Consider the following 288,358-nt stretch of genomic DNA (forward strand, 5'->3'; position numbering starts at 1 on the left):
ATGACCTAACCCCTCAGATAAACACCGTAAAAAATAAAAACTGTGCTAAATAAACCATTTTTTGTCACCTTACATCACAAAAAGTGTAATAGCAAGCGATCAAAAAGTCATATGCACCCCAAAATAGTGCCAATAAAACCGTCATGTCATCCCGCAAAAATCATACCCTACCCAAGGTAATCGCCCAAAAACTGAAAAAATTAGGTCTCTCAGACTATGGAAACACTAAAACATGATTTTGTTTGCTTCAAAAATGAAATCATTGTGTAAAACTTACATAAATAAAAAAAATTATACATATTAGGTATCGCAGCGTCCGTAATAACTTGCTCTATAAAAATATCACATGACCTAACCCTTCAGGTGAATACCGTAAAAAAAATTAAAATTAAAACTGTGTAAAAAAAGCCATTTTTTGTCACCAAACATCACAAAAAGTGTAATAGCAAGCGATCAAAAAGTCACACGCACCCCAAAATAGTGCCAATAAAACCGTCATCTCATCCCGCAAAAATCATACCCTACCCAAGGTAATCGCCAAAAACTGAAAAAATTATGGCTCTCAGATTATGGAAACACTAAAACATGATATTTTTTTTTTATTTAAAAAAAAAAATCATTGTGTAAAACTTACATAAATTTAAAAAAAGTATACATATTAGGTATCGCCGCATCCGTGACAACCTGGTCTATAAAAATATCACATGATCTAACCTGTCAGATGAATGTTGTAAATAACAAAAAATAAAAACGGTGCCAAAACAGCTATTTCTTGTTACCTTGCCTCACAAAAAGTGTAATATAGAGCAACCAAAAATCATATGTACCCTAAACTAGTACCAACAAAACTGCCACCCTATCCCGTAGTTTCTAAAATGGTGTAACTTTTTTGGAGTTTCTACTCTAGGGGTGCATCAGGAGGGCTTCAAATCGGACATGGTGTCAAAAAAAAAACAGTCCAGCAAAACCTGCCTTCCAAAAACAGTATGGCATTCCTTTCCTTCTGCGCCCTGCTGTGTGCCCCAACAGCGGTTTACGACCACATATGGGGTGTTTCTGTAAACTACAGAATCGGGGCCATAAATATTGAGTTTGGTTTGGCTGTTAACCCTTGCTTTGTAACTGGAAAAAAATTATTAATATGGAAAATCTGCCAAAAAAGTGAAATATTGAAATTGTATCTCTATTTTCCATTAATTCTTGTGGAACACCTAAAGGGTTAACGACGTTTGTAAAATCAGTTTTGAATACCTTGAGGGGTGTAGTTTCTAGAATGGGGCCATTTTTGGGTGGTTTTTATTATGTAAGCCTCGCAAAGTGACTTCAGACCTGAACTGTTTTTGAAAATTTCTGAAAAATTTCAAGATTTGCTTCTAAACTTCTAAGCCTTGTAACATCCCCAAAAAATAAAATATCATTCCCAAAATGATCCAAACATGAAGTAGACATATGGGGAATGTAAAGTAATAACTATTTTTGGAGGTATTACTATGTATTATAAAAGTAGAGAAATTGAAACTTGGAAATTCGCAATTTTTTTTACAACTTTTGGGTAAATTTGGTATTTTTTTATAAATAAAAATGAAATTTTTCTACTTCATTTTACCAGTGTCATGAAGTACAATATGTGACGAAAAAACATTCTCAGAATGGCCTGGATAAGTCAAAGCGTTTTAAAGTTATCAGCACTTAAAGTGACACTGGTCAGATTTGCAAAAAATGGCCAAGTCCTTAAGGTGAAATAGGGCTGAGTCCTTAAGGGGTTAAGATTTGGGTTGTTTTGCTAGCAGGTTTCTCCCAATTCCCTTTTTCCCCCATCATGATCTAATTTAGGCAATGACTTTACACAAGCTTGTAAGATGAATACGGGCTATATAATGAAGGTTTTATTAATCGGCACAGCCAGGCATGTTAGCCTGATATAATTCATTTTCCATGTTCAAGTATAGATCTGTGCATGATTTGATAATAGTGTTGAACACAGTTTAGAAGGGCACTGACATGGGGGCATAAAACATGCCTGTTGGTCACTTCGTTTTTGTATAGAAGACACATTGATGTTTCTATGCCTCGAAATACCAACTCGGGTAGAGTTACCAACTGTTATATAGAATTACTCTTAAAGGAAGGTTTTTCCAAGGTTTAAAAAAAAAAAATGTTTTCTCGCCCATATTCATTGGGGGACACAGAAACCGTGGGTATAGCTATGTCCTCTAAGAGGCGTTGACACAAGTACAAGCTGTTAGCTTCTCCCCTGGCAGCTATACCCCCTCCAGCCTGGAGAGAGAGAGCTTCAGGTTTTTCTAGTGTCAATAGGAGGCAAGACCTCCCTGCTCTGCAGGGAAGCTCCTGAAGATTTTTTATTTTAGTTTATTGTTTTCTCTTCTAGGCGGGAAACAGTGGTCGCCTCGCCTCCCTGTTCTCCCGGGGGGAGCACGCCAGCGTTGGTCCGCCACGCTGCCTCCTCCCCCCACAAGAAGACAAGGTAGACCAGGGCAGCCTCGCTCCACTGCATCTCGCCAGCCAAGGGGTCACCTAGGTCTGACATAGAGAAGACCCTCCTGCCACTCCGGTGCCTGCTGCTGAGGAGGTGACCCTGCTGGAGAAGGTGACCTTATAGGCCCACTTAGGGAGGGTGATGCGAAGATGAGGGGAGTACGGGACTAGGTGAGTATGTTGACCCCCTCCCTTCCTATTAAAGGTTTCTACAAAAAAGGCTCCCTCCTTAGCCAGACACGGGCTTCATTTATCACTAGCCCAGCTTCCAACAGTCTTCCTACCCTCCCCCTCTGTGCCATCGGTACTCGGGCACATAAGGGGGTTAATGGCCAGGTCCCCGCAGGCACTATTAAACAGCGGGCGACCGTGCGCACTGCTTTGGTCGGGTGTGGAGAACGGATGCAGAGTGCCTGCGCAACTAAACTCTGACCTCACGCTTAGACGCCCCCTTGCTTCCGCTCCCCAGCGATAATCATCCCCTGGAAGCGGGCGCCTAAGAGTGCGCCGCTCCAGGAGGCTAACGCAAGCACTGGGTCCGGACACCATAAAATCTTGCCCCGCCTTCACTCCGGCCCGCGCTCCCGTCATGCGTGCGCATTTCTCTGGGGTCTGGCGCCATTCACTTACAGTGATGCACTGGTGTGTGGTGAACGCGCTGCCCCTCGGCCAGCCTTGCTCAACAGTGTTGTCCCCGCAGCCCTCGGTGCTCCGGCCGTACAGTCGGCCGGGTCCCATAACTTTAGGCCCCGGCTTGTGGCCTACTAGCCCGCAATCCCCAATTCTTCCCGCCTTGCCTTCCCCTCCCCCAGTAGCTCGCAGAGCCCCGCCCTTGGTCTTCAGGCAGTTAACCCTTCCTGGTCAGCCATCATTTGAGGCTGGCACAGGATTATATGGGTTTCTTGCTGCAGGGCTTTAATGTTGAGGGATTCAACTCCTCTGCCTCCTGCCCAATTGAGGTGGGCATCCCAGTTTTTTATTAATAATTTTTTTTTTATGTCACCCCCAGCTCTGTGAGAAGGTCTGTTAGACGTTCTTCGCTACCTCTTGCATTAAGTTCTTTGTTTTGGTTTCACTTTGTCATCTCCTTTCCTTCTCCCAGCTGTCATCTATTTGCACTGATTGTCTCCCTTTATATTCCCTCCCATACTGCCTCACTTTGCGGTTTATACTTCTTCCTGGATGAGTTGTTCACTGCTGGATGCTCCTTTTCCTGATTCCTCAGATAAGTCTGTTTCCTTTATTTGTGTTTACTTGCTGGCTTGATTGTAGGTGACCCTGACTACCGTCCGTATTAAGTGCAGGGAGCCGCTGGTCGTGTCCCCTCACTATTATAGGGTTTTCAGGTGTCAGATAGTATAAGGTACGTGGACATGCAATCATCTACCACAAAGATCTTTGCATGGGCATAGCAGTCAGGGAGAGCTCTAGGGGTTTTATAGGGCTCACCCATATGCTCCTTAGTTTGGGATCAAGCCAGTCGGATGTTTATTTATAAGATCCAGCTTTCTGCAACACTATCCGTGACATTAAATTAATAAATACAAATAAGTCCATTCGGGGCCCCCCCCCCCCCCTCAGTCCTCATCACTGCAAGTCCCCCCTGTCTGTATCAGACTGGGCCCGTGTCCTATCACGGTCAAAGGAGGACCCTTCAGTTTTCCATTCACCCTCCGGGGTCGGTTTGGTTAATAAAGCGCTGGTAGATCTCTCTATCTTTCCATTCACCCTCTGGGGCCATTTGGTTGCCTGCGCAATCCAATTGTGTGCATCCAGACCTTCCCAATCACCCTCCGGGGTCGTTTGGTTGATAAGCACCACCTGCGCAATCCGATTGTGTACATCCGGACCTTCCAAATCACCCTCAGGGGTCATTTGGTTGATAAAGCGCTGACTGCGCAATCCAATTCTGTACATCCGGACCTTCCCAATCACCCTCCGGGGTCGTTCGGTTGATAAGCACCACCTGCGCAATCCAATGGGGGATATCCGGACATTCCCAATCACCCTCCTGGGTCGTTTGTTTGATGAGCACCGCCTGCGCAATCCAATGGTGGATCTTCGAACTTTCCCAATCCACCCTCCGAGGTAGTTTGGTTGACAAAGGACTGCCTGTGCAACCCAATGGAGGACCTCTGAAAAATTCCCAATCCACCCTCCGGGGTCGTTTGGTTTATGTAGCTCCGCCTGCGCAATCCGGTGAGTGAACCTCTGTTCCAATATGTGTCTTCAACAATATGTAGTGCGTACACCATGGCACGTAATATTGTGATTACGTTCCAGCAAGTCGAGTGTTACACTGACTCTATATTCCGTATCCAGCATTCCTGAGGTGGGAAATGGTTGTACTGGCACTCTGGTTTAGCATTGCAGCGTGTTCTCCTCCGCTGGTGCGGATTGTACGCTGGTACTAGCGTTCGCAGTCGCTGCAGTGGGGCATTCCCTCAGGTAGTGGTTCTACCCTGACGCTGGCTTGGCTGTTGTTCTTGTTCAACGCCCTTCCCAGGTGGAGTGTTTAAGGTTAGCTCTCCTTCCCTGGGGCAGTGGGGCAGGACTCCTTCAAAGTTTCAGTTTCTCTACTTCTGTAATACATAGTAATACCCCCAAAAATTGTGATGACTTTACATTCCCCATATGTCTACTTCATGTTTGTAGCATTTTGGGAATTATATTTTATTTTTTGGGGATGTTACATAGCTTTGAAGTTTAGAAGTAAATTTTTTAATTTTTCAGAAATTTTCCAAATCCCACTTTTTATGGACCAGTTCAGGTTTGAAGTCACTTTGTGAGGCTTACATAATAGAAACCATCCAAAAATGACCCCATTCTAGAAACTACACCCCTCAAGGTATTCAGAACTGTTTTTACAAACTTTGTTAACCCTTTAGGTCTTCCACAAGACTTCATGGCAAATAGACATAAAATTTAAGAATTTAGATTTTTTTGGAAAGTTATAATCAATTTTTTCCAGGAAAAAAACAAGGGTTAACTGCCAAACAAAACTCAATATGGGTTGCCCTGATTCTGTAGTTTTCAGAAACATCCCATATGTGGTCGTAAACTACTGTATGGGCACACGGCAGGACATAGAAGGAGGGGAACGCCATATGGTTTTTGCAAGGCAGATTTTGCAGGACTGGTTTTGTTTATACTATGTGCAATTTGAAGCCCCCCGTTGCACCCCTAGAATAGAAATTTCAAAAAAGTGACTCCATCTAAGAAAGTACACCCCTCAAGGTATTTTAACTTTGTTAACCCTTTAGGTGTTCCACAAGAGTTAATGGCAGATGGAGAAACAATTTAGAAATTTCTATTTTTTGGAAAATTTTCCATTTTAACCCATTTTTTCCAGTAATAAAGTAAGGGGTTAACTGCCAAACAAAACTCAATATGGGTTCCCCTGATTCTTTAGTTTGCAAAAACACCCCATATGTGGTCGTAAACTACTGTTTGGCCAAACGGGAGGACATAGAAAGAGGGGAACGCCATATGGGTTTTGGAAGGCAGATTTTGCAGGACTGGTTTTGCTTATACCATGTCCCATTTGAAGCCCCCCGTTGCACCCCTAGAATAGAAATTCCAAAAAAGTCACTCCATCTAAGAAATTACACCCCTCAAGGTATTCAAAACTGGGTTTACAAACTTTGTTAACCCTTTAGGTGATCCACAAGAGTTAATGGCATATGGAGAAACAATTTAGAAATTTCAATTTTTGGGAAAATTTTCCATTTTAACTCTTACTTTATTACTGTAAAAAATGGGTTAACAGCCAAACAAAACGCAAATGGGTTGCCCTGATTCTGTAGTTTGCAGAAACACCCCATATGTAGTCGTAAACTACTATTTGGCTAAACGGCAGGACATAGAAGAAGGGGAACGCCATATGGTTTTTGGGAGGCAGATTTTGCTGGACTGGTTTATTTACACCATGTACCCTTTCAAGCCCCCTGATGCACCCCTAGAGTAGAAACTCCATAAAAGTGACCACATCTAGGAAACTACGGGATACAGTGGTTGTTGTTTTGGGACTATTTTAGGGTAAATATGATTTTTGGTTGCTCTATATTACCCTTTTTTGAGGCAAGGTAACAAAACATTTTAATTCTAAAATTCTTTCTACATTCGCTATTTTAGTTTTGTGGAACACCTAAAGGGTTAACAAAGTTTGTAAAGTAACTTTTGAATACCTTGAGGGGTGTAGTTTCTTAGATGGGATCACTTTTTTGGAGTTTCTAGTCTAGGCTACATCAGGGGGGGCTTCTAATAGGACATGGTGTAAATAAACCAGTCTATCAAAATCTGCCTTCCAGAAACCATATGGAGTTCCCTTCGTTCTTTGCCCTGCCGTGTGGCTATATAGCCATTTACGACCACATATGGGGTGTTTCTGCAAACTACAGAATCAGGGCAATAAATATTTAGTTTTGTTTGGCTGCTAACCCTTGCTTTATTACCGGAAAAAAGGATTCAAATGGAAATTTTGCCCAAAAATGGGTGTTTTGGCACCGTTTTTATTTTATACTTTTAACGCTGTTCATCCGAGGGGTTTGGTCAAATGTTATTTTTATAGGGCAGATTCTTACGGACGCGGCGATACCTAATATGTCTACATTTTAAAATTTATTTAGATTTTACACTATATTATCATTTTATGAACCCAAAAAAATATTTTAGTATCTCCATAGCCTAGAAGCTACAGTTTTTTTTTTTTTTTTGTTGCGCGACTATCTAATGTAGATCTCATTTTTTTGCGGGATGAGATGGCGATTTTATAGGCACTAATTGGGGGTGCATATCACATTTTGATCGCTCGCTATTACCCTTTTTCTGATGTTAGGTGACCAAAAAAATTGCTTTTTTTACACCGTACCGGTACGTCATGGGTCCTTAGAGACTCGGGAAACATGCCGTACCGGTACGTCATGCGTCCCTAAGGGGTTAAGACTTGACTAGTGTCAGTCCGATGTAGTCATGCCTTTTCACTGCACATTCCGTGGCTAGACTACGAGACTCACCACGCCAGGCTGAGCAGGGGTGCTGTCACGACTGTTGATGGAGTTTCGTTCCTGGAACGGAACACCCCTTCTATTCTTCCTCCTCGAGGCAAGAGTTTTCTCTCATCTTGGTCTGGTCAAAATTTCCGTCGAGCAGTGTTGCCTCACTGTCAATACACGGTCGCTGACGGAACTCCACCGCCGGTGTTTCTCATATCGTCTCTACTTCTACCTATCCAATGTATTGATGCCTTGGCTTGCGGTTGGACATGCCTCATTTCAGGCGTTTTTTTCTCTGTAGTTTATCAGCCAGCTTCTCAGTCTCACCACAAGCCTCTTCGGCTCGGGGGACATTGGTGGACCACTTACCGTTTCCGTGGAGCGCTTCCCTTTAGCAGGGGTGGATCCTGCGGTCCTGGGTTTTTGGTTTAGCCATTAGTTTCTTGCTTGGTCAGGTTCGGCGCTTTGTATCCTTTTTCAGCGTCCTCTGACTCACCCGGGGCCCATAATGCCTTCCTTCAGGGAATGGCACATACGGTTCCTCCGTACCGCCCTCCTTTACCGCCTTGGGACCTGAACTTAGTCCTTTTCAGCGCTCCGGAATTCTCCCCTTGAACCATTGCGGGAGATGTCCCTCCGACTCCTGTCCTGGAAGTTAGTTTTTTCTTGTGGCTATCACATCCATCGGACGGGTGTCCGGGTTGGGGCGCTCTCTTGCAGAGAACCTTCCTGGTTCTTGACAGGGATAAGCAGTTCCCCGGCCCGTTCATTCCTTTCTCCCGACGGTGGTCTCTGATTTCCATTTCAATAAAAAAATTGTCCTTCCATCACTGTGTCCCTCCCCTTCACACCCTATGGAAAGGGGGTTAGATCATTTGGACGTTGTCAGGGCTCTGACGATTTATTTGCCAGTCTCCAGTTCCTTCCGGCGTACGGACTCTCCTTTTTTGTCATCCCGGAGGGTCCTTGCAAGGCATTGGCGGCCTCCAGGGTGGCAATTGCACGTCTGCAATTGCTTAAGCATACTGCACCCGGGGCAGGGTCCCTCCCTTCAGTGTCACAGCTCACTCCACCAGAGCGGTGGGCGCTCTTGGGCTCGGAGGATTCAAGGTTCGGCCGCGCAGTTGTGCAAGGCGGCTACTATCCTCCTTATGAACATTCACAAAATTTTGCCAGGTGCATACCTATGCATCGGCGGGCGCCGCCTTGGGCCGCATGGTCTTGCAGGCGGCAGTTCTTAGTTGCCTGCAGGGGCGCTTGCTCCATGGGTCTGTGGTTTTCCCTCCCTGTGGACTGCTTTCGGACGTCCCACGGTTTCTGTGTCCCCCAATGAATATGGGAGAGAAAACAAGATTTTTGTAAAACTTACCAGTAAAATCTCTTTCTCACTCTTCATTGGGGGACACAGCACCCACCCAGTATTGTTGTTCGGCCACAGTTGTGGCTGTTGCTGGTTAGAACCTAGTTGGGTTCTTGGCATTGTTGGTGTTCCACGTTATTTCGTTGGTTTACTTGCTTCTCCTACTGCTTCTACACAAACTGAAGCTCTCTCTCTCCAGGCTGGAGGGGGTATAGCTGCCAGGGGAGGAGCTAACAGCTTTTACTAGTGTCAACGCCTCCTAGAGGACATGGCTATACCCACGGTTTCTGTGTCCCCCAATGAAGAGCGAGAAAGAGATTTTACTGGTAAGTTTTACAAAAATCTTGTTTTCCCACGCTTGTCTATGGGTTGGTGGTGGTATTGCAACTTTGCAACTCATGCATTTTACAGTGAACAGGGCTCAACTAGACACAGTCCATGGACAAGAGGACCACTGTTTTAGACTACATGCACACGAACGTTGTTTGTTTCCGTGTCCATTCCGTTTTTTTTTGCAGATAGGATGCGGACCCACCGTCTGCTGTCCGCATCAGTATGTCCGTTCTGTAGCCCGCAAAAAAAAATAGAACATGTCCTATTCTGGTCCGTTTTAGGCATTGTTACAATGGATCTGCAAAAAAAACGGCTGGCATACGGATGCAGACCGCAAAACACATACGGTCGTGTGCATGTAGGCGGAGAAAAAGCAGACCTTTTTTTTTTTTGCAGACAGTCTTTTAAGAATTTCTGATAACCCAGCACCTCAGTGGTTGATTTTTCCACATTTTAAATTATTAAAGTTTGAAATTAGAAAAAAAATGTTCATTTATTCTCAGTAAACATCCAGGAGGACATTGCAAGTAATGACTCAGTCCCTCAGATAGCAATCTAAAAGATTGTGCTCCAGGTGAGGCTCGAACTCACAACCTCGGCATCGCTCACCAGTTACTGTCTTATAAGTACCGCGCGCTAACCGATTGCGCCACTGGAGCAGCTGATTGGGTAGGAAAAATGGGCACTTTTCGTGGAAATAACCAACACAGTTCTGCTTTAAAACTAATATATGTTACAAAAACCCTAAATGAGCAGTCACCCAACATGGGGCTCAAGCCCACAACCCTGAGTCTTTTTTTTTTTTGCTAACAACTGAGGTAGCTTGGCTACTGTAGCTTTAAACATTAAGGCCTCTTTCACATGGGCGTCATGTTTTTGGTGGGTTTGGGTTAGGTGTTGTGTAGATTTTATTATTTTCCCTTAAAACATGGTTATAAGGGAAAATAATAGCATTCTTAATACAGAATGCATAGTACAATAGAGCTGAAGGAGTTAAAAAAAAAATAAAAAAATATTTAACTCGCCTTAATCCACTTGTTCGCGCAGCCCGGCTTCTCTTCTGTCTTCATCTTTGCTGTGCAGTAGGAATAGGACCTTTGATGACGTCACTGCGCTCATCACATGGTCCATCACATGATCTTTTTTACCATGGTGATGGATCATGTGACGGACCATGTGATGAGCGCAGTGACGTCACCACGGGTCCTTTTCCTGTGCACAGCAAAGATGAAGACAGAAGAGAAGCCGGCTGCACGAACAAGTGGATTAAGGTGAGTTAAATTATTATTATTTTTTTTAACCCCTCCAGTCCTATTGTACTACCGTATGCATTCTGTATTAAGAATGCTATTATTTTCCCTTATAACCATGTTATAAGGGAAAATAATAATGATCGGGTCCCCATCCCGATCGTCTCCTAGCAACCGTGCGTGAAAATCGCACCGCATCCGCACTTGCTTGCAGATGCTTGCTATTTTCACGCAGCCCCATTCACTTCTATGGGGCCTGCGTTGCGTGAAAAACGCACAATATAGAGCATGCTGCGATTTTCACGCAACGCACAAGTGATGCGTGAAAATCACTGCTCATGTGCACAGCCCCATAGAAATGAATGGGTCCGGATTCAGTGCGGGTGCAATGAGTTCACCTCCCGCATTGCACCCGCGCGGAAATCTCGCCAGTGTGAAAGAGGCCTAAAGTGGCTGTGTCACTGAAGACACTTGTAGATAAGGGATAAGTGTTTGATCAATGGGAGGTCTGACCTCTGGGACCCCCCACCATCACTCCATTCTCAGGGCAGTTCAGCAGCAGACTCCCAAAGGTCACAACCCCAGTGATCAAATCCTCACCCCATCCGGTGGACAGGGAATAAATGTTATTAGTGACACAATCCCCTTAACTCTTAAACTACAGTAGCTCAGCCAGTACAGCATGAGCCGCTTCATTTTAGGGTTGTGGGTTTAAGCCCTAAGTTGGGTGACTTCTATTTAATTTTTTTTCCTTTGGTTGTAATAGGAATTAAAAGACAAAAATGTGTTTTGTTTTGTTTTTTTCCAAGCAGTGCCCATAACAGAGAAAGCTAAGATTGCAGCAATATGTCTATATTTTGGGGGCAGCTGCACTACTGTTAAATCACCTTGTAACCATTTACTTGTCGCGTCGCTAAAGGGGTTCTCCGGGAATGATTGGAGGAGTAAATCACATACATAGCAGAACACAATCATTAATAATCCCATTCAGTGACAGGTAAAGTCTCCTCTGACTGGAGTTGTTCTCTTTCCTTTTTTTTTTTGCTCAGTCCTGCACAGATGACGTCTCTTAATCACAACTTGTTTCTACAAACTTACACACACCTATGTAGTATTATTGCCCCCTTTTATGCCCCCAGTAGCGCCCTCTCCACATATAATGCCCCCCAGTAGCGCCCTCTTCACATATAATGCCCCCCCAGTAGCACCCTCTTTACATAAAGTGGCCTCTTCACATATAATGCCCCCTAGTAGTGCACTTCGCATATAATGCCCCCCCAGTAGTTGCCTCTCTAAAGGGAACTTTATCAACGTTATGCTGCCCATACTAACGGCAGAATACACAGACAGGTGAGTTGATTTCAGAGGTCTGTCATTTATAGGTTAAAAGTAAGTGGTTTCCGAGAACCAACATCACAATCATTGCAGACTGGGCCTGGAAAAGAGTCCCGGACACCTGAGAAGAGTCATGGTTATGCATGACTTCCTGCTCTCCTGCCCACCTGCTGATGATTGACAGTCTTCTACCTAGTTTTCTCCCTTTCTCTCTGCAGTACGCCAGTCCTTCAGGGGGAGCGAGTGTGAGGTCACGGGGGTCAGTTAGCCCACCGAGGGTTGCTCTTGGTACTCACAATTTGTAGAAGACCCTGGGCAGGCGTACAGCAGTGATAGAGAGGCTGGCACATAGATCCTCTGGGGCACTCTCTGAATATAGGGACCAGGCCGGGTGGTAGGTGAGGTGCCCTTGGTATTGGAAGTTTAGCGTGCCTGTGGCAAGATCCCTTACAGTTCGTGACGCCAGTGCCGGTAACGGTGGCACACCGATTTGTTGGAGGAATAATTGAGGTACACACGATTATGGTGAACTAGAACTCCTCTTTACTGAACAGTTCAACTATATACAGGCTTCAGACAGTTCCATGAAGCAGGATGAAGCAGATTTGGTAACAGGCAAGCTTTGCATAAATGGCAGGTAGGATCCTAGCAAGATAACTCAGAGGGAAATAAACTCACAGATCAGGCTGTACTTTCTGCAGAATCCTGTCTGACTTTCTCCAAGGCCCGAATGCCTAATAGCTGGCTTTATCCTTGGGTAGGGAAACCTTCCTCTGGTATACATCCACTTGCTGTCAATAAACTTCTGCCCTTCAGCTTTCTACTTGGCTGGATACAATTAGCACTGCTCTGTACTTTTGCAAGATGCAGGATAACTTCAGGAGGGAACTTCTTCTCCTAGAAACGTTAGGATCCTGGGCTATCTAGCTGCATGTTAGAAGCTGGACCTCAGCTCCTGCCTGGCTGATGTAAATCTTGGCTTCTGACCACACACTCTCCTGGACTGGACCTGACTATATATACTAGGCGGTTCCCTAGCTCCCTCTACAGCTTGGGAGGAGAAACTACACCCCTAACAGGCCTGGTACACAGGAAATAACATGAAATAATACATTACAATGCAATTATAAAATACCATGACCATGTTCCACAGGAGGTGGAGAACAACATGACCCAATTGACCCTTGAGTAGTGCCCACCTTTACATAGTGGGACACTACATCTCTAGGAGAGAACTGCCAATCATCAGCAGATGGGCGGGAGTGCAGGAGATTATGAATAACCATGACTCTTCTCAGATAGATCTGACTCTTTTCAAGGCCTAGGCTGCAATGATTATGATGTTGGTTCTCGGTAACCACTTACTTTTAGCTCATGAGTTACACACGGCTGAAATCAGCATTTCTGTCACTATTTCATGCTGCCCTCAGTGAGGTCAGCATAAAGTTGATTACAGGTTCCCTTTAAACATAGTGCCCTCCTCCAAAGTAGTGGTCCCTTTAAATATACCCCCCCCCCCCCGCAGTAGTGCCTCTTTACATATAGTGCCCCCCATCCTGTATTTATTGCACTAACCCCTCCCCTGTAGTGCTCAAGCCAAGAAAAAAATAACTAAATACTCACCTCCCTCCCCATTGTCTGCAATTCAGGCCTCTTCCGGCCGGCTGCCGGCGTCATACCACCTGTGACCCCCGCACAGGAGGTCACGATGATGTCATCAGGCCTAGCAGCCTTTTGCTTATGAGTAGAGTTGAGCGAACACCTAGATGTTCGGGGAGTTCGGCCGAACTTTAAAAAAAGTTCGCGTTCGGGACCCGAACTTGATCCGAACTTGGACCCGGACCCGAACACCATTGAAGTCAATGGGGACCCGAACTTCACTTTATTTTCCGTTATAACATGGTTATAACGGAAAATAATAGTATTAGCTTTTTTAGATCAGAGTTTTTACGATCGTGAAAACTCAGATCCGACAGTATATTCTAACACAGAGGCGTTCCCAAGTTAGAATATACTAAGAACTGTGTACATAACTGCCCCCTGCTGCCTGGCAGCACCCGATCTCTTATAGGGGGCTGTGATCCGCACAATTAACCCCTGCCGCACCTGAGGGGTTAATTGTGCGGATCTTAGCCCCCTGTAAGAGATCGGGTGCTGCCAGGCAGCAGGGGCCAGACCCCCCTCCCTCCCCAGTATTAAAATCATTGGTTGCCAGTGCACCCCCCCCCCTCCCTCCCTCCCCAGTATAAAAATCATTGGTGGCCAGTGCGGCAGTTCCGATCGGAGTCCCAGTTTAATCGCTGGGGCTCCGATCTGTTACCATGGCAGCCAGGACGCTACTGCAGTCCTGGCTGCCATGGTTACTTAGCACTTTTAGCAGCATTATACTTACGTGCGCTGTCTGTGTCCAGCCGGGCGCTCCTCCTACTGGTAAGTGAAAGGTCTATGCGGTGCTAAGTAACCATGGCAGCCAGGACTGCAGTAGCGTCCTGGCTGCCATGGTAACCGATCGGAGCCCCAGTGATTAAACTGGGAGTCCAATCGGAACTGCAGCTCCGCTGCCACCAATGATGGGGGGAAGGCCGCACTGGACACCAATGATTTTAATAGGGAGGGGGGGCCGCACTGGCCACCAATGATTTTAATACTGAGGAGGGAGGGGGGTCTGGCCCCCTGCTGCCTGGCAGCACCTGATCTCTTACAGGGGGCTGTGATCCGCACAATTAACCCCTCAGGTGCGGCATCTGAGGGGTTAATTGTGCGGATCACAGCCGCCTGTAAGAGATCAGGTGCTGCCAGGCAGCAGGGAGCCGTTATGTCCACAGTTCTCAGTATATTCTAACTTGAAGCGTCCCCATCACTATGGAAACGCCTCTGTGTTAGAATATACTGTCGGATCTGAGTTTTCACGATCTAACTCAAATCCGATGATATATTCTAACATAAAGGGGTTCCCATGGTGATGGGGACGCTTCAAGTTAAAATATACCATCTGATTGGAGAAAACTCTGATCCGATGGTATATTAATATTACACGAACACCGAACCCGAACACCGTAAAGTTCGGTTCGAACCCGAACTTTACAGTTCGGGTTCGCTCAACCCTACTTATGAGGCTAAATGGCAGAGCACAGAAGCCATTCCTGCCCTGCAGCTCAAATCCAGCACTCCCTGTGGACCAGTACCAGGCGGTCCATGGCCCGGTTGTTGGGGACTTTTGGGGTAGAGCACTATGGAATTAATAGGGGCACACTAGAATTGTTAATGGGTACACACCGGCTGGCACTGTTAGGAGGCATTCTAGCTGTTGCTATCAGGGCATAATTGCAATTTACTTTATGTGCTGGATCAAAAATCTCTCAGAAATCTATTCTTTGAAAGTTTTTGTTATTGTCAGAAATTAGAGCGTCTTGAAACCCCCGGAGGGGTTCCTGAGTAGAGACCTGACTCTCTGATGTCCTTATACCCTAATAAAATTAATAGTATGAAAAGGGTTTGTCCTGCTGTATTTTTGGTGAAGGATCCACATGTTTTCTTGCAGTTACTAATTGGTTCTGCCTCTGTTTCCCAAAATACTCCAATACTAAAAAAGTATAGTCGCCCAACGTGGGGCTCGAACCCACGACCCTGAGATTAAGAGTCTCATGCTCTACCGACTGAGCTAGCCGGGCTACTGTACCTGTAAATTTTAAAAACTACTTTCCCTTCCCTTCCCTCATTCAGGTCCTGTGTTCAGCCTGTTTCAGTATAACTGCTGGCTGGTGCAGATCTCATTATAGTCAATGGGGATCTGTTGGAGAACGGCAGTATCCGGCTGTGCCGTATATGGTAAACTCCACTGACGGATTTCTGACTCTGATGTGACCGTACCCTTATCCACATATGATGTTTTTGCCCCATTGACTAACGGTACACCACCACAATAAAAGCACCAATAACCAATAATACCACCATATACATACCTCACAACTTACCAAACGAACAAAGAGAGACACATTGTGCGGCGCGCAAGGTGGCGATTTTTTTCTCCACTAGGCCACGCCTCTAACTCAGCCCAAAATATAACTATGCACCTAATCCCAACCAGTCCCCTTAATGCCCCCACATAGTAGTTATTCCCCCTTCGTGCACAGTATTTATGCCCACATTGTGCCCCTCACAGAATTATAAGAAACCGGGCACCGGATTCATAAGTTTCTAATCATTTTAATTATTGAAAGATTTGATGATTTCTGGCAGGATATAATAAAGGAATCCAGTACTCTACCAACAAACCTGCTACCCGCAGCACTGGACATCCATGTTCTGCAACATGCAGGAGTACTCCATGTTACAAGCTTCCAGTTTTTAGGTGACCACTGACTGCCCATTTTTTTCCAGTTTTTAGGTGACTGCCTGAGATTCCACCTCCATGAGTCACACATGAAGTCACTTATACATTGTATTAGCTTATGTTACCATAATCACAGTATTACATAGCAGATAGTAGGCTTATGGGGACTCGCCCTGACACAATTACACTGTATTCATACTGCACTGGACTGGACTGTCCCGCCGGACCCGGGACGGATGGGAGGTATGCATATAGTGACCATATCAGTGGCGTAGAGTGGGGGGGCTGTTGCCCCGGGCGCCACCACTGCGGGGGCGCTGGCGCAAAAAAAATTGTTAACTTCAGTTTTTCGTTTTGCTGCACTGCGCAGCGCCACAGAGTGAGGAGCGGTTTCAGCAGAAGGAGCGCGCGCCCTGATAAATCACCAGGGCGCGCACGTCAGTACGGCACTTCACTGATAGGCTCCAGCCACCTTCCAGGCGGGAAAGACACTGCGGAGCCGGAGCAAGAAGAAGAAGATGGCTGCTGCAGTGCCCTTTCAGGACAGGCTCCACAGGCAGCCGGAATGAGCGACACTGACAGTGAGTGCCAGTCAGTGTCACAGTGTGACTGAGTCACTCCCTGAGTGTTAGGTGGGGTGATCAGGGTGGCAGGCGGTATATCAAGGGGTAATGCTGGTAGGCCTGGCCTGGTATATGGACAGCAGAGATGGGAAGATGGCATCCTCTGGGCAGTACTGTCTCTCTGGTCATCCTTCACCAGCACCCTGACTGCCACCTGCTTGGCCTGGCTCTCATGGCACTTCACTGCCTGGTGCTTGGCTATCAGCACTTAAGTGACTCAGTCACACAGTGACACCGACTGTCACTCAGTGCTGATAGCCAAGCACCAGGCAGTGAAGTGCCATGAGAGCCAGGCCAAGCAGGTGGCAGTCAGGGTGCTGGTGAAGGATGACCAGAGAGACAGTACTGCCCAGAGGATGCCATCTGCCCATCTCTGCTGTCCATATACCAGGCCAGGCCTACCAGCATTACCCCTTGATATACCGCCTGCCCGCCTGGTCACCCCACCTAACACTCAGGGAGACAAGTGACTCAGACTGTTAGGTGTGGGGTGACCAGGCGGTATATGAAGGGGTAATACTGGTAGGCCTGGTATATGGACAGCAGAGATGGGCAGATGGCATCCTCTGGGGGTTGTATCTTACATGGGGCTATATGCTGGAGGAGCTAAAGGGAGAGTGATGTATTTTACATGGGACTGTTTGCAAGAAGGACTGAAGGCAAGGGGAGTGATGTATCTTACATGGGACTGTATGCTAGAGGAGCTATAGGGGGCCATAATTATTACTATAATACAGAGGGGGCCATAATTATTACAATAATACTACAGAGGTGGTCATTATAATAATAATACTAATACAGAGGGGGCCATTATACACTGCGTGCAGAATTATTAGGCAAATGAGTATTTTGACCACATCATCCTCTTTATGCATGTTGTCTTACTCCAAGCTGTATAGGCTCGAAAGCCTACTACCAATTAAGCATATTAGGTGATGTGCATCTCTGTAATGAGAAGGGGTGTGGTCTAATGACATCAACACCCTATATCAGGTGTGCATAATTATTAGGCAACTTCCTTTCCTTTGGCAAAATGGGTCAAAAGAAGGACTTGACAGGCTTAGAAAAGTCAAAAATAGTGAGATATCTTGCAGAGGGATGCAGCACTCTTAAAATTGCAAAGCTTCTGAAGCGTGATCATCGAACAATCAAGCGTTTCATTCAAAATAGTCAACAGGGTCGCAAGAAGCGTGTGGAAAAACCAAGGCGCAAAATAACTGCCCATGAACTGAGAAAAGTCAAGCGTGCAGCTGCCAAGATGCCACTTGCCACCAGTTTGGCCATATTTCAGAGCTGCAACATCACTGGAGTGCCCAAAAGCACAAGGTGTGCAATACTCAGAGACATGGCCAAGGTAAGAAAGGCTGAAAGACGACCACCACTGAACAAGACACACAAGCTGAAACGTCAAGACTGGGCCAAGAAATATCTCAAGACTGATTTTTCTAAGGTTTTATGGACTGATGAAATGAGAGTGAGTCTTGATGGGCCAGATGGATGGGCCCGTGGCTGGATTGGTAAAGGGCAGAGAGCTCCAGTCCGACTCAGACGCCAGCAAGGTGGAGGTGGAGTACTGGTTTGGGCTGGTATCATCAAAGATGAGCTTGTGGGGCCTTTTCAGATTGAGGATGGAGTCAAGCTCAACTCCCAGTCCTACTGCCAGTTTCTGGAATACACCTTCTTCAAGCAGTGGTACAGGAAGAAGTCTGCATCCTTCAAGAAAAACATGATTTTCATGCAGGACAATGCTCCATCACACGCGTCCAAGTACTCCACAGCGTGGCTGGCATGAAAGGGTATAAAAGAAGAAAATCTAATGACATGGCCTCCTTGTTCACCTGATCTGAACCCCATTGAGAACCTGTGGTCCATCATCAAATGTGAGATTTACAAGGAGGGAAAACAGTACACCTCTCTGAACAGTGTCTGGGAGGCTGTGGTTGCTGCTGCACGCAATGTTGATGGTGAACAGATCAAAACACTGACAGAATCCATGGATGGCAGGCTTTTGAGTGTCCTTGCAAAGAAAGGTGTCTATATTGGTCACTGATTTGTTTTTGTTTTGTTTTTGAATGTCAGAAATGTATATTTGTGAATGTTGAGATGTTATATTGGTTTCACTGGTAAAAATAAATAATTGAACTGGGTATATATTTGTTTTTTGTTAAGTTGCCTAATAATTATGCACAGTAATAGTCACCTGCACACACAGATATCCCCCTAAAATAGCTAAAACTAAAAACAAACTAAAAACTACTTCCAAAAATATTCAGCTTTGATATTAATGAGTTTTTTGGGTTCATTGAGAACATGGTTGTTGTTCAATAATAAAATGAATCCTCAAAAATACAACTTGCCTAATAATTCTGCACTCCCTGTATATCATAATTATACAGAGTGCATTATACTTATGGGCACTACGGGGGAGCGGAGGTCTGTTATCTGAGGATGATAGTAAAAAAAAATCTACAAAACTTTGCAGAGACAAGACGCCATGACGGTCCCATCTCCGAATGAAGACGCTGAGGAAAGTCTACATCACAGGAGATGTCACTGGATGTAACATGTATGGTGCTGTATTCTCCTGTATATTTCATAGCAATGTATGTTATGTCCATCCAAATATCTTTTTCATGGTAGGCTAGGGGGGGTATATAGAATATGGCCCACACTGCCGAAGCCTGGCTCCAGACTTCAGGCCACACTGTGTGTGTTCTGAATTCTAGGGCCTCACACCCATCTACTACCTTATCTGTAATCAGAGAGTTATCACTGTGTTATCTGTACTCAGAGAGTTATCACTGTGTTATCTGTACTCAGAGAGTTATCACTGTGTTATCTGTACTCAGAGAGTTATCACTGTGTTATCTGTACTCAGAGAGTTATCACTGTGTTATCTGTACTCAGAGAGTTATCACTGTGTTATCTGTACCCAGTATTGTTGTTCGGCCACAGTTGTGGCTGTTGCTGGTTAGAACCTAGTTCGGTTCTTGGCATTGTTGGTGTTCCACGTTATTTCGTTGGTTTACTTGCTTCTCCTACTGCTTCTACACTAACTGAAGCTCTCTCTCTCCAGGCTGGAGGGGGTATAGCTGCCAGGGGAGGAGCTAACAGCTTTTACTAGTGTCAACGCCTCCTAGAGGACATGGCTATACCCACGGTTTGTGTGTCCCCCAATGAAGAGCGAGAAAGAGATTTTGCTGGTAAGTTTTACAAAAATCTTGTTTTCTTATTTCCAGAAACAGCGCCACGCTTGTCTATGGGTTGATGGTGGTATTGCAACTCATGCATTTTACAGTGAACAGGGCTCAACTAGACGACACAGTCCATGGACAAGAGGACCACTGTTTTAGGCTACATGCACATGAACGTTGTTTGTTTCCGTGTCCGTTCCGTTTTTTTTTGCAGATAGGATGCGGACCCACCGTGTGCTATCCGCATCAGTATGTCCGTTCTGTAGCCCCGCAAAAAAAAATAGAACATGTCCTATTCTTGTCCGTTTTAGGCATTGTTACAATGGATCCGCCAAAAAAACGGCTGGCATACGGATGTCATCCGTTTGGTTTTTTTGCGGATCCGCAATTTGCAGACCGCAAAACACATACAGTCGTGTGCATGTAGGCGGAGAAAAAGCAGACCTTTTTTTTGCAGACAGTCTTTTAAGAATTTCTGATAACCCAGCACCTCAGTGGTTGATTTTTCCACATTTTAAATTATTAAAGTTTGAAATTAGAATTTTTTTTACTAAATCTTCACATTTATTTTCAGTAAACATCCAGGAGGACATTGCAAGTAATGACTCAGTCCCTCAGATAGCAATCTAAAAGATTGTGCTCCAGGTGAGGCTCGAACTCACAACCTCGGCATCGCTCACCAGTTACTGTCTTATAAGTACCGCGCGCTAACCGATTGCGCCACTGGAGCAGCTGATTGGGTAGGAAAAATGGGCACTTTTCGAGGAAATAACCAACACAGTTCTGCTTTAAAACTAATATATGTTACAAAAACCCTAAATGAGCAGTCACCCAACATGGGGCTCAAGCCCACAACCCTGAGTCTTTTTTTTTGCTAACAACTGAGGTAGCCTGGCTACTGTAGCTTTAAACATTACGGCCTTTTTCACATGGGTGTCATGTTTTTTGCCCGGATATGATGCGCGATTTTTCCGCGCGAGTGCAAAACATTGTAATGCGTTTTGCACGCGCGTGAGAAACATCGCCATATTTGGTACCCAGACCCGAACCCGGACTTCTTCACAGAAGTTCGGGTTTGGGTTAGGTGTTGTGTAGATTTTATTACTTTCCCTTAAAACATGGTTATAAGGGGAAATAATAGCATTCTTAATACAGAATGCATAGTACAATAGAGCTGGAGGGGTTAAAAAAAAAAAAAAATTATTTAACTCACCTTAATCCACTTGTTCGCGCAGCCCGGCTTCTCTTCTGTCTTCATCTTTGTTGTGCAGTAGGAATAGGACCTTTGATGACGTCACTGCGCTCATCACATGGTCTATCACATGATTTTTTTTACCATGGTGATGGATCATGTGACGGACCATGTGATGAGCGCAGTGACGTCACCACAGGTCCTTTTCCTGTGCACAAATCTCGCCCTCAGTGAGGTCAGCATAAAGTTGATTACAGGTTCCCTTTAAACATAGTGCCCTCCTCCAAAGTAGTGGTCCCTTTAAATATAGCCCCCCCCCCCCCCGCAGTAGTGCCTCTGGTGGTAGGATTACCTCATACCACCTGTGACCCCCGCACAGAAGGTCACGATGATGTCACAGGCCTAGCAGCCTTTTGCCTATGAGGCTAAATGGCGGAGCACAGAAGCCATTCCTGCCCTGCAGCTCAACTCCAGCGCTTCACGTGGATCAGTACCAGGCGGTCCATGGCCCGGGGGTTGGGGACCTTTGGCGTAGAGCACTATAGAATTAATAGGGGCACACTAGAATTGTTAATGGTTACACACCGGCTGGCACTGTTAGGAGGCATTCTAGCTGTTGATATCATCGCATTATTGCAATTTACTTAATGTGCTGGATCAAAAATCTCTCATAAATCTATTATTTGAAAGTTTTTGTTATTGTCAGAAATTAGAGCGTCTTGAAACCCCCGGAGGGGTTCCTGAGTAGAGACCTGACTCTCTGATGTCCTTATACCCTAATAAAATTAATAATATATAAAGGGTTTATCCTGCTGTATTTTTGTTGGAAGATCCACATGTTTTCTTGCAGTTACTAATAGGTTCTGCGTCTGTTTCCCAAAATACTCTAATACTAAAAAAGTATAGTCGCCCAACGTGGGGCTCGAACCCACGACCCTGAGATTAAGAGTCTCATGCTCTACCGACTGAGCTAGCCGGGCTACTGTGCCTGGGAGTTCTAAGACCTCAAGAGACTACTCTCTGGCCTTTTTCTGTTCCAGCAGATAATGGACATGAGCCATGGACAGAGTTTTGTTATTTACAAGACTGGGGCAGACGTAATAATTAACCAGTGTCTAACATTTCCCCCACAACGGCGCGCAAGGTGGCGATTTTTTTCTGCACTAGGCCACGCCTCTAACTCCGCCCAAAATATAACTATGCACCTAATCCCAACCAATCCCCTTAATGCCCCCACATAGTAGTTATTGCCCCTTCATGCACAGTATTTATGCCCACATTGTGCCCCCTCACAGAATTATAAGAAACCGGGCACCGGATTCATAAGTTTCTAATCAATAATTATTTGGAAGATTTGATGATTTCTGGCAGAATATAATAAAGGAATCCAGTACTCTACCAACAAACCTGCTACCCGCAGCACTGGACATCCATGTTCTGCAGCATGCAGGAGTACTCCATGTTACAAGCTTCCAGTTTTTAGGTGACTGCCTGAGATTTCACCTCCATGAGTCACACATGAAGTCACTTATACATTGTATTAGCTTCTGTTACCATAATCACAGTATTCCATAGCAGACAGTAGGCTTATGGGGATTCGCCCTGACACAATTACACTGTATTCATACCGCACTGGACTGGACTGTCCCGCCGGACCCGGGACGGATGGGAGGTATGCATATAGTGACCACCATATGGTGGTTAGATACCAGGTCTGCACAAGTGATCTGCAGAATATCATCATTTTGCAGACTGTACAAGAAAATATCGCATTGGTCACAGGCAGAATATAAAACAATGAAAAGGGGTCTGTCAGTAGTTTTGATCATGCTGAGCTGCTGACAGCACAAAGTTAAGGCTTGGGAGAGCAGGGCATATATTTTGTGGAGTTTGTCGCACCAGGAGTGTGAATATGAAGTTTTATTCAGCCAGATTCTATTATTTGTCCTGGAAATGTATGACTAAATTGACATCTGGGTGCTAACATGCACATTGTCCAATGGATGTGACCTTACTTGGTCAGGCAGAACGTATTCATAAATTTCCAGGAGGAATAACAGAAGAACATGACAGCACAGATTAGGTTCACAAGAATTGTTATCTGATGGATGTTACAAGTATTTCTATAACAGATTTTTGATTGAAACACCTTTATTACAATCGTTATACAGACTTTAGTACTGTGACGCAGCGCAGGCAACGAGTCAGTACTTAATAAATTACTTACAGTCATCTTTGCGAGCATGGCATTGTTATGTAACGCACAGGCTAACCTACACTATACATCACAATGGATGCTACACTAGCATTCCTATTCAATCACAAAACCTTCTAACAAAGCATTTAGACAGTGATGAGGGAAGGGGAGGTGGGAAGGAGGGGGTAGGGAGGGGAAATCACATGCCCCCAGCTTTATTGAGAAGCCAGAAACAAACGGGGTTCCGGGGGAGTATTTCTATAACAGATTTTTTTGATTGAAACATCCCAATGATGGGGATCTGATCACAATACAGTACTTCTGTATTGTAATGCATTGGCTGTAAGTGTAATACAGTGTGTATTACTCATACAGCTTCCTTCCCGGAAGGCAGCCACGACGCCTAAGGAAGGCATTGTGCTGCCTTCCATGCCATCGGGTCCCCGTCACAGCAGCACTGGGACTCGATGGCAGCTCCGATACCCGGAAGGACATCGCATGTGCCCCGGTCAGCGCTGACCGTGGCACATCAAGGGTTAATGCGCCGGCATCGGTGATTTCACCGATACCGGTGCATGCAGGAGGGGTCCGGCTATCAGTGACTGCCAGACCCCTGCCGCGGATCGGGCGGGCTCATCTCCTGCAACCGCCCGATCACAGCGTCGTACATGTACGGCGCTGGTCCTTAAGTCACTGACATCTATTCTGCGTCGTACATGTACAGCACGGGTCCTCTACGGGTTAATAGAGGCGCTCTAGCTGTTGCAATCAGGGCATAATCACAATTTACTTCATGTGCTGGTTAAAAATGTCTCTAAGGGCTCTTTCACACTTGCGTTCTTGTCTTCCGGCATAGAGTTCCGTCGTCGGGGCTCTATGCCGGAAGAATCCTGATCAGGATTATCCTAATGCATTCTGAATGGAGAGAAATCCGTTCAGGATGCATCAGGATGTCTTCAGTTCCGGAACGGAACGTTTTTTGGCCGGAGAAAATACCGCAGCATGCTGCGCTTTTTGCTCCGGCCAAAAATCCGGAACACTTGCCGCAAGGCCGGATCCGGAATTAATGCCCATTGAAAGGCATTGATCCGAATCCGGCCTTAAGCTAAACGTCGTTTCGGCGCATTGCCGGAGCCGACATTTAGCTTTTTCAGAGTGGTTACCATGGCTGCCGGGACGCTAAAGTCCTGGCAGCCATGGTAAAGTGTAGCGGGGAGCGGGGGAGCAGCATACTTACCGTCCGTGCGGCTCCCCGGGCGCTCCAGAGTGACGTCAGGGCGCCCCAAGCGCATGGATCATGTGATCACATGGATCACGTCATCCATGCGCATGGGGCGCTCTGACGTCATTCTGGAGCGCCCGGGGAGCCGCACGGACTGTAAGTATACTGCTCCCCCGCTCCCCACTACTACTATGGCAACCAGGACTTTAATAGCGTCCTGGGTGCCATAGTAACACTGAACGCATTTGGAAGACGGTTCCGTCTTCAAATGCTTTCAGTACACTTGCGTTTTTCCGGATCCGGCGTGTAATTCCGGCAAGTGGAGTACACGCCGGATCCGGACAACGCAAGTGTGAAAGAGGCCTAAAGTCTATTCTTTGAAAGTTTTTGTTATTGTCAGAAATTAGTGCATCTGGGGTTCCTGAGTAGAGACCTGACTCTCTGATGTCCTTATTCCCTAATAAAATAAACTGTATGGAAAGGGTTTGTCCTGCTGTATTTTTAGTGGAAGATCCACATGTTTTTTTGCAGTTACTAGTAGGCTCTGCCTCTGTTTCCAAAAATACTAAAAAACATAGTCGCCCAACGTGGGGCTCGAACCCACGACCCTGAGATTAAGAGTCTCATGCTCTACCGACTGAGCTAGCCGGGCTACTGTGCCTGTAAGTTCTAAGACCTCAAGAGACTACTTTCTGGCCTTTTTCTGTTCTACAAGGACGCTCCAGCAGATAATGGACATGAGCCATGGACAGAGTTTTGTTATTTACAAGACTGGGGCAGACGTAATAATTAACCAATGTCTAAGATTTCCCCATAACAAAGCCGCCTGCTCTGACTTTACTGCTGGTGGCCACATGGCTTTGAAGTTTTTGAAATTTGCATTGTAGAACGGCGACATCTTGTGGTCATTTATCACTTCCCTTCCCTCGTTCAGGTCCTGGGTTCAGCCTGTTTCAGTATAACTGCTGGCTGGTGCAGATCTCATTATAGTCAATGGGGATCTGTTGGAGAACGGCAGTATCCGGCTGTGCCGTATATGGTAAACTCCACTGACAGATTTCTGACTCTGATGTGACCGTACCCTTATCCACATGTGATGTTTTTGCCCCATTGACTAACGGTACACCACCACAATACAAGCACCAATAACCAATAATACCACCATATACATACCTCACAACTTACCAAACGAACAAAGTGAGACACATTGTGCGGCAATTTTTTTTGCACTAGGCCACACCTATAACTCCGCCCAAAATATAACTATGCACCTAATCCCAACCAGTCCCCTTAATTGCCCCCCTCCCCGAGCTGGCGGCGCAGCCGGCCCTGGACCCTACTAAAAACTTAAATTAGTGGGTGGCGTGCGCGTGCCAGCACAGGGAGATGAGCGCTTCCATTGTGGAAGCGCTCATCTTCATCTGTATCGTGGCGGGGCAGGGGAGAGGCGTGTCCCTCCCCTGTGTCTCTGATAGGCTGCCGGCCTAGTGCCGCCTGAGCCGTACAGCGCGGGACACAGGCCGGAAGAGGCCTGCATCACATCGCTGACATGGAGGTAAGTATAAGTTTTTTTTTTTTTAGATGTATAATACTTTTAGGAAAAGTCTTTTACTGGCACATGATGGGGGGGCGCCTTTTTTTACTGGCACATGATGGGGCATGGGGGGGCCCTCTTGTTACTGGCACATGATGGGGCATGGGGGAGCTCTTGTAACTGGCACATAATGGGGCCTAGGGGGGCCCTCTTGTTATTGGCACATGATGGGGGGGCCCTCCTGTTACTGGCACATAATGGGGCATGGGGGGGCCTCTTGATACTGGCACATTATGGGGCATAGGGGGGTCCCTCTTTTTACTGGCACACGATGGGGCATAGGGGGGCTCTTTTTACTGGCACATGATGGGGGACCCTCCTGTTACTGGCACATGATGGGGCATAGGGGGGCCCTCTTGTTACTGGCACATGATGGGGGGCACTTTTTACTGGCACATTCTTGGTAGGCACTATAGGCGCATTTACTGAGGCCACAAAGAACGGGTATTTTATATGGGGGGATCTGTACAGTAGCATTTTATACTAGGCACATTATGGTGGGTACTGTTGGGGAGAGGAGTACTATGGGGTCATCTACGGGGGCACTAAGAAGGGGTATTTTATACTTGCAAATTATGGGGGACACTGAGGGCATCTATTGGGGCATTTAATACTGATAAATGATGGGGGGCACTAGGAGGAAGGGGGAGAGTAGCACTATCAGGGCATTTACTGGGGGCACTACATAGGGGTATTTTATACTGGCACATTATAGGGGCACTATGGGGACATTAGCTCAACTGGGGGCATTACAAGGGGGTATTTTTTGCACTGTCACATTATAAGGAGAATTATTTCTACTAGGGGGGGGGCTTTATTAATCCCCCATGGTATGACCCCCTAGTAGCAGCACCAGCCTCTCCCTGCTCTGCTATCCCTCTGCCCCTTCTCCAAATCCTTATTATGAAATCTTTCTCATTAGGATAAAACACAACATCAGCTCCGCCGAGCCCCCGGCCAAGTGTGGAAGTGGTGTCCGAGATCCCCAAGGGCCAAGCCAAGTAACTGTAAGTTTTCATGTGAAATATGTTTATGTTATACACATATAGCCTACACTGTGCCACACAATATACAGTATACCTCTACACTGTGCCACACAATATACAGTATACCTCTACACTGTGCCACACAATATACAGTATACCTCTACACTGTGCCACACAATATACAGTATACCGCTTCACTGTGCCACACAATATACAGTATACCTCTACACTGTGCCACACAATGTACAGTATACCTCTACACTGTGCCACACAATATACAGTATACCTCTACACTGTGCCACACAATATACAGTATACCGCTACACTGTGCCACACAATATACAGTATACCTCTACACTGTGCCACACAATATACAGTATACCTCTACACTGTGCCACACAATATACAGTATACCTCTACACTGTGCCACACAATATACAGTATACCTCTACACTGTGCCACACAATGTACAGTATACCTCTACACTGTGCCACACAATGTACAGTATACCTCTACACTGTGCCACACAATATACAGTATACCTCTACACTGTGCCACACAATATACAGTATACCGCTACACTGTGCCACACAATGTACAGTATACCTCTACACTGTGTAGTCTGTTCTAAAAGCACCATTGTTTTGTGGCGGCGGACAGAAAAAAATCTGAAAGTGCCCCTCCCGAGACCAGGCTCTGTATCCGCCACTGCCTCGTCCTCGCTGAAGTCGCCTGTCAGCCGCCCCGCTGCCCAATTAGAAGGACCAGGCTGACTGTCAGATGATGACAGGGCCGGCACCGCAAGGAGTAATCTCCCAGGCCGGCCCTTTATAGAACTCACCAGGACAGTGACAGGTCAGACTTCTCCCCTGGGTCCTGCTGTAAAGTGGAAGACTGTGAGTTGCGTTTTCATTTTCTATAAAAAAGGCCCATTAAAATCTTCAGCACCAGGCCCATCACGCTCTTAATCTGGCCCTGCCCCCACATAGTAGTTATTCCCTGTTCATGCCACCACACAGTTTTTATGCCCACATTGTGCCCCCACAGAATTATAAGAACCCGGGCACCGGATTCATACGTTTCTAATTATTTTAATTATTTGGAAGATTTGATGATTTCTGGCAGAATATAATAAAGGAATCCAGTACTCTACCAACAAACCTGCTACCCGCAGCACTGGACATCCATGTTCTGCAGCATGCAGGAGTACTCCATGTTACAAGCTTCCAGTTTTTAGGTGACTGCCTGAGATTTCACCTCCATGAGTCACACATGAAGTCACTTATACATTGTATTAGCTTCTGTTACCATAATCACAGTATTCCATAGCAGACAGTAGGCTTATGGGGATTCGCCCTGACACAATTACACTGTATTCATACCGCACTGGACTGGACTGTCCCGCCGGACCCGGGACGGATGGGAGGTATGCATATAGTGACCACCATATGGTGGTTAGATACCAGGTCTGCACAAGTGATCTGCAGAATATCATCATTTTGCAGACTGTACAAGAAAATATCGCATTGGTCACAGGCAGAATATAAAACAATGAAAAGGGGTCTGTCAGTAGTTTTGATCATGCTGAGCTGCTGACAGCACAAAGTTAAGGCTTGGGAGAGCAGGGCATATATTTTGTGGAGTTTGTCGCACCAGGAGTGTGAATATGAAGTTTTATTCAGCCAGATTCTATTATTTGTCCTGGAAATGTATGACTAAATTGACATCTGGGTGCTAACATGCACATTGTCCAATGGATGTGACCTTACTTGGTCAGGCAGAACGTATTCATAAATTTCCAGGAGGAATAACAGAAGAACATGACAGCACAGATTAGGTTCACAAGAATTGTTATCTGATGGATGTTACAAGTATTTCTATAACAGATTTTTGATTGAAACACCTTTATTACAATGGTTATACAGACTTAGTACTGTGACGCAGCGCAGGCAACGAGTCAGTACTTAATAAATTACTTACAGTCATCTTTGCGAGCATGGCATTGTTATGTAACGCACAGGCTAACCTACACTATACATCACAATGCATGCTACACTAGCATTCCTATTCAATCACAAAACCTTCTAACAAAGCATTTAGACAGTGATGAGGGAAGGGGAGGTGGGAAGGAGGGGGTAGGGAGGGGAAATCACATGCCCCCAGCTTTATTGAGAAGCCAGAAACAAACGGGGTTCCGGGGGAGTATTTCTATAACAGATTTTTTTGATTGAAACATCCCAATGATGGGGATCTGATCACAATACAGTACTTCTGTATTGTAATGCATTGGCTGTAAGTGTAATACAGTGTGTATTACTCATACAGCTTCCTTCCCGGAAGGCAGCCACGACGCCTAAGGAAGGCATTGTGCTGCCTTCCATGCCATCGGGTCCCCGTCACAGCAGCACTGGGACTCGATGGCAGCTCCGATACTCGGAAGGACATCGCATGTGCCCCGGTCAGCGCTGACCGTGGCACATCAAGGGTTAATGCGCCGGCATCGGTGATTTCACCGATACCGGTGCATGCAGGAGGGGTCCGGCTATCAGTGACTGCCAGACCCCTGCCGCGGATCGGGCGGGCTCATCTCCTGCAACCGCCCGATCACAGCGTCGTACATGTACGGCGCTGGTCCTTAAGTCACTGACATCTATTCTGCGTCGTACATGTACAGCACGGGTCCTCTACGGGTTAATAGAGGCGCTCTAGCTGTTGCAATCAGGGCATAATCACAATTTACTTCATGTGCTGGTTAAAAATGTCTCTAAGGGCTCTTTCACACTTGCGTTCTTGTCTTCCGGCATAGAGTTCCGTCGTCGGGGCTCTATGCCGGAAGAATACTGATCAGGATTATCCTAATGCATTCTGAATGGAGAGAAATCCGTTCAGGATGCATCAGGATGTCTTCAGTTCCGGAACGGAACGTTTTTTGGCCGGAGAAAATACCGCAGCATGCTGCGCTTTTTGCTCCGGCCAAAAATCCGGAACACTTGCCGCAAGGCCGGATCCGGAATTAATGCCCATTGAAAGGCATTGATCCGAATCCGGCCTTAAGCTAAACGTCGTTTCGGCGCATTGCCGGAGCCGACATTTAGCTTTTTCAGAGTGGTTACCATGGCTGCCGGGACGCTAAAGTCCTGGCAGCCATGGTAAAGTGTAGCGGGGAGCGGGGGAGCAGCATACTTACCGTCCGTGCGGCTCCCCGGGCGCTCCAGAGTGACGTCAGGGCGCCCCAAGCGCATGGATCATGTGATCACATGGATCACGTCATCCATGCGCATGGGGCGCTCTGACGTCATTCTGGAGCGCCCGGGGAGCCGCACGGACTGTAAGTATACTGCTCCCCCGCTCCCCACTACTACTATGGCAACCAGGACTTTAATAGCGTCCTGGGTGCCATAGTAACACTGAACGCATTTGGAAGACGGTTCCGTCTTCAAATGCTTTCAGTACACTTGCGTTTTTCCGGATCCGGCGTGTAATTCCGGCAAGTGGAGTACACGCCGGATCCGGACAACGCAAGTGTGAAAGAGGCCTAAAGTCTATTCTTTGAAAGTTTTTGTTATTGTCAGAAATTAGTGCATCTGGGGTTCCTGAGTAGAGACCTGACTCTCTGATGTCCTTATTCCCTAATAAAATAAACTGTATGGAAAGGGTTTGTCCTGCTGTATTTTTAGTGGAAGATCCACATGTTTTTTTGCAGTTACTAGTAGGCTCTGCCTCTGTTTCCAAAAATACTAAAAAACATAGTCGCCCAACGTGGGGCTCGAACCCACGACCCTGAGATTAAGAGTCTCATGCTCTACCGACTGAGCTAGCCGGGCTACTGTGCCTGTAAGTTCTAAGACCTCAAGAGACTACTTTCTGGCCTTTTTCTGTTCTACAAGGACGCTCCAGCAGATAATGGACATGAGCCATGGACAGAGTTTTGTTATTTACAAGACTGGGGCAGACGTAATAATTAACCAATGTCTAAGATTTCCCCATAACAAAGCCGCCTGCTCTGACTTTACTGCTGGTGGCCACATGGCTTTGAAGTTTTTGAAATTTGCATTGTAGAACGGCGACATCTTGTGGTCATTTATCACTTCCCTTCCCTCGTTCAGGTCCTGTGTTCAGCCTGTTTCAGTATAACTGCTGGCTGGTGCAGATCTCATTATAGTCAATGGGGATCTGTTGGAGAACGGCAGTATCCGGCTGTGCCGTATATGGTAAACTCCACTGACAGATTTCTGACTCTGATGTGACCGTACCCTTATCCACATGTGATGTTTTTGCCCCATTGACTAACGGTACACTACCACAATACAAGCACCAATAACCAATAATACCACCATATACATACCTCACAACTTACCAAACGAACAAAGTGAGACACATTGTGCGGCAATTTTTTTTGCACTAGGCCACACCTATAACTCCGCCCAAAATATAACTATGCACCTAATCCCAACCAGTCCCCTTAATTGCCCCCCTCCCCGAGCTGGCGGCGCAGCCGGCCCTGGACCCTACTAAAAACTTAAATTAGTGGGTGGCGTGCGCGTGCCAGCACAGGGAGATGAGCGCTTCCATTGTGGAAGCGCTCATCTTTATCTGTATCGTGGCGGGGCAGGGGAGAGGCGTGTCCCTCCCCTGTGTCTCTGATAGGCTGCCGGCCTAGTGCCGCCTGAGCCGTACAGCGCGGGACACAGGCCGGAAGAGGCCTGCATCACATCGCTGACATGGAGGTAAGTATAAGTTTTTTTTTTTTTAGATGTATAATACTTTTAGGAAAAGTCTTTTACTGGCACATGATGGGGGGGCGCCTTTTTTTACTGGCACATGATGGGGCATGGGGGGGCCCTCTTGTTACTGGCACATGATGGGGCATGGGGGAGCTCTTGTAACTGGCACATAATGGGGCCTAGGGGGGCCCTCTTGTTATTGGCACATGATGGGGGGGCCCTCCTGTTACTGGCACATAATGGGGCATGGGGGGGCCTCTTGATACTGGCACATTATGGGGCATAGGGGGGTCCCTCTTTTTACTGGCACACGATGGGGCATAGGGGGGCTCTTTTTACTGGCACATGATGGGGGACCCTCCTGTTACTGGCACATGATGGGGCATAGGGGGGCCCTCTTGTTACTGGCACATGATGGGGGGCACTTTTTACTGGCACATTCTTGGTAGGCACTATAGGCGCATTTACTGAGGCCACAAAGAACGGGTATTTTATATGGGGGGATCTGTACAGTAGCATTTTATACTAGGCACATTATGGTGGGTACTGTTGGGGAGAGGAGTACTATGGGGTCATCTACGGGGGCACTAAGAAGGGGTATTTTATACTTGCAAATTATGGGGGACACTGAGGGCATCTATTGGGGCATTTAATACTGATAAATGATGGGGGGCACTAGGAGGAAGGGGGAGAGTAGCACTATCAGGGCATTTACTGGGGGCACTACATAGGGGTATTTTATACTGGCACATTATAGGGGCACTATGGGGACATTAGCTCAACTGGGGGCATTACAAGGGGGTATTTTTTGCACTGTCACATTATAAGGAGAATTATTTCTACTAGGGGGGGGGCTTTATTAATCCCCCATGGTATGACCCCCTAGTAGCAGCACCAGCCTCTCCCTGCTCTGCTATCCCTCTGCCCCTTCTCCAAATCCTTATTATGAAATCTTTCTCATTAGGATAAAACACAACATCAGCTCCGCCGAGCCCCCGGCCAAAGTGTGGAAGTGGTGTCCGAGATCCCCAAGGGCCAAGCCAAGTAACTGTAAGTTTTCATGTGAAATATGTTTATGTTATACACATATAGCCTACACTGTGCCACACAATATACAGTATACCGCTACACTGTGCCACACAATATACAGTATACCTCTACACTGTGCCACACAATGTACAGTATACCTCTACACTGTGCCACACAATATACAGTATACCTCTACACTGTGCCACACAATATACAGTATACCTCTACACTGTGCCACACAATATACAGTATACCTCTACACTGTGCCCCACAATATACAGTATACCTCTACACTGTGCCCCACAATATACAGTATACCTCTACACTGTGCCACACAATATACAGTATACCTCTACACTGTGCCACACAATATACAGTATACCGCTTCACTGTGCCACACAATATACAGTATACCTCTACACTGTGCCACACAATGTACAGTATACCTCTACACTGTGCCACACAATATACAGTATACCTCTACACTGTGCCACACAATATACAGTATACCGCTACACTGTGCCACACAATATACAGTATACCGCTACACTGTGCCACACAATATACAGTATACCTCTACACTGTGCCACACAATATACAGTATACCTCTACACTGTGCCACACAATATACAGTATACCTCTACACTGTGCCACACAATGTACAGTATACCTCTACACTGTGCCACACAATGTACAGTATACCTCTACACTGTGCCACACAATATACAGTATACCTCTACACTGTGCCACACAATATACAGTATACCGCTACACTGTGCCACACAATGTACAGTATACCGCTACACTGTGCCACACAATATACAGTATACCGCTACACTGTGCCACACAATGTACAGTATACCTCTACACTGTGTAGTCTGTTCTAAAAGCACCATTGTTTTGTGGCGGCGGACAGAAAAAAATCTGAAAGTGCCCCTCCCGAGACCAGGCTCTGTATCCGCCACTGCCTCGTCCTCGCTGAAGTCGCCTGTCAGCCGCCCCGCTGCCCAATTAGAAGGACATGGCTGACTGTCAGATGATGACAGGGCCGGCACCGCAAGGAGTAATCTCCCAGGCCGGCCCTTTATAGAACTCACCAGGACAGTGACAGGTCAGACTTCTCCCCTGGGTCCTGCTGTAAAGTGGAAGACTGTGAGTTGCGTTTTCATTTTCTATAAAAAAGGCCCATTAAAATCTTCAGCACCAGGCCCATCACGCTCTTAATCTGGCCCTGCCCCCACATAGTAGTTATTCCCTGTTCATGCCACCACACAGTTTTTATGCCCACATTGTGCCCCCACAGAATTATAAGAACCCGGGCACCGGATTCATACGTTTCTAATTATTTTAATTATTTGGAAGATTTGATGATTTCTGGCAGAATATAATAAAGGAATCCAGTACTCTACCAACAAACCTGCTACCCGCAGCACTGGACATCCATGTTCTGCAACATGCAGGAGTACTCCATGTTACAAGCTTCCAGTTTTTAGGTGCCTGCCCATTTTTTTCCAGTTTTTAAGTGACTGCCTGAGATTTCATCTCCATGAGTCACACGAGTCACACTTATACATTGTATTAGCTCTCTGCTTCACCTTTACAGGCAAGTGTCTGTACTTCCTACGGAAGCAGAGACAGCTGCCTGAGAGCGGGATATACATCCCACATTCCGGGACAGGAGGACAGCCACTGCAATCCAGGACTGTCCTGCAGGATCCGGGACGGATGGCAGGTATGCATATAGTGACCATATGGTGGTTAGATACCAGGTCTGCACAAGTGATCTGCAGAATATCATCATTTTGCAGACTGTACAAGAAAATATCGCATTGGTCACAGGCAGAATATAAAACAATAAAAAGGGGTCTGTCAGTAGTTCTAACCATGCTGAGCTGCCGACAGCACAAAGTTACGGCTCGGGAGAGCAGGGCATATATTTTGTGGAGTTTTTCACACCAGGAGTGTGAATATGATGTTTCATTCAGCCAGATTCTAATTTTTCTCCTGGAAATGTATGACTGGGTGCTAACATCCACATTGTCCAATGGATGTGACCTTACTTGGTCAGACAGAACATATTCATAAATTTACAGGAGGAATAACAGAAGAACATGACAGCACAGATTAGGTTCGCAAGAATTGTTATCTGATGGATATTACAAGTATTTTTGTAACAGATATGTCAGATCTCAGATCCTCTATAAATCTAATGACTCGCAGTTGATGTCTTCTCTGTCTGGAGACATTCTCCTGTCTTGTCCATAAAACCCAGGGAGACATTATAACTTCTCCTGCAAAGCTTCCTGCAGAGACATCTTTGGCGCTTCAGTTCTGCAGCCATCCCCAGCCTCTACAGCAATACAATGTATTTTACTGAATGGCTCACTGGCTATACAAAACTTTTAATTACATGCAATTACAAAAGTATTCGCATCCAGGTACTGGTTTAAAAACTGTAGAATATTATTCATGGGACAACCCCTTTAATAGAGGCGCTCTAGCTGTTGCAATCAGGGCATAATCGCAATTTACTTCATGTGCTGGATCAAAAATCTCTCTGAAGTCTATTCTTTGAAAGTTTTTGTTATTGTCAGAAATTAGTGCATCTTGAAACCCCCGCTGCCTGAGTAGAGTCCTTGCTTTGTGATGTCCTTATTCCCTAATAAAATAAACTGTATGGAAAGGGTTTGTCCTGCTGTATTTTTAGTGGAGGATCCACAGGTTTTTTTGCAGTTACTAGTAGGCTCTGCCTCTGTTTCCAAAAATACTAAAAAACATAGTCGCCCAACGTGGGGCTCGAACCCACGACCCTGAGATTAAGAGTCTCATGCTCTACCGACTGAGCTAGCCGGGCTACTGTGCCTGAAAGTTCTAAGACCTCAAGAGACTACTTTCTGGCCTTTTTCTGTTCTACAAGTACGCTCCAGCAGATAATGGACATGAGCCATGCACAGAGTTTTGTTATTTACAAGACTGGGGCAGACGTAATAATTAACTAATTCTAAGATTTCCCCATAACAAAGCCGCCTGCTCTGACTTTACTGCTGGTGACCACATGGCTTTGAAGTTTTTGAAATTTGCATTGTAGAACGGCGACATCTTGTGGTCATTTATCACTTCCCTTCCCTCGTTCAGGTCCTGGTGCAGATCTCATTATAGTCAATGGGGATCTGTTGGAGAACGGCAGTATCCGGCTGTGCTGTATATGGTAAACTCCACTGACGGATTTCTGACTCTGATGTGACCGTACCCTTATCCACATGTGATGTTTTTGCCCCATTGACTAACGGTACACTACCACAATACAAGCACCAATAACCAATAATACCACCATATATACAGTCGTGGCCAAAAGTTTTGAGAATGACAAAAATATTAGTTTTCACAAAGTTTGCTGCTAAACTGCTTTTAGATCTTTGTTTCAGTTGTTTCTGTGATGTAGTGAAATATAATTACACGCACTTCATACGTTTCAAAGGCTTTTATCGACAATTACATGACATTTATGCAAAGAGTCAGTATTTGCAGTGTTGGCCCTTCTTTTTCAGGACCTCTGCAATCCGACTGGGCATGCTCTCAATCAACTTCTGGGCCAATTCCTGACTGATAGAAACCCATTCTTTTATAATCACTTCTTGGAGTTTGTCAGAATTAGTGGGTTTTTGTTTGTCCACCCGCCTCTTGAGGATTGACCACAAGTTCTCAAAGGGATTAAGATCTGGGGAGTTTCCAGGCCATGGACCCAAAATGTCAACGTTTTGGTCCCCGAGCCACTTAGTTATCACTTTTGCCTTATGGCACGGTGCTCCATCATGCTGGAAAATGCATTGTTCTTCACCAAACTGTTGTTGGATTGTTGGAAAAAGTTGCTGTTGGAGGGTGTTTTGGTACCATTCTTTATTCATGGCTGTGTTTTTGGGCAAAATTGTGAGTGAGCCCACTCCCTTGGATGAGAAGCAACCCCACACATGAATGGTCTCAGGATGCTTTACTGTTGGCATGACACAGGACAGATGGTAGCGCTCACCTTTTCTTCTCCGGACAAGCCTTTTTCCAGATGCCCCAAACAATCGGAAAGAGGCTTCATCGGAGAATATGACTTTGCCCCAGTCCTCAGCAGTCCATTCACCATACTTTCTGCAGAAGATCAATCTGTCCCTGATGTTTTTTTTGGAGAGAAGTGGCTTCTTTGCTGCCCTTCTTGACACCAGGCCATCTTCCAAAAGTCCTCACTGTGCGTGCATATGCGCTCACACCTGCCTGCTGCCATTACTGAGCAAGCTCTGCACTGGTGGCACTCCGATCCCGCAGCTGAGAATGCCAAGAGTGTGCAAAGCAGTAATCAAAGCAAAAGGTGGCTATTTTGAAGAACCTAGAATATGACATATTTTCAGTTGTTTCACACTTGTTTGTTATATATATAATTCCACATGTGTTAATTCATAGTTTTGATGCCTTCAGTGTGAATCTACAATTTTCATAGTCATAAAAATAAAGAAAACTCTTTGAATGAGAAGGTGTGTCCAAACTTTTGGTCTGTACTGTACCTCACAACTTACCAAACGAACAAAGAGAGACACATTGTGAGGCGTGCAAGGCGGCGATTTTTTTCTGCACTAGGCCACGCCTCTAACTCCGCCCAAAATATAACTATGCACCTAATCCCAACCAGTCCCCTTAATGCCCCCACATAGTAGTTATTCCCCCTTCGTGCACAGTATTTATGCCCACATTGTGTTCCCTCACAGAATTATAAGAACCCAGGCACCGGATTCATAAGTTTCTAATCATTTTAATTATTTGGAAGATTTGATGATTTCTGGCAGGATATATTAAAGGAATCCAGTACTATACCAAGAAACCTGCTACCCGCAGCTCTGGACATTCATGTTCTGCAACATGCAGGAGTACTCCATGTTACAAGCTTCCAGTTTTTAGGTGACTGCCTGAGATTTCACCTCCATGAGTCACACATGAAGTCACTTATACATTGCATTAGCTTCTGTTACCATAATCACAGTATTACATAGCAGACAGTAGGCTTATGGGGACTCGCCCTGACACAATTACACGGTATTCATACTGCACTGGAAGCAACATTGTTTTGCAATGCCACTGAAGTTTTCCTTGCTGGCACCTCAGGTCACCTGAGCTCCGTACCTTATGCCAGCCTCCTGCACATACTCGGTAAGCAGCGCCTCTTGCTGCGCTGTGCCCGTCTGCCATCTCCTGAGGCCCGCACAGCCGAGGCACGTACCCGGGAATACATGTGTGCCCAACTTTACTGCTCTCCGGACGGTGTAATTTAGAGCTGGAGAAGCAATGCTGCCCCTTAGCACAGAGGATCCATACTGCAGCAGACCCGCCACTCACCCTACTCCACTATGGCAGTGACCCGTCATTAACTGACAGACCCACCATATGTCGCAGGGATCTGCTGAATGATGTCGGCTCTCTGCTTCACCATTACAGGCAAGTGTCTGTGCTTACTATGGAAGCAGAGACAGCTGCCCGAGAGCGGGATATACATCCCCCATTCCGGGACAGGAGGACAGCCACTGCAATCCAGGACTGTCCTGCCAGATCCGGGACGGATGGCAGGTATGCATATAGTAACCATATGGTAGTTAGATACCAGGTCTGCACAAGTGATCTGCAGAATATCATCATTTTGCAGACTGTACAAGAAAATATCACATTGGTCACAGGCAGAATATAAAACAATAAAAATGGGTCTGTCAGTAGTTTTGATCATGCTGAGCTGCTGACAGCACAAAGTTAAGGCTTGGGAGAGCAGGGCATATATTTTGTGGAATTTTTCACACCAGGAGTGTGAATATGAAGTTTTATTCAGCCAGATTCTATTATTTCTCATGAAAATGTATGACTAAATTGACATCTGGGTGCTAACATGCACATGGTCCAATGGATGTGACCTTACTTGGTCAGACAGAACATATTCATAAATTTCCAGAAGGAATAACAGAAGAACATGACAGCACAGATTAGGTTCGCAAGAATTGTTATCTGATGGATATTACAAGTATTTCTGTAACAGATATGTCAGATCTCAGATCCTCTATAAATCTAATGACTCGCAGTTGATGTCTTCTCTGTCTGGAGACATTCTCCTGTCTTGTCCATCAAACCCAGGGAGACATTATAACTTCTCCTGCAAAGCTTCCTGCAGAGACATCTTTGGCGCTTCAGTTCTGCAGCCATCCCCAGCCTCTACAGCAATACAATGTATTTTACTGAATGGCTCACTGGCTATACAAAACTTTTAATTACATGCAATTACAAAAGTATTCGCATCCAGGTACTGGTTTAAAAACTGTAGAATATTATTCATGGGACAACCCCTTTAATAGAGGCGCTCTAGCTGTTGCTATCAGGGCATAATCGCAATTTACTTCATGTGCTGCATCACAAATCTCTCTGAAGTCTATTCTTTGAAAGTTTTTGTTATTGTCAGAAATTATTGCATCTTGAAACCCCCGCTGCCTGAGTAGAGTCCTTGCTTTGTGATGTCCTTATACCCTAATAAAATAAACTGTATTGACAAGGGGTTGTCCTGCTGTATTTTTAGTGGAGGATCCACATGTTTTTTTTAAGTTACTAATAGTAAAAAATACTAAAAAACATAGTCGCCCAACGTGGGGCTCGAACCCACGACCCTGAGATTAAGAGTCTCATGCTCTACCGACTGAGCTAGCCGGGCTACTGTGCCTTTGAATTTTAAGACCTCAAGAGACTACTAAGACCTCAAGATACTTTCTGGTCTTATTCTGTTCTAAAAGAACGCTTTCGGAGCGTGGCTTGCAGACTTGGGACGTGATTGTGGACTTGGGGGTGTGGCTTTGCGGTCTCACAGGCATGGCTACAGTGTCCGGCTTTTGAGGGTGAAGCAAATGGCCACCCTAGTTGTAAGGAGTCAAGAAGAGAGTTTGCAGAGAGATAGCTTATTAAGCGAGACTAGACAAGATGTTCTGGTATTTTAGAGATGAAGAGGAGGTTAGAAACAGATCGATAGTTAGAACAGAAAGATACCAGAAGATAGGTTCAATATTGTAGTAAGGTGAGTAATTACAGGTGGCTAGAGGGACTGGAGGAGGTGTGAGGGAATAGTATCACTGATGCAGGTTGTGGTTAGAGAATAAGAAAGAAGCATGGAGACTTCTTCTATTACAGGGTCAAAACAGGAGAACAAACACGAGGAAGTGTGGGAGGGAAAAGGATCGAAGATGGTTGGGGACTGGGAGATGTGGTGCCGGATGTTACCAATCTTATCTCTGAAGTAAGGGGCCAGGTCTTCAGCACAGTCGTTTAGGGTTATTTGAAAGTGGGGAGACGAGAGAGGTGAAATAGTTCTGCTTGGCAATATGGAGTGCTGAGATATAGTTTTTGGGAAATATGTAGATATTCGTGATTTTCTCCATAACCGTTCTGCATATCTAGAACACCACTGGATAAAACATGTTTGTTTCACATGTGTGCCAGGGTTGCCATGTTCTGTGTCAGGAAGGTTGCATTGTAATTGGAGCTGCTTCATTCAAGGTGGTTTCCAGGACATGGTGGTAATGATTGGCAGCCAAATCCAGACAGAAGTAAGCAGAGATGCCGTCACTTGTTGTGGGGGTTAGATATTATGCATCATGAGCTCTTTCAACACCTTTGAAAATGTACATGTTTTTGCCCATTTTCAAACCAGGGACCTTTCACGTGTGAGGCGAACATGACAGCCACTACACTACAGAAACTTCCTGTTTGCTCAGTGTTTCCTTTTCACTATTATTTAATTATTTTTCTTTTGGTTGATATATATATATAATCACAGTCGGATACACTTGGTGTATTTGCATCATGTCCATTGTGTTATCAATAAATCTAAAATGTTGATGCATTCTCTGTCGTCCAGGATAGTTGTTGTGTCTAACAATTTGGTGATCTCCGTGCCCCTTATATCATAGTGGGAGTCCATCTATTTTAATATTAAGTTAAATAAGTCTGGATTTCTGTGATTTTGGTTCTTATGATATGCCATCAAACCCTTGCTTTGTTACTGGAAAAAATTGATTAAAATGGAAAATTTGCCCAAAAATTTTAATTCTCAAATTTCATCTCCATTTGCCAATAACTCTTGTGCAACACTTAAAGGGTTAACAAAGTTTGTAAAATCAGTTTTGGATACCTTGAGGGGTGTAGTTTCTTAGATGGGGTCACTTTTATGGAGTTTCTACTCTAGGGGTGCATCAGGGGGGCTTCAAATAGGACATGGTGTCAAAAAACCAGTCCAGCAAAATCTGCCTTCCAAAAACCACACAGCGCACCTTTCCCTCTACGCCCTACTGTGTGCCCGTACAGTAGTTTACGGCCACATATCGAGTGTTTCTGCAAACTACAGAATAGGGGCAATAAATATAGCATTTTGTTTGGCTGTTAACCCTTCCTTTGTTACTGGAAAAAAATTGATAAAAATTTAAATTCACAAATTTCATCTCCATTTGCCAATAACTCTTGTGCAACACCTAAAGGGTTAACAAAGTTTGTAAAATCAGTTTTGAATACCTTGAGGGGTGTAGTTTCTAGAATGGGGTCATTTTTGGGTGGTTTCTATTATTTAAGCCTCACAAAGTGACTTCAGACCTGAACTGGTCCCTAAAAATTGGGTTTTTGAAAATTTCAGAAAAATTTCAAGATTTGCTTCTAAACTTCTAAGCTTTGTAACATCCCCAAAAACTAAAATGTCATTCCCAAAATGATCCAAACATGAAGTAGACATATGGGAATGTAAAGTAATAACTATTTTTGTAGGTATTACTATGTATTATAGAAGTAGAGAAATTGAAACTTGGAAATTTGCAAATTGTTCCCAAATTTTGGTAAATTTGGTATTTTTTTTATAAATAAAAATGACTTTTTTTTTACTTCATTTTACCAGTGTCATGAAGTACAATATGTGATGAAAAAACAAACATTCTCAGAATGGCCTGGATAAGTCAAAGCGTTTTAAAGTTATCAGCACTTAAAGTGACACTGGTCAGATTTGCAAAAAATGGCCTGGTCCTTAAGGTGAAAATGAGCCCAGTCCCTAAGGGGTTAAAGAAACTGTCCCCATTGGATATAAGCTGTATTTTTGGTGCAGGATCTATATATCTTTTATTATTAATATTAAAGCTCAAACCCACAACCCTGAGATTAAGAGTCTCATGCTCTACCGACTGAGCTAGCCGGGCTACTGTACCTTTAAATCTGAAGTTGTCTGGAGACCACTGCTAAGTATTTCTGGTTTACAAGGATCCTCTTGCTCAGGGATCAGCAACTGCAGCGTCTCACTTATGTATGTACAAGTGGTCCCGTTAAATTTCTGTATTTAATGTATTGTATTTCCTAATATCAGGCTGGCATTGTCATTACATCTATTTGCCCCTATATCTGGGGTTTGTTAATAAAGTTAGTAGTTGTGTGTGTGGAAGTAGTGAAGGTTCAGTGAGGAACAGGAGAAGGAAGTTAATGGAGGAGAGCAGGCTTAGTCCAGAATGTAGCTGCCTTTCTTTCCACTGGCCCCTGATCAAGCCTGGAGAGGACAAACCAAGTGTTTACTGCAGTCCAGCACATGACAGTAAGTCTATGGATATAAAGCGAGTCTAGTGAAGAATAGAGCTGAGTCTAGCCAAGGGACTTCACGAGCACAAGTGACCAGGAGGAACTTAAAGGTACCTGGACAACACTGGATGATTAGTGCACAGAATTATCCTTTTTCCACTAAATGCCTTCTGGGACACAGTGAACCTGAATACTTCAGTAGAGCATCCTGCATCAAATAATGTAGCAGAGAGTTTGCCTGCCACAAGGGAGAACGCCCTTATTGGATTGCTCAAGATAAGTAGGGAACCATTATATTCAGTACCTGAGTGCTAGAAAGTGGACTTAGTGCAAATGTACCCATTCTTTGCCTGTAAAGTAACAGCATTAGGAAAACTCCTCAACTGACAATTGCCAGACCTGTTATAAGGAATTCCAGTTAAACCAACATCTGGATTATTTCTTTTGCTATATTGATAAACTGTAACAACTGCCCTGAGACGATTGATTCAGTAAATGTTTAACTGTTTTCTACTACAACTGACTCCTCATCCTTTCTACTACTTACGGTGCTGGCGTCACGAACACAGGGGCCCAGCCACCAATGCACCTTAAAGAGGACCTTTCACTTGTAAAAACTATGTGAACTGAGTATGCTGACATATAGAGCGGCGCCCGGGGATCTCACTGCACTTACCGGGCGCCGCTCCGTTCTCCTGTTATAGGCTCCGGTACCTTTGCTCTGTAAGTTATAGTAGGCAGAGTCTTCCCTTGTCCTGTGGGCGTCTCCTTCTCCTAGGCTGCAGCGCTGGCCAATCGCAGCGCACAGCTCACAGCCTGGGAGAAAAAAACCTCCCAGGCTGTGATCCCCGGGCGCTGCTCTATATGGCAGCATACTCAGTTCACATAGTTTATACAAGTGAAAGGTCCTCTTTAACACCTATACCATCAAGGGCACCTCAACTTCCATCTGGCTGGTGTTCCCTGCAATAGAGAGTGCCCCGGAGGATTTAGTGCTGTCTTCCCCGTCACTGCACGCCGACCCATGGAGGCTCTGCTAACCGTGAGTAAATTAACTACTACCCCCATCAGCCCACCGTGAGCCTCACGTGTTGCCCCTGTGGCCTGGTACGTTGCACAACTTCCAGCACTCCAGCTGCTGTGAAGCTACAACTCCAAGCATGCATACTTACTTGGCTGTTCTTGTAACTCCCATAGAAAAGAAATGTGGATTCTTGGAGTTGTAGTTTCAGAACAGCTGGAGTGCTGGAGGTTGCTGATCCCCGCTCCAGCAAATAATGGCGCAGGAGGTCAAGGTACCACTTGGAACCGAACCTGAGTTCAGTAAAAGGTTTTTTACAATAGAAATTATTTATTACCCAAAGTCTCACGAGACTTTGCGAAGTAATAACTTCGGCTCATAGGAGCCAATACATTCTAATACTGTACGGAGCGCTCGCTCCGTACAGTATTCTAACTAAGTTTTATGCAAATCGACTTCACTCATCGCTCGATTCACTGATCCCTAGTTATGGTGTTTGTACAGCAGCGACCTCTAGTGGTCAGAGGCAGAGCTGACACATTTATCACTGTCTTTCCTTTTTCTTCTCCCAGCAGGATAAACCCTATTTAACCAGGCAGAGTGCCTGGTGGGGTTGATCCTGCTGAGCAAAATTACACCTTTAACTTATTAAAGCACCTATGGGCGGGCCAAGCCCAGATCTTCAACGCCCTACTCTCCCTGCTGTGCCTACTTTCCCATAGATTAAAGGAGCTAGGCATCTTGCCCTTCCTGCAGCTTCAGGTGTCATCGACGCATGCACAGTAGGCATCTCCGCTGCTTAGGCAGCTGAAGCCAGTGCTGTCCGCATTTGCCGATACTACAGTGTAGGCACGAGATTAGCTGGCCCTGTCCACCAATTGGAAAGGGAGAGCAGCAGGAGGAAACTATTTTTTTAATTGCTTTATTTTGATAAATCCCAGTCCACTCTTTCATTAATGGAACTTGAACTCCATTAGATTGAACGGTACGACTTGGATACCTACCCAGATGCATCTGCTGTTAAAGTGAATCTGTCAGCAGATTTGTACCTATGACACTGGCTGACCTGTAGACTTGGCATCTGTGTTGGTCCCATGTTCATATGTGGCCGCATTGCTGAGAAAAATTAGGTTTTGATATATGCAAATGAGCCTCTAGGAGCAACGAGGGCGTTACCGTTACACCTAGAGGCTCTGCTCTCTTTGCCACGTCCGGAAACCGCATAAAAAATGTGATATAAACTGCTCATAAATCTGCACTATTTATTGTGGTTTTGATGTGTTTTTTGTGCAGTTTTTATGCGGTTTTTGTTGAGGATTTTTTTTCTATGGGAAAAAACACTACACATAAAGTGCGGAATCGTATAACCAATTGACATGCTGCAGATTTAAAAAAAAATTTAATACTCGTGGAAGGTCAATTTCTATGCGTAAAATCTCATTTACTTTGCTGGTACTGTATTAGGGCTCATGCACACGACCGTGGTTTTTGTCCGCATCTGATCTGCATTTTTTGAGGGTCCTATGTAGCGCCATTTCCTTCAATGGGGCGACAAAAGATGCATCTGTGTGTCCGTTCCGTGGCACCCGCAAAAATATAGAGCATGTCCTATTCTAGGACAGTTCTATAGAGGGCAGGACGTTCTGTTCTGCAAAATGCGGAACACATAGCCAGTATACGTGTATTGCAGACCGCAAAAATGGCTACGGCTGTGTTCATGAGCCCTAACATTGGGGTTTTCCACATGAAAATCCGCATCATGTGCAGTTACCCTAATGCAGTACCATCCATCAGTTATGTAAGTTTCCAACCCAACTGACCACCAGTGAGTAATAAAGTGACACCGAAAAAGCGTGAAAAACAAATTTACCCTTAGATGACTGCCGGCATACATGTACGGCGGACATTGTCTGTTTAAATACTCGCCTGCTCACAAGCTCAGCGAGTGCCATAGCTGCCATGTTCCTGGCAGAGGCCCAGGGCTAAAATCTGCGATCGGCGACAATGCCGATCACAGAAATGTAACCCCTCAGATGGCATAGAAAACTGTGTTCCATAGGATAACAGCAGACGGGGCTTACAGTGCAGGGCTAATTCACTGCAATGTAATCTACAAGCAATCTGAAGATCGCATATACTAGTCCCCCGGCGGGGGCTAAAAAATATAAAAAAAAAGAGGTATAAGAGGAGAGGCCTACAACTCCCAGCATGTCCAGTCTGTTATTAGGTGATGTCAGAGGACATTACAGGGAGGAGGTAAAAGAGGAGAGAACTATAACTCCCAATATCACTCCCAGGCTAGGTGTTAGAAGGTCGGAGAGGCTGTCTGCACGTGATGTCATCTGACAGCCTCTTTTAATTTCACTTTGTTGTTGATGGTAATGACCAAACCTCTAGTCAGGTGCAGCATAGTGGTCATTACTATTTAGGTCTGGCTACTCCCTTCACTCCTTGCGGTGTATAGCTTCATTTGCAAGTGGAAGAGCTGGTGTGTGTTGTCTCCTCTGGTGTTCCTGCTCTTTCTTCTACTTCAGGAGTTACTGTGGCTGGGTCTGTGGCGCAGCAGAAATATTACTACTGCTTTTTCAAATACAGTGGCGCCAAATTTTTCCGCTTTTAGAGGGGAGTGTCTTCGTTTTTTACCGCCAAGCTGCTCAGTGATGGCGCAGCAAACAATTTCAAGTCCTTCGGCGGCCATTTTAGGTACAAAACAGTCCATTCAAATACAGCAAGCAGCGCTACTGACTTTTCAAAAATCCACAATTTTGCTGTTTTAACGATGCGGTTTTGCCTTAGAAGAATAGCGCAACACATGCAGATAGTCTTTAAGCAGTTTTAACAGTTCTTTGGCCCAATAGAAGCAATAAACAGTTGAGGCTCAGGGTTTTGTAAGTCCTGTTCTCACACAGCGGCAATTTCAATTATTGCAGTGCACAAAAATACAACAATGCACAAGTCCAGTTCATTAAAGGAACAGAGGATATTTATCCTGTTCGTGACGCCAATTTTTATTATGCGGTATGCCAGACCTTGCAGGGGAATTATGTGTGAGGTCATGGTGTGAGAAATAGGTGGGCCGAGGTAAATACAGTTCTGGTTACTCACGGTTATGTCGTCCCTGGGCAGGCTCGCATAAGTGAAAAGGAGAACGGTACAAGGATTCTCTGGGGCACACTCTGGTGTAAGGGACACTGGCCAGATGTTGGTTTGAGGTGCCCTTGGTGGTCTGTATTAATGTGCCAGTGGCAAGGTCCCTTGTAGTCATGACGCCAGTACCTTTTGTATGGAGGTACAACCATTTACTGTTGTGTTAATAGAGGAACTTGAGTCTGAGGCAAGCAGGGTGAAACTCCAAATGGCACTTTACTGAAGATGACTTCTATTAACAATTCATCCAAGGCATTAAAACAGTCTCTTGATACAATCCGGCATTAAGCACAATCTCCCATGCATATGGGGAAAGGGAAATGCAAATCCTCCATGAAGTACAGGCTCTTGTAATAATGAAAGCTACTGCTCAGACTAGGCTGGTAATAATGAAAGTCTTACACTGGTAACAACTCCGGCCTGATCCTAATCCTTGTTTAAAGGTGCTTTTCTGAATCCTGAAACTTCTATTCCAATGTTGTTCTGACAGTTGGCCTGACTGTCCTCAGGATTTAAACTGGAGATGTAGATGCTTCAAGCTATCTCCTACACCTAGTACAAAGGTGCCTAATAAGTCCTCAGGTAATGACTATCTTGCTAATCCTTTGTCTTGCATAAACGTGATAATTCCTTAAATACTCGGCTGCGTACAGTTTAGACATTGGTCACCCTGGAAGAGCGATCTATAGCAGTGGATTGCTCACCTCTAGGTAGAATACTTGCAGGCCTTAACCCTGGGCTGTGGAGCCGACAGGGACAGAGTAGAGAGGCTAGTAATATGCCTCCCTCCAGATATTCAGCTACATGGCTGTTGCTTTCTTGTAGGCTCAAGAGAGAACTGCATTCAACTGAACTCTCACTTGGATTGACCTGAGCTCTTGTGAACTGGTTGGGATTGACCTCAACCAGCTAACAACACTCTGCCTAACTTAGGTCTGAGCTAAGCTATATACACACTGACACTGCTCCATCTTGTGGAGAAACATGTGTAGTGCACCCTGACTAGGCCTGTGTAAAGGATATTTGCATATGGAATCACATTGTGACATGGAGAATATGACAGGAGATAAAATACAAAATACAGGCATATCACATGACATTAATACATAATTAAGATACGTTTGCGGTGCCCACGGTCACGTGAGTGGGACACTGCAATAGTGGCATTACTGGAGGCAGGGGGGAAATTACTGGGGGCTCTATAGGGACATTACTGGGGGCTCTATAGGGACATTTCTGGGGGCAGGGGGGCATTACTGTGGCCGCTATAGGGATATTACTGGGGCAGGGGTGGGCATTACAGGGGGCGCTATAGAGAATGTCTACATCAGAGGAGACGTCACTGAATGTAAGAGGTATGTGACGCTGCACTCCGCTGTATGTATGGTAACGCTGAAGGTAGGGCTGGCTCTCTGCTGTTGCCTGTGTTTTAACTCTTCATCCCCTTTCTCCATATCTAAATTAGAGACAAGTAGACGAGGAGGACAGGACATAGCAGTTGGCACTGGGCACCACAGAGGGGCAGCTTCTAGAGAGGTTTTTGGTTCTTCTGGAGCAGTATATTGTGCTGCACTGAGCCAAATAAAAAATAGCGCCATAATATACTGCTCTCTCTATTGTATTTCTGGCTCCGCCTACTCATGTTGGCCCAACCTTCTCTCAATCTGGGCCCGCCCAGAACATATGCCCATTTTTATTTTTTTCCCAGGGCCACTTTTAATTCCTAATCGGCCGCTGGCCACTGTGGAGCGCCGGCAGCTGTGCTGTGATTATTTACTGTTTTTTTTTTTTTGTTTATTTACTTCCTGTGAGGGCGCACGTATCTGGCCATAACTACTGTGAAGCGGGCACATATCTGGCTATAACTACTGTGAAGGGGGCACATATCTGGCTATAACTACTGTGAAGCGGGAACATATCTGGCTATAACTACTGGGAGGGGGCACATCTGGGCATAACTACTGTTAGGGGGCACATATCTGGCCATAACTACTGTGAAGCGGGCACATATCTGGCTATAACTACTGTAAAGGGGTCACATATCTGGCTATAACTACTGTGAAGAGGGCACATCTCGGCATAACTACTGTTAGGGGGCACCTATCTGGCTATAACTACTGTGAGGGGGCAACTGTAAAGCGGGCACATATCTGGGCATAACTACTGTAAGGGGGCACATCTGAGCATAACTACTGAGATGGGGCACATATGTGGGCATAACTACTGTGAGGGGGCACATCTGGGCATAACTACTGTAAAGGGGCACATATCTTGGCATAGCTAATGTGAGGGGGCACATTTCTGCGCATAACTGCTGCAAGGAGGCATATCTTGGCATAGCAACTCTAAAGGGGGCACAATGTGGGCATAATTACTGTGAAGGGGAGACATATGGGCATAACTACTGTGAGGGGTACAATAACTTCTGTGAGGGGGCACATCTAGGCATAACTGCTGTGAGGGGGGCACAGTGTGGACATTATTACTGTGTGCTGGCACACAGGGGGAATAATTATTATGTGGGGCATTAAGGGGACTGGTGCAGCGTCCCACTCAGGACACGTGGGAACTGCAAAATTACTGTGAAACGGCATTATCCTATTGCATGTCATTTTTGTATTACATCACCTGTTGTATCCCTGTTCATAGGCTGGTCTGGTGTAATTTATACATCCCTCAATATTAGGCAAACACAAGATGAATAGGTATCCACATAAATTTTATAGGCTTAAAAATAAACACGCTACAATATTACATATAAAACATCTCATAAAAACAATTAAAAATATATACAGTCATGTGAAAAAATTAGGACACCCTTTGAAAGCATGTGGTTTTTTGTAACATTTTTAATAAATGGTTATTTCATCTCCGTTTCAACAATACAGAGAGATTAAAGTAATCCAACTAAACAAAGAAAACTGAAGAAAAGTCTTTTCAAGATCTTCTGTAAATGTCATTCTACAAAAATGGCTATTCTAACTGAGGAAAAAGATAGGACACCCTCACATGTATTCCCTCTTAAATTGGCTCAGATCTCACACAGGTATATCACACCAGGTGCACATAATTAGTAGATCGTTACTCTGCATGTTGAATGAGGCTTGCCCTATTTAAACCTCAGACATTTAGTTTGGTGTGCTCCTGACTGTTGAAGTGAGAGTGAGCACCATGGTGAGAGCAAAAGAGCTGTCAGAGGACTTCAGAAAAAAGATTGTAGCAGCCTATGAGTCTGGGAAGGGATTTAAAAAGATCTCAAAAGATTTTGAAATCAGCCATTCCACTGTCCGGAAGATAGTCTACAAGTGGAGGGCTTTCAAAACAACTGCCAACATGCCCAGGACTGGTCGCCCCAGCAAGTTCACCCCAAGAGCAGACCGCAAGATGCTAAAAGAGGTATCCAAAAACCCTAAAGTGTCATCTCGAGAACTACAGCAGGCTCTGGCTACTGTTGATGTAGAAGTACATGCCTCTACAATCAGAAAGAGACTGTACAAGTTTAACTTGCATGGGAGGTGTGCAAGGAGGAAACCTTTGCTTTCCAAGAGAAACATCGAGGCCAGACTGACATTTGCCAGCGATAAAGTTGACAAAGACCAGGACTTCTGGAATAATGTTCTTTGGACAGATGAGTCCAAAATTGAATTATTTGGACACAACAGCAGAGGACATGTTTGGCGTAAACCAAACACAGCATACCAAGAAAAGAACCTCATACCAACTGTGAAGCATGGAGGTGGAAGTGTCATGGTTTGGGGCTGCTTTGCTGCAGCAGGACCTGGTCAGCTCACCATCATAGAATCCACGATGAATTCTACTGTGTATCAGAAGGTGCTTGAAGAACATGTGAGACCATCAGTTAGAAAATTAAAGCTGAAGCGGAACTGGACCATGCAACATGACAATGACCCAAAACATACTAGTAAATCAACCAAAGATTGGCTGAAAAAGAAGAAATGGAGAGTCCTGGAATGGCCAAGTCAAAGTCCAGATTTGAATCCCATTGGGATGCTGTGGGGTGACTTGAAAAGGGCTGTACGTGCAAGAAACCCCTCAAACATCTCACAGCTGAAAAAGTTCTGCATTGAGGAGTGGGGTAAAATTTCCTCAGACCGATGTCGAAGACTGGTAGATGGCTACAAGAACCGTCTCACTGCAGTTATTTCAGCCAAAGGAGGTAACACTCGCTATTAGGGGCAAGGGTGTCCTATCTTTTTCCTCAGTTAGAATAGGCATTTTTGTAGAATGACATTTACAGAAGATCTTGAAAAGACTTTTCTTCAGTTTTCTTTGTTTAGTCGGATTACTTTAATCTCTCTGTATTGTTGAAACGGAGATGAAATAACCATTTATTAAAAATGTTACAAAAAACCACATGCTTTCAAAGGGTGTCCTAATTTTTTCACAAGACTGTATACCGCAAATAGTCAAAGGCACTGAATATCTGGAATTAAATAGTGCTACTGAGAGGAGTTGAGTGTTTTAGAGAGAGAAGTAAGAAGGAGGTAGAGAAGAGAGGAGCAGAGTCAGTGGTTACTCTCAGGCTACACACCACAGATTAGTGGGTGAAGCCAAATGCAGAAATGAGGTAGAGCCAAGGTATGAGGCGCAGGAGAGCGTTTTCCTCCTGTGACCTTCTTAGATCCTAGATCCTATAACCAGAGGATAGCATTTTCGTCCCTGGAAGAAGTTCACCAAGCTAAAGAGAGACATCGGTGATAACAGCCATTACTAAAGGCTTAATGGGCACCTTGGTGGAGGACAATCTAGCTACAGGCAGCCTCACCATACTTTGAAGAATACAGACTAGCTACCTGTTCAAGGGCTTGGAAGATACAGAAACAAAAGGACTAAGCATACCAGTAAGTACTACAGGCAACCTCACCAAATGACTCTGAGTTACTAGGGACCTGAAGCAGAGTCACCTACCAGAACTACTTCTACAGAACCTTCAAGCTAAGCTAAACCCAGCCAAACCTATTAACAGTGGATCAACAGAATTCCTCTAAATTGCAAAAGACTGTATTATGTCTGATGTATATGCCGCAACTGGAACCAACATCAGTAAAAGTTGTGAGTTGTATCTTACCACTGTCTACTTCATTCTCACCATTGGTTGTACCACCATTAACGGTACTGGCGTCACGACAAATACCATCAAGGGACTCAGCCGCAACAAGCACCCTAAGCACCCCTGACACCAAGGGCACCTCAACCACCATCTTGGCTGATGCTTCCCTACCACAGAGCGTGCCCCGGAGGATTTCGTGCTGTCCACCTCAACACTGTGCTGCCAGCCCAGGGAGGCTTTCTGCTAACCGTGAGTAAACTGATGAACTGTGTGTTATTATTTGGCCCCTCATCGGCCCACCGTGCACCTCACGCGTTGCCCCTGCGATTCTGGCTGGCTGCACTGGGTATGTCTAGTTATGCTTTGGGCAAAGTTAGAGGAGTGGCCTAGTATGAGCATCATTGCCGCGGCGCACTACACGCTCTGCAAATATTCTCCCTTTTTGTGATTTTATAAAGTTGGAAGATATGGCAAAATACAGGGGCGGACATACAGCATGTGCAGCCGGTTCGGTTGCACAGGGGCCCAGAGCAGGAGGGGGCCCCTTCTTACCGGCTGCAGGGGGAGATCAGCTACTCCCTGGGCCGTCTTTAAAGCGGGGCAAAAGGGGCAGCTGCCCCGGGCCCAGTTGCTCCTGTGGGCCCCAAGCAGGGGCGTGCGGGGGAGGGGGCCCGCTGCACTCCCATATAATGGGAGCGCTCTGACCGGGCCCAGCATGAAGTACAGCGAGAATGCCGGGCCCAGTCAGAGCGCTCTTCAAACATGAGGTGGCGCAGAGGCAAGGAGGAAGAATGGGGGGGGCGGGGCGCACTCACCCGGCCCGGCAGTTCTCGTCACTGCCAGGCTGTTCGTTTCTATGGTGAAACAGGGAGACCTCTCTGCTCCCTGATTCACTGATATTCGGAGCTCAGGCGCTCCCCCTGCTGGCCGCACATTGCGCTGCTGGCTGTGGGAGGAGCGCTGAATGCCCGGGAATCTGCCTTCAGCACAGCCAGCAGCGCGATGTGAGTGTGGGAGCCTGTCATCAGGGAAGAAGGTAAGTATTACGGTTTTTTTTTTCCAGCTGCAAAAAGGGGGCAACCACTAAAGTGAGGGGGCACAAAAGAGCCACTGTGAGGGGCACATATCTGGGTAAAACAACTACTGTGAGGGGCACAGATATATAAGCATAACCACTGTGAGGGGCACATATCTAGGTATAACAACTACTGTGAGGGGGCACAGATATGTAGGCATAACTACTGTGAGGGGCACATACCTGGCATAACCACTGTGAGGGGCACATCTGGCATAACTGCTGTAAGGGGGCTCATATCTGGCATAACTGTAGGCACATATCTGGCATAACCACTGTGAGGGGCACATATTTGGCATAACCACTGTGAGGGGCACATCTGGCATAACTGCTGTAAGGGGGCTCATATCTGGCATAACTGCTGTGAGGAGGCACATATCTGGCCATAACTACTGTGAGGGGCATATATCTGGCATAATAACTGTGAGGGGGCACATATCTGGGCATAACGACTGTGAGGGGGCACGTATCTGGGCATAACTACTGTGAGAGAGGCACATATCTGGGCATAACTACTGTGAGAGAGGCACATATCTGGGCATAACTACTGTGAGGGAGGCACATATCTGGGCATAACTACTGTGAGGGAGGCACATATCTGGGCATAACTACTGTGAGGGAGGCACATATCTGGGCATAACTACTGTGAGGGGGCACATATCTGGCATAACGACTAAGGGGGCACATATCTGGGCATAACTACTGTGAGGGAGGCACATATCTGGGCATAACGACTGTGAGGGGCACATATCTGGGCATAACGACTGTGAGGGAGGCACATATCTAGGCATAATGACTGTGAGGGGCACATATCTGGGCATAACGACTGTGAGGGAGGCACATATCTGGGCATAACGATGAGGGGGCACATATCTGGGCATAACTACTGTGAGGGAGGCACATATCTGGGCATAACAACTGTGAGGGGGCACATATCTGGGCATAACTGCTGTGAGGGGCCACATGGAGGACATAACTATTTTGACGGCTTAATTACTGTGAGGGGCCTCAATGTGGGCATTAGTACTGCATGTTAGCACTAGATTACCATGCTATACATTGGGATGGCTCAGTCTTACAGGCCAGCAAGCGCCCCCTGCTGGCGATTTCACAGGGGCAGTCACCAGCCCTTCCTTATGTGATTTATTCTTTTTCTCTATCACCACAGGGACCTTGTTCTGGATCCAGTGGACATCACGCCGATGCCAGCGACACCCTGGATGAGGTAGGACCATATTTGATTAGGACTGGGTGAGTGTAGCCATGCATTGGGCTTAGGGCTCTTTCACACAAGCGGATGCCGTGCGGGTAAACCGCTGCGTGAAAGAGAGCCAAGCCCCGCTCCGGACAGCAGAGACACGGAGCAGTAACATGATTGATAATGCTCCGTGCCTCTCTGATCCTTTTACTACAAAATCACGGTGACACTGTATGTTTTTGTATTGCTATAAGTAATGTTAGGACGGAATTGGTTATGTTGAGAACTTGGCTTGGAGGGGAGGGGGCCCAGGCACATTCTTTGCACAAGGGCCCTCTGCTGTCTGTGTCCGCCCCTGGCAAAATCCATTGATAAATCTCCCTCATACTGTCCTAAATCTTCATCTTTCCTTCACACAGTAGATAATAAAACTGCCTACAGCCACGACTAGTGTAGGACCAGGAGGATCAATACCGGACCCACCAGTCCTCCGAGTAGTCGCATGCTCTGCCTGAATGGTGAGTGAGCCACTACCTTTATGGTAGTTTTATTTAAGCACTGTATAGTAGTATTATTTGGCACTACTGTATGCCGGTATTATTTGAGTGCTGTATTGCAGTATTAAGGTACTGTATGAAATAGTTATTCAATGTATTGTATGGTGGTATTATTTGAGTACTCTATTGCAGTATTAGATACTGTATGACAGTGTTATTCAAGGTATTGTATGTTGGTATTATTTGAGTGCTGTATTGCAGTATTAGATACTGTATGACAGTGTAAATAGAGATATTGTATGGTGGTATTATTTGAGTGCTGTATTGCAGTATTAGGTACTGTATAGCAGTGTTATTGGAGGTATTGTATGGTGGTATTATTTGAGTGCTGTATTGCAGTATTAGGTACTGTATAGCAGTGTTATTGGAGGTATTGTATGGTGGTATTATTTGAGTGCTGTATTGCAGTATTAGGTACTGTATAGCAGTGTTATTGGAGGTATTGTATGGTGGTATTATTTGAGTGCTGTATTGCAGTATTAGGTACTGTATAGCAGTGTTATTGGAGGTATTGTATGGTGGTATTATTTGAGTGCTGTATTGCAGTATTAGGTACTGTATAGCAGTGTTATTGGAGGTGTTGTATGGTGGTATTATTTGAGTGCTGTATTGCAGTATTAGGTACTGTATAGCAGTGTTATTGGAGGTGTTGTATGGTGGTATTATTTGAGTGCTGTATTGCAGTATTAGGTACTGTATAGCAGTGTTATTGGAGGTGTTGTATGGTGGTATTATTTGAGTGCTGTATTGCAGTATTAGGTACTGTATAGCAGTGTTATTGGAGGTGTTGTATGGTGGTATTATTTTGGACACTCTTTTGCATCTGGTGAATCCCTGGGTCGGATAAACCTGCGGTGTGATGATGATAGCATTGTTTTTTTTAAGTTCATACTCTGATTATAATACGATACTTCCTCCCTTAGGAGTTTTCACACTACCCTGGGCCACATTTATGATTCACATTGTGGCGGTGCTCCGGGAGACACATCACGCACGACGGCCATAGGATGCATGTGGAACATTTGTGCCGTTTGTGCTCTCTGCTTCTGCTATACCGACATGTCTACTTCAGGGGATATATTTTCTACGTAGTGCTGGAGTCGGGTTACCGGAAATACTGTGGAGTGGTCAGAAGTTTTATATTTTTATATTTGTGGCCTTGGGTTCGGATTAGTTTGGCGGGCTTCGTTGCTCTGCGTTGTTCTTGGACCGTCCCACCTTATCATTTTGTATTTGGACACTGTATGGCGGTATTACATATCCGATGTATATTGGTATTATTTAGCCATTATTTCTGACCTATTAGCAAGGTAAGGAATTGCTGTTTCGACATGGTATGCTGTGCTTCTAACGAGTTCTGTATTTCTATAGAAACCTACTGGAAGATATGTGGGATCTAGAGATGAAAAGCAAGCTGGGACGTGTGCTGCAGTATAAGGCCTCTTTCACACTACAGTATGTCCATTTCAGTGTTTAGCGTTCCGTTTTTCACGGATCCGTTTTTCCATTTTTTTGTTTCCGTTGTGTTTCCGTTTTTCCGTTCCGTTTTTCCGTATGGCATATACAGTATACAGTAATTACATAGAGAAAATTGAGCTGGGCATAACATTTTCAATAGATGGTTCAGAAAAAAACGGAACGGAAACGGAACACATACGGATGCATTTCCGTATGTGTCCAGTTTTTTTTGCGGACCCATTGACTTTAATGGAGCCACGGAACGTAATTTGCGACCAAATATAGGACATGTTCTATCTTTCAACGGAACGGAAATACGGAAACGGAATTCATACGGAACACATTCCGTTTTTTTTGCGGAACCATTGAAATGAATGGTTCCGTATACGGACCGTATACGGAACGCAAAAAACGGCCCGCAAAACGGAAAAAAAAAACGGTAGTGTGAAAGAGGCCTAAAGAGGAGCTCTGCCCTCTGACATGTCTGCATTAGTACCGACTGCTTGCATTCTCCACGTAATATCAATTCTTGAACATCTATTTTTATCACTTCCTGCTGTGCCGTTCTTCTATTATCCCTACTGGAAGTGTATAAATTAATTGCCAGCAGTTTGCAGTGAAGGTCCAGCTGGAGGTGCGTCCCTGTGCAGTCTGACACGATCCAATCACTACTGCCAGTGTCAGACTGTGCAGGGACCCCTCTCCCCCCAACTGGTAACACCCAGCTGGATCTTCCTTGCAAATGCAGTGACCCGGTGGTTTACTGCTAGAGGGTTATAATGCTTTGGTTTCCTGTCAAAATTGTCAAATAATTTATTGACAAATACTCTAAGGCTGCGTTCACACGGGCGCGATGCGGTAGGTGAACGCATTGCACCCGCACTGAATCCCGACCCATTCATTTCTATGGGGCTGTTCACATGAGCGGTGATTTTCACGCATCACTTGTGCGTTGCGTGAAAATCGCAGCATGCTCTATATTCTGCGTTTTTCACGCAACGCAGGCCCCATAGAAGTGAATGGGGTTGCGTGAGAATCGCAAGCATCCGCAAGCAAGTGCGGATGCGGTGCGATTTTCACGCACGGTTGCTAGGAGACGATCGGGATGGAGACCCGATCATTATTATTTTCCCTTATAACATGGTTATAAGGGAAAATAATTGCATTCTGAATACAGAATGCATGGTAAAATAGCGCTGGAGGGGTTAAAAATAAATAAATAAATTTAACTCACCTTAATCCACTTGATCGCGGAGGCCGGCATCTCCTTCTGTCTCCTTTGCTGAACAGGACCTGTGGTGAGCATTCATTACAGGTAAAGGACCTTTGGTGACGTCACTCTGGTCATCACATGATCCATCACATGATCTTTTACCATGGTGATGGATCATGTGATGACCGGAGTGACGTCACCAAAGGTCCTGTTTATGTAATGAATGTTCACCACAGGTCCTGTTCAGCAAAGGAGACAGAAGGAGATGCCGGTCTGCGCGATCAAGTGGACTAAGGTGAGTTAAAAATGGTATTATTTTTTTTTAACCCCTCCAGCGCTGTTTTACTATGCATTCTGTATTCAGAATGCTATTATTTTCCCTTATAATCATGTTATAAGGAAAATAATACAATCTACAGAACACTGATCCCAAACCCGAACTTCTGTGAAGAAGTTCAGGTTTGGGTACCAAACATGCGCGATTTTTCTCACTCGAGTGCAAAACGCATTACAATGTTTTGCACTCGCGCAGAAAAATCGTGGGTGTTCCCGTAACGCACCCGCACATTTTCCCGCAACGCCCGTGTGAACCCAGCCTAAAAGGCTGTATATGGGAGGAAATAGTTAACTCTCAGCCCTAGTTACTAGACTTGCCCTCTGGTAGGGAGCATTGAACAAGCCAGAGAGAAGACGTGGGTGTGTCTGTTACTGCCTTCTTCAAGGAGACACCATCCCTGTCAAATTGCAAACTTACCAAAAACGCAACTGTGCTAAGGACTGACCTCTAAGGGAGAACAGAACGGGCATTTACAGAAGGTTGAGGAACATTTTAAAGGGACAACGCATGCATGGACTGAGTCAGCAAATGCGTAGTTATGCACGCTTATGGCTTTGGACTTTGCTGCCTGTGATTAGGGTTAATTGCTTCAGGTAGTTGTCAAACTTTTGAGACAGACAGGCCATCCAATCTAGGACTGCACCCCGCCATTTGGGCATTGCAGATACATGGGAAAAGGACTTACACGCCAGTGTTCAATTTGGAAGATTGCACAGTGTATCTGGAGAGAGACTTAGAGGAGATTATTCTACTGCCGACTCCTATACGCAGCATTTGGGAGAAACCTGCCTGTGCCTACAACACATATTTGCACTGTGCCACTCATCATCCTCAGTAAAAAGGCTGCTATCTAGCCCCAAAGCCCTGGGTGTGCCCCGGGGGGAACAAAGGGTGTGCCCCTCACTCCACATCAGCCACGGCCACAGTGAGGACTATGAACCCCCTCATCCCCACCTCAGCCACTCTCATCTCCTCCCCGTTCCCTCCAGCGCACCCCCCCCCCCCCCCCCCCTGTGGGCCGTGCTCTCTGCACAAACTGCTGGCAATTCATTCATAATTTCTAGTAGGAATAATAAAGGAATGGCACAACATATAGATGTGTCAAGCTCCTCTTTAACCTATGTGATTCACTAGAATCTTATTGCTCTAGATAGCACTATTATGTAGTAACTGTATGGCGGTATTATGTGGCCAGTGTGTGACAGTGTTAAGCAGGCATTGTATAGTCCAGCTGTGCGGTAACATATGGTGGCGTTATTGCATGGGCAATATTTTGGATGTTTTGCTCTTCATTCGCCTTCACTGAAATAGTTGGACCTGTCCAAGACAAATATTTTGACCCAGTGCTTCGAAAGATCTACTTTCAGGCTTGGTGATGGCTTTCAAAGCTCAGTGGAAGTAGAGCATGAAGCTGGCCGAGCCCTTCTAGGACTGACACCCCTCTGTGCACATGCATGCCTGGCCAAGTGTTCTCAATAGGACGAAGGACGACTGCAGGTCCCTCAGTGAGCACAAGACTAGGCATGCTGAAATCCAACAGCCCGATCCTCCCCCCCCCCCCCCCCCTCATCCCTAATATCTGCCATCGGGAGACCCAGTCCCACTGAGACCATCAGGTTCAGCTGAGAGTCTATTGTGAGCAGGACATATAATAATATGTAAATGGTCGTCTGATTCCTGAGCTGTGCTATGGAGCTGAGGGAAGGGAGCAGGCTGCCTGGCAGCGGACCATGGAAATCTCCTGCTGCTGAAAAGAACATTTTAAGGACAGGACCAGTAAGGAAAACAGTAACATTAAAAATACAGTCAGTTGCAATCCTTGGCTCCCTCCACAGAACAGCGCTGCGGGCCAGACCGGCCAGTTCTCCTTTCTGGAAAGAAAATGTTAAATTCCTGTGGAGCAAATGAAATGGAGTCTATCCTCCTTCTTTACTTTTTCTTTTTTGGCAAAGAAATGAAAAGAACCCGAGAAGCTTTCTCCAGATTCTGCCACATGTGTGTCCTCAATACCAGCGTCACCCACCCTGACCGGGACATCTGATGGGACAGCATGGTCTAGTAGAGAGATGGATAGAGAGATAGATAGATAGGAGATAGATGATAGATAATAGATAGATATAATAGATAGATAGATAGATGATAGATAATAGATAGATATAATAGATAGATAGATAGATAGATAGATAGAGAGATCGATAGATAAATGATAGATAATAGATAGATCCATTGCTCCTCAGTGTAAGATCTGGAGCAGGGCCCCCCACCTACCTGGTGCCCTGTACATACTGGTGTCGTCTTATGTGGCAGATGAGCCTCTCCCTCGGGCACCAGACCTGGGTGCTGCCCCCCTCCTGGGTCTAGTATGTAGGAGTTGCTGTAGATGGGGGGTGGTCTGTGGTCTGTGGCTGCCTCTCCCCATCCTGCAGTCCTACATAAAGAGAGGGAAGAGCTACTACTTCCACCCAGCGCTCCCAGTCCATGCTGAGCATCCATCGGATAACACTGGGCGGTAAGTGGCACCTGTGGCCCCTCTATGGATGTATGGGAACCCTCCTCCGCCAGGGGGTATTATTGGCCCCACATCTGTAGTCTCTTTGTGCTGAATTATCCGCTCTCCAGTCTTGCAAGTTTATAAAGAGATGAGAGGACTGATGGCCGCTTCTGTGTAGTCCAGCTGAGGGGTCCGAGGAAAATGCTGGAGTGGCAATTCCCCTCTATCGTGCGATTGAAGGGGGCCCTGCTGCTATTAATGAGGGCTTTGCAGTTATTAATGGGGACTCTGCTGCTGTTAATGGGGGCTCTGCTGCTGTTAATGGGGGCTCTGCTGCTGTTAATGGGGGCTCTGCTGCTGTTAATGGGGGCTCTGCTGCTGTTAATGGGGGCTCTGCTGCTGTTAATAAGGATTCTGCTGCTATTAATGGGGACTCTGCAGTTATTAATAAGGATTCTGGTTCTATTAATGGGGGCTCTGCAGCTATTATTGGGAGATCTGTTGATATTAATGGGAACCCTGCTGCTATTAATAAGGACTCTGCTGCTCTTAATGGGGCCTCTTCTGTTATTATTGGGGTCTCTGCTGCTATTAATGGGGGTTCTGCTGCTGTTAATGAGGGCCCTGCTGCTATTAATGGGGACTCTGTCGTTTTTAATGGGGGCTCTGTAGTTTTTAATGGGGGCTCTGCTGCTATTAATGGGGGTTCTGCTGCTGTTAGTGGGGGCTCTGCTGCTATTAATGGGGGCTCTGCAGTTATTAATAAGGATTCTGGTTCTATTGATGGGGGCTCTGCAGCTATTATTGGGAGATCTGTTGATATTAATGGGAACCCTGCTGCTATTAATAAGGATTCTGCTGCTCTTATTGGGGGCTCTGCTGCTCTTATTGGGGGCTCTGCTGCTATTAATTGGGGCCCTGCTGCTATTAAGTATTTTGCTGCTCTTACTGGGGTCTCCGCTGCTCTTAATGGGGTCTCTGCAGTTATTAATGGAGGCTCAGCTGCTATTAATAAGGATTCTGCTGCTCTTAATGGGGGCTCTGCTGCTCTTAATGGGGTCTCTGCTGCTATTACTGGGGTCTCTGCTGCTCTTAATGGGGGCCCTGCTGCTATTAAGTATTCTGCTGCTCTTAATGGGGTCTCTGCTGCTAATAATGGGGACTCTGCAGTTATTAATGGGGTCTCTGCTGCTAATAATGGGGACTCTGCAGTTATTAATGGGAACCCTGCTGCTATTAATAAGGACTCTGCTGCTCTTAATGGGGCCTCTTCTGTTATTATTGGGGTCTCTGCTGCTATTAATGGGGGTTCTGCTGCTGTTAATGAGGGCCCTGCTGCTATTAATGGGGACTCTGTCGTTTTTAATGGGGGCTCTGTAGTTTTTAATGGGGGCTCTGCTGCTATTAATGGGGGTTCTGCTGCTGTTAGTGGGGGCTCTGCTGCTATTAATGGGGGCTCTGCAGTTATTAATAAGGATTCTGGTTCTATTGATGGGGGCTCTGCAGCTATTATTGGGAGATCTGTTGATATTAATGGGAACCCTGCTGCTATTAATAAGGATTCTGCTGCTCTTATTGGGGGCTCTGCTGCTCTTATTGGGGGCTCTGCTGCTATTAATTGGGGCCCTGCTGCTATTAAGTATTTTGCTGCTCTTACTGGGGTCTCCGCTGCTCTTAATGGGGTCTCTGCAGTTATTAATGGAGGCTCAGCTGCTATTAATAAGGATTCTGCTGCTCTTAATGGGGGCTCTGCTGCTCTTAATGGGGTCTCTGCTGCTATTACTGGGGTCTCTGCTGCTCTTAATGGGGGCCCTGCTGCTATTAAGTATTCTGCTGCTCTTAATGGGGTCTCTGCTGCTAATAATGGGGACTCTGCAGTTATTAATGGGGTCTCTGCTGCTAATAATGGGGACTCTGCAGTTATTAATGGGGCTCTGCTGCTATTGATGGCTCTGCTGCTAGTAATGAGGATTCTGCTGCTATTATTGGGGTCTCTGCTGCTATTATTGGGGGCTGGTGCCACATATTAGTAGGCTGTGATAAGTTATTAGCTATTTTCATGTCCTCTTAGTATATTCTATGTTATATTATGTGCCCTCTATTATACTATATGATATTATCCGCACTTTATTATCTATGGTGCGCAGTGTATGACCGGAGTCTTGGGCACTTTGAAGTTGGTAATTTATTATTAGACGGCACTTAGAAACAGAGAAACACTGACTGACGGTATATGATCCATATTATATTTATTGTTTATTATCTGTAGCATATTATGTATTATTTAAATGATATTATCTACTCAATGTCATCTATACTTTCTATATTATTAATGTATTATATATTATATCACAGTGCTTTGTATTATTTACCTGATGTTATATTAATCTATTACATATTATACCGTATTATATTATCTGCATGATGCTTTATTACCCAATACATTATATTATTCCTTTATAGTATATTATACTGCATTATATTTTTGACCTAGTGTTATACCATTTATTATTAGTCACCCATATTATATTATCTAATCTACATTACGTTCTACCCTCTATATATTTTATATAATAATGTATTTTATGTAATAATATCTGTATTTTGTTATATTGTCCTATATAATATGATGTTATACTATATTATTTAACGTTTATTATTTATAGCATTCTATCTATAATATAATACCTTTTTTCATGATGTTATACTATATTATCGATCCTTTATTATTAATAGTGTGTTCTCTATAATCTATATTATGTATCATTTATAGTATACTATCTATAATGTATTATACAATGTTATATCCTCTACATGATGTTATATCATACTACACTACTACTTTGTAGCAGATGCTCTGCTGTGAGAAGTATTAGGACTGCTGTAGATGCTTCCATTCACTGACTGCAAGCAGAGACCTAAAATATGGTGCAGAACTGCAAAAAAAGTGCAGACCATATTAGACCATATTTTGGGTCCACGTCCTAGCGGCTCGCACACGGACCCATAAATGCGCTCAGCACATGGACATCATCAGTGTCGTGCGGTCCGCATCCGTGCGGCCATTCCGCAAAAGATAGAACATGTCCTATTCTTGTGCGTTTTGCGGACAATAATAGGCATTTCTATAACCGGGTCAGAGGAAACGTGATGCACGTGATGCACGCCGCCGATATGCGTATTTTTACCATGGAATTCTCTTTACTGCTAGGTCTCCGTTTTATGCACACAGTATATTAAAGGGGCGTTCCCTTAAAGGCATATTGATAGGATGGGTTATAAATGTCCGGTAGACGTGGGACCGGCTCCTATCTCCGCAGTGCTGGCTTGGCTGTTTTTGTAAGTCCCATAGCAGTGAATGGAGGGATGGCGGCGCTGTGTCATCTCCATTCACTGCCATGAGACATCCGAAAATAGCTGAGCAGCAGTGAACCGAGAGGATGCTGCGCATGCGCTGTGGGCCCCATTCATGGGATTGGAGAGGGTCCCAGAGGTGGAACCCGCATCTATTGGACATTTATAGCACATCCTATCGATATGTCCTAGCGGCACATCTTCTAGTAGACATTTCTGTTCCCAAAATATCTTATTTCATGTCTTGACTGACAAGTCGGCGGCTGTAAGACAGTTTATTTCTTCTTCATCTCCTTCACGATAGCAGCCCAGGGTTCCTTAACCCCGTAATGTACACAGAGGCGACCTCCTGGAAGCCTTCTCAGGCCTGCTTCCCGTCACCTTATCTTCCTGCTGTCATTCTTCTCCTCCTCCTTCCTCATTAGGGCGATGTCTGCTGGGTGTCACTGCGATATGGTACACACTGATTGGGGAGGTAGTGCTGTGTGCTTCTCGGAGACGGGATCACCCGTCGTATGCTTAGATACACCGGCTCAGCAGGCAGTATCACAAGATCGGCTTAGGCTACTTAGTCATACAATAACGGAGGAAAACGCTTCAGTTTTGTCCCCGTTCTTTGTCAATGGAGACAAAACGGAGCGGAGCGGTGTCCAGCACAATGCATTCCGTTCCGTTTCATTGCGTTCCTATGCCGGACAGAAAACCGCTTCAAGCAGCGTTCTTGAGTGCGTCTTGGAATACTAATCAAGATGGATCCGGCATGAAACACAACGTAAGTCAATGGTGCTGGTTCCGTTTTTTGGGACGTGAAAAAACACGGATCCGGTGCCCATTGACTTACAATGGTCTTGGTCATTTTAGAGATAACAGACGCCGGCGGTTGTATTATCGGAACGGAAGCGTTTTTGCTGATCCATGACGCATCCAGCAAAAGTGCAGATGTGAAAGTAGCCTTAGATACAGCAGCTCAGCAGACAGTGCCACACGTTATGGGATTAGATACAGCAGCTCAGCAGACAGTATCACACTAGATGGGCTTAGATACAGCAGCTCAGCAGACAGTATCACACAGGATGGGCTTAGATACAGCAGCTCAGCAGACAGTATCACACTAGATGGGCTTAGATACAGCAGCTCAGCAGACAGTGCCACACGTTATGGGATTAGATACAGCAGCTCAGCAGACAGTATCACACAGGATGGGCTTAGATACAGCAGCTCAGCAGACAGTATCACACTAGATGGGCTTAGATACAGCAGCTCAGCAGACAGTGCCACACGTTATGGGATTAGATACAGCAGCTCAGCAGACAGTATCACACAGGATGGGCTTAGATACAGCAGCTCAGCAGACAGTATCACACTAGATGGGCTTAGATACAGCAGCTCAGCAGACAGTATCACACAGGATGGGCTTAGATACAGCAGCTCAGCAGACAGTATCACACAGGATAGGCTTAGATACAGCAGCTCAGCAGACAGTATCACACTAGATGGGCTTAGATACAGCAGCTCAGCAGACAGTATCACACAGGATGGGCTTAGATACAGCAGCTCACCAGACAGTATCACACTAGATGGGCTTAGATACAGCAGCTCAGCAGACAGTATCACACAGGATGGGCTTAGATACAGCAGCTCACTAGACAGTATCACACAGGATGGGCTTAGATACAGCAGCTCAGCACACAGTATCACAAGATAGGATTAGATACAGTATAGCAGATCTGTGCAGTACTGCACAAGATAGGATTAGATACACCGCTCAGCAGACAGTATCACACAGGATGGGCTTAGATACAGCAGCTCAGCACACAGTATCACACAGGATAGGCTTAGATACAGCAGCTCAGCACACAGTATCACACAGGATAGGCTTAGATACAGCAGCTCAGCACACAGTATCACACAGGATAGGCTTAGATACAGCAGCTCAGCACACAGTATCACACGGGATGGGCTTAGATACAGCAGCTCAGCACACAGTATCACACAGGATAGGCTTAGATACAGCAGCTCAGCACACAGTATCACATGGGATGGGCTTAGATACAGCAGCACAGCACACAGTATCACATGGGATGGGCTTAGATACAGCAGCTCAGAACAGTATCACACAGGATGGGCTTAGATATAGCAGCTCAGCACAGAGTATCACACTCGATGGGCTTAGATACAGCAGCTCAGCACACAGTATCAGACAGGATGGGCTTAGATACAGCAGCTCAGCACACAGTATCACACAGGATGGGCTTAGATACAGCAGCTCAGCACAGAGTATCACACTCGATGGGCTTAGATACAGCAGCTCAGCACACAGTATCACACTCGATGGGCTTAGATACAGCAGCTCAGCACACAGTATCAGACAGGATGGGCTTAGATACAGCAGCTCAGCACACAGTATCTCACGGGATGGGCTTAGATACAGCAGCTCAGCACACAGTATCACACAGGATGGGCTTAGATACAGCAGCTCAGCACACAGTATCTCACAGGATGGGCTTAGATACAGCAGCTCAGCGCAGAGTATCACACTCGATGGGCTTAGATACAGCAGCTCAGCACACAGTATCACACAGGATGGGCTTAGATACAGAAGCTCAGCACACAGTATCACACAGGATGGGCTTAGATACAGCAGCTCAGCAGACAGTATCTCACAGGATGGGCTTAGATACAGCAGCTCAGCACACAGTATCTCACAGGATGGGCTTAGATACAGCAGCTCAGCACACAGTATCTCACAGGATGGGCTTAGATACAGCAGCTCAGCACACAGTATCTCACAGGATGGGCTTAGATACAGCAGCTCAGCGCAGAGTATCACACTCGATGGGCTTAGATACAGCAGCTCAGCACACAGTATCACACAGGATGGGCTTAGATACAGCAGCTCAGCACACAGTATCACACTCGATGGGCTTAGATACAGCAGCTCAGCACACAGTATCAGACAGGATGGGCTTAGATACAGCAGCTCAGCACACAGTATCTCACGGGATGGGCTTAGATACAGCAGCTCAGCACACAGTATAACACAGGATGGGCTTAGATACAGCAGCTCAGCACACAGTATCTCACAGGATGGGCTTAGATACAGCAGCTCAGCGCAGAGTATCACACTCGATGGGCTTAGATACAGCAGCTCAGCACACAGTATCACACAGGATGGGCTTAGATACAGCAGCTCAGCACACAGTATCACACAGGATGGGCTTAGATACAGCAGCTCAGCAGACAGTATCTCACAGGATGGGCTTAGATACAGCAGCTCAGCACACAGTATCTCACAGGATGGGCTTAGATACAGCAGCTCAGCACACAGTATCTCACAGGATGGGCTTAGATACAGCAGCTCAGCACACAGTATACCACAGGATGGGCTTAGATACAGCAGCTCAGCACACAGTATCTCACAGGATGGGCTTAGATACAGCAGCTCAGCACACAGTATCTCACAGGATGGGCTTAGATACAGCAGCTCAGCACACAGTATCACACAGGATGGGCTTAGATACAGCAGCTCAGCAGACAGTATCTCACAGGATGGGCTTAGATACAGCAGCTCAGCACACAGTATACCACAGGATGGGCTTAGATACAGCAGCTCAGCACAGAGTATCACACTCGATGGGCTTAGATACAGCAGCTCAGCACACAGTATCTCATAGGATGGGCTTAGATACAGCAGCTCAGCACACAGTATCTCACAGGATGGGCTTAGATACAGCAGCTCAGCACACAGTATCACACAGGATGGGCTTAGATACAGCAGCTCAGCAGACAGTATCTCACAGGATGGGCTTAGATACAGCAGCTCAGCACACAGTATACCACAGGATGGGCTTAGATACAGCAGCTCAGCACAGAGTATCACACTCGATGGGCTTAGATACAGCAGCTCAGCACACAGTATCTCACAGGATGGGCTTAGATACAGCAGCTCAGCACACAGTATCAGACAGGATGGGCTTAGATACAGCAGCTCAGCACACAGTATCTCACGGGATGGGCTTAGATACAGCAGCTCAGCACACAGTATCACACAGGATGGGCTTAGATACAGCAGCTCAGCACACAGTATCTCACAGGATGGGCTTAGATACAGCAGCTCAGCGCAGAGTATCACACTCGATGGGCTTAGATACAGCAGCTCAGCACACAGTATCACACAGGATGGGCTTAGATACAGCAGCTCAGCACACAGTATCACACAGGATGGGCTTAGATACAGCAGCTCAGCAGACAGTATCTCACAGGATGGGCTTAGATACAGCAGCTCAGCACACAGTATCTCACAGGATGGGCTTAGATACAGCAGCTCAGCACACAGTATCTCACAGGATGGGCTTAGATACAGCAGCTCAGCACACAGTATCACACAGGATGGGCTTAGATACAGCAGCTCAGCACAGAGTATCACACTCGATGGGCTTAGATACAGCAGCTCAGCACACAGTATCACACAGGATGGGCTTAGATACAGCAGCTCAGCGCAGAGTATCACACAGGATGGGCTTAGATACAGCAGCTCAGCACACAGTATCACACAGGATGGGCTTAGATACAGCAGCTCAGCGCAGAGTATCACACAGGATGGGCTTAGATACAGCAGCTCAGCGCAGAGTATCACACAGGATGGGCTTAGATACAGCAGCTCAGCGCAGAGTATCACACAGGATGGGCTTAGATACAGCAGCTCAGCGCAGAGTATCACACAGGATGGGCTTAGATACAGCAGCTCAGCGCAGAGTATCACACAGGATGGGCTTATGACTGATGAACTTTATCTTTCCTTGGACAAGTAAATCAAACACCAGGATGTCACGACCAGTGGGGTCATGGAGGGTCTGAGGGTGTAGGAAGGAAGAAAGTCTCCTGAATTTGTCTGTAAAGTTTTTAAATCCTTTTAGAGTCATATTAATGCTATTTTTATTTTATTTTTTTCATAATATTTTTACAAATCTTTAAATATTTCAATATCCTTTTATAGCATATAAGCACTTGGGTATTTAAAATGCATTACACCTATGAAAACCACATTGATCATTACATATACTCCCCTCATCCAGGATGCTGATATTGTTGGCATATCCTCAGGACAGGCCATAGGTATCAGATCAGCTCCTCGCACCCCTATCAATCAGCTGTTTTGTTGTAGCACCGCAGTGAATAGAAGATACAACAAAACAACTGATTGGTGGGAATGGTGGTTGTCAGACCCCCGCTGATCAGATATTGATGGCTCCTGAGGATTCAGCCAACACCCCCTCCCCCCAAAAAAAAATTCTATGGAAAGATGTTTCTATGAAAATGTAATAACTGCGATCATAAGTATCCTCAAATAGCCTTTTTCGATATTTGATCTCTGCTGTGGCTGATTCTTCTGCAGTGTGCAATAAGACCACTATATCTGTAAAGAATAAATCAAGGCAACTGGACTTACTGTAGATTTCTTGAAAACGTTTCACTCGTTCTTCCAACGAGCTTTCTCAATTCTGAGTGACTGTACAAGAATTCTCTGGGAATAAATATGTAACTGAATCAACATCTGGTAATTATACCCAGCATGGGGTCAGTGGTCATTATACCCAGCATGGGGTCAAAGGTGTTGATTCTATTATCCTAATTGGAGTCAGTAGGTGATAAAGACTTCCCAGAAAAAGGTGTAAAGACAGCATTGTATGTGGCAGACAATAGATGTCTAACCCCCTCGCCTCTATTCAAGCTTGGCTTCTTCATTTTTACGTAGATGGCCTCCTTCACACCTCGTTTGTACCAATCAGCCTCCTTATCCAAAACACGTACTTGACTGTCTTCAAAGGTGTGACCTGTTTCTTTTGGATGTAAGTACATGGCTTAATCTTGACCAAAGAAAATCCCCACCAGCACAGAGGCCAAGGCGAAGGAATTCAAACACCTCAGAGGGGCACTTAAAACTTGTGGTTATCCAGTTTGGGCCTTTGTCAAAACAGAAGGAAGGAGAAGAAAGAGCACCAAGACTACCAGTGAGGGCGAGAAGCATGACAGACGCAAGAATATGGTTATCCCATATGTAGCTGGGGTGTCTGAGAAACTCAAAAGGATTTTTAATAAACATCACATCCATGTCTGCTTTAAACCCAGCACCACATTGAGGCAACAACTGGTTCACCCCAAAGACCCAACGCCTAAACACAAGATGGACAACATTGTGTACGCAGTCCAGTGCAATGAGGAATGCTCAGAACTGTATATCGACGAAACAAAACAACAACTACATCAGCGTATGGCTCAGCATAGAGGAGCCAAAACCTCTGGTCAAGATTCAGCCATGTACTTACGTCTAAAAGAAACAGATCACACCTTTGAAGACAGTCAAGTACGTGTTTTGGATAAGGAGGCCGATTGGTACAAACGAGGTGTGAAGGAGGCCATCTACGTAAAAATGGAGAAGCCAAGCTTGAATAGAGGCGAGGGGGTGGTTAGACATCTATTGTCTGCCACATACAATGCTGTCTTGACACCTTTTTCTGGGAAGTCTTTATCACCTACTGACTCCAATTAGGATAATAGAATCAACACCTTTGACCCCATGCTGGGTATAATGACCTCTCAGAATTGAGAAAGCTCGTTGGAAGAACGAGTGAAACGTTTTCAAGAAATCTACAGTAAGTCCAGTTGCCTTGATTTATTCTTTACAGATACACCATGACCTGGATAAAGGAGAACCTTCACAGACCATAAGACCACTAGAGGTCACTGTTTTGGCCATTATGAGCCCTCCTATAGAATCTGCCTTGATTGACATCATGTTTGTGATCAGGGCTTTTCAAAACTAGTCTCCCAGTGTCTTAAAGAGGACCATCAAGTATCTCATTGGTGGGGGTCCCACCATTGGGAAACCCACCAATCATGAGAACAGGGCCCTGAGGGCCCACAGTGAATAAAGCCATGGTCACGCATGCAGACGGTCACTCTAGGAAACTGCTGAAGAAAAGTCAACAGTCCCATAGGGATGACTAGAAGCAGCGTGCATGTGTGACTCACTCCATTCACTTTGATTTTTTTTTACTGTTATATATTTATATATATTTTACAATGTATACCTCTATATCAGACTGAAAAAAATCTTTGTGGGGGTTTCCAAGTGTGTTTATTATAATGCTATGGGGATATGCCCATTTTTCACTGTGCACTAACGCTGCTGTGTGCAGCATCCTAATTTCCATACAGGCTGTTGTTTTTGTGAGGACAGGATCTCTCAAGTCTCACAAGTGATGCTAAAAACATATTTTTGTGTTACTTTAATTAAATTCTGTAACAGAAATCTGCCACTAGAGGGAGCTCACAGCATAAGTTCCCATAGAACTCAATGATAAATCAATATTAGTAGTGAGCTCCTCCTAGTGGTGACAGAGGGAGGTTTCTGGATAATAGTAAACCCTCCTAAGTTTAATGGAGGTTTCTGGATAATAGTAAAGCCTCTTAAGTTTAAGGGGGGTTTCTGGATAATGGTAAAGCCTCTTAAGTTTAAGGGGGGTTTCTGGATAATGGTAAACCCTTCTAAGTTTAGGGGAGATTTCTGGATAATAGTAAACCCTAATGCAGCGAGCCAGGACCGCAGGGGAATAACTTGTGAGGTGACGGTGTACCGAGGAATAATCACAGTTAGTTCTTTACTCACAGTTTTGACGCTCCCTGGGCCGGGCTGCAGTGAAGGGTAGAACGGCACCAAATTCTCCGGGGCACACTCTATTACAGGGGACACCGGCCAGGTGGTGATCGAGGTGCCCTTGATAGTGGTTGGATTTCCTGGGTGCTTGTGCGGCTGGGCCCCTGAATTAGGTAATGTTGTGACGCCAGCACCTTGGTGGTGCAAAATGATGAGAGTGGTTGTAGTATGGAGATGGAAGAATGAGGCAGGGTTTGAATCCAACTCAGAACTTTACTGTAAGCAGAGTCTTGACAGCAATTTACATCCAGATATGTATATGGAGGTTGAATACTGTAAATCCAGGTAACAGGCTGTATATTAGGCTATAGTAGGAGGTTGTGTACTCACTGGTAGTTAGCTCTTTGCCTTGTTCTAATCTCAGTAAAGGTGGTTCATGTCCTTATCTTCTACAAACAAGTGATGCAACAGATGGCCTGTCTGTCCTTGAAGTAACGGTGAGGCTGCTGGAAGCTAATAAATCCTTCACCTTGATACAAAGGCGCCTAAGGCTACTTTCACACTTGCCTTTGGGGTTCCGCTTGTGAGATCCGTTTAAGGGTTCTCACAAGCGGCCCCGAACTGATCCGTTCATCCCCAATGCATTCTGAATTGATAAGGATCCGTTCAGAATGCATCAGTTTGGCTCCGTTCCGCCTCCATTCCGCTCTGGAGGCGGACACCAAAACGCAGCTTGCAGCGTTTTGGTGTCCGCCTGGCCGTGCGGAGCCAATTGGATCCGTCCTGACTTACAATGCAAGTCAATGGGGACGGATCCGTTTGACGTTGACACAATATGGTGCAATTGCAAACGGATCCGTCCCCCGTTGACTTTCAATGTAAAGTCAGGAGTCCCTATTAATATACCATCGGATCAGAGTTTTCTCTAATCCGATGGTATATTTTTAACTTGAAGCATCCCCATCATCATGAGTTAGATCGTGAAAACTCAGATCCGACAGTATATTCTAACACAGAGGCGTTCCCATAGTGATAGGGACGCTTCAAGTTAGAATATACTGAGAACTGTGGACATAACTGTGGACATAACAGCACCCGATCTCTTACAGGGGGCTGTGATCCGCAAAATTAACCCCTCAGGTACCGCACCTGAGGGCTTAATTGTGCGTATCATAGCCCCCTGTAAGAGATGAGGTGCTGCCAGGCAGCAGGGGCCAGACCCCCCTCCCTCCCCAGTTTTAAATTCATTGGTGGCCAGTGCGGCCCCCCTCCCTCCCCAGTATTAAATTCATTGGTGGCCAGGGCCCCCCCTCCCCAGTATTAAATTCATTGGTGGCCAGTGCGGTCTCCCCTCTCCCCAACCCCCTAATTAAAATCACCTTCCTGCCCCCCCATCATTGGTGGCAGCGGAGAGTTCCGATTGGAGTCCCAGTTTAATCGCTGGGGCTCTGATCGGTTACCATGGCAGCCAGGACGCTACTGCAGTCCTGGCTGCCATGGTTACTTAGCAATTTTAGAAGCATTTTACTTACCTGCGCTGTCTGTGGCCGGCCGGGCGCTCCTCCTACTGGTAATTGACAGGTCTGTGCTATAAGCAATGCGCCGCACAGACCTTTCACTTACCAGTAAGAGGAGCGACCGGCCGGCCACAGACAGCGCAGGTAAGTATAATGCTTCTAAAATTGCTAAGTAACCATGGCAGCCAGGACTGCAGTAGCGTCCTGGCTGCCATGGTAACCGATCGGAGCCCCAGCGATTAAACTGGGACTCTGATTGGAACTCTCCGCTGCCACCAATGATGCGGGGAGGGGGGAAAGTGTGATTTTAATTAGGGGGGGGAGAGGGGAGGCCGCACTGGCCACCAATGAATTTAATACTGGGGAGGGAAGGAGGGGGGCCGCACTGGCCACCAATGAATTTAAAACTGGGGAGGGAGGGGGGTCTGGCCCCCTGCTGCCTGGCAGCACCTGATCTCTTACAGGGGGCTATGATACGCACAATTAACCCCTCAGGTGCGGCACGATGTGAAAACTCAGATCTGAAAAAGCTGTTATGCAGACGGATCCGTTCTGAACGGATACCATCGTTTGCATTATAGGTGCGGATCCGTCTGTGCAGATACCAGACGGATCCGCACCGAACGCAAGTGTGATAGTAGCCTAAAGCCTAGAATAATGGTTATTGTCCTTCCTTTGTCATTCCACATAGAAAATGGTAAAAATCCACTTGGCACTCCGGAAGAGTAGACGGTAGAATAAAGGTTTCACCTCTGCCTGCTTTCCTAGCTTAGAGAAAAAAAGACAATGCAGCAGCACCCTGCAAATCAGATAAAGTACAACAATGCCATAGTCACAGAAATATTATAGTGCTAATACTACGCTTATTTAGAAAGTGAGATGCTTGGCAAATGTATTTTGTACAAAACCATCTGAGCCCGTCTGCCGAACGTCAAGGCGATCTCTGTAAGACGGGTCCTAACACTAAATACTACCTGTTATGCGCCATAATGGCCGCCATAAAGTTCAGGAAGTGTTGGATCCACATGCATGCTGGGTACAACACTTCCTGAACTTTATGGTGGCCATTATGGCACATAACAGGTAGTATTTAGTGTTAGGACCCGTCTTACAGAGATCGCCTTGACGTTCGGCAGACGGGCTCAGATGGTTTTGTACAAAATACATTTGCCAAGCATCTCACTTTATAAATAAGCGTAGCATTAGCACTATAATATTTTTTTGTAACTATGGCATTATTGCACTTTATCTGATTTGCAGGGTGCTGCTGCATTGTCTTTTTTTCTCTCTAGGTTTTTGCCATGGCGGCGTGCACCTGCGCATTGGGAGGTGCTGACTAACCCCCTTTTCTTTGCTTTTCTAGCTTGACACTAAGACAAACGAATTGGCTCCTCTGGGCCGTGGAGCCCAAGAGATAGCTGAGAGGAAAGGGGTCCTCTCCTTCCCCCTTGCCCCTCACTCCATCTCCTCCAACTTCCATACTCTAACTCCCTCTAACTAGGCCTGAACTGAGGTATATATACTGTGGTGCTACCCCCATCTAGTGGTGGAATATGTGTAATGCACCTGACAGCCTGTTAACAGGGATCTTTATAAAAAAGTGCAATACAACATGGTACGACATACAATAAACCAAGATTTGCAGTGCCCACGTACATGAGTGGGACGCTGCACTAAGTTTAAGGATGTGGGTTTAAGCCACAAATTGTCTGCCTCCACTATAGGATTGTACATAATATTATCATAGATAACTACTTGAACGAGGGCGCTAAGCTAGAGGATGGTTGCCTCTTAGTCCCCTGCTTACAAACCTGCATATATATATATATATATATATATATACACACACCCTTCTCCTATTAACTCCTGAAAACATCTCACCAGACATGGAGCTGAATTGTGCCTGCAACCTGATATTAGTAACCACATGCTGTATCTGCCAAGGCCTGAATTTTGAGGTTTCTGCTTGATTTCCGCTCGTCAGCAGAATTTTTTTTCTTATTTTTGCTTCACTTTTCTTCTTTGTCTCCTGGGTATAGATGGGGGGGGGGGGGGGGGCAGCATTTGTGATGTAGGGTGCAGCCGTGTGTATACAGGGGGTTCATTCTAGATACTGTATTATATGTAGGGGGAATGGTACAAGTTGAGGACTTCATACGTAAAAATCAGCTTCTGCTATATGGAGGGTTAACCCGTGCAATATATTCCCCTCTGTGCCAAGTGCAACTTCACTGGTGGTCAAAGATGGAAGTAAACCAAGTAAGTATTAGACCCCCATCCTCTAATAAAATATATTGTTTGTTCAGTGCTATGACTTTACATTACACCTCGGGGCATACATTTGATTTTTGTACCATTATCAGTAAAGTAAAAGATGACGCAATTCTGCCAGTAGATTTCCCACAAAAATCCTTGTACGTCTATTAGACCTAAGGCCCCTTTCACACGGGCGAGTTTTCCACGCGGGTGCAATGCGTTCACCTGACGCATTGCACCCGCACTGAATCCGGACCCATTCACTTCAATGGGGCTGTGCACATGAGCGGTGATCACTTGTGCGTTGCGCGAAAATCGCAGCAAGCTCTATATTCTGTGTTTCTCACGCAACGCAGGCCCCATTGAAATAAATGGGGCTGCGTGAAAATCGCAAGCAAGTGCAGTGCGATTTTCACGCATGGTTGCTAGGAGATGATAGGGATGAGCAACCCCGGACCCTATTAAAGTAAATTCACTGTATTATTTTCCCTTATAACATGGCTATAAGGGAAAATAATAGCATTCTTAATACAGAATGCTTGCTAAAATGTCGATTGAGGGGTTAAAAAATAAAAAAAATTAACTCACCTCATCCACTTGATCGTGCAGCCGGCATCGTCGTCTTTCTTCTTCTTTCAGGACCTGCAAAAGGACCTTTGATGACTTAATTGCGCTCCCCACATGGTGACGTCAGTGCAGGTCCTGCTGAATGAAGATAGGAGGATTACATCATCAAAGGTCCTTTTGCAGGTCCTGAAAGAAGAAGAAAGAAGACGATGCCGGCTGCGCGATCAAGTGGATGAGGTGAGTAATTTATTTTTTATTTTTTAACCCCTCAATCGACATTTTAGTAAGCATTCTGTATTAAGAATGCTATTATTTTCCCTTATAACCATGTTATAAGGGAAAATAATAAAATCTACAGAACACCTAACCCAAACCCGAACTTCTGTGAAGAAGTCCGGGTTCGGGTCTGGGTACCACATTCAGTTTTTTATCACGCTCGTGCAAAACGCATTGCACCCGCACGATAAAAACTGAACAACGCAATCGCAGTCAAAACTGACTGAAATTGCGAGCGCACTCGCACGGGTTTCCCGCAATGCACACTCAACGCATCCGGAGCAAATCCGGGACGCCCGTGTGAAAGAGGCCTAAGTGTTGTGATGACGGGTACAATACAGGGCCATTGTGTAGTATATCATCAAGTGATCGCACAGACATGTCCACTAGCAGGCCTAAAAAATGTAAAATAGAGTATAATAAGAGGTTTAAAATTATGCCTAAAAAATAAAAACAAAAAAGATTTTTCCAATTAAAAATGCTTAATCAATAATCATATCAGAAAATATAAAGAGAAAAAGTTCACATAATTGACACAACCTATAAAATAATGAAGGTGAATGTCGTAAAAACAAAAACAATATTACAACTGCTGTTTTTGTTCCTCCCTTCCAAAAATTGGAACAAAACATGATCAAAAAGTCATATGTTCCCCAAAATGGTACCAATGAAATCCTCAATTCGTCCTGCAAGAAACAAGTCCACACACAGCTCCTTAGACAGAAATAAATAAAGAAATTACGGCTCTCAGAATAGGGTGGCACAAAAACTAGTAGTAACATAAAAAAGTAGTAACATAAAAACTATATAAATCTGGTATTTCCATAATCCTACTGAGCCACAGAAAAAAGCATTTATTACACATAGTAAGCAAAACCTAAAGACCTAAGCATCCCAAATTTTTTAACTGATGTTTTTGCCATCCCCAAACATTTATTATGCATATATAAATAAAAAATGATTAAGGAAAAAAAGTTATATTTTTTCAGTACATTATATGTACCCTATGATAGTGGCACTTGGAAATACAGCTCTGCAAACAACAAGCCCTCATATGACTACGTCAAAATAAAAATAAAAAAAAGTGATGGCTCTCAGTAGAAAGGAATGAAAAACAAAAAAAAATTTAAGCCAAAACTGGCTGCAGCAGTTAGTTGCGCCGCTATCTGCAACTTCTTCCCGCTCACGCCAGGTCTAAAATTGTGGGAGTGGCGAGGGCGGGGAAGGGGCCCGTCTAATTTACCATTTTCTACGCCTTGTTTAGGCGTAGAAAAAGGTCTAAATGTAAGACAGCTCGGAAGCTGTCTTACATTTAAAACTGGTGCTGGATGTGCCAAAGTTATGGAAAGGCCGGCGCCTCTTCATAACTTCGGCAGATCCTCCGCCAGCTATGGAGCTTTGATAAGACCGGCGTGGGCCCGGCTGCGACCAGCACTCACGCAAGATTTACGAGCCAGAGGAGGACGAAGTAGGAGAGTGGGTGGGCAAGGGGACTGCAAGGGGAGCGGTTATGCCGGCACATCGGAGAGGGACCTGGGCACTTGCTACCTTGACGCTGCCCCTGGGCACTTGCGGGACCTAATTTGCATATCTTTATAAAGTGTTTTTCAGCTTCTGGACGGGGAAAGACACAATACAGGTACTATTTTTATGTTGAGGAACTGTGCTATAAGGTGATATGGGCGCTCTGAAAAGGGTTGTCTCATCATGGACAATGGGGGAATATCACAAGGATATTCCCCCATTGTCTTATAGGTGTGGGTCCCACCGCTGGGATCCGCACCTATATCGAGAACGGAGCCCCGCAAGTGAAGGAGGGAGCACTGAACATGCGCAGCCGACCTCCATTCATTTTCTAAGGGGCAGGCGAAAATAGCCGAGCGCTGGCTCGGCTATTTCCGTCAGCCCCATAGAAATTAATGGTAGCGGTGGCCGCGCATGCGAGGCCGTGCATGTGAGGTACGCTCCCATTCACTTCTATGGGGAGCCGACTTGGTGGTGGCCGGACCGTAGTCCTCCAGCCGCTAGCTCCGTTCTCGATATAGGTGCAGGTGAGGTCCCAGCGGTGGGATCAGCACCTATTAGACAATGGGGGCATATCCTAGCGATATGCCCCCATTGTCCATGATGAGACAACCCCATTAAATGCTCAAAGTAGGTGACAGACTCCCTTTAAATGGAGCTGACCTGCAAAATCAGGCAGAACCCATAGACACAGGATGAGTCCCGGAACGAAAAAAACACAGAATGACCATATTATTAGTTTTAGAAGAAGTAAAACCATTAGGGATTGTGTAGTGAGGAGCCGCTTCCAAGAGAAGAGTTCTAATTGGTTGGAGAAATATATCTCCAAGGGTAATTTTAGTTGTGGACACTGTTCAACGTGTAGATTCATGTGTAGGAGTAAGTACCTAAAAATTGGAGGACTTGACCACCATGTGGTGAAACACTTCATTTCCTGTAGGACACAGTTTGTAGTGTATGTTATGTTTTTCCCTTGCGGACGATTTTATCTAGGAAAAACCATTAGATGCCTATATGTAAGATTTCGGGAGTACAGGAGGTCCATAGAGGCAGGTATAGGATCACCAAGACTGATTGAGCATATACATGAGGAGCATGAAGGAAAAAGTGATATATTAACATACGCAGGAATAGAGGTGGTGCAAGCCCCAGATCGTGGAGGGGACAGGAACCGCATCCTGTTACAAAAAGAAGCTTCTTGGATTATCAAAAAAAAAAACGCAATGGGTCCTTTAGGTCTAAATGAGAAGAATGATCTTGCGGTATTTGTGTAATCTTTTATGTTATTTATATTGTTTTATTGAGCTGTCTATGGTTGTCATGGATATGCCGCCGACGTGAGCGTATATTACGTGAGCACGTCGGCGTCATCACGTTGAGGCCTGAGGAAGCGCGAAACGGCTGTTGCCTTTCACTGTGCTGTACCCCCATCCATCCTGTTTTTAATGTGAAATAATAAAGCTGCAACGAGATTTGGTGAGTGCCGCTGGTTTTTCACTTCTTGAAGATTATTGTTAGAACCCATAGACAGGTGCGGTACTGTTTCAGAGAGAAAGCCGCCATATTTCCGACTTCCATACAACCCCTAGAAGAGTAATTGTCTCCCCAGGCTGCCAGATATCAGACACTGCAAATAATTCAGTGTAAGGCCTCATGCACACGACCGCTGTGTGTTTTGCGGTCCGCAAATTGCGGATCCACAAAACACGGATGGCGTCTGTGTGCGTTCCGCAATTTGCGGAACGGCACGGACAGCCATTGATGTAACTGCCTATTCTTGTCCGCAAAACGGACAAGAATAGGACAGGTTATATTTTTTTTTGCGTGGCCACGGAACGGAGAAATGGATGCGGGCAGCACACGGAATGCTGTCCGCATTTTTTGCGGCCCCATTGAAGTGAACGGGTCCGCATCCAAGCTGCAAAAAGATGATTGACTTTGAGAGTGGGTTTCTAGGAATGCGGTATTTTGGGTAATTGGTACTATAATTAAAAATACTGCATTCTTAAAATATTTGGGTCCTTTTTTTATTTTTTCTGTAAGACCGTCTAAGCTTAACCTTTAACACGCCAGACTGCTTGGTTACCTCTGAATGTAGAAATATGGAAGTTAAGTCATAGTGTATATCATAAAAGGTCTGGACATAGGTCGAGATTTACCAAAATTGCTTTAAAGGAAAACTGGCCTCTTTGCCCTTAGCAACCAATCAGATTTCACCTTTCATTTTTCACAGCTCCTTTAAAAATTAAAGGTGGAATCTGATTGGCTGCTAAGGGCAACTAAGCCAGTTCTTCTTTACAACGGTTTTAATAAATAATCTTTAATGAGTAGTAAAATGGTCGGAACTTTGACAACTTTTTTATTGATAAAAACAGAGGTTGTCATAGAAATTAAATTCAAATTGGATAAATTATATGATCGATTGTCGAATCTATAATGAAATATACCATACGTTGCCCACATTACACTGTTACACAGTTCCCTAAGTAACACTGGTCAATCCAAAAGCTACAGACTCTAGCTGCCATGCCATAGGTTCCAGCCCTATGAGTGATCATATCCAGAAGTGACCCCTTCAGAAGAGAATATACTGGTGACACACTTCTAAATTTGACCCTGGTGGTCCTCCTTCAGATCTCTTGACTGTCCAGATTGTCAATGATTTACCCCAGCAATCAACCTGAAAGCCGACAAACACATAGTTTCATTGACAAAGGCAGGCGTTGTCAGCTGTTTTTTTATTTATTTTTTAAGGCCTCTTTCACACTGCCGGCATTAGTTCTGGCAGGCTGTTCCAACCGAGAACAGTTTACCGCACGCAGTGGTATTTGTCCGGCTAAATCCCAGCATATTTTCTTGGTAGTGGCTGGATCTCCGCCGGACCCCATTATAGTCAATGGGGCCAACGGGCAATTCAGTAACATCCGGTGATGCCGGATCCAGATAGCTCTGGCAGACTGTTTTCTGCCAGAGCAGCCTTACGGCAGTGTGAAACAACCCTAAGTCAGAAAGACTTTCCCCGACTCTCTCATTCTATTGCTTTCCAGGTCCCCTGTTGGTCTCTACTTCTTGATTCCTCTTGACCCTGGATATGTGGCTGCTCAGCCAATGACTGGTCACTGCTAGTGTCTGTAGTCTTATAAAACCCATATGGCCAAAACAGCTATCAATAGTCAAATCTAACTAAAGGCTCTTGTAGAAGCTACTGCATGTGCGCTATTGTGTTGTGCCTTGATGAGGGTAAATACCTCTGTGATGACATAGCACTCATGAGATTAACATTAACTATGACTGTAATTACTCTGTTTTCCATTCCAGGATATACATTGTGAGGTCTGGACTTGCGGCTCCTAAATTAAGCTTACAATGAGCTTATATTCAGTCATATGGATTACACTGCTGCCAAGCCTTTGCCAACCACAGATAACAAGCGAATATGTTAATCTGAACAACAGAGGAAGCCAAGGTAAATGCACCTATACATTTGTGGTGCCGCATCAGAAAATCACTGGAGCTGTTTGCGTCAGCACAGCTAAGTTTCCTGAAGCGTTTGGAGTGAACAGAAGCGAAGTTGAGGAGTTAAAACAGGAACTTAGCCGTCAACAAACTGAGATTGAGAAAATTAAAAGGCTGGTAGACGTGGACCATGAAGTAGCCAATGAGATGGACCATCTCCGAAGAGAGAGCAGGAATATGGATTCCCGTCTCAGTCACTTGCATGTGCAGTTCCTCCATGAGGTTCTTCAGAAGAAGAATGACTCAAAAGAAGTGTTTCAGGGAGAAGATAAAGTAGTCAATGCTATCTCCGAAATCCCAATCTTAGCTTCTAAATACCGAGATCTCCAAGAAAAGTATAATTTCCTAACTTCATTGGTCAACAACCAGAGTCTTATCATTGCACGTTTAGAAGAGCAGTGTCAACAAAGCCTTGGTAGACGTCACGTTGACCAGGTAAGGACACTTAATATTAGCTAATAGTGTGTTATTCCCATAAACAACAACAACTTGTAGACACTTGAGCAAGACCTACAGAATGTGTGTGTTCTTTGATCTCCAGCAACTTTTGGTTGACATGGCCCTCATTAGTTTTTCCATAAGAGTACCCTAGCAGAACTCGACAAAAGAAGTAATGAGATTCAGAGGTCTACAATCATTAGTACAGAGAATTATTCTCCAAGATCATAGATCTTCTTGTATGTTCTGTGTCAAAAAGATGCCAGTATACAGTTAAAGCATTATAAATTTGAAGTGAACAAACAGGTGTGTATAGATCTATAGGGGGTGTAGATATTAGAAGGGTAGATATACCAGTTGCACTCGTTCTCTTGTGTTTGAGGGAGCCTAAAATAAGAACATATCAGTATTATAAATGGGACCATAAGTGGGGTCTCTGTTGCAGATTTTGCATTGGGAACTAAGAGCTTCAAGACATGCTCCTGGACTTTATGGTTCCTGTTGTGCCATTGTCTTTAAGATCACTGACCCATCAGAAGATCCTTTGGTCATTTGGTGGGCCAAACCAAGAGCGTGGGCACTTGGCAATGCACTTTACCATCCTTTTTGCTTAAATAATAGGGTGATTCTTTAGTTCATGGACCATCAGAAGATCCTTTGGTCATTTGGTGTGCCAAACCAAGAGCATTCAATAATGGGGTTGCTAAATAACAATTTACTAGGGAAGCTGAATGACTCCCTAATGAGTGATTAAAAACGGAAATTCTGATTATTACGAGAGTTTCCTTTCATCCTGAAATGGGTCGTTGTTTCCCAATTGTTTCTCAAGCTGCCATGGGTCATATACTATTTATGGTTTAACCTCAGCATATGCCATAAATATTTGATAGGTAATTGTCTCACTTCTGGGAACTCCCACCTAGTGGGAAAACTGGGTCCCATGAATCTCATTAGGTCCGGGGGAGAGTTGGGTGTTTCCTGCCAAGTGACCCCATTGAATGGAGCAGGAGGAATGTCGTTCTGCATAACAGTGGGGATCAATGGGCTGTTTTGACTCTATATAAAGCAAAGTGACAACCATAAGCCTTTACAAACCACTATGATTGGTTGTCACCAAGCATCTGAGACAAAGGTAATTTAGATTCAGAATATTACAAGACTTGTTTCTTTGTTTTAGGGGAACTGCTCTGTACATATCAGGTGATTTATTTTCCAGGCGCCATCCTATTCACAGTCAACAATTGAGGCTTTGAGCAACTCTTCAGAAGGGAAAAATAAACAAAATCATGATACTCATGGGGAGCAGACAGATGGAGCCGCACAGAGGAAAGAAATACTCCCAACACAAGCAACAAAGACAACCTCCAAAACCCCGGTTATCCAATCCGAGGCCTCCCAATCAGAAGGTGCCTTAGTTATGTGGACAATTATAACAAATAGACAGAAAATTAAACAAGATAAACAATATAGTAATCTTAGAATTTTTAAAATAGACCCAACTGTAATATTTTAATTACATACATTTACATTATATGACCAGGTTGGGGAATCCCATTGGTCAATATTGATCCATTGTTGTCTTCTCGAACAGGACCATGGATGGATTGCTCTGAAGCCTTTTTAGCAGGTCAGAAGTCAAGTGGTATCTATCTTCTGAAACCACACAACAGCAACCAAATCATGCAGGCCTGGTGTGACCAAGAGAACAATGGAGGTGGGTGGACGGTGATTCAAAGACGACAGGATGGATCAACCAACTTCTTTAAAACCTGGCATAACTATAAAGTAAGAGCAACTTCACTCTTGAAGATATATATATTTTTTTTATATTATTATCTCCGAGTTTTGGGGAGTCATAGTATGGTGCCGATTAAAGTGTATGCAATTTCATTTGGAGTTTTTTTGCTATTGAATTTCATACGAATCCAACAGAAAAAAGGTGGCATGTTCTATCTGGATTCTGTATCTACAGATGTATTCCGTCCTAGAAGTATTGCATCTAGGACAGAATAGATCCATACCTACGGCATCTGACAGAGTTGTACATAAGGACATGGAGGTCTTTCAGGATGAGCCTTTAAGGTGACCATAGTATATGAGCCATTAATGCAGACTTAGGTTTTATGATGTTCATTAACAATAATCATGATGTCTATAGTTCTTAAATAGGATCCCGGTTACTGTTTATTTCTACAAATGTGCTGTAAATAGCATGTGCCATATTACCAATATACTGTTAGCATCTCAGCGCTGATGTCTTTTTCTTTGAAGTGCCACCCCCTTGTTAGTACAGTCTGCTCCATGGATTGTAAAGTGTTCCCATCCTAAACACGGCTGCTAATGAAGGCGCATGGAACCAACTTGTAGGAAGCCCTGCAGAGGGAATGATAGGGTTCACTGACCTAAACTTATATTAGCCAGAGAAGTGCTGCTTCAGAGAGTGGTCCAAGAGAACCACTGTGCATTACAACAATGAGGTACAGTAATGGCCCTTATACAAGGCCCTTCAGAGCAGCAATGATCAGGAATGAGGAAGTTCATTCCTGATTATGGCCCACCCCATAGCTGCATTTACATGCAGCAATCATTGCTGTTGTATGGTGATGGACAATCATTTCAACGATCGTTCATCCCCAATTTCCTTGTTTGTAAGTATGACATCCCTGTTTACACAAGGCGATATGCCCCCGAGAGACAAGGATTTTTGGTGCTGCCTAAAAGATGTGACCATGCAATTAACAAGGTGATTGGCAGCACATTTACATAGATCAATTATTAGGAACAAGTGTTCGTAGGAAATAGCATTCCCAATAACTGCCTCCATCTTTGGTCCATGTAAAAGGGCCCTTAGTTCATCATGTGGTTGTAGCTGATCTTAGGAAGTCCCAACATCTACTCTACATTCACTCTTGCGACTATTTTGATATTTATATTTCCTTTCCTTATTTTTCTATTCCCTTCATTATTTCTACAGCATGGATTTGGTAATTTTGACAACGAATATTGGTTGGGTCTTGAGAACATTTACTGGTTGACCAAACAAGGAAACTACAAACTTCTTATCCTCATGGATGACTGGCAAGGTAGACAAGTTAGTGCAGAGTATGACCAGTTTCGTGTGGAACCAGAGAGCGACTTCTACCGGTTGCGACTAGGGCAATATCGTGGTACAGCTGGAGACTCCCTCTCCTGGCACAATGATAAACAGTTTAGCACTTTGGACAAAGATCGGGACTCATACTCAGGTGAGGAACATGGCAGAAATTTGGTTGAAAAAATGTTTCTACTTATCGTGAAAGCCCCAGAATTGGAAGTACAAAAAGTTTTAGTCTTGGTTTGGCCTTTTCAAGTAGCCTACACTTTGACAGGATGACAAAGCATGATATATATATGGGAATATAACCATTCATATATAAATTTATAGATGGAGTGAAACTTTCCAAATTATAAGGTCAACTTAAAAACAAATTTTTTGCCCAAGGAATTTCGGTTAATTTCTAACCACTGCTTTCATTTAATCTTCTTGAAGGTAACTGTGCCCATTTCCAGAAAGGAGGATGGTGGTATAATATGTGTGCCCATTCCAACCTGAATGGGGTATGGTACCGTGGTGGTCATTACCGTAGCCGCTACCAGGATGGAGTCTACTGGGCTGAGTTTCGTGGTGGAGCTTACTCTCTAAAGAAGGTCTCAATGCTTGTAAAACCCAACAAACAGTGACCTCTTGGTAACCTACCTGAGAAATACCAACCTATGAAGTTTAACCCTTCATTTTCTTACCAGCAATCCAGATGGAGACACGAAAAAAACATCTTGACTCCTCCACGTCGTTAGTCTATCTACGCTATGAATTAAAGATATTGGAGGGATCACTCTTTGTTTTGGAGAATATCTAATTCTATTTAAACTTTGTATTGATGATATTTTTATCAGAATGTTCTTTTAGTGCTCTTGGAGTGCCATTCATAACTGGAGACAGACCTATTGTTTAGTAGGGTTGAAATAGGACATGTTCATTAAGTACCACTGTTATTGTTGATCCAGAAGAAGAAAGACCCTGTGGCATAGATTATCCTATGCTATGAAGATCAAGTACCGACTCGGTTTTCTACACAAGCACTCTAGTACAAATAATTTAATTGTTAAACTGCTTTAAAATTGTTTTAATGAAGTGACCATCAGCACATCCCAAGAAGAGAGTCCAATAGTCTTAGTGCTCTTACTGAGAAGAATCCCTTTTTGTGTGCTAAAACCTTTTTGTCCCCATGATTTCTATGTATACTCCTATATTGTGCCCACCAGCCTGGGGATAAATCTATCTTTAGACATATCTCTTTACTGACATATTTATCCAAAATAAGGTCATTTTAAGTGTAAGAGCGCCTCTCACAGGACATACTCTAGTAAGTGCAGAACCAGCTATTCTACACCATGAGTGCATCTGCACCTATATCTGACATTGTGGACATGTTCTCATGTAGCTCTCACAAGAACAAGCTCCAAGATCAGAGTAAAGAGGCAGAAGCAGGACTATTATAAGGTTGCACTCTGTCTCAATTTTACTTTTTTTTAACCTTTAAATGCTTATAAATTTTACTTTGGTTGTCTATGTCTCCACAAGAACACTTATTGTCCTTATATTTGGCACCTCAGTGTTATGATAGGGACACTGGGTCTGACAGCAACCAGCCAGAATCTAACTTCCAAGCACAGAGTAGTAAATAAAAAATAAAAAAGTTATGGTTGGCCCTATTGCTATTTTTACAGCATGCTTTTAAGGGGCGTTCTCTTTTTAGATGCAGCATACCACTTTTTCCGGAAATCTTGGTTTCGTTATACCACCTAATGGTTTCCTGCATCCTGATCATGAATACATATAAATACCTGTGAGCCAAATATACATAATATCGAAATAAGGAGATTTCATTGTCTATTTCCCTTTGATAACACTTCTTGTCCTCATGTTTGGCACCTCAATGTTACAATAGGGACACTGGGTCTGACAGCAACCAGCCAGAATCTAACTTCCACGTACAGAGAAGTAAATGAAACGTCAACATCTCAACACCTCGCCAAAGGAAGATCGTTTTTGATTGCTATTTTTACAGCATGCTTATCAGGGGCGTTCTCTTTTTAGATGCAGTATACAATTTTTTTCTGAAATCTTGGTTTCGTTATACCACCAATGACATTGGTTTCCTATATTCTGATCATGAATACTAATAAATACCCATGTGCCAAATATACATACTATCGAAATGAGGAGATTTCATTGGATACCGTGTGTTGTCTGTGTCCCTCCCTTGCTTATTACCCGGTGATGGGGTGGAGTCTGGAGCATGCCCATGTTGTCATAGTAAAAACACTAAAACACATTTGCTGTAAAACATATTTAATATTAACAAAAATATTTGGAAAACAGTAGAACATTTCATTTCTAGAAACAGAAATGGCAACGGACACTGAAATGTGAAAACACAGGAACAAGAAAAGCGGCAATGGAGGTAAGTTCACCCCGAGGAAGGGATCGCTCATCTACACAGTCCTGAGCCACACGAATAAGGCACTGATTGAAGGCAATTTAGTTTGAGCCTTCACAATTGGGGGATTGCATAAGTAACAATTACATATCAGATATCTCCTTCCTTAACATTCCTCATGGCTCACGATACCTAGGGAAGACAGATGCGAGAAGACCAGCTTTAAAATAAATCTTCTGCAATACTCTGTTTGCAAAGTTTTTTGTTTTTTTTTTCCAATCCAAAGCTGGTCAACTTACTCCACTCACCAAAGGACATCTCGAGCCGAGAGGAAAGGTAAGAAAAGACACATCTGCACGCTATATATCTATATCTATTTGTGCTGGACTACTCCTTTTAATAGAAGGAACATAAGGTCACTTTCACACGAGATACAGATTGTGTCAGGATCCTTTCAGGAATAAACTGATGGTTTCGACACGCAAGTTCAATCACTTTTTTTCTGCGATTGCGTTCAGTGTGTACAGGTATCCGAATTGTATGCGTAAAACTGAAGAATAACAACTTATATCTCCTAGCAACCATCAGTGAAAAATACACTGCATCCGGAATGCAATCCGTTTTTCACGCAAGCCCCATTCACTTCTATAGAGCCAGAGCTGCGCGAAAAACGCACAGTAGAGACCATGCTGAGATTTTTGCTGAACACAGAGATGATGCGTGAAAAATTATGGAAAACTCGTTGCGTAAAAGAGCCCTTAGGGTGCAGAAAAATTACAATGACTCGTCCTTGCCTTTTAAATCCATCAGCAGAATGCGGGTTGCTGTTAATAGCAGCCTGTATTCTGCTTATAGTGGCAAGCACAGGCCATCATACAACAACAACTCTGTTGGCGAGGGTATTCAGGTCATATCAAGTGATGGCACATCTGGGCAATATGCCATCCTTTAGTGATTGGTGGGCTTCTGACTGCATTGGTCCTCACCAGTCACAAGAAGGAAGTGGCCGCTCTTCCCCGTAGAAGACCCTTTACTCTAGCAAGCAGTCAGATTCTCATCAATCCTAGTGATATGCCAACAACTAGAAACCCCTTGAAGGACCCACTGGCTTCCCTGCTTTATTATTAGAAAATTCCTTCTTGAAAAAAGGAGTAGTTCCAACATCAAGTATATATTGGGAATTGTCATTCCTTTGAAAATAGGAATGTAGATGCTTTTAGGTGACGTGACATATGTCCCAGGAGAGGGCTCTACGGTGCATATGGAAATTCCTGATGGCACTTGGACATTGCATCTCGATTCTAGCTGTCGTTACTGTCACTCCCGTCTTCGTCAGACTCCCGTATGTCATCCAGAATGAGATCATCGAGATCACACTGGGTCAGGCTGCCCTGGCTGAGGCATGTAGCCACCGTGGATCCTGTGCTCAGGTGCAGCATGCTGGCATATAGGACTTTGGGAGAGTTATTTCTGGCCCTGCTCCGGGGATGGATACACTGGTGGCCAGGAATGTAGGGCTCTGTGAGAAGACAGAAAGAGGTCAAAGTCCAAACAATTATGGATGGAGAAGAAGCTTTCTCACTAATACCTTATGTTATTTTAATGGTATGTCACTATACATAGCATCTTCAATCCCAGATGACACCAAAGACCACAGTCCTAGCTATGGTTTTTCAGTCACCGCACTTGTTTTGAAGTCAGGACATAATGCTTCCGTTCTTGGCAGCTGAACGGGATATCTGAGTCTGACCACCTGAATTTTTTTTAAAGCGCCTCACAACGGTGTAAAATAACAAAGGAAGTCAAATCTCATTGATCTCCACGGCTTTGTTTCCTATGCGTCATGGTCCTCCACCGGGCTCTCCTTTCTGGCCAAGTGGGGGAACAAGAGCAGTAGGGGATTGGTAAGGAGAGTGTGACTTATTTTATCATTTTACAGATTTTTTATTCAGTTTTCTACTATTGTTTTCTTACCATATAAAGAAGGTCAGCATTAGTATGTTATATGTACTGTAAATAATTATAATGTTACAGTAAAGAACCATATTTTTACCTCTTCGATTATAACAATTTTCAGCGAAGCAGCTGTGAGGGTTTCGGGTTCGTGGGCCATTATTCCTCCGTGGAGGGAGTATTCGATTAGGTGTGACTGGATTGCCACACATGTAACACGGGCACGAAAGCCCCATTTGTGAAAATCCCCTGCAAATGTAAGAAGAGGTTGAAGCACAAAAAGTGACATACTGAAGATGAAAATGGTCAGTCCAGAAACCAGTCAAATTCTATCTGTAATTTTGTAGAGATATCAACATGTAAGGAATCTCATGAGTGGATGCCATGGATAGCGGTACTGTTATATATTCTCAGCAGTCACTTCACTGAATACATTTTTCTAGTACTGGTTACTCTGAGAACAACCTACATTTTTCCTGGTATGGATTCCACAGGGGGCGCTACTAGATTAAAAGGTCATGGAACCAGCTTGAGATGACTTGTTTTGTGACATACCTTCTTCGAACAAAGAGCCATCAAAACAAGACTAGGCAAATCCCAACACACAGGTAGCCAATCTTCTGATTCTGGTGCTAACTTCTACTGGCACTAGTCTTGATCCACAAAGGCAAAAGATACATCAAGAAGGGTGGTTGAAGAATACTTTATTTGCTGAATGACATGTTTTGACCCTGAACTGGGGTCTTCATCAACTGAGCAAGTCTAGCTTTTGTAGCAGTGATAACTTCTCAGCTGGTACCTGGTGTAACCCAACTGGCAGACAGGGATCGGCAGATCTTTCTATAGATGAGAGTCCCAGAAGTTTTTATGGTATATCTTGTGTGCCTAAGATGGCGATACCCTTTTGATGATGAAAATCATCCTCACACCATCTGATTTCGGGGGTCCATGCCTGCCGGCATCTATGTTCTCCTTCTGGGCTCGGTAACCAGAGTACTCATTCACCCCACTATCGCACACTGCAAGCTCTTTGAATGAACTAAATGATTGTTGGGCTGCGTCAGTTATATATTGTGTGGATAGGAACTTGGTGAGGCTCCGCAGCAAACAGCCAAAGTTTTTCCTATGTGTCGATGTTGTGGATTTGCACTATGTAATTTTTAGGACCACAATTCTGCACTGATTCATTTCTTAATATGCCTTTACAGCTCCAAAGCACCAAAATAGAAAGTTAAAGGTTATATTTTTTGATTGCTTGCAGCCACCACTAGAGGGAGCTTTGAAGCTTACTGTGTATACTATTTATAAATTGAACTCAAAATAACATAGAAACATAGAATGTGTCGGCAGATAAGAACCATTTGGCCCATCTAGTCTGCCCAATATACTGAGTACTATGGATAGCCCCCGGCCCTATCTTATATGAAGGATGGCCTTATGCCTATCCCATGCATGCTTAAACTCCTCCACTGTATTTGCAGCTGCCACTTCTGCAGGAAGGCTATTCCATGCATCCACTACTCTCTCAGTAAAGTAATACTTCCTTATATTACTTTTAAACCTTTGCCCCTCTAATTTAAAACTGTGTCCTCTTGTGGTAGTTTTTCTTCTTTTAAATATGCTCTCCTCCTTTACCGAGTTGATTCCCTTTATGTATTTAAAAGTTTCTATCATATCCCCTCTGTCTCTTCTTTCTTCCAAGCTATACATATTAAGGTCCTTTAACCTTTCCTGGTAAGTTTTATCCTGCAATCCATGTACTAGTTTAGTAGCTCTTCTCTGAACTCTCTCTAGAGTATCTATATCCTTCTGGAGATATGGCCTCCAGTACTGCGCACAATACTCCAAGTGAGGTCCCACCAGTGTTCTGTACAGCGGCATAAGCACTTCACTCTTTCTACTGCTTATACCTCTCCCTATACATCCAAGCATTCTGCTGGCATTTCGTGCTGCTCTATTACATTGTCTTCCCACCTTTAAGTCTTCTGAAATAATTACTCCTAAATCCCTTTCCTCAGATACTGAGGTCAGGACTGTGTCAAATATTCTATATTCTGCCCTTGGGTTTTTACGCCCCAGGTGCATTATCTTGCACTTATCCACATTAAATTTCAGTTTCCAGAGTTCTGACCATTCTTCTAGTTTTCCTAAATCCTTTTCCATTTGGTGTATCCCTCCAGGAACATCAACCCTGTTACATATCTTTGTGTCATCAGCAAAAAGACAAACCTTACCAGCGAGGCCTTTTGCAATATCACTTATGAAGATATTAAACAAAATCGGTCCCAGTACAGATCCCTGTGGAACCCCACTGGTAACATTACCTTGTTTTGAATGTTCTCCATTGACTACAACCCTCTGTTGTCTGTCACTCAGCCACTGCCTAATCCACTCAACAATATGGGAGTCCATGCTCAATGACTGCAGTTTATTGATAAGTCTTCTATGTGGGACAGTGTCAAAAGCCTTACTAAAATCTAGATATGCGATGTCTACTGCACCTCCACCGTCTATTATTTTATTCACCCAGTCAAAAAAATCTATAAGATTTGTTTGACATGATCTCCCTGAAGTAAACCCATGTTGTTTTTCATCTTGCAATCCATGGGATTTTAGATGTTCCACAATCCTATCCTTTAATAGGGTTTCCATTAATTTGCCTACTATTGATGTCAGACTCACTGGTCTATAGTTGCTCGATTCCTCCCTACTACCTTTCTGTAAGTATACTGTAAGCTTTTATGCGTTCCCTAGTGGTGGCGCTAATGGTATACTTTATTTATACATTTTCTACATTCCTTAGACAATAGATATACCATAAAACATAAAGCTGGGGTTATGCATCCTATAGCGTGTAAAAAGGAATCGATAGAAAAATACAGAAAGTACACCTCTCATACCAATTGATAGGTATTACCAGTTTAGCAGCAGGTAACAGGTGTGTAAGAAAGATGAAGACAGAAGGCCCATGTCTTCCAAGGAGCTCGCTATCTCTCTAAAGTACAGTATTTCTTAATTGTTTCACAGTTCCACCATATATGGAGTATGTAAATTACATCTCTAACACTGTTTGTTGCCTCTTAAAGGGAACCTGTCCCCTTGGTTTAGTATGTTTGGTGAAACCCGCCAAAAATAAAACTGAAATGAAAAGCAAAAATAAAACGCAATTCCGGATTTGACATTTTATTTTCAACCCGTGTCTGCAAAATCCATGCCAAAATTAATGAAATACCTCCATTTTCATTTTCATTTCCAACTCCAGCGTGGGTAATATGTGCCAAAAATACGTTCAAAATTAATCAGCCTTTTGCCCTTTTAATCTCCCCATAGTCAAAATTTAAAATCAAATGAAAAAACTTAAATGAAAGTTAAAACGAGGGTTTGAGATGTAGGCATTTTCCAAAATTTAAATGAAAAGCGCCACCTGCTGGCTATTTTATTTATAATTTTGCCTTTTTATAATTTTTTTTCCACAATTTCATATTAAATTTGAAGTTATCCAACATTCAAATGAGAATTAGTGGGTGCGGGTCAACATGTAAAAAGTCTATTAGGCCTCATGCACACGACCGTTTTTCGGGTCCGCATCCGAGCCGCAGTTTTTGCAGCTCGGGTGCAGACCCATTCACTTTAATGGGGCCGCAAAAGATGCGGACAGCACTCTGTGTGCTGTCCGCATCCGTTGCCTCGTTCCCGCCCAAAAAAAATATAGCATGTCCTATTCTTGTCCGTTTTGCGGACAAGAATAGGCATTTCTACAATGGGCCGCCCGTTCCATAAATTGCTGAAAGCACACAGGTGGCTTCCGGTTTTTTTTGCGGATCCGCGGTTTGCGGACCGCAAAAAACGGAACGGTTGTGTGCATGAGGCCTTATTCCACTAGAGGACGCTCTGCTTCTGTGCAAAAATTCTAACAGGTCGCACACAGCTGCAGGTTAGAACTAGGTTGCAAGAGTTTCTGAGAGAAATTACAATAGGAGACACATATTACCCACACAGGAGTTGGAAATGAAAATTCAAATGGAGGTATTTCTTTTTATTTTTGCCATGAATTCTACATGGGTTGAAAATTAAATGTCGAATCAGGATTTGCATTTTAATTTTATCTTTTTTTAAGTTCAATTTTATTCTTGGCAGGTTTCACCTTCTGTAGTTTAGGACCATTAAACACCAACATGACGTTATGCAGCTGGGGTTTAGGGTCTCAAAGCTGCCCATAGCAAACCCATCCGATTCCGCAAACGAAAGTAAATGAAATTCATACTTTACCAGAGGAAGAGTCCAGGACTCTTATCCAGTGGCATCTGATGCATGCGCATTGCGATGATGAAGCTGAGGACGGTAGACCTCACTTGGCATTAGTAACATAGGCAGTAAAGTGAGTGCCATCCTTGGCTTCATCAGCATAGTGCGCATTCAGCCGCTGCCGCCGGATAAGAGTCCAGGACTCTTCTTCCAGTAAGTTATCTTTTTTCTTAAATATTAACGGCATCAGGAAATGCAGTAGATTTGGGGCTCTCTTTTTGATAAAAATGTGCTCTGACCTCTAGAAAAGAAAGAAAGACTAAAGGTCCCTTTACATGGAACGATACGGCGGCAGATTGTCGGGAAGGAAGCGTTCCTTCCCTATAAGTGCCTGCTCACTGGTGGAGGAGACCTCTGCATTTTCAGGCAGCGATCTCCTCAACAGTATGGGGAGGAGCGATCACTAATGCCATAGCTCATCTGCATACAGACTCGTTGTTTACACAGCACCTTCTACTGCCGGCAAACGATCAGTTTTGTAAGCGCACACCCGATGAACGAGTGGTACATTTACACTGCCAGATAACTGCTAACGAGCGCTCATTAGCGATTATCTGCGGGATTCTCGGCCCGTGTAAAATGGCCCTTAAGGAACCTGTCAGGCCAGAATTTAGGACCAATTTAGATAAAATGAAATGGTCTTCAACGATGGACTCTCTCAAACACATGTATAATGAAGGCAACACTGAAGCTCCTCAGTGCCTTACTTGAACGTGCGTCTGCAGTTAAGGCAGTGGAACTCCGCAATCCCCCACATCTTGTCATATGGAATAGGGTCAAATTTTCGACGACAGCTGTGACATTTTGACACCTAAAAAACAAGGAGACAAAACGTTGAGCATACAGCATGATATGAACGATAGGGGACCAGACTGAGGAACTCAAAAAGGCAAATCCTCTCCAGGTGCCATTTTCTGGTAGCTATTCCTACATTGAGATCAAAGTCCTAAGTACCCCTCAAAGTAGTGGGAATAATAAGGTGCAAAGCCCGCTGCCCAAGCCATGGGGCTCGCAGGAGGCTTCATGGAGTCTAAACAAGGATTGGGACAGGCTTAATATTGGAGGATTATTACTGTGAGGGATGGAGTCTACACAGCGATTGGTGATAGTAAAATTCCAATGGGCCTTCTGTGCAGACTCCATTTAGTAATAATCCTCCTTATGAAGCCATCCCGATTTAGGCCCCATGTCCCACTGAGAGTCCCACTGGGAATTACTTGTGCTACTCTCAGCGGTGCTGGTTGGGAGTATAGAGCCTAAAGGGGGATTGGTAATGAAACCCCTTTATAACCACTGATGTAATAGCACATCAGCGGAACGTGAGAGGTGTATAGAGCAGGGTTATTAGCTGATCCCGTCCCACACGCACCAGCTCAGCTAGCCACCGGCCGCAATGACCAGGATTGGACAGAACGCCAATCCTGGTCATTTAACCCCTCCAGATACCACGGTCAATAGTGACTGTGGTATCTAAACGGTTAGACAGATGGAGCCACCCTCTGATTGGAGCCCCTACAGGCTGCAAGTGGATGATATGACAGATTGGGGCCTGTGCTGTGGACAGTAGTTTTCGGTGGATTTACCTTCATTGTATATGCCCTTGTGTAGGACGTATCTACCACTATATGGCAACTGTTTGATGGTAATATCGGCATTTGTACAGTGTATTAGAAGCAATATGGTATAATATTCCGTCACTACGAGGGGGTAATGCATATTCATGGCTTCGGCAGTATTATTTGTCTCGCAGTCTACAGTGTTGTTATTGGTAACGTTGGTCTTGATATAATATTATTCTATAAAAATAAGCGTGACATCCGGTTAGGAAGTGTAATGCATGGCTTGCCCTGGGAGCTGGCAACGCAAACTATGCCACTGCCTCTGCCAAAACATCATGCCCCAGTGGGACATGAGAGTGGGTTGCCGATGGGAGATGTTGGCCTATCATCTTAGTACATCTATTAGGCTATCACACTGACAGGCATAATACACTGCAACGTTGTAATGTATGGCCTCATTAGATAAAGTAGTCCGCTCACCCCCGCTGCTCTGGTTGCTTTACGTTTGTTGTAACTATCTCATCAATTATGCTCACACAAGTCCCCTAGTAGGACTAAAAAATCATCGAGGCTGAGTCAAAAATTATCCGCACTCTGGCTGTGCAATTTATGTCAATCGACTTTCAGAAAATTAGCTACCCTCATATGTTAATAATTCTGAATTTGGGGTGAGGATGAAGCAGCTCTCTCTCCCTCTCTACCAGCAGTAAGTCCCAGCATGATTTCGGGTCAACCCTCAATCGCGTAAACCCTTGACTCTGAGGAAGCAGAAGAAACACTCACCTCCTTCCTCTCGGGAACTCGTCTCCACCACATCTTGTCACAGTCTTTGCATGAGAACTGTCTGTCACTAGAGGGAATTCGGTTTTCGGAGGCATTGTTAAACATCCTAAGATTTTCTTCAGTCAGAGGCAAACAATTTAATGTTTCAGCCAGGTTCTGGGAATATATTATTATACCAGTAAATTAAAAGGATCCCTTGTTCAAGAATGGAACTGAGCATGTGCGACCACCTCGGTGGGTGGGCGTGCATATTATCACACGGATGTAAAGAAAACATCTCAAAACTGGGGCATTTTGGTACAGATAGTAAATTACCATTGTAAAAAGTTTTTCTTGCTGAATGATGTTAAAATAGAACTTAATGGTGGCACAACTCATTTTAGGTATTGGATAGCGCCATATATCTCAGATTAAGGTAGACGGAATATGACATTGCGGCGGGCCATACACTTGTAATAGTACATTATCACTAGAGATGAGCAAAGTATTCAAAACTTCGATAAGGCTGCTTCGCCAAATTTTTACCCAAAAAATTGCTTTGTGACAAATTAATTCGTCATGAAGAGCATTTCTTTGTAAGTAGTGGGTGCAATGACAGGGAGCAGCGATTGCGCCGCCCTCCGTCATTGTACCCCTCAGATGCCGCGTTCATAGCTGATTGCGGAATCTGAAAGTAATAATACAGTGAAAAATTAAAAAAACTAAAAAAAAACTTAGCTCATCCATTTGCTTGAGACGGGCCGGCCGCCGCCATCTTGATTGAAGATGTGGCGCAAAATCTCACGCAGCCCGTGATGATGTCATCGCGTCGGCCGGCGTGGTGACGTCATATGACACCGCGCACGAGATCTTTAATCAAGATGGTGGCGGCCGGCCCGTCTCAAGCAAATGGATAAGCTAAGTTTTTTTTTTTTTTACTCCATTTCAGGGAAAATTGATCCATTACCATGAAGCACGAGGAAATTTGGTTTCTCGGCAAATTGAGTTTTCCCAGAAATTCTGATCGATTCGCTCAACACTAATTATCACGTAGGATGGACGGATACGTTCAGATAATACAACCGTCTGCATCCGTTCAGAACGGATCCGTTTCTATTATCTTTAACATAATAGCCAAGACGGATCTGTCTTGAACACCTGAACGGATCTCACAAACGGAAAGCCAAGACGCGAGTGTGAAAGTAGACCTTTTGAGACCACCATTTTAAGGGAATCATTTATTGGTTCCATCATTGTGCTCCCCATATTGCACAAGCTCTTATAACGTTTCATGAAGCATTATGAACTTTACCTTTATTTCCCTGTCGGAGCGCATATCCTCCTAAAAATGGAAACATAGATCATTTTACTAAATCTTTATATACCAATAATGATTACAGCAAGAGATAACATGTCATATGATGGCCTCAAAGGGGTTGTCTGGTTTAGAAAACTCATTTTGAAATAATATTTTAAACAATATTATAAGACCTGTCCATACGCTGTGTAACAGAAGCGGAGGTGAATACGCGGTGTCACATGAACACATATGACTTGAGGCTACTCCTGAGGGTCATCTAAGTGGCCCCCCTGGCCTTCACCCTTTAACCCCAGTACAAGGATCTGGACTCTACTGCAGGGGAACTACCGCACCTCTACCTCTTGGAGGCAGCCTCTGTTCAATAGACTGCGGATCCACATGGGTCAAGACACAATAGTGCAGAGCTACAATAGATCAGGCAAATGTGGAAGTCTCTGTTCAGTAGACTGCTGATCCACTGGGGTGAAGACAGACTTGTTCGGAGCACCAAGAGATCAGGCTACACCACAGTAAAGGAACAACCCTAGGTCAGGGCAGGCAGAGTACATTCAATCCTATAATCAGGCCAAAGGTCATGGAGGGCAGCACAGGGTCAATACAAGAATCAGGCAGAGGTCAGGTCGGGGTCTAGTTGGAACCAAATCCGAGTTCGGTTTCAAGTTTTCAAGTGGTTTTCCACTTTAAAAATCAACTACCGAAGTTATTCAACGAAGTCACGCGCGACTTCGTGAATAACTAACTTCGGCTCATCAGAGCCCATACATTCTAATACTGTTCGGAGACGAATCTCTGTATAGTATTATTCAGAAGTTTTGAACAAAGTGACTTCGGATTAAGCATCCGAAGCTCACTTTGCTCAACTCTAAATGAGAGCTTTAGTGCACCAAGGGGCGAGGGGGTGATCCCTGCTCTGTGCCATTTTTTTTTAAACACCTTTCAAAACCCCTTTAAGTGACAAACAGGCCCAGCCAGTCTGGTCGTTTAGGGGTTAACGAGCATTTGTCATCAAGATCAATCCAATTAAAGCCACAATGCCTGGTAGGGTTGATCCTGCTGATTAAATTGATACATATCTTGTGAAAATAAGTTGCAGGGTCCCCGAGAAAAAATTTATTCTTTGCGCAAACGAAGGCTTTAGTGCACTGCCCCTTGGTGAACTGAAGCCCTCAGTTGCATACAGAATAAAGAAGTCTTTTTTTTTTTCAGGAACGCTGCATCAAATTTTAGGAAGACAGGTATCATTTTAATCAGAATCAAACCAGGCAGTATTCTGGTTTAATAGAGTTGCTCCTGTGGACAGATGCTCTTTAAATATCTGTGCAATGCAAGTCCATTGGAATACCAAAAAAAAAAGCTACTGGTATGAGCTCATGAAAAAGCAGAGCCTGGCAATTCTGGCTGTTCGACAACCTTCAGTATCATCTCAACCTCTTCTTCAAAGGTGGTCTGTACACAAATTGAAATTCTTTTGGATAGTGTTTGCATGGAGCAGGGCTGAAGGATGATTGTGTGAGAGATGACATGCTGCCAAGAAGACTCTGAAAGACCCATAGAGGACTCGGGAGGTCACATTAACACTTGGTTACTCCAGGAACTAGTCCGTCAGGACTTGCTATGGCATAACCGCTTGAGTGTGAGACTCTGCTAGACTTGTCGTAATCATGTATATGGTCAAGCCAGATAGAAACATGGCCACTGCCCTCAGATTAGAGATGGCAGCACAGTCAATCAAAGAGAAGGGCGCTGGTTCTGGATCACCCTCCACCTTGCTCTTAATTTTTATACCAACTAATTGCTAACTACCTTTTTTGACTTAGACCTCTCGCTAACTCTGATCTAATTTATTGTTTGCGCCCCCACCTTGTACTACAGTTTGGCCTCTGTACCTCTCTGGACAGTTTCTTGGCAATGTATTTCCTTAAAGGGGTTGTCTAAGTTTTTTTTTACGAACCAGAACTAATAAATGGACTTTCCTGTACAGCGCTGCATCTGGTCCATCAGAGAGACCTCTTCATATTCTGATATACACAGGGGGACTCCAGAGCTGGAGAACCCTCTGTGGTCAGATGGTGGATGATTGAACAACCACTGAATGAACAAAAGTCTCGTGAATGATCGTTATGCCGGGGTGGCCATAGAAAGATTAGTCCATAATGGCCGTGACATGTTCAGTGACACCAGGCGGACAACAAACAGACTTTCTGGCTTCTCGGTCCAAGGTCAGTACAAAGACATATAGACATATTTGTATACTGTCAATCATTCCCCTTTAACGACCAGGCATTTTTTTGCCGGAGGTGGGATGAACAAAAAGTAGAAAAAACAGCAATTCTGGTATTACATAATGAGATCATTTAACCCCTTAAAGACTGGGCCTATTTACGTCATAACTTTTTACATTTTACATTCACATAGCTATATGAGGGCTTTTTTTTTTACGAGACAAGATGTATTTTAATGGCAACATTTCATTTACCATGTCCTATATTGGAAAAACGGGAAGACAAATTATTTGTGGGGTAAAAGTGAAAAAAAAAAAGTTCCACCAAGGTTTTTGGGTTTTTCATAGTACGACCCTGTGATCTTCTGATTGCTTGTCCCATAGACTAAAATAGAAAACTATTATGGTCTATGACATTTTCTTTCCCTGCCTGTGAAGTCGTGCCTCGTGCACAGCATTACAGGCAGCTTACCATGACAGGCTTGGAAAACGTCAGGACTCAGGAGAGAAACTTCAGAACACCCCAGGCTGTCACGGTAACTTATCAGAGCCTTGCAAATTCACTGAGGGCGCTCCAATCAGAAGGCAGATGGAACCCACTCCCTTTTGGTAATCTCACAGATGCCGCGATCGCTATTGAGTGCAGCATTTGAGGGATTAAGTAACCAGTTTTGGCGCTGATCCTGGTCACTGCGGCTAGGTGCCTGTGTATTATACAGCCGGCACCCACCATGTATGGAGTGGGCTCAGGGCAATGTAAGGCATTATACGTTAAGGGGTTAATATAGCGATACAAAAACTGGCACAGCCTTGTACTTGGAAACAGCAATACCAACTTTTTTTTCTTTCTTTTTTAGTCCCATTAGAGTACTTCATTGCTACAGTACTTCTGTTTTGCAGTGTATTATGTCAGCTTTTCTATCAGTAATTATCATTCAAAACCTGAAATGGATCCTCCATCAAGATAAGGCATAATGGAAAGATCTGCAGAGGTTCTGTGGCATATTACATGTAGCAGCACACTTCTTTATGACCAAAAACATATGCAAACTGAAAACATACATCTCTGATCAAAATTATGTGGGTCGTTCAACCAATGACAAGGTGGACTCCTCAGACGGGAACTGACGATATCAGGCTTGCCCTTCCTGGGCCTAGACCTACAAAATGAACTTGGGGCATGTAGGGTCCAGCTATTCTCTGCTTTAATTAACCCATCCCTAACATATGGTGGATGTCTGTCTTTAAAGATGGTGCCCTGTTTTAACCAGTAGACACACGCAGGGAGAGTTCTCCATTCACCAACGTGTGGCCCCTCCGATGCTGTGATCAACTGCGACCACAGCACCTGATCATGGTGCCTAGACGCGTATGGTGGAGATGTATGCAAATGTATAAAAGAAGAACCAATCACAGCCCTGTTTTTGTCCAGTCTTGTAATAAATGTCTTACCGGTGTAGCATTGCCTTCTGTTGGCCTGTTTCTGTTGCCTTGGTCCACATCTAGAATATAAACACACAAGGGCAGACATAACACCAACACTCATCGGGGGTGAGGTTAACATTAGGAAGGGTCAAAACCCAAAAGCGACAGAGAATTATGAGCAACAGGATGAAATATTATCACATGGTTGGATCACGTACATCAGCAGGACGGAGTGTAGCAGGATGTGTCAGGAGATACAGGACAGCGGGATGTGTGAGGAGATATAGGACAGCAAGATGTGTCAGGAGATAGAGGGCAGTGGGATGTGTCAGAAGATAGAGGGTAGTGGGATGTGTCAGAAGATGGAGGGCAGCAGGATGTGTCGGGAGATAGAGGGTAGCGGGATGTGTCAGAAGATAGAGGGTAGTGGGATGTGTCACGAGATAGAGGGCAGTGGGGAGTGTCAGGAGATAGAGGGTAGCGAGATGTGTCAGGAGATAGAGGGTAGCGAGATGTGTCAGGAGATAGAGGGTAGCGAGATGTGTCAGGAGATACAGGACAGCAGGGTGTGTCAGAAGATGGAGGGTAGCGGGATGTGTCGGGAGATAGAGGGTAGCGGGATGTGTCGGGAGATAGAGGGTAGTGGGATGTGTCAGAAGATGGAGGGCAGCAGGATGTGTCGGGAGATAGAGGGTAGCGGGATGTGTCAGAAGATAGAGGGTAGTGGGATGTGTCACGAGATAGAGGGCAGTGGGGAGTGTCGGGAGATAGAGGGTAGCGAGATGTGTCAGGAGATACAGGACAGCAGGGTGTGTCAGAAGATGGAGGGTAGCGGGATGTGTCGGGAGATAGAGGGTAGCGGGATGTGTCAGAAGATAGAGGGCAGTGAGATGTGTCAGGAGATAGAGGGTAGTGGGATGTGTCAGGAGATAGAGGGTAGCGGGATGTGTCAGAAGATAGAGGGCAGTGAGATGTGTCAGAAGATAGAGGGTAGTGGGATGTGTCAGGAGATAGAGGGTAGCGAGATGTGTCAGAAGATGGAGGGTAGCGGGATGTGTCGGGAGATAGAGGGTAGCGAGATGTGTCAGAAGATAGAGGGAAGCGGGATGTATCAAGAGAGAGGGTAGTGGAACATGTCAGGAGATAGAGGGAAGCGGGATGTGTCAGGGTATAGAGCAGTGTTTCCCAACCAGTGTGCCTCCAGCTGTTGCAAAACTACCAGTGTGCCTCCAGCTGTTGCAAAACTACAACTCCCAGCATGCCTGCACAGCCAAAGGCTGTCCGGGCATGCTGGGAGTTGTAGTTTTGCAACAGCTGGAGGCACACTGGTTGGGAAACACTGGTATAGAGGGTAGCGGGATGTGTCAGAAGACAGAGAGCAGCGGGATGTGTCAGGATACAGAGGGCACTGGGATGTTCCAACAAAGCCGCAGTCGTGGACATAAATCCGCTCCAAAGCTATGAAAGAATACAATAAATTATCCAGAATACAGTATTAACATTGGTCTTAATAAACTGCTCTCACCATTAGTTTCATGCCTGCACAGAAGGATCAAATTGGTCACCTGGTCATGATTGTTGGCCCATTTTCTCATCAGAGACATGGCCTTCTCTATCGGGATCTTGCCATGAAATTTCTCTCGAAGGCGGCGGATGCTCTTCTCCAGCTAATGGAAAAATATAAGACACATGAGCACATTGTTCGAGATTGAGATTCAACTACGGTATTTCTTTCCTGCGCCATAATGAAGATCTTAGAATTAAGTTAATTTAGCCCTATGTAAAAAGCATGCAGAAGAATCACCAACTCAACTCTGCTACATTAATAAACGCAGATCTGTTTTGATAGTATAACGTTTGTGATGGGAACCTTGATGTCCGGAAGCTATTTGCCCTGTGAAAGCAAACACACCTGTTGCCGGCATTAAACCGGTGGCAGACGAGGACGAGTACATAGTCAATGCTAGAGATTTTGTCTTGCTTAGCAGGTGCGCCATAGCACATGCCGACACTACTATGTGGGTCACGTTGCAGTAATAAAACCTTTTAGATAATGCGATTTATGAGAGACCTTTAGTTGACTACAAAGGCCTTGTGTGTTCTGATTGTCTAGGTTAGGAAAAGCCATTTTTATATACCCTATTAGATATTTTGAATAGTCCCAATTCAGAGCTGTGAGTGACTACAAAGAGCGCCTCTCACTCACTGGAGGACCTGGCACAACCAGGTATTACATACAGTAGTTTTCAATGGGAATAATGTAATGCCTTATTTTCCCTGTTGGGGCGCTGCAGGAAAACGGAACACTTGCAGCTGTGTTTCCCCATAGATTGCAGCCAATCGATGGAGTCACCTTTGGGTCTGTTTCACAGGAGTCACGCTCTGCATGCATATGAAAGAGTTAACCCCTGTAATATCAACCCAGTGGTTAAGGAGACAAAAGTGGGGGTGGAGAGAAGTCAATAGTAAGGACTTTGTTCTTGGTGAGGATCAGGTTTGCACTGTGCAGGAACCCAAGCTATTTACACGTAGACAAGGACGCGGAAGAACCACAAGAGTCAACAAGGGACAGAAAGCAATCCGATCACCCGAAACATTGATGCAGCACAGACTAGGTGGCCATAAGCTGACCACGGAACAAGCATGACTGATCCTTCACCCCCAACATCTGCCTTCAGCCCCCATACACACTGGATGGACCACTAAAATTAACATGCTGAGCCAACAGTCATCTAAAGTGTAGGGTGACCTTTAGGGTACGGCCACACAGATTTTTTTGGGATGAGATTTCGAGGCAGATCTGCCTTCAGGATTCTTTGCCAAGATCAGAAGTGGATTAGAAAGTAATCGGAAACATAAAGAAGGATTTAGGACAGACAGAGACGTGCGAGTTCAATGCGAGAAACTCGTCGTGTGTGGCGCTGTGAGTTCCCCTGACAGGAATGATTTATAAGGCTATGTGTCCCTGCAAGACCTGGAATCTTTTGAATTACACTGACATAATTCTGTCAGTATAATTCAGTAGATTCCAGAACTCTCAGGGTCACACAGCATTATAATGCTGTGTGATCCTGTCAGAGGAGCAGAGGTCAGAAGGGGAACTCACACTGCCACACGCTGCGAGTTTCTCACACTGAACCCGCTCGTCTGTGTCTGGACTTCTTTTTCCTAGTGGATTCCCTTCTGGCTTTGGCTGAAAAACTGAAGGCTCTGCCTCGAAATCTCGTCCAAAGAACTCTGTGTGGCTGTACCCTTAGTCTGCATGGTATTTTGGTTGTGAGAGCAGAAGTATGTGCTCCAGAGATGCATTTTCCACCTCTGCAGGCAACTGCTTTAGAGGACATAGGGAGTTGCCCTTGGTCATCCAGTCCCTGAGGTTGCATAAAAGACTATGAATACAAACCCTGTTCTCCTCTCTCCTCATTGTCTCTTATGTCCAATATGGTAATGTACGGGATAATGGAAACATCCGTGGTGCTCTAGGAGGATGACAGGGTTAGTAAGCATCTCAGGAGATTTAGGATGGTGAAGGGGATAATAGAAAAATCCCTGGAGGTCTAGGGTAGTGTAGGCGGTAGATGTTTAAGCTTAAATATAGTGTGTTCCAGTCCTAAAAATCTGACACAAAAAATGACACTGTTGGCACCAGTCAACGGAAGACTGAGAATAACTGTAGCTTCTGTGAGCCCACTGCTAACAGTGAAACTTCGATGACCAGTCATATCAAACCACGTAACAAACTACGAGGCTTAGAGGTAGCTATGCAAACATAGGCAGAACTTGCAAATTCAATGCTCAGGGGACAATGACATGACTGTAACCGATGTGCGGAAGCTACAAAGCAACTTCAAGGTGATTCTTATTTCAGTTTACAATAATCTGTCCCCATGCCACGAGCAACAGTTCTTTGGCACTCTTGCCACACTGTATACTCACAATTGGCAAATTTAATTCACTCACATTGCTAATGACAAACATGATGCCAGACAGCTGAATTCTACGGGAAATGGGTGACTCAAGCACTCTTGCCCAATACAGAACCCAGTAGAGGCTCATGCAAAACCAACACATAATGCTAATTTTGGGAGTAGAGACACTGAAGCCCAGGGATCAATATCTGGATGATAGTCCGGGCAAGAGGACCAACTGTACAACCATACATTAGGAGTAAAGCTATATACCAGGACGCCATTTTGCATCTCGATATTGGCCAATACATGGTGGTCCACCAACCATCCCACTGGTCCTCCATCAAACATATACGTGATGCGATGATTCTGGGACACAATCAGGCAACCAAGACTTCAATTTCGAGTAGGTTGTGGTCCATACTGTATTAGGATATACACAGTTATGTCATGATGTCTTCATTCCCATAAGCTTAGCTCATCTTGACCTTAGAAGTTGGCAACAGAAGTTTCTGGTCTATCCTGGTGAGAAATCCACCAACTATTGATTGCCGACTAATGCAAGGAGTTTGGAAACAAGAAAATGGTTCACAATTCCTCCCTTCACGTTACTGGAGGTGAGAAGTCACCAGCATCGAACTACAGGGCTACAGCTAGCAGCAACTACTACTACACCATGATTTCATGAACTTCCTCAAAACCCACATCTTTACAAAGTCAGTGATTCATTCAAATCAGCTGACAGAAAACAAGAAATACAGTGAAACCTCTAGGTCAGGTGTCAAGTTTTAGTAACCCGATCTTCTGAGTATATTGGCCTCTTTTTATGAGGATATCCCCCCCCCCCCCCCCCCCGAAGACCATTTTACATTACAATTTTAGTCATCTTAAAGGCTGAGCTCACACATCAGGTTACATTCACATCTCCAGCAGTTAAATCCGGTGGTCTGTTCAGAGTGGCACCGCTGGATCTCCATTGACTATAAGTAGATCCAACGGGAATACATCGGCTTTCTTCGAGAAATGCCAGCTTCCTGCTGGACAAATACTGATGTAGGCAGCAGTATTTTTCCTGCAGAAAGCCTGCATTTAAGCCGGAAACCTGCTGGATCATCATCGGATCCCAGTATAGTCAATGGGGATCTGGCGGTGTCTGACTATGACTAGACTACCATATATACCTGCCATAGCTGTGAGCGTAGCCTTTTTGGCATGACTGGCTAACTATCTAATGTAACTCCACCATGACAGCAGATGTCCAAGGAGACAAAACCCTTTGTTCTCACAGTTGATAACATCTGATGAAGGTGTCTGTTACGTTATTTCCCCTTTTCCCATTGAAAATACATATACATACAGACAAATCAAACATGCATGTATATGGGGAAGTCGGGAGGAATAACTGCTAGCTGAACCATCTAAGGTGTCTTACTAGCTGAAGAGGTTTCATCAAACAAGGCCTCACAAAGAAAGAGTGCCCACATGGACCAGAATCTACATCCATTATAGTGGGATGGTGTATAACAGGGGTAGGCAACCTCCAAACTACGTCTGGCAGCATGCATAGCTGGGAATTGTACTTTCACAACAGCTGGAGTGCTGAAGGTTGCTGACACGTGGTGCATGAGAAGCAGTATCTACAGAACTATATATAACACTCGAACTTGGCCATAGCTTCCGAATCCTGACTTTAAGCAGTACAATTTCTTTTGAATTTAACTTAATGTGAATGATATTCTCGAACTAAAAACGCTGAGGCCTCTTAGTGTCAACGCACACTAACATTCACATATACTCGGTTGCCACCTCGCAACTGTCATATGCCATCTCTGATCCAAGCTGTTTCTTACCCAAATAAGTGGTATTCCAGTAGGTACAAGCTTTCTCCTATCCACAGGATAGAGATTAACTATCAGATCGGTGGGGGTCCCCCAGCAATCATGAGAACGGGAGCCCCGTTCCCCCCTTAGGCCCCTTGCTGCTCCCCTAAAATGACCAGAGTGGCCGGTTACACATGTGCGCGGCCACTCCATTCATTTCTATGGGAGTTCCGGAGATAGTGGAGTGCCCTACTTGGCTATCTCCCGAACTCCAATAGAGATGAATGGAGTGGCCATGCACATGTGCCACCGGCCGCTCCAGTCATTTTAGGGGAGGACGGCCCCCACTCTCGTGGGGTCCCAGTGGTAGGATCCCCACCGATCTGATAGTTAATCCCTATCCTGTGAATATGGAATAACTTGTACCTACTGGAATACCCCTTTAATCTGAATGGGTCTTCACGCAGGAATCAGTATCAACTGGTCATATGTGATAAAAGAGGTAACGTTACAGTAGTCAATGCCACCATTGTGCTCTCCTGCCTCTCAGAGTGTGCAGGTGTCCTTGTATTTCCACTAGAAGAACTGGTGAATCACAAAGCTATGGCTGCATTTCTGAGCATGAAGCTCCAACCCTCGGGGCATGAAACAAAAAGAGCTTTTAACTGTACTCTTAAAGAGAAGTCAATAGCTTTAGTAAAAACAAAAAACAAGCCCGACCCAAGCTTCCACTGTCCTTCAATAGCTGGCAGTTGAATGCTATTACTCCAGACTACCTCGTACTTGTTCATGGTCGGTGGGCTGACCATGATCCATGTGATTTCATTTGTCAGAGAAGAGTAAGCCGCTGTCAGACACATCTGGTAGTGGTTTATCTCCTTGAAAAACAAAATGATTGGGTCTTGAAATTTATCATGGCCAATCCTTCTTTTCCTGACATCTGTAGAGGGAAAGTTGGGACACCCCCATACACATTAGATGGTCATCTGGTCCTGCTGCGATTGGCAGGCTCAGTCGTGTGTATGGACTCGTCAAGTCCCTTCACCTTTTCCACTATACGGCAAGGCATTATTCTAATCAATACCAGTCAGCTTCCGCATCCTAGAAAGCTTCCACACCACATCAGGGTGAGCTGCCCTAAGCAAACTGCTTCTAAAAGTTGCTGATCAATACTGCAATCTTGGAGAGATGTAACTACATAGTGGTATTTACGGGAAGGGACATACTCACTAAATTGGATCAATAAAGGTTTCTTCCCACAAGGAATAACATTTACAGTGGCTAAGTCCAGACAGGGTGACACCAGTACTAGAGGTTCTTTCAGGTTTCTTTACACTTTACACAATTTTGAGTGAAGAAACGTCCTCGTTTTGTACTGTCCTTTGCTCACCAAGTACTGGCTTTATCTTTTTCTACTGCTTTGCTTCATTAGCTGTGAACAAACCTTCAGGTGGCCATACACATAGAAGTAGGTTGGTGGTTGAACAACAACTGAATGATCTGGTGAAGGTTTCCACAGCCATAGATATTTTAATCTACATTGGCCATTACAGTGGTTCAAACTGGCCTGATATTTTCAATGACATCAGGCGATGGAAGAATGATCTTTCTGGTTATGTTCTAGGAAAGATCTTTTGTCCACAAATGGTCTACACACTGACATCACTTGTCTAAAAAGATTGTTCGCTGTTAATTTTCACCTACATATTTGTTTGTTATGGTTTTGTCCATTTTTATTAACTTTATTCTAATCTTTCACTATGCTTCTGTTCTTCATGTTGTTACTCTGCTTCCCGTGTCCTCTTCTGCCCATACCCATTCCAATGGAACCTACTGCGTTCAATGTCTGGAGGAAGACTTCAAGGGGTTGTTCTCTCAGGACAACCCCCGTTCATGAAGTAGCTCCTCGAACAGTGTGCTGGAATATCCAAGGATAGGGAAAAACGAACCCAATGGTAGGGGTCTGTCCTCTGAGATCCCCACTGATCCAGAGAACAGGCGTCCACTGTCCCTGTCCTGATGGAACAGCAGGTCGAGCATGATTCCTGCAGCTCTATTCAGTCTATACAAGTCTGACAGAAATTACTGAGCACTGTACTCAACTATTTCTGGCAGTCCCATAGAGAATGAATGGAGCAGTAGGGCGCACACTCAACCTAACACTCCATCAATATAGGAACATGGGAGCCCTTTTTACAGGATGGGTGCGGTTCCATAGGTTGTACCACCACCGATCAATTAGTTATCTCCAATCCTGTGGTTAGAGTAATGCATAACTTAAAAATTTGGCACAACCCCTTTTATATAGGTTCTCAACCAATGTGATCCCAGTGAATCCTCAATTTAAAAAAATTTCTCCTTATCTTGTGGAGGGAAAAAAAATCGGAAGTGAAACATGGCCAGCCCTTCATTATTGTGATTATCTTGTGGCAGCCATAAACAGCCAGTTTGTGAAGTTGATGAGTTGAAGCAGGAAAATGGGCAAGCGTAAGGATCAGAGTGGCTTTGAAAAAGACCAAATTGTAATGGCTAGAGGAGTGGGTCAGAGCATCTAAAATAGGTCAGGTCTTGTGGGGTTTTCCTGACATGAAGTTTGTAGTAACATCTAAAGTGGACCAAGGAAGGAGAACCGATGAATCAACAACATGGTCATGGGCACCTGATACTCACGAGGGAAGTGAAGCCTAACTTATCTCGTCCGATCCCACAGAAGAGCTACTGAAGCATAAACTGCGGGAAAAGTTGCTGCTGACTATGACAGAAAGGTGTGAAAACACAAAGGGCATCACAGATTTCTAGGCATGGGGCGTATGTACCTACAGGCCGGTCAGAATGTCCATGCTGACCCCTGAACACTGCTGAACGAGCCTACAATGGACACAGAGCATCAGAACTGGACCATGGAGCAGTGGAAGAAGGTGGCCTGGCCAACAGACTGGTCAGAGTGTCCATGCTGACCCCTGAACACTGCTGAAGGAGCCTACAATGGGTCTAAGGCATGAGGGCAGGACCATGGAGCAATGGAACAAGGTGGCCAGGAAGAGATCGTACTAGGATGCACTATGGGAAGCTGATTGTGTGATGCTTTGGTCAATGTTCTGCTGGGAAAACTTGTGTCCTGTCATTCACGTGGATGGGACAGCCCGGGAGTTGGCTCCTCTGATATTGAGCACCTATCCTCATGATAGGTCATCAATATCAGACTGGTCCAACTTCCAGCACTCCCACCGATCAGCTGTTTGAAGGGGCCGCTGCACTCACTGGAGTTCTGCTAAGCCTGCGGTCTCTCCAAATCACGTACATAGTATAGTGGCCATGCTTGGTATCACAGCTCAGTCCCACTGGCCTGAATGTGACTAAGCTGCACCTAGGTCACGTGACTGATGTACGGTGACGTCACTGGCCTATAAAGAATACAAAGCACACAATATAAAACATGGGGCAGATTTAGTAATCCAGTTGAGCCAGTATTGGTCATGCATTTTGCACTTCACTCAACAGGGGGGCATGGCTTAGCGTGAAGGTTGCAGCTTAAAGTGGTTATCCAGCAATTTTTTACTTTTTTTGCTTCACCTGTGGAAAAATCCATACCCCCTGCCCTGCTTTCTCACTGCTCAGTTGTGGTTCCCTTCTCCACCCTGTAAACTTCTGAATGGATGGAGTCATGTGCATTGCCGTGGCCAAAGACTCGCTTTGGTGGTGATGGGGTTGAAATAAAAAAAACGGGGGGAGGGGAAGTATAATCTATATAAGGGGCCTGGGCATTTGGGGGCATGTGTTAGACTTAGATAACCACTTTAAGTGTCTAAAAATGCACCAATTTTACTATAAAGGTCTTTAGAGCGCCTGTCTAAGATTACACTAAATATGAGACAGCACTAGTAAACCTACAACACAGAATCCAGCACACAGAGCACAGAATCCAGCACACAGAGCAACAGAATGCAGCAGAGCACAGAATCCAGCACACAGAACACAGAATCCAGCACACAGAGCACAGAATCCAGCACACAGAGGACAGAATCCAGCACACAGAGCACAGAATCCAGCACACAGAGCACAGAATCCAGCACACAGAGCACAGAATCCAGCACACAGAGGAAATAATCCAACACACAGAGGAAATAATCCGGCACACAAAGGACAGAATCCAGAGCACAGAATCCAGCACACAAAGGAAATAATCCAGCACACAGAGCACAGAATCCAGCAGAGAGCACAGAATCCAGCACACAGAGCACAGAATCCAGCACACAAAGGACAGAATCCAGCACACAGGGGACAGAATCCAGCACACAGAGCACAGAATCCAGCACACAGAGCACAAAATCCAGAACACAGGGGACAGAATCCAGCACACAGAACACAGAATCCAGCACACAGAGCACAGAATCCAGCACACAAAGGACAGAATCCAGCACACAGAGCACAGAATCCAGCACACAGAGCACAGAATCCAGCACACAGAGCACAGAATCCAGCACACAGAGCACAAAATCCAGAACACAGGGGACAGAATCCAGCACACAGAACACAGAATCCAGCACACAGAACACAGAATCCAGCACACAGAGCACAGAATCCAGAACACAGAGGACAGAATCCAGCACACAGAGGACAGAATCCAGCACACAGAGCACAGAATCCAGCACACAGAGCACAGAATCCAGCACACAGAGGACAGAATCCAGAACACAGAGGACAGAATCCAGCACACAGAGGACAGAATCCAGCACACAGAGCACAGAATCCAGCACACAGAGGACAGAATCCAGCACACAGAGGACAGAATCCAGCACACAGAGGACAGAATCCAGCACACAGAGCACAGAATCCAGCACACAGTGGACAGAATACAGAACACAGAATCCAGCACACAGAGCACAAAATCCAGCACACAGAGGAAATAATCCAGCACACGGAGCACAGAATCCAGAACACAGGGGACAGATTGCAGCAGAGGACAGAATCCAGCACACAGAACACACTTTAAATCCACATTGAGTAATTGCACTAAAACATTTATTCCTTTAGGTAGGTAACAAGTATAAACGGCTAAAATTAACCCCCCCATGGCTTACAGATACTGTAAAGGGCAATAAATGACAAAAAAGGGCATTAAAGGGTACTTTCACATTAGCGGCAGGGGAGTCCAGCAGGCTGTCGGATCCATCCTGCCGCTAGTTCACATGTGCCCCCATGTGCGCTGCCGCCGGAACTCCACCCCGCCCCCATTATAGTCAATGGGGACAGAGCGGCAGTCCCGGGGCACATGAGAACTAGCGGCAGGACGGATTTGACACACTGTTCACCCGTCGGAACAGCCTGCCGGACTCCACTGCCGCTAGTGTGAAACTAGCCTAAAAAATACAAATCTGAGGGGTCAGCTGGAGCGTTTGAAGTTTACAAAGGGCTTAATAAAATCTGTAAAAAGGAGATAAAATTAGCAAAAATACAAAATGAACAGCGGGTGGCAAAAGAGGGCAAAATAAATCCCAAAAATCCGACCCCCGGGACCCCCGCCGATCAGCTGTTTGAGAAGGCAGCGGGGCTGACAGTAGCGCCGTGGCCTTCTCGCTGTTTACCGCAGGCCCAGTGACGTCACGACTAGTATCACTGGCGTGGGTGGGGCTAAGCTCCATTCAAGTGAACAGGGGTCCCGGGTGTCGGACCCCCGCCAATCAGATGCTGATGATCTATCCAGAGGATAGAACATCAGTTTAAAAAAACTGCAGAACTCCTTTAAATAAGGTAAATGTGAACAAGGCTCCGGGTCCAGATGGATTACACCCAAGAGTTCTTAAAGAGCTCAGTTCAGTCATTGTTGTGCCCCTGTTTAAATTTTTTTAAGATTCTCTAGGTACTGGTACAGTGCCAAGTGATTGGGGCAAGGCAAACGTGGTGCCCATATTCAAAAAAGGATCTAGGTCCTCCACAGGTAATTATATACAGGAGTATGTGACTGTAAATAATATACCGTAAGTGATAACCAAGGACAGAAGTTGTCCGACTAACCTGATAAGTTTTTATGAGGAGGTGAGTAGTAGCCTGGACAGAGGGGCGGCTGTGGATGTAGTGAGGTAAGTAGTAGCCTGGACAGAGGGGCGGCTGTGGATGTAGTGAGATAAGTAGTAGCCTGGACAGAGGGGCGGCTGTGGATGTAGTGAGGTATGTAGTAGCCCGGACAGAGGGGCGGCTGTGGATGTAGTGAGGTGAGTAGTAGCCCGGACAGAGGGGCGGCTGTGGATGTAGTGAGGTGAGTAGTAGCCTGGACAGAGGGGCGGCTGTGGATGTAGTGAGGTAAGTAGTAGCCTGGACAGAGGGGCGGCTGTGGATGTAGTGAGGTCAGTAGTAGCCTGGACAGAGGGGCGGCTGTGGATGTAGTGAGGTAAGTAGTAGCCCGGACAGAAGGGCGGCTGTGGATGTAGTGAGGTCAGTAGTAGCCCGGACAGAGGGGCGGCTGTGGATGTAGTGAGGTAAGTAGTAGCCCGGACAGAGGGGCGGCTGTGGATGTAGTGAGGTCAGTAGTAGCCCGGACAGAGGGGCGGCTGTGGATGTAGTGAGGTAAGTAGTAGCCCGGACAGAGGGGCGGCTGTGGATGTAGTGAGGTGAGTAGTAGCCCGGACAGAGGGGCGGCTGTGGATGTAGTGAGGTGAGTAGTAGCCTGGACAGAGGGGCGGCTGTGGATGTAGTGAGGTGAGTAGTAGCCTGGACAGAGGGACGGCTGTGGATGTAGTGAGGTAAGTAGTAGCCTGGACAGAGGGGCGGCTGTGGATGTAGTGAGGTAAGTAGTAGCCTGGACAGAGGGGCGGCTGTGGATGTAGTGAAGTAAGTAGTAGCCTGGACAGAGGGGCGGCTGTGGATGTAGTGAGGTAAGTAGTAGCCTGGACAGAGGGGCGGCTGTGGATGTAGTAAGGTAAGTAGTAGCCTGGACAGAGGGGCGGCTGTGGATGTAGTGAGGTAAGTAGTAGCCTGGACAGAGGGGCGGCTGTGGATGTAGTGAGGTAAGTAGTAGCCTGGACAGAGGGGCGGCTGTGGATGTAGTGAGGTAAGTAGTAGCCTGGACAGAGGGGCGGCTGTGGATGTAGTGAAGTAAGTAGTAGCGTGGACAGAGGGGCGGCTGTGGATGTAGTGAGGTAAGTAGTAGCCTGGACAGAGGGGCGGCTGTGGATGTAGTGAGGTAAGTAGTAGCCTGGACAGAGGGGCGGCTGTGGATGTAGTGAGGTAAGTAGTAGCCTGGACAGAGGGGCGGCTGTGGATGTAGTGAGGTAAGTAGTAGCCTGGACAGAGGGGCGGCTGTGGATGTAGTGAGGTAAGTAGTAGCCTGGACAGAGGGGCGGCTGTGGATGTAGTGAGGTAAGTAGTAGCCTGGACAGAGGGGTGGCTGTGTATGTAGTGAGGTAAGTAGTATCCTGGACAGAGGGGCGGCTGTGGATGTAGTGAGGTAAGTAGTAGCCTGGACAGAGGGGGCGGCTGTGGATGTAGTGAGGTAAGTAGTAGCCTGGACAGAGGGGCGGCTGTGTATGTAGTGAGGTAAGTAGTAGCCTGGACAGAGGGGCGGCTGTGGATGTAGTGAGGTAAGTAGTAGCCTGGACAGAGGGGGCGGCTGTGTATGTAGTGAGGTAAGTAGTAGCCTGGACAGAGGGGCGGCTGTGGATGTAGTGAGGTAAGTAGTAGCCTGGACAGAGGGGGCGGCTGTGGATGTAGTGAGGTAAGTAGTAGCCTGGACAGAGGGGCGGCTGTGGATGTAGTGAGGTCAGTAGTAGCCTGGACAGAGGGGGCGGCTGTGGATGTAGTGAGGTAAGTAGTAGCCTGGACAGAGGGGCGGCTGTGGATGTAGTGAGGTGAGTAGTAGCCTGGACAGAGGGGCGGCTGTGGATGTAGTGAGGTCAGTAGTAGCCTGGACAGAGGGGCGGCTGTGGATGTAGTGAGGTGAGTAGTAGCCTGGACAGAGGGGCGGCTGTGGATGTAGTGAGGTCAGTAGTAGCCTGGACAGAGGGGGCGGCTGTGGATGTAGTGAGGTAAGTAGTAGCCTGGACAGAGGGGTGGCTGTGGATGTAGTGAGGTCAGTAGTAGCCTGGACAGAGGGGGCAGCTGTGGATGTAGTGAGGTAAGTAGTAGCCTGGACAGAGGGGCGGCTGTGGATGTAGTGAGGTAAGTAGTAGCCTGGACAGAGGGGCGGCTGTGGATGTAGTGAGGTAAGTAGTAGCCTGGACAGAGGGGCGGCTGTGTATGTAGTGAGGTAAGTAGTATCCTGGACAGAGGGGCGGCTGTGGATGTAGTGAGGTAAGTAGTAGCCTGGACAGAGGGGGCGGCTGTGGATGTAGTGAGGTAAGTAGTAGCCTGGACAGAGGGGCGGCTGTGTATGTAGTGAGGTAAGTAGTAGCCTGGACAGAGGGGCGGCTGTGGATGTAGTGAGGTAAGTAGTAGCCTGGACAGAGGGGGCGGCTGTGTATGTAGTGAGGTAAGTAGTAGCCTGGACAGAGGGGCGGCTGTGGATGTAGTGAGGTAAGTAGTAGCCTGGACAGAGGGGGCGGCTGTGGATGTAGTGAGGTAAGTAGTAGCCTGGACAGAGGGGCGGCTGTGGATGTAGTGAGGTGAGTAGTAGCCTGGACAGAGGGGCGGCTGTGGATGTAGTGAGGTCAGTAGTAGCCTGGACAGAGGGGACGGCTGTGGATGTAGTGAGGTAAGTAGTAGCCTGGACAGAGGGGTGGCTGTGGATGTAGTGAGGTCAGTAGTAGCCTGGACAGAGGGGGCAGCTGTGGATGTAGTGAGGTAAGTAGTAGCCTGGACAGAGGGGCGGCTGTGGATGTAGTGAGGTAAGTAGTAGCCTGGACAGAGGGGCGGCTGTGGATGTAGTGAGGTCAGTAGTAGCCTGGACAGAGGGGCGGCTGTGGATGTAGTGAGGTCAGTAGTAGCCTGGACAGAGGGGCGGCTGTGGATGTAGTGTTTCTGGATTTTGCAAAGGTTTTTGATCCTGTCCCTCATAGACGTTTAATAGGTAAAGTAAGGTCTATTGGCTTGGAAAGAATAATCTGTAATTGGATTGAAAACCGTCTGAAGGACCGTGTCCAGAGAGTTGTGGTCAATGATTCCTAATCAGAATGGTCCCGGGTTATAAGTGGTGACCCCGAGGTTCAGTGCTGGGTCCTCTATTATAATGATATCGAGGACAGAATCCAGAACACAGAGGACACAATATAGAACCCGATGCATAAAATACAGAATCCAGTGTACAGATCTCAGGATCCAGTGTTCAGAACACAATGTACAGGACTCAGGGTCCAGTGCACAGATTTCAGGATCCAGTGCACCGAGCTCAGGATACAGTGCACAGAACACAGAATGCAATGTACAGTACATAGAATCTAGTGCACCCAGTTCAGGATTCAGTGCACTGAGCTAAGGGTCCAGTGCACATAACACATAAGGCAATGTGGAGAATCCAGTATACATAACACAGAATACAATGTACAGTACATAAGCCCAGTGCACAGAACACATAAGGCAATGTGGAGAATGCAGTATACAGAACGCAATGTACAGTACATAAGCCGAGTGCACCGAGCTCAGGATCCAGTGCAAGGAGCTCAGACGGATCCAGTGCACGGATCTCAGGATCCAGTGCACAGAACACAATGTGGAGAATGCAGTATACAGAATACAATGTACAGTACATAAGCCGAGTGCACCGAGCTCAGGGTCCGGTGCACCGGGCTGGGCACTCGCCTCCAGCTCCTCCGCCAGCCCGTCCTCCATGGTCCCGGTGTGGCGGACTCCTCTGCTCGGCCGCTGCTCTCGGTCTGTTCCGGGTCCGCCCGTCAGAGGAGGAGACTGCAGCCTGTGCTGTATGTACTGTACACAGCCTGTCATGTGACCCCGGACCTGAGGGACTACAACTCCCAGCCTGCAGGAGGAGAGGCGTGACAGGGGCTTGGCGTCCCATTCATTTGTGGGACTACAACTCCCAATCTGCAGAAGGTGCTTGTACATAGTGTAGGACTACAAATACCAGCATGCAGGGCCCTGTAGTTCCACAACAGACAAGCTTCATCTATGGTAGGACTAAAAATCCCAGCATTCAAGGGAGTAGGATATGCTGGGAGCTGTAGTTCTTCGGCATAACATTACATTGTGGGACTACATATCCCAGTATGTCAGTGGAGGGGTTGATAGGGCCTGTGGTTCTCTGTAGCTGAGAGTGCATCCAACAAGAGGGCCCTGTTGTTTTCCTGCAAAATACCGCCATATACTCCCAAGACACAGTCATATACAGCCTACATAATACCGTCGTATAGTGCCAAGATAATACTGCTGTATACAGCCTACATAATACCGCCATATAGTGTTAATATAATACTGCTGTATACAGCCTACGTAATACCGCCATATAGTGTTAATATAATACTGCTGTATACAGCCTACCTAATACCGCCATATAGTGTTAATATAATACTGCTGTATACAGCCTACCTAATACCGCCATATGGTGTTAATATAATACTGCTGTATACAGCCTACCTAATACCACCATATAGTGTTAATATAATACTGCTGTATACAGCCTACCTAATACCGCCATATAGTGTTAATATAATACTGCTGTATACAGCCTACCTAATACTGCCATATGGTGTTAATATAATACTGCTGTATACAGCCTACCTAATACCGCCATATGGTGTTAATATAATACTGCTGTATACAGCCTACCTAATACCACCATATAGTGTTAATATAATACTGCTGTATACAGCCTACCTAATACCGCCATATAGTGTTAATATAATACTGCTGTATACAGCCTACATAATACCGCCATATAGTGTTAATATAATACTGCTGTATACAGCCTACGTAATACCGCCATATAGTGTTAATATAATACTGCTGTATACAGCCTACCTAATACCGCCATATAGTGTTAATATAATACTGCTGTATACAGCCTACTTAATACCGCCATATGGTGTTAATATAATACTGCTGTATACAGCCTACCTAATACCACCATATAGTGTTAATATAATACTGCTGTATACAGCCTACCTAATACCGCCATATAGTGTTAATATAATACTGCTGTATACAGCCTACCTAATACCGCCATATGGTGTTAATATAATACTGCTGTATACAGCCTACCTAATACCGCCATATAGTGTTAATATAATACTGCTGTATACAGCCTACATAATACCGCCATATAGTGTTAATATAATACTGCTGTATACAGCCTACGTAATACCGCCATATAGTGTTAATATAATACTGCTGTATACAGCCTACCTAATACCGCCATATAGTGTTAATATAATACTGCTGTATACAGCCTACTTAATACCGCCATATGGTGTTAATATAATACTGCTGTATACAGCCTACCTAATACCACCATATAGTGTTAATATAATACTGCTGTATACAGCCTACCTAATACCGCCATATAGTGTTAATATAATACTGCTGTATACAGCCTACCTAATACCGCCATATGGTGTTAATATAATACTGCTGTATACAGCCTACCTAATACCGCCATATAGTGTTAATATAATACTGCTGTATACAGCCTACATAATACCGCCATATAGTGTTAATATAATACTGCTGTATACAGCCTACCTAATACCGCCATATAGTGTTAATATAATACTGCTGTATACAGCCTACCTAATACCGCCATATAGTGTTAATATAATACTGCTGTATATAGCCTACCTAATACCACCATATAGTGTTAATATAATACTGCTGTATACAGCCTACCTAATACTGCCATATTGTGCCAAGATAATACTGCCTACTTAATACCACCATATAATGCCAAAATAATACTAAGCTATACGGCCCACATAATATATAGTATGCATTATCTAATTAATGCTGCCATAAAGAACCAACATAATACTGCCATATAGTTCCTCCTGGGAAGTTTAGCTCTGCTTATGGTCAGCTCTAGTATGTCTCCTAGGGACCCGGGCACGTTCTCCATTTTACTTAGGTAGATTTTGCACAGTGGTACCCATGTGCCGCCTGTCTCTGCCCCTGTGGGCGCTGTTTGGGCACCGCTGTGCTGCAGGTTCCTGACGTAGCAGTTTGGCTTCACCTTTGACTTGACAAATATGAGACTTTATATCGCAAACCTGTGATGTGCCGCCAAGTGTTAAAGTCCAGCGGGCGGACATAGAAGAAATGAAAGTGCACTACAGTGTACAGTGATGCCATCTCCTCTCCATGCGCTGACCTCCTAGTGATGGGAGCAAACAGAGGCGCAGTGTAAAGCATGGTGGACAGGACCTCCTAGGTAATTCTTTAGCGTTCCCGTGTAGTGGACGGGATAGCATGAAGTGATGGTCATGTCACGAGAACCTATGGATGCTTTTGAGAAGATTTCTTCTAGTCTGGGTGAGGGGTCGCTGGCGGGTGCGGGAAGGGATGATGGTGCAGGGCCTGACTCATTTCATACTTTCGGGGAGGACCCTGTACACACTGTGGAAGTTTTGCTTCCTCTTTACCCGGTAACCATTCTGATCTCCAGATGTTCAGAACACTGGTGTAAAGGGAAACTGGCCTAGTCGCCCATAGCAACCAATCAGATTCGACCTTTCATTTTCCAAAGGAGCTGTGAAAAATGAAAGGTGGACTCTGATTGGTTGCTAGGGGCAACTAAGCCAATTCTCCTTTACACCAGTTTTGATAACTCTCCCCCCGTAGTGCATGTAATAACTTCACAGGATTACATATGTGGTCAAATTAAAGGGGTCTTCCCATCGTGTAATGTGGTGGTCTGTCATGAGGGTATGCCCTCACTTTGTGATCAGTGGGTATCAGATCTTTAGAACCCCCTCCGATCCTAAAAATGAAGGGGCCACAGCTCTGGTTTAGCTTGGTGATCCCTTTTTACCCGGGCCGAGGATGGAGACCAGGTTCCTATGAACACTCGATCCCAATAATTGCCCCGTGTAACTCGGTACACTGACCGCCACCGGCACGTACAGCAGCCGCCCGCACTCCTATGGGGCCACACGGGTGGTCGGCACGCCGATGTGAAGGGGACACAGCAGGGGATGGAATACCCTTACAAGATCAAAATACCCCTTTAATATTTTCAGTGTTGAGCGAAGATTCGATCCAAAGTTTTTCGCTACAAATCCGAACTTTCTCGCTCTTCGTGGTAACGAATCAGTTTTTCCTAAAATGGTGGCTGCATGTAGTATTAGAAACTGAAAGTAAGAAGCCCGGGAATGCGATATGACCCATAATGACGTAAAGCCAGCCGTTCAGTTAGCCCTGTGATGTCACAGCCCTATCATAGCCTCATCCCTCGCGATATATCCGTTTCACTGTGAGAGACGTGACAAGCGCTCATGCGCTAGGTACAGTGTGGCTGAAAACTGGTTGGGAGAGTGCAGGGAGACTTCAGGTTGAGTGTATCGCCATGTGCATGACGTTCTACTGCACCCACATTAAGAGTTAATCCGTTATTTTACTCATACAGTTAGTGGGGGAGAGTTATAGCAACCAATCAGATTCCACCTTTCATTTTTCACAGCTCCTTTGGAAAAAGAAAGGTGGAATCTGATTGGTTGCTATGGGCAACTAAGCCAGTTCTACTTTACACCAGTTTTGAAAAGTGTGCCTCAGTCTATACGGCAGGTTCTACTGCACCCACATTCAGAGTTCATCCAGTCAGGCCCCTTTCACACTGGCGAGTATTCCGCGCGGGTGCCATGCGTGACGTGAACACCCGCACTGAATCCGGACCCATTCATTTCAATGGGGCTGTGTACATGAGCGGTGATTTTCACGCATCACTTGTGCGTTGCGTGAAAATCGCAGCATGTTCTATATTCTGCGTTTTTCACACAAAGCAGGCCCCATAGAAATGAATGGGGCTGCGTGATGCGGATGCGGTGCGATTTTCACGCATGGTTTCTAGGAGATGATGTAACTAAATAGTGATGAGAAACCCCCCGGACCTCATTAAAGTAAATTCACTTTATTATTTTCCCTTCTAACATGGTTATAAGGGAAAATAATAGCATTCTTCCTACAGAATGGTAACTAAAATGTCCATGGAGGGGTTAACCGCCTCCGGACCGCCTAACGCAGGATCGCGTTCCGGAGGCGGCAGCTGCAGGCAGAGTCACGCATCTATGCGTCATCTCGCGAGACGCGAGATTTCCTGTGAACGCGCGCACACAGGCGCGCGCGTTCACAGGATCGGAAGGTGAGCGAGTGGATCTACAGCCTGCCAGCGGCGATCGTTCGCTGGCAGGCTGTAGATCCGATTTTTTTAACCCCTAACAGGTATATTAGACGCTGTTTTGATTTCAGCGTCTAATATACCTGCTACCTGGTCCTCTGGTGGTCCCTTTTGCTTGGATCGACCACCAGAGGACACAGGTAGCTCTGTAAGTAGCACCAAACACCACTACACTACACCCCCCCCTGTCACTTATTAACCCCTGATCACCCCATATAGACTCTCTGATCACCCCCCTGTTATTGATCACCCCCCTGTAAGGCTCCATTCAGACGTCCGTATGTTTTTTACGGATCCACGGATACATGGATCGGATCCGCAAAACACATACAGACGTCTGAATGGAGCCTTACAGGGGGGTGATCACCCCATATAGACTCCCTGATCACCCCCCTGTCATTGATCACCCCCCTGTAAGGCTCCATTTAGACGTCCGTATGTTTTTTATGGATCCACGGATACATGGATCGGATCCGCAAAACACATACGGACGTCTGAATGGAGCCTTACAGGGGGGTGATCAATGACAGGGGGATGATCACCCCATATAGACTCCCTGATCACCCCCCTGTCAATGATCACCCCCCTGTTATTGATCACCCCCCTGTTATTGATCACCCCCCTGTAAGGCTCCATTCAGACGTCCGTATGTTTTTTACGGATCCACGGATACATGGATCGGATCTGCAAAACACATACAGACGTCTGAATGGAGCCTTACAGGGGGGTGATCACCCCATATAGACTTCCTGATCACCCCCCTGTCATTGATCACCCCCCTGTAAGGCTCCATTCAGACATCCGTATGTTTTTTACAGATCCACGGATACATGGATCGGATCCGCAAAACACATACAGACGTCTGAATGGAGCCTTACAGGGGGGTGATCACCCCATATAGACTCCCTTATCACCCCCCTGTCATTGATCACCCCCCTGTCATTGATCTCCCCCCTGTAAGGCTCCATTCAGACGTCCGTATGTTTTTTACGGATCCACGGATACATGGATCGGATCCGCAAAACACATACGGACGTCTGAATGGAGCCTTACAGGGGGGTGATCACTGACAGGGGGGTGATCAGGGAGTCTATATGGGGTGATCACCCCCCTGTCATTGATCACCCCCCTGTAAGGCTCCGATCAGACGTCCGTATGTGTTTTGCGGATCCGATCCATGTATCCGTGGATCCGTAAAAAACATACGGACGTCTGAATGGAGCCTTACAGGGGGGTGATCAATGACAGGGGGGTGATCAGGGAGTCTATATGGGGTGATCACCCCCCTGTCATTGATCACCCCCCTGTAAGGCTCCATTCAGACGTCCGTATGTGTTTTGCGGATCCGATCCATGTATCCGTGGATCCGTAAAAAACATACGGACGTCTGAATGGAGCCTTACAGGGGGGTGATCAGGGAGTCTATATGGGGTGATCACCCCCCTGTCATTGATCACCCCCCTGTAAGGCTCCATTCAGACGTCCGTATGTGTTTTGCGGATCCGATCCATGTATCCGTGGATCCGTAAAAAACATACGGACGTCTGAATGGAGCCTTACAGGGGGGTGATCAATGACAGGGGGGTGATCACCCCATATAAACTCCCTGATCACCCCCCTGTCATTGATCACCCCCCTGTAAGGCTCCATTCAGACATTTTTTTGGCCCAAGTTAGCGGAAATTGTTTTTTTTTTGTTTGTTTGTTTTTTTTCTTCTTACAAAGTCTCATATTCCACTAACTTGTGTCAAAAAATAAAATCTCACATGAACTCCCCATACCCCTCACGGAATCCAAATGCGTAAAATTTTTTAGACATTTATATTCCAGACTTCTTCTCACGCTTTAGGGCCCCTAAAATGCCAGGGCAGTATAAATACCCCACATGTGACCCCATTTCGGAAAGAAGACACCCCAAGGTATTCCGTGAGTGGCATATTGAGTCCATGAAAGATTGAAATTTTTGTCCCAAGTTAGCGGAAAGAGAGACTTTGTGAGAAAAAAAAAACATTTTTCGCTAACTTGTGCCAAAAAAAAAAAATTCTATGAACTCGCCATGCGGCTCATTGAATACCTTGGGGTGTCTTCTTTCCAAAATGGGGTCACATGTGGGGTATTTATACTGCCCTGGCATTTTAGGGGCCCTAAAGCGTGAGAAGAAGTCTGGGATCCAAATGTCTAAAAATACCCTCCTAAAAGGAATTTGGGCCCCTTTGCGCATCTAGGCTGCAAAAAAGTGTCACACATGTGGTATCGCCGTACTCAGGAGAAGTTGGGGAATGTGTTTTGGGGTGTCATTTTACATATACCCATGCTGGGTGAGATAAATATCTTGGTCAAATGCCAACTTTGTATAAAAAAATGGGAAAAGTTGTCTTTTGCCGAGATATTTCTCTCACCCAGCATGGGTATATGTAAAAAAACACCCCAAAACACATTGCCCTACTTCTTCTGAGTACGGCGATACCAGATGTGTGACACTTTTTGCAGCCTAGGTGGGCAAATGGGCCCACATTCCAAAGAGCACCTTTCGGATTTCACAGGGCATTTTTTTACAGATTTTGATTTCAAACTACTTCTCACACATTAGGGACCCTAAAAGGCCAGGGCTGTATAACTACCCCACAAGTTACCCAATTTTGGAAAGAAGACACCCCAAGGTATTCTGTGAAGGGCATGGTGAGTTCCTAGAATGTTTTATTTTTTGTCACAAGTTAGCGGAAAATGATGATTATTTTATTTATTTTTTTCTTACAAAGTCTCATATTCCACTAACTTGTGACAAAAAATTAAAACTTCCATAAACTCACTATGCCCATCACGAAATACCTTGGGGTGTCTTCTTTCCAAAATGGGGTCACTTGTGGGGAAGTTATACTGCCCTGGCATTTTAGGGGCACGAATGCTTGAGAAGTAGTTTGAAATCAAAATGTGTAAAAAATGCCCTCTGAAATCCGAAAGGTGCTCTTTGGAATGTGGGCCCCTTTGCCCACCTAGGCTGCAAAAAAGTGTCACACATCTGGTATCGCCGTACTCAGAAGAAGTTGGGCAATGTGTTTTGGGGTGTCTTTTTACATATACCCATGCTGGGTGAGAGAAATATCTCGGCAAAAGACAACTTTTCCAATTTTTTTATACAAAGTTGGCATTTGACCGAGATATTTATCTCACCCAGCATGGGTATATGTAAAATGACACCCCAAAACACATTCCCCAACTTCTCCTGAGTACGGCGATACCAGATGTGTGACACTTTTTTGTAGCCTAGGTGGGCAAAGGGGCCCACATTCCAAAGAGCACCTTTCGGATTTCACAGGGCATTTTTTTACAGATTTTGATTTCAAACTACTTCTCACACATTAGGGACCCTAAAAGGCCAGGGCAGTATAACTACCCCACAAGTGACCCCATTTTGGAAAGAAGACACCCCAAGGTATTCCGTGAGGGGCATGGCGAGTTCCTAGAATTTTTCTATTTTTTGTCACAGGTTAGCGGAAAATGATGATTTTATTTTATTTTTTCTTACAAAGTCTCATATTCCACTAACTTGTGACAAAAAATAAAAACTTCCATGAACTCACTATGCCCATCACGAAATACCTTGGGGTGTCTTCTTTCCAAAATGGGGTCACTTGTGGGGTAGTTATACTGCCCTGGCATTTTAGGGGCACGAATGCTTGAGAAGTAGTTTGAAATCAAAATGTGTAAAAAATGCCCTCTGAAATCCAAAAGGTGCTCTTTGGAATGTGGGCCCCTTTGCCCACCTAGGCTGCTAAAAAGTGTCACACATCTGGTATCGCCGTACTCAGAAGAAGTAGGGCAATGTGTTTTGGGGTGTCTTTTTACATATACCCATGATGCTGGGTGAGAGAAATATCTCAGCAAAAGACAACTTTTCCCATTTTTTTTATACAAAGTTGGCATTTGACCAAGATATTTCTCTCACCCAGCATGGGTATGTTGTTGCAAATTCTACAACACAACTTCTTCTTTTGTGTGGCTCCAAATCAGTTAGAATTAGAAGTATGAGCTCATACAGCTTTCTCAATGAGACCAATACAGGCTGGTATCATGGAAAATATGCCGATCTTTATTACATATCGTTACATACACTTATATAGGCAATATGAGGTAGACAAAAGGGTGGTCCTAGATGAAAGTTTATTGGCTCTGTGACAAAAAGGGAGTAGTTTACTAACTTTATTCCTGAGTTTGATTGGCACATTTGAAACTAGCAACTTAACTCCTCCTTTCTTTCACTAATGATCTTAGAACAAAGAAAATGTACACGAGGCTCCTAATTGATTTTTGCCATCTAGTGGAGACAAATGTGTACTACAGCAGAAATAAAATCTTGTCTCTCACAAATCCCTCCTTTTTGCGGTAAATAGATACAAGATGAATAAGCAATGTGAGGTACTCTCCCAACGCCCTAAACGGCGAAGAGCTGAACTTTCCTTATTGCTTCACCAGGTCCCCCCAACTCCCAATCGGGTTTGCCTTCATCTGGTACTATTTATTCCGCAACTATCAACAAGATTTCATTTGTTTTAGGACGGAATTGCGTTCCTCAAAGAGGTTCTCCAAATAATCTTTAGGTTTGTCAGTGTCACAATGCATGTACATGGTTGTTGCAGGTGTGGTTGAATTGAACATTTAAAAAAAAAAATTCTAAAACAAGGAATCACACAACACCCTATTAATGCCAATACCACAAATACTACCACCAGTGTCATTAACAGACTAGACCAGTTCCCAAACCACTGTTCTAGCCATGAATTAATGGGGTTGTTGATCCCAGAGTTTTCCTCTAGTTCATTTGATAAAGCAGTCAGTCCATTCAAAGCCTTTGTGATGCTTCCGTCAGGGGCAGTGTTGTTCGGAATAAAGGTGCAGCAGGATCTTCCAATCATCTTGCAGACGCCTCCTTTTTTCGCTAGGATCTTGTCGAGGGCCAGTCGATTCTGTAACGCCATCACCGATGAAGAGCTCAGTTGTTCCGCTATTCCTTTTACTGCATCTCGTGTATAATTTACGAATCTCTGTTGATTATAGTACAAATAGTTAATCCAGCCTACATTTTTTTTTTACGCCAATTATGGGAAATATTGATTCGAAACCAGCAGCTATCTGGTTTCTAGCCTTGAGTTCATCAGGAACTCCTCTAGGGACTCCTATAGCATCTATGTATACATGAGAATCAAAAGATGTAGGAGTGACCTCCTTAGCCGTGACCGGACACTGGTTTGCTTACTGACTTGATCCCACTCAAGAGTCGAAAATAGAAGAAATGGCATCAGCACCTTAATCAAGGTACATTGGCCAATCCATTCCATTCGTATCCTGGGGTGGAGCTTCATGTCTCCACACAACCACCAGATATCCGAATGTTGATAACCTTAGTGGACAAACCATTTGTCAGGGTAAGCATCAGAGTCACTACTTGTCTCATTTAGATAGATGTTATAGGAACAATATCCTGGAGGGAAAACGCCAATGTCTTTGCCTGTATGGTTACGATTGAAACAGGTATAATTTCCAGGGTATGGCGTTATACCGAAACCCATATGATCTTTATCATGAACAATAGGATAGAGTAATTCTAATGTCCTGCAGCGGGAGGTGTCATTTCTGGGAATGGTTTCAGTGTACATCTTAGGGTACTTTCACACTAGCGTTTTTCCTTTCCGGCGCTGAGTTCCGTCCTAGGGGCTCAAATCCGGAAAAGAACTGATCAGTTTTATCCTAATGCATTCTGAATGAAGAGCAATCCGTTCAGGATGCATCAGGATGTCTTCAGTTCAGTCTTTTTGACTGATCAGGCTTTTCTGAAAACCGTAGAATGTTGTATTTTTACCTCCGGCCAAAAATCCTGAACACTTTGACTGAACGCCGGATCAGGCTCTTTTCCCATTGACTTGCATTAACGCCGAATCCTGCGCCATGTGTTCAGTCAAACCGGATCCGGCTTTTGCATGTTAAACCCGAAAAAAAAGTCCATAAATGGCGGATCCGTTTTTTCCAATGCATTTTTTCATTGTGATCAAAATCCTGATCAAATGTAATCCGTTTTCACACGTTTTTCCGGATCCGGCGGGCAGTTCTGGTGTCGGAATTGAACGCCGGATTTAAACAACACTAGTGTGAAAGTAGCCTTAAGGATGCACTTGAAACCCTCAGGATTGGTAACCTCACTCAAAGGGAAAGGTACCGTACCCAAATGAGGTCGAGCTGCAGCACATGCTATGCAGTTGGATCGCTTCTGGGAAAGAACCGTATAGCGGATCCACTCTAGCCATACATTTGTGTCTGAAAACCCTGTCTCGAAGGCCATTTTGTCAATCACGGGTGAAGCTGTAGGAGATACAAATGCAATTGCACTCTGATTCCCTTGTATTAATATTGCTCTAAATACGGAATTTGGGACTTGATCTGACTGTGCCTTTTCCCCTGTACAATATAAAATGAACAGTAAGACATGAAAAGATATTACGGCCCTTGCAGTCATTCCAGCACTTGAGGTTCTGGTACTTTTTTGCAGTGAGATGCGTGGACCCAATTAGGCTTTCCTTCCAACTTGACAGCAGTGGCGGTGGTTAACAGTACTTGATGTGGACCCTCAAATCGTGGTTCTAGGACTTTCCGCACGTGTCGTTTCACCACTACCCAATCTCCTGGTTGTAGAGAATGAGTTGCCTCTATGCTGTCTGGATCTGGAAGAGAAGCAAAAACTTGGGAATACACATTAGACAGTCTGTTTGTAAGACAGATAACGTACTTTGAAAGACTATTATGCTGCATCTGGAGTTGTTGTGGAAAATAGAGTCCTAATCTAGGGGCATTCCCAAAGAGTACTTCATATGGACTCAGGCCTGTCTTCCGGTTGGGGTATACCAGGTGGAGAAAAGTGCCAAGGGTAGACACTCTGTCCATGGCTTTTTCAGTTCAGCCATGGCCTTCTGTATTTTTGATTTAATTGTGCCGTTGAGTCGCTGTACTCTACCGCTGCTTTGTGGGTGATACGCAGTATGGAAGGCTTGTTCAATACCCAGGACTCCCATAATTTCACGCATGACCTCCCCTGTAAAGTGAGAACCTCGGTCACTCTCAATTGTCTCTGGGACCCCATACCAGCAAACTATCTCATTCAGAAGTTTCTTGGCTGTGTTTTGTGCAGTGGCTTTGGCCACAGGATAGGCTTCTGGCCACCCTGAAAACAGATCTACACATACCAAGACGTATTCTAGGGTCCCCACTTTGGGTAGTTGGATGTAATCTATTTGCAGTCTTTGGAAGGGAAAATCGGGCCTGGGAGTGTGCCTCAAAGGTGTTTTTACCGTCCTTCCTATGTTGTGATGTGCACAAATCATACAAGCCTGAGTGAATCCTGGGGCATACCAGTGATTATTAACAAGAGCAGTCATCGCAGTTTTGGACAGGTGAGTATTCCCATGAGTGGCCTGGGCTGTGACTGGGAACAAGGCACGGGGCAAACACAGCTTTCCTCTAAGTTCCCATGTTCCTTTTGGGGTCATCACAGCTCCTTTTTCTAGCCATACTGCCTTTTCCTCTTTGGTTGCTTGAGACTGTAAGGTTTTAAATGTTTCATAGTTGACTGGCAGGGAAATTTGCTGTTGTACTGCTGCTATCCCTACAGGATCATCTCTGGGTTTCTGTGCAGCAGCTTTTGCTGAAAGATCAGCTCGATGATTTCCCCGAGCTTCAAGAGTTTTTCCTGACGAATGGCCTTTCATTTTCATAATGGCCACCCTCGTTGGCAACAGCAGAGCGTCCATTAGGGCTTTCACCCCTTTTCTATTTTTAATTGGTTTGCCATTTGCTGTAAGGAAGTCTCTAGCCTTCCAAATTGGACCATAATCATGGGTGATCCCAAAAGCATACCTGGAATCTGTATAGATGTTTTGCAGTTTTTCCCTCTGCATACCTGCAGGCCTCTTCCAAAGCTTTAAGTTCAGCTTCTTGTGCAGACATGTGAGAGGGCAGTGATTCCGCTTTGATCGTATCGTGCTGAGTGACAACTGCATACCCAGTATAGAACTTCCCCTGGACACCATACCGCGATCCATCCACAAAGAGCTCTAAATCTGGGTTTTCTAAGGGAGTATCTACCACGTGATCAAACCCTGCTGTCTCTTGGGACATTAATTGGAGACAGTCGTGTTTATCTTCCAGGTCAGGAAGATATTCGGCTAGATGACTCATACTACTACTCCCTCCCCCCTCCAGAGGCAGCAGAGTAACTGGATTCAAAGTTGTGCACCTTTTGATGGTGACATTTGGTGGCATAAGTAGTGCACATTCTAGTCTAAGGTGTCTGGCGGTGGACAGGTATTTAGGCTGTACTTGTGTGAGAATGGCCGAGATGTCATGAGGGACAAAAACAGTAATTGGATAATTGAGCACAATCTCAGAGCTATTGTCAAGCATGAGTTGTACAGCCACTACCGCACGGACACAAGATGGCGCTCCTCTAGCCACTGGATCAAGTCTGGCAGAGTAATACGCCACTGGACGCTGTTGGCCAGCCCTAGCTTGTGTGAGAACAGCTGAAGCATGGCCAAGACATTCAGTGCAATAAAGTCTGAAATCTTTATTGTAGTCTGGTAGACCCAATGCTGGTGTGGAACTGATGACTAGTTTTAATGTATGAAAGTTCTCCACGGCCTTATCTGTCAATGAAAAAGGAAGAGAGGTGAGACAATCATACAAGGGTTGCAGAAGAGCAGAGGCATTTCTGATCCAAGGCCTACACCCGTGATTGACAAAATAACCTTAGAGACAGGGTTTTCAGACACAAATGTATGGCTAGAGTGGATCCGCTATACGGTTCTTTCCCAGAAGCGATCCAACTGCATAGCACGTGCTGCAGCTCGACCTCATTTGGGTACGGTACCTTTCCCTTTGAGTGAGGTTACCGATCCTGAGAGTTTCAAGTGCATCCTTAACCTCCTCAGGACCGCCGTACGCAGGATTGCGTCTTTGCGGCGGTCCTGTTACTCTGGGTGGGCGCGCCGGTGCGTCCTCTCGCGAGACGCGAGATTTCGGGCAAAGCCGGCCCGCGCATGCGCATAGCGGGCCGGCAAAATTTAAAAGACAAGTTCGTCATCAACCTGCCAGCCAATGATCGTCGCTGGCAGGTTGATGATTTTCAAAAAAACGAATCAGAAGCCATCTAACACATTATATTTACAAACCGGATTCCAAAAAAGTTGGGACACTAAACAAATTGTGAATAAAAACTGAATGCAATGATGTGGAGATGGCAAATGTCAATATTTTATTTGTAATAGAACGTAGATGACAGATCAAACGTTTAATCCGAGTAAATGTATCATTTTAAAGGAAAAATACGTTGATTCCAATTTTCACGGTGTTAACAAATCCCAAAAAAGTTGGGACAAGTAGCAATAAGAGGCTGGAAAAAGTAAATTTGAGCATAACGAAGAGCTGGAAGACCAATTAACACTAATTAGGTCAATTGGCAACATGATTGGGTATAAAAAGAGCTTCTCAGAGTGGCAGTATCTCTCAGAAGCCAAGATGGGTAGAGGATCACCAATTCCCACAATGTTGCGCAGAAAGATAGTGGAGCAATATCAGAAAGGTGTTACCCAGCGAAAAATTGCAAAGACTTTGCATCTATCATCATCAACTGTGCATAACATCATCCGAAGATTCAGAGAATCTGGAACAATCTCTGTGCGTAAGGGTCAAGGCCGTAAAACCATACTGGATGCCCGTGATCTCCGGGCCCTTAAACGACACTGCACCACAAACAGGAATGCTACTGTAAAGGAAATCACAGAATGGGCTCAGGAATACTTCCAGAAACCATTGTCAGTGAACACAATCCACCGTGCCATCCGCCGTTGCCAGCTGAAACTCTACAGTGCAAAGAAGAAGCCATTTCTAAGCAAGATCCACAAGCTCAGGCGTTTTCACTGGGCCAGGGATCATTTAAAATGGATTGTGGCAAAATGGAAGACTGTTCTGTGGTCAGACGAGTCACGATTCGAAGTTCTTTTTGGAAATCTGGGACGCCATATAACACGGATCCGTTTTGATTTTGCACATCATGATTCATCTGTTCCATTAGAATGTGGTTGTGTGAAATCAAAACGGAAAAAAAGGGATCCGTCACCCATTGACTTTCAATGTATTTAGTGATGGGGTTTTTTAGGCTCCTAAGTGACAATTGACTTACATTGTTTTCCGTGCCGGATCCGTTGTTTCCGTTTTTTATGACAGGACACAATACCGCAGCTTGCAGTGGTTTTGTGTCCGGTCACAAAACGTAATGCTGCCGAAACGGAAGACATCCTGATGCATCCTGAACTGATCTGTTTCCATTCAGAATGCATGAGGACTAAACAGAAAAGTTTTTTTCCGGTACTGCTGGATCTCAATACCGTAAAACAACAACGCAAGTGTGAAAGTGCCTACACTTTTGCAAACATTTTTTTTCATTGTTCTAATGCCTCTAAAGTAAAAACAAAATAAAGCACATTTTCTAATAGACTACATTAAGAATATCCTACTGTTTGTGTACACAGACCTATATGTCACCATGGTTATAGACTACAAAACTCCCTGGGTAGTCAGATGCTGCAGTCATGTGTTAAGCTGGGCATACACATTCAATCTCTCCCGTATTTCTCCTGGCTTTCCCGTTTTCTTCACCGGATGATGTTTCCAGGTTCTAACAAGGTTTCCAGGAAGGAAGTAAATTGATGTTCCATCATTTGCCTCCCAAGTGAAGTTTGCAGAAGTTTTTATTGTCTCTACATTATTACTAAAAGCTGGTTCTTCTTTGTTTCTGTTTTCATTGGTATCATTTTGGGGTAAAATATACTTTTTGATAACTTGTTATTAAGTTTTTTCGGTGGTGACTAAGCATAAATGAGCAATTCTGCCATTTTTTTTGCTTCGTTTTTTTTTACGACGTAGGGAATAATTTACATATTTGTGTAATGCGGGTTGTTATGGTCATGGCGATAATAAACGTAAGGGAGATTTTATTTTTGCAATTTTTTTATTGAAAAGCGTATTTTTTAATTTTTTTCAATTTATTTTACCCTTTTTTTTTACCACTTAATAGTCCCACAAGGGGACTATAACAGGCAATATTTTGACTGCTTTTAAAATACAATGCTCTATCCCTATAGTGCATTGAATTTTAATGTCAGTGCTGGAAAACACTCAACAATTTAGACAGCACTCCAAATTTTGATTAATTGATTTTTATTTGTATTAGCTGGTCCTTTTTGAAACTGAAACAACGTTTCGGGCAGAAAGCATGCCCTTCATCAGGCTAGTTGTACGCACTTACGAATATGAATGGCCGGAAAACACTGAAGGCAGGCTTGGGGCCTATACCAGGCCCCAACCAGCCTTTACTCAAATTGGCACCCCGCAATCGCATTTAAGAGACATAGGGAGTCCGCTCCCTCTGTCACCGCTTACATGCGGTGGGCGCCATTGCCCATGGCATGTACGGGGTTAAACAGCCCGGATCGGCACTCCTGCCAGTCCAGGCTGTTAGAGCAGGAGCGCGGCTCTCATGTTAGACTGGGCCGCCGTGATAAGGCAGCCCAGTCTAAGGCCCCTTAGTGACTGCTGTAAAAAGTCGTATTGGTGGTAACTAAGGGGTTAAGGGTCCTTATGAGAGTGCCGTCTTGTTTTTTTTTAATGCTTTTCTATTCTCGACCAACTGCCTGTAGAGAAGGCATATGGAAGGGAGTAACACATGATTACAGCATCTGACTACACATGGTAGTCTGTTTCCATGGAAACATATAGATATGCATAGAAGCTGTGGATGCAAACCAGTAGGATAGTGTTAATCAAAACTATTTGCTAAGTTGTTTTTATCTTTATGTTAATTTTAGATGCATTAGAGAAAAAAAAAAATTGTTTGCAAAAGCATCTGTACCATTTATATGCTGATCTGTAGGCTGACATTCTCATTCTTCAGACTGGCATGACTCTCCGGTTAAAACAGTTGCAGGTGATACATTTCAAGCAGTTGAGGCTGCAATGAAAGAGGCAGCCATAGTTGAAGATCATATTGTAGAAGGTCCTGACGGAGAGGTTTCCAGTGTTGTCTGCATATTTCAAAGCAGTGAGTGGGGTGTAGAGAGGATTCGTCTGTCGACGCAAGACCGGCTGCTCCATTCCTATCACCTTCACCGTGGCCTACACGAAATGAGAAGATGAAGTTAGAACTGTTAAAGCTGCTCTCAATCAGAGCCAAATGCGTTTACTCTACTTCTTCAAATTAGTTGTTTTTTTCCTAGGATTTTATATGCATGGAAGAGACAGCACTCACACCAGGCAGGTCAAAGCAGTTCTCATTTATTCACGGAAGTTAAAGGGGTTCTGCACTTTGTTTAAACTGATGATCTATCCTCTGGATAGATCATCAGCATCTGATTGGCGGGGGTCCGACACCCGGGACTCCCGCCGATCAGCTGTTTGAGAAGGCAGCGGCGCTCCAGCAGCGCTGCGGCGTTCTCACTGTTTACCGCAGGCCCAGTGACGTCACCACTAGTATCACTGGCCTGGGCGCGGCTAAGCTCCGTTCCCTTGAATGGAGCTTAGCCGCGCCCAGGCCAGTTGATACAAGTCGTGACGTCACTCGGCCAGCGGTGAACAGTGAGAAGGCCGCGGCGCTGCTGGACCGCCGCTGCCTTCTCAAACAGCTGATCGGCTATTGGACCCCCGCCAATCAGATGCTGATGATCTATGCAGAGGATAGATCATCAATTTAAACAAAGTGCAGACCCTCTTTTAGCAGTTTATAAGTACATCTGAGGGGGCATCCCCCCTTACACAGTTACTAAAGTTTTAAAAAGGTTTATGTCCATCTATTTCCAACTATTGTTGGATCCTGTTTTCACCCAGAAAAAAAATAAAAACACAAAAATCTCTAGAGACCATCGATTCTTAAATTTTAATATAATTTTTTTAACCGTAATATTGAACTGCAACTCTTGGCCACCTTTTTGGCACCACCAATCTATGCACCTATAAAGTTACAATGGGAGAGTCATCTGGAACTGAGACAGGATTTACAATGGTGCAGGGGTGGACTGGCCATAGACCCTGCATGGAATTTTCCCGATGCCCATAGGTCCACACAAGCCCTGGCCGGGAACATACTACTGGGGGCACTATATAGGTCATTATTAGACGAAGTCTAGGCAGCATGCTAATGGTAGGGCCTGCTTGATGCTGTAGCCCACATCTCACCTTCTATGCCCCCAATTTGGCAGCTATTGAGGGTCACCACAGATGGACAGCTCCTGGGGAATTATTTTGTGTTGCACTACGGTATTGCTAACCCTGCCAACTTGTATTGGCCCCATCTACTTGTGTTGCCCCCTGCCTTCTGTCAATTTGGACCTGCCTAAAACACTGGGACCACTTTTATTTATTTTTTCCAGGGCCACTTTAAGTTCCCAGTCCACCCCTGAACGGGTGAGACTGAGTGACATTGCGCTGAGTAAGAGATTTTAGGGCACATGGGGTGGATTTGGGGCAACATGGGGTGGATTTTCTGTCGAGCAAGAAATTCCACAGCGGGTTTGTTGGGATTTTGATGTTGATTTCACATTCCAAAGGGTGAAAATACGGAGGGGATATCCACAGCATAAATTCACACGCTGTATATTTATAATCCTTACTGCAGGTCAACTTACCTTGCAGATTTTTTCTGAACATATGGATGAAATTTCTTAAAAGCTCATCCACTTTGCTGTTAATGTACACCACTGGGGTAATGCGTGCACTGTGCATTTGTGCTAAAACATTCTACTTTCGTCTCATCTACCAATAGAACATTTTCCCAAAAGTATTGTGGAACGTCTTAGGCAAACTTGAGATGGGCTGCAATGTTATGGGAAGTGTGGTAGAAGGGGCACTATGGTTTGGGGTGGTTTTGCTGCCTCTGGGCCTGATCATCTTATAATCATTGAGGAAACAATTAATTCTAAGGGGTAACACAACAGTTTAGAGGCAAATGTAAAGACGGCCATCCATGACCTCAAGCTGAAGAGACTTTGGGTGATGAAGACAGACAATGACTTAAAACACACAAGAAAATCAACTAACAAATGGTTGAAAAAGATTTATGTTTTGGAATGTCAGAATCCTGACCTTAACCTTCTTGAAATTCTGTGGCCTGACCTGAAGAAGGCTAATCTGTAGAGAAAAAGGCATGCATCGCACATCCACATGCCATGCATTCATTGATCTAGTGCTTCTCAGCAAGTACATAAGGCACTTTGTGTACGTTTTGATCAAAATGCATAGGCTCACTTGCCATGTAAAGGTGGCCTCTTTCGGGAGGGTCACTACTCAAATTTTGTGCAGAGGCACATGGCGACTGGCGCCGCTACACAACACCTGGAAGCGTGAGACCCAGCAGCTCAATAACACCCCTGCTGTCAGGTTAAGCCCTGTCATACAACAACAATCGCCATGCCGAACTGTGCCATGTGGACAGATCTCAAAATTTCATTTTTCCATTTGGTCTCAAAAACCAGACTGAGACCAAGTAGGCATTGACCCTTATCTCCTGGTAATTATCCCTACTCTAAATTGGGGCACCGCTATATAACGACCACAAAAGGAACAGCAACTGTCGTTGCTGTGGTGTTGTGCCTATGAGTTAGTGGGGCCCAGTGCACTAAATTAGAGTAGGAACCCACTCAACAGAGGCCACCTTGACGTGCTGAGTGGGCCTAAGCATTTTGATCAAAACATATGCAAAGTGCCCCATGTACATGTTTATGAATTGTGCGGAGAAACAACAGATTAACTTGTGGATGTGCAATCCATGTCTTTTTTCTTCAGGCAAGATCTGAAGAGGGTTGTACACACAAGACATCCCATAAATGCTGATGAACACATTTGCAGGGAGGAACGGTCCAAAAGTCCTCGACATTGTGTAAACCTTATTTACAGCTAGAGGAAATGTTTGATGGTGATTGCTGTAAATGGGGGATCTACAAATTAATGAATTCAAGGGTTCACATATTGTTTCTCCCGTCAGTGAAGATGTTTACTCAGATCAGCTATCCAGGTATTTCCAAAGCGTTCATTTACTTTTTTTTTTTGCATGACCACACATTCCAAGAACCAGCACATTTTGACTGTATGAAGGTTTGTGTTCTTAGGCTACTTTCACACTAGCGGCACGGACCACCGGCAGGCTGTTCCGTCGGGTGAACAGCCTGTCGGATGCGTCCTGCCGCTAGTGACTCTGTGCCCCCGGACTGCAGCTCCGTCCCCATTGACTATATGGGGGGCGGAGTTCCGGCAGAGCCACGGCAGCGCATGGCGAGAGGCTGCCGGAATAAAACTACGACATGTCCGACATTTATTCCGGCTGCCTCTCGCCGTGCGCTGCCTAGCCTCCGCCGGAACTCTTCCCCGCCCCATTATAGTCAATGGGGACGGAGCGGAAGTACGGGGGCACACAGTCACTAGCGGCAAGACGGAACAGCCTGCCGGAGGTCCGTGCCGCTAGTGTGAAAGTAGCCTTAGCTGGATTAATTGTATTTTTCAGTGAAACCATGTTGTGGTACATTTAATTTATTGATTAACTTTTACTCATGAATTTTTGGAGCTGGGTGGAGAAAACCCTAGCCCCTCTTTTTACTATTTTTTGGGGTGCTAGTATTATGCCTGTATGTGGTACACTAGCAGTATTAGGCATACATATGGCACACCTGAAGGCCTTTCTTAAGCCTCTACTACGATGCCACCCCATGGGGACTCCATGATCCCAGAACACGAGTGCCAATAGAGTGATAGCAGTTGCCATCAAGAGTTAAATGACCTGGATCAAAGTAATCTCCAATCCTCATCTTGAAGCCAGAGATCATCTGAGTCATCTGAGTCTGACATATTACTCCTGCCTCTGATGCATACATATGTGCCCACGCCATACCCAGGGTGCCAGTGTACAATGAGTTAAACATTTGCAGAGCAGGAAGTGGCTAACCACAGGTACAGTACAGTTGGTGTGGATTAGGCTAAATATTTCAACTTTTGAGCTCACGTCTCGAAAATGAAACAAGCCTCTCGAACATTCAACTAACAAATTCTTACAAGAGGAACTTCAGGGACACATTTTGGTTAAGGGGCCAAGTTTCAAGGGTAAACTGTGGTGTGGCACACAATGACCAGAGGGAATAGTACTTACCTTTGCCACGGCATCTGGTGTCTGCCCCAAGGTGACAAAGATCTCATGTGCGCCTGGGAGGTAAACCTCCTTAAAGTATCTTATGGTCTCAGCGTCAACACCTGGAAAGTCTGAGCGAGCCACTTCCTCCATCATCTTGATCTCAAACTCTGTGTTGACTGGTCCAGGCTCAATTAATGAAACACTGCACATAAAGAGCATGGATTACATCATCACTCTGCCCTACAGAAACAAGACCTATGTCCACCATTGTACTGTTTATCTAGAGATATTATCTTAATAACAGTTCAATGACTTTCTTAATACATTGTACTGCTTATCTTGCACTAAATTACTGACTATATTATACTACAGAGCTGCATTCAGAATTCTGCAGTCAACAAGCTTGTCAACAGTACATTCGAAACAAATTTCTGTAAACCAGAACAGAGAGCAGCTCCTCGACATCATCATTTATATCACGCTGGTGCCACTTAAATCTAATACTATATTTTTCCTACTATACTATAATACTGCCCCTATGTACAAGAATATAACTACTATAATACTGCCTCTTATGTACAAGAATATAACTACTATAATACTGCCTCCTATGTACAAGAATATAACTACCATAATACTGCTCCTATGTACAAGAATATAACTACTATAATACTGCCTCCTATGTACAAGAATATAACTACTATAATACTGACTCCTATGTACAAGAATATAACTACTATAATACTGCCTTCTATGTACAAGAATATAACTACTATAATACTGCCTTCTATGTACAAGAATATAACTACTATAATACTGGCTCCCTCTGTACAAGAATATAACTACTATAATACTGCTCCTATGTACAAGAATATAACTACTATAATACTGCCTCCTATGTACAAGAACATAACTACTATAATACTGGCTCCCTCTGTACAAGAATATAACTACTATAATACTGCTCCTATGTACAAGAATATAACTACTATAATACTGCTCCTATGTACAAGAATATAACTACTATAATACTGCCTCCTATGTACATAAACATAACTACTATAATACTGCTCCAATGTACAATAATATAACTACTATAATACTGCTCCTATGTACAAGAATATAACTACTATAATACTGGCTCCCTCTGTACAAGAATATAACTACTATAATATTGCTCCTATGTACAAGAACATAACTACTATAATACTGCCTCCTATGTACAAGAATATTACTATAATACTGCCTCCTATGTACAAGAATATAACTACTATAATACTGCTCCTATGTACAAGAATATAACTACTATAATACTGCTCCTATGTACAAGAATATAACTACTATAATACTGCTCCTATGTACAATAATATAACTACTATAATACTGCTCCTATGTACAAGAATATAACTACTATAATACTGGCTTCCTCTGTACAAGAATATAACTACTATAATACTGCTCCTATGTACAAGAATATAACTACTATAATACTGCTCCTATGTACAAGAATATAACTACTATAATACTGACTTCTATGTACAAGAATATTACTATAATACTGCCTCCTATCTAAAAGAATATAACTACTATAATACTGCTCCTATGTACAAGAATATAACTACTATAATACTGCTCCTCTGTACAAGAATATAACTACTATAATACTGCTCCTATGTACAAGAATATAACTACTATAATACTGGCTCCCTCTGTACAAGAATATAACTACTATAATACTGACTCCTATGTACAAGAATATAACTACTATAATACTGCTCCTCTGTACAAGAATATAACTACTATAATACTGCTCCTATGTACAAGAATATAACTACTATAATACTGGCTCCCTCTGTACAAGAATATAACTACTATAATACTGACTCCTATGTACAAGAATATAACTACTATAATACTGCTCCTCTGTACAAGAATATAACTACTATAATACTGACTCCTATGTATAAGAATATAACTACTATAATACTGGCTCCCTCTGTACAAGAATATAACTACTATAATACTGCTCCTATGTACAAGAACATAACTACTATAATACTGCCTCCTATGTACAAGAATATTACTATAATACTGCCTCCTATGTACAAGAATATAACTACTATAATACTGCTCCTATGTACAAGAATATAACTACTATAATACTGCTCCTATGTACAAGAATATAACTACTATAATACTGCTCCTATGTACAATAATATAACTACTATAATACTGGCTCCCTCTGTACAAGAATATAACTACTATAATACTGCTCCTATGTACAAGAATATAACTACTATAATACTGCTCCTATGTACAAGAATATAACTACTATAATACTGACTTCTATGTACAAGAATATTACTATAATACTGCCTCCTATCTAAAAGAATATAACTACTATAATACTGCTCCTATGTACAAGAATATAACTACTATAATACTGCTCCTCTGTACAAGAATATAACTACTATAATACTGCTCCTATGTACAAGAATATAACTACTATAATACTGGCTCCCTCTGTACAAGAATATAACTACTATAATACTGACTCCTATGTACAAGAATATAACTACTATAATACTGCTCCTCTGTACAAGAATATAACTACTATAATACTGCTCCTATGTACAAGAATATAACTACTATAATACTGGCTCCCTCTGTACAAGAATATAACTACTATAATACTGACTCCTATGTACAAGAATATAACTACTATAATACTGCTCCTCTGTACAAGAATATAACTACTATAATACTGACTCCTATGTATAAGAATATAACTACTATAATACTGGCTCCCTCTGTACAAGAATATAACTACTATAATACTGCTCCTATGTACAAGAACATAACTACTATAATACTGCCTCCTATGTACAAGAATATTACTATAATACTGCCTCCTATGTACAAGAATATAACTACTATAATACTGCTCCTATGTACAAGAATATAACTACTATAATACTGCTCCTATGTACAAGAATATAACTACTATAATACTGCTCCTATGTACAATAATATAACTACTATAATACTGGCTCCCTCTGTACAAGAATATAACTACTATAATACTGCTCCTATGTACAAGAATATAACTACTATAATACTGCTCCTATGTACAAGAATATAACTACTATAATACTGACTTCTATGTACAAGAATATTACTATAATACTGCCTCCTATCTAAAAGAATATAACTACTATAATACTGCTCCTATGTACAAGACTATAACTACTATAATACTGCTCCTATGTACAAGTATATAACTACTATAATACTGCTCCTATGTACAAGAATATAACTACTATAATACTGCTTCCTATGTACAAGAATATAACTACTAGAATACTGCCTCCTATGTACAAGAACATAACTACTATAATACTGCCTCCTATGTACAAGAATATAACTACTATAATACTGCCCCTATGTACAAGAATATAACTACTGTAATACTGCCTCCTATGTACAAGAATATAACTACTATAATTCTGCTCCTATGTACAAGAATATACTGTAATTCTGCTTCCTATGTATAAGAATATAACTACTATAATACTGCTCCTATGTACAAGACTATAACTACTATAATACTGCTCCTATGTACAAGTATATAACTACTATAATACTGCTCCTATGTACAAGAATATAACTACTATAATACTGCTCCTATGTACAAGAATATAAAAAAAATTATATTGCCGATATTTCGCATTGAAAAAAATTATGAATGGAGATTGCTAATTTGAATAATACATCTGGTATGTCACTGTCCATGTTGTGGGACTATTTGTGCACTTCTAGTAATTATTTCTTGGCTGCAAACATGAGCTGAATGTTTTTCAGGTTGGCCTGCCATTAAAATGAATGGGACCTGCCGCGAACTTGCGGTTCCCGAACATTTGATCACGTTTGCGAACCGTCCCGGCAGATGTTCATCCATCACTACTGCTCCTATGTACAAGAATATAACTACTATAATACTGCTCCTATGTACAAGAATATAACTACTATAATACTGCTCCTATGTACAAGAATATAACTACTATAATACTGCTCCTATGTACAAGAATATAACTACTATAATACTGCTTCCTATGTACAAGAATATAACTACTATAATACTGCCTCCTATGTACAAGAATATAACTACTATAATACTGCCTCCTATGTACAAGAATATAACTACTATAATACTGCCTCCTATGTACAAGAATATAACTACTATAATACTGCCTCCTATGGACAAGATAATAACTACTATAATACTGCCTCCTATGTACAAGAATATAACTACTATAATACTGCTCCTATGTACAAGAATATAACTACTATAATACTGCTCCTATGTACAAGAATATAACTACTATAATACTGCTCCTATGTACAAGAATATAACTACTATAATACTGCCTCCTATGTACAAGAATATAACTACTATAATACTGCCTCCTATGTACAAGAATATAACTACTATAATACTGCTCCTATGTACAAGAATATAACTACTATAATACTGCTCCTATGTATAAGAATATAACTACTATAATACTGCCTCCTATGTACAAGAATATAACTACTATAATACTGCTCCTATGTACAAAAATATAACTACTATAATACTGCTCCTATGTACAAGAATATAACTACTATAATACTGCTCCTATGTACAAGAATATAACTACTATAATACTGCTCCTATGTACAAGAATATAACTACTATAGGGGGGCGGAGCCTGACTGCAGACCTAGCAGGACGCATGTAGGAGAGCTCTCCACCTTACCACTCTGCTAACTGGTAAATTTAGCGGTCTAAACCACTCAAGAATGGGAAAAGTCGGTAGATGCATACCTAGAGAGAAACCTGAAGTCAGCAAACCGGAGCACGGTGCCTCCAATATGGAAAAATATCTCAATAAGAAAACTACAGCTCCCGCGCCGGCCGGCCCTAAGATGGCGACGCCGGAACTAGATGACTGGGGCAGAGAATCGGAGGGAGAAGAAGAAGCCACTGCAGAACATACAGCAGGTTCCACATAGCAAAGTGCTGCTCCGATCTCTAGGCAGTTCCTGCAGCAGGCTCTATCAGCAGCTCTTACCCCAGTTATACAAGATCTGCAGGAGATTAAAGCTGACCTGAAGCACATCGGCACGAGGGTGGAAACGCTGGAAGGTAATCAGGCGTCCATCACGAATTTCATCAGAGCTGCAAGCGACAACACCATGGCTCTGGCAGCCTCACTTGATACAGCATACTCCCTCATAGAAGATCAGGAGAACAGGAATAGGAGGAAAAACCTCCGGATTCGCGGCCTGCCTGAAAGCACCCCACATGAAAGCTTACCAGAAGCTGCCGGCGCCATCTTCTCCCTGCTCCTGGGAAGCTCCAGAGCGGCCGAGATTCAAATAGAACGAATCCACAGAGCGCTCAGGCCGAAGCCAAAAGAGGAGAACCCCAGAGACGTGGTATGCGGTCTCCTGAGGTATGTGGACACCGCTGCCCTAATGCAAGCTGCTAGAAGCAGGAAAGAAATCATATATGAAGGAGCCAAAATATCCATCTATCAGGATCTGGCATCATCCACATTAATTAAAAGGAGGGCGCTGCGGCCCTTCACTGATCATCTGCGCCATCACAAGGTGCCATATAAATGGCTATTCCCCTTTGGCCTCACATTTGCTGTAGATGGGAAACGCATGCCACAAGATCTCCAGGCGGCCTGGGAACTGCTGCAAACAGATCCACTTGATGTACCATCATGGCTGCCATCTGCTGAGATTGGAGCACAGCTGCCAGAACTTCCAGAGGCCTCAGGATGGCTTAAAGCCTCACAGAAGAAGAGGAGCCAGCACAGATCTAGAGACACTTGAAGTCCTAGAGACTATACAGATGAGTTATTTAAGTCTCAGATGAAGTTTCTCCACAGATATCATAGAGGGACAGGTTCTTACTTGATTTTCTCACATCATAAGTCTGCAAGTATACCTGTCTGTCATGTGTCCTGAATTGTTCCCGTTCTTGTTGTAATCAGCAGAGCAGACACCCTGCTTTGCAATGTTATTTTATTGCATTTAACCTAGACCAGAATCTGTAAAGGTGCTATTTCGCACCAGTTCAGCAGGTGGCGCAATGTGGACACCATTATGAAACTATGGTTCCATTTTGTACCCCCCTTACCTACCAGGGTTATCTTGGCACAAACCTGGTACATGTGCCGGATTAAATGGCTGCTCATGCCCGCTTCGCTGCAGCTAAGTGACCTGCTGCAGTGTTGCTGGCATGGGAGTCATTGCACTGTTCTATTTGTCATGTTGACAGAATCTTTAGTTGTGATGTTACTAGTTCATTCCCTAGATAGAAACATAGAATGTGTCGGCAGATAAGAACCATTTGGCCCATCTAGTCTGCCCAATAAATCTGAATCCTATGAATAGTCCCTGGCCCTATCTTATATGAAGGATGGCCTTATGCCTATCCCATGAATGCTTAAACCCCTTCACTGTATTTGCAGCTACCACTTCTACAGGAAGGCTATTCCATGCATCCACTACTCTCTCAGTAAAGTAATACTTCCTTATATTACTTTTAAACCTTTGCCCCTCTAATTTAAAACGGTGTCCTCTTGTGGTAGTTCTTCTTCTTTTAAATATGCTCTCTTCCTTTACCGAGTTGATTCCCTTTATGTATTTAAAGTTTCTATCATATCCCCTCTGTCTCTTCTTTCTTCCAAGCTATACATATTAAGGTCCTTTAACCTTTCCTGGTAAGTGTTATCCTGCAATCCATGTACTAGTTTAGTAGCTCTTCTCTGAACTCTCTCTAGAGTATCTATATCCTTCTGGAGATATGGCCTCCAGTACTGCGCACAATACTCCAAGTGAGGTCTCACCAGTGTTCTGTACAGCGGCATAAGCACTTCACTCTTTCTACTGCTTATACCTCTCCCTATACATCCAAGCATTCTGCTGGCATTTCGTGCTGCTCTATTACATTGTCTTCCCACCTTTAAGTCTTCTGAAATAATTACTCCTAATTCCCTTTCCTCAGATACTGAGGTCAGGACTGTGTCAAATATTCTATATTCTGCTCTTGGGTTTTTACGCCCCAGGTGAATTATCTTGCACTTATCCACATTAAATTTCAGTTTCCAGAGTTCTGACCATTCTTCTAGTTTTCCTAAATCCTTTTCCATTTGGCGTTTCCCTCCAGGAACATCAACCCTGTTACATATCTTTGTGTCATCAGCAAAAAGACAAACCTTACCAGCGAGGCCTTTTGCAATATCACTTATGAAGATATTAAACAAAATCGGTCCCAGTACAGATCCCTGTGGAACCCCACTGGTAACATTACCTTGTTTTGAATGTTCTCCATTGACTACAACCCTCTGTTGTCTGTCACTCAGCCACTGCCTAATCCACTCAACAATATGGGAGTCCATGCTCAATTACTGCAGTTTATTGATAAGTCTTATATGTGGGACAGTGTCAAAAGCCTTACTAAAATCTAGATATGCGATGTCTACTGCACCTCCACCGTCTATTATTTTATTCACCCAGTCAACAAAAATCTATAAGATTTGTTTGACATGATCTCCCTGAAGTAAACCCATGTTGTTTTTCATCTTGCAATCCATGAGATTTTAGATGTTCCACAATCCTATCCTTTAATAGGGTTTCCATTAATTTGCCTACTATTGATGTCAGACTCATTGGTCTATAGTTGCTCGATTCCTCCCTACTACCTTTCTTGTGAATGGGCACGACATTAGCCAATTTCCAATCTTCCGGGACGACTCCTGTTACTAATGATTGGTTAAATAAATCTGTTAACGGTTTTGCCAGCTCACCACTAAGCTCTTTTAATAATTTTGGGTGTATCTCATCAGGCCCCTGTGACTTATTTGTCTTCACCTTAGACAGCAAACTTAGAACATCTTCCTCTGTAAAGATACATGCATCAAACGATTTATTAGTCATTCTTTCTAGTGGAGGTCCTTCTCCTTTTTCTTTTGTAAAAACTGAACAGAAGTATTCATTAAGGCAGTCGGCTAGCCCTTTATTCTCTTCTACATACCTTCCGTCCTTTGTTTTTAATTTAGTTATTCCTTGTTTTAATTTCCTTTTTTCATTTATATATCTGAAGAATGTCTTATCCCCTTTTTTCATAGACTGAGCTAGTTTTTCTTCTGCCTGCGCTTTAGAAGTTCGTATAACTTGCTTGGCCTCTCTCTGCCTAATCTTGTAGATTTCCTTATTGTGCGTTTGCTAATGAGCCTAGCTCACTAAGGTGTTACATTTGTTGCTGGGGGCGGAGCTTGGGAAGCAGTGTGTGTATATATAGAGACAGACTCATTAGCTGGCCTAATTCATTAGCTGCAAGTACTACCTTCAAGTACTACATTAAGTACTAGTAAAGAGATATTGCAGGAGACTGAAGAGACTCAAGAGATACTGCAAGAGATTGGCTTAGAGTCTCCAACTGGCTCATCTGTGTTGTTTTTGCTGATCATTGCTTGAGAAGAGGTAAGGAATTCGGTCAGCTGTTTGCTATTGTGCGTTTGCTAATGAGCCTAGCTCACTAAGGTGTTACATTTGTTGCTGGGGGCGGAGCTTGGGAAGCAGTGTGTGTATATAAAGAGACAGACTCATTAGCTGGCCTAATTCATTAGCTGCAAGTACTACCTTCAAGTACTACATTAAGTACTAGTAAAGAGATATTGCAGGAGACTGAAGAGACTCAAGAGATACTGCAAGAGATTGGCTTAGAGTCTCCAACTGGCTCATCTGTGTTGTTTTTGCTGATCATTGCTTGAGAAGAGGTAAGGAATTCGGTCAGCTGTTTGCTATTGTGCGTTTGCTAATGAGCCTAGCTCACTAAGGTGTTACATTTGTTGCTGGGGGCGGAGCTTGGGAAGCAGTGTGTGTATATATAGAGACAGACTCATTAGCTGGCCTAATTCATTAGCTGCAAGTACTACCTTCAAGTACTACATTAAGTACTAGTAAAGAGATATTGCAGGAGACTGAAGAGACTCAAGAGATACTGCAAGAGATTGGCTTAGAGTCTCCAACTGGCTCATCTGTGTTGTTTTTGCTGATCATTGCTTGAGAAGAGGTAAGGAATTCGGTCAGCTGTTTGCTATTGTGCGTTTGCTAATGAGCCTAGCTCACTAAGGTGTTACATTTGTTGCTGGGGGCGGAGCTTGGGAAGCAGTGTGTGTATATATAGAGACAGACTCATTAGCTGGCCTAATTCATTAGCTGCAAGTACTACCTTCAAGTACTACATTAAGTACTAGTAAAGAGATATTGCAGGAGATAGTCAGGAGGTAGGCTGGAAGGTGGAAACAATACAAAAAAAAGGTAAGATTTGTTTGATTTAAAGTTACAAATTATTATTATTTTTTTTTTATTATTATTATTATTATTATTATTTTTATTTTTTTTCCCCTCCTCTTTAAAATGGCAGACTTGGTTCAGTGCAGGAATTGTTGTGCATTTATTTCATGTTCCACTCTTTGGAGATTCGGATGCTGTCAGATCTGTAGACAGTTCTCCTTACTGCAGCAGGAAATTGCATTTTTAAAAGCTGAAATATTTAAATTATCTGTTAAACAAACTCCAGCTAGGACTGCTGCAATGCCACTGCCACAGAGGACCCCCAGAAATGGCAGATGGGTTACTGTAGGTTCTGGAAGTCTTAGAGTGGTGGATAGAAGACATGTCCCACAGTCGGTGGTTCTCCATAATTCATTTGCAGCACTCTCAGAATGTAAGGACAACATGGATATGGACTCAAGCACAGAGGGTGTGAAACCATCGACTCCTATGTCTAATGTATGCAACAAAAAAGATAAAGTGAAGTCTCAAAGGAAGCAGCTGTTGCTGGGTGATTCAATCATAAGAAGTGTGGAGCTTAAAGAAAATGGTTTTGTGAGATGTCTCCCTGGGGCTACTGCTAGAAGAGATAGAAGACGTATTATTAATATTGTTAAGCAAGCAAAGCAGGAAGGGGACGTGGATGTTCTTGTCCATCTAGGGACAAATGACCTGGCTTGCAATGAAGTGTCAGAGGTGAAAAAATCTTTTATCACACTTGGTAATGACGTACAGGATTTTGCATCCACCATTTCATTTTCTGAAGTTCTGCCTGTGCATAGTGTTCAGAATGATAGGCAGAGGCACATAAAGGAGTTCAACATATGGCTTGGTAAATGGTGTCAAGAGCAAGGATTTGGCTTTGTTTCTCATGATAGCTCTACTTGGAATAGAAAGGAACTGTACAAAAAAGATGGTTTGCATCTTTCTCTCAAAGGAACAAATGTACTTAGTGAACAACTCCAAGAATTTGCGAAAGAGTATTTAAACTAGGAAGGGGGGGCAAAAGAGTGAAAATAAAAGAGTCCATTTGCCCCCCGAAACAATGCCAGAACAGGTCAGAAGCACAGAGGTTAAGAAATGATAAGCTCAGAGTCCTGTCTACAAATGCTCGCAGTTTAGGTAAAAAAATCAATGAACTTGATTCAATAATGGCATCTGAGAATGTAGATTTAGTGGCTGTTACGGAGACATGGTTTAATGAAAGAAATGACTGGGACATAACCATACCAGGTCGATGTGAATGACTGGAGTTCTCCGGTTCCAAAGATACCCCATTTTTTCAATGATGTCGTCAATTAAATGTACAACGTACAATGTAAGGGGCTTTAATACCCCACAAAAGCGCTCCCAGGTCATCCGTCTGTTAAAAAAGAATAACACAGATATCTGCTTCTTTCAGGAGCTGCATTTTAGAGAGACAAATGTACCTAAAATTCAGAACCCATACTCCAACACTGGTATTTCAGTGCCTTTGAGAAGGCAAAAAGAGGAGTGGGTATTGCAATTTCTAGAAAAGTACCATTTACATTGATATCTACCCTGACGGACCCTGAGGGCCGCTTCATATTCGTGAAAGGCCTCATAGGTACACAAAAGGTTACACTAGCTAGTTTGTACAGCCCTAACCGTGGTCAGAAACAATGGATCAAGACCACACTAAGTAAACTAGAGCTATTCGCAGAGGGGATTAGACTGATTGGGGGAGACCTCAATGTCACATTGAATCCTATCATTGATGCTTCTGATGGCTCCTCCCAATTGACCCAGTCAGCACTGGGGTGCATCAACAGATATATATCAGACATGAATCTGTTGGACGTCTGGCGACTGGCCCACCCAGATACTAGGGACTTCACCTTCTTTTCGGCTCCACACAAATCGCATAAAAGATTAGATTATATCCTACTGTCCAGCAGTGCCGTGGATATGGTGGATTCAGCGGACATAGGTGTTGTGTCCGTCTCTGACCACGCCCCAGTCTCTGCTGCCCTTAGATTTTCCAGCTTGCCTGCCTCAGTTAGACAGTGGCGCTTAAATGAGACGCTGCTAGACAAACAATCAGATACCTCAAACCTGGAGCAAAAATTAAAGGACTTCTTTATGGCTAATGCGACACCAGGTATGCCCCAGACGACACTTTGGGAGACGCACAAAGTGGTTATCCGGGGGGAGTTAATAGCCTTAGGTAGTAGGGTCAAAAAAGAGAAACAAAGGATCCTACATGATCTCTTGGTTCAGATAGCAGATAAAGAAGCGGTCCATAAACGGTCTAGAGCAATAAAAGTTCAGACTGAACTGACCCAGCTAAGATCACAACTAAAAGACCATTTAAACATTCAAAACGCAAAAGCCTATCAATATGCCCAATTTAAACACTACTCCCACGGGGATAAAGGAGCTAAGTTGACATCCTCCCTTATTAAACAAAGGAAAGAGTCCATGTTCATACCCAATATCAAATCCAGCAATGGAAATATGTTACATAAAACAGCTGATATTGTAGAGGAATTTCAAAAATTCTATAAGCAACTTTACGGCCTGACAGACCCCAACCACCCAGACCTATCAATACCAGAAGCAACAGACTTGTTTCTGAAAGGCCTCAATCTACCCCAGATAACCTCCCAAGAAGGTGACACCTTATTAGAGCCAGTCACTGAACTTGAAGTGAAAAAATTACTAGCCTCTATGCCCATGGGTAAAAGTCCTAGCCCAGATGGCTTCCCAGTGGGTTACTATAAAAAATTCTCAGATATACTAATACCCCACCTGGTAACGTGGTGCAATGCACTCCTGAATGGTGAAACCCTTCATAAACAATCATTGGAGGCCACGGTAACCATCCTCCCCAAACCAGGGAAAGACCCCCTTCTCTGCGGTAGTTTTAGGCCAATCTCGTTACTTAACGTGGATATAAAAATATGGGCTAAACTTCTGGCGACACGCCTGGGACACCTGCTCCCTAAACTTATTCACCCTGACCAATCTGGCTTTGTTCCAGGGAGGGAAGGGAATCATAATTCCTGTAGGTTGATCACAGCAATACAGTGGGCCAAAAAGAAAAACCTCCCCTTGGCGCTGCTCAGTGTGGATGCGGAGAAGGCCTTCGACCGGGTGAGCTGGGACTTTATGAGGAGGACTCTACTGAGGTTTGGAATCCCGATAAAATTTCAGGAGGCAGTCATGTCGTTGTACAAGGACCCGAGTGCTAGAATTAGGGTCAATGGCACATTGTCCCCATCCTTCCCTATTCGCAACGGGACGCGTCAGGGCTGCCCCCTATCTCCTGCCTTATATATATTGGTCATGGAGACCCTCCTTCAGGCTATTAGAGACCATGTAAATATACGTGGTGTGAAAACAGGAAATGACGCCATAGAATATATTAATGTGGCTTATGCTGATGATCTACTGATCATGGTCTCTAACCCGGTCGAGGCCTTCCCGCATCTTTTGACACTGTTTGAAGAGTATGGTAGGCTATCAAACTACAAAATGAATTATACCAAGTCAGAAGCTTTAAATGTTAATGCTCCAGCGAGCTCCATAGCCATTTTGAAATCAAATACACCATTTAAATGGCAGTCCTCTTGTGTTTCCTATTTGGGAGTGAAGATTTCTGCCTCCACGGAAGATTTATTTCGGCTTAATTATACTCCCCTAATATCAGAGGTCCAAAACCTGCTCCAATCGCTACGCCTCCCTTACTCCTCTTGGATGGGAAGGAAGAATATCCTAAAAGCGTTTGTTCTCCCAAAAATTATGTACGTACTACAGATGTTGCCAATATTTTTACCTAACTCATACTTTACAAAGATTCGCAGGCTTTTTATGACTTACCTATGGGGCGGCAAGAAGGCTAGGGCTCCTCACCAGAGGCTGATACTGGGGCGTGGTCATGGAGGTATAGCACTGCCAGATATCCAAACATATTACAGGGCCATACACCTGAGGAGGTGGTTGCAGCTTCATTCCCCTGCCTACCGCACATTGGGCACGGATCTAGAACTAATGCAGCTCACCCAACCGCAGAAAGCAGCCCTATGGGGTCAGGCAAATACATCACTCCATTCACATGTTCTTTTAAAGGGCACTAGCCTAGTCATTAAGCAGCTCAACAAGGCACATGGGCTCCTATAGAACCCCCCTGGTGTGATGCCAGCAGATCTCATACCATATTCGATTCAACCTCCAGGATCTCAGGTCTCGCAGATTTGGCACAGATTAAGAGGTTTCTCCGCAGCTGAATTTATAGAAAAGGTAAACGGCACTTTGCCGGATCAACATCCCCTTAGCTTAGCCTGGGGTGCATTTAACTTCCTAGACCTAATAACTATAAAATCTGCTGGGAAACAGCTAACCACTCAGAAGTCATGTGTAATGACCCCGACATGGTTTGAAAAGTTAGCAACCCCCTCTTCCCCCCAACGCAAATTGATATCTACTATATATATGGCCTTGATCTCACCACAACGCCGCATGACCCCACAATATGTTCACACTTGGGCTAATGACCTTAAGACTACTTTTTCGGAGACAGATATTCTCCGCATGCACGCACACTCGCATGGCTTCTCCCGCTGTGTAAAGATCCAAGAGCACTCATATAAGGTTCTCACACAGTGGTACCTTACCCCCAAGCAACTATTTCTTAGTGGTTTGAGTGAGCACGACAGGTGTTGGAGGTGTGGGGAAGAGAGTGGCACTCTTCTACACATTTTTTGGTCCTGCTCTAAAATAAGAGGATACTGGGATGACGTCTCTCGGACCATTAATGAAATCTTAAACACTAACTTGACATTGACCCCAAAGTTGGTTCTTTTATGGCTTCCAACAAAAGAACTATCGCCATCAAGGAACAAACTTGTTACACACTTGATTCAGGCTGCCCGTCTACTTATCCCCCAAAAGTGGCTGAGTAAAGAACCCCCCACCACCTCTCAGTGGTTAAACAAACTAGATCACGTGCATCGTATGGAAGAACTAGCGGGTTGGGAACTTAGGGCGCATGAGAAGCACAAGAAGCTATGGGCCCCCTGGATTGCATATAGATATGCGAACGGTACACCAACATCTTAACAATTTTTGATAGACAAACAACTTTGAGAATGTCCCCCAGACAAGACTGACACATTAGTGAGAACAGAGGGTGCTAAATCTTCTTCCTCCCTTTGGAATCATCGGAAGATATCTTAACAGCCTCAGACCGTACATGTCCAGTTCTAAGGACACATTATACCCCCCCCACCCCTTATATGTTTGTTTGACCTACCTACCACAGGTCACACGCCAAATGTCAATTAGTTGGTTCTAGATGACTTTGCTCTGAAGATATGCACCTTAAATATGTACTATGTATATTATGCATTATATTGTCAAAACACGCCTTTGACTTGTCTGTACTAATCCTGATTTGTGCACCAATGTATGTATACATTTCTTCTAATATGCTGTTCAATAAAAAGACAATTGACAAAGAATATAACTACTATAATACTGCCTCCTATGCACAAGAATATAACTACTATAATACTGCTCCTATATACAAGAATATAACTACTATAATACTGCTCCTATGTACAAGAATATAACTACTATAATACTGCTCCTATGTACAAGAATATAACTACTATAATACTGCTCCTATATACAAGAATATAACTACTATAATACTGCTCCTATGTACAAGAATATAACTACTATAATACTGCTCCTATGTACAAGAATATAACTACTATAATACTGCTCCTATGTACAAGAATATAACTACTATAATACTGCTCCTATATACAAGAATATAACTACTATAATACTGCTCCTATGTACAAGAATATAACTACTATAATACTGCTCCTATGTACAAGAATATAACTACTATAATACTGCTCCTATGTACAAGAATATAACTACTATAATACCGCCTCCTATGTACAAGACTATAACTACTATAATACTGCTCCTATGTACAAGAATATAACTACTATAATACTGCCTCCTATGCACAAGAATATAACTACTATAATACTGCTCCTATATACAAGAATATAACTACTATAATACTGCTCCTATGTACAAGAATATAACTACTATAATACTGCTCCTATATACAAGAATATAACTACTATAATACTGCTCCTATGTACAAGAATATAACTACTATAATACTGCTCCTATGTACAAGAATATAACTACTATAATACTGCTCCTATGTACAAGAATATAACTACTATAATACCGCTCCTATGTACAAGAATATAACTACTATAATACTGCTCCTACGTACAAGAATATAACTACTATAATACTGCTCCTATGTACAAGAATATAACTACTATAATACTGCCTCCTATTTACAAGAATATAACTACTATAATACTGCCTCCTATGTACGAGACTATAACTACTATAATACTGCCTCCTATGTACGAGACTATAACTACTATAATACTGCCTCCTATGTACAAGAATATAAGTACTATAATACTGCTCTTATGTAGAAGAATATAAGTACTATAATACTGCTCCTATGTACAAGAATATAACTACTATAATACTGCTCCTATATACAAGAATATAACTACTATAATACTGCCTCCTATGTACAAGAATATAACTACTATAATACTGCTCCTATATACAAGTATATAACTACTATAATACTGTCTCCTATGTACAAGAATATAACTACTATAATACTGTTCCAATATGCAAGAATATACAGTGGGATGCGAAAGTTTGGGCAACCTTGTTAATCGTCATGATTTTCCTGTATAAATCGTTGGTTGTTACGATAAAGAATGTCAGTTAAATATATCATATAGGAGACACACACAGTGATATTTGAGAAGTGAAATGAAGTTTATTGGATTTACAGAAAGTGTGCTATAATTGTTTAAACAAAATTAGGCAGGTGCCTAATTTTGGGCACCTCAAAAAAGAAATGAAATCAATATTTAGTAGATCCTCCTTTTGCAGAAATTACAGCCTCTAAACGCTTCCTGTAGGTTCCAATGAGAGTCTGAATTCTGGTTGAAGGTATTTTGGACCATTCCTCTTTACAAAACATCTTTAGTTCATTCAGGTTTGATGGCTTCCGAGCATGGACAGCTCTCTTTCTTGTCATGGACAGCTCTCTTTCTTGTCATGGACAGCTCTCTCTCTTGTCACACCACAGATTTTCAATTATATTCAGGTCTGGGGACTGAGATGGCCATTCCAGAACGTTGTACTTGTTCCTCTGCATAAATGCCTTAGTGGATTTTGAGCAGTGTTTAGGGTCGTTGTCTTGTTGAAAGATCCAGCCCCGGCGCAGCTTCAGCTTTGTCACTGATTCCTGGAGATTGGTCTCCAGAATCTGCTGATACTGAGTGGAATCCATGCGTCCCTCAACTTTGACAAGATTCCCAGTCCCTGCACTGGCCACACAGCCCCACAGCATGATGGAACCACCACCAGATTTTACTGTAGGTAGCAGGTGTTTTTCTTGGAATTCTGTGTTCTTTTTCCTCCATGCATAACGCCCCTTGTTATGGCCAAATAACTCAATTTTAGTTTCATCAGTCCACAGCACCTTATTCCAAAATGAAGCTGGCTTGTCCAAATGTGCTTTAGCCCACCTCAAGCGGCACTTTTTGTGCTGTGGGCGGAGAAAAGGCTTCCTCTGCATCACTCTCGCATATGGCATCTCCTTGTGTAAAGTGTGCCAAATGTTGAACGATGCACAGTGACTCCGTCTGCAGCAAGATGATGTTGTAGGTCTTTGGTGCTGGTCTGTGGGTTGACTCTGACTGTTCTCACCATTCGTCGCTTCTGTCTATCCGAGTTTTTTCTTGGTCTGCCACTTCGAGCCTTAACTTGAACTGAGCCTGTGGTCTTCCATTTCCTCAATATGTTCCTAACTGTGGAAACAGACAGCTGAAATCTCTGAGACAGCTTTCTGTATCCTTCCCCTAAACCATCACGGGGAACAATCTTTGTCTTCAGGTCATTTGAGAGTTGTTTTGAGACCCCCATGTTTCTACTCTTCAGAGAAAATTAAAAGAGGAGGGAAACTTACAATTGACCCCCTTAAATACTCTTTCTCATAATTTGATTCTCCTGTGTATGTAGGTCAGGGGTCACTGAGCTTACCAAGCCAATTTGAGTTCCAATAATTAGTTCTAAAGGTTTTGGAATCAATAAAATGACAACAGTGCCCAAATTTATGCACCTGCCTAATTCTGTTTAAACAATTATAGCACACTTCCTGTAAATCCAATAAACTTAATTTCACTTCTCAAATATCACTGTGTGTGTCTCCTATATGATATATTTAACTGACATTTTTTATCGTAACAACCAACGATTTATACAGGAAAATCATGACGATTAACAAGGTTGCCCAAACTTTCGCATCCCATTGTAACTACTATAATACTGCCTCCTATGTACAAGAATATAACTACTATAAAACTGCCTCCTATGTACAAGAATATAACTACTATAATACTGCCTCCTATGTACAAGAATATAACTACTATAATACTGCCTCCTATGTACAAGAATATAACTACTATAATACTGCCTCCTATGTACAAGAATATAACTACTATAATACTGCCTCCTATGGACAAGATAATAACTACTATAATACTGCTCCTATGTACAGGAATATAACTACTATGGGGCGGAGCCTGACCTTGGAGCTGAATGGCTGCTTGTTCCTGAGCTCCTCTCCCTGGCAGCTATTATAACCCCTTTTACTGGCTACTTACATTGTGCAAATGGGGAAACTAGGTAAAGATCGTCACCCTGAGACACCAAAGCCGACAGGGGCTCGCTCCAGACAGCCTGAGATGGATAAATATCTCAAGAAACAATCCAGGACCCCTGCTGCTGAAGTGTCCAAGATGGCGCGGCAGCTCCCTGATGCAGAAGAAGGTTCAGAGGCAGGAAGTGCCTCTGATTTATCAGTTTGCAGACCTAGGAGAAAAAGCTCCTCACTCTCCAAAGCAGTCCTCAGGGATATCCTGGAGTCTGCACTTGCACCTCTGAAGAAGGATTTGGAGGAAATAAAAGGAGACCTGCGACACATTGGTAATCGAGTGGAGTCCCTGGAGCTCGCACAGGAAGCCATCCTGGTGCATGAGGGTAAGACAAGCGCGGCCCTGCAAACTCACAGAGACTTGCTAAATGATGCACTATTGCGCATTGAAGATCAAGAAAATCGGAGCCGGCGGCGAAATATTCGCATCCGCGGTCTACCCGAAAATATCGCGATTGATGCGCTTAATTCAGCAGCATGTGAAACTTTCTCCTCCTTGCTAGGTGCTGAAAGAGCAGCTCCGATTGTGATTGAGCGCATTCACAGGGCTTTGAGGCCCAAGCCTAAACATGGTGAACCGCCGCGAGATGTAGTATGTGGCATCCTCAGCTACGTGGATACTGCGGCACTGCTTAGGGCGGGAAGAGAGGCGGATCGCATCATGTATGGTGAGACCCCCATCCTATTCTTTCAAGATCTGGCCCCCTCCACCTTGGCCAAGAGGCGCATCATAAGGCCACTCCTGGAGGCCCTTAAAGCCACAGCCACGCCATTCCGATGGCTCTATCCCTTCGGCTTGGCCATCTTGAAAAATGGAAGGCAGTACACGGTGCGGACCCCGGGAGACCTTAAAGCTATATGGGGCCCTCTTGCGATTGCAACCATCGCAGTTCCCTCTTGGATGCCGGCTGATCAAGGGGACCCCCTGCCTCTCCCCCCGGGTGTAGATTCGTGGCAGCAAGTCTCGCCATTCAGACCAGAGAAGCAAGGAAAAGGCCGTTCTCAAGTTGCTGTCACGTGACTCTGCTCTGTGAGTAGCTGAAGTCTCTTATGTTTACTCACTACTGAGTTCTTTGTCCTGGGACATTTTTTGAGTTTCAGGCTGAAGGGTCTTTGTTTGCTCTGCTCGAGCTGTTTATTGCCTGTTTGTTACCTATTTGTGGCCTTGATCAGGGTCTTAGCCCATTGCCCCGTTTCCTATGGGCTTTGGGATTTGCCCTTTTTATCGCTACCTTTCCTACACAAGATACAGGTTGTGATTTGATGCAATGTTAGCACTGATAACTTTGCTGGGGTTATATGTTTGCCTTTATATCGGTAATGTTACTGATTAATTCCTCTCCCCCACACCCCTCCTTAAACCCCCTAATGGCCCCACAGGAGCCCCCCTCTGATAGATCCCGGCTGTCCGCCGCTATGAAAAAGGATCTCCATCATGTCAGATGCTGGGTGGGACCACGAGCTCTCTGTCCATGGGGAGACATGCCTTGTTACATGTATAGTGTCTATGTCTTATCTGTTATGTCTTTTATTTTTCCTTTGACTTTCCCTTTAATCTCCTTCCCCTCCTTCTCCTCATTACTCCGTCCGTTGCTTTCCAGACTAGATGTCCTTCTGCTCTGGGCCGACTGGCCTCCTCTGTCTTTACTATGGCCTCTATTGTAGTTGCCTCATTGAATGCCAAGGGTCTGAACGAGCCATGTAAGCGGTCTCAGGTGCTCTCATTGTTACAGAAAGATGATGTTTCGATTGCATTTCTTTAAGAAACTCATTTTAAGACGGGAAAACTATCCCCAAAAGTATTCTCACAATGGTTTCACAGCTCATATGCCTCAGCTTGCAGGGGTGTCAGCGTGGCCATCCACAAGCGTCTGCCCTTTAAACACTCCGCTGTACTTGCAGATACAGACGGTCGCTTCTTGTTCGTGAAAGGGCACATCGCTGACACACCTGTCACCCTGGCTAACATTTATGCCCCTAATAGGGGTCAGATCCCCTGGCTCGTTCGGACTCTTGCTCAATTGTCAGCTTTTAGTGAGGGTATGCTTATACTAGGAGGTGACTTTAATGTGACCCTGGAGCCTGACCTTGACTCGTCCTCCCAGAGATCCGAGTTATCCCACAAACTTCTGCGCCGTCTGAAGACTGCGCTGAAGAAACTGCGGGTTATAGATGTTTGGCACACTATGCACCCCTCTAGTCGGGATTACACGTTCTATTCCAATGCAAAAAAGTCCTTCCATAGGTTGGATTATATATTTCTATCCTCCCCCCATATTTCTCATGTAGTAGACGCGAGGATTGGGAACACGCTGTCTGACCACGCTCCAGTATTTCTCCGGGTGTCTATGACCGCTCTTCCTAAAAGGGAAAGAATATGGCGTCTTAATGACACCTTAATCTCTGACCCTGCTAATGTAACTAAAATCTCCCAGATTATGTCTGAATTCTTCTCTCTTAATGCGGCGGGCGACCCCCCTCCCTCTCCCTCCATTCTGTGGAAAACTCATAAAGCAGTAGTTAGAGGGGAACTAATAGCCCTGGGCTCGCATGTTAAAAGACTGCGCTCCAAGGCTGTGGACGACCTGTTGTCCCGCATAGCAAGTCTAGAATTGACTCATAAGCAAACCCAGGCTCAGGCTGTGGCTGCTGAATTGGTGGAGGCCAGGACGGAACTGAAAAACCTGTTTAATACTAAATCTGCGAAACTTATATTCCGCTCCAAGTTTAAAGCTTATGCCCATGGGAACAAGGGGAATAAACTGATGTCTGCCATGGCTAAGCAACGCCACGCGGATTCATTTATCCCCGCAATTCTGGACGCAAAAGGCAATAAGCATAAATCGACCCATGACATAGCAAAAGCTTTTAGCGCATTTTATGCTGATCTTTATAACCTTCCCACCCCAGACCGTCCTGGTTCCACTTCGGTTGAGCAGGCCACAGATGAGTTCCTATCAACTCTACAGCTCCCCTCCATTAGCCCCCTCCAAGCCTCCCAGCTAGTCGCCCCTGTGTCAAGAGAAGAGATTGACAAGGTCCTATCCTCCATACCATCAGGTAAGAGTCCAGGTCCAGATGGACTTCCCATATCGTATTATAAGACCTTCAGAGACATTTTGACCCCTCATTTTCAGACACTCTGTAATTTTCTCCTGTCCGGAGGATCTCTGCCCCCCCAAACATTAGAAGCACACATAACTATAATCCACAAAGAAAACAAAGACCCCCTCCAATGTGGCAGCTACCGCCCTATCTCACTGCTAAATGCGGATGTCAAGTGGTGGGCCAAAATATTAGCACAGCGTATTCAGCTGATCCTGCCGGATCTTATTGATAGCGAGCAAGTAGAATTTGTGCGGGGCAGACAGGGCTGTGAGAACACGATACGCCTGCTCCATCTTATGGACTGGGCTAGAAGCTCATCCACACCTTTGGCCTTGTTGAGCACGGACGCAGAGAAGGCCTTCGACAGGGTCGGTTGGCATTATATGTCGCGGGCCCTGTCGAGGTTTGGTTTCCCAGACTCGTTCATATCCGCGATCTTCACTTTGTACTCAGCCCCGTCTGCCAAACTCAAAATAAACGGTACGCTTTCTCCCTCCTTTTCCATCTCTAACGGGACGAGGCAGGGTTGCCCCCTCTCTCCATCTTTATTTGTCTTAGTTATGGAGACTTTGCTCTGTAAGATCCGGCAGGACCCGGCTGTTAGGGGCCTTACCATCAATTCTCAGACCCACTTGACAGCCGCATTTGCTGATGACCTATTAATAATGACGTCTAATCCCGAAACTTCTTTCCCTAGGCTCTTGTTCCTTTTTGAGGAATTTGGTTTTGTTTCAAACTTCAAAATCAACTATAGTAAGTCCATGGCCCTCAATGTCACCTGCCCTGACTCGGTGAAAGAGGCCCTTCAGAAAATTACCCCCTTTCAATGGGCTACAAAAGATATAGTATTTTTAGGAGTACATGTCCCGGCTCAAGCAAAGGATTTGTTTGCTCTTAATTATGCCCCCTTACTCTCATCGGTTAGGAAACACTTACAATCTATCAAACTCCCATTTATCTCCTGGTGTGGAAGGAGGAGCTACCTCAAGACATTTATAGCCCCTAAATTTTTGTACCTACTACAAGTTTTGCATATTTGGCTGCCGCACTCATTTTTTGTCGACACTCGGCGAGTTTTCTCACTCTTTTTATGGGGCACCAAACCTGCCAGAATTGCTTATTCTGTGCTGACCAGAGAGAAAAGGTTTGGCGGCTTTGGTCTGCCTGACATGCGCTCCTACTATGCGGCTTATCAACTATTCCGAGGTCTGTCTCTTCTTAATAACTCCTATGATGCGCCATATGTGCGTCTAGAGCGCTCTCTGCTTACCACTAAAATGAGACGGATACTCTGGGGTCTATCCCCTTGTTCACCTGGTAGCTCCTCCTTCTTGCCCCTATGGAAGAGCCTATGGGTAGAATGGGCCAGGCAATACAAAGCCAAAGTGCTTACATTTCCTATCCCAGGCACACCACTCTCCTCCTTACAGTTCCACGTTCACCCGGAAGCTAAGACGCCTTCAGGCATCTGGCCTCTCCTGGCTGAGACTCCCATTAGTGAGATCCAGACTCCAGATGGGAACCTAGATTGGACTCCAGTCTTGAATGACCTCAAAATTAAAAATGCCCACTTTCTTCAGGTGTTCGCCCTGCAGAAAGATATTAAATTAATTAAACTTCCACCTTCAACTACTACTAGCTCCCCTTCTTGGTTAGAAAAACGGATTTCAGACACATGTAAGATTCCTAAACCGCTGTCTACCATATATAAAGAATTGCTCTCATCCTTCCCTCCTGAGCTACACTTCCTCAATTCTTGGGAAAGGGAGCTCTCTATTCGGCTCTCAGATCTGGAAAGGGCTTTTATCCTCTCACACTCCCATGGCTTTAGTCGCTGTATTAGAATACAAGAGAATTCATATAATCTACTTACCAGATGGTACAAATCCCCGGAATTTCTACACAAGCTCAACGCAGACATCTCAAGTGAGTGTTGGAGGTGTGGGAAGGATATAGGTTCCTTATCACACATTTGGTGGTATTGTGAGAGGATCAAAGCGTTCTGGTTAAGCATAGAAGCATTGATCAATGAGGTTTGTGCTACGCAAGTCAAACTAGATCCCAAACTGATCTTACTTTGGTGCCCCAATGACTCGCTGTCCCCCTGTAGATCTGATCTTCCCACTATGCTCATCACGGCGGCGAGATTGCTGATACCGCTGCTTTGGAAGAATGCTGAACCTCCTACTGTAATGATGTGGAGAGACAAGGTGGATCAGATTTATAGATTTGAAGAGCTGGCCCATTGGGAATCCTTCACCCGCCTTCGATTTCTTAAAATCTGGTCACCATGGAAAAACTTTAGAAAGTTTACTTGACGGAGTTAGATATCTCTTGATTCCCCCCCAACCCCCCCCCCCCCCCTTACCATTCCTTTCCTTTCCCGTTGTTCCCTACTGTTATTATTTTGCCATTAATGGTTTTATTTTAGACACCATGTACAGCTTTGATTTGCTTTATTTGTCACTTCACTTCCATGAAATGCTTGTCATACTGCCTTTCATCTAAGTATGATGGTATGTGATTGTATGGTGTACTTTATTCTTTTAATAAAAAGAAATTTGGCTAAGAATATAACTACTATAATACTGCTCCTATGTACAAGAATATAACTACTATAATACTGCTCCTATGTACAAGAATATAACTACTATAATACTGCTCCTATGTACAAGAATATAACTACTATAATACTGCCTCCTAGGTACAAGAATATAACTACTATAATACTGCCTCCTATATATAAGAATATAACTGCTATAATACTGCTCCTATGTACAAGAATATAACTACTATAATACTGCCTCCTATGTACAAGAATATAACTACTATAATACTGTTCCTATGTACAAGAATATAACTACCATAATACTGCTCCTATGTACAAGAATATAACTACTATAATACTGCTCCTATGTACAAGAATATAACTACTAAAATACTGCTCCTATGTACAAGAATATAACTACTATAATACTGTTCCTATGTACAAGAATATAACTTCTATAATACTGCTCCTATGTACAATAATATAACTACTATAATACTGCTCCTATGTACAAGAATATAACTACTATAACACTGCTCTTATGTACAATAATATAACTACTATAATACTGCTTCTATGTACAAGAATATAACTACTATAATACTGCCCCTATGTACAAGAATATAACTACTATAATACTGCCCCTATGTACAAGAATATAACTACTATAATACTGCTGTTATGTAGAAGAATATAAGTACTATAATACTGCTCCTATGTACAGGAATATAATTGATTTTAATGCAGTGTAATGCTTATTCACTCCTGCGGTGGTGCTGTAGGAAAGTTAAACACCTACCAGGTTCCTTCAGAGATTGTATATAGCTGATTGTCTGTGATCAGTTTATAGTTTAAAATGGATTATCCAAAGTGGACAATCCCTTTAAAGTACTCAGGCTACACTAGGGTCTAGGTTTATTTGAATCAAAAGCTTTTAGACTTTATTGATTTTATGGGTGGTTGGGCCTTGAGAATAAATTCCTCTGCTGGGCAAGAGGAACCACAGTCTGACACTGGGATCACCTCTTCAAATAGGTTCATCAAGCAGATGGAAACTTGCTCATCTCTCCATGGAAAAAATATGTGGTTAATGAGAAACAGAGATTTTTTTTTCTATACTTACAAGATATTAAACTTTAAGAGTTGAACGGCCAGACTTTCACAGAATCCTTCAATTGCAAATTTTGAAGCTGCATAGACGTCATTAAAAACAATGCCTGTGTAATAAAAGAAAGTCCAGAGAAAACATTAAAACCTCACATTTACATAAAACTCCAAACTATATTACTGGGCATCACAAGTATTGCTAATGTCCCATATATAGTATATCAAAGGGGTGGTTTCCACTTTAGAAATTGTTTTTGTTAGAAGTATTCTCTGACAGTAAGCTCATGGGGTGTTCTTCTGCTGGGACCTCCAGTCATTGCCTTTCAGTTAACCAGTAGGGCCACTGTAAGAAGAATACATCATTTCACAGTGGTGGACTGAAGACTTGTGTTAATACACAGCAGCCGTCTGAACAAGATGAGCTGCAATGTGAAGCCTACGAACAGAGAATTTAAGGGCAGAATCAGTTTAACGCTCCTCATTCGTGTCCCTTTTGGGTTAAATGGGTCGTCCTATCCGGGACATCTATGGAATATTGCTAGGATATATCAAAAATGTCAGGTAGCTGTATCACATCTGGGACTTGCTTCTATCTCCAGAGCAAGGCCCATGAAGTGAATGCAAAACATATGGCATGCCATGCATAGGTGGCATCCTCTATGGGACTAACGGAAATAGCCGAGCAAGGGTTTGGTTATTTTCAAAACTTTCATAGTGGTGAATGGAGGGTGGCCACGTATGCGTTACATGCTTTCCCTTCACTTTGATGTTCCATTCTGGAGACACCTATCTGACATTTATGGCACATCCTAGTGATAGGCCATAAATGTCTGAGATGGGACAACCTCTTTGACTTTAAACTGAGAGGAAGAAAATAAACTTCAAGGTTAATGAAACATGAGGCTCTCCCTTCTACATAGAACATATAGAAATAAGTAGGAGGATATACTTATAGTTAAGCTCCCCAACCTAATCGGCTTTGATACCATCTACGAGGTGGAAATGAGAAAGAGAGACTTTGTTAAACATTTTGTCTAGTTTAGAAAGTTCATTTTCATAAACCCCTTTCATATACCCATGCTCCTCATACCTAGGCCAGAGTGGAGAGTGGATACAAATAGAGCTTCTGACTGTGGAGGACCTTCCTGTCCTGGATTACAAAGGTATGCCATTGATTTGATTCAGTGCTTCTTTTACCTTGTGGTGGCACTGCATGGAAACTGACCACTTGCTGCCAGGTTTTCTCACATGAGGGATCCTGCAGAGCAGAACTGCAGGATTATTTAATTGTCAAGGGACCCTTATAACAAAAAAACTGGAATTTCCAGAGTGGAGACTACCTTTAAACAAATACAATAAATTTAGCATACGCAAAGTTATCAGTAACCTCAGTTATCATAACCTCAGTCCTAACCTCCACCCAAGCCACCCTGAAGAGAGAGGAAAATAGGCATAAATATAATTATACATGAGTTTTAGGATTTTTACACGTTCTACACTTGCTTCTTATCTTACTTCACCTTCCCTTACTGTGACAGTATCTGCTCTATATGGGACAGTATCTATATGGAAGAAATATTTTTGTGATTGTCTTGATATTGCGAAATTCCTATAATTTGTAATTATAGGTCAGCATGTTACTCAATGCTGTTGATGTAGGAACCTTATTAAACATCCACAATCTAGGGATAAATATCTTAGAGTTGGTACCTCTGTTTCGTGTGCATCACTTAGCATTCTAGGTACCTCAGGCCAGTATTGATGGAGCTTTGGACATCTCCAGAGGAGGTTTATTAAATCCACAGACCCTTGAAGGCCTTTAGGACAATTAACAGAGGATATTTCCTGGATTTTAAAAATAAATTTGGGCATATAATTTCACCTTTGGATGGTGTGCCAATATAACTTGATCCAGGAGGCATTAGAAGATACTTCGCTGATGCTGCTAAAGACTTTATCCCAACTAACCAGTACTGAATGGGCGAGATCCCTTTGCCACCTTTTACAAGACTGAAAAACAACCCCCATAGATCTACTATGTATTAACAATGAATATACCTTAAAGAGGACCTTTCATGGGTCTGGACATTGTTAACTAAGTAGCAGGACATGTAGAGCGGCGCCCAGAAATCTCCCTGGACTTACTATTATATCTGGGGACCGCTTTGTGCGCCCGCTGTGGCCCCCGTTATCGTCTCCCGCGCTGTATGCTAATTACTACTATCGGAACATCGGGGAGGAGACATCAGCTTTTCTCCCTGGGCGTTCCTTCTCCCTGGCTGTAGCGCTGTCCAATCGCAGCGCAGAGCGTCACAGCCAGGGAGAAGGTGCAGTTCAGGGATCCTCGTCCCTGGAAGTAGGGTTCCTACCCTATTACATGTAGCTCAAAATAACTCCAGTGACATAAGTAAATCTTCTTGAATAGTGATTTTTAATTATTATGCGGCTTAGATGTGACGTTTTCGGCCAACACGGCCTTTTTCAAACTGAAGTACAAACAAAAAGAAGTATATACAGTAAATAACAATTTGATCCATCACGACAAACATGGTAAACATTAGGTTATGTGGCCAGAGATATATCATTCATATCTATGGCATTTTCCGCGGAAGTCCATGTATTTCTATTCCATACAAAGAGTGATATGAACATAATACAATTAATGTAGCATCTAACACGTAATATAACAGAAGCATTGTGTCATAACAACATGATGTCACATGGCGGAAATCCACGACACATAAAGCATACAATCGTATGAAGGTAGAGGTCCACCAAAATATCGCTGTCCCAAAGCGAGTACTGAGTCATTCTAGTTAAGAAAACTTTGTTAAGAGGCTGTGGAGGGGCAGAAACAACAGGGACACTCCCAGGGGGATGAACAGGTCCTGTTTACCTCACGGGGATAAGATAACTTAAGAGACCTGGACTACTGGCCTACCTGGTGCCGCTCTGTAAGGAACATGGAAGGCGATGGCTTGGTCTAACCAAATGTGCTGCTGCACTACCGGAGGATGCCATGTTTTGACCGGTGTGGCCGGCGTCTTATGAGGCTTGTGCGCTAAACAGTGGCTGTCACATGCGCATGCGCCGAGCGCTTTTCAGACCTCAGTGAAAGAATCGCTATAGGAGGGGATGTATGGAAGTGAATAGAGAGAAAAGGAAGTTAGAAGGTAGATTATCGGAGGGGATGAGACAGATCAGGCGTATAGAGAGGACAATGTTGAAAGACAACAAAAATGAACCAAAACTTAGTAAGTAATGAGCAGGCAAGAAAACAGAAAGTCCAAATAAAAGAGCTGAAAAAATTGGCCAACTCAGGACAAACAAATTAAGGGAAAAGAGAGAAATGAGGGAAAAGAGAGAATTAAGGGAAAAAAGGTGAAGCATGGAATTAAATGAAAGAAATGAAAGAAGTGAAAGAAAGGTGGGAAAAATGGGAAAAAAATGACAAAAGGAACCAGAAAAAAGTGAAAAAGGGGTTAGATGCTACATTAATTGTATTATGTTCATATCACTCTTTGTATGGAATAGAAATACATGGACTTCCGCAGAAAATGCCATAGATATGAATGATATATCTCTGGCCACATGACCACCTAATGTTTACCATGTTTGTCGTGATGGATCAAATTGTTATTTACTGTATATACTTCTTTTTGTTTGTACTTCAGTTTGAAAAAGGCCGTGTTGGCCGAAAACGTCACATCTAAGCCGCATAATGATTGAAAATCACTATTCAAGAAGATTTACTTATGTCACTGGAGTTATTTTGAGCTATCATCAGGGTATCGACAGGATTGAATCAGAAGGATAGTGGTCAGTAAAGGTTTGAAAGTGTTAAAAAGCATGTCTTAGTTATATGGACAAACAGCATGACTGTTTAGCCTCGGCTTGTCCTTGGTGCACAGTAGACCCCCAGTTGTCATTAACCTAAAGGTGGCCACACACATTAGACAAATGTTTTCTGAACCTCTTATGGCGTGCAAGCCACCAGGGTTGTAAGGCCACTTTCACACAGCGTTTTGCATCGATATTTGTAAGCCAAAACCAGGAGAAAACATAAAATGGAAAGACTTTCACCTCTTCTGTAGTTTGAGTCCATCCCTGGTTTTGACTAGCAAATATTGAAAAATGATGGCCAAATACTGACCACAATGTTTCTGTTCAAACATTCTCTTGGGCGGGAAGTGACAGTGACACTACTTTAAAGGAAACAAGATGCTCAATATGAAAGTAGCCATAGACTGGCAGATGTCTTACTAATATCGATAGTCTTTGAGGCATCTATCTGTCCTCATACCCTAAGGCCTCTTGCACACAAACGTTTTTTTTTTTCATTTACGTTACGTTTTTTTTGCGTTCCGTATACCATTCATTTCAATGGATTCTCCAAAAAAATGGAAGGTACTCTGTATGCCTTCCGTTTTTCCATTTTTCCGTTCCGTTCAAAGATAGAACATGTCCTATTATTGTCCGCATAACGAACAAGGATAGTACTGTTCTATCAGGGGCCAGCTGTTCCATTCCGCAAAAAACGGAATGCACACAGATGTCATCCGTATTTTTTGCGGATCCTGTTTTTGCGGACCGCAAAATACTGAAAAAGCCATACGGTCGTGTGCAAGAGGCCTAAGAGAAATAACATTGTGGTATAAAGTATACAAAAAACCCATATCTCACCTTGTAACCCCATGACGCTGCTTATAACCACAATGTGACCACTTCTTCTCTTCTTCATGGCAGGGAGCAATTCTTTGATCAAGTGCACCACCCCAAAAAAGTTTGTCTCAAAGACTTTCCTCATGTCGTCCATTGAGATGCTTTCAAGGGGACCAGCCTGGCCTACACCAGCGTTGTTCACTGGGAATCAACAATGTACATCATATTACAAGAGTTATAACAAACTTCGTTACTTATTAACACCAAACTAAATGTGTAACTCAACCATGTTGATCGCTTACCAAGGATGTCCACTGTCTGACCAGGCAGCTCTGCTATGCATTTCTTCACTGACTCTTCATTGGTTACATCCAGCTGTCTGATTACCAGGGTCTTATTGAAGGACTCTCCAGCTTCTGCTTCCAACTTTGCACTCTTGTTGGGGTCTCTCATAGTGGCAATCACCATTGGTACTATAGAAAACCTCCAACACCCTACTTTATTGCACATTGAAGAGTTAACTTGCATCATGATTTATGCCATTGTTTATACTTATATTGTCTTGTTGAACTGCATTTTATATGTTTATTGTGATATATCCTGTTCATTCTCACTGTTATTGAACAGTATTTGCACTGCACTGCAGGGAGAGTTGATACACAGCCAGCTAATACTGAGAGACTTTGGGACTTTCTACCTATGCACTGAGAAGCTAGTCATTTTCCACAGTTACTATAAGAGAATATGCAGAACTAAGTTTTGGAGGGAAAAACAGACACAGTGACCTTTTGACTGTCTAGTTAAGCTCTATCTAGACTGTTGTTTATTTCTGAAAACTGCTTATTCATTCCCATTGACTTGTATTAAGGGCTCAATACAAGTCTATGGCAGATGGAAATTGCAACATTGTTTCTGTTAGGCGGTGTTTCTCCAATAGAAGGTTCTGAATCAGAAACTGTATAAAAGAAAAGTAGTCAGAGCCCCTAGTTGTCTGCAAATAGGGACCAGTGTTCAGTAAGAGAGACTCTGCCAGACTTCACCAGTAACCAGAAGAAGATGCTGAGATGGGGATACTCTGCCACAGTCACTGGGTCACTAGCCCTTTGATCAGTAATGCAGCCATCTCAGGCCTTTTCTCAGCACAGAACCTTCTTCTACCAGAGGGGAGACAGGACAAACCAGTTAACTGCATTGCCTGTATTGTTTTGCACTTAAGTTCCTCCAGTAAAGAACACTGGTTAACTGCAAACCCTGACTCTCTGGACTTATTTCCCATTTGGTGCACCACGCCTTATCATCCTCTCTGTAGAGCAGCAAAATGTGATAACACCTCAATGGTGTCCAGGGGATCTAGCGTAATGTTGGAGCCACCCCAAACCCAGCCACTGTAGCTGTGTGAAAAGTACATGGATGGTGGGAGGGATGAAGGTGTCCTTTGTGACATGACCCAACTGATCTCCTTAGTCCAGGTCTGATCCCTTCTTGGCTATGAAACGTTATCATAGCGTTAAGTATTATGCCATGCCAGACTTACGAATAAACAGTTATCACTTTAGATTACAAAACACTCCTCCTCATCCCCGAGCTATCAGTGGGTATTAGTTGGCAGTCATATGGTACTTTAAGAGGATAAGCAGATTTGCTTGGAGCAAAAGGTCAGTGTCTGAGACTGAGTATTTTTATTACGAAACCATGTTCCACTTCCCAAAAACAGCAATTGTCCTTAGTGTATATACACGAATAAATGTGATACCTGACTATATTACAGGCAAAGCTAGTACAAGAATGAGGGAATGTCTTTTTAGGACCACTATGTTTAAAATTGGGGGTCCTCTCTGAGGAACTAAAATCTGATAAAAAAAAAATTAAAATGTCATCATGGCTGGTCACTGTTTACTTCGATGCAGTGGTGATGGGCCATATATAGGGATGAGCGAACCCGAACTGTATAGTTCGGGTTCGTACCGAATTTTGGGGTGTCCGTGACACGGACCCGAACATTTTCGTAAAAGTCTGGGTTCGGGGTTCGTCGCTTTCTTGGCGCTTTTTGAAAGGCTGCAAAGCAGCCAATCAACAAGCGTCATACTACTTGCCCCAAGAGGCCATCACAGCCTTGCCTACTATTGGCATGGCTGTGATTGGCCAGTGCAGCATGTGACCCAGCCTCTATATAAGCTTAGGTCACGTAGCGCTGCACGTCACTCTGCTGATACAAGCGTAGGGAGAGGTTGCTGCTGCGATGTTAGGGCGAGATTAGGCAGATTAACTCCTCCAAAAGACTTAATTCAGTGATCGATCTCCAGCTGTGGATCATTGAAGTGCTAATATCGAATTGCTCACTTTTTTTAGGCTGCCCAGAGCGTTTTTATATCATATTTTTCTGGGGTGATCGGCGGCCATTTTGTGACTTGTGGTGCGCCAGCACAAGCTATCACCAAGTGTATTTAACCATCAATAGTGTGGTTATTTTGTGCTATATCCTACATCAGGTGCAGGCTGAGCCTGTGTCACCCAAGTGCATTTAACCATCAATAGTGTGGTTATTTTTTGGCCATATACTACATCAGGTGCAAGTTGAGCCTGTCACCCAGCGCCTAAAAAATAGACCTGACATTTCTATTCAACCAAATCTGTACTGTTTTAGCTGGTCAAGTTATTTGTAGTGACCGTAAAAGCACAGTTTTTGTTCTGGGTTGAAAAACTATTCCCAAATTTGCCATTCTCAAAATAAGTAGTTTATGCTATATCAGGCCTACTTGAAATCTATCCCAAAAAGGATATCTTACATTGAAGGTGCTGATAGTGTCATTCAGAAAAACTTAACACACACGCTAGCGTGCTGATACAAGTCTAATTCTGTGATTAAACCTATACCTGTCACACAGCGCAAAAAAAAACAGGGCCTTTGTTAATTAAAATGTCCTCCTCAAGGGAACGGGATAATATCCTTAGATGGAAGAGAGAAATACAAACGGTGAAATACAACGATGCTAATATAGAGATATACCCGGACTTTTCAAAAGTTACGCAAGATAAAAGAAGAGAATATAAGGACGTTAAAAAGAGACTGATACAAGCCCAACTAAAATATTCCATGATGTACCCTGCGAAACTACTGGTTATCTACAAAGAAACCGTTCAATTCTTCCCCAACCCAAATGACGCAGCCGATTGGATGGACTCTCAGGGCATTAAATAACCTGCTCATGGTCGCGGTGGGGGAGAGCTGGGGGGGCCGACGGCGGGGGGGGGGGGGGATAGTCTATAGTCAGAGACCTATGAGCCGCAGGCAGCGACTCGCAGGTCAGAATGGGATTGGGGTTTGGGGGGTTGGGGGAGGGGGTTTATTTCCGCGGGGGACTGTCGTGGTGTTGAGGGTACGTCGTTGGGGGTTCCCCTGTTCTTCCGCTCAGTGCTGCCTCACTATCTTAAAATGTCTAGCATACTGACATGGAATATCCGCGGTTTTGCGGACAAAATTAAGAAGTGTGCAGTGTTCGATTTAGTTTCTAGACATTTACCAGCAATAGTGGCCCTGTTAGAACCACACCTTACAGGTGAAAAAGTAGCAGCACTGGGCGGAAGGAGATGGGCCTCTCATGAATATCATTCCTGTTACTCTATATATTCCAGGGGAATCAGTGTTTATATTCATAGACAGGTAGACTACGACCCAATAGAACAGCTAATTGATCAAGAGGGCCGGTATATTTTTCTGCACTGTTATTGGCAGGGGCAAAGGAGAATTATTGCGTTTATATACATTCCACCCCCTTTTACAACCACTGTACTATGTAAATTGATGGAGTATATTGCAGCACGAGAGGAGTGCCCGGAGCTGGTGATGGGCGATTTCAACTCGGTCATGGACGTTAAAAAAGACAGGATCTCCACCATAACTAATTATGAACCAAATTTAGGTTCAAGTACAGTACTATCCAGAATCTGTACAGAGATGGCACTGGTTGACATATGGCGATCTCTTTATGGAAATAAGCAAGTATTTTCATGCTTCAGTAACACATATAGGTCTATGTCCCGAGTTGATCTGGCCCTCGCCAGCCCCGGGCTTATTAATAGAGTTAAAAAAATGAATTATGAATGTCATGGTATCTCCGACCATAGCCCGGTTATGGTTGTACTGGACAGTCCGAATAAACCAAATCCAAATAGAACTTTTAAACTTAACCCCACTGGATGACATTGATAAGGGATCTAGATAAGATTAATGAAGAAATAAAACTCTTTTGGAGGGATAACGTTAATTCAACACATATCCATATGGTTTGGGACTCGCTTAAGGCATATCTTCGGGGTATATATTCACATGAAATCAGGAAACAGAAAAATCTCTTTGCCCAAACTCAAAAAGAAATAGAAGGGATGCTCAACCAGATAATGAATGAGATTAGCCACGCAAATACCCCAGAAAAACAACTTCAACTTAAAAAAGCACAAGATGAATACAAACAATATTTACATAAAAAAGCACAGAACAAAATGTTTTTTTCAGGGTTGAGGAGCTTCAGCGAGTCCGGCATGGCAAGCAGACTATTATCTATGATAGTAAAAAATCAAAGGGGGGGTACTAATATTATCGGAATTAAGACAGAGGCAGGAAATACCCTACGAGACCCTGATGATATCTTAAGGGAATTTACCAGGTACTTTTCGACGTTATATCAAGCCGGGTCTAAAAATCAGGGAGTAAAAATAGATCAATATCTGGACAACATTGAGATCCCTGAGTTCGACCAACAAGATATTGACTGGTTGAATAGACCTATCCAACTGACCGAGCTACAGACCACGTTGCACTCTATCAAGGGTAATACATCCCCAGGGGTGGATGGCTTTCCATTCGAACTATACCGGAAACATGAGGGAATTATTCTTCCCCAAATGTTGGAGGTATTAAATCAATCCTGGACAATGGGTTCCCTACCACCCTCATGGATGGAAGCTACCATCACATTGATCCCCAAAAGAGGGAAAGATCCGCTGTTAGTTGCTTCCTACCGCCCCATCTCTCTGTTGAATACAGACTATAAAATCCTTGCCAAATTGTTAGCCAATAGATTAAAAACTGTTATCCACAAAGTCGTTCATGTAGATCAAACCGGGTTCATTCCCAAAAGGAACATACAGGACAACATAAGGCGGGCGTTCCTGAACGTCCAGATGGGGGATGGTGAAGACTGCTCCATCCTGTCATTGGACGCCTTTGACAGGGTGGAGTGGTCCTTCCTTTGGAGGGTAATGTCTCGGGTGAAGATAGGCGAATATTTCTCCAGATGGGTTCGCATTCTGTACCAAAACCCGGTATCCAGGGTCCGAATCAATGGTGAATACTCCTCCCCTTTCCCCCTGACCCGAGGAACACGCCAGGGCTGTCCCCTTTCCCCCTTGCTCTTCTCACTGTTCCTGGAGCCAATTGCATGCAAAATTAGAACAGATGTGGAAATACCTGGCTTCGGGTGCGAGGGAGAAGCTGACAAAATCAGTTTATATGCGGACGATATAGTGCTCTTTTTGGGGAAGGGGTATATAAACTTGCCCAGGGTTATGGAAAGTCTGGACGAGTTTGGATGCCTATCTGGATACGATATAAACTGGGAAAAATCAAAATTTCTCCCATTAAGACGCCCGGTTCCACTGGGCCATAATTTTCGGGTTAGTATACTGACCCCAGCAGATTCCTTATTGTATCTGGGTATCCAGATAGGGACCAAGCTGGAACATTATATGAAACTGAATATACTCCCAATAATAGATAAAGTTAAAGAAAAAATTAGAACATGGTTAAAACTCCCCCTGTCACAAATCAACCGAATAGCGCTTATTAAAATGACATTATTACCAATGTTATTATATGTTTTCAACGCTAGTCCAATTACGATAGAAGACAAATTTTTCAATAAGTTAGAGATCCTCTTTAACGAACTGATATGGGGCCGCAAACGAGTCAGAGTTAAGATACGGTATCTGTATAAAGAAGAGGGTGGAATGTCCATCCCTTTTTTAAAAGGATATTATCTAGCTGCCCAATTGAGATGGTGTGTGAGGAATCGAAAGAATAAATGCATCTGGCTTCTTTTTGGGGAGCATTGTAGACCATGGTCGGATCTTTTCCACATTCTCGAAACCGGTATTTTTAAGAAGAAAACAATAATAAACCCGTTTAGTAGAATGCTTGGGTATATCTGGCAACAAATTAGAGATATGGTGGGTGCATCTGAAGCAGTTCAGTACACCCCACTGTGGGGGAATGCACACTTACCACAAGTTATGCAACTGGGTCACGCTGAATATTGGGAAAAACATGGGATATATTTAATTACACAAGTTTTTCATAAAGGACAGATTAAGCCCTTAAATGAAATATTACCAGACACCAAATTAGGATTCATTGATAAATTTCGATATGAACAACTACTTCATGCTATATATCACACGGAGAATAAGAATTATTTGAAGATAGTAAGGAACACTTTTTTAGATCATTGTCAAGATATGACACTTAATACTTCTATATCGCACATCTACGCTAAGTTAAAATATGAATACACGAAAACCATCACATTTGGGGGTGAGGCTAAATGGGAAAGAGACCTACAAAAGGGGGAACCCATTTTGTGGAACACTGTGTACAGAAACATTAAAAGATCGACTGTGTCACCTGCCCATGCATGGATTCTTTTGAAAATCATACACCGCCTCTATTATACACCAGTATTACTGCATATCATTTATAAAGATAGGAAACAGAACTGCTATAAATGTAATAAAGACAGAGGAGACTATAAACATCTGCTGTGGGAATGCCCAGGGATAAATGAATACTGGATTAAAATATTCCGGAAATTGCAGGACTGCTCACCTATGAAGTACCAGGCATGTATTGACTACGCCATCCTGGGTACATTCCCAGAGACAGACCAAAATAAAACCGAGCAGACACTTTGGTTTCGGGGCACTGCACTTGCCAAAATAATAATTGTTAAACACTGGGGCACCATGAAATACCCCAGTTTTCAGGAGTGGATGGAGTGGATGAATAGGGTCAGGCAGTACGAACATATCCTAGCCCAAACAGCAGGGAAAAAGGCAGTCTGGTGGCGGATCTGGGATAACTGGAAACAATGACAGTTGATGTAGATACGGCAGCTTTGCGGAAAAGAAAGGGGGTAGCTGGAAATAATGACAGTTGATGTAGATACGGCAGCTCCGCGGAAAGAAAAGGGGGGGGGTGGAGGGAGGGATAGGGGGGTTTATAAACAAAAGAGAAACTCAGTATAGGATGAGATGAATTTATTATTGTATTCCTATTCTATTGTTATGTGACACTGAAATGGAATTTTGTTGATTTTTTATCTTTTGGAAAATAAAATATATTTAAAAAAAACAAAAAAAACCTATACCTGTCACACAGCGCAAAAAAAAACAGGCCTCACATTTCTATTCAACCAAATCTGTACTGTTTTAGCTGGTCAAGTTATTTGTAGTGACCGTAAAAGCACAGTTTTTGTTCTGGGTTGAAAAACTATTCCCAATTTTGACTCTCAAAATTGTGGTGAACGGGAACAATGAGGAAAACATCTAATAAGGGACGCGGACGTGGACATGGTCGTGGTGGTGTTAGTGGACCCTCTGGTGCTGGGAGAGGACGTGGCCGTTCTGCCACAGCCACACGTCCTAGTGAACCAACTACCTCAGGTCCCAGTAGCCAGCAGAATTTACAGCGATATTTGGTGGGGCCCAATGCCGTTCTAAGGATGGTAAGGCCTGAGCAGGTACAGGCATTAGTCAATTGGGTGGCTGACAGTGGATCCAGCACGTTCACATTATCTCCCACCCAGTCTTTTGCAGAAACCGCACAGATGGCGCATGAAAACCAAGCCCATCGGTCTGTCACATCACCCCCATGCATATCAGGGAAACTGTCTGAGCCTCAAGTTATGCAGCAGTCTCTTATGCTGTTTGAAGACTCTGCTGCCAGGGTTTCCCAAGGGCATCCACCTAGCCCTTCCCCAGGGGTGGAAGAGATAGAATGCACTAACGCACAACCACTTATTTTTCCTGATGATGAGGACATGGGAATACCACCTCAGCACGTCTCTGAGGATGACGAAACACAGGTGCCAACTGCTGCGTCTTTCTGCAGTGTGCAGACTGAACAGGAGGTCAGGGATCAAGACTGGGTGGAAGACGATGCAGGGGACGATGAGGTCCTAGACCCCACATGGAATGAAGGTCGTGCCACTGACTTTCACAGTTCAGAGGAAGAGGCAGTGGTGAGACCGAGCCAACAGCGTAGCAAAAGAGGGAGCAGTGGGCAAAATCAGAACACCCGCCGCCAAGAGACTCCGCCTGCTACTGACCACCGCCATCTGGGACCGAGCACCCCAAAGGCAGCTTCACGGAGTTCCCTGGCATGGCACTTCTTCAAACAATGTGCTGACGACAAGACCCGAGTGGTTTGCACGCTGTGCCATCAGAGCCTGAAGCGAGGCATTAACGTTCTGAACCTTAGCACAACCTGCATGACCAGGCACCTGCATGCAAAGCATGAACTGCAGTGGAGTAAACACCTTAAAAACAAGGAAGTCACTCAGGCTCCCACTGCTACCTCTTCTGCTGCTGCCGCCTCGGCCTCTTCTGCTGCTGCTGCTGCCGCCGCCTCGGCCTCTTCCTCCGCCTCTGGAGGAACGTTGGCACCTGCCGCCCAGCAAACATGGGATGTACCACCAACACCACTACCTGCGTCACCAAGCATCTCAACCATGTCACACGGCAGCGTTCAGCTCTCCATCTCACAAACATTTGAGAGAAAGCGTAAATTCCCACCTAGCCACCCTCGATCCCTGGCCCTGAATGCCAGCATTTCTAAACTACTGGCCTATGAAATGCTGTCATTTAGGCTGGTGGACACACACAGCTTCAAACAGCTCATGTCGCTTGCTGTCCCACAGTATGTTGTTCCCAGCCGGCACTACTTCTCCAAGAGAGCCGTGCCTTCCCTGCACAACCAAGTGTCCGATAAAATCAAGTGTGCACTGCGCAACGCCATCTGTGGCAAGGTCCACCTAACCACAGATACGTGGACCAGTAAGCACGGCCAGGGACGCTATATCTCCCTAACTGCACACTGGGTAAATGTAGTGGCGGCTGGGCCCCAGGCGGAGAGCTGTTTGGCGCACGTCCTTCCGCCGCCAAGGATCGCAGGGCAACATTCTTTGCCTCCTGTCTCCTCCTCCTCCTACTCAGCTTCCTCCTCCTCTTCTTCCACCTGCTCATCCAGTCAGCCACACACCTTCACCACCAACTTCAGCACAGCCCGGGGTAAACGTCAGCAGGCCGTTCTGAAACTCATATGTTTGGGGGACAGGCCCCACACTGCACAGGAGTTGTGGCGGGGTATAGAACAACAGACCGACGAGTGGTTGCTGCCGGTGAGCCTCAAGCCCGGCCTGGTGGTGTGCGATAATGGGCGAAATCTCGATGCAGCTCTGGGACTAGCCGGTTTGACGCACATCCCTTGCCTGGCGCATGTGCTGAATTTGGTGGTGCAGAAGTTCATTCGCAACTACCCCAACATGTCAGAGCTGCTGCATAAAGTGCGGGCCGTCTGTTCGCGCTTCCGGCGTTCACACCCTGCCGCTGCTCGCCTGCGTAACTTTGGCCTTCCCGCTCACCGCCTCATATGCGACGTGCCCACCAGGTGGTACTCCACCTTGCACATGCTGGACAGACTGTGCGAGCAGCAGCAGGCCATAGTGGAGTTTCAGCTGCAGCACGCACGGGTCAGTCGCACTGCGGATCAGACCCACTTCACCACCAATGACTGGGCCTCCATGCGAGACCTGTGTGCCCTGTTGCGCTGTTTCGAGTACTCCACCAACATGGCCAGTGGCGATGACGCCGTTATCAGCGTTACAATACCACTTCTATGTCTCCTTGAGAAAACACTTAGGGCGATGATGGAAGAGGAGGTGGCCCAGGAGGAAGAGGGGTCATTTTTAGCACTTTCAGGCCAGTCTCTTCGAAGTGACTCAGAGGGAGGTTTTTTGCAACACCAGAGGCCAGGTACAAATGTGGCCAGACTGGGCCCACTACTGGAGGACGAGGAGGACGAGGATGAGGAGGAGGTGGAGGAGGATGAGGATGAAGCATGTTCACAGCGGGGTGGCACCCAAAGCAGCTCGGGCCCATCACCGGTGCGTGGCTGGGGAGAAACACAGGACGATGACGATACGCCTCCCACAGAGGACAGCTTGTCCTTACCTCTGGGCAGCCTGGCACACATGAGCGACTACATGCTGCAGTGCCTGCGCAACGACAGCAGAGTTGCCCACATTTTAACGTGTGCGGACTACTGGGTTGCCACCCTGCTGGATCCCCGGTACAAAGACAATGTGCCCACCTTACTTCCTACACTGGAGCGTGATAGTAAGATGCGCGAGTACAAGCGCACGTTGGTAGACGCGCTACTGAGAGCATTCCCAAATGTCACAGGGGAACCAGTGGAAGCCCAAGGCGAAGGCAGAGGAAGAGCAAGAGGTCGCCAACGCAGCTGTGTCACGGCCAGCTCCTCTGAGGGCAGGGTTAGCATGGCAGAGATGTGGAAAAGTTTTGTCACCACGCCACAGCTAACTGCACTACCACCTGATGCAGCGTACTCAAGTTGTGTGTAATAGAGTTTCTGGGTGTAGTAGTGCAATGACACTAACCTGAGACGGCTGACTCTCTGCATAGGCAGGTGATGGTAGAAATTGTTCGTGACGCCAGTGCCAATTAAACGGTGGCACGCCGTTTGCGGATAGCAGGAATAAATTGAGGAACACGTGGTATTAAAACAGAACTCCAACTTTAGTAGTTTTCATGCAGAGACAATATTGGAATCGCAGTTCCTTGGCATACAGTCGATTTTGCAATACGGTTGATGCAGGCAATTACAGATTTAGCAAGGTGATTACAGAGTGTTGAACACAGGAATTGCAGTACAGGAGCTTGCACTCTATTTCTGTCTGATCCTGGAATATAGCAATTCTTCACCAAGGCCCAATAACCTAGTTCTGGCTTTATATCCTTGGCTATAGCTTTAGAAAGTACCTCCTCTGTTATTTTTAGTACCTCTTGCTTCTCTGCACTCTGCCTCGGTCTCTCTCAGCTTCCTGAGGCTCTAGAAACTTCTGAGCTCTCCACTAGACTGCCCTTTGCTTCCCTGTCTGGGCCTTATATAAACTAGGGCTCTCTAGCTCCCTCTAGTGACTAGAAGCTGGAATGACACACCTAGCAGGCCTGTACATGCAAGTGTCACAGTAACAGGGAAACACATAGCATTGCATTACATGACATTTTATAAAACTGACATATACCAACTTCTCCATAATTAAGGAGGGACGACAGCACACCAAGTGACACTTTGGTAGTGACGGGTATTACAGTCCCCGTACACTACACTGATACGGAACGTGTTAGCAGGAGGCAACATTTCACTAACATGGTGGAACAGTACCTGTGCACACCCCTCCACGTACTGACTGATGGTTCGGCCCCATTCAACTTCTGGGTCTCCAAATTGTCCACGTGGCCAGAGCTAGCCTTTTATGCCTTGGAGGTGCTGGCCTGCCCGGCGGCCAGCGTTTTGTCTGAACGTGTATTCAGCACGGCAGGGGGCGTCATTACAGACAAACGCAGCCGCCTGTCTACAGCCAATGTGGACAAGCTGACATTCATAAAAATGAACCAGGCATGGATCCCACAGGACCTGTCCATCCCTTGTGCAGATTAGATATTAACTACCTCCCCTTAACAATATATTATTCTACTCCAGGGCACTTCCTCATTCAATCCTATTTTTATTTTAATTTTACCATTATATTGCGGGGCAACCCAAAGTTGAATGAACCTCTCCTCTGTCTGGGTGCCGGGGCCTAAATATGTGACAGTGGCCTGTTCCAGTGGTGGGTGACGTGATGCCTGATTCTCTGCTATGACATGAAGACTGATTCTGCGCTGACATAAGGCCAGATTCTCTGTTACGGGACCTCTCTCCTCTGTCTGGGTGCCTGGGCCTAAATATGTGACAGTGGCCTGTTCCAGTGGTGGGTGACATGAAGCCTGATTCTCTGCTATGACATAAAGACTGATTCTGTGCTGACATAAGGCCAGATTCTCTGTTACGGGACCTCTCTCCTCTGCCTGGGTGCCTGGGCCTAAATGTGTGACAGTGGCCTGTTCCAGTGGTGGGTGACGTGAAGCCTGATTCTCTGCTATGACATGAAGACAGATTCTGTGCTGACATAAGGCCAGATTCTCTGTTACGGGACCTCTCTCCTCTGCCTGGGTGCCTGGGCCTAAATGGGTGACAGTGGCCTGTTCCAGTGGTGGGTGACGTGATGCCTGATTCTCTGCTATGACATGAAGACTGATTCTGCACTGACATAAGGCCAGATTCTCTGTTATGGGACCTCTCTCCTCTGCCTGGGTGCCTGGGCCTAAATGTGTGACAGTGGCCTGTTCCAGTGGTGGGTGATGTGAAGCCTGATTCTCTGCTATGACATGAAGACAGATTCTGTGCTGACATAAGGCCAGATACTCTGTTACGGGACCTCTCTCCTCTGCCTGGGTGCCTGGGCCTAAATATGTGACAGTGGCCTGTTCCAGTGGTGGGTGACGTGAAGCCTGATTCTCTGCTATGACATGAAGACTGATTCTGTGCTGACATAAGGCCAGATTCTCTGTTACGGGACCTCTCTCCTCTGTCTGGGTGCCGGGGCCTAAATGTGTGACAGTGGCCTGTTCCAGTGGTGGATGACGTGAAGCCTGATTCTCTGCTATGACATGAAGACAGATTCTGTGCTGACATAAGGCCAGATTCTCTGTTACGGGACCTCTCTCCTCTGCCTGGGTGCCGGGGCCTAAATGTGTGACAGTGGCCTGTTCCAGTGGTGGGTGACGTGAAGCCTAATTCTCTGCTATGACATGAAGACTGATTCTGCGCTGACATAAGGCCAGATTCTCTGTTACGGGACCTCTCTCCTCTGCCTGGGTGCCGGGGCCTAAATGTGTGACAGTGGCCTGTTCCAGTGGTGGGTGACGTGAAGCCTGATTCTCTGCTATGACATGAAGACTGATTCTGTGCTGACATAAGGCCAGATTCTCTGTTACGGGACCTCTCTCCTCTTCCTGGGTGCCTGGGCCTAAATATGTGACAGTGGCCTGTTCCAGTGGTGGGTGACGTGAAGCCTAATTCTCTGCTATGACATGAAGACTGATTCTGTGCTGACATAAGGCCAGATTCTCTGTTACGGGACCTCTCTCCTCTTCCTGGGTGCCTGGGCCTAAATATGTGACAGTGGCCTGTTCCAGTGGTGGGTGACGTGAAGCCTAATTCTCTGCTATGACATGAAGACTGATTCTGCGCTGACATAAGGCCAGATTCTCTGTTACGGGACCTCTCTCCTCTGCCTGGGTGCCTGGGCCTAAATGTGTGACAGTGGCCTGTTCCAGTGGTGGGTGACGTGAAGCCTGATTCTCTGCTATGACATGAAGCCAGATTCTTTGCTATGGCCTGAAGAGACTGATTCTCTGCTGACGTGAAGCCAGATTCTCTGCTATGGGACCTCTGTCCAATTGATATTGGTTAATTTTAATTTTTTTAATTTTAATTTTAATTAATTTTCCTATGCACATTTGTTTGCAGGGGATTTACCTACATGTTGCTGCCTTTTGCAGCCCTCTAGCTCTTTCCTGTGCTGTTTTACAGCCTTTTTAGTGCCGAAAAGTTCGGGTCCCCATTGACTTCAATGGAGTTCGGGTCTGGGACGAAGTTCGGATCGGGTTCGGATCCCGAACCCGAACATTTCCGGGAAGTTCGACCGAACTTCTCGAACCCGAACATCCAGGTGTTCGCTCAACTCTAGCCATATACCCACAAGAGCACTACAGATAATCAGGGTTTTGTTTTTTGGGTTTGAAATTTACGATACTCAAAGTGAGATATGACGCTACCTTAATTCTATACCATTAAAGTGATACCAAGTTTCTATTTTTTATGTATCAATTTTTTTATTTTTGCACAATAAAAACATAAAATAAAGTTTTGAGTTTTTTTTGGACCCATATTCTGAGAGCCATAGCTTTCTATTTTTCCGTTCGATGGAGCTGTGTGAGGGTTTGTGTTTTTTATCGGATAAGCTGATGTTTATAATAGTATCATTTTGGGGTACATACAACTTTGATTACTTTTCAGTGTTCTTCTGTCAATAGCTGCAGTAACCAGACATGGCCACTACAAAGTGCACGGCGCTGTGCTGTTCTGGTTCAGGAGCAGAGTTGCTCCTGTTAACAGCTGATCGGTGAAAGTGCCAACCAGGAGTTGAATACCTGACGATTACCTATTTCAGAAGGCTAACGCTGTTGTCACACATAGTTTTGTTTTTGGTGTTTTTTAAAGGGTTTGTGGTTTTTGGTGCTTTTTCTTTTACTGGTCTTTTTTGCAGTGTTCTTTTGGTCAAAAAGCACCAGTTCCAGACGTTACAATGAAGTCTACAGGAAATATTAAACACGGCACAAATGTGTTTTTTGACCCTTGAGGTGTGGTATTTTTGGGTCATTGTTGTCTTTTGAAATCGCAGAATGCTCTAGATCTGGTGATTGTTTTCCTGTTTTTGTCCCCCAGACCTCCATTGTTATTTTGTGCCCAGCATGAAGAAACACTGGTGTCAGTCTGTGTTTCATTTTTTAATGGTGTCTTTGCATGGTGTTTTTTGTATGAATGTATTTTCTCCATGCTGCTCTACAGAGGAAGTGACATTATGGAGGACACAAAAAAATACTATAAAAAGAATGGTGGTAAAACACACTATATGGGCAACAATTCCTATAAAAGCCAATAAAAAAAACACTGATCAAGTCTGAATACAGATACAGAATTCAATGAATCAGTCAGCTGTCTGTGGAGAACATGGACAGCACACGAATGAGAATCCATGATGGGTGAGCAAGATCCAAGGCCTTATTCCCACGTCTGTGTTTTTGGTCAGTGTTTTTTGCATCAGTGATTATTATACAAAACCAAGAGTGGATCTTCCCACAGGATACGGTATAATGAAAAGATTTGGTCTGGCTCCTGGATTTGGCTCGCAATCACTTAGGGTCCATATTCACACAAGCGTAAGGGCTCAGTGCTGCGGACCGCAATGCATGGGCAGTGGCCGTGTGAATCCTGTATTGCCGTTCGGACACATTGACTTGAATGGGTCCGTGATCCACAAAATACGGCAAAAGATAGGACATGTCCTATTTTTTGCGGTACGAAGGCACAGACTCGAAAGCCCATGGAAGCACATCTGTGCTTCCGATCCATGGAGTGCACACAACTGGTGCCCTTACGGTTGTGTGAATGGACCTTTATGGAAATCACTGACCAAAGCACTGATGAGTGAATAAGGTCTAATGGCTCATTCACATGTCAGTGTTCGGTCAGTGATTCTGAGCCAAAACCAGGTGCGGCTCTAAACACAGAGCAGGTGCAAGATCTTTCCCTTATACCTTATCTCTGTGGAGGCTCCAATTCTGGTTTTGGTTCACAATCACTGAGGGAAATCACTGACCAAAACACTGACGTGTGAATGAGGTTTAAGGGTGGGGCCACAAGGTGCGGTCATGTTGTATTATGTTGTCACGATTTTCAAAATATCATGACAAAAACCAAGATAAAACCATTGAGATATTTAGTTTGGTTCTCTCTGCATGGTATCACCATCTGTATCTAGATGGTTCCTGAAGTCAGGAAAGCAAGATATAGATGTCTAGATGTTTCAAAAGGGATTTAAAAAGATCGCCATCAACCTACCCAGGCCAACCCAGCAAGTTCATCTCACAGGATGCTGAAAGAAATTTCTAAGAACCCCAGGATTTTATCATGAGACCTACAGGTAGCCTTTATCACTACTGATGTCAACATGCAGGAGTCTACTATTACAACGAGCCTACACAAAGCAGCACCTAAAATCCACTTGGAAAATACTTGGTACAGTATACACCTCCCACTGTGAACTCATCCTAGAGGCCACATACACATTACATTTTTGTGGATTGGATGTGGACCCATTAATTTAATCGGGGCTACAACAAAAGCAGACAGCTGTAATGACCGACGTCACGCACAGGGAAGAAAACAGGGGAAGCCCTGCCCAAGGGAGAGGGAAAGGTGGTGACCCCTGACTCACCTTGCGGCTGGCACCTGACTGCCCTGACGTCCCTAGACGGGTTCCTCACCCGTGCGGCGATCACGTGCCTAAACCCTGGCTTTCCCTAATATGAGCCCTGGATAGTGAACAGGCCGGTGGGATCGCTAGTCCACACCACTATCACTAAGAGGGAAACACCAGGGAGAGGACAGACAAAACATACAAACACATACACCCAGGTGGGCGACCACAATAAACCAAAAAGGTCCAACAGGGATCTGGAGGGTAGCGTACTGGACCAACTACCAGCGAACGCAGCAACACAGCTCCAGAAGGTCAGAATAGATGTCCAGGCAGGAAGCTCTATCTCTGGCAACCAGAGAAGTGTGAGAGAGAAATATAAGGAGGTCTGGGAGTGCTGGACAAGGAACAGCTGAGGAGAAGGAGCTACGGATCCCTGAGTGAGCCAAAAGGGTTTGCTAAGCAAACCCAGAAAGCTACCATAAGGAAAACAGCCCTATCTTAAATAGAGCGTGCAGCCAACCGCTGCGACTTCCTGACCCCGGGTATAACGAAGTCAGGCGTGGTCCTCGACACCCTCGTGACAACAGCACACTGTGTTCTGACCGCATCCGTATGTCCGTTCCGCAGCCCCACAAAATAGATAGAACATGCCCTATTTGTGTCCGTTTTGTGAACAAGAATAGGCATTGTTATAATTGGTCGTCTTAAAAAAAATTAAAAAAGGATGCAACACGGACATCATCCATATTTTTTAGCGGATCTGTGTTTTGCGGACTGCAAAATATATATGGTTGTGTGAATGCACCCTTAGACAATTATCGACTGAAACCAACATTTTTGGAAAGACCACTGTCAATCTAAGGCTACTTTCACACTGGCGTTTTGGCTTTCTGTATCTGAGATCTGTTCAGGGCTCTCACAAGCGGTCCAAAACGGATCAGTTTTGCCCTAATGCATTCTGAATGGAAAAGGATCCGCTCAGAATGCATCAGTTTGCCTCCCATCACCATTCCGCTTTGGAGGCGGACACCAAAACGCTGCTTGAAGCGTTTTAGTGTCCGTCTGACGAAACTGAGCCAAACTGATCCGTTCTGACACACAATGTAAGTCAATGGGGACGGATCCGTTTTCTATGACACAATAGAAAATGGATACGTCCTCCATTGACTTTCAATGGTGTTCAAGACGGATCCGTTTTGGCGATGTTAAAGATAATACAAACTGATCCGTTCTGAACGGATGCAGATGTTTGTATTAATAGGAAAAGAGAAGTGTAGCAGCTCTCACCTGCCTTTCCTTTAGTTGTGAGCACGGATGGCCCGTGTCAGGTGCGGGCAGCAAATGCAGAAAGAAGTTGAGAAAAATCCAGCTCCACTTGGATAAAGGAATGTGCGTTTATTCAGCTTGCGGTTAAAAACTCATCCATGAAATACAAATATTAGCAGTCTTGTCTACGCGTTTCGGGCTACCAGAGACATTTCCAGCCCTTCTTCATGACACAGAAAGACATTAAAAGTGAGACCTTTTAAAGGGGAGGGTGCACCTGTGTTAACTGATTGTCTCCACAGGCCTGTAACCGCCCCCAGGAAAAGGTGCCACACCTTCAGTTAACTCTTCTCATGAAAATTAAGTGAAAGAAAAAACAAAAATGTAACCATATGTATGCATAGAAGAAATAAATGTATAATGACTATGCAAAAAACTATGCCATACAAGGGTATACATATAAATAGGATACATGGGATATAAGCTGGATATGTAGTAATTTTTTAGCAGACTATGGTGGAATGTGATGAAAATCAGATCACCAGAAAATTAATTACTATAACATTCTCAGGAAAAAGAGAAATTCACATACAAAAATTGTTAGTATGTGGATTATTGCTGCAAAATCAGATCTAGACGTTTGTTCAGCCCCTCAGGTTGACGTGTGTTCAGCGAAAAAATCCAAAAGGATTCTCTGTTTAATAATTTTCTTCTATAGTCTCCTCCACGTTTAGGCAGAAAAACCTTTTCTATGCCTTGTACTACCATATCTGATCTGTCCCCACCATGGCAGACAGCAAAATGCAGACTAGCTGCAGACACATTGTGACTGCCATGGTGGGGCACATCAGAGATGTGTTTGCGTATCCTAGATTTTATTGCATTGATAGTACAACCCACGTATTGCAGTTTGCACTTTGTGCAAGTGATCAAATAAACAGCGTGGGTTGTATTGCAATTGAGATACGCTTTCATTGGAAAGACTTTGTTGTTTGCAGTTGAGGAAAAGGTTTTGGATTTCATCATATGTGTGCAGCAAATGCATCTGTGGTGTCCACACCTATAACTCCCCTTAGTCCTAAGCCACACTGGTTGCGACTTTTTGTCTTCTTGGTATAGGCTAGGGCTGACATAGTTTGCAATTGTGGGCGCCCTTCTAGCTGCGCATTTAACCCCATCTGCAACTATGTCAGTCCATTCTCTATCATAAGACAGGACAGGAAAATGTTTTCTTATAATATGACATATCTGGGTTGATTTTTACACATCTAAACTAAGGGAGCGCAGGGAGGTCCATTTCTTCTCTTTTTTTCTGTATTGTTTCTGTTGCAATCCCCCCTGCAGCATACCGCTACTGTCCACCATGAGCGAACTATGGTACGATAGGAGAGATAGAATGATCTTTATCACGACATTCTTTAACAACAAAAAAGACACCTTAAATCAACCAAATTATCTTTGGAAAGAAAAGAAAAATGAGATGATCAACAATGTCAAAAGACTAGAACAACTACTAATAACTGAGATGCGGGACTTATGGGAAGTCTCCTCATTGGAAAAATATTTCGAGAATGATACGGTCCCCAAGGGCCTTAAGGTGTCCAAACCACTTAATGGTGATTTGGGGGATACCATCACCCTCAAGGAATGGGACACCCTATTTCATGATTTTTCTAAAAAAGCAGTAGTCTTTATTATTGAAAAAGAAAGGACAGCTTGAGGAGAAATAACCAAGAGATACTAGAACTCTTTGAAAAAATTAGACCATATAAAGAAGAGGAGGACCTAATAAGAATTTCCAGGTCAGTAAAAAACAGAATAAAAAACAAAGAAGACGCCATAATAGTCAAAAAAATGAAGAAATTCAAAAGAGACATATCAGAAATAGATAGTGTAGTGGATCTAGCAGGCATAAAACAAGCAGTGAGTTTAGTATTAGATGGGGACTTTGACACCATAGATAGTACATGGTGTGATTGTACCTTGAATAACCTATCAGTATATGAGGATAGCCGAGTGAATGAGGATAACCCCTGTGAAAAAGAAAGGGTTAGGACCCAGGCATCACCGGTTACAATCATGGAATCTAACACCAGTGAAATAAGACCTCAGCAACAGGAGAACGGCTCAATCATATCCCCTAATAGATATGCGATCTTAGAGAAAATAGATGAGTTTGCGGTTATCGAGGATACATTGCCCCCATTGGGGGACATCATCCAAGGGTCCCACATAGATGGACATAACACACTAAAAAATCAACCAAGCTATGCTACGGTAGTTCAAGGAGTTAGTATTATTAATACTATCACCAAAAATAGTCCTAAACAAAATAGACCACGGAACACTGTTACGAGCAAAAAAATAAAGAAGACTATTAATAAGGATTTTTTTCGCACAAGGAATCAAACAAAAAGAAAAAAACCAAAAGGGGGAGAAGAGGACGAGGTCTAACCAAAATCATACAAAAACAAAAAAGTCTGGGGGAAGGTATATTCAACCTTAGCAGCCACACTTTAAGTAATGAAGAACTTACCCTCCTTAATAAAGGTTTAAAATTTGCCCCCTCTTCTAAACTTAATACATTTGATGCATTCATTGGGGTGAAAAAATTCCTTTGGAATTTGGCTTTAAAAAAATTTTTTATTAAAAAGGTAAAACAATCGCTTATGAATAAACTAACCACCATTCATTCAAACAATACAGCATCTACAACAACTAAAATACCAATAAAAACAAAAATAAGAGGAGACATAAACATTGGAGTTGTGAGTACGCGCCCCAATCAGACTTTAGAGATACCAGAACTAAACTCAAGGACTGGTGGGATGGATACACATAATGATGTAGATACCGACAATAAATTCATCCACACCAACTTAAAACCCATATCGAAATTTAACCCCATCTCTGAATACTCTGATTCCCTAATCACCTTCCAATCGTTGGTCATTAGGGACCTACTTCGGATCAATCCCAATAAGAAAATAAGTTCTTATAATTTATCCAAGGGCGAGATTAGAGCTATAAAATCCCTACAAACCAACAACCAGATCATCATTAGACCAGCAGATAAAGGGGGTGGATTGGTCATACTTGACCAGAAGGATTACCATCAGGAGGCCCTGAGACTGCTTTCTGATCTAAAGACGTACAAGAAACTCAGTCTCGACCCCACAACAACATATAAAAGTAAACTGAATCTATTAATTCAAAAGGGTAAGAATATGGGAGCCCTTTCTAAGGACGAAATCCTCTTCATTAACAATCAAAGCCCCAAGATACCAATTTTTTACTATCTCCCTAAAATTCACAAGAATAGAACTAGCCCACCGGGCAGACCCATAATTTCAGGGATAGATAGCCTTACCTCTAACCTATCCAAGTATGTGGACATTTTATTACAAGAAAAGGTTTTAAAACTACCGGCGTATCTTAAAGATACGAAACATATCCTCCAAATTTTAGAAGGGATTGAATGGCAGACGGACTTCCTTTTGGGCACTTTGGACGTGACTGCCCTATATACAGTAATTGATAAAAAAAAAGGGCCGTGATGCTGTGGAATATTTTTAAAAAAAGGACCAAACAACATCTGAGGAACAAATTAATTTTACGTGTGATTGTATAACGTTCATTTTAGAGCATAATTATTTTAAGTATGGTCCAGATTTTTATCTTTAGACGTGGGGGACCGCGATGGGGACCCGATTCGCACCGAGCTTCGCCAACCTCTACATGGGTAGATGGGAGGAGCCCACCATATTTCCCAATGGGGAGCTCGGTGCGGGTCTGGTCCTCTGGAAAAGGTTCATTGACGACGTCATTTTTATCTGGAAGGGGGATGAGTCTTCCCTCAACTATTTTTTAGTCAATCTGAATAAAAATGATTTTAATCTGCATTTTACTCCTTCCTATGACAAAAAAGAAATTAACTTCTTGGATTTAACTATATTTATTGAGGACAGGTCTATACACACCAAAACTTACCATAAACCAACCGACACCAATAGCTTTATTCCTTTGGGAAGTTGCCACTTGCCCACATGGTTGAATAACATCCCCTACGGTCAGTACATCAGGGCCCGTAGAAACTGCACTACAGACACTGATTACCAACAGGAGGTAGCAGATCTAAATAAGAAATTCCTGGAAGAAGGGTACGACTCAAAAACACTGATCCCAATTACCAACACCGTCAGTGCCATGGACAGGAAAGTACTACTAAAAGAAAAAATAACAGATAAGGACACTTTTGCCAGTGAGGATGTAAACCAAATAAAGGTCCCTATCATCACCACATTCAGTGCAGGGGTGGGAACCTTTAAAAGAATCATTCAAAAACATTGGGACATTCTCAAGTACGACAAAATCATAGGGGAGAAGATTCCATCGAAACCCACATTTATTTTTAGGAAAGCCTCCAATCTAGCTAATCTAATAGCCCCATCTGAGAAAAGACACACATTGGGGAACCAATCATGTCCCAAAAAAGGCTTTTTCCCTTGCCGACTGTGCAAGAATTGCAAAACTGTGAAACACCTAATAAAACCCCTATTTGAACTTCATACCCCACAAGGTAAATTCACCATTAAGGACTATATCTCCTGCAACACCAAAGGGGTTATTTATTACATCCAGTGCCCCTGTTACAAAATCTATGTTGGACGCACAAAAAGAGAATTAAAAACCAGGATCAGGGAGCATATTAATAATATCCACAAAAAAGTAGATCATCACCCCCTATCCCGCCACTATGTGGAATTCCATCAAGGGAAGTTCCTGGGATCCAAATTTGGGGGCATAGAGAGAGTGAAACAGGAGAGCAGGGGAGGGGATTACATCAAACTCATGTCTAGAGTGGAAAGTAAATGGATCTTTAGATATAACAGTCTGGCACCAAATGGGTTAAACCAGGAAATAGAACTTTTTGCCTTCCAATAAATATACACCCATGAGGCCGATCGGATCTATTGGGCAGATATCAATCATTATCAAAATATATATACACATGGTGTCCTTTGGACAGTTAATGAAATAAAGGAACCATAAACCTAATTGCATCACTATAAATTAACATTGCATAGAGGTTTGGAAACCTGCACGTCCGCTCCTATGGTTGCTTGTTGACATGGTTACCATGGAGACCGAGTCAGCTATTTAACCTCCATGGACACTGAGAACAAACTATCCCTGACGAAGGAGCCCGCACGGCCCCGAAACGCGTAGGAAGGTTTTTTGTCCCACGGAGGCTACAGTATTTCCATAGGTGACGTCACCGATTCGGTTTCCAGGACAACCGTAGTAACTAGCCACCTCGCACCGAGCTTGCTTCCGGCCGGGGCAGCGCTCGTGCTAGAAGGTGAACGAAGAGCACGCGCCCACTACTAAGAAGATCCCGCAGAAGCAGGATAGGAAAGAAGGCTATCTTAACCACAATAAGCACGCACATCAGAGCGAACTCCTTTTCAGGTAGGAACCATATTGGTACTATTCATATGCCTCCAACTTTAGCGGTTTCATTTTATACCGTCCTATTGAGACAACCGGTGGGCGCTACACTTTGCCTGCACATTGTTCCCCCCCCCCTCCTCTTTGTCGCGTCCCCAGTCTATCCAGCCCTCTCACCCAGCATCAGTAGCCGCTTAGAGTGTATTTCCTGCGCTTATGTCCAGTATCACCCACGGGTGACACATCGACCTTTACTCTTACCTTACCTCAAGGAGGACAACAGCTCCTTCCCAGGACATTCTAGCTGCGGTATCATCCCATCTGGGTTGATTTTTACACATCTAAACTAAGGGAGCGCAGGGAGGTCCATTTCTTCTCTTTTAATATGACATATCTGTTGGTATTCTGTACTATATTGTGTTACAAACAGATTATTCCTTCTGCCCTTGTCCTTGATAATGTTGTTTGTGTTTCTATTTTTGTTTTCACTATTGGTGCCTATATCCAGTAGTGGAACCTCCTTATGCAAAGGATTTTGCTGTTTAGGATAAAGGAGGGATCCCCTTTCAATGGTTGAGACCTGAACTATGGCATCCTTTACATGTTTTGCACTATAACCTCTTTTACCCAGTCTATGGGAAATATATCCAGCCTCCTCCATAAAGCTTATTTCTTCCGTGCAATTCCTTCTTGCACGGATTATTTCCCCCCTGGGTATGTTGGCAGTTACATGTTTTGGATGACATGATGTCGCATGTAATGTGGTATTACCTGCCATAGGATTCCTATATGTGCAGGTGGATACCTGATTGGTGGCGGGGTCCCCCCTCAGGCGCAAATCCAAAAAGGCCACCTCCAGCGTGTCATGATGGACACTGAAGGAGATGGTATCCACACAGGAATTGATGTAACCACAAAAGGATGGTATGGCCGCCACATCGCCCGTCCAGATCAGGATCAGGTCATCGATGTAACGGCTATACCACCTGATGTGGTGCCAAAAAGGGTGGGTGTCGATGAAGAGAAAACACCTCTCCCACCATGCCATAAAAATATTGGCGATGGAGGGAGAGAATTTAGCCCCCATCGACACCCCCGATATCTGGAGATAAAATTTATTGTTGAACATGAAGAAATTGCGCCTGAGGAGGAAGTCCACCACCATCAGGACATATTCCTGCAACCCTGCAGTTATATTGCCATATATCTGCAGGAACCAGGTTAGGGATTTAATGGCCAATTCATGAGGAATATTAGTATACAAGGACACCACGTCTGCTGTGATCCAGACATAATTTGAGGACCATTCAATGTCATCAACTTTTTGCAGAACAGACGTGGTGTCCCTGAGATAACCCGGTATTAGTGGTATGAGTGGCTGAAGTATGGAATCAACCCATTGTGACATTCTCTCCGAAAAGGAGCCAATGCCCGCTACAATTGGCCTAAGGGGAGGTGGAAAAACATTTTTATGTGTTTTTGGAAGTGCATGGAACACTGGGATAACTGGGGACATGGTATAAATATACTCTGATTCTTTATTGGTTAGGAAGCCTGATTGGATCCCTAAATCCAAGATGGCCCTAAGTTCCTTCTGAAAAGCGGGGAGGGGGTTGTCGCTGAGAGTGACATAAACTGATGTGTCACTGAGCATGGATTCTATCAGGGTCCTGTATAGACCACTGTCCAGCACGACAACCCCGCCCCCCTTATCAGATTGTTTAATTACAACATCAGCTCTTGTTTTAAGATCCTGGAATGCCTTTTTTTCTTTTTTAGAAATATTACTGCAACCCCCACTATCATGGTTGATCTGATCATGCAGCAAGACTAAATCACGTTCCACCAAATCCTGGTATCTATCCAGTGCTGGAGATCTGGACTGAATCGGATAAAAATCCTGATTCTTTGTATGAAAATGCATCGACCTGTTATGTAGGTCCAGATCATCCAGAACTGTGTTAGACTCTTGTAATTCACAAACATGCATCATTTCATGGAAACTCATATATCTATTTTCTAAAGTAATCGCATCAACACAGACAGTGGGATCACTATTGGATGCAACAGGGTGATCGGCGCCCCCAGCCTCCGCAGCACAACCATCATTACCACCCACCTGAAAATGCCGGCGGAGAGTGAGGGCGCGGGCCAGCCTGTTAACATCCAAGAGCGTCCTGTACAGGTCAAATTGACAGGTAGGAGAAAAGGTTAAACCTCTTTTGAGTATGCTGATATCATCAGCTGACAATATGGAGGCAGATAGGTTGATTACTTCCAGTTCATCCTGTCATTTTTGTATCTTGTCGGATATCGGCGGTTTGCCATGTTTTCGGCCTGCTCTCCGTTTTTTGAAGGCGCTTTATGTGAAACAGTCTTTTGACTTTGTGCGGCCTGCGTCGATGGCGAGATGAGATCCTGTTCGGAATCAGCAGAATCCAAATCTGTTGAGCTGAATGAGACCCTTTGTTGATTGTTTCTTTTCTGTTTATTTTTATTGCGCAACTTTTTAAAGCTTGAACGGGGTGCGTTCTGTTTGGAGTCTGTCCATGTATACACCTGGTTGGACTGATAGTCAAGCAGATCACGGTTAAATTTCCTTTGCTTGAATTTAATGAGATCGTCCTCCATTTTTTGAAGATCATCCTTTAGTTTGTTATCCAGGTTAATAAATTCAGGGTTATTAATCTGTGTGCATAGGGCTATGTTAAAGATAATACAAACTGATCCGTTCTGAATGGATGCAGATGTTTGTATTATCTGAACGGATCCGTCTGTGCAGATCCATGGTGGATCCGCACCAAACGCGAGTGTGAAAGTAGCCTAATGTGTATGGGGAGTTCCAAGTCTTCCCAACTAGCCATGTCGGGGGAGAGAAGGATCGAGCATGTTGAATTTCAACACCTGCTCCTTTGTTCTCCCAGGAAATAAGACACGTCCGGCGGTGGCTTTCTACTTTTCTCCCCTTCGGAAACCCATTCACTCTCAGTCGAACCGAACATGTTTATATGTATTGGGGAGATAACTCTTGAAGGCAACTTAAAACTTCATTAACTTCTGGTGCTCTAGGCAGATAAGACATGTTTGTCAAAAACCAAAGCCTGTATTTAACCTGAAGAACTTGATCCTGTGGTTTGGGGCCACCATCATAGCATCCACAATGCATTCTTCATTGTACCAGAGGATGATTGGGGATAATATGACATGGCAATGACTGGCAAAAAACATAATGCAGCGTCCCACTAGTGAACGTGGACACTGCCAAGTTGTTGTATTGTATACTGCATATATTTGCATCTTAAATCTCTGTTAACAGGCTGGTAGGGTGCACTACATCACATCCACCACTAGATGGGGATAGCACTAGTATATATATACCTCAGTTCAGGCCTATTTAGTGAGTTGAGAAGATGTACAGTTGGAGTTCAGTGTGTGTGTGTTGAGGAGATGGAGTAGCTGAAGTGAGGAGCAGGGGGAAGGACAGAGGCCCCCTCCTCTCCGCTCTCTCTCTGAGGCCCCAAGGTCTAGAGGAGCCAAGTGATCTTTTCCCAAGTTTTAAGCCAAGAAGTAAGGCTGAGGTGAGACCTCCTTCTGCAGTTTATCCCTCCAGGAGGACAAGTGGAAAATTGTGTTTTGACTACAGAAAAGACAAAGTAAGATAACAGCCATCTTATTATGCTTATGAGTTCTTTTGGTTTCGGTGTAGGACAATCTAGCTACAGGCAGCCTCACCGGTACATAGAAGACAGAAAGGCCAATCTGTTATGTCACTTATGTGGAATAAAGGATCAGAAACCACCGTTACTGGGATTAGAATAAGGCAAGGAGCTAGATACCAGCCAGTTGGAGTTTCACTAACATAACTGAACTTTAATTTGAAGTTTTTATCTACAAGAAGCCTGTTACCTGGGATTACAATGTATTACCTCTGCATTCAAGAGAGAGACTGTGTTATCTGTGAATGTCACTGTGTTATCTGTGAATGTCACTGCTACTGAGAACCAGCAAAACAGAAAAAGTTGTGAGTTGGATTCAACTGCTGTCTTACTCCTTAATTCAACTACTACTCTCACCATTGTTGTACCACGACGGTACTGGCGTCACGACTAAAGGGACCTAGCCATAAGCACATAAAGCCAAGTTACCACCAAGGGCACCTCAGCCCCATCTGGCCTGTGTCCCTCATATCAGAGTGTGCCCCGGAGAATCCAGTGCTGTTCTCCCCTTCACTGCACTGCTGGCCCCGGGAAGCATCTGCTGACCGTGAGTAACCGATGAACTGTTGTACCCTTTTGGCCCACCGTGAACCTCACGTGTTCTCCCCTGCGGACCAGCACGTTGCATATAAAAATTGGCGTCACGAACAGGATTATATTCCTTGGCTCCTCATTGAAAAGTGGATTTGTGCATCGCTGCATTTGTGTGCCCCCTTAATAAATTGGCGCTGTGAACAGGACTCAGTAACAAAATTGTGCACCATAGTGAACTGCCTTATGTGAATAAGCCCCATCTATTTTGCTGTTTTATTGGGCAAAATAATTGTTCAAAACGTTTACCAAGTGCCTGACTGTCATGTGCTGATTGTCTGCTACAAAATCGCATCACTGAAATTAAGAAATTGTGGATTTTTTTTCTTGTGTTAGTAACACTGCTTGCTTTATTTGAATGGACATTTGGTGCGTCCAAGATGGCCGCCTAAAGTGCTTACAAATTTCAACTGCGCTATCACTTTGCAGAAACGCCCTGTTTGGCGCGAAGAAGTGGTTCACACCCCCTTCAGAGCGGGAAAACCTGAGCACCGCCCTTTCTTTAAAGCAAGACTCTGCCATTGGACAAAATGGGTGGAAGTCTGTGTGGATTGTCACTGTGCCCACTTATTGGGTGCTTCGTTGAGGACTCAATCCAGTGTGGGTGTTCTAGTGTGCGGGAGACTGCAGAGCCGTCTCCAGTGTTGAGTCAGCCCCCGTGTTTTTCCCAGCCACAAAAACAAATTGGGATACTGCCTATTAATACTCTTATTCCTTTGGAGACTCAACCTGACGAGGATAATGCGCCAGCGCCACTGGTGCCCCTGCAAGAACTACCAGTGCCTAGTATTACAACTACTATTATCGCTGCATCTAAGCCTCCAGATAAAAAAATATTAAGTGACGCCCCTCCTGAGAGAGTGGGAAAGATATCTCTGCTAAGCCATCACCTCATTAGCAGGGATTACAATATGAGGGCCGCCTCCCCTGTGCTGCCAAACCTGGGGGGGCGTGCCAAAGGAAAGGTGGAGTCTATGCGATCAGTGGACGACTCTTCTAGATGTGTTCCTGCCTCCAGACATACAAGGAGATGATGTGCCTACTGATAGGGCAAGACAGCCAGAGCATGAGATGGGTGAGCCGCCAGCATATACACCAGGATTGGAGCTGCCGCCCCGCCCATGGCCATGGTCAGGGCTCTGTCATTTTCATCGCCCATGCGAGGGTTTCCTAAAACCAGACCCCCTATCGCCTGTCCTAATGGCCTAATGGCTGAAATACGTGAGGCTGCCATCCAGAAAACCACCCAGAAAATGAAATATTTTGAAGAAGTCGCCAAGACGATCCTTAAAGATCCCCGTGACTGTCAGCCCCGGCTGGAAAGGAGGACGGGAGTTGTTGTGACATTTGACAAGGACCGAGGCTTCGGCTTCATTTTAAAGAGAGTGGCACCAGCCGGGATTATTATGGTAATTGCCGGTCAGTAAAGCGGAGCTACCTACCGGGATATTAACACAACCTCCGGGACGGATAAAAAGTAGAGTTCACCCGCGCGGAGGGCCTTAGAGGCCCCTACGCCGCCGCAGTGTCCCGTTTGCAGCCTGAGCCAGAGGACTGGGAGTGTACCGCTGATGTCACTAAAACAGAGACTGAGTCAAAGACCCGGCAGGGCCTGCCCGGTCCACATATCAAGAAAGATCGTCCTTCATAGGCCCCAATATCTTTTGTCAACCAACAGTCCTGGAAGGAGGAGCCAGTCCTTAGCCATCACCTAACCTCAGTCGGCGGACGAAAGAGATAGCTGATATGGAGGAGCAAGAGAGGATATAGACTTACCTAGAGGGACAGGGTCAAGCACCTGACCACCGGAGTCCCTTTGATCCCACAACCGCTGCTGCACAAGAGCCAGATGACAGCCCGCTTGCCCGTGCCTCAATGCCGAAACACGTCTACTTACCCGAGAGACTGACTTATGCCCGGTCCAGGGTTCGCACTAAGGAAGAGATCCTGGCGGACGTCCTCAAGCCTACACCAAGTGAGATACCAGTCCGCATCTTGCATCCTGTTGGTACCGTTGTGTGGCCTGCTGTTCCTCAAAGCCGGGAAAAAGTGGATGATTCATAGGAAGAAGGTGAACCGGATGAACAAGATACCTACCTGTAAGTAGGCCTGTAGGCCATTCTACAACAACTGTCTCCAATGGAGCCAGTGTTTTTGTCCCAGTATGGACTGATGCCAGTTCCCCACGGCAAGTGGCAGTTTCCTAGGCCACTGTACAGCCTAGTGGCCCTTTAACATTTCAGGACTCCCTGCCAGATAACCTTTGTTTTTTGCCCTACCTGTAGTTGCGCCTGGTTTACACAAAGTTTTTCCCTTCCTATTCCCTCTTCAGGTTGATGAGGGTTATGGAACAGGACTATTATAATGTTTAAGTAATTTTACCCAGAAAGACATTCTTCTGTGATTGTTTATGTGCAATTCCTATGTTTGCAATTTCACAGACTTTTTGCACTTTTCTTATTATGCTGCACTTAAAAAGTTTTATATTCTAAAGACTTGGTTGGACTTTGCCATGGACTTTATATTATGTTTGTGAAATCAACGCCCATTTGTGTCACCTCCAAGATCAGAAGAAGCCCCGCCCAACATCCCACTTTGCATTGTGAACCACATAATTTATTGTGTTTTTATAAAGTGTATTACAAGAATGTGAATTTTCATACTGTTTTTCATATTTTATATCAGTATATCTGCCTGTATGCTCTCCCCCTTTATATATTTTTCAGGAGAAGTACAGAGGCCCCCTCCTCTCAGCTCTCTCCAGAGGAGCCAAGTGATCTTTTCCCAAGTTTTAGGCCAAGAAGCAAGGCAAAGGTGAGACCTCCTTCTGCAGTCTATCCCTCCAGGAGGACAAGTGGAAAATCGTGTTTTGACTACAGAAAATACAAAGGAAGATAACAGCCATCTTATTATGCTTATGGGCTCCTTTGAATTTGGTGTAGGACAATCTATCTACAGGCAGCCTCACCGGTATATAGAAGACAGAAAGGCCAATCTGTTATGTCACTTAAGTGGAAGGAAGGATCAGAAACCACCGTTACTTGGATTAGAATTAGGCTACTTTCACACTTGCGGCAGTGTGATCCGGCGGGCAGTTCCGCCGATCTGCCGCTGACTGAAAGCATTTGTGAGACGGATCCGGGTGCGGATCCGTCTCACAAATGCATTGCAAGGACGGATCCGCCTCTCCGCTTGTCATGTGGACTGACGGATCCGTCTTGTACATTTTTTCACATTTTTACCGATCTGCGCATGCGCATGCCGGAACGACTGATCCGGCATTCTGAATGCCGGATCCGGCGCTAATTCATTCCTATGGGAAAAAATGCCGGATCCGGCGTTCAGGCAAGTCTTCAGTTTTTTTCGCCGGAGAGAAAACCGTAGCATGCTGCGGTTTTCTCTTTTGCCTGATCAGTCAAAACGACTGAACTGAAGACATCCTGATGCAAACTGAACGGATTACTCTCCATTCAGAATGCATGGGGATAACACTGATCAGTTATTTTCCGGTATAGAGCCCCTGTGACGGAACTCTATGCCGGAAAAGAACAACGCTAGTGTGAAAGTAGCCTAAGGCAAGGAGCTAGATACCAGCCAACTGAACTTTAATCTGAAGTTTCTTATCTACAAAAAGCCTGTTACCTTGGATTACAATTTATTACCTCTGCATACAAGAGAGATTGTGTTATCTGTGAATGTCATTGCTAATAAGAACCAGCAAAACAGTAAAAGTTGTGACTTTAATTCAACTGCTGTCTTACTATTTAATTCAACTACTACTCTCATATTGTTGTACCACAACGGTACTGGCGTCACGACTAAAGGGACCTAGCCATAAGCACATAAAGCCACGTTACCACCAAGGGCACCTCAGCCACCATCTGGCCTGTGTCCCTCATATCAGAGTGTGCCCCGGAGAATGCAGTGCTGTTCTCCCCTTCACAGCACTGCTGGCCCCGGGAGGCATCTGCTGACCGTGAGTAACCGGTGAACTGTTGTACCCTTTCGGCCCACCGTGAACCTCACGTGTTCTCCCCTGCGGACCGGCACGTTGCAATAACAGAAAACCCCTCAAAGAAATGTAAGGTTCTTCAAGTCAATCAGCAGTCTGGAAAGTCCACCTTGGCGAGGGCTTTAGTTACCTGACACAAAGCTGCATATCAAAAAGTGTGCAATATGTCTGCAGCTAGAAGTCACACGACAATGTTCTTTGGTTGGAGTCCCAAGTAAATTAGTATTTGGATCAGTGGTTTCAAGTCACATTTGAGTTATGGTTTGGGACCCGGGACTACACAGTATGAAAAACTGCACTAGTTATGCCCTTTTTCATTAGAACTACTGCATACTGTCACACAAGGTATAAATGGAAGAAAAAAAAATCAAATATGATTATAATATATAGGAAGCGATTAGGTTAACCGCCTCCGGACCGCCTAACGCAGGATCGCGTTCCGGAGGCGGCAGCTCCAGGCAGAGTCACGCATCTATGCGTCATCTCGCGAGACGCGAGATTTCCTGTGATCGCGCGCACACAGGCGCGCGCGTTCACAGTATCGGAAGGTAAGCGAGTGGGTCTCCAGCCTGCCAGCGGCGATCGTTCGCTGGCAGGCTGTAGATGCGATTTTTTTAACCCCTAACAGGTATATTAGACGCTGTTTTGATAACAGCGTCTAATATACCTGCTACCTGGTCCTCTGGTGGTCCCTTTTGCTTGGATCGACCACCAGAGGACACAGGCAGCTCTGTAATAAGTAGCACCAAACACCACTACACTACACCCCCCCCTCTGTCACTTATTAACCGCTTATTAACCCCTGATCACCCCTGATCACCACATATAGACTCCCTGATCACCCCCCTGTCATTGATCACCCCCCTGTAATTGATCACCCCCTTGTAAGGCTCCATTCAGACGTCCGTATGTCTTTTACGGATCCACGGATACATGGATCGGATCCGCAAAACACATACGGACGTCTGAATGGAGCCTTATAGGGGGGTGATCAATGACAGGGGGGTGATCACCCCATATAGACTCCCTGATCACCCCCCTGTCATTGATCACCCCCCTGTCATTGATCACCCCCCTGTAAGGCTCCCTTCAGACATCCGTATGTTTTTTTCGGATCCACGGATACATGGATCGAATCCGCAAAACACATACAAACGTCTGAATGGAGCCTTACAGGGGGGTGATCACCCCATATAGACTCCCTAATCACCCCCCTGTCATTGATCACCCCCCTGTAAGGCTCCATTCAGACGTCCGTATGTTTTTTACTGATCCACAGATACATGAATCGGATCCGCAAAACACATACGGACGTCTGAATGGAGCCTTACAGGGGGGTGATCACCCCATATAGACTGCCTGATCACCCCTCTCTCATTGATCACCCCCCTGTCATTGATCACCCCCCTGTAAGGCTCCATTCAGACGTCTGTATGTTTTTTACAGATCCACGGATACATGGATCGGATCCGCAAAACAAATACGGACGTCTGAATGGAGCCTTACAGGGGGGTGATCAATGACAGGGGGGTGATCACACCATATAGACTCCCTGATCACCCCCTGTCATTGATCACCCCCCTGTAAGGCTCCATTCAGACGTCCGTATGTTTTTTACAGATCCACGGATACATGGATCGGATCCACAAAACACATACGGACGTCTGAATGGAGCCTTACAGGGGGTTGATCAATGACAGGGGGTGATCACCCCATATAGACTCCCTGATCACCCCCCTGTCATTGATCACCCCCCTGTAAGGCTCCATTCAGACGTCCGTATGTTTTTTACAGATCCACGGACACATGGATCGGATCCACAAAACACATACGGATGTCTGAATGGAGCCTTACAAGGGGGTGATCAATGACAGGGGGGTGATCACCCCATATAGACTCCCTGATCACCTCCCTGTCATTGATCACCCCCCTGTCATTGATCACCCCCCTGTAAGGCTCCATTCAGACGTCCGTATGTCTTTGTCTTTTGCCGAGATATTTCTCTCACCCAGCATGGGTATATGTAAAAAGACACCCCAAAACACATTGCCCTACTTCTTATGAGTACGGCGATACCAGATGTGTGACACTTTTTTGCAGCCTAGGTGGGCAAAGGGGCCCACATTCCAAAGAGCACCTTTCGGATTTCACAGGGCATTTTTTACAGATTTTGATTTCAAACTACTTCTCACGCATTAGGGCCCCTAAAATGCCAGGGCAGTATAACTACCCCACAAGTGACCCCATTTTGGAAAGAAGACACCCCAAGGTGAGTTCATGGAAGTTTTTATTTTTTGTCACAAGTTAGTGGAATATGAGACTTTGTAAGGAAAAAAATAAAAATAAAAAATCTACATTTTCCGCTAACTTGTGACAAAAAATAAAAAGTTCTATGAACTCATTATGCCCATCAGCGAATACCTTAGGGTGTCTACTTTCCGAAATGGGGTCATTTGTGGGGTGTTTGTACTGTCTGGCCATTGTAGAACCTCAGGAAACATGACAGGTGCTCAGAAAGTCAGAGCTGCTTCAAAAAGCGGAAATTCACATTTTTGTACCATAGTTTGTAAACGCTATAACTTTTACCCAAACCATTTTTTTTTTTGCCCAAACATTTTTTTTTTATCAAAGACATGTAGAACAATAAACTTAGAGAAAAATTTATATATGGATGTCGTTTTTAAAAAAAAAAAATACAAGTGAAAGTGAAAAATGTCCTTTTTTTGCAAAAATTTCGTTAAATTTCGATTAATAACAAAAAAAGTAAAAATGTCAGCAGCAATGAAATACCACCAAATTAAAGCTCTATTAGTGAGAAGAAAAGGAGGTAAAATTCATTTGGGTGGTAAGTTGTATGACCGAGCAATAAACGGTGAAAATAGTGTAGGTCAGAAGTGTAAAAAGTGGCCTGGTCATTAAGGGTGTTTAAGCACTGGGGGCTGAGGTGGTTAAAGGCCACTTTAAATCTCCTTAACTACTCTCCGTTATCAGTGCTCACTGTCACCCCTGATAACCTCTCCCTCTATTACTCCACATAACATTTCTTTTGGACTCTATATAAGTTTTCATCAAGGTGTCCCCTATAGTTTCCTACCATGGTAACGCTGCCGGGGGTCCTTCGCCAGCTGCACTGCAATCTTCAGGCCGATGCCTGATGAGCACCCTGTTATAAGGACGGTCTTCTTGCTGTCATTAGCCATTGTGCCCTGTTCTCAGTGCGCTGACAACCCTCCTCTGCAAGAGATCCCGGATTATCACAACACCTTGTGACAGAGCATTTTCCAGATGACTGTCCCTTTTAACCTCTTCAATACCTCAAGGGTCAAAGGTCCCAATCACTTTCCTATGTTAAAGTATTATAATGTATCCTGCTGCTCTTTTTTCTCATCTATGTTTTTACCACTAATTAAATGTAAAATAATAGTCATGTTCTCTAGGTCGTATATTCTCTGCTGCTGGGACCCTCAGCAATCAGCTGAGATCTGTGGCAGCAGGTGTTCAATTCCCCTGCAGCGCCACTAGTGGAGAAGCAAAGCATTACACAGATTACATTAAAATTTTATGAGTTTTCTGTGGAATGAACAGACACTTTGGGTCCTCCAGAGCAAGAGACACCCTGATTAGTAGACGAGGGTCCTAAGTAGGGGATGGTGCTTCTTTTAATGGAGAAATATTAACTATTAGAGTCTTTGAAAATATGTTTCCTAAATGAAACAACCTCTTTAAGTACTTGTCCAGGTTGTTCCAGGTAGTCTCTGTAGAGGGGTTCCTACAGGTTCTCCTCTCCTTGATTGACAGCTTCCTGTTCTCCACGCATCCATTTGCAATGAATAATGTTAAGAACTTTGTTTCTTCCCAATTATGGCTCACTATACTGAAATCATTACCAGCATTTACTGTGAGCTGTAGAATGATAATAACAAATTCAGACACAATGACCCACCCAGAGGTCAAAGTGTTTGATAGAGGGAGGTGACTGCTTCAGTGGCTTTACCATGGCAGCCAACCCTAACCCTAAACTTGTCCGCCCTCATGTTCTAATGATTGGTGGGGTTGTCTGCACCTGGACCTCCATCGATCAAATCCTGAGGTTAGGTCATGGATATCTAAGTACTGGAAAACCCCTTTAAGGTTAAAATTCCTGGGTGGACCTGAAAAGCGATGGAACATCTGAAGAGGCTCTAGATAAGGGGTTCTAAACTCTGGTCCTCGGGACCCACCTACCAGTCATGTTTTTAGGATTTCCATAGTATTGAGCATGTGATATAATTAGTGTCCATGCATCAGGACTTACCACAGGTATTCATTTTGTGGGATATTCTCAAATCCTGACCGTTAAGTGGGTCCCAAGAAACCCTGTTCTAGATACTACTCACTGAATCCTCGCTGTCTTTTCCTGTCTGTTGGAAAAAATGTCAAAGGTGATTCATAAATTTGGCGTTCAGGCTAAGGAACCTCTTTTTTAATGTATATATGGTATGGTCCAAATCCTCTGCTTCCCTTTACACAGTACATGATAAATCTCTGGCTGTCTGCAGCCACCACTAGAGGGACCTCAGTGTGTACGGATTTATACAGTTGTTACAGGTATGAAATTCCTTATGCAGTGAGCTCCTCCTAGTGGCAACTGCAGGAGAATGGTATGACTATGCCAGAAAGCAGTAGAGGTTCAGCGGAGGGCTCCTCTCTCCTCACAAATCTGTCTCTTTTTTAGGAATGCACGGCGATCAATATCACCATCACCATTTCCATGCAGCGAACTATGCAATGTAAATGTTACTATAAGCCACACTTACTGTTAACGATGATCCCAAAAATTTCCATCTATGGATGATAAACCATGCTTATCTGAGTACTTCTTTTAGGCAGCCAGCAGATGGCAGCATGTGCCACGTTTTTGAATGTTTTTGTCCTTTTACCAAGATTCTGAGGATTTTCCAGCAATCAAGTTCTGCTAGGCATTCAGTAATGGGATATCAAATACTAACTTCATATACTTTTTTTTTTTTTATAGCTAACCATACATCAAAATTGTAATTTACTATAAAATAGAATTCACATAGCATGCAGTTCTGCAAGCCTCCACCAGAGGGAGGACATGTTCTTTATATTTCTCTTTCACTCAGAAAGAAAAAGTTGCCCAGCAGCACAGAGTATCTCCCCATGTTGCATATAAAAATTGGCGTCCTCATTGATAACTGGATTTGTGCATCGCTGCATTTGTGTGCCCCCTTAATAAATTGGCGCTGTGAACAGGACTCAGTAACAAAATTGTGCGCCATAGTGAACTACCTTATGTGAATAAGCCCCATCTATTTTGCTGTTTTATTGGGCCAAAGAATTGTTCAAAACGTTTAGCAAGTGCCTGACTGTCCTGTGCTGATCGTCTTCTACAAAACCGCATCCCTGAAATTAAGAAATTGTAGATTTTTATTGTGTTAGTAACACTGCTTGCTTTATTTGAATGGACATTTGGTGTGTCCAAGATGGCCGCCTAAAGTGTTTATAAATTTCAACTGCGCCATCACTTTGCAGAAACACCCTGTTTGTGCGAAGAAGTGGTTTACACCCTCTTCAGAGCGCGAAAACCTGAGCACCGCCCTTTGTTGAAAGCAAGACTCTGCCATTGGACAAAATGGGTGGAGGTCTGTGTGGATTGTCACTGTGCCCGCCTATTGGGTGCTTCATTGAGGACTCAATCCAGTGTGGGTGTTCTAGTGTGCGGGAGACTGCAGAGCCGTCTCCAGTGTTGAGTCAGCCTCCGTGTTTTTCCCAGCCACCAAAACAAATTGGGATACTGCCTATTAATACTCTTATTCCTTTGGAGACTCAACCTGACGAGGATAATGCACCAGCGCCACTGGTGCCCCTGCAAGAACTACCAGTGCCTAGTATTACAACTACTATTATCGCTGCATCTAAGCCTCCAGATAAAAAAATATTAAGTGACGCCCCTCCTGAGAGAGTGGGAAAGATATCTCTGCTAAGCCATCACCTCATTAGCAGGGTTTACAATATGAGCGCCGCCTCCCCTGTGCTGCCAAACCTGGGGGGCGTGCCAAAGGGAAGGTGGAGTCTATGCGATCAGTGGACGACTCTTCTAGATGTGTTCCTGCCTCCAGACATGCAAGGAGATGATGTGCCTACTGATAGGGCAAGCAGAGCATGAGATCGGTGAGCCGCCAACATATACACCGGGATTGGAGCTGCCGCCCCGCCCATGGCCATGGTCAGGGCCCTGTCATTTTCATCGCCCACGCGAGGGTTTCCTAAAACCAGACCCCCTATGGCCTGTACTAATGGCTGAAATATGTGAGGCTGCCATCCAGAAAACCACCCAGAAAAAGAAATATTTTGAAGAAGTCGCCAAGACGATCCTTGAGGATCCCCGTGACTGTCAGCCCCACCTGGAAAGGAGGACGGGAGTTGTTGTGACATTTGACAAGGACCGAGGCTTCGGCTTCATTTTAAAGAGAGTGGCACCAGCCGGGATTATTATGGTAATTGCCGGTCAGTAAAGCGGAGCTACCTACCGGGATATGTACACAACCTCCGGGAGGGATAAAAAGTAGAGTTCACCCACGCGTAGGCCCTGAGAGGCCCCTACACCGTCGCAGTGTCCCGTTCGCACCCTGAGCCAGAGAACTGGGAGTGTACCGCTGATGTCACTGAAACAGAAACGAAGTCAAAGACCCCGCCAGGGTCTGCCCGGTCCACATATCAAGAAAGATCGTCCTTCATAGGCCCCAATATCTTTTGGCAACCAACAGTCCTGGAAGGAGGAGCCAGTCCTTAGCCATCGCCTAACCTCAGTCGGCGGACGAAAGAGATAGCTGTTATGGAGGAGCAAGAGAGGATATGGACTTACAAAGAGGAACAGAGTCAAGCACCTGACAACCGGAGTCCCTATGATCCCACATCCGCTGCTGCACAAGAGCCAGATGACAGCCCGCTTGCCCGTGCCTCAACGCCGGCACACGTCTACTTACCCGAGAAAATGACTTATGCCCGGTCCAGGGTTCGCATTAAGGAAGAGATCCTGGCAGACGTCCTCAAGCCTACACCAAGTGAGATACCAGTCTGCATCTTGCATCCTGATGGTACCGTTGTGTGGCCTGCTGTTCCTCAAAGCCGGGAATCTGGACAAGTGGAGGATTCATAGGAAGAAGGTGAACCGGATGAACAAGATACCTACCTGTAAGTAGGCCTGTAGGCCATTCTACAACATCTGTCTCCAATGGAGCCAGTTTTTTTGTCCCAGTATGGACTGATGCCAGTTCCCCACGGCAAGTGGCAGTTTCCTAGGCCACTGTACAGCCCAGTGGCCCTTTAACATTTCAGGACTCCCTGCCAGAGACTCCCTGCCAGATAACCTTTGTTTTTCGCCCTACCTGTAGTTGCGCCTGGTTTACACAAAGCTTTTCCCTTCCTATTCCCTCTTCAGGTTGATGAGGATTATGGAACAGGACTATTATAATGTTTAAGTAATTTTACCCAGAAAGACATTTTTCTGGGATTGTTTATGTGCAATTCCTATGTTTGCAATTTCACAGACTTTTTGCACTTTTCTTATTATGCTGCACTTAAAAAGTTTTATATTCTAAAGACTTGGTTGGACTTTGCCATGGACTTTATATTATGTTTGTGAGATCAACGCCCATTTGTGTCACCTCCAAGTTTAGGAGAAGCGCCGCCCAACATCCCACTTTAAATTGTGAACCACATAATTTATTGTGTTTTTAAAAGTGTATTACAAGAATGTGAATTTTCATACTGTTTTTCATATTTTATATCAGTATATCTGCCTGCATGCTCTCCCCCTTTATATATTTTTCAGGAGACTGCGTCATGTCAAGAATGTGTCGAGGGCGACACAGATTAAACTAGGGGGGTATGCAGCGTTCCACGTGGGAAATGCTAAGTTGTATTGTATACTGCATATATTTGCTTCTTAAATCTCTGTTAACAGGCTGGTAGGGTGCACTACATCACATCCACCACTAGATGGGGATAGCACTAGTAGCTGTGCAGCACTCCACAGTCTTGGTCACATGTGCTGCAGCTGTGCAGCACTCCACAGTCTTGGTCACATGTGCTGTAGCTGTGCAGCACTCCACAGGCTTGGTCTCATATGCTGTGACTGTGCAGCACTCCACAGCCTTGATCACATGCACTGTAGTTGTGCAGCACCCCACAGCCTTGATCACATGCATTGTAGTTGTGCAGCACCCCACAGCCTTGATCACATGCACTGTAGTTGTCCAGCACCCCACAGCCTTGATCACATGCACTGTAGTTGTCCAGCACACCACAGCCTTGGTCACTTGCACAGTAGCTTTGCAGTACTCCACAGCCTTGGTCACATGTGCTGTAGCTGTGCAGCACTCCATAAGTATGGTCACATGCACAGTAGCTTTGCAGCACTCCACAGCCTTGGTCACATGCGCTGTAGCTTTGCAGTACTCCACAGCTTTGTTCACATGTGGTGTATCTGTGCAGCACTACACAAGCATGGTCACATGCACAGTAGCTTTGCAGCACTCCACAGCCTTGGTCACATGCACAGTAGCTTTGCAGCACTCCACAGTCTTGGTCACATGTGCTGTAGCTGTGCAGCACTCCACAGCCTTGGTCACATGCACAGTAGTTTTGCAGCACTCCACAGCCTTGGTCACATGCGCAGTAGCTTTGCAGCACTCCACAGCCTTGGTGACATGCGCTGTAGCTGTGCAGTACTCCACAGCCTTGTTCACATGTGCTGTAGCTGTGCAGCACTCCACAGCCTTGGTCACATGCACAGTAGCTTTGCAGCACTCCACAGCCTTGGTGACATGCGCTGTAGCTGTGCAGTACTCCACAGCCTTGGTCACATGTGCTGTAGTTGTGCAGCACTCCACAGTCTTGGTCACATGTGCTGTAGCTGTGCAGCACTCCACAAGCATGGTCACATGCGCAGTAGCTTTGCAGCACTCCACAGACTTGGTCACATGTGCTGTAGCTTTGCAGCACTCCACAGCCTTGCTCACATGCGCAGTAGCTTTGCAGCACTCCACAGTCTTGGTCAGATGTGCTGTAGCTGTGCAGCACTCCACAGTCTTGGTCACATGTGCTGTAGCTGTGCAGCACTCCACAGTCTTGGTCACATGTGCTGTAGCTGTGCAGCACTCCACAGCCTTGATCACACGCACTGTAGTTGTGCAGCACTCCACAGCCTTGATCACATGCACTGTAGTTGTCCAGCACCCCACAGCCTTGATCACATGCACAGTAGCTTTGCAGTACTCCACAGCCTTGGTCACTTGCACAGTAGCTTTGCAGTACTCCACAGCCTTGGTCACATGTGCTGTAGCCGCGCAGCACTCCACAAGCATGGTCACATGCACAGTAGCTTTGCAGCACTCCACAGCCTTGGTGACATGCGCTGTAGCTGTGCAGCACTCCACAGTCTTGGTCACATGTGCTGTAGCTGTGCAGTACTCCACAGTCTTGGTCACATGTGCTGTAGTTGTGCAGCACTCCACAGCCTTGGTCACATGCACAGTAGTTTTGCAGCACTCCACAGCCTTGGTCACATGTGCTGTAGCTGTGCAGCACTCCACAGCCTTGGTCACATGCACAGTAGCTGTGCAGCACTCCACAGGCTTGGTCTTATGTGCTGTGACTGTGCAGCACCCCACAGCCTTGATCACATGCACTGTAGTTGTCCAGCACACCTCAGCCTTGGTCACTTGCACAGTAGCTTTGCAGTACTCCACAGCCTTGGTCACATGCGCTGTAGCTTTGCAGTACTCCACAGCCTTGGTCACATGTGGTGTATCTGTGCAGCACTCCACAAGCATGGTCACATGCACAGTAGCTTTGCAGCACTCCACAGCCTTGGTCACATGTGCTGTAGCTGTGCAGTACTCCACAGTCTTGGTCACATGCACAGTAGCTTTGCAGCACTCCACAGCCTTGGTGATATTAGAAGCAACTGAGCGGGGCGCAGCATAGCGCAGTGCTAGCTGACTTAGGGGGAAGACCGCAGGCTAGGAAAGGGTTAAGTTATGGTGGTATGTGAAGGGGTTGGTAGAGTGAGGTGGGGAGGAGCAGGGTTTTCGGCGGGAGGATATAAGATTGGGAGGTGGAGCTTAGGGTCAGTTCAGCCTTAACCAGCGTGAATTTCCCACCCTCCCACCCTTTTGTTATGGTTTGGAGATTGGTGGTTGTAGTAGGGCTGCTGGAAATTGGATCCTGGGGAGCAATTCAATGGTTAAGAGGTGCAGGACATGTTGGAGCCTGCATCTCAGATGGTTTGTTAATGCCGAGGATGGGGCCCCTGTTTGGGCTACAAGGCCTACAGGGGGGGATGCTAGTATACTTCAAGGAGTTGGTGCCCTTGGGTCGGTGAGTGCGGCCAAGGGTAAGTCTTGAAGTGCGAAGTGAGGCGGTGAAGGAGGATACGGCTCGTTTGGGTTGCCCTCCAGGATCCTTGGTACGGTGCAGTAGGTGTGTGTAATATGCCTGATGTTTATTATGGTTATTGTTATGATTATTATGATTATTATGGATGTTATATGGTGTACAATGTGGTTTTGTTATTTGTGAAATAATAAAGTAGGCCATCATGGTCATTTCACCAAGCGAGTAAGTGTTGGTGTGGTTATTTAAAGGGGATAGCAGGGTAGGTTTTTGTAGCCGGAGGAGATTCTTCCATCCTATTAAGTCAGAGCTGTAGCTGTGCAGCACTCCACAGCCTTGGTCACATGCACAGTAGCTGTGCAGCACTCCACAGCATTGATCACATGTGCTGTAGCTGTGCAGCACTCCATAGTCTTGGTCACATGTGCTGTAGCTGTGCAGCACTCCACAGTCATGGTCACATGTGCTGTGACTGTGCAGCACTCCACAGGCTTGGTCACATGTGCTGTGACTGTGCAGCACTCCACAGCATTGATCACATGCACTGTAGTTGTCCAGCACCCCACAGCCATGGTCACTTGCACAGTAGTTTTGCAGTACTCCACAGCCTTGGTCACATGTGCTGTAGCTGTGCAGCACTCCACAGTCTTGGTGACATGCGCTTTAGTTGTGCAGTACTCCACAGCCTTGGTCACACGCGCTGTATTGTGCAGCACTCCACAGTCTTGGTGACATGCGCTTTAGTTGTGCAGTACTCCACAGCCTTGGTCACACGCGCTGTATTGTGCAGCACTCCACAGCCTTGGTCACACGCTATTTGTAGTTTGTCACGCAACGAATCCGACCAGGATTAGCCCCATTCACTGGAAAAAGCTCCAAGAAGGGACTTTTTTTTTTTTTTTTGTCCAAAACACGATTGTACTGTAGGTTTTACAACGCAAATTTCTAGTGGCAAACTATGGGAAGCAGGTGGTGTGTGGATTTCAGCATGGTGTGTGGATTTCAGCATGAATGCGTGCTGAAATCCGCATGGTCAAAAATCCCGCATGACTGTAGCCCTATAAAATAGTAAGGCAAACAAAGCCAGACATAGCAATGAACACACACTGAAGGGCTGGATTAAAATATAAAGAAAAAAATCTGCCAGAGATTTTATTTTAAATCTGCTCCTTTAGTGTATAAATAAAATAAAAATTGCAAAAATAGTCATAAACAATAAAAATTAACGGAACAGTAAAAAAAAAGCACATAAGACAATTTATAATCATGAATACAAATAAAACTTTATTATATTATACAGGTGGTATATTAGCTATTATAAGAACAATATTTAATAATGTATTAGATATTAATTCTACATTCATTTTATAATATTAAAGGGATATTCCTGTGGAATCATTTTAAATAAAAATGGGGTTGGAGATAATAAAAATAACAAGTAGTGAGTACTCTCACATTACTGTTTTTAGGCCGGTGCTCTGGTCCTCGCTTCTCTCCACTTCCTCTTCTTGACCTCGACATACTATGGCTTGGTCTGCCCACTTAGCCAATCACGGGCTGAGTGGGCAGCCAATATGTTTCCGGTGTGTTGACCAAAAGACAAGGAAACGGACAGAGGTGGGAAGCAGAGCAGTGGCTGGGCATGGGTAAGGTGAGTACTTACAGTTCGAAATATTTGCTCTCTTCAACCCTATCCAGCCGGAATACCCCTTTAATTATATAAAAAATGGTATTAAATGGGTTTTCCAAGATTCTGACATGGATGATCTATCCTCAGGACAGGTCATCAATATCAGATCAGCGGGTGTCTGACACTGATAAGCTGTGGGGGACTGAGCTGTACTAGGCCACGTGACCAATGAACGTGACGTTACTGGCCTAGGAAGGGGCTTGGTGAACAGCTCATCTTCTTCAAACAGCTGATCAGTGGCGATGGCGGTGCCGAGAGTCGGACCACCATCATATCTGATATTGATGACCTATACTGATATAAAAATCTCAAACAACCTCTTTAACAGATATTTTATCATTCGTATGTCACATTGTCCCACAAGCTGTTAATGTGCAATCCAGAATTGTATAACTCTGTGTCATTTTATAAATCTAAAAAATAAAATATTAAAAATAATTTTTTAAATAAAAGCTTTTTTAGTATCTCGTAGTTTGTAGACACATTGCTCAAAGTTCAATGGATCATGTTAAAGCATACCTAAGTTTTCAAAAAAAAAAGCTTGCATAATGGCTGTGCTTCTTTGTGCAATCATAACTGTGAAGGAACAGTGATGTTTGGTATTCCCTAATATTTTTTCAGCTGTATTATTCCCTGTTTCTGTTGCACAACTAGATGCATTTCACTCAGAAGCAGGAGACATCTCCTTTTTGCCAGCACTGTACTGCTGTGACTTCCTTTCCCTTACTTCCTTTACATCTTTGTTTCCAGTTGTGGAGCTCACAGAACAGATAACAAGGGATACTTCGCACTGATTTTCAGAAGCAGTGTAGAAGCAGGTCTTTTATCTGGCTCGGCATCTCAACTACTCTGATACGTCCCCCACTTCCTACAGGCCGTCCTCTGAGTCTCTGTTACCAGGGACAGATCTTGTCTGAGGCAGTGGACTGCAATTTAGGTGGAAGTGAGACCCCTAGTGGCCATGATTTTACAGCTTTTTTTTAAAATGAAGTGATTTAGAAACCTGCTAGTTCCATAGGATCATGTTCTGATAATACTTGCTGATTTTAATACTTGATCATTTTAGTACTTGTTTACTAAATCATTTGATAATTATAATACTTGCTGTGGGTTTATTGTTGGTTTTTGGTCCCGCGACCAATAGCGTGCTATAAGGTCCCTTAAAAATTTAAAATACATTTTCAAAAATGTTAAAACCCCTGTTCATATGCAGGACTTGGGTTCACTTTCTATTAGACATAGAAAGGAGCCTAAAATATAAAAATTTTAGGCCCCAGTGCAAAATCTGTGCTTGTTCCCAACCTGTACGTTCTTATGTGACAGAGAGACCTTTGGGCCTCAACAAGCACCAGGATCCAGATGCAACTACTACCTCTGCACATCTATGGCTACACTCATGGCTGTAGGTAAGTGTGGTTGCTTACAACCCTCTCCGATAAAAATTTCGGCAGGCAGAATGACTTTCCAGTAGAGGTTGACTGTTAGGCTCCTTTCACACGGGCGAATATTCCGCGCGGATGCGATGCGTGAGGTGAACGCATTGCACCCGCACTGAATCCTGAGCCATTCACTTCTATGGGGCTGTGCACACGAGCGGTGATTTTCAAGCATCACTTGTGTGTTGCGTGAAAAATCGCAGCATGCTCCTCTTTGTGCGTTTTTTCACGTAACGCAGGCCCCATAGAAATTAATGGGGTTGCGTGAAAATCGCAAGCATTCGCAAGCAAGTGCGGATGCGGTGTGATTTTCACGCACGGTTGCTAGGAGACGATTGGGATAGGGACCCGATCATTATTATTTTCCCTTATAACATGGTTATAAGGGAAAATAATAGCATTCTGAATACAGAATGCTTAGAACAATAGGGCTGGAAGGGTTAAAAAAATAAATAAAAAATTAAACTCACCTTAATCCACTTGCTCGCGCAGCCGGCATCTCTTCTGTCTTCTTTTTTGCTGTGTGCAGGAAAAGGACCTGTGGTGACGTCACTCCAATTATCACATGGTCCGTCACATGATCTTTTACCATGGTGATGGATCATGTGATGGACCATGTGATGACCGGAGTGACGTCACCAAAGGTCCTTTTCCTGCACACAGCAAAAAAGAAGACAGAAGAGATGACGGCTGCGCGAGCAAGTGGATTAAGGTGAGTTTAATTATTATTAAAAAAAAATTAACCCCTCCAGCCCTATTGTACTAAGCATTCTGTATTCAGAATGCTATTATTTTCCCTTATAACCATGTTATAAGGGAAAATAATTCAATCTACAGAACACCGATCCCAAGCCCGAACTTCTGTGAGTGCAAAATGCATCACAATGTTTTGCACTCGCGCGGAAAAATCTTGCATGTTCCCGCAACGCACCCGCACATTTTCCCGCAACGCCCGTGTGAAAGAGGCCTTGAAGTTCCAGTTCATGGTATATCAGTAGCAATAAGTCAGACCAACTGGACTTTTTGTATATTTGTTTCCCTCTTCTTGAAGAAGTTTATGGCTTTCTCAATGTCTTGTATGAGAAATCTACAGTATTAAATTCAAGCTTGTATAGAGATGGAGGGGTCTATTATCTGCAACTTACAATGCTGTTCTAACACCTCTCCCAATGCAGTTTAATCACAACTAATAGCTTAAGTCATGCAAATGCAATCAACATGTTACCTCCATGACTGAAGCATGAGTCACCAGTATTTAAAAGGGTTTTCCAAGATTTTTTTACTGATGACCTATTCAACTGTTTGAGGCACAGGAGCTTGCAGTAGCGGTACGGCCTTATCTAAGCTCACCAAGCACAGTGCCGTACATTGTATAGTGGCTGTGCTTAGTAATATTCACTTCAATGAGGTTGAGCTGTGCCTAGGTCATGTAACCGATGAACGTCACGTGGCCTAGGGAAGTCTGCAAGAGGGCTGCAGTGCTACTGCGAGCGCCGGTGCCTTCTCAAACAGCTGATCGGGTGTTGGACCCCACCGATCAGATACTGATGACCTATCCTGAGGACAGGAAGCCCCTTTAAATGGCGTGATGGGTCAGATTTCCTTTCTTGGCCATAGATGCCTTGATTATCAGTACAGTAGGGCACCATGACTGATTCAACGGTGTGTCTGCATCAGCCAATTGTCTAGATATCAGGATGAAATGTCTTCAAGAAAATCTTCGCAAACAAATTAACTTCAGTTGATCACTAAAATTCCTAAATCTCAAATATAAGGAAATCCTATGTTAGGCATCAGCCACTTTATCCATTAGGCTACTTTCACACTTGCGTTGTTAATTCCAGTACTGAGATCTGGCAGAGGATCTCAATACCGGAATAACACGGATCCGTTTTGATTTTGCACATCATGATTCATCTGTTCCATTAGAATGTGGTTGTGTGAAATCAAAACGGAAAAAAAGGGATCCGTCACCCATTGACTTTCAATGTATTTAGTGATGGGGTTTTTTAGGCTCCTAAGTGACAATTGACTTACATTGTTTTCCGTGCCGGATCCGTTTTTTTCAGTTTTTTATGACAGGACACAAAACCGCAGCTTGCGGTGGTTTTGTGTCCGGTCACAAAACGTAATGCTGCCGAAACGGAAGACATCCTGATGCATCCTGAACTGATCTGTTTCCATTCAGAATGCATGAGGACTAAACAGAAATGTTTTTTTCCGGTACTGCTGGATCTCAATACCGTAAAACAACAACGCAAGTGTGAAAGTGTCTACGCGTTTGCAAACATTTTTTTTTATTGTTCCAATGCCTCTAAAGTAAAAACAAAATAAAGCACATTTTCAAATAGACTACATTAAGAATATCCTACTGTTTGTGTACACAGACCTATATGTCACCATGGTTACAGACTACAAAACTCCCTGGGTAGTCAGATGCTGCAGTCATGTGTTAAGCTGGGCATACACATTCAATCTCTCCCGTATTTCTCCTGGCTTTCGCGTTTTCTTCACCGGATGATGTTTCCAGGTTCTAACAAGGTTTCCAGGAAGGAAGTAAATTGATGTTCCATCATTTGCCTCCCAAGTAAAGTTTGCAGAAGTTTTTATTGTCTCTACATTATTACTAATTGTGGTGTCCTGAAAGCTGGTTCTTCTTTGTTTCTGTTTTCATTGGTATCATTTTGGGGTACAATATACTTTTTGAAAACTTGTTATTAAGTTTTTTCGGTGGTGACTAAGAATAAATGAGCAATTCTGGCATTTTTTTTGCTTAGTTTTTTTACGACGTAGGGAATAATTTACATATTTGTGTAATGCGGGTTGTTATGGTCATGGCGATAATAAACGTAAGGGAGATTTTATTTTTGCTATTTTTTTTATTGAAAAGCGTATTTTCAATGGAAAAAAGCATATTTTTTCTTTTTTTTCAATTTTTTTGACCCTTTTTTTTTTACCACTTAATAGTCCCACAAGGGGACTATAACAGGCAATATTTTGACTGCTTTTAAAATACAATGCTCTATCCCTATAGTGCATTGCATTTTAATGTCAGTGCTGGAAAACACTCAACAATTTAGACAGCACTCCAAATTTTGATTAATTGATTTTTATTTGTATTAGACGGTCCTTTTTGAAACTGAAACAACGTTTCGGGCAGAAAGCATGCCCTTCATCAGGCTAGTTGTACGCACTTACGAATATGAATGGCCGGAAAACACTCAAGGCAGGCTTGGGGCCTATACCAGGCCCCAACCAGCCTTTACTCAAATTGGCACCCCGCAATCGCATTTAAGAGACATAGGGAGTCCGCTCCCTCTGTCACCGCTTACATGTGGTGGGCGCCATTGCCCATGGCATGTACGGGGTTAAACAGCCCGGATTGGCGCTCCTGCCAGTCTGGGCTGTTAGAGCAGGAGCGCGGCTCTCATGTTAGACTGGGCCGCCGTGATAAGGCAGCCCAGTCTAAGGCCCCTTAGTGACTGCTGTAAAAAGTCATATTGGTGGTCACTAAGGGGTTAAGGGTCCTTATGAGAGTGCCGTCTTGTTTTTTTTTAATGCTTTTCTATTCTCGACCAACTGCCTGTAGAGAAGGCATATGGAAGGGAGTAACACATGATTACAGCATCTGACTACACATGGTAGTCTGTTTCCATGGAAACATATAGATATGCATAGAAGCTGTGGATGCAAACCAGTAGGATAGTGTTAATCAAAACTATTTACTAAGTTGTTTTTATCTTTATGTTAATTTTAGATGCATTAGAGAAAAAAAAAATTGCTTGCAAAAGCATCTGTACCATTTATATGCTGATCTGTAGGCTGACATTCTCATTCTTCAGACTGGCATGACTCTCCGGTTAAAACAGTTGCAGGTGATACATTTCAAGCAGTTGAGGCTGCAATGAAAGAGGCAGCCATAGTTGAAGATCATATTGTAGAAGGTCCTGACGGAGAGGTTTCCAGTGTTGTCTGCATATTTCATAGCAGTGAGTGGGGTGTAGAGAGGATTCGTCTGTCGACGCAAGACCGGCTTCTCCATTCCTATCACCTTCACCGTGGCCTACACGAAATGAGAAGATGAAGTTAGAACTGTTAAAGCTGCTCTCAATCAGAGCCAAATGCGTTTGCTCTACTTCTTCAAATTAGTAGTTTATTCCTAGGATTTTAGGCTACTTTCACACTACCGTTCAGAGCGGGTCCGTCTGATGTCTGCCCAGACGGATCCGCTCATATAATGCAGACTTGGGATCTGTTCAGAACGGATCCGTCTGCATTATATTGTAGAAAAAATTCTAAGTGTGAAAGTAGCTTCAGACGGATCCGTCCAGACTTTACATTGAAAGTCAATGGGGGACGGATCCGTTTGAAAATTGCACCATATTGTGTCAACTTCAAACGGATCCGTCCCCATTGACTTACATTGTAAGTCTGGACGGATCCGTTTGCCTCCGCACGGCCAGGCGGACACCCGAACGCTGCAAGCAGCGTTCAGGTGTCCGCTCACTGAGCGGAGCGGAGGCTGAACGCTGCCAGACTGATGCATTCTGAGCGGATCCGCGTCCACTCAGAATGCATTAGGGCTAGACGGATGCGTTCGGGGCCGCTTGTGAGAGCCTTCAAACGGAGCTCACAAGCGGAGCCCCGAACGCTAGTGTGAAAGTAGCCTAAGGCCTAAAATCCTAGGAATAAACTACTGCATGGAAGAAACAGCACTCACACCAGGCAGGTCAAAGCAGTTCTCATTTATTCACGAAAGTTAACTGCCTCCGGACCGCCTAACGCACGGATGCGTCCTGGAGGCGGTCGATTCATTCCTCCTGGACGCATCCAAGCGTCATCTCGCGAGACGCGAGATTTCCTGTGAACGCGCGCACACAGGCGCGTGCGTTCACAGGATCGGAAGGTGAGCGAGTGGATCTACAGCCTGCCAGCGGCGATCGTTCGCTGGCAGGCTATAGATGCGATTTTTTTAACCTCTAACAGGTATATTAGACACTGTTTTGATAACAGCGTCTAATATACCTGCTACCTGGTCCTCTGGTGGTCCCTTTTGCTTGGATCGACCACCAGAGGACACAGGCAGCTCAGTAATAAGTAGCACCAAACACCACTACACTACACCCCCCCCCCCCGTCACTTATTAACCCCTTATTCACCCCTGATCACCCCATATAGACTCCCTGATCACCCCCCTGTCATTGATCACCCCCCTGTCATTGATCACCCCCCTGTAAGGCTCCATTCAGACGTCCGTATGTTTTTTACGGATCCACGGATACATGGATCGGATCCGCAAAACACATACGGATGTCTGAATGGAGCCTTACAGGGGGGTGATCAATGACAGGGGGGTGATCACCTCATATAGACTCCCTGATCACCCCCCTGTCATTGATCACCCCCTGTCATTGATCACCCCCCCTGTAAGGCTCCATTCAGACGTCCGTATGTTTTTTACGGATCCACGGATACATGGATCGGATCCGCAAAACACATACAGACGTCTGAATGGAGCCTTACAGGGGGGTGATCACCCCATATAGACTCCCTGATCACCCCCCTGTCATTGGTCACCCCCCTGTCATTGATCACCCCCCTGTAAGGCTCCATTCAGACGTCCGTATGTTTTTTACGGATCCACGGATACATGGATCGGATCCGCAAAACACATACGGACGTCTAAATGGAGCCTTACAGGGGGGTGAATAATGACAGGGGGGTGATCACCCCATATAGACTCCCTGATCACCCCCCTGTCATTGATCACCCCCAATGGGGTCATTTTGGAAAGAAGACACCCCAAGGTATTTCTTGATGGGCATAGTGAGTTCATGGAAGTTTTTATTTTTTGTCAAAAGTTAGTGGAATATGAGACTTTGTAAGGGAAAAAATTAATTAAAAAAATCATCATTTTCCGCTAACTTGTGACAAAAAATAAAAAGTTCTATGAACTCAATATGCCCATCAGCGAATACCTTAGGGTGTCTACTTTCCGAAATAGGGTAATTTGTGGGGTGTTTGTACTGTCTGGCCATTGTAGAACCTCAGGAAACATGACAGGTGCTCAGAAAGTCAGAGCTGCTTCACATTTTTGTACCATAGTTTGTAAACGCTATAACTTTTACCCAAACCATTTTTGCAAAAATTTCGTTAAATTTCGATTAATAACAAAAAAAGTAAAAATGTCAGCAGCAATGAAATACCACCAAATGAAAGCTCTATTAGTGAGAAAAAAAAGGAGGTAAAATTCATTTGGGTGGTAAGTTTCATGACCGAGCAATAAACGGTCAAAGTAGTGTAGTGCAGAAGTGTAAAAAGTGGTCTGGTCATTAAGGGTGTTTAAGCTAGGGGGGCTGAGGTGGTTAAAGGGGTTCTGCACTTTGTTTAAACTGATGATCTATCCTCTGGATAGATCATCAGCATCTGATCGGCGGGGATCCGACACCCGGGACCCCCGCCGATCAGCAGCGCCGCGGCCTTCTCACTGTTTACCACAGGCCCAGGGACGTCACAACTAGTATCCTTGGCCTGGGCGCGGCTAAGCTCTGTTCACTTGAATGGAGCTTAGCCCCGCCCAGGCTAGTTGATACTAGTCGTGATGTCACTGGGCCTGCGGTAAACAGTGAGAAGGCCGCGGCGCTGCTGATCGGCGGGGGTCCTGGGTGTCGGATCCCCGCCGATCAGATGCTGATGATCTATCCAGAGGATAGATCATCAGTTTAAACAAAGTGCAGAACCCCTTTAAGCAGTTTATAAGTACATCAGAGGGGGCATCCCCCCTTACACAGTTACTTAAGTTTTAAAAAAGGTTTACCAGTATGTCCATCTATTTCCAACTATTGTTGGATCCTGTTTTCATCCAGAAAAAATAAAACACAAAAATCTCTAGAGACCATCGATTCTTAAATTTTAATATACATTTTTGAACCGTAATATTGAACTGCAACTCTTGGCCACCTTTGGCACCACCAATCTATGCACCTATAAAGTTACAATGGGAGAGTTATCTGGAACTGAGACAGGATTTACAATGGTGCAGGGGTGGACTGGCCATAGACCCTGCATGGAATTTTCCCGATGCCCATAGGTCCACACAAGCCCTCCTCACTGCCGCTGGCCGGGAACATACTACTGGGGGCACTATAGAGGTCATTATTAGACGAAGACTAGGCAGCATGCTAATGGTAGGGCCTGCTTGATGCTGTAGCCCACATCTCACCTTCTATGCCCCCTGCTCCAATTTGGCAGCTATTGAGGTTCACCACAGATGGACAGCTCCTGGGGAATTATTTTGTGTTGCACTACGGTATTGCTAACCCTGCCAACTTGTATTGGCCCCATCTACTTGTGTTGCCCCCTGCCTTCTGTCAATTTGGACCTGCCTAAAACACTGGAACCACTTTTATTAATTTTTTCCAGGGCCACTTTAAGTTCCCAGTCCACTCCTGAACGGGTGAAACTGAGTGACATTGCGCTGAGCAAGAGATTTTAGGGCACATGGGGTGGATTTTCTGTCGAGCAAGAAATTCCACAGCGGGTTTGTTGGGTTTTCGATGTTGATTTCACTTTCCAAAGTGTGAAAATATGGAGGGGATATCCGCAGCATAAATTCACACGCTGTATATTTATAATCCTTACTGCAGGTCAACTTACCTTGCAGATTTTTTCTGAACATATGGATGAAATTTCTTAAAAGCTCATTGTGGCGGAACCCGCCTCGCCACTGGGCATTGGAGAGGCCTGGCTACCCGCCTCCTACCTGCTGACTATGGCCCCTGGTAAATTGGTACGTTTGAATGCAATTTGGGCATGTGGTATTTTATATTGCTGCTACTGGCCCTTTAATGGCCATCCGTGGACATATTATGACTTTTAGGAACAATGCCCCTTTAAGACTGTGTAGCAGATTGCATTCAGGCTGTCTTAAATATTATGTATGTTATTATGGGTTCGGTTAAATTGTATTGCTATGTATTGTAAACTGTATATATCTGCTCTTACTGTAATGTTTACTATGTTAAAGGCATTGCTTTTCTGTGCCTCTTCTCCTCCCCCTTTTTCCTGTCCCATTGTTTCCCCCAGCAAGGTGTTGTCTCAGGGACACTGGGAGACCAGTAATCTAGCTGCTCTGTCCCTCCTCCATCTCCCATCAGCCCTTGCTATTGTTTGGCCCCACCCTTCCTTGTACCATAGTCATCTATGTGCCCTATTGTATGTAAATGAGGCTGTTGGGGGGTTTAAAGTAGGTGTGCTATGTCTAAATAAAGTTAGTTCCTGTTTTAACACTCAAGGTGAAGTGTCGTCTCATTCTTGGGGGAGGATTTATTGTATGCTGTCCCAGTTTGACTGCTAGGAGTGTAAACCTATTCGTATGGTTTCCTATTCAACTGCCTACAGCATTCATATGCTTGAGAGGAGTTAAATGCTTCTTCGGTTCGGTGATTGTGGTGTCTGCCAGAGTGCTTGGAAACCTCAGGAAAACGCTAGGAGCATCCATCAATGGAGGTACTCAGTCGGGGTGCCAGGTGATCCGTTACATTGGTGGCAAGCAGTGGGATGGCGTCCTAGTGCGAGGAGAAGCAGCTCAGAGACACCGGTAACGTGTGGAGTTACAAATTGAGGGCAAACGCTAGCACTCGTGCAGCGCCCCTGGGAGCAGAGGTATCCAGCGACTTGGAGCAGACAAGTATGGAAGGCTCTGAAGATGACTGGCTGGCCGAGGTGAGGCAGCAAGTGGCCCAGTATGGAGATAATGTGTCCATGGATATATGCCAGGCCATCTGGAACCAGGTCACAGCCAAGCGACATGCAAGGATGGAACGAGAATTCCGACTGGCGAAAGAGAGAGAAATTGCCCAGTGGAAGGAGTGTTACAGCAGCCGAGCAGAGGCTGCATCCGAGGAGGTAAGCCGTCTCCCCTTGAGGCGGCCAGAGGAACCCGAAGTAGGGGTCCTCATAGACTGGTCCTGTGAGGAACCACAACAGGCAGGTGGAGACGGGACCGAGGTCTCTCCACCGGGATGCTGGGCAGCTGGCCCAGACCCTCAGCAGCAGTCGGAGTTGCCAGGTGTGGACGCAGGTGGTCCTTACTCGCAAATGTTGAGGGACCTCACCGACTGGTCCTGGGAAGACCCACAGATAGCAGGTGGAGATGGGACCGAGGTCTCTCTACCGGTCCTACAGGGATACTGGGCAGCCGGCCCAGATCTCCAACTCCAGATGGGGGTAATACAGGGAGAGAAGTGTGTCGTCCTTCCTTCCCAGCGGCAGAGTGCTTTACAGGGAGGGGAGACAGCCGGTTTCACTCCCCAGCGGCAGTGTGAACTACAGGGAGTGGAGACAGCCGGTCTCACTCCACAGCGGCAGTGTGCTTTACAGGGAGGGGAGACAGTCGGTCTTTCTCCCCAACAGCAGCAGTACCAGGAGGAGGAGGTAAGCAACCCCTCCCATCCACAGCCAACTCCAAACCAGGTACTGGGGTCAGTAGAGGAGTCATTAGCCCCCTCTGGCCCCCTCCCAGCAGAATAGCTGGCATCTGGGCAGAGCGCCGCTGGCCTCTGCCCTACTTGTCCCTTTACTACCCAGCAGGACTGTACTCCAGTCCCTCCAGCAGAAGATCTGGCATCCGGGCAGAGCGCCGCTAGCCTCTGCTCCACCGACCCCCTTGTTACAGGACTGGCTTGCACCCCCCTCACCCCAGCAGAAGTGCTGGCATCAGTGCAGAACACCGCTGGCTGCTGGGCCCCAAGTAGCCCCAGCGGTTTGCCTAGCACACCAAGGGGAGACAGTAAGCCCCACAACAGTGCAGATGGGACCGTAGTCTCTGTACCTGCACCACTGGAGATATGGACAGTCTGTCCTGGTCCACAATAACAGGACAATGTATTGGAAGGAGAGGCAGTCTGTTTTCCCCTACAACAAGAGAGGGTGTCGCAGAGAGAGGAGCCTGTTACCCCTTCCCCCCAGCAACAGCTTTGTTCCACCAGGGGAGAGGGAACCCTGGTTACCTTCCCCCCAAGCCATGGATCTACAACTGGTCACAAGTGGCAGGGGGCCATAGGGACAACTACACCCTTTGAGAAAGGCCGGCTGACTATCAGAGCCCCAGACCGTCTGGAGTCTGGATAGTCTCAATGGGAAGGGGGAAAAATGTGGCAGAACCCGCTTCGCCACTGGGCATTGGAGAGGCCTGGCTACCCGCCTCCTACCTGCTGACTATGGCCCCTGGTAAATTGGTATGTTTGAATGCAATTTGGGCATGTGGTATTTTATATTGCTGCTACTGGCCCTTTAATGGCCATCCGTGGACATATTATGACTTTTAGGAACAATGCCCCTTTAAGACTGTGTAGCAGATTGCATTCAGGCTGTCTTAAATATTATGTATGTTATTATGGGTTCGGTTAAATTGTATTGCTGTGTATTGTAAACTGTATATATCTGCTCTTACTGTAATGTTTACTATGTTAAAGGCATTGCTTTTCTGTGCCTCTTCTCCTCACCCTTTTTCCTGTCCCATTGTTTCCCCCAGCAAGGTGTTGTCTCAGGGACACTGGGAGACCAGTAATCTAGCTTCTCTGTCCCTCCTCCATCTCCCATCAGCCCTTGCTATTGTCTGGCCCCACCCTTCCTTGTACCATAGTCATCTATGTGCCCTATTGTATGTAAATGAGGCTGTTGGGGGGTTTAAAGTAGGTGTGCTATGTCTAAATAAAGTTAGTTCCTGTTTTAACACTCAAGGTGAAGTGTCGTCTCATTCTTGGGGGAGGATTTATTGCATGCTGTCCCAGTTTGACTGCTAGGAGTGTAAACCTATTCGTATGGTTTCCTATTCAACTGCCTACAGCATTCATATGCTTGAGAGGAGTTATATGCTTCTTCGGTTCGGTGATTGTGGTGTCTGCCAGAGTGCTTGGAAACCTCAGGAAAACGCTAGGAGCATCCATCAACGGAGGTACTCAGTCGGGGTGCCAGGTGATCCGTTACACTCATCCACTTTGCTGTTAATGTACACCACTGGGGTAATGCGTTCACTGTGCATTTGTGCTAAAACCAGGGCTTTTTTTCTCAGAGAAAAGGTGGTGGAACTCACCCCCCCTCCCTTGGCCACGCCCCTACCCACCCCTAGGACCAGCACATTTTGACTGTATGAAGGTTTGTGTTCTTAGGCTACTTTCACACTAGCGGCACGGACCTCCGGCAGGCTGTTCCGTCGGGTGAACAGCCTGTCGGATACGTCCTGCCGCTAGTGACTGTGTGCCCCCGGACTGCCGCTCCATCCCCATTGACTATAGCACGGCAGCGCACGGCGAGAGGCTGCCGGAATAAAACTACGACATGTCCGACATTTATTCCGGCTGCCTCTCGCCGTGCGCTGCCTAGCCTCCGCCGGAACTCTTCCCCGCCCCCATTATAGTCAATGGGGACGGAGCGGCAGTACGGGGGCACACAGTCACTAGCGGCAGGACGGAACAGCCTGCCGGAGGTCCGTGCCGCTAGTGTGAAAGTAGCCTTAGCTGGATTAATTGTATTTTACAGTGAAACCATGTTGTGGTACATTTAATTTATTGATTAACTTTTACTCATGAATTTTTGGAGCTGGGTGGAGAAAACCCTAGCCCCTCTTTTTACTATTTTTTGGGGTGCTAGTATTATGCCTGTATGTGGTACACTAGCAGTATTAGGCATACATATGGCACGCCTGAAGGCCTTTCTTAAGCCTCTACTACGATGCCACCCCATGGGGACTCCATGATCCCAGAACACGAGTGCCAATAGAGTGATAGCAGTTGCCATCAAGAGTTAAATGACCTGGATCAAAGTAATCTCCAATCCTCATCTTGAAGCCAGAGATCATCTGAGTCATCTGAGTCTGACATATTACTCCTGCCTCTGATGCATACATATGTGCCCACGCCATACCCAGGGTGCCAGTGTACAATGAGTTAAACATTTGCAGAGCAGGAAGTGGCTAACCACAGGTACAGTACAGTTGGTGTGGATTAGGCTAAATATTTCAACTTTTGAGGTCACGTCTCGAAAATGAAACAAGCCTCTCGAACATTCAACTAACAAATTCTTACAAGAGGAACTTCAGGGACACATTTTGGTTAAGGGGCCAAGTTTCAAGGGTAAACTGTGGTGTGGCACACAATGACCAGAAGGAATAGTACTTACCTTTGCCACGACATCTGGTGTCTGCCCCAAGGTGACAAAGATCTCATGTGCGATAGGGAGGTAAACCTCCTTAAAGTATGTTACGGTCTCAGCGTCAACACCTGGAAAGTCTGAGCGAGCCACTTCCTCCATTATCTTGATCTCAAACTCTGTGTTGACTGGTCCAGGCTCAATTAAAGAAATACTGCACATAAAGAGCATGGATTACATCATCACTCTGCCCTACAGAAACAAGACCTATGTCCACCATTGTACTGTTCATCTAGAGATATTATCTTAATAACAGTTCAATGACTTTCTTAATACATTGTACTGCTTATCTTGTACTGAATTACTGCCTATATTATACTACAGAGCTGCATTCAGAATTCTGCAGTCAACAAGCTTGTCAACAGCACATTCCAAACAAATTTCTGTAAACCAGAACAGAGAGCAGCTCCTCGACATCATCATTTATATCACGCTGGTGCCACTTAAATCTAATACTATATTTTTCTTACTATACTATAATACTGCCCCTATGTACAAGAATATAACTACCATAATACTGCTCCTATGTACAGTACAGACCAAAAGTTTGGACACACCTTCTCATTCAAAGAGTTTTCTTTATTTTCATGACTATGAAAATTGTAGATTCACACTGAAGGCATCAAAACTATGAATTAACACATGTGGAATTATATACATAACAAACAAGTGTGAAACAACTGAAAATATGTCATATTCTAGGTTCTTCAAAGTAGCCACCTTTTGCTTTGATTACTGCTTTGCACACTCTTGGCATTCTCTTGATGAGCTTCAAGAGATAGTCCCCTGAAATGGTTTTCACTTCACAGGTGTGCCCTGTCAGGTTTAATAAGAGAAGTCAGGTGGATACACAGCTGATAGTCCTACTGAATAGACTGTTAGAATTTGAATTATGGCAAGAATAAAGCAGATAAGTAAAGAAAAACAAGTGGCTATCATTACTTTAAGAAATGAAGGTCAGTCAGTCAGCCGAAAAATTGGGAAAACTTTGAAAGTAAGGGCTATTTGACCATGAAGGAGAGTGATGGGGTGCTGCGCCAGATGACCTGGCCTCCACAGTCACCGGACCTGAACCCAATCGAGATAGTTTGGGGTGAGCTGGACCGCAGAGTGAAGGCAAAAGGGCCAACAAGTGCTAAGCATCTCTGGGAACTCCTTCAGTACTGTTGGAAGACCATTTCAGGGGACTACTTCTTGAAGCTCATCAAGAGAATGCCAAGAGTGTGCAAAGCAGTAATCAAAGCAAAAGGTGGCTACTTTAAAGAACCTAGAATATGACATATTTTCAGTTGTTTCACACTTGTTTGTTATGTATATAATTCCACATGTGTTAATTCATAGTTTTGATGCCTTCATAATGAAAATAAAGAAAACTCTTTGAATGAGAAGGTGTGTCCAAACTTTTGGTCTGTACTGTATAAGAATATAACTACTATAATACTGCTCCTATGTACAAGAATATAACTACCACAATACTGCCCCTAATGTACAATAATATAACTACTATAATACTGCTCCTATGTACAAGAATATAACTGCTATAATACTGCTCCTATGTACAAGAATATAACTACTATAATACTGCCTCCTATGTACAAGAATATAACTACTATAATACTGCCTCCTATGTACAAGAATATAACTACTATAATCATGGTTTGTAGAGTGAAACTAAATCGCACCTCCTCATTCCTATACTATTGACTACTGTATGTAATAAGCAGCATTTCTTATGATAAAACATGGCTATACAGCGGTTATATCAATCATTTGCTGTGCACTATTAAGAGGCAATTAGTATACAGTTTGATCAAAGAGCATAGGCCCACTTACCGCGACAAGGTTGCCTCTTGTGAAGTGGGAACCTACTCTAACCGTAGCGCAGTGCCGTGTGGCGACCACCGCGTCTCCACACTGCTCCAGCAGGCAACGGGATCCAGCAGCCAATCAGCTGCCCCGCTGTACAGCGGAGCCACCTAGGCCTCGGATCCCACAGCTCCACCAGCACAGCACAGAAACAGCGACGGCCGCCATCCAGCGCCGCATGTGAACTGGTGCTAAAGGATCACCTGTTCACAGCTTCTCAGGAACTCCAACTGAGATGTGGTAGGAATTAAAACCCTGTGCAGACTTCTGTTAATTTAAGTAAAGAGCACCTGTGCCACATGGGGAGGAGTGCTGACTTAGTATGGGGGAGAAAAGACTATAAAAAAGAAATGCTGCTTATTACATACAGTAGTCAATAGTATAGGAATGAGGAGGTGCGATTTAGTTTCACTCTACAAACCATGATTTCATTGCTCTATAGTCCTTTTCTCCCCCATACTAAGTCAGCACTCCTCCCCATGTGGCACAGGTGCTCTTTACCCAAATCAGCAGAAGTCTGCACAGGGTTTTAATTTCTACCACATCTCAGTTGGAGTTCCTGAGAAGCTGTGAACAGGTGATCCTTTAGCACCAGTTCACATGCGGCGCTGGATGGCGGCCGTCGCTGTTTCTGTGCTGTGCTGGTGGAGCTGTGGGATCCGAGGCCTAGGTGGCTCCGCTGTACAGCGGGGTAGCTGATTGGCTGCTGGATCCCATTGCCTGCTGGAGCAGTGTGGAGACGCGGTGGTCGCCACACGGCACTGTGCTACGGTTAGAGTAGGTTCGCACTTAACAAGAGGCAACCTTGTCGCGGTAAGTGGGCCTATGCTCTTTGATCAAACTGTATACTAATTGCCTCTTAATAGTGCACAGCAAATGATTGATATAACCGCTGTATAGCCATGTTTTATCATAAGAAATGCTGCTTATTGCATACAGTAGTCAATAGTATAGGAATGAGGAGGTGCGATTTAGTTTCACTCTACAAACCATGATAACTACTATAATACTGCTCTTATGTAGAAGAATATAACTACTATAATACTGCCTCCTAGGTACAAGAATATAACTACTATAATACTGCGCCTATGTACAAGAATATAACTATTATAATACTGCTCTTATGTAGAAGAATATAACTACTATAATACTGCTCTTATGTAGAAGAATATAACTACTATAATACTGCTCCTAGGTACAAGAATATAACTACTATAATACTGCGCCTATGTACAAGAATATAACTATTATAATACTGCTCTTATGTAGAAGAATATAACTACTATAATACTGCTCTTATGTAGAAGAATATAACTACTATAATACTGCTCCTAGGTACAAGAATATAACTACTATAATACTGCTCCTTATGTACAAGAATATAATGACTATAATACTGCTCTTATGTAGAAGAATATAACTACTATAATACTGCTCTTATGTACAAAAATATAACTACTATAATACTGCCCCTATGTACAAGAATATAACTACTATAATACTGCCCCCTATGTACAAGAATATAACTACTATAATACTGCTCTTATGTAGAAGAATATAAGTACTATAATACTGCTCCTATGTACAGGAATATCATTGATCAATAATGCTTATTCGCTCCTGCGGTGGTGCTGTAGGAAAGTTAAACACCTACAAGGTTCCTTCAGAGATTGTATATAGCTGATTGTCTGTGATCAGTTTATAGTTTAAAATGGATTATCCAAAGTGGACAATCCCTTTAAAGTACTCAGGCTACACTAGGGTCTAGGTTTATTTGAATCAAAAGCTTTTAGACTTTATTGATTTTATGAGTGGTTGGGCCTTGAGAATAAATTCCTCTGCTGGGCAAAAGGAACCACAGTCTGACACTGGGATCACCTCTTCAAATAGGTTCCTCAAGCAGATGGAAACTTGCTCATCTCTCCATGGAAAAAATATGTGGTTAATGAGAAACAAAGATTTTTTTTCTATACTTACAAGATATTAAACTTTAAGAGTTGAACGGCCAGACTTTCACAGAATCCTTCAATTGCAAATTTTGAAGCTGCATAGACGTCATTAAAAACAATGCCTGTGTAATAAAAGAAAGTCCAGAGAAAACATTAAAACCTCACATTTACATAAAACTCCAAACTATATTAATGGGCATTAGAGATGTTCCGAATAGTTCGCCGGCGAATAGCTCCCGGCGAACATAGCTTGTTCGCGTTCGCCGCGGCGGGCGAACATATGCGATGTTCTGTCCGCCCCCTATACATCATCATTGAGTAAACTTTGACCCTCTACCTCACAGTCAGCAGACACACTCCAGCCAATCAGCAGCAGACCCTCCCTCCCAGACCCTCCCACCTCCTGGACAGCATCCATTTTAGATTCATTCGGAAGCTGCATTCTTAGTGAGAGGAAGGACAGTGCAGCTGCTGCTGATTTAATAGGGAAATCGATAGCTAGGCCAGTGCATTCAGTGTCCACTACAGTCCTGAAGGACTCATCTGATCTCTGCTGTAAGGACAGCACCCCGAAAAGTCCTTTTTAGGGCTAGAACATCAGTCTGCCTTTTTTTTTTTTTTACCTGAGTAATCAAATTGCAGTTGCCTGCCTGCGGCTGCCAGCGTGTGTGTCAGGCTCACAGCCCTGCAAGTGCATAGTGTCACCAGCGCAACTCATATCTGGTGTCACATTCGATTACATTTAAAGAAAAACAACAATTTTGACTGAATAAATAGCAGTCAGTTACACACGTGTTTGTGTGTTTAACCACTTCAGCCCCCAGTGCTTAAACCCCCTTAATGACCAGACCACTTTTTACAATTCTGCACTACACTACTTTCACCGTTTATTGCTCGGTCATACAACTTACCACCCAAATGAATTTTACCTCCTTTTCTTCTCACTAATAGAGCTTTCATTTGGTGGTATTTTATTGCTGCTGACATTTTTACTTTTTTGTTATTAATCGAAATTTACAGAAATTATTGCAAAAAAATGTCATTTTTCACTTTCAGTTGTAATTTTTTTTTTTAAAACTACATTTCTATATAAATTTTTCTCAAAATTTATTGTTCTACATGTCTTTGATAAAAAAAAAATTTGGGGTAAAAAAAAATTGGTTTGGGTAAAAGTTATAGCGTTTACAAACTATGGTACAAAAATGTGAATTTCCGCATTTTGAAGCAGCTCTGACTTTCTGAGCACCTGTCATGTTTCCTGAGGTTCTACAATGCCCAGACAGTACAAACACCCCACAAATGACCCCATTTTGGAAAGTAGACACCCTAAGGTATTCGCTGATGGGAATAGTGAGTTCATGGAAGTTTTTATTTTTTGTCACAAGTTAGCGGAAAATGATGATTTTTTTTTTCCTTACAAAGTCTTATATTCCACTAACTTGTGACAAAAAATAAAAACTTCCATGAACTCACTATCCCCATCACGAAATACCTTGGGGTGTCTTCTTTCCAAAATGGGGTCACTTGTGAGGTAGTTATACTGCCCTGGTATTTTAGGGGCCCTAATGCGTGAGAAAAAGTCTGGAATCCAAATGTGTAAAAAATGCCCTGTAAAATCCTAAAAGTTCTCATTGGAATTTGGGCCCCTTTGCCCACCTAGGCTGCAAAAAAGTGTCACACCTGTGCTATCACCGTACTCAGAAGAAGTAGGGCAATGTGTTTTGGGGTGTATTTTTACATATACCCATGCTGGGTGAGAGGAATATCTCTCTAAAAGTCAACTTTTCCCATTTTTTTTATACAAAGTTGTCATTATAGAGAGATATTTCTCTCACCCAGCATGGGTATATGTAAAAAAAATAAACCCCAAAACACATTGCCCTACTTCTCCTGAGTACAGCGATACCACATGTGTGACACTTTTTTGCAGCCTAGGTGCGTAAAGGGGCCGAAATTCCAATGAGTATCTTTTAGGAGGGCATTTGGATTCCAGACGTCTTCTCATGCTTTAGGGCCCCTAAAATGCCAGGGCAGTATAAATACCCCACATGTGACCCCATTTTGGAAAGAAGACACCCCAAGGTATTCCGTGAGGGGCATGGCGAGTTCATAGAATTTTTTTTTTTTTGGCACAAGTTAGCGGAAATATAATTTTTTTTGTTTTTTCTCACAAAGTCTCCCTTTCCGCTAACTTGTGACAAAAAATAAAATTTTACATGAACTCGCCATGCCCCTCACAAAATACTTTGGGGTGTCTTCTTTCCAAAATGGGGTCACATGTGGGGTATTTATACTGCCCTGACATTTTAGGGGCCCTAAAGCGTGAGAAAAAGTCTGGAATATAAATGTCTAAAATTTTTTACGCATTTTATTTCCATGAGGGGTATGGTGAGTTCATGTGAGATTTTATTTTTTGTTTTTTAGTTAGTGGAATATGAGACTTTGTAAGAAAAGAAAAAATAAATAAAAAAATCAATTTCCGCTAACTTGTGCCAAAAAAATTTCTGAATGGAGCCTTACAGGGGGGTGATCAATGATAGGGGGGTGATCAGGGAGTCTATATGGGGTGATCACCACAGTCATTGATCACCCCCCTGTAAGGCTCCATTCAGACGTCCGTATGTGTTTTGCGGATCCGATCTGTGGATCCGCAAAACACATATGGACCTCTAAATGGAGCCTTACAGGGGGGTGATCAATGACAGGGGGGTGATCAGGGAGTCTATATGGGGTGATCACCCCCCTGTAAGGCTCCATTCAGACGTCCGTATGTGTTTTGCGGATCCGATCCATGGATCCGTGGATCCGCAAAACACATACGGACCTCTGAATGGGGTGATCAATGACAGGGTGGTGATCAGGGAGTCTATATGGGCTATATGTCATTGATCACCCCCCTGTAAGGCTCCATTCAGACGTCCGTATGTGTTTTGCGGATCCTCGGAACCATGGATCGGATCCGCAAAACACATATGGACTTCTGAATGGAGCCTTACCGGGGGTTGATCAATGACAGGGGGGTGATCAATGACACAGGGGTGATCAGGGAGTCTAATATGGGGTGATCAGGAGTTAATAAGGGGTTAATAAGTGACAGGGGGGGGTGTAGTGTAGTGGTGTTTGGTGCTACTTATTACAGAGCTGCCTGTGTCCTTTGGTGGTCGATCCAACCAAAAGGGACCACCAGAGGACCAGGTAGCAGGTATATTAGACGCTGTTATCAAAACAGCGTCTAATATACCTTTTAGGGGTTAAAAAAATCGCATCTACAGCCTGCCAGCGAACGATCGCCGCTGGCAGGCTTCAGCTAGTGTACCTCCGGTTCCTGTGAATGCGCGCGCCTTCACAGGAAATCTCCGTCTCGCGAGAGGACGCGCCGGCGCGTCCACTCGGAATAACAGGGCCGCCGCAAAGACGCAATCCTGCGTACGGCGGTCCTGTAATGGTTAAGGCCCAGTGCAGTGCATAGTGTCACTTCAGCGCCATTCATATCTGGTGTCCCATTCGATTCCATTTAAAGAACAAAAAACAATTTTGGCTGAATAAATAGCAGTCAGTTGCACACACGTGTTTGTGTGTTTAAGGCCCAGTGCAGTGCATAGTGTCACTTCAGCGCAACTCATATCTTGTGTCACAGTAGCTTGCATGCATAGTACAACTTAACTAATCTAAAAAAAAAAAACAGGCAGAGGCAGGCCACCCCGCAGGGGCCGTCGTGGTCGTGGTGCTGTGATTCCCTTTGGCCCTAGACTAATGCCCAGTGTTCAGAGGCCACGTACCCTGAACTCGAAAAGTTCTAAGGACATAGTTGACTGGCTAACACAGGACACCCAATCTTCTACAGCTTCCGCTCGGAACCTTGACGCACCATCCTCCTCCAGCTCAGCTTCGGGCACCTCTCAAGTTACCACTCGCCCGCCTGCCGCCACCACCAACACTAGCACCACAGCCGCTTCACTTGATCTGTCAGAGGAGTTATTTACACATCAGTTGGAAGAAATGAGTGATGCGCAACCATTATTGCCAGAGGATGTAGATAACAGGGATATGTCTCAGTCAGGCAGCATTACACACATGGACGTACGGTGTGATGATGATGATGTTGTACCCGCTGCTGCTTCCTTTGCTGAGTTGTCAGATACAAGTGAAGCGGTTGATGATGACGATGTGTCCGTGGATGTCACGTGGGTGCCCGCTCGAAGAGAAGAAGAACAGGGGGAAAGATCTGATGGGGAGACAGAGAGGAGGAGGAGACGAGTTGAAAGCAGGGGGAGGTCGTCGCAAGGAGCTAGTGGCACAGTCAGACAGCATGCATCGGCACCCGGGGTCAGCCAGACAGCACGCCAATCAACGCATGCTGTTGCCACCACCAGAATGTCGTCATTGCAGAGCTCAGCAGAGCTAACAAAATCGATGCCATTTGCAACCTGTGCCAAAAGAAACAGAGTTGTGGGAAGTCCAACACCCACCTAGGTACAACTGCTTTGCGAAGGCACATGATCTCAAATCACAAACGCCTATGGGATCAACACATGAGTACAAGCAGCACACAAACTCAAAGCCGCCATCCTCCTCCTGGTCCAGCATCTTCAGCCACGTAAACCACTGCTGTCCTCCTTGCCCCCTCTCAACCACCCGCCACTCCGTCTCTCGCCTTGAGCAGTTCCTGCTCATCTGCCCACAGCTACCTGCTACCTGCCGAACATCACCATCCTAGCGCCACCTCGATGCCTCATCAGACTCAGGCCTCCTAATCTATGGACTCAACATATGGCCCCCTAACTCCTCTTTAGGGAACGCAAGTACCACATGTCTTAACAGCATTATCTGCCTGTTGTTTCGCTGTAATATATTGTTATCATTCATATAGATATTCTCTGGGGTACTTGCTGAACATCAATTATATATGTCTATGCCATGGTGTACTTTTATGACATTATCTCTCAGACCCCTTTAGTGGTGTCCTTATTATACTGTAATGTAACAAACTTATAATCCTCTATGCGGATTTCCTCATGCGGACCACACATGTGTATATATAAATTGTTGTACCGCCACTTAGCCACCTCCTGGATTTCTTGAGATATAGAGGTCTCTATATTTCATCAATCCGGACCCTCATCTCCTGATCCACTACTGGCTACATAGGAATCCCTTGGATTGAATAATTAGTCATCTTACTGACAGGTGTAAACGTATTCATCAGAGCCAGTGGCTTCTATGATTTTATTTAAAATCTAAAATAGCTCGAAAAAGCCTAAAACTAAAAATCAAAAATAAATTAATCTACTTGTATATAATATTACCTTAAGTACCTTGGTGTCGGGTATTCCATGATCAGTTTTGTCCCCTGATGAGCCTGACAACAACCAGGTGAAATGCGTAGGGACGGTATTGAACATCTCTATTATTTTATATATTCACTTTTTCTCTTGGATATTTCACTGTCACTTATTTTTGGGTACTTCTGTTGTTCTATTTATTATTTTGTGTACTTTAGTATAGGTCTCTGATCAGGGTTATCATTCTCTGTTCATTCTTCCCCGCTAGGGTCCTTCAGGGTCACTAGGAGGCACGAGACACGGGATCGCCCTTATCAGGGCGGCTATTCCGTATATAGGTAGGAATCTCTACATCAGGGCCAGAGTCAGGGACCTTCTTCCCTATAGGCCCAACAAACCTGCTCTATCCCTTCCCCATTAGCCTCCAAAGGGTTCCACCACAAGACCTTACTTTTTGATTTTCTTTTCATATTTATTCCTGATTTTTGAATAGATAAGGGTGTATTGACTTTTATTTAAAAACAATTAAAGGTTATATTTTAGAATGGTGGTAATTCTGTGACTAATTGTAATACAACCTCATTCTACTATAGATTCCCCTGAACAGGATTATGTTCAAACTGTGAATGAAACTGTGCCCACAGTCAGGTGTCTGTCAAGGACATGTTTGAGCGTAAGAAGCCAATGTCACAAAGTCACCCCCTTGCCCGGCGTCTGACAGCTGGTTTGTCTGAACTCTTAGCCCGCCAGCTTTTACCATACAAGCTGGTGGAGTCTGAGGCATTCCAAAAATTTGTAGCTATTGGGACACCGCAGTGGAAGGTACCCGGCCAAAATTTATTTTCACAAAAGGCAATCCCCAACCTGTACTCGATTGTGCAAAAGGAAGTCATGGCATGTCTGGCACACAGTGTAGGGGACGTAATAGGGATTAAAATGATAAGAATAGAACAACATAACACACCACAACTATCTGGCAGCACATTAGATTGCACGCGCAGTGCCCCAAATTTGAAGTAGGAGGACCGACCAAGCATCTTTTTCCATCTCCCCGTTCCTAAAATCGATGCCATATACACGTCCCCTGATAGAGGACGTAACAGGGATTAAACTGATAGGAATAGTACTACTTAACACACCTTATAATAACGCAGAGAGAGGCAACGCAGAGAGAGGAGTCTGAAGAAGAGGAGTCAGAGGAGGAAGGTGGCTTTGAGGAGGTGGAAGACCAACCACAGCAGGCGTCCCAGGGGGCTTGTTGTCACCTTTCGGGGACCCTTGGTGTTGTACGTGGCTGGGTGGAGGAAGAGACCTTCAATGACATCAGTGAGGACAAGGAACGGGACATGGCTAGCTTGGTATCCAACCTTGTGCAAATGGTGAGTTTGCGGTTGTGCAAATGGACTGTTTGCGGTTGTTTGCGGTGCGTTAAACGGGGAGTTTGGTCTGTCACTGTGAAGCGGGCGTAACCCTTACACTACCTGATCGATACAACATCATACCTGATGTTTTAAAGCACATTATTCCAAACAATTTAGGAATGTTAGGTGATTTATGCCCTTTATGGATTAAAACCCGACTCTGCGTCAACTACGTAATTTTCCATGGGAGTTTTGCCATGGATCCCCCTCCGGCATGCCACAGTCCAGGTGTTAGTCCCCTTGAAACAATTTTTCCATCACTATTGTGGCCAGAAAGAGCCCCTGTGGGTTTGAAAATTCGCCTGCCTATTGAAGTCAATGGCGGTTCGCCCGTTCGCGAACATTTGCGAAAATTCGCGTTCGCTGTTCGCGAACGGAAAATTTTATGTTCGCGACATCACTACTGGGCATCACAAGTATTGCTAATGTCCCATATATAGTATATCAAAGGGGTGGTTTCCACTTTAGAAATTGTTTTTGTTAGAAGTATTCTCTGACAGTAAGCTCATGGGGTGTTCTTCTGCTGGGACCTCTAGTCATTGCCTTTCAGTTAACCAGTAGGGCCACTGTAAGAAGAATACATCATTTCACACTGGTGGACTGAAGACTTGTGTTAATACACAGCAGCCGTCTGAACAAGATGAGCTGCAATGTGAACCCTACGAACAGAGAATTTAAGGGCAGAATCAGTTTAACGCTCCTCATTCGTGTCCCTTTTGGGTTAAATGGGTCGTCCTATCCGGGACATCTATGGAATAATGCTAGGATATATCAAAAATGTCCGATAGCTGTATCACATCTGGGACTTGCTACTATCTCTAGAGCAAGGCCCATGAAGTGAATGCAAAACATATGGCATGCCATGCATAGGTGGCATCCTCTATGGGACTACCGAAAATAGCCGAGCAAGGGTTTGGTTATTTTCAAAACTTTCATAGTGGTGAATGGAGGGTGGCCACGTATGCGTTACATGCTTTCCCTTCACTTTGGTGTTCCATTCTGGAGACACCTGTGGCGAAACCAACATCGCCACTGGGTTTTGGAGAGGCCTGTTTACCAGCCTCTTGCCTCAGGATTATGGCCCATAATAACTTTAAAGGAGAAGACAGACACAGCGTAAATCTGTCTTTGGAATGGTATTTTGTTATGTGGGGGTACCCAGATAGCTAATTTTATTGTATTCGTGTATTCTGAGTACCATTCACCTAATGATATGCACTCAGACTTGAGCTATCTGGGGCTATGTTAAATGTCTGTGTTTGCTGTGGGGGTGTGACATTGGGTGTTTGGGTGGTGATTTCTGTCCTGTTGTCCTCACATGTGTATTGGCGATTTCTCTGTGTCCTGAGAGATAATTGAATTGCTCCTCGGGTGTCTCCAGGGCAGAGAGGAGGAAACCATGATGCATCGTGGGGATGTGTTGTATCTGTGTATCCTGAGTTGCTACGTATCTGTCCTGTGTCACAGTCTTCCTTCTGGTCCCCTAGGGGCGTGTACACCAGATGGGGACCTGCATAAATACGGGCGGATAGCCCTCAATAAAGTGTTCCTGTTTTATACCTTCATGAAGTCTTGGCTCATGTTTGGGGGATGGAATAACTACACTCTTGGGGATTGCTATATCACAATACTCCCCTGAGTATAAACTCTTGTAAGAGCTTGCTCCTGGTTCCTGTCTCTGAATTTAGGAGAGGTTCACCCACTGGAGCCTGGAGCCTTGTCGTAGTTCCAGGGTGGGTAGGAGACGGCGAGACCTCCACCAAGCTTCGGCGGTTCGTGGGGTCTTCAGTGCTGACGGTGTCAAGTGGAGTGCTTGGAGTCCTCTGGAAGCACTAGGAGCAGCTATCGACGGAGGTACCCGGTCGGGGTGCTAGGCGTTCCGTTACAACACCTATCTGACATTTATGGCACATCCTAGTGATAGGCCATAAATGTCTGAGATAGGACAACCTCTTTGACTTTAAACTGAGAGGAAGAAAATGAACTTCAAGGTTAATGAAACATGAGGCTCTGCCTTCTACATAGAACATATAGAAATAAGTAGGAGGATATACTTATAGTTCAGATCCCCAACCTAATCGGCTTTGATACCATCTACGAGGGGAAAATGAGTCAAAGAGAGACTTTGTTAAACATTTTGTCTAGTTTAGAAAGTTCATTTTCATAAACCCCTTTCATATACCCATGCTCCTCATACCTAGGCCAGAGTGGAGAGTGGATACAAATAGAGCTTCTGACTGTGGAGGACCTTCCTGTCCTGGATTACAAAGGTATGCCATTGATTTGATTCAGTGCTTCTTTTACCTTGTGGTGGCACTGCATGGAAACTGACCACTTGCTGCCAGGTTTTCTCACATGTTACAACTGATCACTGAGGGATCCTGGAGAGCGGAACTGCAGGATTATTTAATTGACCCTTATAGCCCAAAAATAGGAATTTCCAGAGTGGAGACTACCTTTAAACAAATACAATAAATTTAGCATACGCAAAGTTATCAGTAACCTCGGTTATCATAACCTCAGGCATAAATATAATTATACATGAGTTTTAGGATTTTTACACGTTCTACACTTGCTTCTTATCTTACTTCACCTTCCCTTACTGTGACAGTATCTGCTCTATATGGGACAGTATCTATATGGAAGAAATATTTTTGTGATTGTCTTGATATTGCAAAATTCCTTTAATTGGTGATTATAGGTCAGCATGTTACTCCATGCTGTTGATGTAGGAACCTTATTAAACATCCACAATCTAGGGATAAATATCTTAGAGTTGGTACCTCTGTTTCGTGTGCATCACTTAGCATTCTAGGTACCTCAGCCCAGTATTGATAGAGCTTTGGACATCTCCAGAGGAGGTATATTAAATCCACAGACCCTTGAAGGCACTTAGGACAATTAACAGAGGATATTTCCTGGATTTTAAAAATAAATTTGGGCATATAATTTAACCTTTGGATGGTGTGCCAATATACACTGCTCAAAAAAATAAAGGGAACACTTAAACAACACAATGTAACTCCAAGTCAATCACACTTCTATGAAATCAAACTGTCCACTTAGGAAGCAACACTGAGTGACAATCAATTTCACATGCTGTTGTGCAAATGGGATAGACAACAGGTGGAAATTATAGGCAATTAGCAAGACACCCCCAATAAAGGAGTGGTTCTGCAGGTGGTGACCACAGACAACTTCTCAGTTCCTATGCTTCCTGGCTGATGTTTTGGTCACTTTTGAATGCTGGCGGTGCTTTCATATTTGACACAGTCCTGACCTCAGTATCTGAGGAAAGGGATTTAGGAGTAATTATTTCAGAAGACTTAAAGGTGGGAAGACAATGTAATAGAGCAGCACGAAATGCCAGCAGAATGCTTGGATGTATAGGGAGAGGTATAAGCAGTAGAAAGAGTGAAGTGCTTATGCCGCTGTACAGAACACTGGTGAGACCTCACTTGGAGTATTGTGCGCAGTACTGGAGGCCATATCTCCAGAAGGATATAGATACTCTAGAGAGAGTTCAGAGAAGAGCTACTAAACTAGTACATGGATTGCAGGATAAAACTTACCAGGAAAGGTTAAAGGACCTTAATATGTATAGCTTGGAAGAAAGAAGAGACAGAGGGGATATGATAGAAACTTTTAAATACATAAAGGGAATCAACTCGGTAAAGGAAGAGAGCATATTTAAAAGAAGAAAAACTACCACAAGAGGACACAGTTTTAAATTAGAGGGGCAAAGGTTTAAAAGTAATATAAGGAAGTATTACTTTACTAAGAGAGTAGTGGATGCATGGAATAGCCTTCCTGCAGAAGTGGTAGCTGCAAATACAGTGAAGGGGTTTAAGCATGCATGGGATAGGCATAAGGCTATCCTTCATATAAGATAGGGCCAGGGGCTATCCATAGTACTCAGTATATTGGGCAGACTAGATGGGCCAAATGGTTCTTATCTGCCGACACATTCTATGTTTCTATGTTTCACTCTAGTGGTAGCATGAGACGGAGTCTACAACCCACACAAGTGGCTCAGGTAGTGCAGCTTATCCAGGATGGCACATCAATGCGAGCTGTGGCAAGAAGGTTTGCTGTGTCTGTCAGCGTAGTGTCCAGAGCATGGAGGCGCTACCAGGAGTCAGGCCAGTACATCAGGAGATGTGGAGGAGGCCGTAGGAGGGCAACAACCCATCAGCAGGACCGCTACCTGCGCCTTTGTGCAAGGAGGAACAGGAGGAGCACTGCCAGAGCCCTGCAAAATGACCACCAGCAGGCCACAAATGTGCATATGTCTGCTCAAACGGTCAGAAACAGACTCCATGAGGGTGATATGAGGGCCCGACGTCCACAGGTGGGGGTTGTGCTTACAGCCCAACACCGTGCAGGACGTTTGGCATTTGCCAGAGAACACTAAGATTGGCAAATTCGCCACTGGCGCCCTGTGCTCTTCACAGATAAAAGCAGGTTTACACTGAGCACATGTGACAGACGTGACAGAGTCTTGAGACGCCGTGGAGAACGTTCTGCTGCCTGCAACATCCTCCAGCATGACCGGTTTGGCATTGGGTCAGTAATGGTGTGGGGTGGCATTTCTTTGGAGGGCCACACAGCCCTCCATGTGCTCGCCAGGGGTAGCCTGACTGCCATTAGGTACCGAGATGAGATCCTCAGACCCCTTGTGAGACCATATGCTGGTGCGGTTGGCCCTGGGTTCCTCCTAATGCAAGACAATGCTAGACCTCATGTGGCTGGAGTGTGTCAGCAGTTCCTACAAGACGAAGGCATTGATGCTATGGACTGGCCCGCCCGTTCCCCAGACCTGAATCCAATTGAGCACATCTGGGACATCATGTCTCGCTCTATCCACCAACGACACGTTGCACCACAGATTGTCCAGGAGTTGGCAGATGCTTTAGTCCAGGTCTGGGAGGAGATCCCTCAGGAGACCATCCGCCACCTCATCAGGAGCATGCACAGGCGTTGTAGGGAGGTCATACAGGCACGTGGAGGCCACACACACTACTGAGCCTCATTTTGACTTGTTTTTAAGGACATTACATCAAAGTTGGATCAGCCTGTAGTGTGTTTTTCCACTTTAATTTTGAGTGTGACTCCAAATCCAGACCTCCATGGGTTGAAAATTTTGATTTCCATTTTTTTATTTTTGTGTGATTTTGTTGTCAGCACATTCAACTATGTAAAGAACAAAGTATTTCAGAAGAATATTTAATTAATTCAGATCTAGGATGTGTTATTTTTGTGTTCCCTTTATTTTTTTGAGCAGTGTAACTGTCATGACCGCTACCCCAGCAGCAGTCGTGTCGCACCAGACAGAGGGGAAGGGGGACCCTTATCTACGGATGGGAATAGTATGGCCACCCCTGACTAACCCTAAGCTGGCACCTGTCTGCCCTGATACCCTAGACGGGGTGTGAACCCGTGCGGCGAGCAGTATGCCTAAACCCTCAGTCACCCTAACAAGCCTAGAGTGGGGAAAGGCCGATGGGAGCACTAGTCACCATCACTCATGTCTAGGAGAACAGCAGGGGAAGACAGCAACAAACAAACTATATCAAAGATAGACTTATCCAGTCATGAGCAGAGAAGGCGATCCCAATCACGACAGTCCACGCCGGACAAGAGCTCCACAGCAACACCATCAAACGATCTCCTTCAAAGGTCAGAATAGAACTGGAAGTAAGGACTATATCTGGCAATGACTGCAAGTGAAAGTGAAACTAATATAGTAGCTGGGAGTGGCAGACAGGACTCACCAGAGAAGGATGCCTACAAACTCCCAGTCAGGACAAAAAGGTTCACAAGGCAAAACCCAGATGACATACCCTGAACCACGGAGCAAACTCACAAGCTATCGCGAGTAGCAAGTCGCTGCGACCTTCTCCTCCCAGACCTGTCTGGATCAGTCACAGTCGTGACAGTAACTTGATCCAGGAGGCATTAGAAGTTACTTCGCTGAGGCTGCTAAAGACTTTATCCCAACCAACCAGTACTGAATGGGCGAGATGCCTTTGCCACCTTTTACAAGACTGAAAAACAACCCCCATAGATCTACTATGTATTAACAATGAATATACCTTAAAGAGGACCTTTCATGGGTCTGGACATTGTTAACTAAGTAGCAGGACATGTAGAGCGGCGCCCAGGGATCTCCCTGGACTTACTATTATATCTGGGCACCGCTTCGTGCGCCCGCTGTGGCCCCCGTTACTGTCTCCCGCGCTGTATGCTAATTACTACTATCGGAACATCGGGGAGGAGACATCAGCTTTTCTCCCTGGGCGTTCCTTCTCCCTGGCTGTAGCGCTGTCCTATCGCAGCGCAGAGCGTCACAGCCAGGGAGAAGGTGCAGTTCAGGGATCCTCGTCCCTGGAAGTAGGGTTCCTACCCTATTACATGTAGCTCAAAATAACTCCAGTGACATAAGTAAATCTTCTTGAATAGTGATTTTTAATTATTATGCGGCTTAAATGTGACGTTTCGGCCAACACAGCCTTTTTCAAACTGAAGTACAAACAAAAAGAAGTATATACAGTAAATAACAATTTGATCCATCACGACAAATATGGTAAACATTAGGTGATTATGTGGCCAGAGATATATCATTCATATCTATGGCATTTTCCGCGGAAGTCCATGTATTTCTATTCCATGCAAAGAGTGATATGAACATAATACAATTAATGTAGCATCTAACACGTAATATAACAGAAGCATTGTGTCATAACAACATGATGTCACATGGCGGAAATCCACGACTCATAAAGCATACAATCGTATGAAGGTAGAGGTCCACCAAAATATCACTGGTGTACAGGACGTTCATCCAAAGCTGTCCCAAAGCGAGTACTGAGTCATCCTAGTTAAGAAAACTTTGTTAAGAGGCTGTGGAGGGGCAGAAACAACAGGGACACTCCCAGGGGGATGAACAGGTCCTGTTTACCTCACGGGGATAAGATAACTTAAGAGACCTGGACTACTGGCCTACCTGGTGCCGCTCTGTAAGGAACATGGAAGGCGATGGCTTGGTCTCACCAAATGTGCTGCTGCACTACCGGAGGATGCCATGTTTTTACCGGTGTGGCCGGCATCTTATGAGGCTTGTGCGCTAAACAGTGGCTGTCACATGCGCATGCGCCGAGCGCTTTTTAGACCTCAGTATGAGGTCTGTAGCATGGAAGACATCCGGCCGGAGTGATAGTCTCGCGAGACTACGCTCCCGTGGTGTGAATTTTAAATGTGTGCATGTTAAACTGTGCAGGACAATCGGGGCAGCAACAGTGAAAGAGGGATAATACAGTACAGCGAGAGTGAGAGAATCGCTATAGGAGGGGATGTAGGGAAGTGAATAGAGAGAAAAGGAAGTTAGAAGGCAGATTATCGAAGGGGGTGAGACAGATCAGGCGTATAGAGAGGACAATGTTGAAAGACAACAAAAATGAACCAAAACTTAGTAAGTAATGAGCAGGCAAGAAAACAGAAAGTCCAAATAAAAGAGCTGAAAAAAATTGGGCAACTCAGGACAAACGAATTAAGGGAAAAGAGAGAAATGAGGGAAAAGAGAGAATTAAGGGAAAAAAGGTGAAGCATGGAATTAAATGAAAGAAGTGAAAGAAAGGTGGGAAAAATGGAAAAAAAAAGGCAAAAGGAACCAGAAAAAAATGAAAAAGGGGTTAGATGCTACATTAATTGTATTATGTTCATATCACTCTTTGTATGGAATAGAAATACATGGACTTCCGCAGAAAATGCCATAGATATGAATGATATATCTCTGGCCACATAACCACCTAATGTTTACTATGTTTGTCGTGATGGATCAAATTGTTATTTACTGTATATACTTCTTTTTGATTGTACTTCAGTTTGAAAAAGGCCGTGTTGGCCGAAACGTCACATCTAAGCCGCATAATGATTGAAAATCACTATTCAAGAAGCTTTACTTATGTCACTGGAGTTATTTTGAGCTATCATCAGGGTATCGACAGGATTGAATCACAAGGATCGTGGTCAGTAAAGGTTTGAAAATGTTCAAAAGCATGTCTTAGTTATATGGACAAACAGCATGACTGTTTAGCCTAGGCTTGTCCTTGGTGCACAGTAGACCCCCAGTTGTCATTAACCTAAAGGTGGCCACACACATTAGACAAATGTTTTCTGAACCTCTTATGGCGTGCAAGCCACCAGGGTTGTAAGGCCACTTTCACACAGCGTTTTGCATCAATATTTGTAAGCCAAAACCAGGAGAAAACATAAAATGGAAAGACTTTCACCTCTTCTGTAGTTTGAGTCCATCCCTGGTTTTGACTAGCAAATATTGAAAAATGATGGCCAAATACTGACCACAATGTTTCTGTTCAAACATTCTCTTGGGCGGGAAGTGACAGTGACACTACTTTAAAGAAAACAAGATGCCCAATATGAAAGTAGCCATAGACTGGCAGATGTCTTACTAATATCGATAGTCTTTGAGGCATCTATCTGTCCTCATACCCTAAGGCCTCTTGCACACAAATGTTTTTTTTTCCATTTACGTTTTTTTGCGTTCCGTATACCATTCATTTCAATGGATCTGCCCAAAAAATGGAAGGTACTCCGTATGCCTTCCGTTTCCGTATTTCCATTTTTCCGTTCCGTTGAAAGATAGAACATGTCCTATTATTGTCCGCATAACGGACAAGGATAGTACTGTTCTATCAGGGGCCAGCTGTTCCATTCCGCAAAATACGGAATGCACACGCATGTCATCCGTATTTTTTGCGGATCCTGTTTTTGCGGACCGCAAAATACTGAAAAAGTCATACGGTCGTGTGCAAGAGGCCTAAGAGAAATAACATTGTGGTATTAAGTATAGTAAATACCCATATCTCACCTTGTAACCCCATGACGCTGCTTATAACCACAATGTGACCACTTCTTCTCTTCTTCATGGCAGGGAGCAATTCTTTGATCAAGTTCACCACCCCAAAAAAGTTTGTCTCAAAGACTTTCTTCATGTCGTCCATTGAGATGCTTTCAAGGGGACCAGCCTGGCCTACACCAGCGTTGTTCACTGGGAATCAACAATGTACATCATATTACAAGAGTTATAACAAACTTCATTCCGTATTAACACCAAACTAAATGTGTAACTCAACCATGTTGATCGCTTACCAAGGATGTCCACTGTCTGACCAGGCAGCTCTGCTATGCATTTCTTCACTGACTCTTCATTGGTTACATCCAGCTGTCTGATTACCAGGGTCTTATTGAAGGACTCTCCAGCTTCTGCTACCAACTTTGCACTCTTGTTGGGGTCTCTCATAGTGGCAATCACTGTTGATAGAGCAAGAGCTTGAGTTCACCATGGAATGTGCTTCTCCAATAAATAAGCAGACTATCAAACTTTGTGATTTTTTTATTCATATACTAAGAACGAGGCAGTGATGACACAAAGGTCTCTGACAATCTCAGATTTTTGACCAGATATGGCTGCATTGTTCCTGTATGTCTAGTTGATGTGTATTATCGCGGCCTTACTTATTTGGCCTAAGCCATCCAGCAAACAAGATGCCCTCAATACTAAGGTATTCTTTCTTTATGGCAGTCTCTATATTTCTTTGGTGCTGCATGGAATGTATATATATATATATATATATATATATATAAAAAAACAGGACTTCTATTATTTAACCTAGAGACTTACTAATACGTCTTATAACCTGCAGGTCCGACTATATGTAGCAGGAATCTTCGGAAACTTGTGTTACACTGTGACCTCACCTAGACCTATGATTTTACGCATATACCTACCTTTTTGGCTACTAATCTCTTTGAGACTCTTGATATACCGACAGATCTCCTCTGTCCATTGTATTCTATACTCTGTGTACTAAATCTACTATCCGATTTGCACTATGTACCTTGACATATATTACTAATATCTAGGAATATTGTTTTCCTATGTACGTATCTTCATATGTACCATATTTCCTATTTTGCCTCAGGCCGTGAACAACGTCTTGTGATAAGACAGAAACGTTGGCCAGTATTAATTATTACTTCCTGGATGGATAATAAAGAAGCATTATTAATTCAACTATAAAACGAGTGCCGTGGTGTCATGCCCCACTCTGACGATATGCGGAGGTCGGCCAGGATAGCAGCACGAGTTTAGTGTTTGTTTTGGAGCCGTGCTGGATCCGCCTCTCATCAAGTGCACTGGGTGGGGTCATTAGTTTAAATAGTACACCAGCCCAGTGCTCTGGGCGGATTATACTAATCATTGTGGTCTTGGAAGCTAGGAAGGAAGGTTGGCTGTCTGTTCCAGCTCAGGAAGATAAGTGTTATTTAAAGTTTGGTTGTTTTGTGTCATCTATCCCATCTAGGTTCTGTGCGAGCAGGCTGCTCCTATTTCCCCACTTCACCATCTCAGGGAACTCAGGGTTTTGTCAGCCCAGGCACGGGGACACCTCATACCTACCTTAAAGGTCTGTAGGTAAGCTGAGCAGTGCAGGGAAAGAGGTCAGGGATTAGTTAGGAGGTGACCCTTCCCCTGTCTCTCGCCCAGAGCCTGGTTGGTGCGTTATCTGTTAGACTGAGTGCACGTCCGCCGTGACACGTGGTCATTCCCATTATACTATTACCGCAATTACCGCTGAGCACCGTAACAAGAAATAGAGGAGTGCCGTCCAAATATATTTTTAGTTGATGTGTAGTGCCCTGGAGCAAGAGTACTTTATAGTTGGGACCTTTGTGGATATTTGCCCCATTGGTACTATAGAAAACCTCCAACACCCTACTTTATTGCACATTGAAGAGTTAACTTGCACCATGATTTATGCCATTGTTTATACTTATATTGTCTTGTGTTGTTGAACTGCATTTTATATATTTATTGTGATATATCCTGTTCATTCTCACTGTTATTGTACAGTATTTGCACTGCACTGCAGGGAGATTTAATACACAGCCAGCTAATACTGAGAGACTTTGGGACTTTCTACCTATGCACTGAGAAGCTAGTCATTTTTCACAGTTACTATAAGAGAATATGCAGAACTAAGTTTTGGAGGGGAAAACAGACACAGTGACCTTTTGACTGTCTAGTTAAGCTCTATCTAGACTGTTGTTTATTTCTGAAAACTGCTTATTCATTCCCATTGACTTGTATTAAGGGCTCAATACAAGTCTATGGCAGATGGAAATTGCAACATTGTTTCTGTTAGGCGGTGTTTCTCCAATAGAAGGTTCTGAATCAGAAACTGTATAAAAAAAAAGTAGTCAGAGCCCCTAGTTGTCTGCAATTAGGGACCAGTGTTCAGTAAGAGAGACTCTGCCAGACTTCACCAGTAACCAGAAGAAGATGCTGAGATGGAGATATTCTGCCACAGTCAGTGGGTCACTAGCCCTTTGATCAGTGATGCAGCCATCTCAGGCCTTTTCTCAGCACAGAACCTTCTTCTACCAGAGGGGAGACTGGACAAACCAGTTAACTGCATTGCCTGTATTGTTTTGCACTTAAGTTCCTCCAGTAAAGAACACTGGTTAACTGCAAACCCTGACTCTCTGGACTTATTTCCCATTGGGGTGCACCACGCCTATCATCCTCTCTGTAGAGCAGCAAAATGTGATAACACCTCAATGGAGCCACCCCAAACCCAGCCACTGTAGCTGTGTGAAAAGTACATGGATGGTGGGAGGGATGAAGGTGTCCTTTGTGACATGACCCAACTGATCTCCTTAGTCCAGGTCTGATCCCTTCTTGGCTATGAAACGTTATCATAGCGTTAAGTATTACGCCATGCCAGAATTACGAATAAACAGTTATCACTTTAGATTACAAAACACTCCTCCTCATCCCCCGAGCTATCAGTGGGTATTAGTTGGCAGTCATATGGTACTTTAAGAGGCTTCATGATTGGAGGGAATGAGTCTTAAGAATAAGCAGATTTGCTTGGAGCAAAAGGTCAGTGTCTGAGACTGAGTAATTTTATTACGAAACCATGTTCCACTTCTCAAAAACAGCAATTGTCCTTAGTGTATATATACGAATAAATGTGATACCTGACTATATTACAGGCAAAGCTAGTACAAGAATGAGGTTTTAGGACCACTATGTTTAAAATTGGGGGTCCTCTCTGAGGAACTAAAATCTGATAAAAAATGTTAAAATGTCATCATGGCTGGTCACTGTTTACTTCGATGCAGTAGTCATGGGCTATATACCCACAAGACCACTACAGACAATCACTGGCCTCATTTTTTATAAGATTTTTAGGGAGAATGAAAAAAAAAACAGCAATTCTGCAATTTTTCGGGGTTTTGTTTTTTGGGTTTCAAATTTACGATACTCAAAGTGAGATATGACGTTACCTTTATTCTATACCATTAAAGTGATACCAAGTTTCTATTTTTTTATGCATCTACTTTTTAATTTTTGCACAATAAAAACATAAAATAAAGTTTTCAGGTTTTTTTTGACCCATATTCTGAGAGCCATAGCTTTCTATTTTTCCGTTCGATGGAGCTGTGTGAGGGTTTGTGTTTTTTATCGGATAAGTTGATGTTTCTAATGGTATCATTTTGGGGTACATACAACTTTTTGATTACTTTTCAGTGTTCTTCTGCAGTGATGGCCAGTTTGCCTGCACCCGGAGACAGCATTTGTTTCAGACCAGCTTGTGCACAGGCACAGGTAAGGACTTACCTGTGCATCGCCGAACTTGTGAGTTATGATGGCAGCTCGCATGTGTTCGCGGGCGAACACTGCGAACTGGCCATCACTGTTCTTCTGTCAATAGCTGCAGTAACCAGACATGGCCACTACAAAGTGTACGGCGCTGTGCTGTTCTGGTGCCTGGTTCAGGTGCAGAGTTGCTCCTGCTAACAGCTGATCGGTGAAAGTGCCAACCAGGAGTTGAATACCTGACGATTACCTATTTCAGAAGGCTAACGCTGTTGTCACACATAGGTAAATATACGGTGGTGCCTGCGCTAACGCTATTAGATTTTCTCTATATGCACTCAGGCAGACAGAGCCGCTGCTTGGTACCTGGATGGATTACGGCTGCTCCGATCCAAAATGGTAAGTATAAAGAAGGAAATGAACAAACTAATGTTCGGTACCAGCGCTGGGGATGTATTAGTTTAGTAATTACCTTGTTCCGGCAGGACCTGGGGTATGGTCAAATGAGGTATGCACCGACTGTCCGGTCTGGCAGTAGGATGAAATAATTCTGCAGTGCTTCTTACTTGCTTGTTGCTTCTTGCTCAACCTCTGAGCGCGTATGCCGCCCCGGCCGGTGGCTGGCGTGCGCGCGAGGGAGCTGTGTTGGTACAGGGTTCCGGAGCGTGCGGCGTGACGTCACGACTGACCTACGGAGTGATCCAGAGACCAAAAAGCAATCCTACGCGTTACGAAGCCTACGGGCTTCTTCGTCAGGGATAGTTGTTCTGTTTGTACTCTGGGTTAAATAGGTGCCCGGTCCCCATGGCAACTGCTATTTGTTACTTCATCAAACGTACTGCATAAAGTCCTGCATAAAATCCTATATGGATAAAGGGTCGCATCCACTTGTTTATAGAAAACATCAATTGGGTTTCACAATAATGGTCATTTAAAATGCAAATAACTCCATCTCACGGTTAAGGCCATTTGGTGCTAGGGAATTCAATCTGAATATCCATTTGCTTTCACATCTCGACATTCGTTTAATGATATCTCCACCTCTCAGATTTGGTTTTATTTTTTCAATACCCCCAAAGAAAGAACCAGCAAAACTACCTGCGTGGTGTTGGGTATAATGACGGGACAGAGGATGTCCGTCATATTTTTTCTTTATATTGTTGAGATGTTCCCCCATCCTAGTTTTTAATTCACGTTTGGTTCGGCCCACATATATTTTAAAACATGGACATTTAATAAAATATATCACACCTCGGGTATTGCATGAAATATACTGACTGATTTTGTATTTGTGGTGATTGTCCCCTATTTCTCTAATGGGGAATTTAGTTGTGCCATGTTTGACTTTCCTGCAATTTTTACACATTTTACATGGGAAAAAACCTTTTTGTGTCAAGTGACTCAATTTCTTTGTTTGGGGCAGTTTTACAGTGGGCGCTACCATAGTACACAAATTTTGCGCTTTCCTAAAGATAAAGGTGGGATTTTTTGGGATCCTGTCACCTATTAGTTTGTCTTGTCGCAACATTTCCCAATGTTTTCTAACAATTCTTTTGAGGATTGTTGCCCCTTCATTAAATGTAGGGATTTTTATAGGGGCATTGGTGCGGTCATTTGCAGCAAGTTTTTCTGGATCCTGCACTTTATCCTTCAATAATAGGTTACGGTTTACCTCTCTAATCTGTTTAATGGTAGGTTCCAAGTCCTCCATTTTATACCCCTTTTCAATAAATTTAATATTGAGGTCTCTGGTTTCTTCCTCAAAATGACCAATATTTGTGCAATTCCTACGTATCCTGATGTATTGGCTCCGAGGAATGTTCGTGAGCCACGTGGGTAGGTGACAGCTTCTGAGAGGGATATAACTATTGCAGTCCGTGGGCTTACAGTATGTCTTGGTGCGAATCTGCCCTTCCTCAATAAATATCGTGAAATTCGTGAGATCTAAAAATTTTTCCTGCTGTTTGCTAAATTTGGGTGTGAACTCTAGATAAAATTCATTTTTATTTAAATCATTTAAAAAGTGGTTCAGTCCAGATTCCCCACCCTTCCAAATAAAAACAATATCATCGATAAAACGTCTCCATAGGACCAGATTCGCACCGAGTCTGCCCTGGGGGAAGATGGTAGTGTCCTCCCAGTGGCCCATGTATAAATTAGCGAAACTCGGTGCGAATCTGGTCCCCATCGCAGTACCCCATGTCTGCAAATAAAACTCCTGGTTAAATTTAAAATAATTATGTGTGAGAATAAAACTAATACAATCGCCAGTAAATTCTATTTGTTCTTTCGGCATATTACCATCTTTTTCTAAAAAGTATTCCGTAGCTGTCCTGCCTTTTGTATTCTCAATCACGGTATATAGGGAGGTGACATCCAGGGTCCCCAGGATATAGTTATCCTCCCATTTTATATCTTCCAGAAGTTGTAAAATGTGTTTGGTATCTTTAAGATACGCTGGAAGTTTCTGAACATGATTCTGTAATAAAGTGTCCACATATTTGGATAGATTGGCCGTCAGACTGTCTATCCCTGAAATGATCGGGCGACCAGGTGGGTTTGTTGGATTTTTGTGGATTTTTGGCAAATAGTAAAAGATCGAAATCTTGTGGCATTGGTTATTAATAAATTGTGCTTCATCACCAGTTAAAATGCCTCTCATTTTACCTTTTTTGACCAGGGATCCAAGTTTTTGTTTGTATGTGTTGGTTGGATCAAAGCTCAGTTTTTTATATGTCTTTTTGTCACTAAGGAGTCGTATTGATTCACTATTATAGGAGTCCTCATCCAAAATAACAATACCCCCCCCCTTTGTCTGCAGGCCTAATCACAATTTGGTTATTAGTTTGTAGTGTCCTAATAGCCTTTTTTTCCCAAAGAGATAAATTTTGAGGGCCCTTTCGCTTACTATTTGGATTAATTTTGCGTAAATCTCTCAATACCAAAGCTTGAAATGCAGTAAAAGCATCGGAGTATTCACCAAGAGGGTTAAAATGGGATTTAGGTCTCAGCGTTGTATGTAAAGGGGACCTGGTAGCAGTGCCTAGGTCAGCAGTGTGCTGTCGTCCCATATTGATTTGTAAATGATTTCTAGGTACTATAGATGGTGTTATGCCAACCGTTGGCATAATTTTATTAGTATTGGGACATGAGATAGTGTTCATTTTTAAGAAATATTTCTTTAAAGCTAGATTTCTCAGAAATTTCTTGATTCCTACTATGTCACACATAGTTTTGTTTTTGGTGTTTTTGAGAGGGTTTGTGGTTTTTGGTGGTTTTTCTTTTACTGGCCTTTTTTGCAGTGTTCTTTTGGTCAAAAAGCACCAGTTCCAGATGTTACAATGAAGTCTACAGGAAATATCAAACACGGCAAAAAAAAATTTTTTTGACCCTTGAGGTGTGATATTTTTGGGTCATAGTTGTCTTCTCAAATCGCCAAATGCTCTAGATCTGGTGATTGTTTTCCTGTCATTGCCTGGCATTTTTGTCCCCCAGACCTCCATTGCTATTTTGTGCCCAGCATTAAGAAACACAGGTGTCTTTGCATGGTGTTTTTTGTATGAATGTATTTTCTCCATGCTGCTCTACAGAGGAAGTGACATTATGGAGGACACAAAAAAATACTATAAAAAGAATGGTGGTAAAACACACTATATGGGCAACAATTCCTATAAAAGCCAATAAAAAAAACACTGATCAAGTCTGAATACAGATACAGAATTCAATGAATCAGTCAGCTGTCTGTGGAGAACATGGACAGCACACGAATGAGAATCCATGATGGGTGAGCAAGATCCAAGGCCTTATTCCCACGTCTGTGTTTTTGGTCAGTGTTTTTTGCATCAGTGATTATTATACAAAACCAAGAGTGGATCTTCCCACAGGATACGGTATAATGAAAAGATTTGGTCTGGCTCCTGGATTTGGCTCGCAATCACTTAGGGTCCATATTCACACAAGCGTAAGGGCTCAGTGCTGCGGACCACAATGCATGGGCAGTGGCCGTGTGAATCCTGTATTGCGGTTCGGACACATTGACTTGAATGGGTCCGTGATCCACAAAATACGGCAAAAAATAGGACATGTCCTATTTTTTGCAGTGCGAAGGCACAGACTCGAAAGCCCATGGAAGCACATCTGTGCTTCCGATCCATGGAGTGCACACAGCCGGTGCCCTTACGGTTGTGTGAATGGACCTTTATGGAAATCACTGACCAAAGCACTGATGAGTGAATAAGGTCTAATGGCTCATTCACACGTCAGTGTTCGGTCAGTGATTTCCCTGAGTGATTCTGAGCCAAAACCAGGTGCGGCTCTAAACACAGAGCAGGTGCAAGATCTTTCCCTTATACCTTATCTCTGTGGAGGCTCACAATCACTGAGGGAAATCACTGACCAAAACACTGACGTGTGAATGAGGTTTAAGGGTGGGGCCACAAGGTGCGGTCATGTTGTATTATGTTGTCATGATTTTCTAAATATCATGACAAAACCAAGATAAAACCATTGAGATGTTTAGTTTGGTTCTCTCTGCATGGTATCACCATCTGCATCTAGATGGTTCCTGAAGTCAGGAAAGCAAGATATAGATGTCTAGATGTTTCAAAAGGGATTTAAAAAGATCGCCATCAACCTACCCAGGCCAACCCAGCAAGTTCATCGGCACAGGATGCTGAAAGAAATTTCTAAGAACCCCAGGATTTTATCATGAGACCTACAGGTAGCCTTCATCACTACTGATGTCAACATGCAGGAGTCTACTATTACAACGAGCCTACACAAAGCAGCACCTAAAATCCACTTGGAAAATACTTGGTACAGTATACACCTCCCACTGTGAACTCATCCTAGAGGCCACATACACATTACATTTTTGTGGATTGGATGTGGACCCATTAATTTAATCGGGGCTACAACAAAAGCAGACAGCACACTGTGTTCTGACCGCCTCCGTATGTCCGTTCCGCAGCCCCGCAAAATAGATAGAACCTGCCCTATTTGTGTCCGTTTTGTGAACAAGAATAGGCATTGTTATAATTGGTCGTCTAAAAAAAAAAAAAACGGATGCAACATGGACATCATCCATATTTTTTTGCGGATCTGTGTTTTGCGGACTGCAAAATATATACGGTTGTGTGAATGCACCCTTAGACAATTATCGACTGAAACCAACATTTTTGGAAAGACCACTGGCAATCTAAGGCTACTTTCACACTGGCGTTTTGGCTTTCTGTTTGTGAGATCCGTTCAGGGCTCTCACAAGCGGTCCAAAACGGATCAGTTTTGCCCTAATGCATTCTGAATGGAAAAGGATCCGCTCAGAATGCATCAGTTTGCCTCCGATCACCATTCCGCTTTGGAGGCAGACACCAAAACGCTGGTTGAAGCGTTTTAGTGTCTGTCTGACGAAACTGAGCCAAACTGATCCGTTCTGACACACAATGTAAGTCAATGGGCACGGACTTTCAATGGTGTTCAAGACGGATCCGTCTCGGCTATGTTAAAGATAATACAAACTGATCCATTCTGAATGGATGCAGATGTTTGTATTATCTGAACGGATCCGTCTGTGCAGATCCATGACGGATCTGCACCAAACGCGAGTGTGAAAGTAGCCTAATGTGTATGGGGAGTTCCAAGTCTTCCCAACTAGCCATGTCGGGGGAGAGAAGGATCGAGCATGTTGAATTTCAACACCTGCTCCTTTCTTCTCCCAGGAGATAAGACACGTCCGGCGGTGGCTTTCTACTTTTCTCCCCTTCGGAAACCCATTCGCTCTCAGTCGAACCGAACATGTTTATATGTATTGGGGAGATAACTCTTGAAGGCAACTTAAAACTTCATTAACTTCTGGTGCTCTAGGCAGATAAGACATGTTTGTCAAAAAACCAAAGCCTGTATTTAACCTGAAGAAATTGATCCTGTGGTTTGGGACCACCATCATAGCATCCACAATGCATTCTTCATTGTACCAGAGGATGATCGGGGATAATATGACATGACTGGCAAAAAACATAATGCAGCGTCCCACTAGTGAACGTGGGCACTGCCAAGTTGTTGTATTGTATACTGCATTTATTTGCTTCTTGAATCTCTGTTAACAGGCTGGTAGGGCGCAGTACATCACATCCACCACTAGATGGGGATAGCACTAGTATATATATACCTCAGTTCAGGACTAGTTAGTGAGTTGAGAAGATGTAGAGTTGGAGTTCAGTGTGTGTGTGTTGAGGAGATGGAGTAGCCGGAGTGAGGAGCAGGGGGAAGGACAGAGGGCCCCTCCTCTCAGCTCTCTCCAGAGGAGCCAAGTGATCTTTTCCCAAGTTTTAAGCCAAGACGTAAGGCTGAGGTGAGACCTCCTTCTGCAGTCTATCCCTCCAGGAGGACAAGTGGAAAATTGTGTTTTGACTACAGAAAATACAAAGGAAGATAACAGCCATCTTATTATGCTTATGGGCTCCTTTGACTTTAGTGTAGGACAATCTAGCTACAGGCAGCCTCACCGGTATATAGAAGACAGAAAGGCCAATCTGTTATGTCACTTAAGTGGAAGGATCAGAAACCACCTACTGGGATTAGAATAAGGCAAGGAGCTAGATACCAGCCAACTGAACTTTAATCTGAAGTTTATTATCTACAAGAAGCCTGTTACCTTGGATTACAATGTATTACCTCTGCATACAAGAGAGACGGTGTTATCTGTGAATGTGATTGCTACTGAGAACCAGCAAAACAGTAAAAGTTGCGACTTGAATTCAACTGCTGTCTTACTCCTTAATTCAACTACTACTCTCATATTGTTGTACCACAACGGTACTGGCGTCACGACTAAAGGGACCTAGCCATAAGCACATAAAGCCACGTTACCACCAAGTGCACCTCAGCCACCATCTGGCCTGTGTCCCTCATATCAGAGTGTGCCCCGGAGAATGCAGTGCTGTTCTCCCCTTCACTGCACTGCTGGCCCAGGGAGGCATCTGCTGACCGTGAGTAACCGATGAACTGCTGAACCCTTTCGGCCCACCGCGAACCTCACGTGTTCTCCCCTGCGGACCGGCACGTTGCAATAACAGAAAACCCCTCAAAGAAATGTAAGGTTCTTCAAGTCAATCACCAGTCTGGAAAGTCCACCTTGGCGAGGGCTTTAGTTACCTGACACAAAGCTGCATATCAAAAAGTGTGCAATATGTCTGCAGCTAGAAGTCACACGACAATGTTCTTTGGCTGGAGTCCCAAGTAAATTAGTATTAGGATCAGTGGTTTCAAGTCACATTTGAGTTGTGGTCTGGGACCTGGGACTACACAGTATGAAAAACTGCACTAGTTATGCCTTTTTCATTAGAACTACTGCATACTGTCACACAAGGTATAAATGGAAGAAAAAAAAATCTAATATGATTATAATATAGGAAGCGATTAGGTTAAAGGCCACTTTAAATCTCCTTAACTACTCTCCGTTATTAGTGCTCACTGTCACCCCTGTTAACCTCTCCCTCTATTACTCCACATAACATTTCTTTTGGACTCTATATAAGTTTTCATCAAGGTGTCCCCTATAGTTTCCTACCATGGTAACGCTCCCGGGGGTCCTTCGCCAGCTGCACTGCAATCTTCAGGCCGATGCCTGATGAGCACCCTGTTATAAGGACGGTCTTCTTGCTGTCATTAGCCATTGTGCCCTTTTCTCAGTGCGCTGACAACCCTCCTCTGCAAGAGATCCCGGATTATCACAACACCCCATGACAGAGCATTTTCCAGATGACTGTCCCTTTTAACCTCTTCAATACCTCAAGGGTCAAAGGTACCAATCACTTTCCTATGTTAAAGTATTATAATGTATCCTGCTGCTCTTCTTTCTCATCTATGTTCTTACCACTAATTAAATGTAAAATAATAGTCATGTTCTCTAGGTCGTATATTCTCTGCTGCTGGGACCCTCAGCAATCAGCTGAGATCTGTGGCAGCAGGTGTTCAATTCCCCTGCAGCGCCACTAGTGGAGAAGCAAAGCATTACACAGATTACATTAAAATTTTATGAGTTTTCTGTGGAATGAACAGACACTTTGGGTCCTCCAGAGCAAGAGACACCCTAATTAGTAGACGAGGGTCCTAAGTAGGGGATGGTGCTTCTTTTAATGGAGAAATATTACCTATTAGGTCTTTGAAAATATGTTTCCTAAATGAAACAACCTCTTTAAGTACTTGTCCAGGTTGTTCCAGGTAGTCTCTGTAGAGGGGTTCCTACAGGTTCTCCTATCCTTGATTGACAGCTCCTGTTCTCCAAGCATCCATTTGCAATGAATAATTCTGTTAAGAACTTTGTTTCTTCCCAATTATGGCTCACTATACTGAAATCATAACCAGCATTTACTGTGAGCTGTAGAATGATAATAAAAAATTCAGACACAATGACCCACCCAGAGGTCAAAGTGTTTGATAGAGGGAGGTGACTGCTTCAGTGGCTTTACCATGGCAGCCAACCCTAACCCTAAACTTGTCCTTCCTCGTGTTCTAATGATTGGTGGGGTTGTCTGCACCTGGACCTCCATCGATCAAATCCTGAGGTTAGGTCATGGATATCTAAGTACTGGAAAACCCCTTTAAGGTTAAAATTCTTGGGTGGACCTGAAAAGCGATGGAACATCTGAAGAACAAGAGGCGCTAGATAAGGGGTTCTCAACTCTGGTTCTCGGGACCCACCTACCAGTCATCTTTTCAGGATTTCCATAGTATTGAGCAGGTGATATAATTAGTGTCCATGCATCAGGACTTACCACAGGTATTCATTTTGTGGGATATTCTCAAATCCTGACCGGTAAGTGGGTCCCAAGAAACCCTGTTCTAGATACTACTCACCGAATCCTCGCTGACTTTTCCTGTCTGTTGGAAAAAAGGGCAAAGGTGATTCATAAATATGGCGTTCAGGCTAAGAAACCTCTTTTTTAATGTATATATGGTATGGTCCAAATCCTCTGCTTCCCTTTACACAGTACATGATAAATCTCTGGCTGTCTGCAGCCACCACTAGAGGGACCTCAGTGTGTACGGATTTATACAGTTGTTAGAGGTATAAAATTCCTTATGCAGTGAGCTCCTCCTAGTGGCAGCTGCAGGAAAATGGTATGACTATGCCAGAAAGCAGTAGAGGTTCAGCGGAGGGCTCCTCTCTCTGTTTTAGGAAAGCACGGCGATCAATATCACCATTTCCATGCAGCGAACTATGCAATGTAAATGTTACTATAAGCCACACTTACTGTTAACGATGATCCCAAAAATTGCCATGTATGGATGATAAACCATGCTTATCTGAGTACTTCTCTCAGGCAGCCAGCAGATGGCAGCATGTGCCATGTTTTGAATGTTTTTGTCCTTTTACCAAAATTCAGAGGATTTTCCAGCAATCAAGTTCTGCTAGACATTCAGTAATGGGATATCAAATACTAACTTCATATACCTTTTATTTTTATAGATAACCATACATAAAAATAGTAATTTACTATAAAAATAGAATTCACATAGCATACAGTTCTGCAAGCCTCCACCAGGGGGAGGACATGTTCTTTATATTTCTCTTTCACTCAGAAAGAAAAAGTTGCCCAGCAGCACAGAGTATCTCCCCTGCGGACCAGCACGTTGCATATAAAAATTGCTGTTTTATTGGGCCAAAGAATTGTTCAAAATGTTTAGCAAGTGCCTGACTGTCCTGTGCTGATCGTCTGCTACAAAACCGCATCACTGAAATTAAGAAATTGTGGATTTTTCTTGTGTTAGTAACACTGCTTGTTTTATTTGAATGGACATTTTTGTGCGTCCAAGATGGCCGCCTAAAGTGCTTATAAATTTCAACTGCGCCATCACTTTGCAGAAACGCCCTGTTTGCGCGAAGAAGTGGTTCACACCCTCTTCAGAGCGCGAAAACCTGAGCACCGCCCTTTGTTGAAAGCAAGACTCTGCCATTGGACAAAATGGGTGGAAGTCTGTGTGGGTTGTCACTGTGCCCGCCTATTGGGTGCTTCATTGAGGACTCAATCCAGTGTGGGTGTTCTAGTGTGCGGGAGACTGCAGAGCCGTCTCCAGTGTTGAGTCAGCCTCCGTGTTTTTCCCAGCCACCAAAACAAATTGGGATACTGCCTATTAATACTCTTATTCCTTTGGAGACTCAACCTGACGAGGATAATGCACCAGCGCCACTGGTGCCCCTGCAAGAACTACCAGTGCCTAGTATTACAACTACTATTATCGCTGCATCTAAGCCTCCAGATAAAAAAATATTAAGTGACGCCCCTCCTGAGAGAGCGGGAAAGATATCTCTGCTAAGCCATCACCTCATTAGCAGGGTTTACAATATGAGCGCCGCCTCCCCTGTGCTGCCAAACCTGGGGGGCGTGCCAAAGGAAAGGTGGAGTCTATGCGATCAGTGGACGACTCTGCTAGATGTGTTTCTGCCTCCAGACATGCAAGGAGATGATGTGCCTACTGATAGGGCAAGACAGCCAGAGCATGAGATGGGTGAGCCGCCAACATATACACCGGGATTGGAGCTGCCGCCCCGCCCATGGCCATGGTCAGGGCCCTGTCGTTTTCATCGCCCACGCGAGGGTTTCCTAAAACCAGACCCCCCTATGGCCTGTACTAATGGCTGAAATATGTGAGGCTGCCATCCAGAAAACCACCCAGAAAAAGAAATATTTTGAAGAAGTCGCCAAGACGATCGTTGAGGATCCCCGTGACTGTCAGCCCCACCTGGAAAGGAGGACGGGAGTTGTTGTGACATTTGACAAGGACCGAGGCTTCGGCTTCATTTTAAAGAGAGTGGCACCAGCCGGGATTATTATGTTAATCGCCGGTCAGTAAAGCGGAGCTACCTACCGGGATATTTACACAACCTCCGGGAGGGATAAAAAGTAGAGTTCACCCACGCGTAGGGCCTGAGAGGCCCCTACACCGCCGCAGTGTCCCGTTCGCACCCTGAGCCAGAGGACTGGGAGTGTACCGCTGATGTCACTGAAACAGAGACGAAGTCAAAGACCCCGCCAGGGCCTGCCCGGTCCACATATCAAGAAAGATCGTCCTTCATAGGCCCCAATATCTTTTGGCAACCAACAGTCCTGGAAGGAGAAGCCAGTCCTTAGCCATCGCCTAACCTCAGTTGGTGGACGAAAGAGATAGCTGATATGGAGGAGCAAGAGAGGATATGGACTTACCTAGAGGGACAGAGTCAAGCACCTGACCACCGGAGTCCCTATGATCCCACAACCGCTGCTGCACAAGAGCCAGATGACAGCCTGCTTGCCCGTGCCTCAACGCCGGCACACGTCTACTTACCCGAGAGACTGACTTATGCCCGGTCCAGGGTTCGCACTAAGGAAGAGATCCTGGCGGACGTCCTCAAGCCTACACCAAGTGAGATACCAGTCTGCATCTTGCATCCTGATGGTACCGTTGTGTGGCCTGCTGTTCCTCAAAGCCGGGAATCTGGACAAGTGGAGGATTCATAGGAAGAAGGTGAACCGGATGAACAAGATACCTACCTGTAAGTAGGCCTGTAGGCCATTCTACAGCAACTGTCTCCAATGGATCCAGTGTTTTTGTCCCAGTATGGACTGATGCCAGTTCCCCACGGCAAATGGCAGTTTCCTAGGCCACTGTACAGCCTAGTGGCCCTTTAACATTTCAGGACTCCCTGCCAGATAACCTTTGTTTTTCGCCCTACCTGTAGTTGCGCCTAGTTTACACAAAGTTTTTCCCTTCCTATTCCCTCTTCAGGTTGATGAGGGTAATGCAACAGGACTATTATAATGTTTAATCAATTTTACCCAGAAAGACATTCTTCTGTGATTGTTTATGTGCAATTCCTATGTTTGCAATTTCACAAACTTTTTGCACTTTTCTTATTATGCTGCACTTAAAAAGTTTTATATTCTAAATACTTGGTTGGACTTTGCCATGGACTTTATATTATATTTGTGAGATCAACGCCCATTTGTGTCACCTCCAAGATCAGAAGAAGCCCCGCCCAACATCCCATTTTGCATTGTGAACCACATAATTTATTGTGTTTTTGTAAAGTGTATTACAAGAATGTGAATTTTCATACTGTTTTTCATATTTTATATCAGTATATCTGCCTGCATGCTCTCCCCCTTTATATATTTTTCAGGAGACTGCGTCATGTCAAGAATGTGTCGAGGACGACACAGATTAAACTAGGGGGGTATGCAGCGTCCCACTAGTGAACGTGGGCACTGCCAAGTTGTATTGTATACTGCATATATTATTTGCTTCTTAAATCTCTGTTAACAGGCTGGTAGGGTGCACTACATCAAATCCACCACTAGATGGGGATAGCACTAGTATATATATACCTCAGTTCAGGCCTAGTTAGTGAGTTGAGAAGATGTAGAGTTGGAGTTCAGTGTGTGTGTGTTGAGGAGATGGAGTAGCTGTAGTGAGGATCAGGGGGAAGGACAGAGGCCCCCTCCTCTCACCTCTCTCCAGAGGAGCCAAGTGATCTTTTCCCAAGTTTTAGGCCAAGAAGCAAGGCTAAGGTGAGATCTCCTTCTGCAGTCTATCCCTCCAGGAGGACAAGTGGAAAATCGTGTTTTGACTACAGAAAATACAAAGGAAGATAATATCCATCTTATTATGCTTATGGGCTCCTTTGAATTTGGTGTAGGACAATCTAGCTACAGGCAGCCTCACCGGTATATAGAAGACAGAAAGGTCAATCTGTTATGTCACTTAAGTGGAAGGAAGGATCAGAAACCACCGTTATCTGTGAATGTCATTGCTACTGAGAACCAGCAAAACAGTAAAAGTTGTGACTTGAATTCAACTGCTGTCTTACTCCTTAATTCAACTACTAGTCCCACCATTGTTGTGCCACAACGGTACTGGCGTCAGTCACGACTAAAGGGACCTAGCCATAAGCACATAAAGCCACGTTACCACCAAGGGCACCTCAGCCACCATCTGGCCTGTGTCCCTCATATCAGAGTGTGCCCCGGAGAATGCAGTGCTGTTCTCCCCTTCACACTGCTGGCCCCGGGAGGCATCTGCTGACCGTGAGTAACCGATGAACTGCTGAACCCTTTCGGCTCACCGTGAACCTCACGTGTTCTCCCCTGCGGACCGGCACGTTGCAATAACAGAAAACCCCTCAAAGAAATGTAAGGTTCTTAAAGTCAATCAGCAGTCTGGAAAGTCCACCTTGGCGAGGGCTTTAGTTACCTGACACAAAGCTGCATATCAAAAAGTGTGCAATATGTCTGCAGCTAGAAGTCACACGACAATGTTCTTTGGCTGGAGTCCCAAGTAAATTTGTATTGGGATCAGTGGTTACAGGTCACATTTGAGTTATGGTTTGGGACCCGGGACTACACAGTATGAAAAACTGCACTAGTTATGCCCTTTTTATTAGAACTACTGCATACTGTCACACAAGGTATAAATGGAAGAAAAAAAAAATCTAATATGATTATAATATAGGAAGCGATTAGGTTAAAGGCCACTTTAAATCTCCTTAACTACTCTCCGTTATTAGTGCTCACTGTCACCCCTGTTAACCTCTCCCTCTATTACTCCACATAACATTTCTTTTGGACTCTATATAAGTTTTCATCAAGGTGTCCCCTATAGTTTCCTACCATGGTAACGCTGCCGGGGGTCCTTCGCCAGCTGCACTGCAATCTTCAGGCCGATGCCTGATGAGCACCCTGTTATAAGGACGGTCTTCTTGCTGTCATTAGCCATTGTGCCCTGTTCTCAGTGCGCTGACAACCCTCCTCTGCAAGAGATCCCGGATTATCACAAAACCACGTGACAGAGCATTTTCCAGATGACTGTCCCTTTTAACCTCTTCAATACCTCAAGGGTCAAAGGTCCCAATCACTTTCCTATGTTAAAGTATTATAATGTATCCTGCTGCTCTTCTTTCTCATCTATGTTCTTACCACTAATTAAATGTAAAATAATAGTCATGTTCTCTAGGTCGTATATTCTCTGCTGCTGAGACCCTCAGCAATCAGCTGAGATCTGTGGCAGCAGGTGTTCAATTCCCCTGCAGCGCCACTAGTGGAGAAGCAAAGCATTACACAGATTACATTAAAATTTTATGAGTTTTCTGTGGAATGAACAGACACTTTGGGTCCTCCAGAGCAAGAGACACCCTGATTAGTAGACGAGGGTCCTAAGTAGGGGATGGTGCTTCTTTTAATGGAGAAATATTTACTATTAGGGTCTTTGAAAATATGTTTCCTAAATGAGACAACCTCTTTAAGTACTTGTCCAGGTTGTTCCAGGTAGTCTCTGTAGAGGGGTTCCTACAGGTTCTCCTCTCCTTGATTGACAGCTTCCTGTTCTCCACGCATCCATTTGCAATGAATAATGTTAAGAACTTTGTTTCTTCCCAATTATGTCTCACTATACTGAAATCATTACCAGCATTTACTGTGAGCTGTAGAATGATAATAAAAAATTCAGACACAATGACCCACCCAGAGGTCAAAGTGTTTGATAGAGGGAGGTGACTGCTTCAGTGGCTTTACCATGGCAGCCAACCCTAACCCTAAACTTGTCCGCCCTCATGTTCTAATGATTGTTGGGGTTGTCTGCACCTGGACCTCCATCGATCAAATCCTGAGGTTAGGTCATGGATATCTAAGTACTGGAAAACCCCTTTAAGGTTAAAATTCCTGGGTGGACCTGAAAAGCGATGGAACATCTGAAGAACAAGAGGCTCTAGATCAGGGTTTCTCAAACTCGGGACCCACCTACCAGTCATTTTTTCAGGATTTCCATAGTATTGAGCAGGTGATATAATTAGTGTCCATGCATCAGGACTTACAAAAATCACTGCAAAAAATGCACCAAAATGATACGCAACTGACAATACTAGCTAATTCCTCAGGCCGATGTGAAAAGCTGAGAACTTTGCCAATATCTTTCAGTCAGGAACATATCGGAGCCCCTCATGCACCACGTCACGGTGTCTCAGCACGCATGGGGTCCTACCACTCAACTACCCGCGATGTGTGAACAGGGTCTGAACAGTGCTAGAAACCAACTCACAGCCAGGCTCTCACATGCCTCCATAGTGGTATCACCAATGCACTGTGAGGTAGGATAAAGCTGTGAGCCGTACCCACAACAGACCATGTGACACAGAAGCCACACCCACAACAGACCATGTGACACAGAAGCCGCACCCACAACAGACCATGTGACACAGAAGCCACCAGGTGCAAAAGAATGCTACCAACAAAATAAAGTGGCACAGGTATTCATTTTGTGGGATATTCTCAAATCCTGACCGGTAAGTGGGTCCCAAGAAACCCTGTTCTAGATACTACTCACTGAATCCTCGCTGTCTTTTCCTGTCTGTTGAAAAAAAGGACAAAGGTGATTCATAAATATGGCGTTCAGGCTAAGGAACCTCTTTTTTAATGTATATATGGTATGGTCCAAATCCTCTGCTTCCCTTTACACAGTACATGATAAATCTCTGGCTGTCTGCAGCCACCACTAGAGGGAGCTCAGTGTGTACGGATTTATACAGTTGTTACAGGTATAAAATTCCTTATGCAGTGAGCTCCCCCTAGTGGCAGCTGCAGGAAAATTGTATGACTATGCCAGAAAGCAGTAGAGGTTCAGCGGAGGGCTCCTCTCTCCTCACAAATCTGCCTCTGTTTTAGGAAAGCACGGCGATCAATATCACCATCACCATTTCCATGCAGCGAACTATGCAATGTAAATCTTACTATAAGCCACACTTACTGTTAACGATGATCCCAAAAATTGCCATGTATGGATGATAAACCATGCTTATCTGAGTACTTCTCTCAGGCAGCCAGCAGATGGCAGCATGTGCCAAGTTTTTGAATGTTTTTGTTGTTTTACCAAGATTCTGAGGATTTTCCAGCAATCAAGTTCTGCTAGGCATTCAGTAATGGGATATCAAATACTAACTTCATATACTTTTTTTTTTTTATATATATATATATAGATAACCATACATAAAAATAGTAATTTACTATAAAATAGAATTCACATAGCATGCAGTTCTGCAAGACTCCACCAGGGGGAGGACATGTTCTTTATATTTCTCTTTCACTCAGAAAGAAAAAGTTGCCCAGCAGCACAGAGTATTTCAGGGGCCGTGATTAATAAAAACAGGACTGCATGCGATAGGGCGGTGTGATAGGAGGAGGGGGATGGAGGCAAGTGGGAGGCCACAGACTATTCATTAGTGGAGTAGAGTTTCAGAGAAGCACAAAGTATTTCAGGAGAAGGGCCTGCTGATCTTGCCTAGTGACCTGTAAATAATGTTCTAGGGTTAGGAAGGACAGGTCTGCATGAGGAGAGGAAAGGAGATAACTGGGGGGTTTCAGACCGATAGCTGGTGGTGTAGGGTCTCACAGCAGCACAGAGTATTTCTAGTTGAGTGACCTGTCCCACTCCTATAATTATGCTAGTTGAGACATGGCTGCATATCACAGGAGCCATGATATGAAGAGTAAAATGGAGACAGATCACCTTCTAATAGTTAGTGGGGCAGGATCTCACAGCAGCACAGAGTATCTTAGGGAAATGAATAGATGCAGCAATGCACACTCAGTAGAACAGGGATCAGCAACCTCTGGCACTCCAGCTGTTGTGAAACTACAATTCCCAGCATGTTCTACTCATTTCTACGAGAGTTCTGAGAAGAGCAGAGTAAATACGCATGCTGGGAGTTGTAGTTTCACAACAGCTGCAGTGCCGGAGGTTGCCCACCCCTGCAGTAGAGCAATGCGCCATGATATTTTCCTAGACATTGCAGGGGTGATTCAAGGTCTCCTGTGTGCATTCCTGTATAAAAGTATTAATTCTCCTTCGTCATCTTTGTATGGTCTATAAGATACGTGGGGGGGGGGGGGGGGGGGATGGGAGGATCTCAGCTTCTGTCTTTAAGATGATGACTTTGCCTAAAGACACAACAAATATGTTTATCATAAGACGTTCAGGCAATTAACAGACATCGCTGCGCAGCGTGCCTGAAGCCTCAATACGAAGATGCCGCGTTTAATTAAAAAAAACGTAGACCCCATTTAATAATTCTAGTCCCCCTAGGGGCCGCGATGTTCTTAACGTCCATATAAATCATGGCTGTGACTGCGTACAATGCAGGTGTGACACCCTCCATCAGCGCTGCAGACATTTATAGAGGGGTGAGGTGCTCAGATTGTGATCGCTCATATTACCATTAGCTCTATGAGTGTAAAACCCCTGGTGTCCACTAGAGGGAGCAGCGTTCCACATGGTTCTAACTGCCCACTCATGACCACCTAGTGAGGACTCACTAGAATTCATAGCAAAGCCAGGAATCAGCTTGGGACGGTATGGCTGGTTGCACTACTAGTGGCCGAGGGTCCTGCAATAGTCCTGAGCATCTCAGGTGAATTAGAGGTAAATACTTATGCCTCATTCACATGTCAGTGTTCGGTCAGTGATTTCCATCAGTGATTTTGAGCCAAAACCAGGTGCGGCTCTAAACGCAGAACAGGTGCAGATCTTTCCCTTATACCTATCCTGGTTTTGGCTCACAATCACTGATCACTGAAGTGTGCATGGGGCATTAATGGTAGATTTAAGGATGATGAAAGGGTTAATGGTATTTTATCTGACGCTATCATTTCATTAGATATGATGTACAGTACTTATGCCTAGACCTCTGTGCAGGTTAATTTCATAATTTATCTTCATAAGTATTGACTAATTATAAAATTGTGTCTGCCTGCAGCCACCACTAGGGGGAGCTCACCACAAACTATTTTTTCTCATAAGCTTTATAAATTCCTATGTCAGGAGCTCCCCCTTGTGGTGGTTGTAGGCAGAGAAAATTTGGTCAATTACTTTATGGCTATGTGTATTCTTTTCCCCTCGCGGGGTTGTTCCTGTACTTGAGTTCTCCTTCCGAATAGAGTAAGATGTGGAAATTCACGTGGTCGTGGAGGCAGCTCAGAGAGATCTCATTTCTGTTTGGTCAGTTTATTATTCCTAGACCTTCAGGGATAGCATACCCATGCCTCTAGGGGCTACTCGTATTATCCTAATGCTGGGCTTTTAATTGGTGCAGCACCATGTATGATCATAGAGCTGGAGGCACTTTGAGTAGTGGTACTGTGTGGCTTACTCTGCACTAGACCACCAGGTTTATGGTTATCACTAATAAGTAGAGATGAGCAAAGTTTAGAAAAACTCGATTCAGCTGCTTCACCGAATTTCGCAAAGAAATTCGCTTCGTCACAAAGTGCACTTGTTTGTGAGTAGCGGGCACAATGATGGGAAACAATTATTGCGCTGCCCCCGTCACCGAACCCTTTAGATGCCGCGTTCATCGCTGATCAAAAGTTGGGGCTTTCAGGGGTTAATCGTTAAAATAAATACTCACCTCATCCATTGGGCCGTCACAGCCATCTTGATTGAAGATCCTGCGCGAAATCCCACGTGACGCGTGATGATGTCATCATGCTGGCCAGCGTGGTGAGGTCATAAGTCACCGCGCATGAGATTTCACACAGGATCTTCAATCAAGATGGCCGCCGTGGCCTCTTCACGTTCAAATGGATGAGGCGAGTATGTTTTTGTTTTGTTTTTACCGCCATTTCACCGCCACTAAACATGAAGAAATTCGGCTTCGTGGCAAATCAAATTTTGCCTGAAATTCGGATCGAAGTCCACTTTGGATACTTCTATTCGCTCAACACTGCTAATAATGATAGCCCTTATACTGTACCTCCAGGGTTAACCAGAAAAACCCTAGACCACCAGGGATATTATTACTCCTAAACCAGGAGAAATGATAACATTACGTAATAGACACAAGTGATCATTTCATTGTCCTCTAGTATTAAAATTAGTTATTAATAAAAATGATAACCACTTCCTAGGATGATAAGGAAATCCCCCAGACCACCAGGTGTATGATTACTCCCAGACTAGGAAAGATAGTATTTTCATCCACTGAACCTAGGTGATATTATAATTATTAAACCACCAGGATTATCATAGTTATTATTGATAATAAGCCATACACCTCCAGGTATAACATGGAAATCACTAGGGACCATTCATTACTCCTAAACTACAAAGGATGACACTTTTTTTATTAACCCCTAGACCACCAGGTTTATAAAAATTACTATTATTATTCATCTCGACCCTTACACCTCCAGGAATAGAAGGGAAATCATTAGACACTAAAAGAGGCAATTTTCTGTTTTTGCTTTTTCATTTTTCACTTCCTGCTTTTCTGGAGCCATAACTTTTTTATTTTTTATTCTTCCGCTCACATAGCGGTATGTCACCTTGTTTTTTATGGGATAAGTTGCACTTTCTTAATGACATCATTTAATATTGCATACGATCGAGTGGAAAGCTGGAAAAAAATTCAAATGGGGTGGAAATGAAAGAAATAAACTTAATTTATTTGCACTGCCATATTCTGACCCCCACAACATTTTTATAGTTATGTCTACGGAGCTGTATGAGGGCCCCTTTTTTTTCCGGGGGCATTTTGTAGTTTTTAAACCATGTTGGACTGTGTTTGACTTTTTGATCTATTTTTTATTCAATTTTTTGGGTTGGTGAAGCAACAAAAATGGCAAATCAGCCATTTTGATTTTTTTCTGTTACATCATTCACCGTACGGGATAAATACATTTATATTTTAATAGTATGGACATTTTAGGATGTGATGGTGCGAATGGTCTTTATTTTTTATTGTTTATTTTTATTATGAAGAAAGGAGGGTGAATTTTTATATTTAATATTTTTTTACTTTTTTTAAGTCCCCACAGGGGACTTGAATATGCAATCTTCACATCGCTTCTCCTATACACAGCAATGAATTACCATTGCAGTGTATGGGAGATTCGCTATGTTCCTAAGGTGCCTTGCCACCTGCAGGCCTCCATAAGAACTACAGTTGTAATAGTCTCGAATTCTTCGGAGAGTCTGAGGCTATTACAGAGAAGTAATGGCTTCTCCGATCTCCACATGGGGAAACTGTTCAGGCCCCCGGGACCACACAGCTCCTGGGGAAAGCCTCCTCAGATTAGAGGGGTTAAATGCCCAGCATCGGCGTTATCACCGATTACAGACATTGCTTTGTCTGTTATTCAAAACAGCTTTAGGCCTATTGCACACGACCGTATGGCCTTTTCAGTGTTTTGCGATCCGTTTTTCACAGATCCGTTGTTCCGTTTTTTGTTTCCGTTGTGTTTCCGTTTCTGTTCCGTTTTTCCGTTCCATTTTTTCGTATGGCATATACAGTATACAGTAATTACATAGATAAAATTGGGCTGGGCATAACATTTTCAATAGATGGTTCAGCAAAAAACGGAACGGAAACGGAAGACATACGGATGCATTTCCGTATGTGTTCCGTTTTTTTTGCGGACCCATTGACTTGAATGGAGCCACGGAACGTGATTTGCGGGCAATAATAGGACATGTTCTATGTTAGAACGGAACGGAAAAACGGAAATACGGAAACGGAATGCATACGGAGTACATTCTGTTTTTTTTGCGGAACCATTGAAATGAATGGTTCCGTATACGGAACGCAAAAAACGGCCAGTAAACGGGACAAAAAAACGTCCGTGTGCAGGGGGCCTTACTCTGGCGCGTGCGCCACATTTAAAGACCCTAACACTGATGTATATAGTCATATGGCCATAGTGGTTAAACCGTAGCCTAACAGGTTTATCAGTGTTACTATTATTATTCATGATAACGCTTACAGCAGGAAAACCCCCAGACCACCATGGATAATTACTATTAGACCAGGAGCCAGAATATTATTATCCCTTAGAACAAAGTCATTTTATTATTAAAGGGGCTTTCTGGAAGTAAGATGACCTATGCTCAGGATAGGTCATCAATATCTGATCGGTGGGGGTCCAACCAACATCACCGGCTCTGATCAGCTGATAAGTGCTTCACAGCATACCAAGCACAGCGCCATACATTTTATAGTGGCTGTGCTTGGTATTGCATCTCATTCACTTGGCCAGTTAAGGCACTCACTGGAGCCTCCTATAATGGCAGACTGGTGCGGGTGCCAGGAGTCGTGACTCGTAACCTCATCATTCAGATAGTAATGACCTATCCTGAGAATAGACTACTAATATCGTGCTCTCCCGGAAAAACCCCTTTAAACCTTCCAGACCCCCAGGGATATTATAATTATTGTAATCATTGACCATTACTGCTCCTCCTGTCCAGGCTTGGTGGATGGGGTTAAAGTTCACTGCTGGTCTATTCAAGCAGAGCTTACGTAGTTCGGGACCCTGGATGTTTTAGGTGGTGAGTAATCTCCCGCATATCCATGGACACAGAGGAGGTTCTTCTTATTCTATGTCACATATCAGTCCGGCTATAGATTTTTCCACCAGGATGCCGTAACCCTGTGACATTTCAGCTCTGGCCCCACATATAAGCCGCTGTTTGTGTGACTGCAGACTCATTCTCTGACAGACTAACGTAGGCCGAGGCCTGACTAGAGTTATTCCGCCAGTGGAAGAATGTTCCAGTGGGCCTTCTTGTGGAAAAGAAAACAAGGTCTCATTGTTTCGAAGACATTTACCAACCCAGATCACACCCTCTCCCCCTTCTCGGTACCCCGGCTTGGACAGAGAATGCAGACAGACCCATCTTTTGTCTGCGCGGCCATTACAGATCTCCCCCGCTGTTACTGACAAAGGTCCCAAAGGGCTCAATGTGTTAGGAACGTAAATGCGGCCAAATGAATCTTTCTGGCAGACTCACTATGCCCCGTGCCCTCTACAGACCGGGATGGGAAGGGTTATTTAACTATACGAGTGCCGTGACAACTTCTCTGACAACTGCTTAGAGCACATTGAACCTCATAGGGTACCTTATCTAGTGTATGAACCTGATCCCTTCACCTTGGAAGCATGATGCTTTAATCAGGCCTTTTTTTTCCATAGTAAGACCAAGCCTTAGGCCTCATGCACGTGTCCGTTCCGTTTTTTTTGCGGATAGGATGCGGACCCATTAATTTCATCAGTATGTCCGTTCCGTTGCTCCGCAAAAAAAATAGTGCATTTTCTAGTTTGCGGACAAGGATAGGCATTATTACAATGGATCCGCAAAAAAAACGGATCCGCAAAAAAAACGGATGCCATACGGAACACAAAACACATACGGTCGTGTGCATGAGGCCTTAGGCTACATGCACACGAACGTTGCTTGTTTCCGTGTCTGTCCCGTTTTTTTTGCAGATAGGATGCGGACCCATTCATTTCAATGGGTCCGCAAAACATGCGGACAGCACACCGTGTGCAGTCCGCATCAGTATGTCCGTTCCGTAGCCCCGCAAAAAAATAGAACATGTCCTATTCTTGTCCGTTTTAGGCATTGTTACAATGGATCCGCAAAAAAAAACGGATGGTATACGGATCCGCAATTTGCAGACCGCAAAACACATACGGTCGTGTGCATGTAGCCTTAAAGGGGTATTTCCATCTTGGACATTGGTGGCATATTGCTAGGATATGTCCCCAATGTCTGATAGGTGTGGGTCCCACCTCTGGGAGCCGCAAAGTGCTGGAGGGTGCATCGCAAGCACAGCCACCCTCCATTCATTCCTATGGGAGCGCTGAAAATAGCTGAGCGAAATTTACGTCAGCCCCATAGAAGTGAAAGGAGTGGTGGCCGAGCTTCCCATTCATTTCAATGGGACTTCCCAAAATAGCCGAGTGTGCCCCAGCTATGTTCGACACTCTCATAGGAATGGATGGAAGCCCTCCGGCACTTTGCGGGCAGAAGTGGGACCCACACCTATCAGTCATTGGGGGCATATCCTAGCGATATACTCCCATTGTCTGAGATGTGAATACACCTAAGTCCTTAGGCTGAGGTTAAATCGCGAATTTGGATGCCGCACATGTCGCACCGCCGAAAACCACAGTTGAGCGCTACCCACGCGTTGCCTCAGTTAGACAATTTAAAAAAAAAACAACCATGCTGTAGCGGTCGCCGCAACTTGGCGTCTAGCTGCCGGGACCCCCACCAATCATAAATAAACAGGGGTCCAGTGTTTCCCCGTATGAATGGAGGAGCCGTGGGGCACGCGCGCTGTCACTACATTCATCCGTAACGAACCGACGCAGGTGGCCATCGCTGTACTCAGCAATCCCATAGAAAATGAATGGAGTAGAAGCAAGTATGTTCAACCGCTGTGTTGGTTGGGGGTCCTGGTGGTCAGACACTTAAAGGGCCTGTGTCACTTCAACAAATAGCATTTATCATGTAGAGAAAGTTAATACAAGCCCCTTACTAATGTATTGTGATTGTCCATATTGCCTCCTTTGCTGGCTGGATTCATTTTTTCCATCACATTATACGCAGCTCGTTTCCATGGTGACGACCACCCTGCAATCCATCAGTGGTGGTCGTGCTTGCACACTATAGCAAAAAGCACCGGTCTATACAGTATGGGCTCCAACGTTCCCGGCCACCGGAGACGCCTGCGCTTTTTGCTATAGTGTGCAAGCACGACCACCACTGATGGATTGCAGGGTGGTCGTCACCATGGAAACGAGCTGCGTATAATGTGATGGAAAAAATGAATCCGGCCAGCAAGGGAAGCAACATGGATATTAAAAATACATTAGTAAGTGCCTTGTATTAATTTTCTCTACATGATCAATGCCGTTTGCTGAAAGGACGCAACCCCTTTAACCCCAATCCATACTTACCAACATTTTAGTTGGTAAATTCGGGACATTTAAGCCCCATCCTAGAAACGTTGATCCCCCAACAAGAAACGTCTACGTAGCACGTCCATTTTTTAACCCAAGACAGCACGAATTTGCCAGGGCTGTTTCTGAAAATCAGGGACAGTCCCTAAAAATTGAGGACAGCTGGCAACTATGGCACAACACAGGATTCCCTAAATGTTGAACAACCCGTTTAAGATGTTCAAGTAGTTTTATCTTCTTCCGGGAAAGCTGGGTGTCTCACCCAGCTTTCCTAGAGTATGGAATGCTAGTATTATTGTAGGGATAAAGGCATAAATAGGCAGATTTGTCATTCAGGGGTCTAGGAAAGCTGGGTAACCACCCTTATGGACGCTGTAATGGTGGCCATGCTGGTTGTCACTCAGTTGTCTAGAGTTCTGAAGGGCAAAGAGGATGGATGGACAGATTATCCTTCAGGCTTTGGCTACTTTCACATTAGCGTTTTTTGCGGATCCGTCATGGATCTGCAAAAACTATTCCGTTACCATAATACAACGCATGCGTCCGTCATGAACGGATCCGGTTGTATTATGTCTTCTATAGCCGTGACGGATCCGTCATGAACACCATTGAAAGTCAATGGGGGACGGATCCGTTTTCTATTGTGTCAGAGAAAACGGATCCGTCCCCATTGATTTACATTTTGTGTTACAGGACGGATCCATCTTGCTCCGCACCACATCACGGACAGAAAAACGCTGCTTGCAGCGTTATTCTGTCCGCGATGGGAGCCCAACCATACGTAACGGAATGCATTTTGGTGCACTCCGTTTCGTTCAGTTTTGTCCCCATTGACTATGAATGGGCACGGATCTCAATAGCGGAATTGAAAACGACAGTGTGAAAGTAGCCTTAGGCCTCTATTACACGACCGTATGGCTTTTTTAGTGTTTTGCGGTCCGTTTTTCATGGATCCGTTGTTCCGTTTTCTGTTTCTGTTGTGTTTCCGTTTATGTTCCGTTTTTCCGTATGGCATATACAGTGTACAGTAATTACATAGAAAAAATTGGGCTGTGCATAACATTTTCAATAGATGGTTCCGCAAAAACGGAACGGATACGGATGCATTTCCGTATGTGTTCCGTTTTTTTTGCGGACCCATTGACTTGAATGGATCCACGGAACGTGATTTGCGTACAATAATTGGACATGTTCTATCTTTCAATGGAACTGAAATACGGAAACGGAATGCATACGCATTCCGTTTATTTTTTGCTGAACCTTTGAAATGAATGGTTCCGTATACGGACCGTATACGGAACGCAAAAAACAGAACGTAAACGGGAAAAAAAAACGGATAAATGCAGATGCAGGTAGATTTGTTATATAAGAGTCTGGGAAAGCTGGGTAAGAGACTAACCCTATGGGAATTGTAACGATAACCACATTCGTAGTCACTGGCTTTCCTAGAGTTCTCATTTGTAACTGCATAGGTAAGCAGATTTGCCATTCAGACATCTGGGAAAGATGGGTGACTATCCTTATGGGAGTTGAAATCACACTACTCATCACTCAGCTTTCCCAGGATCAGATATATATGGAAATGGGTGGATGACGGGAGATGGAGGATGACATATAGAATATTTTTTTTTCATTTTAGAAGGATGAGTCCATTAAGTGAAAACTGTAATGACCAGGCAGGCGGTGTTAGATATGTAAAACAGGTGATAGGTACAAAATACATGCAAAATAAGTAAAACTAATTTTCATAAGTTAAAAGGCAAAAACATGTAAAGGAAAAAATTCAAAAAATGGAACTGTACAAAGGTCAATGAGCTTTAGGGGCTCAAATCTCAGCTATGCTTCTGACTACAAACCTTATGTCTACCCCGGGCATCTGTCAAAGAAAAGTATTTTTCTTGCCAATTGCCTGAGGGATGAACAATTCAAGGTGCGTTCTGTCTCCTCCTCAGAAAATGTAACTGTAAGCCGTGTACCGGGGTGGGCTCCCCAGGATACAGCGAAGTCACGAACGAGGAAAACAACTCCACCACCAGCTTTTGGCAAAACAGAATTTTACTTAAACGTGGTAATGAACACAACCACAAATGCTGGGAACACACAATAAAGTTACATACACCCAGCCCGAAGGCTGAGACCCTTGTGCTGCACAGCGTGGCGCCCTCCGATGGATGCAGGAGGAAAGCGTGGTAATTTACCTACTGGCAGGCACAACTAAACAGCCACACCTTACCTGTTATTACCCTAAAATAACAAGAATAACTGTATAGGTGTGTGGTACGGGCTAGCCTGCGGTGCAGCACAACAGCTTCCAATATTACAGAGCTCTACAGTATTCCACCTGCAATAACTGGTCCTGTAGCACGTGCCTGAGTATTCCTCCTGAGCAAAACGCCAGCCTGGCTTGAGTTTGTGGGAAGTTTATCAGCTCTCCAGTGTGAAATGTCACCTTAAGTTATAGAGTCCTTGCAATGAACAATAGCAACACTTCTGGCCTGACACAAACAGAGACCCTAACTAAATAACTACAGGCCTGGTCTCAGTCTCTAGGTGCCAACACTGTAATGAGGTGCGTGCACGATCTTACCGACCCGGGTCTGCTCTGCATCAGCTGGTGACTCTGAACAGAGCAAATGCCTCTCCAACCAGCATGCGGTCCCGCAGTGTATGTTGCTTTGCTCCTCAGCTCTCATAAGCATTCCTGGAAGCAATCCTCATTCTTCTGGACAGGATAAGGGTCTTGGACACGATCAGCTTCACTTAGCTGCAACTCTGGTCACTGAGGGATGCTCTCACACCTGGATGCCGCCGTATCCTCTGCTAACACAGTTCCTCAGTCTCAACTCCCTCTAAGATGGCTACTTCCTCTTTCTCTTCCTCTCCAGGCCTTATGGTAACTCCACCTCCTATGAATATGGAAATATATGCAGTCTGTAGCTGTGTGTAGGAAACAGCGGCATCTTGTGCCCAAAGAGCAGAATGTCAGTACAGATCATTTAAAGGGCTTCTACCACCAGAAATGCTGTTATGTAGCTGACTGATATAGCGATGCGCTAATGTCAGCACTACATAACAGTATGTTTCTAACATTAGTCCCTGCAGGCGTTATTGTAAAAAAAGCACATTATCCCGCCCAGGTCCTCTGTTCTGCCCGCCCCGCTCCTCTTGATTGATGGCACGGTCCACCGCCTCATTGACGAAATCCCGCGCCTGCGCCGTTCACTTCTGTCTTCGGCGCAGGCGCAGTGAGTGGATGATGCGCTCCTGGTGCCGGATTCCTCACTGCGCCGACAACGTCACAGTGAGGAAGACGGCATCAGGGGAGCGAAGACAGAAGTGAACGGCGCAGGCGCAGGATTTCGTCAATGATGCGGTGGACCGTGGCATCAATCAAGAGGAGCGGGGAGGGCAGAACAGGGGACCTGGGCGGGATAATGGGTGAGTGGACGGAGCCTCTAGGTGCTGATTTTACGCCCACATAGCACCTAGAGGCTCATTAGCATATAATAAAAGTGCATTTTTTACAAAAACGGCTGCAGGGACTAATGTTAGAAACATACTGTTATGTAGTGCTGACATTGGCGCATCGCTATATCAGTCAGCTACATAACAGTATTTCTGGTGGCAGAAGTCCTTTAATTTAATCTACACAAACAGTGTTCAGACAAGGAGAGCTGTTTCCCCATCTCACATAATATTCAGGTATGGAGGTTTCTAGAAACAAATGCTTGGTGTATATAGTGTAGTGTAAAAAAATAACATCGCCTCCAGGGACCATTCTACAGTTTAGGGCTTGTTCACATCACTGTTATGTATTCCATTATGGCTTTCCGTTATAACATGGTTATAACGTAAAACACCGGAATCCATAAGATGGAAATCAAAACGGAAACCTTTAGAGGCATTCCGTTTTGATCCGTCATAATAAAAGTCTATGGGCAAGCATAACGGATCCTGTCGACAGAACTTTGTTTTCATTCCAGCATAACGGAAACCAGGCGGATCCGTTATGTTTGCCCATATACTTCTATACAGGATTTACAATATTTACATAACTATTTGGGATAAGCGAATCGCCTTCGGATGGAACATCCGAAGTCGATTTGCATAAAACTTCGTTCCAATACTGTACGGAGCAGGAGCTCCAAATAGTATTAGGGCTCATGCACACGAACGTATTTTATTTCCGTGTCCGTTCCTTTTTTTTGGCGGACCGTATGTGGAACCATTCATTTCAATGGGTCTGCAAAAGTTATTCCGTCTGCATTCCGTTTCAGTATGTCCGTATTTCCGTTCCGAAAAATGTCCTATTATTTTCCGTATTACGGACAAGGATAGTACTGTTCTATTAGGGGCCAACTGTTCCGTTCCGCAAAATATGGAATGCACACGGATGTCATCTGTATTTTTTGCGTACCGCAAAAGACATACGTCGTGTGCATGAGGCCTTAGAATGTATTGGCTCAGATGAGCCGAAGCTATTGCTTTGCGAAGTCTCGAGAGACTTCGGGTAATAACTTCATAAATTAATTTGTACTGTAAAAAAACATTTCCTGAACTCGGGTTCAGTTCCAAGGTACCACCCAAGTTCGGGAATTTTTTTTTTTACAGTATAAATTAATTTATACTTCGCGAAGCAATAACTTCGGCTTATACAATACATGGAACGAAGTTTTATGCGAATCGACTTCGGATGTTTCATCCAAAGTTGATTCGCTCATCCCTAATCACTATACAAATATACAATATATAATATATGTATATATATACACACTACATACCAATATATACAAATATACATATAGATATATAAACTAAAATACATGGCACCCATGCAACCCATAGTGAGGCTTTTTCAGCCACACACAACCACTATAGCCCAAGTTCGGCGCCTGCAAGCCCTATGTCCTCATACAGCAACCAAAACAAAACAAAAATCTAGAGTGTCAGCATCAGCCCACCACCGGGAAGGGAGACAACAGGCTAGGGTATCCCAAAGGCAAAACCTCTCCAGAAAAGAGAGGCTCTACCTGCGTCCAACCTCTCATAAGCCAGAGAGCGCACCTTCACCAGGTCTCCAAGAATGTTCCTAACCACCTCATCCACGGGAGGATTTTGCTCTGCGTCAAGACTAAACATCGTGCAATCCACGTGTAGTACCTGACCACTGAGCTGATTAGAATAAAGTGCAGCGGTCCCTACCACCCAGTGTCTAAATGCCGCATAGGAGAGAGTGACCAGCCTAGGCCAGCCGATGGAGGTCCCCACCCTGGTGTTAACCTCTGTGTTAATGGGACAATGAAGCAGAAAGTGGTGTATGCTCTCCAGCACACCACCGCACTCCTCCCGGGAACACTCCCTGTCCTCAGAGCTCCTACACTTTAGATCAGGGGTGGGCAATTATTTTTTCGATGGGGCCACATGAGAAACTGAAAATATTTTGGAGGGCCGGGCCAAAAGGCTAAACTCAATACTGCATAAAATCAATTGTATTTCTTTATAAAAAGCAGTAAATATCATTGTTGGACAACTGGTACGAGTACTTGTTATAGTTAAACAATGAAAAAGTGAGGTTGCCTTACAAGAAAAAAAATTAAATTTATTAAACAAAATTTCCCAAAACAATGAACATTTTTCACTATTTGTGACTCATATTAGTGAAAGCCATTGTCCCCCTGTGAATCCAGCCATTGTCCCCCTGTGAATACAGCCATTGTCCCCCTGTGAATCCAGCCATTGCCCCCTGTGAATCCAGCCATTGTCCCCCTGTGAATCCAGCCATTGTCCCCCTGTGAATCCAGCCATTGTCCCCCTGTGAATCCAGCCATTGTCCCCATGTGAATCCAGCCATTGTCCCCTGTGAATCCAGCCATTGTCCCCCTGTGAATCCAGCCATTGTCCCCCTGTGAATCCAGCCATTGTCCCCCTGTGAATCCAGCCATTGTCCCACTGTGAATCCAGCCATTGTCCCCATGTGAATCCAGCCATTGTCCCCTGTGAATCCAGCCATTGTCCCCCTGTGAATCCAGCCATTGTCCCCTGTGAATCCAGCCATTGTCCCCCTGTGAATCCAGCCATTGTCCCCCTGTGAATCCAGCCATTGTCCCCCTGTGAATCCAGCCATTGTCCCCCTGTGAATCCAGCCATTGTCCCCCTGTGAATCCAGCCATTGTCCCCCTGTGAATCCAGCCATTGTCCCCCTGTGAATCCAGCCATTGTCCCCCTGTGAATCCAGCCATTGTCCCCCTGTGAATCCAGCCATTGTCCCCCTGTGAATCCAGCCATTGTCCCCCTGTGAATCCAGCCATTGTCCCCATGTGAATCCAGCCATTGTCCCCTGTGAATCCAGCCATTGTCCCCCTGTGAATCCAGCCATTGTCCCCCTGTGAATCCAGCCATTGTCCCCCTGTGAATCCAGCCATTGTCCCCCTGTGAATCCAGCAATTGTCCCCATGTGAATCCAGCCATTGTCCCCATGTGAATCCAGCCATTGTCCCCATGTGAATCCAGCCATTGTCCCCTGTGAATCCAGCCATTGTCCCCCTGTGAATCCAGCCATTGTCCAATGTGAATCCAGCCATTGTCCCCTGTGAATCCAGCCATTGTCCCCTGTGAATCCAGCCATTGTCCCCTTGTGTACAGAACACCCCCCCGGCCCCCCCATCATATACAGAACACCCCCCCCCCCCCCTTACAATAGTACACACCCCTCCCCCCCCCCTTGCCTTTAGAAACGTAATGCTCAGAGATGATCAGCCATGTGTTAGTCACACTGACTACACACAGCACAGGGGGAGGCGGCCGCAGCTTCATGCTTGTCGGCTCTGTGACTGTCAGTGTCAGACAGTCACAGCCGATACTATGAGAGCCGCGGGCGCTGCGCTGTTACAGAGAAGGGAATAATTGCGGCCGGCCGGGTCCCGGGTACGGCTCGCACGAGGCACCCCCCCCCCCTGCTGTGTCTTACCTAGACAGTACTGCCGCTGACGCTGCCTCCCTGCCACCGCGCCATGCCACACGCAGCACGCCGAGTCGGAAGTCCTCTTCATTCGCGGAGGAGGGGTATCGTTGCTTGGCACGCCTCTGGCTCCGCCCGGGGGCCGGATTAAAAGGTCCGCCGGGCCGTATACGGCCCGCGGGCCGTAGTTTGCCCAGGTCTGCTTTAGATTGTCCCTCACACAGAGTTTCCCATGAAAGCAGCACCAAGTCAAGTCAAAAAACTTCAAAGGGATTCTGATGGAATTTAAAAGCCGTAACCCGACCCCCAGATCCCGACATGGGCAGTCCCTGAGAGCCAGAGGTTTATAGAAATGGATCAACAGAACCCTTTGGTCAAGGAGTTTCCTTGACTGAATCCTGATTTCCCACATCCCCAGGCCCCACCGACGTAATACCTTCAGAACTAGGGCAGCATAAGCCGGGAGATGCCCATGTGGTGTGCGGAGATCCTTCACTTGCCCCCCTGTCTCCCATTCCTGGAAGAAAGGCCGAAACTATCCCTGACAGTAGACTACCCACAGAGGAGCCCTCTCTTTCCAGAGGCTTGCGAGATTAATCTTAATAAAGGTGTTCACCAGGAACACCACAGGGTTCACCATAGCCAACCCTCCTAGTCTCCTCGTACGGCAAGTTACCTCCCTCTTGACAAGGTTCAGTCTATTTCCCCATAATATCTGAAAGAACAGACTGTAGGCCCGAGTCCAGAAAGATTCTGGCAAGACGCACACATTGCCCAGATATTACAGCAAAGGGATCAGGTAGGCTTTAAAAATGTTCACCCTTTCCCTTAGGGTCAAAGACCAACCCTTCAACTGGTCCACCCTCTGAGCGGCAATCAGCCTGCTATCCCAATTTTGATTTGGGTAATCCCCCTGGCTAAATTCAATGCCAAGGACTTTTGTAGACTCCTGGGGCTCTGGAAGGGTGTCCAGGAGATCAAAACCTGGATCTTCTCCTCCCAGCCAGAGACTATCACACTTATTCCAGTTGATCTTGGACCCAGATGACTCTGAGTAGCATTCTACCTCCGACAGCACCCACTCTGCCTCCCCTCTCGAAGACACAAAGATAGTTACGTCATGAGCATACGCCAGCACCCTCAGTGTGGTCTCCGGAGCTGCCTGACCCATCCCGACACCCGCCAATGGTCCACGATCAACCCTTCTAAGGAAGGGATCAATCGCGAACACGTACAATAGCAGGCTCAAAGGACAACCCTCAAAAGGGCAGCCAATCCAACCGTTCATAAGCAGGAACCTCTCTCCTCCTGCATACAAGGTCTTAAGCCAATCAACAACCCCTCCCCCCCCCCCCCCCCCCCCCCCCCCCCCCCCCCGGCAAGCCATATCTTAGAAGGACAGACCAGAGGTGCTCGTGGTCAAATCGATCAAACACTTTTGCCTGATCTAAGGACAGCATGTACCCCTTCCAGTAACTTCCCGTGCCCTGCTCAACGGCCTCCCGGACACTGAGCACAGCACTAAAAGTTCTGCGGCCTGGAACAGAGCAATTCTGGGCCCCAGAAAGGAGCTGGGGTGCAAACTTCACCAACCGATTAAATAGCAACTTTGCCAGAATATTTCTGTCCACACCGAGGAACGCTATGGGACGCCAATTCTCAATGTAGAATGGATTTTTACCCTTTGACAGAATGATCAGGGCTGACCTCCTCATTGACTTTGGCAGAGTACCTGAGGAGAGACACTCATTGAATACCTCAGTCAAGAGGGCAACTAAGGTGTCCTTAAAGGTCATATAAAACTCAGATGTTAAGCCATCCGAACCTGGCGAGTTTTTGGGAGCAAGCCCCTCAGTCACCAGACTGACTACCTCTTTCTGGATCATTTCAGTCATAATGTCAAGAGAGGGGTCCACTCCTGGTTTAGGAACAGTTTCAGCCAGGAAAGACATTCTATCACGATTAAGATCCCTCTTCGCCATGAGATGTGAGTAAAAGGATCTGACAACCTCCAAGATCCCTGATCTGGACCTTCTCAGGGAACCCGTACTATCAAACAGTCCTGACTAGTGCTGATCACGAATATTCGAATTGCAAATTTTTATTGCGAATATCGGCACTTCGAGAATTTGTGTATATTTAGAATATAGTGATATATATTCGTAATTTTGAATATTCAAGATTTTTTTTAAACAGTACACATGATTCCTCCCTGCTTCTAGCTTGTGGGCCAATGAGAAGGCTGCAATAGCTTTGACTTTAGGAGTAGTGTTGATTGCGAATTTTCGTACTGTGAATTTTCTTACTGCAAATTTTTCAATTACTGATTTACGCAATCAAGAAAATAATGACTGAGATAACTAATTCGATTGCGAATTTTCGTACTGTGAATTTTCGGACTGCAAATTTTTATCGTGAATTTTTTAATTGCCGATTTAAAGAAAATAATGACTGAGATAACGAATTCTCGAATTCGCGAATATTCGCCCAAATATTCGCAAAATATCACAAATTCGAATATTGCCCCTGCCACTCATCTCTAGTCCTGACACAATCTTACTACTCACTGATCGGGTGTGCGGTATTTCCCGTAATCCCTCTCAAAAAACTTTTTTTTTTATCGCCCACCTCAACCTTCTTGTCTGGCTTTTCACCCAGTGCCACACCAGCTCCATCCCCGTTACTGCAAACAGAGACGGAGCTTACCACCATGTTGGACTCCTTACTCTCCCCTCTCTCCTGCACCGAGTCCACTGTAGGACACGGGCTGGGCTGAGAAGAGGGGCTAATACAGTGAGCCAGCCCTGCGGACGACTCGGGGTCCCAGGGAGGGGGGTGTATATGTATCTTACCTGCTCCTGGAGCTTGGTCTTCTTAGCTTTTTTAGTTTTTCCACACCCCCCAGGCGTCTCCTGTGGCAGCTCATCACCAAAGCACAAGTCCTAGAAATGCACTGGGGACTCCAGGAGCTGGATCTCCTCCATGAGGGCCCCTCCCGTGCTACAGGTCTCACATTCATCCCCCGAGCCGCCAGAGCCGCAGCTGGGTGACATTGCTGCTTGGCGTGCAGGGGGCCCACTGTACAGAACCTGCTGATGCTCCTGCAGGCTGCCAGGTGGATCTTGCTGGTCACCATTATCATCCTCCTTTACAGCTTGGACAACCTCCACCTGGTTGTCAGGCTGCAGCCCCAACAGCCTTCTATCCCTCTCCTCCGCCATTTTCTGAAATCGGTCCTCATTTATGAGTTTCTCCTTAAACGGGCCACTTTTCTCTCTGAGGACAGTTTTCATTTCCTCTAGTTCCCCCATCTCAGCTTGGAGCTGCTTTATTTGGTTCTGCAGCCCCTGCTTCTTCCTCTTGGGGGCCACTTCAACACAAGCCCTCAAGCCACGCAGCTCCTCCCGGAGCTTCCTCAAGGTCTTTAGGTGTCCTCATTTTCACGGAGGTGGCTCATGACCCGGGAGCCATAGGTGGAAATAGACTCCCAAGCCCTCAGTACGCCCCAGCCTTCCTCCTCAAGATCCGCTTCTCCTCCATGAACACTCTGCTTTCTTTGAGCCCTGGAAGGGCCACTCTCACTTGAGCTGGCATTCAGGTTTTCTTTATCAGATCCAGCCTTGAGGCTCTTCCTACTGTCCACAGACTCAGGGGAGACAGAAGCCACATTACTGCGACTCTTGCCAGATCTTATTACCCCTGAGTCCTCATACAGGCCAAACTCTGGCTCCTCCTGTCCCCCAGTGGCCTGCTGCTGGGAATAGAAGCCTGGGGCTTGATTCCCTCACTTATGCCTGAGAACCCACTCCCTCCCTGGGGAGGAGAGAGCCGGCCTCAGGTGGATAGATTTTCCTCCAAGTGATTCAGGAGCACCAGCACATGCAGCCACAGATGACCACACCCACAGGTAATTACAGCTCAGGAACAGCTGGTCCAGAGCTGCACTCACTATTCTGCTGGTGGAGTTACTGTGTACATTACATTACTTATCCTATACAGACCCTGAGTTACATCCTGTATTATACTCCAGAGCTGCACTCACTATTCTGCTGGTGGAGTTACTGTGTACATTACATTACTTATCCTATACAAACCCTGAGTTACATCCTGTATTATACACCAGAGCTGCACTCACTATTCTGCTGGTAGTCACTATGTACATAAACAACATTATTATCCTATACAGACCCTGAGCTACACCCTGTATTATATTCCAGATTTGTACTCACTCCACCACAGCTTAATGGAGGCTATAGCATTTATGACTCTCGGACCACAGCCGCATGGCATGGATACTGTGAAGGTAGCGGGAGTATCGCAGTCTTTCATATTGATGTTGAGTAGGAGTCCTAGGGGTCAATCTATCTGAATGACCAACATTGATCCGAGCAGCAGTAGAGCAAAGGTACACATAGGTATGATCTACATTTGAGTAACTTCGCATATGCATCACATTACTTATTCTGTACTGATCCTGAGTTACATCTTATACTGCAGAGCTGCACTCACTATTCTGCTGGTGGAGTCACTATGTACATAAACTATCTGAGAGCAATGTAAAAAATGTATGTTTTTAATAATTAAAACTGAATAAAGTAGTAGGGTAAAATATCAGGTAACAGTTGGTGGAGACAGATAATATCAAAATTGAATAATAGATATCAATAATAAATGTCAATAATAAATATCAATAATAAATAATAATTATCAATAATAATTCATTGAGATGTGGTAAAAAAGTAATAAAAGAGTGGTAGTGAAATTGTGGTAAAAATGGAGTAGTAGTAAAAATGAAATTAGAAAAATATATAAAAAAGTTAAAGTCTCTAGTCTTAAGTCCTTGGTACGGTGCAAAAATTCTCTTATTCATTTAATATTCTTTTGATATTGTGCAATCTGCAGAAAAAGTGCACCAAAAATGTAGTGCGCGATCACGTACACGACCCACAATCACGTGAGACAACAAAATTGTAGCGATTCTGCTGGTGGAGTCACTGTGTAAAAATATTTTAATTATCCTGTACTGATCCTAAATTACATCCTGTATTAATTATTTACAATTGGTCACTGAGACCAGTATTCAAGACTATTGCTTTTGCAGTACTGGCTGTCTAAAATATAAAGATCACACTCTGCCTCCCGACATGTTTCGCCAAACACTTGGCGTCTTCAGGGGTTGTTTGGCAGACGCCAAGTGAACTGATTGCCCTCCAGCCAATCCCTCAGCTCAATTTAGATAACTAAATAGCGGTAGTGCAGATACGGCTGATAGTTTTATGGTAGTTACAGTTAAGGTTATTTTAATGACAAGAAATAAATGTTAAATTTTAGACAATAAATAACGCGTGTCAACCTAGAGACAATCTCTGGTCTCAGTGACCAATTGTAAATAATTAGTTTGTCATGTCTCAACACGCGTTAGTGGGTCAAATGTAATAAAAGTGACATCCTGTATTATACTCCAAAGCTGCACTCACTATTCTGCTGGTGGAGTCATTGGGGGAGATTTATCAAACTGGTGTAAAAGAGAACCATTTTGAAGGGGGCCTCAAGTTTAGAAAGCCCAGTGGTATATATCTGCTTGCTCAACTTGATTTGCAGTATGCAATTGCTTATGATCTGGTATGAGCAGTTCGCAGTTTGTATGCAATTTGTATGGAATCTGGTTTGTATGCTTGCAATTTGTATTTGCAATTTGATTTGTATTTGAATTTGCAATTGTATGGTTGCAATTGCAGTTTGGTTGCAATCGGTGGAACTGTAAGTAAACACACATATAACTGGTTCAATATACAGTTCCAATCACAATACTAACAACAGGAACATTATATAACTGTTTTAAATACCTATTTTGGCCTCTTGTTTCCATAAAACTGGACTCTCAGTGGAGTGAATGTCTCTTCAGCTCCTGTCTCTGGTGAGTAATGATTCCAGCAGCTCCTGCTAGGGGAATTCCCAGACAGGCTGTGTGTGAGGCTGGCTGTGATTGGTGTAAAACTCTTGCTGTGTGAGAAGCTGGCTGTGATTGGTCTAGAGTTCTGCCCAGCAACAACAGATTAACACTATGCTTTCTGTTGTTTCTGCTTTGTCACTGAGCTTACCTTTCATTACAAAATTAATCTTAAAGGCATATTATCTTTTCCTGCTTCTGTGAACACAAAATATAACAGTTTTTGTCTTTAACACATAAACATAGGAACTGTATAAAGGCTAGTGGCAGGTTTAGCTGTATACACATATAAGGCATATTAGCAAACTAGGACAAGTCTTAGCTGGCCAGCTACACTCCCACCTAAATTTCCTATAATTCTATGTTCTTAGTGGTAGGACTTGAACATGAATTTGAGAAATTTTCCATCAGGTTTTCAACTTCCAAGTGTCTTTTATCACTCTCAAGTAGAACAACTAACTTCTGTATAGGATGTTCCAACTTGAGTGGAGTAGTGAGATGTTTTACTTTTTTGTCAAGTTTTGAGTCTCCTATTTCTAACAACACTCTTCTTACTAGTTTGTCTTCATCCTTTTGAACTTCTTGAACTTTGGCCAATTTCAATTGACTTCTAGGTGAATCTTCTTCTTTCACTAACACTATGTCACCAACTTGGACATTTTTTCTGGGTGTTTGCCATTTACTTCTTAGCATAAGATTGGCTAAGTGTCACCACCAGTTCTGTGAGAAGGTCTGACAGACATCCTTCTCTACCTCTTGCATGATGTTCTTTGTTTTGGTTTCACTTTCTCATCTCATTTCCTTCTCCCAGGTGTCACCTATTTAGACTAATCCTCTTTCCTTTATATTCCCTCCCATACTGCCTCACTTTGCGGTTTATACTACTTCCTGGATTGAAGTGTTCACTGCTGGAGGCTTCTGCTGCTGCTTGTTCAGATAAGTCCTTTCATGTATTGTGTTTCCTTGCTGTCTTGATTCTAGGTGACCCTGACTCCCTGCAGGGAGCCGGTGGTCGTGTCCCCTCACTATTATAGGGTTTTCAGGTGTCACACAGTCTTAGGTACATGGGCATACAATCGTCTACCTCTGAGACCCTTGTATGTGCTCAGCAGTAAGGGTGAGCTCTTAGGGTTTTATAGGGGTCACCAATATGCTCCTTAGTTTGGGATCAGGCCAGTCGGATGTTTATTCATAACTTCCAGCTATCTGCAACATCATCTGTGACACTAAGTACTCTTTCCTCCATCTATTCCAAAACTGTTCTGATAGATATTGAACTCTTCGCCATCTCCTTGTAGCATATAAATCCTCTTTGGTGAACTTGCCAGGCGGTGGCTGTATGTAATCCGACCTAAAGGGAACCTGTCACCAGCTCATTAGCATGCGGCATGTGGCATCTTTGTGTGTATATTATGAGGTAACCATCTGTCACACCAGTAAATGAATACATCTAAGGCACTTTTTAGTAGTTAATGATTGTATATAATTAGTTAGATTATAATCAAATATCCACATGACAGGTTCCTTTAAGGTGAAGTAGATGGTTGGAAGTTAAAGGGTCCAAACTTGTTGGATCGTTGATGTTATTAACTGTAAGTGGACGACTGTTAACAATAGACATTACTTCATAGAATAGGGTCCTAAGTGAAGCATGATCTATTCTTCCGGCATTCTTTTTCAACACTGAACTTAACACATTTCTCACAGTTCTGATTTGTCTTTCCCAAACTTCTCCTGTATGGCTTGCATGTGGAGCATTCATATGAAAATCACACTGTTTCTCTAACAAATACTCAGTTACTTTTATCGATCTCTTTTAGAGCTTTCTTCAATTCATTCTTTGCTCTGACAAAATTAGATCCTTGGTCAGATCTAAGCTCTCTGACAGTACCTCCAGGGCTTTTTTTCTGGCGGAACGCACCGGAACGGCGTTCCGCCACCTTTTGACATCACAGCCTGCGATGTATCAGCGGGGAGGGACTGGGAGGAGGAGCTGGGGGCCGGTGCGTTCACTGTGCTCCGGCCCCCAGCTCCAGTAGAGACCTATAAAATGTGTAATTACATGAATAATGATTCCTGCTGCCCCTCAGTAAGATAACTTTCAATATATTGTACTCACAGCCGGCTACTGTTATCGTAATGCAGGCCGGCCGGGCAGACGAGCGGCAGCGTCACTGACTGACGTCACCTGCCTGGGCCGCCTGCTTCATTCATAAAGTAGGCGGCGCACGCACGTGACGTCAGTCAGTGACGCTGCCGCTCGTCTGCCCGGCCGCCTGCATTACGATAACAGTAGCCGGCTGTGAGTACAATATATTGAAAGTTATCTTACTGAGGGGCAGCAGGAATCATTATTCATGTAATTACACATTTTATAAGTCTCTACTGGAGCGGCAATGGGGGGTCTGTGGATGACACTGTTATGGGGTGGGGGGGTCTGTGGATGGCACTGTTATGGGGTGGGGGGGTCTGTGGATGGCACTGTTATGGGGTGGGTGTCTGTGGAAGGCACTGTTATGGGGTGGGGGGGTCTATGGATGGCACTGTTATGGGGTGGGGGGGTTTGTGGATGGCACTGTTATAGGATGGGGAATCTGTGGATGCCTTTCCCAGATCCTCCACCCCGTAACAGTGCCATCCTCAGATCCCCCCATTAACAGATTAACAGTGCCATCCCCAGATCCCCCATTAACAGTGCCATCCCCAAAGGGTTTCTTTGCTGGGCTGGCCCCCCTCAAATTTTACTTGCGGTCCTAGGTTTGGGTAGAGGGGGCGGTCCTAGGGGTGGGTAGGGGGCGGTCTTAGGGCCGGGTAGGGGGGGCGGTCCTAGGGTTGGGTAGGGGCGTGGCCAGGGGAGGGGGGGTGAGTTCCACCACCTTTTCTCTGAGAAAAAAAGCCCTGAGTACCTCTAATGGCTATGAAACATCTTAAGGCGTTGACATATCCTCTAACATTTCCAGGTGACTTGCTCTGGAGCTCAGACATGTAAATATTAGTCCATATCTCTTGTACTCCTTGCAGTTCTGTTTGGTGATGAATGGGCCAAAACAATCCATTCCGCTATAAAGAAATGGTGGTGATGGATTTACACGATCTGCCGGTGAATCTGGCATTCTTTGTTCTTTCTGTAGGTCTACGTGTCTTTCTGCAGACTACACATTTACTTATATACTTTGCTATAACTTTGCTTCCTTTCACAATCTAGTAACCACCTTCTCTCAAACAGCTTTGGGTAAAGCTTCTTCCTTGATGCAAGGATATGTTGTGGTAGTGATCAATAATCAATCTTGTGAAGGTAGAGTTTTTGGGTAGAATTGCTGGATGCTTCACTCTGCTAGGTATCAATGCATTTTCCAGTCTCCCTCCCACCTTCAGTATACCATCCTGCAGAACAAGATTAAGCTTGTACAATGGGTGGTTGTTTGGAAGCCTTTTAGGTTCTTGTCTAAATCTCTTCAACTCTTCACTGTAGAATCTCTGTTGAATGAGTCTTATGACTGTTTCTTCAGCTTTCATTCTTTCTTCTACATTCAACAATTCCTTCTTTCTGATTCCCTTTGCCAAACGTTGAATTCGAGCTACTACGGCATCTGGCTAGTCTTTCAAGTATGTCATCTTGACACTTGGCAGCAGTGCTCAATGTTTGTACAACTTTTACTTCTGCATCACCCATAGACAATTCTGTGTAACCTTTACTGGACGTGATTTCCTTTTTCCCAAAGGAACTCTGGACCGGTGAACCAGTTAGAATTTTTCAATTCTTTTACATTCAGGCCTCTTGAAGCATGATCTGCTGGGTTATGCTTTGTGTCAATGTGATGCCAATGTTCCGGATTTGTTACTTCCCAAAGTTTATCAACTCTGTTGGCGACAAAGATATGGAATCTTTGAGCTTCGTTGTTTATGTATCCTAGGACAACTTGTGAGTCTGTCCAAAAATATTCTTCATCTATTTTCAATTCCAATTCTTCTCTCAGAAACTTGCTTACTGATGCTGAAACAACAGCTGCTGTCAGTTCAAGTCTTGGTATTGTCTGAATACAGGTAGGTACAACTCTGGCCTTCCCCATAACTAGGGCGCAGTGTATCTTTTCTTCTCCTATTACTCTGATATAGGAGCACTGACCATAACCATAACTACTGGCATCTGAAAAGTGATGAAGTTCTATTTTCTTGTACTTTCCGAAATCATGAGGTTCAAAACATCTGGGTATCCGAACTTCTCTCAAGTTTTGCAAGTCTCTTATCCAACTCTCCCACCTTGGCCTCAAATTTTCAGGTATGGACTCATCCCATCCCAACTTCTGTCTGCATAATTCTTTCAGTATTCCTTTTGCTCTGAGGATTACTGGGGCCAAGAATCCCAATGGATCAAATATAGAAGCCACTGCGGAAAGAATGGTTTGTCTAGTTGCAACTTTCTTTTCAATAGATATTTCAAAGAAGAACTTGTTGTTCTCTACATTCCATCCCAATCCAAGTACGTTCTGAACTGGAAGATGATCATAATTGAGATCTACATTCTTCATTGTTGCTGCACATTCAGAGTCACTGATGGATTCCAGTACCTCTCTGTTGTTTGAGATGAATTTGTGAAGGCGCAGGTTTCCTCTTGCGCATAACTCTTGGCTTTCTTTCACTAGTTTGAGTGAAGATTCTGTGGACTCTAGACTTATGAGACCATCATCTTCATAAAAGTTTTTCTTTAGAAAATTTGCTGCTGATGGGCAAGCCTTTTCATTCTGATTAGCCAGGTACTTCATACCATAATTGGCGCAACCTGGAGACGATGCTGCTCCAAACAAGTGTACTTTCATTCTGTATTCTGCTGGCTCTGAATCTGTATCTCTGTCCTCCCACCATAGAAACCTCAGGAAGTCTCTATATTCATTTTTCACATGAAACTGGTGGAACATCTTTTCAACGTCACACATGACCGCTACGGGATACTTTCTAAATCTACAGAGTACTCCAGGCAGAGTGTTTGTAAGATCTGGTCCTTTTTGTAGATGATCAATCAATGCAACACCATTGTACTTTGCTGAGCAATCAAATACTACTTTAATCTTATCTGGTTTCTTTGAGCGGTAAACACCTTGATGTGGGATGTACCACACTTCTCCTTCTTTAGGTTGTTTATTAACTTTCTCTGCATGTCCTTCTTCGAGGATGCCTTCCATGAATTTCAAATAATCCTGCTTGAATTTGGGATCTCTTCCCATCTTTTTTTCAAACATTTTAATCTTGCTAGGGCAAGATTTTTGTTATTTGGCAGACGAGGTCGTTTTTTTAAAAGGTAAGGGCATTTCAAGATGACCTTGTTGATTCTGAATACTTTCTTCTAGAGTGTGTACGAACTTTATGTCTTCTTGAGATACACTCTTTTCTTTAGAACTTATGTCTGCAAAGTCGGATTCAAGGATCTTGATTACTTTTGCTGGACTTACAGTTGGTAACTCTTGGATAGATATTCGATGACA

At 44.5% G+C, this 288,358-nt stretch overlaps 6 protein-coding genes and 8 non-coding genes across 15 annotated transcripts; 2 read left to right on the top strand and 12 right to left on the bottom strand.

Moving 5' to 3' along the window:
• Window positions 1-9,749: 9,749 nt before the first annotated feature.
• Window positions 9,750-9,842, bottom strand: TRNAI-UAU. The gene is given in 2 exon segments: window positions 9,750-9,785; window positions 9,805-9,842. It is a non-coding gene; the product is annotated as a tRNA-Ile (tRNA).
• Window positions 9,843-15,366: 5,524 nt separating this feature from the next.
• TRNAK-CUU lies at window positions 15,367-15,439 on the bottom strand. The gene has a single exon. It is a non-coding gene; the product is annotated as a tRNA-Lys (tRNA).
• A 5,116-nt stretch (window positions 15,440-20,555) lies between these two features.
• On the bottom strand, window positions 20,556-20,648 carry TRNAI-UAU. Its single transcript is given in 2 exon segments — window positions 20,556-20,591; window positions 20,611-20,648. It is a non-coding gene; the product is annotated as a tRNA-Ile (tRNA).
• Window positions 20,649-22,017: 1,369 nt separating this feature from the next.
• TRNAK-CUU lies at window positions 22,018-22,090 on the bottom strand. The gene has a single exon. It is a non-coding gene; the product is annotated as a tRNA-Lys (tRNA).
• Window positions 22,091-25,108: 3,018 nt separating this feature from the next.
• On the bottom strand, window positions 25,109-25,181 carry TRNAK-CUU. The gene has a single exon. It is a non-coding gene; the product is annotated as a tRNA-Lys (tRNA).
• Window positions 25,182-30,860: 5,679 nt separating this feature from the next.
• Window positions 30,861-30,933, bottom strand: TRNAK-CUU. Its single transcript has one exon. It is a non-coding gene; the product is annotated as a tRNA-Lys (tRNA).
• A 3,598-nt stretch (window positions 30,934-34,531) lies between these two features.
• Window positions 34,532-86,391, top strand: ANGPTL6 (angiopoietin like 6). Of its 2 annotated transcripts, none has more exons than XM_040414905.1 (6): window positions 34,532-34,594; window positions 80,506-81,138; window positions 82,358-82,547; window positions 82,733-82,926; window positions 84,116-84,386; window positions 84,671-86,391. In XM_040414905.1, exons 2-6 carry the CDS (start codon window positions 80,554-80,556, stop codon window positions 84,859-84,861), a joined length of 1,431 nt encoding a protein of 476 aa, XP_040270839.1. In that variant the 5' UTR covers window positions 34,532-34,594; window positions 80,506-80,553; the 3' UTR covers window positions 84,862-86,391. The 2 variants fall into 2 exon arrangements, with proteins under 2 accessions (XP_040270839.1, XP_040270838.1); XM_040414904.1 differs by lacking the exon at window positions 34,532-34,594 and adding an exon at window positions 59,981-60,054.
• TRNAK-CUU lies at window positions 35,644-35,716 on the bottom strand. Its single transcript has one exon. It is a non-coding gene; the product is annotated as a tRNA-Lys (tRNA).
• Window positions 39,511-39,583, bottom strand: TRNAK-CUU. Its single transcript has one exon. It is a non-coding gene; the product is annotated as a tRNA-Lys (tRNA).
• A 1,064-nt stretch (window positions 86,392-87,455) lies between the features above and the next one.
• Window positions 87,456-115,751, bottom strand: SHFL (shiftless antiviral inhibitor of ribosomal frameshifting). The gene is made up of 8 exons (XM_040414907.1): window positions 115,625-115,751; window positions 101,693-101,834; window positions 100,195-100,244; window positions 96,513-96,542; window positions 95,222-95,377; window positions 93,587-93,690; window positions 88,675-88,823; window positions 87,456-88,140 (listed from the first exon to the last, which is right to left on the bottom strand). The coding sequence occupies exons 1-8, from the start codon at window positions 115,652-115,654 to the stop codon at window positions 87,923-87,925; spliced, it is 879 nt and encodes a 292-aa protein (XP_040270841.1). The 5' UTR covers window positions 115,655-115,751; the 3' UTR covers window positions 87,456-87,922.
• On the top strand, window positions 100,251-101,686 carry LOC120986372 (latent-transforming growth factor beta-binding protein 2-like). The gene is made up of 2 exons (XM_040414908.1): window positions 100,251-101,335; window positions 101,510-101,686. The coding sequence occupies exon 1, from the start codon at window positions 100,464-100,466 to the stop codon at window positions 101,292-101,294; it is 831 nt and encodes a 276-aa protein (XP_040270842.1). The 5' UTR covers window positions 100,251-100,463; the 3' UTR covers window positions 101,295-101,335; window positions 101,510-101,686.
• An 8,534-nt stretch (window positions 115,752-124,285) lies between the features above and the next one.
• LOC120986370 lies at window positions 124,286-128,369 on the bottom strand. The gene is made up of 2 exons (XM_040414906.1): window positions 126,695-128,369; window positions 124,286-125,205 (listed from the first exon to the last, which is right to left on the bottom strand). Exon 1 carries the CDS (start codon window positions 128,248-128,250, stop codon window positions 127,030-127,032), a length of 1,221 nt encoding a protein of 406 aa, XP_040270840.1. The 5' UTR covers window positions 128,251-128,369; the 3' UTR covers window positions 124,286-125,205; window positions 126,695-127,029.
• Window positions 128,370-131,608: 3,239 nt separating this feature from the next.
• On the bottom strand, window positions 131,609-200,471 carry LOC120986373 (retinol dehydrogenase 8-like). The gene is made up of 6 exons (XM_040414910.1): window positions 200,357-200,471; window positions 166,306-166,476; window positions 166,025-166,204; window positions 161,358-161,451; window positions 136,395-136,578; window positions 131,609-132,379 (listed from the first exon to the last, which is right to left on the bottom strand). The coding sequence occupies exons 1-6, from the start codon at window positions 200,460-200,462 to the stop codon at window positions 132,155-132,157; spliced, it is 960 nt and encodes a 319-aa protein (XP_040270844.1). The 5' UTR covers window positions 200,463-200,471; the 3' UTR covers window positions 131,609-132,154.
• Window positions 200,472-214,580: 14,109 nt separating this feature from the next.
• LOC120986374 (retinol dehydrogenase 8-like) lies at window positions 214,581-253,905 on the bottom strand. Its single transcript, XM_040414911.1, has 6 exons — window positions 253,770-253,905; window positions 242,689-242,850; window positions 242,408-242,587; window positions 226,843-226,936; window positions 222,970-223,153; window positions 214,581-214,852 (listed from the first exon to the last, which is right to left on the bottom strand). The coding sequence occupies exons 1-6, from the start codon at window positions 253,873-253,875 to the stop codon at window positions 214,628-214,630; spliced, it is 951 nt and encodes a 316-aa protein (XP_040270845.1). The 5' UTR covers window positions 253,876-253,905; the 3' UTR covers window positions 214,581-214,627.
• Window positions 253,906-288,358: the final 34,453 nt, after the last annotated feature.

The sequence above is a fragment of the Bufo bufo genome, chromosome 1 (genome assembly GCF_905171765.1).
Source record: "Bufo bufo chromosome 1, aBufBuf1.1, whole genome shotgun sequence".
Taxonomy (NCBI): Eukaryota; Metazoa; Chordata; class Amphibia; order Anura; family Bufonidae; genus Bufo; species Bufo bufo.

Excerpts from the sequence above, each read along its gene's own strand:
- LOC120986370 (XM_040414906.1), bottom strand. The coding sequence starts at position 128,250 with ATGGATCGCGGTATGGTGTCCAGGGGAAGTTCTATACTGGGTATGCAG.
- ANGPTL6 (XM_040414905.1), top strand. The coding sequence starts at position 80,554 with ATGAGCTTATATTCAGTCATATGGATTACACTGCTGCCAAGCCTTTGC. Across the intron at positions 81,139-82,357 it reads GTAGACGTCACGTTGACCAG|GCGCCATCCTATTCACAGTC; the intron begins GTAAGGACACTT and ends TTTATTTTCCAG. Across the intron at positions 82,927-84,115 it reads AAACCTGGCATAACTATAAA|CATGGATTTGGTAATTTTGA; the intron begins GTAAGAGCAACT and ends TTATTTCTACAG.
- LOC120986374 (XM_040414911.1), bottom strand. The coding sequence starts at position 253,875 with ATGGCTAATGACAGCAAGAAGACCGTCCTTATAACAGGGTGCTCATCA. Across the intron at positions 242,588-242,688 it reads TCAGACAGTGGACATCCTTG|TGAACAACGCTGGTGTAGGC; the intron begins GTAAGCGATCAA and ends GTTGATTCCCAG. Across the intron at positions 214,853-222,969 it reads CACCAGATGTCGTGGCAAAG|GCCACGGTGAAGGTGATAGG; the intron begins GTAAGTACTATT and ends CATTTCGTGTAG.
- LOC120986373 (XM_040414910.1), bottom strand. The coding sequence starts at position 200,462 with ATGGCTAATGACAGCAAGAAGACCGTCCTTATAACAGGGTGCTCATCA. Across the intron at positions 166,477-200,356 it reads CCCCCGGCAGCGTTACCATG|TACCAATGGTGATTGCCACT; the intron begins GTAGGAAACTAT and ends GGTTTTCTATAG. Across the intron at positions 132,380-136,394 it reads CACCAGATGCCGTGGCAAAG|GCCACGGTGAAGGTGATAGG; the intron begins GTAAGTACTATT and ends CATTTCGTGTAG.
- SHFL (XM_040414907.1), bottom strand. The coding sequence starts at position 115,654 with ATGGAGGACGGGCTGGCGGAGGAGCTGGAG. Across the intron at positions 96,543-100,194 it reads CAGAAGGCAATGCTACACCG|GAGGATATGCGCTCCGACAG; the intron begins GTAAGACATTTA and ends TTCCATTTTTAG. Across the intron at positions 88,141-88,674 it reads AAATTGTTATAATCGAAGAG|AGCCCTACATTCCTGGCCAC; the intron begins GTAAAAATATGG and ends GTCTTCTCACAG.
- LOC120986372 (XM_040414908.1), top strand. The coding sequence starts at position 100,464 with ATGTGTCAGGAGATAGAGGGCAGTGGGATGTGTCAGAAGATAGAGGGT.